We start from the raw sequence: 268,557 nt of genomic DNA on the forward strand, positions 1-268,557 counted from the left end.
AATGTACAATATAGGAAATCTATCAAGATTCATTTGGTGCAGTTACCTGAGCACTCTGCATAATAATCCCACAAGAAATATTTCATAATGTGAACATCAAATATGTAAAATTGCCTCAAGGCCAAGAGAATCAGAATGCACCAAATGAATTTTCTTGTAAGGATATAGTCCTTCAGAGATTTAAATTAAAATGCAAAGAAATTTTCCCAAGTAATCCCAAGAGTGTAAATTTAAGAAGGAAAAGGCCAAAACCTTTCGATATTTTCTTAGTAAATATATTCTGCAGCCAAAAGCTTAATTCAGATCAGCTTTTTTTATGGTGCATAGGTATTTCAAGGCAAAAAAGAATTTATTCTAATGCTCATGGTAATAAATGAAATGTCTGCTTCTGGCACTTAGAATTTGAAACACAATGGTCCCAGGAGATCAACTTGATGCTGTGCTTATCATGGGCCATCAGATTTCAACCAGCATTTATCCAATAAAATAAAGCATAACTTCTGCTTGGCTAAAAACTAATTTTCAGAAATATATCTAATCTTCAACAGAAGACATGAAATGACGGCAAATCCTCATCTTCTCTTGTGAATGTGTTCTGGTGGTTAACCATGGAAAAATATGTCTTATTTCCTATTTGAATTTTTCTGGCTTTTGCCTCTGGTCATTACTTCTTATTATGCCTTTCTTCAATAGATTAAAGAACCCTTTAATATCCTGTATTTCCCCTCAGAAATGTTCCTATACACTACAATCAGGTCACAACCAATCAAGTAAATTCTCTTCCAGATAACTTTAATAGCCTGAGCTCTTAAAACATTCCAGTGTAAGGCATTTTCTCCAACCACTAGAACATTTTGCTTCATTTTTTTGCTCTCTCTTATTTTCCAGTGTGCTTCTTAAAATCTGAAAACCAGCACTGTCTGCACTACCCTGTGATGATATTATTGAGGTCAAACATGAGAGGTAAAATAAACACTTTTTAATTCCTTTGTTTATACATTGATTAATCCTTTTCTACCATAGCAGCATAGGAGAGCCCTTATCTGATTGTTTACTTATCTGACCCTTAAATCCTTCTCAAAGTCATTAGCTTCAGAGTCTTCTATTTTCCAGTTATGGTCTCCACAGTTGGGTTTTAGGATAGACAGCTATTTGGTTTGATGAACAAAAATTCACTAGGTTTGAACAAGCTGCCTGTATAAACTGTATTGACCAGTGCCCCATCCTCATCATTATTTTCAATTCCATTAATTCTGGAGCTGAATTTTTGCATCAGTAGGTTTGGATCTGCTTCCAGATCATTGTTAAAAATGTAGCAGGACATGGAACCTGCTACTAGGTTTTTAGACTACTACTGCTTACTACTTTTTAGACACCATCTCTTTCAATTAAGTCATCATACAGATTTCTTCTTGAGATAGGGCAGCAAATTCCATTTTTAAGGTTTGTTGCCATTGTATAATGAGACTATCACACAGCACCAAGTCAAATACTCCTCAAAACAGTATTGATAGATATTTTAACTAAAACAGTGTAGATCTGCATCATATTCCTTTGTTCCAACTTTTTATAATTTGAATTCCACATCAGATTTTCTGTTTCCGTTTGGGTAACTATTAAGCTAACCAGTTGCTTGGGTCATATTGCTTACCCTTTTAAAAACGGCACAAAGCAACAGTTTAACTTTTGTTTAACCTCCTGATTTTAAGGCAAGATAAAAATACAGAGGAGAAGTATCTATAGTACAAGCAGAAGCAACAGTGGGCAGCAGGTGTCCAGAGATCGCGTTTCTCACAGCATTTCCGCTGTGAAATCGCAGGAACTGCGGACTTGCAAAGTACCTGCTCACAAATATCCTGGTCCTGCTCAACTCCCAGCCCTGCACACACACTCACTAGAGATGTGGAGTCTCCTCCCGAGTATGGAGCCGGGATGAGACACGGCTCATGCCTCAGGCACTGCAGAACCTCCCCGGGCGGCTCCGCAGCCCTGTGGTCACTGCCTGCCTCCATCGCTGAACCGGCCTGACCGCCGGGGCAGTGACCGTCCGCAGCCTCCGCTTTCCCTCTCGTGTTTACAAAACCAGATTGAGGCTCCGAGAAACCTTAACCAGCACCAGGGGAGGTTTAGGTTAGACATTAGGAAGAATTTCTTCACGGAAAGGATGACTAGCTATTGGAATGGGCTGCCCAGGGAGCTGGTGGAGTCGCTGTCCCTGGAGGTATTTAAGGAAAGACTGGATGGGGCAATTAGTGCCATGGTCTGGTGAACAAGGTGGTGATCGGTCACAGGCGGGACTCAACGATTTCAGAGGTCTCTTCCACCCCAAGTGATTCTGTGTTTCTACAACGAAGAAGGAGAAAAAGGAGGTGAAGGAGGCTCCAAGGCGCCGTGGTACACGCAGCACGCCACCGGCCGCCCTCAGCCGCCTCTGCCCCTCACGCCCGAGGCCACCGCGCTCCGCCTCGCGCTGTGCTGAGCTCCGATTGGCTGCACCGCCCTGGGGGGCGGGACCGAGGGAGAGCCGCGGCCAATCCGCGCCGCGATGGACGGTTCCCTCGGGGTGGGGGCTGCGCGCAGGCGCGACGGGGCCGGCGCGGGCGTGAGGGAGGGAGCGAGCGAACGGGGAGGGCGTGAGGGAGAGAGCCGGGAGCGAGCGGCGGGAGGCAGCGGGGGAGGCAGCGGGTGAGGCGAGGGTAGTCCCGCGCTATCCGCGGCGCCTCGCCTTGCCTTCCAGCGGGTTTCTCTTCAGGGGCTTTATTTTGCCGCAGAGCCCCTATCCCCCTCTCCGCCCCTCAGACGAAGTCCCCCGCCCCCCTCAGCCCGCCCCCGCTCCAGCCGCTATGTCTCTCGGCCAGCGCTTGGCCCGGCTAGCCGCCCACTTGCAGGACCCGCGGAAAGTGGCCGCGTTCCAGCGGCTGTGCGGGGTTGAGGGGCCCTCGGGCTGGTCCGGCGGGGAGCAACGGGGGCCGGTGGCGAACGGTGGCCCCGCGGGCGAGCAGGCGCATCCCACTGGGAACGGGGCCGTGCCCGGCGCGGGAACCCCGCGGCGCTGGAGAAGGAGGCCGCGCCGAAACTCGCTGACGGAGGAGGAGGACGGCAGCCAGGAGTTCGCCACTCGCAGCCGCTTCCTCTACTATCTGTTCAGCCTGGGCACGGAGCTGGGCAACGAGCTCTTCTACATCCTCTTTTTCCCTTTCTGCATCTGGAATGTGGACGCCTGGCTGGGCCGGAGGCTCATCATCATCTGGGTGTGGGTGATGTACCTGGGGCAGTGCACCAAGGATGTGATCCGCTGGCCGCGTCCTGCCTCGCCGCCCGTGGTGAAGCTGGAGGTCTTCTACAACTCCGAGTACAGCATGCCCTCCACCCACGCCATGTCGGGTACCGCCATCCCCCTGGCGCTCCTGCTGCTCAGCTACGGCCGCTGGCAGGTAATGCTCACACCTCCGTGTCCTCATCCGTGCGCTTGCCAACCCCGGGCTGTAAGGATGTGGCAGACCTGATTTCAGGAGGGGAGGTGGCTGAGTTTGGTTGGAAAATGTGAGATTCGTAGCTTTTTCCTTGCCTCACTCTTTTTTCCCCTCTGTGATTTAAGCGAGTGCTCAGGTAACGAGAAGTGTTCTAGTAATTCTGTCTTGTGAATGGAGGTTATGCTGGCTTTGGGGATTAGCTCAGCACGCATGAAAAGTTCGCGGTAACAATCTGCTTTTTGTTCCCGTCAGAGTTTTTTCCTCTTGTCTATTTGCGCAAAGTTTGGATAAGCATCCAGTGTTTTTACGGGCATTTTGTCTTACAGAGAGTTTGGTGGAGAGCCAGTAACTAAAGGGCTTCTTGTTGATCCTTCTTTGCTTCGAGTCACTTTGTAGCGTCAGAGTTGTAGCTTTAGCCTTTTCTTTAACGATTTTATTTTCATTAACCACAATCTGGAAATGATTCTGGTATTTGTACTTCCAGGGGGTTCTACAATCTATCAATTTGTTCATAATTAGCAGGAATTGATAATCTGTGATATTTTCAGCACCTTCATTCAGCTGAATCTCTAAAATCTGATTATTTTACTTGGGGTCAATAGATAAGTTAAAATAACACTGTTGATCGTCTGCTTTACGCAAGCAATGGCATGTGCTTTGGCGCTGGCTGCTGGAAGTATGGCAACAGCAGCAACTCCAAAGAAAGCACATCCAGCTCTAAATCACTGCACCACTTTCAGCAGTAACTGAGGCTTTCCCAGATAAATATCCAGTGCAGCGTTTTGCTGTGTAATGTTTAAGTTAGGCAGTAATTCGACTCTTAAGTTGTTAATGTTTGGTAATCCTTACTGTAATACTTGCCTGGTTTAAGTTGGATATAAGTCATGTCGGTAGTGAGAACTAACTCTGATTCTAACCTTCGTGCAGGGGCTTAAGTCTTGTCTTCCCAGTTACTGGTAACAATCACCAGCTATCTGCGGGCGCTGCCTGACACTTTGTGTCTCTATCTCGGCATCTAGAATGGGTGACTGAAAGGAGTGAGATGATTAAGGGTTAGAGATTTTATTTGGTCTCTCCAACCAAAGTTTACATATCTATTTCTGCATGTGCCCAAAAGGAAGCTCTTAGGATTCGTGTTTGCTAGGAAAATGTGAAGTATTATCTGCTGGAGTTATGCAGGCATAATAATTACATATATATATAATATTGTCATGTTTTGTGAGTGTTTGAAACAAATATTTGAAGTTTTGCCACTGAGATGCTTAATTTCAAAGCTGTTTTTATTAAATCTGTATATTTGATTATTGCTTGTTAGATCTCTAGGGCTGGTGTCAGTTGGAAGAACAAACTGGATTTGTACTTCTCTGCATGTGGGAAAGCTCATTTAGCAGTACCAGTCGATCAGCTTTGCACAGGCTGATGTCATGTGTGCAAAGGAGAACTTGTTTCGATTGCCTTTATAGAACCAGCAAACAGGGTGTGAAACGGTGCTTTTGCCAATGAACCAAGTTTGATCTATGGTTTGCCAACCCTGCCACTGCAATCTGTGAAACATTCTGCTAATTGACTAAACATATTTACAGTTAATGGTAAGAAATCATAAACATTCAGCATTATTATTCATGTAGGACTGTGCTTAAGAAATGAAGAAGCAAAGTGTTCAAGTCTTGATTTTAATTCCTTTTTCTTAGAAAGTGAGTATGAATAAAAGAACTGTCTGAAACCAACTTATATAATTTAAAAATATTCATGTAAGAAAAAAAATCCCTTCTGATTTTTAAATTATTTCCAAAAATCAATCAGTAATTAGCCAATGGCATGTCAAGTCAATCATGTTTTGATTAACCTATAGAGTTAACCTTTCATCTGACACTTCTTGTGTCCTCCCTATTTTACTTCTGTTGAAAGGGAGTAGAACCTACGTGACATCTTTCTGTCATGGAAAATTTTTCTGTAAATGCTGTTAAAAAAGACTGACCTCAGAAGTTCTTGGAAAGCTATTAAAGATAAAGGAGTTTTTAATATGATTTTTATTAAATTCTACAAATTTATCAGTAGATGCAGGTGGCTAGATTTAAACCTGTAAGCAAACTCTTTCTGTATATATTTAGTATAAAGAAGCCGTACACAGGGCCTGATTGTGATGAGACAGTATCTTGGGACTATTGGTTCAGCAAATCATAGTGGAGCGAGGGTGAGGATGACTTAAAGCAGATAGAGGTGTAACTCTCTGCAGGGACTTTTACTCTGCAATACAGGCAGCTTTGAGTTTGTCACTTTGAGGTTTATACTAAACCAAAGAAAGCTGCTCTTGCTCTAAAAGATGTTACACCAGTGAGGAGGGAATCTCTTGTGTAGCTTATTTGCAGTTTGCTTTCAGTGATCTACGACTTCCTACTATTGTGTGATAGTTCTTTTCTATTAAAGGCAATCTAGTTGGGTCTTTTTCTTGAAGAACATAGAGAACAGAGAAAATGTGCTCCTATTTTTCTAGGTGTGGCCCAGATCGTCCATTTAAAAACATGTTTGGCTTGCAGTACAGTTTTTTCTTAACCTGTTAAGTTTGTGCTTTTCGATTTTTCAATGCCTTTAAGCAATCCTGTTACAATTATTTTCTTTTCACATGGTATTCAAAAGGATTTTTGACTATAGAATTAAAATACTTTCTATAAATGTAAGTAAAGTATTTTCAGAGATAATGTATTTTAAAGATGGTTTTTGCAACTTATCACAATTAGAGACTTTGAGCATAGGGAATATTAAATTAAACTGTCTTTCAGACAGAAGAGAGTTACATATTTAGGTAACTTTCATAATTGCTAACTGTTCTGTCCATTGTATCCCTTTTTTTTCAGTTTGTTCTTGTATTATGAAAGCTTACTTTAAACTTTTGATTTTCCTTGCATAATCCATATTTATTTATTTCTTTATTTAATATGTTATGTTTCTGCAGGGAGAGCCATTTATTTCAAAGACACTTCAGTAACCTTGAAATACAAGCTCATGTCAAAGACTAATGAAAATTTGGGAATGTTATAAATGTTGATTTTTATTTTTTTTTCTCTTGTCTTTGAAGTACTGGTACCCTGAACGAGGAGAGCAAACACTTAAAAAACAGTGAGGTTATACATATTGATACGATGTAGGAAAAAGCAACCTTTATCAAATTGGGGAAAACTTGCTTTCTTTGAAATAGTGACAGTTTGAGCCAGCCTGGTTTATATCATGTCCCAGATGGGGGGAGGAAGATACAGTGTGAACTGCTAATTATCCACAAAATCTCCAAAGGCTCAGGCTGAGACTACTGGAAAAAGTATTTTTTATATTTTGATTATGTTGAACTGCTGATTTCAAATAGATGTCAAGATGTATTTTATTATAAATGGTCCTTGATTTGGGATGGTACCTAAATGTGTCATAACTCTGCTGGCTTATTTTGAGGAGAAAAGAAATTATCAGCCAGGGGATACAGAAAATTCACTTCTGTCCTGTAGCTCCTCCAGGAAGCAGCCTGGCTCTAGCAGTAGCTGTCTGCATTAGGAAATGATGGGCTTGCCCTCCTTCCTGAGCTCTGCATTAATGAGCTCAGTGAGGAACTGCTGACTCTTGCTGTAGCCACTGAGCAAACTTTGGTTGATATTCAGCAGGAGCCCAGAGCCTGGGCTGATGAGTAGCAGGCCTTCAACTAAATTAACCAATGCTGATTTACCTTCTGAAACAGCTTGTGGTACTGAATATGACAGCCTTGTCCTCCCTGGGAATGTGTCTGGCAATGCCTGATGTGCAAAGCCTGTCATCAGTGGGTGCCTTTCCACCCTGCTGCTGCTAATGGTGACCTGGATAAACAGCACAGCTAAATTCACAGTAGGTGCATCTATTCTCCAATGGCCTCTCTGATGTATTTTTCATTTACAGTTTTCATTTACTCAGTGCTCTTTTGACTCTCTGTGGTACCGGTTGTGTAAGACTCTTATGTGGTACCACGTGAAACTCCCTTCCAGAAATCTTCCATCTCCACTGTGACTTTTATCAACCAAAGCTGGTGAATGTAATTAAATGAGATGGGTTTGACAGGATCTGTGTTGGGATTTTAGGGAGATCTCCATCGCCCTGTGGTTCTGATTGACCACTACTGAAGATTACCTCTAGAACTGTCTGCCTGCTCTTTCATTTCAAAAGGCTAAATTGTCTGATTCCCACTAGAAATAGGAAATAATTGGTTATTGGGGATGAATAAACAGCCTAATCACAACAGTGCTGTAGTGAGAATTTTGCAGAAGGGGGCACATCCTTGTTTTAAATGTCTGTCCTTGGTGAAAGGCTTGCATTTTCAGTAAGATTGATGTAATGATAAACTGGAAGCTGCACAAAGAAAAAACCATCTCTTACATACAAAATCTGTGTGCAGGAACAAGTGCAGTCCCTCAGAAGGAGACACATCACTTCTCAGAGAAGCCCAAATGGGCTTTTGGCTAAACTACTAAAATGTTAAGAAGAAACGTTGGCAAAGAGATGTGTACATGCTTGTCTAATTGGTCTTCTTGTACATGTTTCTAAACAGTCAAACAAAAACTCTTCTGACATGGAAAGCACGGCTGAAGGGATGATACGAAAACACAGAATTACGCACACAATGATTTGAGAGAAAGAGATTGGAATTTGGAGGGTCAGCACTGGCCTTGTCTTGTGTGTTTGAGATGTAAGGTCTTCTGTAGGCCATATTAATGCCTGTAGTTTGTAAAGGAAGCTGAAAAAAGTTGTTTGATTCAGGTGTTCTTAAAATTTGAAAAGAGCACAGCCAGTTCTGACAAATGTCACTAGGGAACCTCTGCCAGAGGAATACAACAGCCTGTCTTATTAGACTGTGTTGATTGTCATTGAATAGATTTTTCAGTTTTGCCTAAGCAAATCTTTCATAAATGTAAAGGGTCTTGAGGGAAAACATGTAAAAACAAATGCTCTATGGTTGGATACAGAGTTTTTGATGAAAAGATATTCAAAGGGAATAATTCTTAAGCAGTTTTTTTTCTTGGTGCATTGTATACATGTAAAACACTCCTTGTTCTTTCAAATAGGGTGTGTTGATTAAACTGGGAAAACACGATTTTGCAGGAAAAATGTGGTTTCAGGTATTGGGGCATAAACAGAGCAAGCCATAAGTGATTCTTGCTAGCTGTTTTCAGAGAGGGATTATTTTTTTAATGAGTGCAATGAAAAGAAATAACAAGCTAATTCCTATTGTTACTCCTTACTTTCTTTTTCAGATTAGGTGTAGCAGAAAATTAAATATTTTAACATCCTTCAGGACTGGCACTGAAAAGTTTATCTTGGAATTTCAAAAAAAGGGTCTTGTAGTGCCATGTGACTGAGATTTTTATGTCTCTTGATATTAATGTTAGTCAGTGCAAGAAGGGAGAAAATAATTGCTAAATGTAGCTTAACCAGTGGAGTTTATCACCTGGGCCATTTTGAAAGAAAAAGTTTATTTTTCCTAAAATGACTGATTGGTGGTCTCTCTTTTCTAACAAACCTCTTTTCCCTTTTCTTCTGCTCCCTTCACAAAATCATTTTTATGCTATGCTTTTTGAACTCATCTGTCCAGCCAGGGTGCTGGAGTCATTCCCATAAATATTGATTATAGCTTTTCATATGACTATTGCCAATACGTGGCCCAAATACCTTATTAAAAGCCTGGTGCAGCAAGTGCTCCTTGGATTCTTTCAGTGAACTTTAGCCCAGAATAATTGTCTCGAACTCAAGTTGGATTTTTGAGTTATGATACGATTTAAAAAGGTCATTGAATACTGAAGAACACTGAAAATATTAGAAAGTTTATTTGGAATTATTTGTGGGTGCTAGAAACTTCTCCAGTGTAGAATGTGCTTAAAAAAGGTAACAAGCGAGCATTTAGAATGTCTTTTAATAATGTTCCCTTATGAAAGAAGGAATTTTCTGACCTAGGTCAAAGCTTTTAGGACAGATTGTTTCCTTATGAGCATTTTTAAACAATAGTTATGTTATTAAGACTCTTGGCAAAAAGATCAAGGAGAGGGAGGAGGATAGGGAAGGGTTTTGTGTGTAGTCCAGTCAGAAGTTTGCAAGCCTGTTTTGGAGGATGTAGTGGAATTTTCTGTAGGATCAGAGTTTTCTTTTAAAAACGTAGGGCATAAAGTTCCCAAAGACTCACTGAGAGTTGTTTCACTGCTGTTTTACAAATATGAATTTAATTCAAAATTAAAACAAGATTCTAGATATGGGAACAAAATTGAGATCTGAAACACAATGAGTAGTTTATTCAGTCAGCTTTATCCCTAGCTTTGTCTTAGTATGTGAAGTTAAGAAATCAACTCACTTTTTTTTTTAATTTTTTAAATAAGATGCTTTTGGTTTGGGTTTCTTTAATTTATATATAAAAAAAAGAAAGCAGTATGCATTTCAAAAAACTCCTGACACTCAGAATTGTTGAGGTGGCATGTTAGCTATGGAGATATAAGGAGTTTTTGAGGATATACCATAAGATGGTCTTAATTGAGGGCATGGAGACAGGGTTTGAGATGTTTGTATCCAAAATGGGCTGTTCCTGAATATCTGACTGAAAGTGACACCCAATCTGTCACAGAGCCGTGATACATCAATTCTTTCATCAAAAAGAACAAGCTGAGAGAATGAAACCTGGTTTCTGTGTCTACCTCTCCCAGCTGTGATCTCTGACAACCTTCCACACCCTCATCTGGACGGACATGTGATGCCAGTTTGCCTTCTGATACTTAAATGAGTAAAACCAACAGTGAATCGGAGAAGAGGATAGAAGTAAACTTGTGATCATTTGTCATTTGTGCCTCTGTAGGTCCGATCTGGCATGCCAGGAGCCATGGGACTAAAACTGCTGGAATTCAGGTGTCTTGCTGTAGTATCTCTCATTTAAGTAAAGACCTGAGTCTACATAATGAAAAGTGATTATGACTTTCTTCCCTGAACACTTGATATGAGTTTATATTCAGGTTTTCACATTACTCTTTCATAAAATGTTTTAAGTAGACAACATAGTAAAAGCTGTTCTTTTTTTTTCTTTGAATATTCATTTGTAATTGGGAGAGGAGATTTCTGAAATCTATTGTTGTAAAACAGTATTATTATAAGGTTAGCTGGTACCTCAGCCTTGCAGGCAACAATTTGAAAGTAAGTTTATGGCATCAGCATTTTTTACAAGGATCCAGGTGATGTCCCCTGTTGGTGGTATGACTCGGCATGCTGTGGAGCTCAGAGGTGTGTGTGGGAGTGCTGATATTCTCCTTCAGTCACCTTGTGCACTTAACCCTGCGTGTGAGGACCAAATAGACGCCTGCCTTACCACCGCAGGGCAGATTTTAAGCAGGTGCTACCAGATTGGTGCTCTGGGAGTTCCTCAACCCAGTGGCTGCTTTAAAAGGTAGGAGTGCAAACAGGCCAAGGAGGATGCAGGGTGTTTGGCTTAATTTGTGATCAGAACTAGAAAGACCCAACTCCTTTGGGCCTTCTGTGATAGGGGAAGGGTGATGGTTCTAAACTGAACAGAGGGTTAATTTAGATCAGATGCAGGGAAGAAGTTTTTTACTTCTGGTGGTGAAACACTGGCACAGGTTGCCCAGAGAGGAGGTGGATGCACCATCCCTGGAAACATTGAGGGCCTGGTTGAATGGGGCTCTGAGCAACCTGTTCAGGTTAAAGATGTCCTTGCCCCTAGCAGGGGACTCGGACTAGATGGCTTTGAACTGTCTCTTGCAACCCAAGCTATTCTACTCTGCTTTGCTACAGAGGAACTAAACTAACCCATATCCTCAGATGGTTTAAGGGATATTTATTCAGCATTAGAGTGAGATATGACAGAGCCAAATAATCTTTCCAAAACATTCTTCAGAGCTGGAATTTCTGTTTCTTTCTTCCTGAAACACTCCTCCCCTGTGAGTTCCCTGACAGCAAGCATTTCTTCTTTCATTTTCAGAATTACTGTAGTCTTTCTGCTGTTTACAGTCATCTGCTCAGGACTTCTAAAATAAGACTTCTTATCTAACTATTTCCTTCGTACTCCTTGTTCTCAGGATTTTGCTGTTTAGCTGTTCCAACCTCTTCCCTCCCCCAATTCCACCCTCTTACCCACAGTATCATGAACGGCTGCTGAGCCTGGCACTTCATTCATCTTCCTGCTAAAGCTCCAGCCTCTGCTTCTGTCAGGTACTGCATGTCATCACTGCAGAAACAGGACAAGTCCTTATTTATTAAAGAAAAGCCTTATCTCTGGGCTCTGAAAGCACCAAAGATGTGTATCAAGAGACAAGGATGGACATACAGGGTATCAAGTGATGGCCAAACAGTTTGAAACTCAAAGGTGCTCCTTGCTTCAGAGGCCACAGGGTACAGCTGTCCCTGCACAGACAGCATTTCTGCTTGGGGAGTCCTGTGGGAGGGAGGGAGAGTGGAGCAGCACTGTGCAGGGAGGGTGTGTGGCTGGTGCAGGCAGCATTCCATCTACCCTGAGGCCTGTGCAAAGGGAGAAGCACAGTGGGGCAGAGGGATGTGGCTGCACTTGGAAGGTACCAAAAGGGCTACTTTTGTGGCTGCTGTAGCAGTCTTGGTATCTGATAACTCTGCAATTGTGTGTCTGTGTTACAGATTTATGGGTGCATTGCCTGGGATTAGCAGAGTTCCAAAAGGCAGGAAACTGAATTTGTTCCTTCATCATTGCAGTCAGAAATGAGTTACAAGTACACAGTTCTGTTTAGATTCAGTTTGTAGATGAATGTGATAGAAGCAAAGACAAATGTTGCTACAGGAGGTAGAGTTTAGTCTAGATGGAACACAGCTATAAACTGGGTGTTTAGAATTTGTTTTAATGTGAAATCTGCTTCTTATGTGAAATGCAAGCTTCCTGATTTTCTCTTAGTTTGAGAATGGTTATTTTAGGTATGTCATGCAAGCATGGTCCTGGAGTTGAGAATTCAGGGAAGGCTGGAAAAATGCAGATTTTGGAACTTTACAAATCTGTTAAATGGCCTTCACAGAGGACACAGAACTTCCTCCAGTAATTTTAAAAGTGTTTTCTCTAATCTGTTGGAAATTCTACCCTTCAGGTTACCTGTAAAAGGAACAAAGGAAAGGGCAAGAAAACTGTCTGTAATTCTTAGATTTTATTTCTAGGTTTGAGTACATCTAGACTGCCTGTTTATATTGAAAATGTTTATCGTAGGAAGGAAAGCAATTTTGGAAACTTGCCATTTTATCTTGTGACTGTGTCTTTTATAGAATAGTGGCAAAAAAGGAAGCTGTGTCCTCTCTTGTAGAACATTTTGCAATAGTGGGGAAAGTATTTCTTACCATGCTGTAATATGTAAATTAGCATAGTTTTATCCAAAACCTGAGAAAGTTAAAAAACTATGTTCCTGATCTGTGATTATTATTATTATGAAACTATGTAAGATATGTGTTTATTAAAGGTAAGTATTTGATTTTTTCCTGGTAAACAGTCTTTATTAATAAAATGTGATAAGACAAAAATAATTTGAAGTAATTATTTCATGATTTTTATTTAACAATATATGGTTTGTAGGAGGAAACCTATGTGGGTTTGGAAAGAGCAAAAAAGATTACTGTTTTAGGAGTTTCATGCTGATGTCCAGAGATTGAGTCAATGATTGCAGAAACTCTGAAACAAAGAATTGAGGGAAGGAATTGAATTTCTTTGTAATTTGTTTATGAGTTTCTCCTTTTCAGGAAAAAAAGTGAAGCCACTCCATTCTGCCTGGGTAATTGCTAACAGTACTGGTATGTGATGGAGCTGCTTCACCTGGTGTAAAACTGTTGCACAGTTTAACACCCTTGTCTCTGCCTATGTGGTCAATTTGGGATATCAGAGCATGGCAAGACAACTGCTATTCATTTCTTGCTGCTTTGGAAAGATGTGACCAAAGCACTGAAATTTAAGTAGTTTGAATGCAGAGAAGAGAGGGGAAGGTTGAAAGCTTGGCTTAATGGTGACTTTATGAAAAGGTGCTCTGCTAGGCCTGTGGAGGGTAGGGCAAAGAAAAGGATAAGCATCAGTGGCATTAACTGGAATTAATTAGAAAATACTCATAGAGTGATTTTTTTTTAATTTATTTTTTCCAAATTGTAATACAGTTTCTGCATTTTTCTTCCCTACCAGTATCCCCTTATGTTTGGACTGATCCTGGCATTCTGCTGGTGTTCTTTGGTTTGCTGTAGTCGAATTTATATGGGAATGCATTCAATTTTGGTAAGAAAATAATCTAATCTACTACTAAACTTCTGTTTTAATTCTGTTCTGATTTTATAAACTTCAATCACATTGAAGGTTTTACAGGGCAAAATTGCATACAGATGTATTTTTTTGAATGTTCTACCATACAGAATCAGAAGACTTGCATTTCTTTAGCATAGAAATTGATAAAATGGCTAAGAGTGGCTCTCATGCTAAACTTACACTTATCTTTTACAAACTAAATCCACAGTTGAAACTTAACAGGTATTTAATGCCATTTTTAGTGCAGAAATTGATGACTCCTCTAAAGTGTAGACTAAATTTTCCTCTACAGAGTAGAAGTCATTTTGCAGAATGAGAAAGTGGCTGTTAAAGTTCACTCCACATTGGCTGCTCAAAGCATGAGCATTTCAGAGTGCTAGAGTTTCATCTAGCAGAGTTTCTTAAACCAGGTAACAAAGTTGTCATCTTGGAAAAACAAACTCATTTATTAAACAGAATTAAGACTCCCAGACTGAAACACAATTGTATGCAGTGTAAAAATGAGAAAACAAGAACACTACAAAGTGGTAATTGCAATGGAGGTTGCTAAAGATGTTTTTGAGGATCACGTGCTAGAAGAAAAGCTAATAGACAGAAAAGGGTAAGCCTTGTAGGGAGTAGAAAAGCTGGTAGATGAACACGGTGTGAAAGGAGCATGGAAAAATAAGGCAGCTCAGAAAATCTAAATGACATTTTTGCATCAGTAGTTAGGGGGCTTCCCAGTCTAAAGCCACTCCGTCAAGGATGATGTGATGGACCAATAGTTCAGCTGACACAAAATGTCATAGAACAAAGTCATGCAACAAATAGTGAGCATGCAGACAGGGCTGTTTTGGAGTTTCACATCTGAATCCTCTGCAGAGTTTGAGGGAATACAGTTCACCATGTGGTGCCTGCAATATACATCAACCACAGTGCCTAAGTTTGTGGGGAGTAGGTGGCAAATAGAGCAGAAAGTTTTTGTAGCTTCTGAAATGAACAAGTCTGATGTTTATATCAGTCAATTTTATTAGAGCTTTTATCAAGCTTTCAATTAGTGGAAGCAAATAAAAATGATTTACTGAAGCTGGAGCAATACAGACTGCTGAAGTCCCACCTCTTGGCTCGTGTGGAAGAGCTGATAAGCATGAAAATGAAGGCAGGTTACTTTGTAGTGCTTGGATTGCACAAATTATTCTTTAACAATCAAAGGTGACAAAAGTAGCAGAGAATTCCATGCAACTTAGTGATCAGTCAACAGTTAACTGAAATTTAATGCTGAAGTAAAAAATAATTGAGTAACCTTTTCATTAAGAAAAGACCTTTAAAAACAATAGTAAAACTGAAAATCAGTCACAGAGGTTATCTCTTCCTCTCCTTTAATATTTGGAAACAGTTCACATTCTTCCAGCATTGTTAATTCTGAAGCTGGAGTGGAAAGTTGAAGCTGCTCTAGTTCCTGGCTGCAGCGGTCCTTGACTGCTGCACCAGTTGCTGCTGCTGCTGCCAGCGTTGGGTGTGTTGGTACCCCAGGTCCTCAGCGCCACTGTTGAGCTGTTTCAGCAAACTGAAGTTGGCAGAACATATTTAGCTGGGCTGGATTTGTACTGACTGTAGGTTGGAGTGCCCTTGCCCTGGACAGGGATCAATGTTGCCAGCAGAAAAATTCCTAGAAGAATCACAGAATAGTTTTGGGTTGGTAGAGACCTTTAAAGATCATCTAGTCCAAGCCCCCTACAATAAGCAGGGACATCTTCAACCAGAACAGGTTGCTCAGAGCCTCATCTGACCTGACCATGAATGTTTCCAGAGACAGGGCATCCACCACCTCTCTGGACGACCTCTACCAGTGCCTCATCACACTCATTGGAAAAAAAAAGTCTTCCTTATATCCAGTCTGAATCTTTCCTTTCTCAGTTTAAAACCATCACCCCTTGCCCTATCACAACAGGCCTTACTAAAATATCCAGACCTGCAAGTTCCATGAAGGATCCTTTGATCATAACTTCGTTCATGATCTGGTCAGGATGCAGGTGATCTGTTAACAGGTGATCAAATGCAATTCCTTACCTTATGTTTAACATAAGAAAGATTTAATTTTCTAAAAGGGAGAAGACTGCAATCCATAAGTTGTTTTTAACGCTACAGCAGCTAGTCTTGTATTCTTGCTAATGTAACTTGAGGGGTTTTTTTTTAGATAGCTATTACACTGAAACCATATCTTTCTCTTCAACAGGATGTTATTGCTGGATTTCTGTATGCTATTCTTATCCTGGTTGTCTTCCATCCAGTTGTGGACCTGATTGATAACTTCAACTTAACTTACAAATACGCACCCTTAATTATCATCAGTCTTCATTTGGCCCTGGGCATCTTCTCTTTCACCCTGGACACGTGGAGCACGTCACGAGGAGACACAGCTCAGATCCTGGGCTGCGGTGCCGGCGTGGCCTGTGGCTCTCACGTCAACTACGTCCTGGGTCTGCAGCTGGATCCTCCTCCCCACGCCTTGCCCTTGTCTCTGTCCTCCCTCACTGTGACTGTGTTTGGAAAAGCCATCCTGCGGTTGTTGATTGGAGTCATCATTCTGTTGTTAACAAAAGTGGCCATGAAGAAAGCCACGATTCCGCTGGCATGTAAAATATTCCGCATCCCTCACGACGACGTGCGGAGAGCCAGGCAGCGCATGGAGGTCGAGCTGCCCTATCGTTACATTACCTATGGAATGGTGGGGTTCTCCCTCATGTTTATTGTTCCTTGCCTCTTCCATTTCATTGGTCTTTCCTGATGCAGTTTGATCACTTTGAGTAGGGAGAACTGAGCTAGTTGCTTTTTGAAGAGGTGCACTAGTTTGCTAAGGGAAGGCCGGCCGGCTTGGCTTTAGCAGGGTCTTCCTATTAACAGCAATACAAAGCAGGCAAAGCATTTAAAGGGCTTTGCACATCTCTGGGGATGGTTTAGGGCCAGCAGTCAGGAATCAGTCCAGGAGAAGTGCTGACCTCTGTAAATGCTGTTTTTGGACTTACTGCTGTAACCAAGTCTGTGTGTGTGATGCAGTGAATGTATCTGGGATGGCTGCCAGTCTGTACCTGTGTACACTGACACTTCAGCAGCAATGTCTGACAGCTCATCAGAAGGCTCCATTCACAATTTGTTTGCCATTTCACGGTAATTAGTTCAAGTCATTGGACCACAGGCTGTTAAATTTGCTTTCTTGTATTCTTTCCTGAACATCTGCTTCAAGGTATTTCAGCTAATAGTTATTTCTAACGGACCAAATTTGTAATGAGGTTGAATTTTTCTAAATAAACAAGGAGAAGCCTTTTTCTTTAGCCCCCTTTGCAGAGAAAAATGTCTGGATTAGCATTGGTAGATATTGCTAGAGTATATAATTCAGGTACTGTATTTTATGGTTTAATAACTGTGCCTTTCTGTTGCTAAATTAAGAAATGCCATATATACTGTGATGTAAAAATGCCTAATTTTATTGAAAATCCTATGTAATTAGGCAGATATTAAAAAATGTTAGATTGTCCATGTTGCTGACATGGTCCAAGTTAACCAGAATGTTCAGTTTTTCCTGATCGAAATTGCATAAATGAAATGACCCAGGAATTGTGTCCTTGAGCTCAAGATATTGTAAATGAACAATAGTCCCTTTTGTAAGTATTTTTAATGTGTGTTGTAAGTTACTGCAAGAGGATATATTTTTCTGGAGATTGTTTATACTGTGGATATTCAAAATTAATTATTTAAACATATAAACAATAAAATCCCCCCATTCTGCAAAGAAATGGGCTTCACTTATTATTCCAAACTAATCTAGAAGGACCACTGCTTTTAGGTTTTTGGTTAGAAAATATAATACTTATTCTAGAAAAATTTGTATTTTTATGCATTAACATACTATATTTAAAGGTGGTAATCACTTTTACCAGATTTAGATAGTTATAAGACAATGTAACAATTAAAGGAAACTTGTAATCATTCTGATTGACAGACTGTGAGCAGTCAAGACAGTACGGTCAATGCATGAACAGTTTCTGATGTCTAAATTTGGCAGGATTTTGTTATGTGCTTTTTAGCTTTTCATGATCCTTTTCCATTCAAGTGTAATTTCATGTGCCTTTTAGCTGTTTCATTTTGTTTTGTTCATGTGTTGCCTGTTCTTTCCACATCAGCAACAGTTACTGCAGGAAGCGCTGTCTTAGTGTCTGACCAGACACAAATGACTTAGTTTTGTATTGTACATGTTTTTCAGGAAAAGCATCATTTGGTTGGGAAATATGGTGATTAGATAGAATGCAAAGCCTACAGTTTTTGTAAACAATATTTGTTTTCAGAAAGTTTGTGTTGGAGATGATATCTCCAAGCTGTTCATATGTAGTTTTACAAAATTAACTTGACTTTCTTTAAAGCAGACAAAGTTGATGGTACGCTGGCACTGGATGATGTAAAAAATTTTTCTGGTGCATTTCTCTAGTGCATCCTGAATGTACTGCTATGAATGTATTCAAACTGAGGTATTCAGAACTGAGAATGTTAAACAACTTCCATAGCTGAAAAGTACCCAGTAGAAAATGGTTAGCTTGTTTCAGTGTGTATTTCTGGATCTGATTTTTCTGTCTGTTCCTCTTTTGCAGTTCAATGCTGAATGTGCAGGAAAAGGTAAATTGGTTTCTGGGATTTTGAGAGTGGAATTTCCACTGATTTGGCTTCACACACCAAGATAGCCATTAAATAAATAGCTGGGGGAATGTACACAAAATGCCTTACGCTTAGAGCCCTAAAGTGGTGTAGTTTCAATTATATTCAGTTAGTCTGAGGACTGTTAAAAATAATAGGATAACTTTCTGTGAAATTTAGGGCGTATTCTCCTTAAATATCCTAGCTTTACAATTTATAGCAAAAATGTTTAGATTTTAGCACAGAAAAGGTAAGTGAGCAAAATTAATTTTTTAAGGTACATATTTGACTTCTAGAAACTTCAAGTTTACATCATAAAGAGCATTAATTAAAGCTGTATTTTCTAGTTGTGCTTGCTCTCTTGTAGTATTAATGAAACATGAGGTGTACTGTGGAGGATCTGGAAGGGGTGAAAAAGATCACACGGAGCTTTCAACAGGCTAAGGAAAATTGCACTGTAGCTTATTCTACTGTCATAAATGTAGTTTTTATATTTTTATACATTACATTGAGTAAGTTCAAAATGTCATGTTCCATGTACCACTACCCAGGAAATGTCCGTCAGAATGTTTATACAGCACCTTCAGCAACTACTCCACTGAAGTTTACATGAGAAAAAGTTCTATTTTCATGTTTTATAAGGGGTTAGGCTCAAGAGGGCAGTTAGCACAAAATCTCATGCAATATGAAAATAAAGAATCGCAGACATGCAAATGCTTAAAAATCCAAGTAAAGTATTTGTATTGTAGTATAATTTTGTTTACTAATAAGCTAAGCTTCCTTGGAATTGGGCATAACAAAGCAGCAGGTAAAACTAGAGCACTTTCTTTGCCCTAATCTAAGAGTTGAACATGAAAAATGTTTCTAGTGTGAGCACCAGCTGGTACCAAATTCTTTTATTTATAAAGTTAACATAGCTTTAAGAGGGAGTCAAATGTCTTTCCAGACATACAATATGCTTGAAACCCTTTATGATGTGGTGATAAACATCCTGCTAGTGACCTCCCTCAGTCCCAGAGAGAAATACTACTTTATAGAACCAGGTATAAATGCACATTTACTACAAAAAGCTGCAGGCTAAATTTGCCTGTTTTAATTATTGTATGAAATAAAACCAACAGGCAGGTAGAGAGCAATTTGACACAAATTTAAGTTTTAATTTAAGTTTAAAGCAGTCTCAGAGTAATTTGCATCTCTTCAGCCTCTTGGAAAAGAAGAGGTTTTCCAAGAGGCTGAAGAGATGCACATTAGTCTGAGACTGCCTTAAACATAGGAGTGGGATTTTTCTGACCTGGCCCTCCGTCTGAACTGATGTGTGCATTGCATCTTGGGTGAGTTTTAGAATCTGTTATTTTGGAAACAAGTTCCATGTTTATAAAAAAGTGCTGCTTTTGTTTTCTCCTCTGAGATCACCTGTGAAGGTGTTGGGTCTCTGATCAGGAGGTGGAGGAGTGTCTTTAAGGCAAATTGGCAAACCAAAAGGAGTTGGGTTTTGTTTATTTATTTGGATTTTTTTTAAGGTTATGTACAGCATTTCTCCTGGAAAGAAAAACCAAACAGAAAGATGCATTTCTTTTAAAACAGCATCTCCAAATGTGATATGTGGCTTTTGTGTTGTTTATATTTTTTTCCTTACCAGAACAGTGTTAAATTGTCTGGATATTAGAAGCTAATATGTTTTTTGTTTTGTTTGTTTTTTTTAATTACTGTTTTCAGTATTTTTTTACTCCATTTTTTGCTTATTTCTGAGGGAGCACCCAGAACTTCTGTAAGCAATTGCTACTTATGTAAAGATTGTAATTTTGTACTTGTAAATAATTAAGGTTTGCTAGCTGCAAAAATATATAAAAACAAATCCTTGCATGCTGTAAGTAAATACATCTGTTGTGCTAAAAGTTGTTTCTGTTTCAGTATTTGCTTTCTCAATTAAAAAATCCAATTTTCACACACAATACAGAAGATATTTAATAATTCAGTGGTATGAAGGGGCATTGCTGTCCAACTCCTGCTAACTTTACTGGGAGTTCTGCACTTGATTCTTTCCACAGGACACTGAGAATGAGTCCTGAAGGGCAAGTCCGTGCTGACCTGTGAGCAGGCTCAGTGTGTGTGAAGTGACTTAGCTTCTAAATGTGATAGCCTTGCTTTTGGGTGATTTTCCTTGTTAAAATCACACTTAGCCCTGCTTTTACAAGATTGCTAAAGAGCATAACTTGGAACCTCATTCTCTGCAGGTGGAACTGGCTGCACATTTCTAACACTCCCCCTTTGTACCATAATTCTCTGAATGAAGAGACCCCAGAATAAAGTCGGTAGATAAAATGAGACGAGAATTTATTTCTTGGGGTATTGTGACTCAGCTTACTGTAATTGATTCTTGAGTGGTTCTTTGGTCTAATGTAGAATGCTTGTCGGTTATATAATTTATTTCTGTATTCTACAAACAACTTTGATGAAGCTTAACTTTTTTGTTGAATGACTTCTTGCCAGACTTCATTCTACAGGAAAGCTTAAGTGACCTTTTTGTTTCAGAAAAAAAAAAAAGTCTTTTGTAAAATTTACTGCAAATGATTTGTCAAATTGATGGATTAATTGGGTCACTACCATCGTTGTTCTTGCAATACCGAACAAAGGCAATGAAACCTGAATTTGGAAACAAAATATGATTTTGTGTGGCAGAGAGGACTTTGGGACTAAAGAAAGCACTTTAGGTGTTCTCTAAAAAGCAAGTATCTCATGCTGGTTTTGAAGCAAATTTAGCCATGCATTAGAAAAAATTCTTTGCACTCCATTCTGCACCAGAAATTATTTGCTTGTTGGTAAGAGGCCTTGTAAGAAAAGGAAGGGAGGGTGTGCTTGCAGTGTATGATCAGTAACTGTTCCTGAAGGATCAAGGGAGAAGAGAGGGTCCATGGGATAATAGTACCTTAAAGATACTGACTGGTAAATGTAAATAATTCCCACCAAGTTGGAGAATTTTACTAGTCACTGAACTTTGACTAAATTAGTCACTAGTTTTCCCACAAGTTTATTTTTGTTAGAAAGTGTAATGAAAGATAAGTGATATTACTGAAATGGAAATTAGCTCTTAAGACAATTCTAGGCATCTAAAGTATCAAAATTGAAAAAGATCAGTTCAGGAGCAAGTTATGGGAACAGTAAGAATAGAGTCTAAAGGGGGATTTTGTATTAAACTTAATGTACTTAAAAATTATGCCAAAATTTGGCCTACACTTGATTTATATAAAATCTGTAGTACAATATAGATATATATATTTAATATTGTGTATTGGAGTTTAATTTTTTTTATGTATAGATTATTTTTTTCTTGTTACTGCCTTCCCTGATAAAAGGAAGTGTTGATAAAATACAGACCAGCTTTGTCTGAATAAGGTAAGGCTGTATGTTAGTAGCCTTTTGGGAAATAATGCAGTTGTAACCCAGTCTTTCAATCTCTTGGAGAACTTGATTTAAAAACAAACCAAAACATTTGAGGTGCAAGCCCTGAGTTAGTTGAGGATCACATAATGGTTGCTGTACAATAGTGTACAACTGATGTTTTAAAAATTAATACACCAGAACTTTTTGTTATACTCTTGTTAATTATTTTGTACTCATTGTCCACTTTCTGAGTTGTCAATTAATACTTAAGCTTATATTGACTGGCAACCGAAGTGTCTAACTTCATCTGCAATGCGTGGGTAATAAACTCCTGTTGGATTCAGTTGTTTTATTGTCTTTATTCCTTCCAGTGCTCAGGGACAAGATTTGAGTTCTTGAATGGATTCAAACCCCGAAGTTTGTTTTCTGAAAATTCTTTTTCCCTTAAATGTGTAAGGCTGATTTGATGCAGTTGCTTAGCAAACATAAGCAGAAAGTACATTCTGCTTCTGTGTCAGCTGAATTATTTAACCCAGCACATTTTTTCATCTCTCCTGGTATTCCAGTAGCCATACGTGGGTGGGAATTCCTGCTGTAGAGAGTTCAGTCCTGGTGGATAATCAAATCCACAACTGCCTTGGGAAGATTGCCAAAATAATGCCTGTAATGAAGAATTCCTTTGCAATTGCTTACCTCATGCTGTTAGGCAAAGGGATGTAATCATGTTTGCCTCGTATAGAATGATTAAATTTCAGAATACAATGACCCAGATTTCTAACAACATGCAAAAATTTTTGAACTGGAAATTTAGAGGTGCTGTTTCCCATGATTCACTGTATGCAGCAGGTACTTTAATAATTTGCTTTAGGTGATTTACTGTTTGCAGCATTATTCATGCTGTAATGGCCCCTGATTGCTTAGTGGTTGTTGCTGTGGACTGCAGTACATCAGCTGCAGATGCTGAAACTCTAAATTAAATAAAACTTTTACTCAAATTGAAAGCTGAAAGTGTAAAATTGAGAATATTTTCTCTGAGATGATGTTTATGGGACATAATGCTTTCTCTGATCATTTTTAATAAGGTTTGAAGGTGTAAAAGTTGCTAATCTCTTTAAGACAGTGGTAAAAGCACAGAGTCAACAGGCCTGGCATTCAGAGTGATTTCATACCGACGGTAATTAGCACTGCACTGTGCTTGCCTTGCAGCAGCAGTTCAGATCTTTCCTGATGCACTGGCCGTGTGGCAGTGCTGGTATTATGTCTAGACTTCAGGCTGACTAACCTCACTAATTTATAGTTGAGAGAAAAATAATAAATGCTTTGGGCCAGGTTGGCTCTTTACACTTAGTGGCCTGTTTGGGTACCTTTTTTCAACCTCTGGTTGCCGAGTTTTCTTTCTTGTCAATGCAAATAAGTGACTGTTTTAGAGTTTATATACAAGACACTGCAGTAGTTGTGCAAGCACCGCATTCTAGGATCAAGAGTTCTGAAATACACATCTGATACAGTGGCCTGAACTTGGGATTTTGGGGACCAGTCTTCTGTAAGTGATCTCAATGTCAACCTGTCTCAGTTGGGGTAAGGAGATCAGATGCTGAAGCAAAAATAAAGATGGTACGTACCCTCCCAAGAAAAACCTGTACAGCCTGCGGAATCCGACAAATCTTCCTTCTCAATGAACTGCCCCTCCCAAAAGGCTGTAAGCAGCAGATCTGAGCTGCTTCATAATGCATGCCTTTTACATTCAGGAATCTCACACGTGGGCGAGTTGAGGTTCTTGGGAAAAGCCAGCAAGAAGGGTAATGGCCCAAGCTTGGCTCCACTGTTTTGGCTCTGTACAAGTACCAAAAAACTGAGAGTGCATTAGGTGAGCTGTGCACCTCAGGTGCCCTCTGCTACCTCTCAGGTGCAAGGAAGGCTCCTGCTTTAGTGCCCAAACATCTAATGAACTTTCTGCTTCGGGGAGGAATCTGGAATTCTTGCCACTAACAAAATTGCCAGTAAAAAAATCAAATTTCAATATGTAAACCCCTAACAGGGGTGTTCAGGTAGTGAGGAGGACCAGGAAAGCAGAAATACATGTCTGCAGTCTGTTTTTCCTACCTGAACATGCCTAGAACATCCACTCGGCCTACTGGGGACAGTTACAGGAAACAGGGAGGCTGAGGAGGAGCAGGCAGCGCACGGCCCAGGTTTCTCCTTTCAACAGAACCCAATATAAAATCTTAACCTGGCACCCTGTGCAGGTATGAGATATTGTGAGCACTGTTTCCAACAGCAGCATTATTAAAATGAAGAATTGCTATAATAAAAGAGATGAAAGACACACAGCTCTGTTACTGCAGGATGAAGGAAGGTTATGTAAAGTCAGGCACTGCTAGCTCTGAGCTGACCTCTAAAAATGGTGTCCTTACCCAACAACTTGACTTTGCAATCAAAACTTCTTTTTATTGTACTACGTAATTAGAGTATATAATTTAAACAGCCTTTGATTTTGGTTTATTAAATGCTTATTTAGCACTAAGTGGCAATTAAGCATTGAAGTGCCTTCAGTAAATCCCAAAACTTGATTATCATCAGTCGTAATAAATCTGCCTCACTTGTACGCTTGGTCAAGTTCTGCAGACAGAACTGCCAAAAAATGCCAGGGAGAGGTTTGTGAGCTCCCACTCGCCCTTATCCCCAACAAACAGAGCAGAACTGAAAAGTGAAACCAATAAGCTGTACCTTTAAAAGATGTTAAAAATAAACCCCTTTCTCCAGTAAACCACATTAACTTCTGCTACTTCAGCTGCAGGAATCTGCTGATGGAGTTATGTTCATTGATCCCTGGTATGCGACACTTCGCCTCTGTGCACATACGAGCTAATTGCAAATCGCTGGACTGAAAAAGTTGGCAAAGGTAGCCAAACTACACTGCCACAAAATTAACCTTGGCATATTAGGCAGATGCAAACACACAGCAAAAGAGAAAATTCTCATTCTAGACAATTTGCTGTTTAAGTTCTTGACCTCTGGCCTAGAGTGCATGACACAGAAAACTCAAGATTTGTTTAGACTTTGGTTTCTTATAAGGTGGATTCCTTTCTCAAAATATCTTTTGTGTCTGTAAAATAACTGTCAAGAGATACAAGTGATCTCTGGAGCATCTGCCCTGCAATTCCTATAGTAAACTTCACAGCTGCATCTCTATCATGGTACACTGTGACTCAGCAGCACTGCTGTGCTATCCAAAAAATGCTATTTTCTGTTAATACAGCTGCAGTCGTCTGGGAGTACTGGGCACCAAATCTGTGGCTGTAAACTGTGGCTTCCCAGTTATCTTGCAGCTGTTTTTACCACATGAACAATGAACAGAAGGCATTTGATGAATTCATGGCAACTGCCCCAGGATACTCGGATGAAAAACTACCAGCTGTAAATATTATTGTAATACTGACATTTGAAATACGGCCTTATAATGCATATTGTGTGTTCAGTGAAATCATCTGCCTCCTGTTTGGAAATCTTCAGAACTAATCTCACCAGTGTGAGCAGACTTTAGTTCTGGGTGACAGCTCTGGCAGGATGAGGCTTCACAGTGAGGGAAAAGTATTTACTACGAAAACAAGTGTGTAATGTGGGTCTTTGTGCTTTGATGTATTTAGATATTTTTCTGTATTCACTGCACTGTAAAATTGTCAACCAAATACCTGTTAAGGAGCAAAAATAAACAAAATGGGGACACTTTTTCATGGTAGGTGGGAGTTTGGTAAGCTGTGCATCTGTGTCTCCTCAGGAATGCAAATATCTGGTTCTAATAAACCACTCAAAATGTTATCACCAGAAAAGGGTAATCTCTGCTCACAGAAAGATAATTACACTGGTAGAAGATAAATACATACATAATTTATATACCTACATAAGTAGAAATAGTAAAAATAAGTTACACTGGAGCATGCAGAATTAAAATTTTGCACATGGGTAGTGACAGACAAATGAAATTGTATTTTGAAGTCTTTTGATTGACTTTCTGCTTTAAAGTGACATTAAACTGAACTACAAGGTGTTTTTTATGCTGCTCTATGGTCATTGTCCATGTAACTTGACCATGTCATTTGGTTTAGCTAAAGCTTTTTTTATCTGGCTAGAACATTACACAGTCAGCTCAAATGCTTAGATTTCAATTTTAAAAAATGGAAGTGCAAACTAAGCTAATGAAAATATTTCTATGTTTAAAAAAAAGTCTTGAAATTATTTGTTTGTCTATGATATTATTATTCACACCATTTATCAGAAAAAAAAAACATATATCTGATTTGAACTGCTATGAAAATAAAGGTACAAATTATTTTCTTCACTGAGTAACATCCATCCAAAGTTATGGATTAATGCTACTCATCAGTGCTGAACAGTAAATTCAGAGTAGAACAAGGAATTTTGAATTACAAAACTTGGGGCAATATTAAAAAAAAACATTAAAAGAAGAATATGTTAATTATTCCATCTTCCTTTTCATAGCCTGGATGTGTTAGCCTAGTAATTGGTAAGCAAAAAAAAGGAGAAAAATACTATTTGGAAGTTTAACTGAAAAAAAAAAAAATAAGGACCTGGGAAAATCTAACAGCAAACTGAAGGAAAAGGAAACCTAATTAACCTTCTTGTCCTTCTTCGTGTTTGGGTCCCTCCTAGGAAATAATCCTCTGTGTTCCTGCTCTCCTGGAGGATGCAGCTCCGTGTGCCAGCCCTGCGTGGCTCCATAGCCCCCGTGCCCCGGAGCCCGTCTCCCCATTCCCATTTCCCGGTTCCCATTTCCCGGTTCCCCGTTCCCGTTTCCCCATTCCCATTTCCCGGTTCCCCTTTCCCGTTCCCCTTTCCCCTGCCAGGCTCCCGCCGCCCTCCACCCGCGCCACGCCCGAGCGCAGCCGCACCACGGCCCCGGGGCGGGGCTTCCCTGCACCAGCCAATCAAACAGCGCCGATTGCTGGCCCCGCCCCCTCCGCCTTTGCACCAATCCCCTTCCCGTGCGTCGCTTCCTTCCCCGCCTCTCTGGACGGAAGATGGCGGCCGCTGCAGCCAATGGGGCGGCGGGGGCGGGGCTGGCGGGGGCAGCGCGGCGCGCACGCGGCAGCGGCCGGGGCCCCTCTGAGGGACCGGGATCCAGATCCAGGTTAGGAACACCGGCAGGGACAGGGACAAGGACCGGATCACGACCGGGACCGGGATAAAGATCCGGGTAAGGAACACCGGCAGGGAACAGGCTAAGGCAGGGCAGTGCTGTAATCGCCGTCCCTTGGAAGTGTTCAGAACTATGTGGGTGTGATGCTGGGGACACGGTTTAGTGGTGCCCTTGGCAGTGCTGAGTTAATGTCTGGGCTCGATCATAAATGTCTTTTTCAGCCCTAATGGTTCTGTAATTCAAAAAAATGTGTGTATTGTGGAGTTGTGCTGGTAAGCACCAGCTGACCTCACCCAGGTTCGGTGCAGGTGGGAATCTTTATTAATAATTGTAACAGTCTAAAACAACAAAAAAACCCCGCACCCCAACAAATCTGGAAAAGATCAGAAAAATAAATGAAAGTTGCAGTTTGGTTTATTTGTTTGGTAGTTTTAGTCCCATGAGGGAAAAAAGGAAAAGAAACTTTTCTATGGTTTGGAATAAAAAAGTAGTTACAGAAACTACTGCCAAAGCTATGCTATGCCTATCTTTAAATTATATTTTATATGATCAACGGATATCTCAAAGTATGTTATGTTGCAGAAGTAACTTTTCCTACAAGGTACAGGGAGTGGAATTGTCAATTCTGTGTTATGTTACTAGCTCATACTGGTTATAATCCTATAATTCTAAATTAATTTTTCCTAGACATGTGTTACATATTTGAAAGAATACAGAAACACAAGCTCTTTTCTTAGTATGCTGGTTTTCAAGTCTGTAAAATTTTGTTTTCAGGATTAAGTTATGTTAATGTCTTTTATTTCCTAATATTTTCAGTGGGTTTCCTGTTTGAGAGAATAATCAGATTTAGTGAAGTGTGTGTGCAGGGCAGCTCCTTGAAGATATTGGTTGCTGTCTGCAGAATAATTGAGCAGGTTGGTGTCCATGTGAACCCCATGGTTTCTGGGTGCTAATTTTACATGGTGCTTGCTTTAAGTTTACATGTTGGTTTCTGTTTGTTCAGAGTTAAAGACTGGTGTAGCTGTTTGTGTTTTCTTCCAGATATCTTTTTATGGGGTCAAGGGCAGCTCTGTACAGAAAGGTGGGCCCAGAATTCCTGGGCAAACATTGACCTGTGGCCTGCCTCTTTCATAAGAGTTCTTCTGTGCTTGGGATGATTGATGATGTTCAGGTGGTTTTATAAATGTTTTTTTTAAAAAGGAGCATAGAATCATAGAATGGTTTGGGTTGAAAGGAGCCTTAAAATCTCATTCCAACCACCCTGCCATGGCCAGGAACACCTTCCACCAGGCCAGGTTGCTCCAAGTCCCATCCAGCCTGGCCTTGCACATTCCCAGGGATGGGGCAGCCACAGCTTCTGTGGGCAGCCTGTGCCAGGGCCTCACACCTTCACTGTAAAGAATTTCTTCCTGCCCTCTGTCAGTTTGAATGCATTTCCCCTTGTCCTGTCACTCCAGCATCTGGCAAATAGTCTCTCTCCATCTCTCTTGCAGGCTCCCCTCAGGTACTGGAAGGCTGCAATTAGGTCACCCCAAAGCCTTCTCTTTTCCAGGCTGAACAATCCCAATTCTCTCAACCTTACAATATATTTTTTTAAAAAATGTTTTTTTCTTTCACTGCATCATTTTTGCAGGGCAGCCCTGGGGTGTGATCTGTACCTGACTGCGTGGGAGGTCTCCTGAGATTCGGATGGTTGTTACCGGCTGGCAGCATTTTCCAGCTTTGTTGTGCTTTTTACTGGAAGTATAAAAATAATGGCATTTCCAAGCTTTTCTCAGGGAAAAAAAAGAAAAATGGGAAAAACAGAAGGAAATCAGCACTACCATGCTGCTCAGCTGTGTTGATACCAAGCTGCCTCTGCAGACAGTCTAAGACTTGGCTTTATTTGGTGAGTGAAAAGATGGTTTTTATGGGGCACAGCTTCTTCTGTGTGAGGACAAGCCCATAAGTGGCTTTCACACCAGGCATCGAAAAGAAGTGTTGAGAATTGTAAATCAGGGACTTGGCAAGGTTTTGGAGTGTGCTTTTGCACTTGAGAGCAGTTCAGGTGCAAGATGGGCAGTGGAGGACATAAGAAAGGCAGAAAAAGAGCGTATTGCCCAATCCCGTGTGGGGTTAGGAAGTTCAACCTCAACTTTGTCCTCCTCAGGGACCTTCAGCCTGACCCACCACCCACCCCTCCCTTAGATCTTCCCCTTCTGGTGTCCCTGCAACTGTCCCCTTTCCTTTAACGGAGGAGTTAACACAAAAGAGTTACATAAATTCTCACTGGTGCACTTTTCTTTCTTATTTCCTCCTGCATTTAGTTTGGGGCTGATTAGTTAAATATATGTTCTGCACATGACTGATACAGTGCTTTTTTAGCTTCTTAAGTGAATGTAAGGTGGAGGGACTGGGAAATGGGGTAGAGATGGGTGCTTTGGTAAATAAAGCTTTAGACTGGGAGTGAAGGATGTCTGATGCCAAAATGTTGGATTGGCTGAATTGTTTCCATGATGTATTTTTGCTTTAGCTGATACTTTGATGCAAGTTTTAACAAACTATTTCAGTGAGAACAAAGCAGGAATTGAGGGTGGGAAAGAAGAAGCTAAGCCAGTGTACAGGACTGTAAAAAATCACACTCAAATTGCAGCACAAGCACTGGGTAATTCCATTAGGCTGTTCTGAAGGTCCCAACATAGAGTGTGTTTTCTGTTTTGTTTCTAGGTCTTACAGGATGAGTCTTTTCAACAGTCAAAATAATTTAGAAGTATTGGCAGGAAGCAAGTATTTGCAGCTGTCCATTTTAACAAGTTCATATTATGCTATAAACTCTTCAGTCTGATAAATTTTGATTCTGGTTATGTCAGGTGTTAAAGTCCAGAAGGACTATTACATTATCTACTATCTATCATCTATCCTTTGCAACATAAACCATCTATACTGTTGTTTATACCCATTAAGGACTTTAATTTATCACCTCTTTTTCACATTAATCTGAAAACATTTCCTCCAGATTGTTAATATTATCAGGGTTTTGTATTATTTTTTTATCACATTGTTTGTATTGCTGAAAATGTTTTGAGGTGACCTTAAAGTTTGAGACTAAATTTGCAGGAGATAGAGGAATGCAAGAATTTCAAAACTTATTAGCTCCTATTGCTTTCTTCTTTGAGACTTGTTTCATATAAGAATGCACAGTGGCCTGAAAAGGACACTTACAGTTTTTTTAAAAATTCTGTAGTTTTCCAAATAAATGAAAACCTAATAAAAAAATCAAAATGAAAGCTTCTTTGTTTAATATGGCAACTGAATCTCATCTGTGAAAATGTGGGTGCATTAACATGCTCTTAGTTTTTATGCTGATTTAAATTAAATTATGCAAATTCAAAATTAGTTTTAAAGTAAAATAATTGTTTTGCTGTATTGTTTATTACCTTTCTCGCAATTTCTTTTTTTCTTTAACAGAAACTTTTTTTTTTTTTGTACTTTTAAGTGATTAACAACTTTTCATGTGCACCTCTCTCTGCAGCTCGCTATGACTACTGGGATCTTTCTTCTTTCTCCTGCAAAAACTATTGCTCAGCTTCTCATTAAAAATAAGATACAAAATTGCTGTACAATTGGTGAGCAGTTAAATTGGTGAAAAGACAGCCCAGCATTTAATTAAAATTGGCAAATTTGAGTTGTATGCTGGCAGTACCTGGAATAGGAAGCTTCAGATATTGTTCACTTCTCAATAATTTGAGGATTTTTTCATAATAATAATTTGTGTATCTTTGTTGCTGTGGGAATGAGTGGAAGAGTTGGAATTATGTGTTATTACTCCTTGGTGCAATCAGAAGGGACAAGCAGCTGTGAAAGCAAAATTTCCTGTTTAGAAACAAAGTTCTTACTAGTAATATTTGAGTTTTTATGCGGTTTATGAAAGAGTTTTTTGGGGGTAAGAGGATTTGATTTTGCTTTATTCAATGTCTGTCAGGATATCTAAGGAAATACATGACTCAGTTTTGAACAGCAGAAAAACAGATTTAAAGAGAAGCTAATTCTAGTGGTTTAATGTCTTGGGCAGCTATTACCTTGCATGTGCATTGAGCACTCCTGCTTCAGGAATATTTGTGGGAGGTAGACATGAGTGTAAGAGATTGAGGGAGGAAGGGTTTTGTAGTTGCTGGGTTTGGTTTGTTCATCTCTTCCCTGGGAAGTTTGGGTGATGGGCAAATACAAATGCACAATCAGTCATTCCCTGTGTGTTCATGTGTGCCTTGCATGGACATATGAACCACATCTCGCATTATTATGAAGTCTGAATGATCGAAATCTGTGGATTAAAGTCACCAAATGAGACTTCAATAAAGAACGTGCACATTTTTAACCCCTGATGGTTCAGAAAGACAAGTTGTGGTGTTAGTTGAATTTGGCTGGGTTTTTTTTTTTTTTTCTTCCTTTTTTCGTGCTAGGCAGTTCTAAGAGAAGGCCGAGCTTTTTGATTAACGGTCTGATTTGAGGAACGGGGTCTTCTAAGAGGAGGAAATAAAATATTGGTGCTTTATTAAGGATCGCGTAAATCGCTAATCCCGCTCTGAGCTGCTCTGGGCGGTCACTGGCGACACCCGGTGGCCGAGAGCGGAATGACAGCCCCTGGCTGTCCCAAACTTGGGCTTTCCACCCCAAATCCTTGGCATTAGATGTGTCTGTGTGGAGGCTCAGCTCCTTAGGCTGCTGTCCCGACATTCAGGAGTGTGGAGAGGAGGCCACTTTAGGCTGGATGCTGGGTGCTCTGTGCACATACATGCTCTCCTTAATAAGGTCTTAATGCTGCTTTTGAAACTATGGGCTGAACAAATACTGTGTCTCGCTGTTGTCTGCCTGGCAGCATGGTATCTTCCAGAAATGAGTAGTGAGTCAGCTTATCTCAGAGTTGCTTGTTTCTCAGTGTGCCTTCTTATTTGGGTTCTTTGCTGTGCAAGGACAGTGGTGGGTGCCAAGCTGGCGCAGTTGTAAAAGCAGATGAAGACAGTTAAAAGTTTTTACCTCCACTGTTATAACAGGGAAGTATTTTGTAAGATAAACTTTATGATTTCTGCTCCATATTTTATTTATGGTCAGTTTATGCTCTTAAATTCTTGTGCCAGTATTGTTCTTGAGTAGCTCCCCTCCCTCCCCAGCATTTATTCCTTTGATGTGTCTGTAGATAGTCATTGTATCCCGCTCAGTCTCCGTCTTTGCCAAGCTACACAAGGCAAAACATCCAGCTGCTTCTTGTGAAATAAACAATCCATTACCTGCACCATCTAACCCTTCCTTCTCTGCATTTGATTATGGCTTAGTTATCCAGACATTGGCCTCAGCAAAGGGAACTGCTGGCAGTGCTATGACCCTGTGAAATATGGGTTTACTTAAGCATTGAGAACAAACATGGCTTGACAGCAGGGTTATCAAAATGCAAAAAGCTCTCGACTTTGCTTTTTATCCCTGTCTTATTTTGGGACAACAGGCTGCTGAAGACATTTGGAAAGGTTTTTGTGGTTCTCATAAAAGTAAGTTCTCCACCTAAGTCTTCAGAGTTCGTGGGTCCTAACAAAAATACGGAGTTCTGTTTTTGCCAGCAGGGATTGTCTGTGTTGCTGCCTACAGCAGACCTCTTGATCAGAAAGTCTGGAGTAACAATACCTGCACACTTTCTTCTTTGATCTTCCCTTTCATAATTTTATTTCTTGTGACTGAGTCCTAAATCACTTAAAGGAAAAAGCAGTTGAATGTGAACTTCCAGTGGAGTATGGAAAAATCATTGTGCATTTGGGTGTCATGAAAAGGAAAAGCTGATTTTTTTTTTTTGTCTTTTATGGCATTGGTGAAGCGGCTGCTGGAGTTTCATGTATGGTTCAAGAGTAAGCACTGTCTAAAGGCTCCTGAAAACAAAGAGCTGAAGAGAGTGCCTTGCATGTGTTCAATGTTCACATCCTTGATGCCTTAGCATCTTTTGTGGAGACTCAAAAGTAAATTCTCCTGATAAGGATAAAAGCAACATAGCTCTGAAACCCTTTATTTCACCCTCTTCCATCCTCCTGTTGTCACTTAGATGACATCTTTTCCTTTTGTCTGCTATAAAGCATTGAAAATTGAGCTTAGGGCATGATAAAGATTCAGCAGAGCCTCCAGCTGTCAGACTGTGCACAAAGAGCATGTTTTGGAAACCGATAGTCTGTGAGCTGTCATGGGCACACAGAGATCTCAAGTTTCTCTTGTTGCTTTGAAACTAGAGAGGGTCTGACAAATTACCTTGACATGGGGACGTTCTGCAGTAGCTAAATATAAAAAAAAAATGGATATTGTGGGATGTGACTGGCAAAGACACTTTGGTGATCTGCAGATTCTGGGGAAGCAGATGAGGAAAATGAGGAGAAGTCATTTTCCCTGCTTAGGCTTGGCAGATGTTTGTGTCTGTGCAGTACATCTGGAACAGCAGAGAATTGCTTGAGCTGTGATGTTAGAGTGGGGCTGAGAATTACCAAGCACACAGATGTTGTTTGGCTTGTATTCCCCTACATCTGCACGTGCAGGGAATTATCTCCTTACCTGCTTCACCAGCAACTGATTTAAGCTTAGGTTGTTAAGAAAAGAGTCTTGAAAACGTAATAGTTTTGTGTTTTGAAGAATGAGCTCTAATAAAGTCTAATAATGAAGTGTGCTTAAGGTAAATTACTGTTGTGAAAGAATTTCTAAAATATTCCAGTAAATAAAACATTGACTTTATGTCATTGTAAATATTTTGGCATCAATGTGTGGTAGTAGAAGCTCTTTTTCCAATTACAGCAAAGTTTCTTTATATCCTTTTATTACAATTGCCGCAAAATTCAGACTGAAATTTCCCAGGCTTCCTGTGGTGTAGAAATAAATTCTTTGGAAGAATTTCAGCAGATTTTATTAATCTTTGGGAAGATTCCTTACTTATTTCCAGGTTTCTTCTATCTGAGGATGATGGTATTAAGTGGCAGTGTCTGAATTGAAGGAAATAAATGGCGTTGTTTCAGAGTCAATAAATTATTCATGCAGCTGTGTAAGTGATTTTTTCCTTTCACCTTTCTCTGTAGGGTGGATCATTGGTGTTGCCTGTTCATGTGGTATTTTGTTCAGCCTTAAATGGCCCTGCAAATTGTCACTCTTGGAGTCCTTTCTTGTAATCCCAAACTTGAAAGGGCATCAGAGCACTTTCTGATTGTGGACTTTGTAGGTGCTCTACACACTCACAGTGACTTTTGTATTGTATCTTGTAGTGTAGATATTCAGAGCAAGGCTTTTTGTGTGAAAGTGTGCTGCTGGCTGTACTTACTAATGTTTGTGTGCACAAGGATTGTGAGCTGGGAAAACACTGTCCTTGTTTCACTGATTGGGAAAGTGAGGAGTGAATGTTGGCCCTTGCTGGGAATTGCTCAGCAAGCTGTTCTGCCACAGTCGGGGCTGGGAAGTGTTTGTAGGCCAGGCTCTTGTTCAAATCCACTTAGATAAATACTTTATTTCTGTCTGGTTTGAGATGACCATCTCAGTGCATAGCTCTAGTGCCAAGTCGGACAGCAAAGCTGTTGGACCTCTTCACAAAGGAGAATGCTGTTAGTGAGCACGAACCTCTGAGCTGCTCGTGGCTGCTGTGTTGAAATGTGAATGGATCAAAACTTAATGCTACATGCAGGTGACCATTGTACCCTCCGTGTTTGATTTCCAGCAGCTGTTGGCTGGCTGTTATTCGAGAGGCTGATTAGTCCTGGATCTTCTTTCCAATGTTTGTGGTTGCAGGGAGTCATCTCAGGATGATGCGTTCGGTGGGAGGCGCTTACAGGAGAAAGGAAATGACTTTTCTGTGGTGGCTGTGGTCTGATGAGATAAGCACAAGTGCAGAATGCTGAGACTTGGATTCTCTTCAAGGTTTGCAGCAGAAAGGCAGGATAGCTGTGGTTCCATTACATGCAGCAGGCACAACAAGCCTTAGCTTTGACCCCCGTCTCAGAGCCTTGCTTGGTGCAAAAGCCAGGGCCCAGCAATAGGACAGTTTTCCTGTTCTCTAGAATCCAGTTCAAAAAACCTGTTCAGAGGCATCTGAGAGTGCAGTTTAGGCATAGATGAGCTTTCAGAGTGTTTTTAAATACAGTATTCTTTGCCAGAAGAAAAGAAGAAGAAAACATAATATATAGAATTTAGAATACAAATAGCCCAATTGCAGTACCTCTTTCTGAAATTTACCCTTTGCCTGGGACTCTTTCAGACCTGCCCTTATAAGATAGGATTGCTTCTGCCAGCTTGATCTGAGAATAGCCAGGAGAGTAAAATAGAGCATCTCTTATCCTCTTATTACTTCTTTATTGGATGACCACCTCACCCACACCTGGATGCAGTTGCATCCTCTACCTGGTCAGATCACTACAAGGAAAGTTCCCACTCACAGGGAAGTTCTTGGTTGGGTCCAGCTGCTCATGGCAGAGTGGGATTTCAGGGACAGCTTCCTTTGTGGCTCCTCTGTTAGTAGGTCTGTGTCACCAGCATGGAATTGGAGGAAAAGAGAAGATTGAAAAAGGGATATTCTCAAACATGCTTGAATTACTGTTTTACACAGTTTCTTAGAGTATATAGAAACTTCTGTTTCCCATGTTAGAAATCCGAGCATCATATTTTAATAAATTTGCCTTAATTTTGAAGCCAAAAGTTGTAATTTGACATTTTTATAGTTTTGTGTAGGGCTTTCTAGCTTATTTGAGTTTTTTAATTGTACATTGGGTTACTCTACACTTTTTCAATTGGTCATCTGATCTTTGGCAGTTCTTTACCATCTCTTTGGTTCATGAATTTCTGTCAATAGGCTTTCAGGTACTCAAGTTTGAATGTTAATTCCTTGCACTTTGGACCTGAAGGCAAGCCCAAGTGTTCTAGATCTCTCTAGACCTCCACCAGATTTTCCAGTGCTGGATGCAAAATCAGGATAGATCTTTCTAGTTGGAATGCAGACTTAAACCAAAAAAAACCAACCTGAAAGTTTTCTTTTGATGAAAATAGTCACTGTATGGTTTTTATGATCTATGCATTTAAAGCTGTGCTTGATCCAGTTCAGAAGTTGTTTTTGCAATCTCTCTCTATGGACGTCCAGTATAATATTCAAAAGAGGTTTTATTTCTGCATTGATGTGAACACTTGCTTATGCCCCCAAAGGATGAGTTCAGAACAGTTGTAGTTTCCATCAATTTTTTTTTTTCAATTATTGAACCCCAAAGCACTGAGCGTTTTTCCTTTTATTCTCACCTACCTCTGACTCTTATTTTTTCCCTCCAACCAATACTGTTTAAGGCCATTTCCATGGTTCTCTCTCCCACCTACACTCCTCTCTTCATTGCTAAACAGGATTGTACCCCAAAGCTCATTCCTGGTGGGAGGGCAGGGACTGATTTCATCAAAGGCAAGTAGGTTGGTAGACCTAATTTTTATGATCTTCCCATAGACTTTGTGTTTTATCTTTTTCTCCTTTCCATTCTACTGATAGAATTTTCTCTGTACTGCAAATGAAGAATTACATGGAGCTTCTTTCTGACTGTGCCTTACATTTGGAAGCAAGATGTAGCTGATTGTAGAGCATGAAATAATTCTCTTGGCAGTTACATCTTGTCTCTGCACTTTAGCGTAGCCTCTCGTGCATTTTATTCCCTTCCTGCCTGATGACTAAATGCTCTTTGCCTTCAGCAGGCTTTGTGGGAATGCTGGAAAAACCTCTTCTCCCTCTGTTTGGGTGAAATAACAAACCCAGCTATGGGAGAGTGTGTGCTGGAGAAACTGTGAGTTCCTTGGGGCTGTTTTGTGCTTCCCCTCTGTGCTCAGATAATTTGCTGGTCCATCCTCTCCTGGGGAGTGGTGCCAGTGGGGAGAGGTCTCTGCAGGCTGCTGCAATGGGGAAATGCACTGGTGTGTTCTCCCTGCAGTGGGGAAGTGCACTGGGATGTTCTCCCTGCACTGAGGAAATGCACTGGGGTGTTCTCCCTGCACTGGAGAGGTGCAGCAGTGCACTGGCAGCTCTGCTCCCAAATGCAAACCATACGTCCTGTGCATGCACGAGCTGCTTCCCACTGCCCAGAGCTCCGGGTTTGTTCTCAGCTTGCTCTGGAACTTTTAATAATTGTGAAAATAAAGGGAGGGTCTGTATTGTTTATAGTAGGAAAGAACAGTGTAAGATTTCATCTGCTGCTGTTCAGATCCCTCGCTATTTTTGGTATTTGACCTCTGCAGAGAAGATTGCCAGAACTACAGGTCTTCTTAATTTTTATTACGTGTTTCTGCCCTCCTACTCATAAGTTACTCTTATGTTAGTGATTAAGTCTTTGAGAATGTGCCATTTTTCCATAATTTTCCCTGTATTTTTCAAAGGAAAATTTGTATTTCTCTATATTTTTGAGCTAACTTTCCCTTTTGGAAAGAAGAACTATGCCGCTTGGCAGCATCTTCTGTACACCACTCAAAGGAAAAGGGAAATAACTTACGATTTGCTGGTTTGTCTTTTAAAAAACATTCTGGACTGAAGAGGACTGATGAGCCTGTTGTCTTGAACTGATGCTGCAACGTTTAGAATACTGCACAAACAGCACAGCAGTATGTGCTGAGACAGTGTTAAGTGTTCAGTTTGGGCAGATAGGTACTTGCTTTTCATTTCTCCACGGCTGGAAAGGGCTGCCTTTGGCACAGCCATTTGCTTCTAGTCTTGCTGTGTGGCTGTTTCCACACTCCACCAGTGAAAAACACATAAGAAAGGCATCTGAAAATCCTGTCTTGCTTCTTTGGCATCACTTCCACTGTGTGTCATCTATTCTAAACATTGAGTTTGTTTCTTTTTTAAAGGAGCCTTGTAGGATGCCCTGGAGGTCAAAATATTTTAGGTTATTTCAGAGAATGGTATTTATTCTGAGTTCCCAAGATGTAATGAGTTTTGAGTGTCCTTCCAGAAGCTTATTGTTTCTGGTAGTTGTGGTATCCAGGAGATGTGTAGGGGTTGCATATAACAGTGTACTGAATTAATAGAATAAATCACCTGCGTGTAGTTCCAGCAGTCTAGATATAATTACATAGAAGTTTCAGATTTAATTATAAAAGGTGGCTTTTCTTGGCTTGGAGGGTGCAGATGTGGATGCAGCTGAAAGATTCAGCTGTTCCACATAAGGAATGGCGATCCCTAAGGATGGGATTGCACCTCTCTTTCAAGCACAAGTGAGTGGCCAGAGCCAGACACCTTCAGCCAGGTGTGTCATCCCAGTGGTGGTGGTTTCCTGGCACCTTGACATCACCTGGATTTTGTCAGTGTTGAGACTATAGATGCAGACCATGGGTGACTTTGCTGGAGAAAGTGAAAAACATGAATGTAATGAACTACCTCACGTTCTGAGCAGAGGAGGAGCCATGGGGAAAGATGACCTTTTGGCCAGTGCCCTCTGTGATTTTCTTCTGAGACTGGAGCAGTCCAAGAGCAAGCTGTTGGTACAACTCTTTATGTCAGAGAGCTTGTCATACAAACATGAGCAGTTCTTCTGTCTGGTCATCACAACTGGCTTTTGTGCTATGTCCAAAGCGTTTCCAATACTCAGATTTTGCCAAAGGATTCTTTGGAAAACAGATACCTCTGTTGTTGAACTTAAGGAACTAAAAGTGCTTCAGTGCAGAGGACCATGTGCTTTGTAGGTGGCTGCAGTCCAGTGCTCAGTTATCTTCTATTGTGTTTGGAAGACCATTGTTTCCTATTTGTCTCATAAATTGAACATAGATCCTATTCCTGCCATTTAAACTTTCCCATCAAAATACAACAGTGACTTCCCCTTCTGAAAAGGAAGGGCTGGCAGCTACACCCTGAAGTTTGAGCATGAATTGTTTATATAACCTTCAATCACAATTTCATAATAGTCTGAAGACTTTCTTACTAAGGCAGACATTTTGCTGAGTTTTTAGCAAAAAACTGGTTGCCATCAAACACAACTTTAAGTCTTAGCTGTTGCAGTGGCAATAGAATTGAAAACAGAACCCTTCAGCTTCCTGATGGTAGAAATTGCACTTCTGCCTGAAAACATGAACAGCATTTTCTCGTATTTCAGAATAGCTGTACTTAAGTTATTCTGGGCAAAAGAGTTGTGTTGAGCTAATTTTATTTCCCAGAAAACATTATTAAAACTGAATGAACCTTCTTTTGCAGACTCTGGCTTTTTACAACTTCTGAGTATTTGTAGAGTTCCCTCACCTTCCCCAGCAGTAAAAGCTCTGACATGAGTGTTGTAGAAACTGCTTATTGAAAGATACTCTCTATCATAGTCAGTAATATTTAAACAACTGCAGCTTGCCTTCCAAATGGATGACGTTTGTCAGGAACATGTCTGTTTGAATTTACTTGGCCTTTTGAGTAGACAAAGTCTGAATATTTAGAGCTTGAAATTCAGGTCAGCTTGGAAAACTACATTTTTCTTACAAGAAATTTACAGATATAAGCTGATTTTTTTAGTAACCATAACACTGCAGGAGAGCTGGTTTACAGAAACTCCTTTCTTCACCCTCAAGCATGCGTGTTTGAAACTATTTCAATAGAAGCTTTCATTGTAATTCTTCAGTAAATTGAATTAAGCAGTTTTCCTAATTAATAATGTTAAAAATATTTTATTTCTTCAGTTTATATTATTGATTTGCATGGATATTTAACAGTTTTGTGTTTAAGCAGCGTAGCAAACAGCGTTTGAGAACAGTTGGCTTTATGTAATAGTTCTAGTAAAAGCTTGTTTCATCTGAGGACATACCCAGAAAAGTAAGTAGGGAACAAGTTCTGTGGGTAGGTTGTACTCAGGGTAATGCCAGAAAACACGTTGAACTTCTTTGCTTCAGAGGGGAAAGGAGTTTCCACAGGATGTCTGCATTTTATGGCAAAAATGACTGGTAGATGTGCTCTGAAAGATTGCTTTGATGTAGAAGATTAACCTGGGGACCTCATTGTCAGGATATTACTGAGGCAAATTGCTTAGTGAGATTATTTGTGACTTGGGAATTAAGTTTTTATGTGTGCCTGCTTAAGCTGTTTTTTAAGAATTTGCTGGTTTGTCACATGGTGTCATGAATATTTGTGTGCACCAAACCAGAGGAGGGAAAGCAAACCCCTGAAACCGCAAACAATGCTAAGAAGAAAAAAAAAAAGCAGAATGCAGCTTTGTCATAGCAACTTCTCCTTTGTTTTTGGTCTCTCATGGACAATTAAAATAATTATGACTAAAGCAAGTAATACACGGAAACTTGCACATTCCACCCCCAAAAATCGAGCCTGTAGAATTTGCAGAAAAATTGATGATAGAACAGCTGGGAAGGCATAAGAATATTTTCTTGCATTCTGTGTCTGCCTGATTTTTATTCCATTTTTCTTTGGATTTTTTTTTTTTAAAGGGTCATTTTAGGCATGTGGTGCCTGGGATTGGCTGCTGGTCCAGATCTTAAGGAAATATCAGTACCAGTGAGAAATCACTGGAGTGTTGACCCCTTAAAACTTGCTGTGATTCCCTCAATGTTTACGTTTTGATTCTTTTTAAAAACAGAATAGTGTTATAATTGAACCTGTGTTTTTGACAGAAGTGGATGACTGCAATAACATACCTACATCTTCCTTTAAAAAATGGTTGTAGTTTGTGAGCCACTAAAACCATTGCAAATATCTCTTTTAAATGTAAATGCTGCTGTGCTTTTCCTGACTCTGAATTTATGGAGTCTTTACTTCAGTTACAGAATACAATTTTCTTTTGTGTTATAAAAAGAAAAACTATGTTTTTCCTGTGTTTTTAGGGCATATTTTAGAAATGAATCTGTGAGAGGATCCAAGAGAATTTTGTTCAATTTTAGTTTTGCTGGGTAAAGTTTGCATTTGTGTGCATTGCTGAAATAGTTTGGGTTTCTGGGAGTGTTTGGTAGTGCCAGAGAGGAATTGCCTCTGAAGGGAAGATTTTTATCAGCTGCACTAAAACCCAGTGTTCTGTGGTTTTACAGGAGGCTCAGAAAACGTTGAGGTGCTTAATTGCAGTGAATTCCACAGGTCACTAGCCTGTTTAGGTGGTCCCTGATATGCTGGCAGGTGTTTCTGTGCGTCATTGGGCACCTAAATACTTGTAAAATTACCTCACCAGGCCATTTCAGGCTGTAGTGCTGTGTAATTTTGGTCTTGTTCTCTGCCTCCTCTGTGCACGTCCCTCAGCACAGAAGTTCACTTAAGAAGTCTTCTGCAGTTGTACGGATGCAGCTGTTTGTGGGCTGTGCTTCCTAGAACAAAACTTATTCCTGCTCAGGTAGAGGAGGTGACTTCATTATTGTTTCCACTTGTGGAGAACATCACGTTACTTTATAAAAATAATAAAGCAAATTTAGCTAAGTGACTTTCCCAGGATTTCCAGATAGACTGTTTAATCTGTTAAGGGGATTATCTGGTGTAGTGCTTACAGACACAGGAGACTGAACTCCTTGAATCAGGGAGCCCTTTCCTGTTCTGTGTTCCTGTGAATGAAGCTGTGCTGAGGAGGACATCAGGATAATTGAATCTTAGCTCCGTGCCTCACCTCTGCACGAGATGCTTCCTCGTACGTGCTTTTAAAGCTAACACTGTTGAAGAATGTTGTAATTAAAACTCTCCTTGGCTTTTACTTGCTGCAGGTTTCTGGCAAGGCTGGGGAGATGACGGCAGTGGACAAGGTGGAGGAGCAGCTGGCGGGTCTGCGCATAGCCAGGCGCTGCGTGCCCAGCGAGAAACCCGCCTACCTGCTGGACATCGACACCTCCACGGCCGCCCAGCCCGGGAGCAGCCGCTTCGTGGCAGTTTCCTGTTCCAACAAATCCATCAGGGTGTACGACAGGGAGACGCTGCGCTTCCTGCGGGAGTACCACGGCCACCCCGGGATCCTCAGCGGGGTCAGGTTTGCGCACACGTGTGACAGCGTGGTGTTCTCAGCCTGCAGCCAGGGCGCGGTGAAGTGCTGGGATGTTCGCTCAGCCGCGCAGGAGCCTGTGCAGGTGTTCAGTGGTTATCCCTCAAACGCCTTCATCAGCTTCGATGTCAGCTGCAGTGACCTCATAGTTTGTGCCGGAACAGAAAAAGTTGAAAACGACACGTTCCTGGTGTTTTGGGATGCGAGAGGCATTACAGACTGTGCCAGTGCCACTAAAGAACCCTTGGGAGTCTATTCTGAAAGTCACAATGATGACATCACCAAAATCTGTTTTCATCCTGTTGAACCCAATTTGGTAGTGTCTGGGTCAACTGATGGCTTGGTGAATGTGTTTGACATCAATAAGGATAACGAAGATGATGCTTTGATATCGACTTGCAATTCAGATTCATCAGTGAGTTCTCTTGGCTGGTCTGGGGAAGATTACAAACAGATCTATTGCATGACACACGATGAGGGGTTCTGCTGGTGGGACATGGCTCAGCTGGACACCGAAGAGCCAATAACCCTGCTGCATGTTCTGGATGTCAGAGAGTCAGTTCGCACTGAAAACCACGGCTTGCATTACCTGGTGGGTGGCTTGTACCACGAAAAGGCAGGGAAACTCTTCCTGGTTGGGGGAACCTCCACAGGAGACATCCACCTGATCAGCTGTGGCACCGATGGCCTGAGCCTAGTGGGGACCCTGTGTGGGGGACACTCGGCCACTGTCCGCTCCTTCTGCTGGAGCCCCACGGATGAGTCTCTGCTGACGGGTGGAGAGGATGCTCAGTTGTTGCTATGGAAACCTGGGGCTGTGGAAAGGTCCCTCACAAAGAAAGCATCTCTGAAGATCTCTTCTTCCTTGCAGAAGAGAGTGAGAGTTCACAACACCTCCCTCAAAAGCAGGAAAAAGTGAAATGCCTAAAGTGGGAATCTCTGCTGTGCAGAGCTTTCCTGGTGTTTAATCTCCCTAGGCAATACTTGGCTGTGTTTTATTTAGAGGTTTTCTGTGGAAAGAACTGTGGTGCTTGAATTCCCCCTGGGAATGTATTTCAGTCAGCAGAAGAATGCCTTTTATTTTTTTTTAAGTTGCTAATATTAATCAGAAAAGAGTAAATGTTTGCTCCTGAGTTCTTCAACACCTGATGTTAAATCATATTATATAAAATTATTTCTGTGGTTATTTAATGTCTCAGACAATGTTTTAAATTGTGTAATACAGGCCTGTGGCTTGCATAGTTTGTTACCTTCCCAGTGATATTTCCTGGCACATTTTAAAAGCTTTTGTATTCCATGCTGTATTTTGCTTTCTTCACAGAAAACTTAATGAAATTGCTCAATTTAGTAAAAGATTTTATGTCACATCTTAATGCCTGAAGGAATTACTTTCTGATGGAACAGAAAATAAGTAGTTTTGCACTGTCACATCACTGGTTTAGAACAGGCTCATAAAGAAGCAGCTGATAGAGCCATCCTTTTCATAGCAGATATGAATGTATTCAACCAAACAGCAGCTAATTTGTATGAGTATGAGAACTGTTAAACTGGCATTATTTCCTGCATGAAAATACCCAAGAATTTTGCAAGCAGCTTCATTCTCTCCTACTAAGTGCACCTGGAAGATTGGGGAGATCTTTGGTGGGTTGGAGAAATTGATGGGTATAATTACACCAGTGCTGCTTAAAATCCTAAACCCTGACTTGAAAGAAATTGGTATCACATGCCAAGTGGGGATTCTAAAACCCAGAAATGAACACTGCCTTCAGAGACTGTAGTTATGGAGGAACAGACTGATATGAGCAGACTTCAACAAAACCTTTTAGAGGTTGGCCTGGGTCCTTTAAGAAATGTTTCTCTCTGCTCAGAGGTTTATGCTTGGACATCTCCCCAGGAGAGCTTTGTTTTATTATTCCACCAAATACCCACTGAGTGGTGCAAAACCAGCCCTGTTCTTGTAAAATGGGTGAGACTTCATGCTTATTCTGCTTTGCTGGAAGACTCCAACCTGTGCTCCTGGCTCTGCACACACACTCACCTCCAGCCTTCCCAGGACCACTGCAGGCAAATGGTGTTGGTATTGAGGCTGTAGTTACACATGTGTACTACAACTAAAACCAGCACCAGAATATTTAAGAATTGCTCTGTTATAGATTAGCTAGGATTTAAGATGGGTTGGGTTATTTTATCTTTTCCCTTGAGGGTAGATAGGTAATTCTTTCAGAAAAAGTCCTGAACATCAGGTTTAGAGGATTATCCTGGAGTTTAGAAACAGTTTCTGAGGTACAGAACATATTCCAGTGTGTGGTTACAGCTGTGCTGAAGATGGCTGAATCATCTCTGGAATTGAATCCTTTTCTACCACAAGTATCGAGTTTCCACATGATGTTTCACAAACTGTTAATACCCTTTAGCCACAACTGTGAATCCATTGTTAGTTTGGGTTTGCCTGTTGGTGATAAGATGATTCACTTGGTTTTGTTACTGCTGGTTATTTAAAAGTGCAGCTTCAATTTGAAAATCACAGCTCTCTACATTTTTTTTTTGTTACTTGTGTTAAATTCATGCTGCCCCAACATCCTTATCTGTTGCTTTCCAGATTACATTGTGCTATTTTGAGATGAGGTGGGCAGTGAGTGTCAGGGCTATGATGCACCTGGGTCATGTGCCCTCTCAAGATTTATTATCCCAGGTCACTGTTTTTTGCCTGTTGTGTACAGAGTGGACCAAGAGCTTTAGACTCTGAATTCACTGTAAAGCCCTCATGGGCCTGACTTGGTTCAGTGCCAGACTGGGGGTGGGAGACTGAAGGATGATTCTGAGACCTGTTTCATTGTAGGTACAGTGTATAACTTGCTGTCAAACAATAACTTGCTGTAAAACATCTAAAAAAGATGTTTATCCACTCTTTTGCTGGTATCTTGACACATTCAGTAGATAATGTCGTTGGGTCTGTCTCATGCCTAATTTCTTGAAGACAGGTTTGTGTGCATGTAGAGAAATGCACAGAGAGGGAGCTTGTGGTTGCCTCCACTTGCTTTCAAGTGTCTCCTGAGTGAAATTCCAGTGTGCTCTGCCAGCTGCCTCTGAATTAAAGCAGCAGAGGTGGGGAGTTATGGGACTGAAGAGTTTGCAGTATGCAACCTGTGCCTGTTATCTTGTTTCTGGATTAGGTGGATATTGATTTGTTCTGTATCAGTCACATCTGAAGCCATGATTTTCCCTGGGAAGCTGATTTCTCCCTTTTACGCGCATAACAGAAATAGCTGCGGAAGGGAAAAAATGTGTGTCTGTATCTTAAAATTCCACAAAGCCACAGCAGCTATCACGAGACTGAGGCTTGTGTTGCCTCTGAAAATACTCAATTTTGTTGTTTCTCTTTTTCTTTTGTGTTGACTTAATTTCAGGTTAATACCCACAAAATAAACATAGATGGAACCACATGTGAACAAGTAATTAGCACTTTTTGCTTCTGTAGGCTGCAGACACTATTTCATAGAACACAATCCATGTGTGATCACATAAATAATAATAGTCTCAAAATCAGGTTAACTTGTCTGACAGTATTTAATCTCTTAGGTTAATTTTGACATCTGCAAGTTGGCTTCAGTATTGATAAGAGTCATGGAATCACAGAATGGTTTGGGTTGAAAGGGACCTTTAAAGGCCATTTAGTCCAACCCCCCTGTGAGGAGAAGGGACATCTTCAATGCATCCAGGTTCCTCAGAGCCCATCCAGCCTGACCTTGAATGTTTCCAGAGGTAGGGCATCCAGCCTGTGCCAGTGTTTCACCACCCTCATTGTTAAAAATGCCTTCCTTATATATAGGCTGAATCTACCCTCTTATTCAAAACCTTTACCCCTTGTCCCATCCCAGCAGGGTCTGCTAAAACTTTTGTCCTTATCTTTTCCATAGGCCCCCTTCAGGTATGGAAGGACTGCAGCAAGGTCTGAGCAGAGCCTTCTCTTCTCCAGGCTGCCCACCCCAGCTCTCAGCCCGTGCTCACAGCAGAGGTGCTCCAGCCCTCTGAGCATCTCTGTGGCCTCCTTTGAACCATGTCTCCTGTGCTGGGGATCCCAGAGCTGGATGCAGCACTGCAGGTGGGCTCTCAGCAGAGGAGCAGAGGGGCAGAATGCCCTCCCTGGCCCTGCTGCCCACACTGCTGGGGATGCAGCCCAGGATGGGATTTGTGTTCTGGGCTGCAAGTGCTCATTGCCAGCTCCTGGCCAGCCTCTCCAGCATCAGCACTGAGTCCATCTTGGCAGGGTTGCTCTGGATGCCTTCATCCCCAGCCTGGATTGACACCAAGGGCTGCCCTGACTCAGGTGCAGCACCAGCACTTGATTCCTGTGGTCCCACTTGAGCTTCTTGAGCTTGCACGGGTCCCTGTGGATGGCATCTCATCCTTCAGGAGTGTCAACAGCACCACCGGGCTTGGCATCATCTGCTGATCTGAGGCTGCACTCGATCCCACTTCTGTGCCATCAATTAAACAGTGCTGGTCCCAGTACAGACCCCTGAGGGACCCCCTGGCCTCTATCTGGACATTGAGCTGTTGATCATTACCCTCTAGATGTGACCATCCAACCAATTCCTCATCCACCCGACAGTCCATCATCAAATCCATCTCTCTCCAGTTCAGAAGGATGCAGTAGGGGACTGTGTCAAAGGCCTTGCAGGAGCCCAGCTCTGACCTTTATAAAACTTACGTAATTGAAGCTATGTGCTAGTAGCTTTCGGAAGTCATCACTGTGTGAATTGTTTAACCCCAGGGGAAGCTTTAATTCCAGAAGCAGTATCAGATTTGTTCCAGTAAATGAAAAGCAGAAATCCAGATAGTCTGTTTAAATGCAAAAACCAGTGTCCATCTTTATTCAGAGTTTATAGTAAACCTGCTGTACGATGTATCTGAACAGTAGGAGATTATCGTGCTGTAAACACATGAAAATTAAATTACTTATATTTCGCATGTCCTGAAATGTACTTTGTTTCTTCTTCTTTTCTCTGTAATTAAAGTGCAGTACTTGCACACTTACCACTGCTTTTCAAGTAAAAGACATTCAGGATGACATCCCATAGTCTGTGGATAACTTCATCAATTACTTGACTGTAGGATTTTACCCGTGCTTTAGGGTTGAGGTGGAAATTACTTAACAAATCCAAAGTTGTGAATTCATTTCTGGGTGGAATTTATTTAGCCAGTTGCCAGCCATAAGCTATTCTGTGGGCCAGATTGTATATGGCACATGTCCTGTGTATTCAAACTGCAAATCTACATTCAAATATCCCTTAGCAGAGAAGCTGATAGAGTAAAACGTTTAAAAGACATGAAATGCAAACTTTATGCTGTTCCAAATGACAGCTTTCTCTTGGCTCCTGCTGTGCTGTGGCTCTGTAGGTCAGAGAGTTGTGTGAAGCAATGCATTTTGTCATGGGAAGTGCTGACTCAGCCCCTGCACACTCCTGGAGCTGCATCTTGTGTTTTACAGGATCCTGGACTGGTTTGGGTTGGAAGGGACCTCTGGAGATCATCTGGTCCAACCCCCTGCTTGAGCAGGTTCACCTAGAGCAGGTTGCACAGGGTTGTGTTCAGACAGGGTTTGATTATCTCCAGAGACTCTCTGGACAGCTGTTCCTGTGCTCTGCCACCCTCACAATAAACAAGTTTTTCCTCATATTCAGATGGAACTTCCTGTGCATCAGTTTCTGCCCACTGCCCCATGTCCTGTCACTGAAAAGAGCCTGGTCCCATCCTCTTGACGCTCACCCTTAAATATTTGTATTTAAATACTTTTGGGGAGAGGCTCCCTTCTTTCAGGAGGGCATTGGGTATGAATACAGTTAATTGCAGTGTCAGTTCATTGACAAAGCTTCTGTACTGAAGGAACTGACACACTTGCCCATCTCCTAGAGCTTGTCTGCATTTGCCATGGTTAATTTGGAGTTGTTTCTCTCCACCCCTTCAAAACAGTCTTCTGTTGTTTGTCTTCTGGTCTCTTTTTAGTAGGTAGTGGCAAATTGTGTTGGCACCTGCTTTTCTGAAGAGATGGGTCCTGTTCCATTCCTCTGGGAGCTCCTGCCCTGTGCATGGGCTTCTGGACTCTGGACTTCCACATCACACCAAATGGAGGGTGGGAAGCAGAGGGAGGGAAGACCAAGGGGAGGTTGGCCAAGCTGACCCTCCGACAGGGCATCTCTCCAGGGGAAGCTCCTTGGTAAGGACCCTCTACCTTCTGAAATACATGTAAGAGCTTATTCTTGAGCTTGATGTAAGCAGGATAGAACCTCAAATAAATTATGCAAGACATAAACACCCTTTAAGCATAAAAGCCAGTTCCTGTTTGTCTGTGTGATTTGGCAGTGAAGCAGGTGAGAGGCAGAAGGTGTTCCCTCGCCAGGGCTGGGTGTTCTTTACTTCCAGGAGCAGTAAGCAGAGCCACTGGTTGAGCCACTCCTGCTCTCCCTGCTCTGCAGGAACCGATGGATTTGGGGATCCTAATACCATGAAAAACTGGGGGGTGGGAGTTGGTGTGGAGGTGACATCATTCAGTCTATGAACTTTCTGCTGTTGGGGTGATTGTACAGCTCCCTGGCTCCTTATCACAGTTATTTGCTGATAACCTAACAAGTGGTGCTGAGGATATTTGATAACTTTTTGGTTTCTGTTTCGTTTTTCTGCACCAGTTTGTGCCCTGGCACAGGTATGTTGGCTAAAGGGAGAGGGGTTACCTGCAGTTACTGCCACTGCAGGCGTGGCCTCAGCTGCCTGACAGGGATTTCTGCGCATGTGTTTTTTCCAGCATTCCTCCCCCTGCCTTTGGATACTTTGAAATCTGTATTTTGAAAGTCATCTACTTTTCTGGAAGTAGAATATCAGAAAATACTATTCTGTATACTCTTCCTGCAGTCTTGGCACCAATATTTTTAAGGGAATATATTACATTTTCAATAGCAATTTCAGTCTTACTCTCTCGTGCTCTGACTAAAGACTCGATGGAGCTCCAATCCCATAAAGGTGGTACTTGAGCAGCCTGTGACTGCAGGAACTCAGAACTGGCAGTGAGAAATGCTGGGAGGAGTTCAGGAGAGCTCTCAGTGCTGATTTAAAATGATCATTTGCAGAAGTGTCCTAAAAGTGGGGAAAAAAGAAGGTCCAATAACTCAAAATACACAGTAGGGCACTGAAGGACTGTGGCAGCCCAGGTAATTTATTTGATATTAGTGATTTGGAGAATGTACTAGATAAAAGGTGAAGCAGTTTCAGAGACTTAGAGTCCAGTTTTCTGCGTGTTTTAAATACAGAAATTCTTGATTTTTAAAGGAATTGAATACTGCAAGTACAATGTGTGCTAGCCCTCACTACTTCAGGTCCAGATTAAAATAAATTTAATACACAAATAGCAAGCCAAACAACTGGAAGTGGCTCCCTTAACTTTTAATGGGACTTGTGGAGAGCAATGCCCATAGACAAGCACAGTGGTTCTGATTTCTGTCTTTGATTTCAGTAATGCAGATACATGAAAAGTGAAGGCAGAAAGGTAGACTGATATGTCTTGAAGAAACTGAGGCTGACACACTTTTCTTTTGGGAACTCTGACTGGTCCATGGAGACCTCAAAGGTTCCTTTAAAAGTTTTTCACTCAGACATTTAGAGAATGCAGAGAGCAGTGTTTTCTAGCAGTAATTTGGGCATCATTTGCAGAAGGGAGGCTCAGGGCTTCACTCTAGCAATGACCTGGGTGAACTGACCATTTAGGAATGATATAGGAGGGATCAGGACAAACAGTGGGATGATCCTTCGGTCAATTAGGATGGTGGTTGTGCTTTACACCCCAAAAACCAGACTGGCTGAGGCCTGCACTGGACAACCTAGTGTTTATTAGAAAGGAATGAGCATTTTGTTAAACAGTCCTGTTTTGATAAATGAAGACACATAATGCTGTATGTGTCAGGAGGATACCTTGAGATAGCAACCCATCAACAGGGCAGTAATAAAGATCTTGTGTAGCTTTCTAGATGTGTGTTGTATTAAGCCACAGGTAGATTAAATCATTGTTGGAATTAATTCTTATAGTTAGGTTGAATTTATGGAGTCCTAACTCCATAACATGTTGCAAACAAGAAAGTACGAAGGCAATTCAGGAACGTATTAATAGGAGCACACAGGCATCTGACCACATGCCAAGGAACGAACAGTGGTGCTTTGTTAAAACCTTTTGGCTAAAATAAGCCCAAATCCTTATTTATTCTTAATAGTGTTATTATTTTAACATTTCTGTTGTGGTTTATTGCCAGGATGCCTAGACAGTGAGTGAGCTGTAGCTCAGTTGTTCTGAGCGAGCTCAGAGTCATGTGCAGAGGATGAGAGCTGCTGTTCCCTCTGTTGTCCCCACCTGCCAGCCAGGACACTCCTGTCTCCCAGGTTTCACTTTGCTTTTGTTTCAGGTGTTCTAAGTCATCAGGTTTATTCCATTTCATAGAAGATTTTGCTCCCATTTATTTTCTAAGCTGGTAGGATGCCCCAGGACTGCATTTAAACGAGACATAGCTGAAGTATTTGTGGTTTTTTACAGGGGTATGTATTAGATCCATTTGCTGATTTATTATTAGACACATTTAATAGATTTACTGGCATGGCAAAATTAGCACATGGAGGATTACCTATTTATGCATTAATACTGCAGTTTTAACTACCTTATCAATACTTTTAAATACACACGCACACAAAAAAAATTCCTGAGGCTCGATTGTAGTTGACAATTTCTGTAGGTAGGAGTGTTTTAGAGAGTTTTTTTGATGCAGAAATTCAAAAAAACTCCATAGTATCTTGTAAATGAAGAGCCAGTGTTTTCCAGATGGCTCTATAAATAAATTTGGTAGACGCAGAAATAAGTGAAGGTATTTCGAGAGCTCCAGGCGTGTTTTTGCACACAGTGCTATGGTGAGCTAATAGAGGAAATGAACTTCCTTTTGTTTGTAAAATACAAAACCTCTCCAGTTCTTAACGTTTTTTCCACCCCGCCAGGCGAGTTCAGCCACGGTGCAGCTTTTCTGTGTGGATCCTGGGTTTCCACCTGCGCCACGGTCAGCAGCTCGGGGGAGCAAGGCCACAGGGAGCTCTGCACAGCTCATGTGGGTGCAAACCAGAGCATTCTGCTGGCTCTGAATCCAAGGTCTAGAGAAAAAATCCTGCACGTGTGGCTGGCCTTGAGGAGCAAGAGCTGAGAGCAGTTGCTGCTGTGTTTGTGTCTTCCCATTCTTTTCCCTCTTTTTTTTTTTTTGTTTTGTTTTTTTTTGTTGTTTTGTTTTGTTTTGTTTTTGTTTTTTTTAAAGATGCTTTAACTTCCTGTGCAATCTGGTGTCGTCTTACTACAAAAAAGAGATTGTTCCTGAACTAACACTTGAGACAGCAGAATCCAGGTAGCCAAGAAGGCCAGTGGCACCTGGTCTTTGTCAGGGCAGTGACTGTCCCCCTGTGTTGGGCACTGGTGAGGCCACACCTTCAAACCCTTTGTCCAGTTCTGGCCCCTCACTGCAAGAAACTGAGGGCAGGAATCTGGAGGAGGGAATGGAGCTGGGGAAGGGTCTGGAGCACGAGTCTGCTGAGGAGCAGCTGAGGGTGTTTAACTGGAGAGAAGGAGGCTCGGGGGAGGCATCACTCTCTACAGCTCCCTGACAGGAAGGTGGAGCCAGGTGGGGATCAGGCTCTGCTCCCAGGGAACAAGGAACAGGGTAAAAGGAAATGGCCTCAAGCTGGACCATTAGATTGTACCTAAGGAAAAAATTCTTCACAGAAAAGGTTGCAAGCATTGGAACAGGTTGTCCAGGGCAGTGGGGGGGTGGCCATCCCTGGAGGGATCTTAAAGGTGTGGATGTGGCACCTGGGGACATGGTTTAGTGGTGGCCTTGGCAGTGCTGGGCTGATGGTTGGACTCTTGCCTTCTCTCTTGATCTCTGCCTTGCTCTTCTTGATCTCAAACAATTTCTGCTCTTTAGGCAAAGGTGACTTAAGTTACCAGGAAAATTCCAACTCCCTGGCTTCCCACACAAGCACTGGGACAGTCCCAAAGAAACAGGAAACATGCCGTTTTAAAAGAAATATTTTTAATCCCAAACTGCAAGTGTTACTAAGTGCTCTAAGAGCACTCTCTTGCTTTCTGACATTTTGGGCCCTGGGGTCTCATGCAGGATATTGAAAGAAGAGTGGGAAGTGCAGGGCATTGTGCTCACCTGCCCTGTTACCTGTTGGAATGTGCAGAGGGATCAGGTGTGAGCCCTCTGCTCAGATGGTGGTCTGAGAGACACTTTGCTCCACTTTTTGGAGCTTGGAATTACTTGTGAATGCAAATAGTTATCAGAAAGGTTTTAATATGGTTGATATTAAAGCAACTGTGTTAAGTGGAATAGTCTAAATATATACTTGGAATAATAAACTATTGCTAATCTCCTGGAAGAAAATGGTCCTCTGTCACTCAAAGATTATTTTTCCCAGATTTTAGACAGGATTTAAACTGGGTTCCCCCCCAATCTCCAGTATAACTAAAATAAACCAGCTTATTTTAAAAGTTGTGTTACATAGTTATTCTCAAGCAATGAAATGAAAACCTTTAAACTTTTAAAACCCAAATGGAATCTAGGCTTCCAAAAGCACAGATTTTTTTTTAAATATAAAAATATGCATTTTGTTCCATCAGGAGAGTTTAATTACTAGATATTTCATGAGCAGAATGGTCTTGAAACCCACGGATAAATATTGTATCAACTTTTAGAAAATGGTACAAAACAGAATCTTTCCTTAGCTTCCTTAGGAAAGTCTTAGTGCCACTAACTTTTTTCTGACATGTTCCCACCTGCTTGTGGTGCTCATTGTGACCAGCAGGGCCCAAGGTTTTCCTGCACGGATGAACAGCTCTGTACATGCTGCACGTGGTGTTTTGTGGATAAACAGTGGATTGTCCTGCCAGAGAGCTTGTCCTTTGAGTGTCTCAAACAGGGGGTGGATGTTGTGTTTTTCGTTTTAGAGAGGGCAAGCAAGGCAAAAACCTCCCCAGGTGCACGTAAGAAATCTGTGCCAGAGCTGATCAGAATCAGGAACTCCTGCTTCTCTCCCATTCCTCTGCTCCACAAGGCTGCTGCTGCTTTAGCCTCTTGTGGGGTTTGTAATGTCATCACCAGGGATAGTTGATTTTCTTAATTTAAAGATTTGAAGCTTGGGGTCTTTAACCCCAGAGGACAGAGAGGCAAGGGGCACACAGCTGATATACCGAGGAAATAAACTGCTCAAGGAAGGGAAAGGGATGAGAACAGCAGCAAGACAAGTCACAGTCATCAAACCAGAAACCCCCAACCTTTCCCCAGCCCCTTCCAATTTCTGTCGAGCTTTTGCAGACTAGGAGGTGAATGACACATGATTTTAAAGAAAGATTTTATTCTCTTGAAAAAGAATAAAGCAATGGCTTGGTGGCTTCCTGAGAGCCCCTGGGGAGTGCGAGGAGGGGCAGCAGGGGAGAGAGCAGGAAAATGTTCATTTGGAAGTCAGACAAAAAGGTGATAAAACTCCTCCTAGATGTGTATCAGGCAGGAGTAAGACAGGTGTAACCTGTGTGGCCTGTCCTGTGCTCCATCAATGCTAAGCTGCAAACTCAAGGGCTTCTGAAGGGATGGCAAGGGGCCTCTGAGGCACCGGAGTCCTGTTTTGCTAAAGCAGAAAGCCTCAGAGAGATTGTGTGGCTCCAAAATGTGCTGGAGATGCAGCGAGGCTCCTGTTGGTGTGAGGCTGCGGGGCACTGGCAGATAATGATGAACCTTCAGAAAACCCAGTGAGCAAATGTTTGGAGAGAGGAGGAAGAGTCGGGGTGGCTGTGACTGGGATGTGCCAGAGGAGCTCGGTGCAGCCCAGCCGGTGTTTGGGAAGCAGCTGAGCTGTCACCCATGGTATTTTATGATGATGCCCTGCAACGTGATCTCTGTTTACATTTTAATAGATCCATTTAGCAAACGCAGTGCTGGGATTGCTGCCAAGCTCTGTTTTCCTTGCTAATGAGCACCAGGGGAAGGGAAACACAGGCAGGGAACCTCTTGTGCCAGTCCAGCAGGAGCTGGGCCTGGGGATGGAGGCAGTGGGGCTGAAGTTTGTGCTTAGCCCAAGTGCTCTCCCCTGAGCAAGGACTTTTACCAAGCTCTGCCCTCTGAAAAGTCCAGGCTGCGATCTCTGTAGCCTGAAGATGAAGACGAATGGAGGTTTTTTACCATGTGTGGCACTAAAGCAACTTTTTGGTGTTTCCTTTTGTTTGTTTAAAGAGCTGGACGGGAGAACAAGAACAGCGATCGTGATAATAAAGAGATGGTGTGAGATGAGAGACCATGAGCACACAGGGGCTGTTGCCTTCTGTCTCTGCTGCAGTGACTTGACTTGCTGCTGTGTTCCTGTGTGGGTTTTAGGAACTGTGGGAGCTCTTAACACCACACACACTTGGGATACAGCATGAAGTGTGTGCAGGAGCCCGTCTGTGCTTGGTGCCATTGTGCATTATGTAGGAAGAGATGATAAACCAAGTCTGTTTCATTTCACTTTAGTTTGAAAAACCCATGGATCTCTCCTGTGGCTCTGTTTGCTTACCAGCACTTTAGCAGTGTTGTATTTACTGCCCTAGGGGCACTGACAATCCATTTAAAATCATCATTCTTGGAAACCAGGACAAGTCTGAAATGGCTGTGAATGTTCCCAGCCTCCACCAGGGGAAGGCTGAAGATGTTTTTTGTCCTGTGCTGGGTCTGGCTGGGATGGAGTTAATAATCCCCACAGCAGCCCCCACTGGGCTGCGCTGTGTTTTGGTAGCTGGGAAGGTGTTGATAAATAACACACCGGTGTTTTGGCTGCTGCTGCCCAGCACTCCACAGCACCGAGCTGCCCCTCCAGCACCCTCCCCTCACCAGGAGGCTGCGGGTGGACAAGGATTTGGGAGAGGACACAGCCAGGACAGCTGACCCCAGCTGACCAAAGGGATGTTTCAAACCAGTTGATGCCTGGTCATCAATAAAAGCTGAGACTGGAGAAAGAAGGAGGGCATTCTGTCCTTACAGCTGCTCCAAGTTGAAGCACTTCCCAGGAAGTGGCTGGACCCTGCCTGCTGGTGGGAAGTAGGGAATAAATACTTTATTTTCCTTTGCTTCCATGCACAGCCTTTGCTTTTGCTTTATTTACCTTTATTGTAACCTTTATTATAATGTATATTATAATATATATTATTATGTATTATAAATATGTATTATTGTAACCTTTATTGTAACCCATAAGGTTTTTTTCTATCTTATTTCCTCTTGTCCCATCCTGATGAAGGAGGGGACTCACAGAGTGGCTTGGTGGGCACTTGGCTTCAGCCCACTACAAGGAATTGTCTTTTCTCTGAGTGCCTTAACTCAAATACTGTATTTAATACAGCCTATGTGCCACTGAGATCTATTTATATGGGAGAAACACCCAGATTTAAGCATGTTTAAAATTTCTTTTGCAACAGAGGCTTCTATGAAGATACCACAATTAGAAAAATTAATTAACAACCAAGAATATGTGGCCTCCTGCCACACGTCTGTGAGAACTGCTGAGTTCAGGTTTGGTGGGATGACTACCAGAGTGGGATGCCTCAACTCATCAGTATTTTCCTTGCAGAGGTAATAATGTACAGGGGGAAAAAAACAACCCCCAAAAGCCTGGCTCCAGGACCTCTTCTCCACTGACCCTGCAGCCCTTCCCCTCTCCTGGGCTGGGAAACCACAGGAGAGAAGACAGAAGGTTTGAAGAGGCTGCTTATCCTGCTTGAAACAGCCTGTGAGCACTGCAGACTCTGATGTTCAGTTTGCATATAGGAATAAACTCAGTAATGACAATATTTATTACAGTAATCAACATATGACAGGATGAATACCTGGGAGCCAAAATTGGACATAATTCTAATTAGAAATAAGGTACATTATAATGGCAGAGGCCAAAATGAACCATTCAGCAACTCCCCTACACCATGCAAGCACAGGAAACACTAAAATTAAGATTGGGTTTCCTTCACAAGAGATGACAACTCCTCACTACTAAAGCACCACAAATATTTTCATATTCATGTATACTTTCATATATTTAATGTATTTCATATATTTGAGTATATTTTCATATACTTATAATTTTTTTTTCTTCCTCAGAATAATTTCCCTAAAAAAATGCAGAATGGAGCTTTCAACTCTTTAGCCAGCAGTATTAACTTTCATAGAACTATTCTCCCTGCTTTCCTTCCCAGTTAAGAAATTGTCACTCTTGTTAATTCAGTTTAATAATTGTCTGAAAGGATCGTGCCCTCCACACTCCCATAAATTCTTGGCTTTTTATATTTGTTTAGCTCAGGTGTATCATTTATCAATTTTAAGGAAAAAGCTGCAGTAACTTGATGCATCCTGGAACATGGGAATGACCAGAAACCACTAAAGGACAATACAGGGGACAGTTCTGTCATTCTTAGAATGATGTCCAAATACCCTGAAGGTTTTTAACTGTGAAAGAACTGTTAAAGAGCGACAAAGTTACAGGAGAAAATTGTCCTAAGCAAGAAAGAAAAGCAATAAGCAATTCACAGGAAGAGGAGAACTAGGAGATGGGAGAAACTTTCCTGATAAATTGTGTATCGTGAGGCATTGAGTGCTTTTATAGTCTCATAGATGTGTGTTCCACCATGGTATTTTTTGCCCCTATTGCCCCTATTGCTTTTAACTCACAGGTTAAAAGCTGCAAAGAAATTGTTCTGGTTAAGCTGAAAAGAATGGAGAAATGGGTGGTATTTCTAGAGGAGAGGTATTCTTCACTTACTGGGAAGGTTTGAGGTTTCTGCTTGCAACACAGTTGGCCCTGGTTCATCTCTCTTGTTTATATTTTAAATTTTCAAGTCACATACTGAATTATGCCAAGTGACAGAAGGGAAAATGTCTGTGTGGAGCAGAGTCATGCCCCCACAAGGAATTGGCTTCCTTGGCACATCAGTGTTTTCAGGCACTGGTGACCCTCTGAGTGAGAAATGGAAAGAGGGATGATGAGCCAGATTTCCAGACAGGCACACACAATTAAACACATTTGAATGTGCCTTATTTGTGCTCTTAGGGAGTTATTTGTATTTCTCTCCTGAACAGCTTGAGCCTACTGTTACCTTCTTTAATACCCATGCAGGGTCACTGCCCTCTCCAAGGACCTGATGAGCTGCACCTTGCTGTCCTCCTCTGCAGCAATGCTGGAGCCCCTGGCTGGGTAGAAGAGATTTTGGGCAGTGTAAGGCACCCACAGCAGTTACAGGGGGGAAAATCCTGAGCTAAATGTGGGATATACATAGGATGTGAGATCTGCGTATGAGTATGGAGCAGGAAGGTGAGAGGCTCAGTGTTTACCAAAGGCTTCTGGCTGAGTGTGTTTTAGGCTGTAATCTGATCAGGAATTTCATGGGAAGCTTCTCTCCCACTTAAAATCTACAAGGCTGTGCACATGGCCCTTTGCTTCTGATTCTAGCAAACATCAATAGAAATGGAATCAATAAAATGGTTTGGGTTGGAAAGGACGTGAAATCACCTCATTCCAACCCCCTGCTATAAGCAGGGACATCTTCCACCAGACCAGGTTGCTCAAAGCCACATCCAACCTGGCCTTAAACATCCAGGGATGGGGCAGCCACAGCTTCTCTGGACACCCTGTGCCAGGGCCCCACCACCCTCACAGTAAAGGTTTATTATTAATATCCAATCTATACCTAATCTTTTTTAAGTCTGAATCTATTCCCCCTTGTCCTGTCACTCCAAGCTCTTGTAAAGGGTCCATCTCTCTTTCTTATAGGCCCCCTTCAGGTACCTACACTTGATTCCAGCTCTGTTGTTGAAGAATAACTGATTCTGATACCTTGTTTGATCATGGGTATCATTCATGACAATTTTATTCAAGCCCACTTGTGCCAGAACCATATATTTTTGTAGAGGTGGAGAAGTATTAAGAAAAAATTCTTCACTGAAAGGGTTGGCAGCCATTGGAACAGAATGCCCAGGGAACTGGTGGAGTCACCATCCCTGCAAGTGTTCAAAAAACATGAAGATGTGGCACCTGGGGACATGATTTAGTGGTGGGCTTGGCAGTGCTGGATTAGTGCTTGGAATCAATGGTCTTAGAGGGCTTTTCCAACCAAAATGATTCTATGACTTTAAGTTTGTCTCATTTTTCATACTGTTGTCCCTCTTCCCAGATGCACAGCCACGTGGCTCACTGCAGCAGGCAAAATGGTTCACAGATGCTTTTGTTGAGTCTGAAAAACTCTGGAAAAGCCCAAGAGGCACTGCTGTGCTGAAAACTGTAAGAAAAAGGACAAGAAATAGATACAGCTTTGTGGTTCCTACTTTATTTACAAACACCTTTGAGTGGGTCAGTGCAACCAGTTGTAAATCTTTCTTCTCGATTAAAGAACCAAAACAAGAGCGAAAATATTGCAATTTTCAAAATATACTAAATTATTGTCAGAGTTCCAGGGCTGCAGGTTATCCACCTGATTTCATTGCCCATCCTTCTGTGGCCAGAATACATAATAAAATAAAGCAAATGGAAACTCCTCTCTACACAAAGGGGAATGTTGATAGGTTGCTTTTTTCTGTAATATTGATTTTTCTGAGCACAACCTTTTGTAAAAATAAAAAGAATTCAAGAAAGTCTTTGGCTGCCTACCCCAGTCAATGACACTTAGTCCCATTAGTGGGAAAAAAAGTCGTAACCATCTGGCGAGTGTCTCTTCAAGCACTGAAGAAGCTGTTGGAAGACAGGATCAACAATCTCATCTTTTACTCCAACTAGTTAGAGGTTTTGACCAACATTGTGCTGGGCTTAACAACAGTTTGTTAAAAAAAAAAAACAAACCAGTGAATTTTAAAGGAAATTGGAAGTGTGAATAACTTTGATTTAGGAAATAATGAAGACTATTTTGGACTGTGACTAGCCTACTGAATCCTTAATGGAAATATGCACTCCAGAGCCACGGGGAGCTTTCTACATTGGTGTGATGGAGGAGAATATCCCATGATATACATTAATTGTATATTGGGTTTGCATGACCAGAGAGGTTCTGCCTGACGAAGGCACACAAGGGTAGTTAATGCTAGCCTGGCTTGCACACAGACGTTTTTACAATCAGTGTATTTGGAGGAGAAACAACAGAAATTTTGTAATTCTTTAGAATTACTTCCTAGATTTGATGATCTTGGAGGTATTTTCCATCCCTAATGATTCTATGATTCTAAACAAATGGCATCATTTTTAGGGCCTCTGAATGCAACAGAACAGATGTGAAGCCCATTGATGATCATCCAGGCAAAGAAATCAGTGTACAAGTTGTAGAAGAATGCAGGTGTTCTTTCAAAAGCCTTCTTTGATGCTAAATACTCCAACATGAGATGGGAAGTGGGCACAAATGGCTGAGACCGACCCTGTTGCTCACTGGAGAAAAATTTTAAGCACAGAAAGATTAAGCCCCCTCCCAAACTGCCCTCTCCTCAGGACAAAACATTCTCAACAGACCTAGTAGAGGCTATTTGCCTGGACTTGCAGCCCAAATAATGCCTTTATTGCCTTCTTCTGGGAGAAAAAATGAGTGGGAATGAGTCCCTGAACACACCACACACATGCAGGGCCAAGTTTCAAGCTGAGAAAAGTTTTGCAGAGAAGTTGTGGATGTCCCACCCCTGGTCAGGGCCACGTTTGATGATCCTTGGAGTAACCTGGTCTACTGAAAGGTGCCCCTATCCACAGCAGGGGGTGAAATAAGATGATCTTTGTGGTCTCTTCCAGCCCAAACCATTCTGTCATTCTGTGATTCCTGCTAATTCACCCAGACACTGAAGTGCCCCTGATTCCAGACGTAGGGTTAAGCACAGACACATCAGGGTACTGCTGCTGCAAGGAACCAGGGTAAGGACAATTGTCTGTGGCACGTGTCCCCTGAGTGTTACCTGAGGCAGACAAAATACACATCACCTCCTGCAGGTCCTGCCAGGATCCTGAGCAGGGACTGGCTCTAAGCATCAAGGAAACCCAGTCATTCCAAAAAACACTTTTTATCTCCACACGATACTTAATCACAGAGGGAAAAAATAAACACACACAGATTCTAACAAATGCACACAGAACTTTCAGGCTTGGTGTTTAAAGATTTGCGCATGGAAGCTGTTACCAGTCCACCTGGCTGGCTCAGCCCCGCTGTACATCCATCCCAAACAGCAAGAGGGGCTGAGCTGTGGGGAGGCACCGTGTAGGACTGATTTGGGCTAAACTGCTTTGTGGCTGGATCCATGTTCCCACCTTCTGGAAGTATACTGGGTTTGGATTCCAGAAATAAGTCTGCTGCATGGGAAATGTGATCCATCCTATTGCACGCAGTTTGCCGAAGCAGCAGCCATCTGCTGGGGTTTAGAGAAGGCTGAGGAACACAGGATGTTTGCTTTCATTCAGATGCGCTGTGGATGTGCCTCGTGTGAGCAGACTTGCCACAATCCTAATAAAACAACTGGGACATCACACTCGAGAGGAAAGCTTGCCTTATGGGGTAAAATTAAACCCGAGGAAGATAGAAAGCTCTACAAATACACATGCACACACGCATATACATAATCATTTAAGTAAAGGTCAGCAGAAAACAGGCCAGACAGAAATTCCAAGCAAATGCAGCACTAACTTTGAGACTGAATTAAATGCTTTCCGAGTGTTTTATGGAAACCACTCCCAGGAGAAAAAAACCTACAGAAGGTAAGATAAGGAATGGTCCAGTTGCAAAATAAACCTACATGGCAAAATTACAAGATGAGATTAATTCAGATAAACTCTCCCAGGGGGGATTTGGGATTACTGACAGAACCGAAACGTGGGTGTGGATTCACAGCGCGAATTCAAGACTTCCGAAGACCAGACAGAGGCATTCCCTTATCGCTGGCAGTGATCACCAAGGCCACGTAAGAGACTCGAGAGGGAGCTGGGCTCAGGTGTCTGCAGCTGCAGGAAAATGTCATCCACAACCAGAGTAACTTCATGCTGCTGTGAATGCTAGCCACAAAGGGGAAACATTCCCACGGGAGTGCAGAGGATGCAAGCAGCGTTCTGCAAATGCAGGAGAACGAATCCGAGGAGTAACCAAAGATGCAGATGGAGATGCTGGCAAACAGCATGAGCAGCAGCTAAGGTTGTTTTTGCCAACAAGGGAAAAAGTTAAGTATAGTAAATCAAATAAAATTAAATATGCAGCAACAATGGATGCCCCACTTTTCTCTGCAAACATCTTTTACCCTTTTTTCCCCAGGAGGTAATGAGGATTTTTGTAGATCTCTGTTGAAAGCAGACAACCTTGCTTATATTTCTGTTTAATGGCTTCAGTAAGTGAAGAATATTTCAGGTGGCAAATATTTTTGCAACTAAAATACAATAAAAAATTCTGCATACGTGACATTGAGGTTGAAATATCCTGTAGATGACCATCAACATAGGTGTAGCACGACCAACACTACTGGCATTTTTTGTGAAGAAACCATTTGAATGGGATGATAGGCACTGTATAAAAGCTTTGGTGAGTATATTTGTCAGAATTCTGTCAATTTGTCAAAAGCAAAGCAGTGAGGGAACAGGGGACAAGTTAAATTGTTTACACAGATGTATCAAACCAGTTTGCTGAGTTGCAATGCTACCAGGAATTCTGAAAAAAGGCTCCAAAGTGTATTCACTGTTGTGTATTAAAATGGTAGTGTGTAACTTCCTGTAACATCTCAAAAAAAAAATTGCTGGATCATGCTGGGAGAAGGCCTGAGGTGGGTTTCAGTGGGGGTGGAATTACATTTGATGTGATCAGAACAGTCTGAATGTCATGGAATGAAATTCTGGATCAAAACCAGTGTACTTCGGAGGAAAGTTTAGTAACTCAAAAGGATGCTTTATGTAGAAGATGAAAAAAAATCAATTTTCACATCTTCCAGGATGTGACTTACATAATATTTTAAGATCCTGAATGAAGCTGCAGTGAGTTTTCAAGAAGGAACCCAAGATCATAACATGAATTTGACCTAGGTACAAATCAGAGAAAAGATAAAAATTACATTTTAAAATTGTATTCAAGCAGGCACTGAACAGCATTTCCCTGGAGTAACTCACACTCATGCATCAAGATGGTGATAAAATTTCAAGAACAAAGGACTCTACAAGGATTATGGAACTAAAAAAAATGTCTCAACAGCCTGTCATTAAATGCCAGTAATTGAAAGAAACTATAATTATTCTAAAACAAACTTGCTGGGAAGTGCTTGTCTGAAGGTCTCTCATTAGCCATTTTACTAAAAGCTTTCAATATTAGAATTTCAGTGCCTAGTGTATTTTTGATAGACTTTAACACACAAAGTACAGGTGCACACTTATAGAATTGCAGTTGGAAATGAATCTGCTCTGAGGTGGGAACTCACCTAGAAAGGCACATATTAGAACTAAATATAACTCAGAAGCACACAACTCTCTAAAATATTTATTTATTTGTATTTGAGCTGAAATGGCTCAAGTGGGAGCTACAGTTTCTTTGGATGTACTAAATACAGCTTGAGACAAATTTTCCAGAGGTGTTCTCTGGTGCCACTTGGTTCCCAGCAAACTGTGGTTTGAACTTCTCCTTGCTTCTTAAAAAGGGAAATCTCAATTCTGTTTTTGATCAGCTCTCACTCAAGTCCTGGCTATTGATTCTTGCTATAAATTCTTCCAGGTTCCAGCTGACACTGGATAATGTTGAAAATTCCTCAAGTTTGGGGACTGCACAGAATGTCAAAGAAGCCACTCGGTAATGATCATATGCAAATATTACCACATCACATATTTTATATTGGCTCCAATTCTTCTGTATTTACTGAGCTATCTTACCCTAAATCTGGTGTTTAGACTTTTCTATAGAGCAGACTTTTAAAAGCTGATAGTGGTGCTTTTTTATTTAGTATTTAGATAGGCTTCTCCACTCATTAATATGTTGTATGTATGTTGCAATTAAAGCAGCCTATTAAAATATGAGGACAGTTTAATCTCCTCAGTGCCCTTGAGCATCTGATTTTTAAAATTTTGCTTTATTGAACCTGTTCAAACCTTTTGTCTCCCTAGCAGGATGTGGGAGCTTGCAATATTCCATCTTGCCAGATAATGTAAGAACAAAAAATACAAAGCAGTTTTGATAAATAATTCCCTCATTCACCTGTCTCCCTTCCACTGAAGATCTTGACAAACCTGTCAAATTCAGCATGAAGCTTTTTTAATTCTGAGATTAAGATCACGAGTGTGTGAATCCTTCTTCCTTCTGTGGGAATTGTACCAAGCCATCTTATTTCTTGGCCTTCTCTAAATTACACAGAGATAAGGAAGGATGCACGATGGATTTGTACAGTGGTGTATTTCCTGTTTATTTGCTATTCTTTTCCTAACCTTGGCATCCTCATCTCTTTTGGCCATCAAGTATGGGAGAGGCTTTAATGCCATTCCTTCTCTATCAGAGTGCTCCTTTAGAGTGAGACACCCTCATCAAGTTTTTAAACTTCCAGTGCTTGCACAGAACACCAGTTTTGCTTTTGTTCCACTTATCTATTTTTGTGTGGTCTGCTTAGTCAGGAGATTATTTAGATATTTATTTGCTATTTTCCATCTCAATTGAATGAATTTCAGCCATTTTCTAGGATTTATAGCTTTTGGATTTCAACTCCAGTTCCTGTCCCACACCAAGTCCTTTCTTACTGGTCATTTGTAGGGTATCTGAAATTCCTGCACAGGGTCATGACAGAACTACAACCTCCTAATTCATGTAATTTTCTCAGTGGCAAAATTATCCTATTTGTTTACCTGATAGTGGATCTCAGAAGACTCTAGAAAATGCTCCTATTACCTTTCTTTTTCTCTCCTTCCCATTTTGGCAGTATTCCTACATATCCATTCCTACTGCAGAATTTGGAACCCATTAATACTTGTGCTTTAAACTTAAGTACTGCTAGACCCCCTCTGATGTTAAGCATTCCTTACAATGCTGAGCTGAGCCACTGACTATAGAACACTTTCATTTGCCATAATTTGAAAATTTAAAAAATATCCAACAGGTTAAAGCTGTATCACGAGACAGAGTTAAAAAAATACATCATGAATACTTGCCTGTTCTCTTTTACAACAAAGAGAATGAGATATCTCTGTCTCAGCCTACTCCATCCTCAGGGTCTCTGCACTTGTGGGAAAATCCAAGTTTTATGAACTGCTGCTGTGATCACGAGAGATACACCAAGCTTGGGAGGGAGCTGGTGATGTTTCAGTGGAGATTGGGAAGTGCTACAGTTCACACACTCTCTGGGCACCTTCACCACACACATACAGAGGTATTTTACTCATTTGTTCTTTCCAGGGTGATATAAGTAGGAAGCTGGGCCACAGTAGATGGTCCTCACCTGAAGAGGATGGTTTTATGGCAATGTATATATTGGTTTGTAACACATTAAATGCACAGATAACTGAAGAGACAGAACCAAGGAATCGTTTGGGTTGAGAAATGAAAGATCCTCTCATTCTGACCCAATGGCATGTGCAGGGACATCTTCCACTACACCAGGTTGCTCCAAGCCCCATCCAACCTGGCCTTGGATGCTCCCAGGGATGGGGCAGCCACAGCTTCTCTGGGCAACCTGTGCCAACACCCTAACAGCAAAGAATTTTTTCATAATATGTAATCTAAACCTACTCTCTTTTAGTTTGAATCTATTCCCCCTTGTCCTATCACCACATGCTCTTCAAAAAATCCCTCTCCATCTTTTTGGTGGGCTCCCTTCAGGTACTTGAGGGAGACATGATCACAAAACCAAGAGCAGAAGATGAGCTCATTTCACTTGAGACTCAAACATCCCTCAGTGGTGGTACAGGGGACCACATACCACACGTGGCTGTTTCCAGGCAGTTTCAGGTGCCAGAGGCTGAAACTCAAAATGCTTAACTCTGGCAGCACTGGGGCAGTTGTAGGTGGCAGTTGGGGCGGGCAGGACAGTTGGGGAGGGGAGTTGGCCCAGCAGCGCAGTGCAAAGCCCGAGGAAGGTAAGAGGTAAACAGGCAGCAAAGAAAAGCAAAAAAATTCAGAAAATTTGGCTTAAAGGAGTGCCCGTGGCCTGAAGGCAAGCTGAGACGCTGGGGGAGGGGAACAAAGCAGGAACAAACCCATGAATTGGGGAATAAGTGAGAGCAATGTTGTGCTGGAGGAGGCAGCTAGCCAGCTGCCAAGGCAAGCAAGCTCCTACTTATCTTGCCATGTTGACTGCAAAAACAGACTTCAGGTGACACAGTGTCTATAAACAGAGAGGAAGAATTAGTTCCCATTCTGGTAGTTGTGTCTATGACCCTAACATGCTTATCCCACACCCACCAGGAATTCAGTTCCTGAGGGCACTGACAGTGCCATGGCACAGCTGATAGGAGGAGCAGGAGGAAGGAGTAACAAGCACTTGGCTTATTATTAGAGAAACTTGATATGGCAATTGTAAACACTGCCTAAAAGCCACACCATTCCTCCCCAAAACCAAAAACGTGAATCAGGAGTTAACTGCAGGGTAAACAGACTTAAGCAGAATGATTCCTTGTTACACGTGAATTGGATTCAAAAGTAAACAAAAAAGTCTCAGATTGTGCCCTTTCAATCAGTGATGGAGCAGTGCAGTTGCTTTAATATGGTGTTCCACAGTAGTCATTTTTCTTAAAAGATGTATCAGAAAAGCCTTGTTCACATGCTGATTTGCCTCTTCAAACAGCTCTGCTGCTGCCTCCATAACACTTTCTCGGGCTGGTCTTTTTCCTGATGGTCTGAATAATTAGTTCTCTGGGGAGATCAAGTCTTTTCTTGCTTCCTAGTACTGGAACAGGGAATATCTGGACTAACCCCATGGTACTCTGATAATGCTCCTTTTGACATATAGGAGATCCTTTATGGAGCATTATGTGACCCCTCCTGTAGATAAATACATGTCACATGTGCCAGGTGAAACAAGCTCCAGCTAGATCCATTTATGTTTATCACTCAATACAGCAGGACTTGCACAGTGGTATCTCTGCAGCAATCCTGTTTGATAAGCTGCTCTGCAAAGAGCAGAATGCCAATGTGGATGAGAGCTCCCTTTTCCTGCCTGGGTAGCCATAACAGATGGTCCATAGTGGAACTCCAGTCACACAAAAAAACGTGAAGTGGCACAAATCTGAGTCACTGCTACAAAAATCTCTGTTCTGGAGGGCTCTTGACTGCTGTTCTGACTGTCTGGGTGCTAAAAAGCAGAGCTGAACTGGTGAGGAGCTGGCCCTGAAAATTCCTTTCCAGCTATTTTTAAAAAGCCCTTTTGTATGAGAGTGAGGCAGTGTAAGTTTTAAAAAGGATTGGTTTGTCTTGTCCCTTTGATAGCAGTGGAAAAACACCAATAAAAAGGATTTACTATTGCTTATAGATCTCCAGAAAGGCAGGTACTGAATGTGCACATATTTTCATATACATGCCCACATGCTTGAATGGGAGATGTTGGTCATGTGAACTTTTATCTGAGGAAAGTTAATTTTTATTCTTGCAAATTTGTATTACATGTATTTATACAAATACATACATAAACAACTACAGATATACATCTATGTAAAACACCTGGAATACTCAGTTCTTCTCCATCTCTGCTTGGGATTCACATAACCATTTTCAAAGTAGCAATTTTTACAAAATACGGGCTAAACAGAGAATAGGAGAAGGACAAGTAACAGTACCCCTTTGAAACATCAGCACTTTTACATTCATATCTTATGTTGTGCTCTGAAATCTCATCACAGATGAGGACATCACAGATTAAAGTACAAACAAGAAAGCGAGCAAGAGATAAATGGGAAGCCTACTGCGTAAAATCTGATGGCCAGATGATAAAGAAAAGGTAAGATTTCTGTTTATTCCCTGATAAAGCCTGTATTTTTTCTTGAATTGTTACTGTCCAAACATCACCTGATATAAAACACATCATAAAAATGCTTTGCACAGCCAAAATGGACCAGACAGACAATATGATGACCATCTAAGAAATGAATTAGCTGAATGCATTATTTACCAGCTTGTTCAGCTGGTACTGAAGACCTAATTCTGTAGCTATTACACAAAGTCAGAATGAAGAGTAAAAACATCTCTTTACACTGGACAGTGGACTTGGACAGCACTGTTGATTTTTATCCCTTCTGTGGCAGTTATTTTAATATATACTCACATCACAGGCTTCAGTTTTAGATTTTTGGTGTTTTACAAAGATGGATTCATCTCATATTAGGAAAACTGAAGTAGAATCATGTAGAATGACTTGCTCAACTGCACATAAAGTGCCAGTGTAGCCATCAGGCTGTGCTAGAATGTCCCTTCTGCAGATTGTGCTGCCAGTAACTTCATGAGCTGCTCATTGCACTGTTCACATCAAAAGCTGCGCACAGGAAGCGAACAGAACTGAGGAATTCTGAGCTAAAGGAATTAAGCACATGGAACAGCAAAACATATACAAACACAAGTTCTGTCCCTCACTAATGGGGACATTTTTTGCCATATTTTACCTTACATTGGTATAACTCCGACCCAGATTCTTTGTTATTCACCTTTGTTTGCATTTAGATTATTTTAGTTGGTTTAGTTTAAGCAAATTTAAAGATTTAAATATCTACAAATACATACAAATCACTCTTCTAAATTTAGAGTTACACAACCCCTCTGTAATTGTGGCACAGTTCAATCTTAGTTTTGCTTTTTTAAATACAATTCTTCTGAGAAGTGCAATCGATTTACAGAGGATGACAAATTCTACAGTTCTCTGACTTAACATCATGTGGAATTTCATTTTAAAAGATGTCTTGACTGCTTGATTATAAAATAAAAATGAAGGCATAGCATTAGGGCTGTTGCAGGAAATAATTTCTCAAGCAGCATTAGTCTACTTGAGGGAAAAATACCTGGCTTGGGAGGTCAGCAGAAATGGATGCGGGGGTAAAACAGGTCAGCAAGATTGTGAATACATCAGACTGATTCAAAAGCATTGTACTGGGATGTGTAAACAGGCATGGGGACTGTGACAGGCAGGACAGAAGATGTTGGTGTTGTTGAGGTCTTAATTTTAGTAATGTCCAGTCTTGTGTGCTACAGTAAAAAAAAAAAAAGAAAAAAAAAAGTGAATGATTTTGAGACAACACAAGGAAAAGACATAAGCATCTTAAGAGGTTTAAAACTGTGCCACACCAGGAAGGATTGAAAGCAAGCGAAATTGCTTTGCCTACAGGTAAAAACAAAATAGGGGAGACCTATATCTTAAGATATAAAAAGGTATTTTGAGAGATGAGAGGCAAAACCACTGACATCCATTACAGCTATATTTCAGTGGCCATGAGCTTTTAACTAGTGTTCCAGGTTCCTCAATGGCAGCTGGACCAGAAAACTGGCTGAAAATTAGCAGTTTTGAAAGCAGTTTGACAACAGCTTAAACGACTTTAAGTCAAGTCTAACACAGTTAACACTTCCTCTGTTATGCCAAAAGCTGAGTCAGGAAGCTGAGTAAGACAACAACTAGATATCCTTTGCAGGGTTAGCAATGTTGAAAGGATTCAGTACCTGCACAAACAGAAGGGATGTGACTGACCCACCAAAGCAACCAACTCTGCCTTCGAGCTAATTCCCTAAGAAAAAGACTGTACATCAGAGGGATTTGGTCATATCAACATGGGAGAGCTGCTACTCATAGAAGTCAACTTTTTTTTCCTGCCAGAAATACAGGTGAAATGGTGGAGCCCATTTTAAAACATAACATTCATATTAACACCATGTCTTGGTTTGAAAAGACAGGTGTCTGCTAAGGAAGGCAGAAGCCCCCTTTGAAATGGAAAAATGTAAACCCCCCTGAACTACTATAATTTTGAAATGAAGGGGCTCTTGGGAAAAAATATGGGAATAGGAATAACAGTTCTTTACTAGGAAAATAAAAATGCAGTAGTACAAAAGACACCACTGACAGAGCTGGGATACAACCTGACACCCTGTTGGTCAGGGTGTTGGTAGCTGTCCATTAAAAGGTGGCTGCAGTCCCCCTGCAGTGACAGATGTGGTTCTCTTGAAGCAGTGATCCTGTGGAAGGGTGTAGTTTTCCTCTGAAGGTCCAGTGGTGTAGATGGGTCCGGTATTTCCTCTGGGAATCCAGTGGAGAAAGGCTCCTGTGGTGTTCCCAGTCTCAGATTATATCCAGGTAGGAATGCTGGGCTCCTCCCCCTGGGTGGAGCATCTCCCAAAGGGATGATGTCATTTTATCAGTCCTGCAGTGAGACTCAATGGCCCATGAACAGGAGAGATCCCCCTGGAGGGAGGATGGGTGGGGAAGAGATAAAGAACACTGCCCCACCTGGTTTTAACAGCTGGCCCATTAACAGAAGAGATCCCCCAGTTAGGAGGGATGGGTCATGAAAGAGATAAAGAACACTGCCCCACCTGGTTTTAACAACTGGTAATAGAATATACATACTTTTGGTTACATCTTGCATTGCAACCTAAGTCACACCATTACAGAATCACACAATCAGGCTGGAAGAGACCTCCACGATCAAGTCCAACCCAAGACTGAACACCACCTTGTCAACCAGACCATGGCACATCCAGTCCTTCCTTGAACACCTCCAGGGGAAGTAACTCCACCAGTCTCCTTGGGCAGCCCATTCCAATGTCTAATCACCATTCCCGTACAGAAATTCTTTCTAAGGTCCAACCTAAACCTGCCCTGGCTCAGCAGGGATGTTCCCTAACATCCCTCACTGTGTCCCTTCATTTCTGTCACTTGTCAGAGAGAAGAGACTGAACCCTTGGCTACAACCTCCTCCTTTCAGGGTGCTAAAGAGCACTAAAATCACCCGGAGTTTCCTCTTCTCCAGACTAAACTCAGCTCCCTCTCATAAGACTTGTGTGCTGCAGACGCTTGCCCAGCTTCCTTATCCCGTAGCCATTAGATGTATTTTGGGAAAACCCACAACAAAACCAAACAAACCAAAAACATCAAACACCAAGCCATCGGGTAGATAAATTTAAACAAAATTTATGATATTTAACCATGCTATCTACAAACAGTCGTTGTGCTGGTCCTTGGTCCCACGTATAAATAAATATACTTAGGGACAAAAAAACCAAAGTGATGGAGACAGCGATCACATACTGGGCTAAGAAACCCAAGGGTGCAGAGCTGCAGCAGCGAAGAGTGAGGGGCGCTGCTTCCCAAAGGAGGGAACTGCCGGGTCGGTCGGTCCCTCCGGCAGCACCCAGCGCAGCCCCTCGCCACCAGTCCGCCCCGGAAAACGGCTCCGTGCCCCCCGAGAGGGTCCGACGGAGCTTTACCTCAGCCTGAGTGCGGTTTCACCTCAGCAGCGCCGGGTTTTACTGCTCAGCCGACGGGCCCCGCCGCTCGCCCGGGCGAGGGACGCGAGAGAGGCGAGAGAAGCGCGGGGCCGCGCTGCCGGGGGAGGGGGCGGCCCTTTCCCGGCGGTCCCGGCGGCCAAGGCGGCTCCGGGCGCCACTGAGGCGGCGCGTCCCGGCGGTGGCTCCGGTGGGCGGTCGGGGGCGGTCCGCGGGCGGGGGGCGGTGGCAGCAGCGCGCTCGGTTGTGAGCGAGAGCGAGTGCGTGCGAGCGAGTGCCATGGCCGGAGCCCGCTGAGAGCCACAATAGGAGCGAGACCCCGACGCCCACCGGGACCCCCCGCTCGCTCTCCTCCGCGCCAGCCGCCGGCGGAACAGCAGCGCTCCCCGCCCTGCCCCGCACTGCCCCCCCCCCCGCCCGCCGCTCCCCCTCGGCTCGGCTCGGCTCCCTCCCGCCTCGCAGGGCCCTTCTCCGGGAATGTGAAGAGGCAGCAGCACCGCAGGCAGCGGGGAGGGCACGGGACTGAGCGGAGCCGCCCGCGCCTGACCCCCCCCCCGCCCCCGCCCTGCGCGGGGGAGGCCGCGCTGCCCCCGCCGCCGAGGCCGAGGCCTACAGGGCTCCTGCGCCGCCGCGGCAGCGACCGAGCCCGGCGAGAACCGCACTCGGGCCGCCGCCGCCGCCAGGCATCGGCCGCGCTCCGCCAAGGCCGCCGCCGCCTCCCTCCGTCTCCGGCTTCTCTACCAGGAGCGTCAAGGTAACTCCATCGCCGGCCCGGCGGTGCGGGAGGAGGCGCGGGGGGCTGCGGGAGGACATGTTCCAGCTGCGGAGATCCCGTCTGGAAATGACAGCCGAGAGCGGATAATTGCGCCTCTGCTCCCTTCCCCGCCGATATCCGTCGGTATTTTCACTTCCCCCCCCCACCCCCCCCACCCCCGGGACCGGCGGATCTGATGAGCGTGGCTTCGTATTTACCAAAATACTCGGGGAATAGAGCGGAGGAAGCAGGGAGCGGTGGCCGGGTTTGCAGCTTTCCCCCTCGCACACAATAAATAATCTCGGGCTTTATTCCCCCCTCCCCCCCACTGTTGGTGGAAACAGAGTATTTCCCTGTGACAGTGTATGCAGGGCAGCGAATGTTCATTTGGAGAGACGAAAAAAAGATCAGTGTTTACTGTAAGGTTGTTAGGCTGGATGTAGTCTTGTTGAATTAGAATTAGATTTTAATAATTTATAAAGCAGGTTAGGGAAACTGTTACTAAATTTACAGCAGAGAAGTGTCAGTAAAGCTCCTTGCTGACACAATGATCCTGCAGTTTAAGTGATCTACTTTAGTCGCTGTCCATTATTATTATTATTATTATTTTTTGTAATTTAATTTGGAGAGAGCGTGCAAACATTTCTGCAGGGATGGTTGCACTTTAATGATGCACGTGATGAGGAGGGGAATCTTTCTGATGAGATGGGGCCAAACGGATTCAGGTTTAGGAAATATATTTTTGCTGATATTTTCAGAATTTGGTTTATGTAACAGGTAACTTTGTGTGTTTTTTGGCGGACTGTTGAAATCTTAGAAGTGGGTTACTAAAGTACAGGCCATTCTATTTCAGTTTATCTGACTTTTTTATTTATTAATCTTGGCTGGGGCCTGAATGCCCTGGTGATGGTGGCATTTTTTTTTTTCCGCCTGGATGATAAACAAGACCAGTTTAAGGTATGTGTTCATGTTGCTGATAGTATATTATATTTAGAAAGCCTAAGGTGGTAACGGAAGAATACCTCAGGAGAAATCAAAATGCTGGACTAAGGTTTTTTTTCATTATTGTAATTCCAGCTGCACAGTTCAGCTTCTGGGTGCTGCACATGCTTCCTTGAGGAAGCTATGGAGTTCATACTCCATTTTTGATTGATTCAGTGCACCTATATGTAATTTTGCATTAGGTAGTTCTTATCTTTTGGAGGTTGTTTACACTATTGCAACAAATCGTGCTTTTGAAAGCTTTTCTTACAAAAGACAAACCCAAATAATGTCTGTTTCAGTGGATTTAGGAACCTATGAAGCACATGAGTAACCAGATATTTCAATAAAAATAATAAGTACTCAAAAGTGTTCTGTACGTTGTGGAATCAACTTCTTGTAGCGCACGAGTCACTTTTGGTAATTGAAGTCAACAGACACTGAGGATGAGTAATGCTTTCCAAGGACATGTTCTAAGACCCTGATCCTGCAAATGCTTACGCCGATGCTTAACTTTGCACGGGTGTCTGTCCTGGCCGAAATGAACAGAGCTGCCCTCGTTAATGGTCGTGTCATTAATGCAGATGAGGCTGCTGATTTCAGTGGAGCTGCACATGCTGGTGGAGTTAACTGTGCACCGAGCTGCTTGTAACATGTAGGCCTGAATTCCTCCTGTCTCCTCTCCCTGGAGTATTACTCATGTATTTCATCAAGCTCTGATGGGCCTTTTTAACAGACAGGACCAGACTGGTAAATAAAATAGCTGGATGCATTAATTTGGTGTTTGCTAGTGGTACAGAATCAGCTGCAGGAGTACCACCAAGGCAGGTCTTGCAGGAAGAAGCAATGCCTATTGCTTAGGCCAACTGAAGTTGGGAAACAAACTTTTGCTTGCAGAAGCCTTTTTTGGCTCTCTGCCTCTCCCTGCAAACCTTGTCTGTCTCATGCCCTTAGAGCAGTTACACTGCCAGTTGTCCAGAAATGCCAGGACATGGAATAACTACATGTAAAGGGTCTCACAGGAAAGTAACTGAGTATTTCTGAAATGGAGAATAAAGAAGTAATATGTAAAAATTCTCAGTGTTAGTGAAACTGTGAAACCTAGCAATACTTTTTTTATTATACTTTCTTAAATTTCTGTAGAATCTTGTATATAGGTGTGGCAAATAAATGGGATTTTTGTTCTGTCCTGTATTTTTTGTCCTGAGCATATGGGTGATCTTAATGCCAAAAAACCATCTGTGCCTTTTTGTGTACCCATTCCTTAGGAGAGGAAGTTGAAATTACTTCATCCCAAAGAATGCATAATTTAAAGCTACAGTCAGGTCCACGGGTGTATGAAGTTCTGTTCTGACAAAGTTCTGAATGCAGTGATGTCAGCATTAGGTCTGAAATTTTTGGCAAATGGGAGACCCAGATAAAAAAGTAAGCAAGAAGAGTTACTGCGCTAATAATTAAGTTCCACTAAGTTTATTCCATCCATAAAATGGGTTAGATCTCTTAACAGTTTATCTGTGTGCATTGTCAACAGGAGAGTAGTGCAGGAAGAAGATATTTGGAAAATTTAGAGAAATCTTTACCAATTTAACTTATTTGGAACACATTTTTAACATGTGCTTTCCTTCAGCAGGGATATGTCCTCAGCACCAACTACTCCTCCATCAGTGGATAAAGTAGACGGATTTTCTCGGAAGTCCGTCAGAAAAGCCAGACAGAAGAGGTCACAAAGCTCCTCCCAGTTTAGGTCTCAGGGCAAGCCTATCGAGTTAACTCCCCTGCCTCTGCTAAAAGGTAAGATCAAACAGTTTTTAATAAATAAAACAATTTTTGCTCCACAGCCAACTTTTAAAATCAAAGTATTCTGTTGTCAGGAGTTGCTGGGAAATTTACCCAGCATTGAAAAATGTTTCATGCCAGATATGTATGTATTTAAACTCTACAAAATATTTTATCTGTGACTTGAGGGTGTGGTAATTGTTTGCAATGCTTTTGAAAATTTTAACTGCTGATGTTAACCCATACCATGATTTGAATTTTCAAGGCTATCAGGCTTTGTGCAAGAGTGTTCTGGTTTGTGAATCCTCAGCAGCTGACATAAATCAGCAGTAATATTGGTAAGGGTAAATGGACTTGTGAACCAAGGGAAACTGGTTTTTACTATCTTTCCTTGGTGTGAGGATCTGCACCCTGTGATAGTGGTGCCAACTGCAGCCCCTGTAGCAAGAGAGGAGGTGGGATCCCCTCTCATACCATATGTGCATGGATAGCTCCCCGGTCCTGCCTTCTGCAGGATTTTAAAATGGAAAGGTCCCATGAGCTGCAGTCTCCCCAAGGGGAGCGGTGCTGCCAATCTGGTCTTAGGCAAGGCCCTACTGTTTTGAGATCTTGCATATCCAAATGCTGGTTGAGCTTCTGCTGGTAGATTTAACCTCTGATTTGAGAAGGAAAAATATGATCCAGTATACTACCCTTAAAAGGATGCCAATATCTGTGTGATATGTTGAATGCGTCCTCTGAATTCTAGTTGTCACTGAATTTTGGTACAAATCCAGGGGTCTAAAGCACTTCTCAGAGTGTCTGTCTCTGGTGAGGAAGGGGAGATCACCTTTCAGAAGTCTTCAACAGTGACTTCTCAAATGGTTTATTCTGTGTATTTTTTTCATTGCTACTCTTAATTTCTGCTATAAGTAGTGAAAATAGGTATGGGTGGTGCTGATAATTCTCGAAAATAGGAAGTTAAATAGGTTCAATACTATGTCTGTCCCTTTTCTTCCTTTTTGAGCAAGTATATTCCCTACATTCTCTCATCTACCTTGTTTGACAAATTGGTTAATCAGTGTTTTAAAATATGTAATAAATGTGGAGCTGCGCTTCAGTTAGTTCTCAACCCCACTTCATAAGGATACAGTAGTTGCAAAAAAACCCCAAATCCCCCCACAATCTCTCACCTTAATGTGTGTCTTTAATTAAAAGTAGGGTTCTAGGATCAGTTCCAGTGGAGTTGTCATTAAAATATTGTGGGCCTCTTTCTGTGGCTTCTTGTAAGAATGGAACATCCTGAGTCAAATGAAAGGTGCACCCAGCCCCCCTGCACTGTGTTTGGTGGTGACTTTTATTCAGTATTTCTCAGTTTAGGGTTGGTTGATGCCACTGGATTTAACTTTGTAGTCTGCAGTGAATGTTGTTTGTGATTCTTTGGCTGATCCTGTGCAGGGGCCAGGAGTTAGATTCAATGATCCTGTTGGTTCCTTTCAACTGAGGTTATTCTATGATTCTAAAATCATTTCTCTCTTTGTTGTTGAACCCTTTTGTTGTCTTGTGACAATATGATAAAGAAGCAAATGCTGCTTTGAAATAATTTTAAAGCTCAGTTTTAGACTTTTTCAGGTAATTTTTGATATGCAGGTTATTTCATACCAGCTCCTGTGCTTCGGAAGATGACTGGAGTTTATCCTTTGGCTTAAACAATGGGATTAGTGGAAAACACTGAGATTTGTGTTTGTACAAATGAAGAAATTGATGTTGTAATTATTTCACTCTATTCTGTAGCCCCATTCAGGGAGTAAACCAGGTATGGGCACAAGCATAAGTAAAACAGTGAGAACCTTGTCTTGCAGAAACACAGGTGTGTCCAGGTGCTTAATCTGACTATTGCAGCCAGTCCTGAGGATTGAAATATAAAACTATAATAAGATAAAACAAGCAGATGGAGAGCAGAGAGTGTTGGTGAGACATTTATGATTAGTGTCATAATGAGTTACAGTGGTCCAGCTTCAAATTAAGAATCTGATCCTGGGAGTTAGTTTTCCCTCTTTGCCTTAATTCAGATTCCCAGAGGCGCAGGGCTCTACCTGTGCAGATTAATTTGTGGGATTTGGGCCTAACAGTTTCTCTCAAAAGTAGTGCTGTGGGTCCCTGCTGATGGGACACTGTCAGCTAAAAATCATGCTGCTGTTTGGAAATATTTTTGACCTACATTAATATTTGTAACATTCAGGATTGTTAAGTCTGCAAGAAGTGAGGAAATTTTTTCCTGTGTTTATCATACTTTTCTTGACAAATTTTATGAAAGTCGTGGTTATTTTTTAACTCTTAGGTTTACACTTGCCTTCCAACAAGTGACCAGTCCTATTACTTCTGTCCAGTAACCATATGATTTCCAGTTTTAAATTAAATTTTGTCTTTTAAACTGAAGTAGAGAAGAGATGCCAGCAAAACAGCTTTTTAAAGTCTCAGAAAACTGAACTTAGTTTGGAGATGTACAATTGATAAGCTTCCTGGTTTGAGTAATTTTCAAGTTTAATTAAACCTCTTCAGAAATATCTCAGTATGGGAAGTTTTCAGAGGATAGACCTCAAATTCATATTCATCAGATGTATTTCATATACATGATGGAGGGGTTTTGCTTACATGAGCATGCATTCTGTTTTGTGTTGTTTTTTTTAATGGATATATTGCATATTGACATTGGCAGGCTGCCTTATCTCAAGCAGCACTTTATGGCCTTCAGTATCTTCTGTGATTACAAGAATCATGTATGCAGAAAACTGGGTAACTGCTTGGTCCAATCCTTGCAAGTTTTTATACTCTGCCTGTCACCATCATGATCTGAGCACCTTCCAGTAGTGTATTAAGTGACGTGACTACACATCTGTCACATCTTATCTGTTCTCCTTCCTTTCCCTAGGGGCAGAGTCACATATAGTGAAATGGCTTGTTTTGGTAGTGTTTTAATGCAGTCTGTTGCCTTCTGTGAGCATACATGCCTGTATTGCAAAAACAGATAGATAAGCCAGCCTTGTTGTTGTTCATTTGGTAATAAAAATATTTTGGTAAAGAAAAATAGGAGAGATGCTATGTTTTGATGCTGTGTACAAGTCGTAAGGATAAGCTGCTATTTAGGAAAAGTAATAGAATCAGCTGGAATTTTCGGTGTTGCTCATTTCTGAAAAAAAAAGCATAGAGAAATGAAGTTATTCTTGTATTTTTTTTAAAAAAGTGTATGTATGGTATCAATTTGTAAACAAACATTTAATGTATTTGGAAAACAAGGTGTTTTTTCTGAGGCTTGCAGGGATGAGTTCAGGCTTTAAAAGGCCCCAAGTCAAAAAACTGCTGTTTGCCTAGTGTAAAGACTAAAATTTTTAGATTATTTCATTATATTTTTATTTATTGCATCGTGACTAAATCCGATTTGAAGTTGTCTTTAAAATCTGACTATTGTCCAATGTAACACTTTAAACCCAGTGTTTTCTCCTTTGTATCAAGTGTAGAGGAATGGGATGGGAAGTGCACATGGGAGTTGTGACACAATTGCATTTTGCCTATGTGTGCTCTTCTGTATGTTTCTCACATGCATTTTTTTGAAAGTTGCATGCTTTTCCCTGGTGTCTTGCAGTGCATGATGGATTTTGGCTTTACTTTGAAGAGGTTGCTGCTATCACCCAGGCTGACAGGTGCCTTAGGTAACTGGCTTGTGGCAGAGCAGTCCTGGTGAACGGCCCTTTTTTGGGATTAAGTAATTCCATCTGTGTGCCTCAGATTCCCTCCCAGGTTTGCTAACCAGGTTTGTGGCGTGCCTCAAATCTGTGCTTGTTCTGTGGAGGAAAATAGGATTGTAGATGCATTGGATAGGTGTATTATTTATTGGAGGGCTATTTTACTTTCATTTTGTATAGATGCTCTTTTTACTTAGAAGTCTCCAGAGGTGGATCAGCAGGAGTGCAATGTTAGAAAGCATTTGGCTGGAAAAAGAGTATATTGTAGTGCTGGACATGTGAAAATAGCAATTTCAGTATTACCTGCAAAAGGGGGAGGGGGAGTTCATTTATTCTTCTGCTTCTGGTGTCTGTAGAGGCAGGGGTGTGTTCAGAGGTTGAAAACAGATGATTAAAAACGTCATGTGTCTTATGAATGCAAATTTCGCATCCTGAGAAATTGCGCAGAAAACTTGCATGTAGCTCACAGCATTGTTCCCACCCCTCTTGCCCTCATTACAAATACAGAAGTTAGGCAAAGCAAGCCATCCAAAAGTGAGACTGTTAATTGTTAAATCATTTGTATCCCATTTTTGTAATTCAAGGTGTGTTTTTTTTCCTGTCATCCTTCCACATTTTCCAGTGATTTAAGGTAATTAGTGAAGGTTACTTTCATGTTCTCTGCAAGTATTGTATATTTTTGTTGAAAACATTTCAAAGTACAGTTTTTATTTTTAGATTATTTTTTTTCTCCTTGAAATAAGTGCTCGGAGCAGAAGTTTTCTGTCAACAATACCAATTGCTTTGCTACCTCAATATTATGAAGTTTATTGAGCTTCTAATACATTTATCAGATAGTTTCTATGGCATTAAAGAATTGGTGTAGTGGCAACAAAAGAGCATTGTATAGTCAAAAAGGGAAAAATCTCTTTCCACTTGCTACTTGCTTTTGATCATTAAATTATTTCACTATAGCTGAGATTTTATTATAAGCTTTTCTTATGAATCTTATCTGTAGGTCAAATGCTGAAGTTCCTAAATAGTAAAAAATCCTAACAATATGAAAAGACTCTTGACTGAGAACTGCAGGATGTGCACCTTCTTGTTCAAATGCAGTTACTTCTGAATTTTTAAAATATTCCTTTATCCTAAAAAAGTCTGGCCTTTTCAGACCTATAGATACCACCTAAAACTCTTCGTATGGGAAGTAGTTATGATTTGAGTAGTAGAGGAAGAAAGACAGAGTTTCTGTTTTCTGTTGGCTTCCATGGGAGCTGCCTGCTTATCTTGTCTGTGCTGCTCTTTGTTTGAGAAATTTGGAATTTTTTACGGATATCAGATATACAAATATCAGTAAACTGTTAATAAAGTCACTAAGCTAAATGCTTTCTTCTCATATATTAACAGGAATTTAGGGTCATGGTGGTTATGATTTCCCAAAATAAAATTCAGATTTATTTACAGAATTAGAAATAGATCTTAGGCCTCCTAATTTATTGCATGGAAGAAACACTGGAACTTTGTTTGAGCTGCATGTACATAATTAGGGATGAATCCTGGAACTACTTCTAGGAATTTTATGCCTGTTCTGGTTGATCTAAATCTGGACATAATAGGCCATTTCTGTGTCAGATTTGGGAACAGGGCCACAATCTCAAAAGGAAGAAGAACTTAGTCCATTTAGTATTTTCTTTATGAATATGTATGATGTTCTAGTCATAAGTAATAAATTTCTTCACTTTCTTTGTGCTCTTATCAGTTGGTTTTTGAATATGCACTTAACATTCTTTATAATCTGTTTACATCTTTTGATTGTAGAATATTTTTTCCAATAAACTGAAAGGTTTCTGGTTGTTTCAATACACTAATGACATTCTGTCTTTTTATTTTTGGTTGCTTGTTACTGTCTCTCACATTGGGAATGTAGTTTAGCAGGGCAACATTTGTAGAGAATGGGCAGGTTAAGTAAAAGAAATACCCTCTTATCTTAACAGTGTATGAGTAAAAATGCAGATGGTGAGGAATTCTGTCAGCTTACCCCAGATCTTCTAATGTTTCCAGTCAGTTCTCTGTATTAATTTCTGACTCTCTCTGGGACTGGCAATTTTCCTATGGCCAGAGTGGTGGTAGGTTATTTTTTGTTTTTTTAGGGGAAGGTTGTTTTGTTTTGTTTTGCTTTGCTTTTGAAGCCTCCTGTGTAATTGTTTTACTTCCAGAATTTCTCAGTCTGGCTTCTGTAAGTGTTTAGTGATGATGAGTCCCACATTTTCCTTTTCTTTTTTCTTTTAAATTTTTTTTAAAGTGAAGTAAGTTGTAATTATGTAAAATATATTTCTTAAGATTTCATAAGATTGATTCTAAAATCTTGATAATTTTCTGCACGATGTTTAGACTTTATCGTAGAATCACAGAGTCACAGAATGGTTTGGGTTGGAAGGGACCTTAAAGGGACCTTGTTCCAACTCCCTGCTGTGGACAGGCACACCTTCCACAGACCAAGTTGCTCAAAACCCCATCCAACCTGGCTATCATAAGGAAAAACTTTTGGTTTCAGTCTGTACTTGTACAATATGTCTTTATAATGTTTCCCAGTAATACTTAGCTCTCTAATAATATTGCCATTTTCTTTTCTGTGCCCAAGTGTAACCCTATGGGTCTGTAATAAACCCTCCTGTTTCTGGGTCTGTAATAAGTACCTCCTTTATATTCCTTTCCTGAGGTACCTTCAACAAATACAAGTTCTGGTCCAGTCAAGCTATTATTTCTATAAAATGCACATGATTGTTGAAGTATAGGGCTGCCTTTATAATTGATTATGTTATGGAGCTTTACTGTTGTAAAAGAAAGAGCACATTTTCCATATCTGTGGAATTATGTGTGTATTTGTAAAATCTGTCTTTGTGTATATTAATGTGTATAATATATCTGTTTATATAAATAAGCTATAGATATATTTAATGTTTTATACAAAGTTTAGGTTTTGAGTTTATTTAATTTTCTCTTCTGTTTTTAATATGGGGTATTGCTTCTGTTCATTGGTAGAGGTTTATAGTAAGGCAGCAGTCCTTTCACATACATCCATTGTAAGCTACTGCCTCCCTGAGAAAAGAGCACTTTCATTAATGCTTTCTGGGGAGTGGGAGGAGGACACACAACTATTTTTAGGTCCAGGGTAACTTCCTTTCACCTACAGTTTTTTTCATTCAAGTTAATACTGTTTCTTTGGCTCAATCAGGCAAAAATCCTTAGTAACAGAGGAGAGGACTTGGGGAGTTCAGGGAGTTTTGCTAGGGTGGGTATTTATGGATTGCTGTAATCTTGGTAACGGTATAACTCACTAGTATCGTCAAATGGGCCCACTTTGCTTCATAAGAGGTTAAAGCAAATCTTTTAGAAAAATACTAGAATCTTCTTTCAGCTGGATATGGCAGCATTCAGCTTCCTTTGAAACCTACCTGGTAGTGTCATTCTGCTTGCAGGTGCAGTGACAGGAGGGGTTTTTTCTGGTGGCAAAACTTCTTCAAGCAGTTCGTGAGCCAAGAGTGGCTTCTCATCTGCTGAGAGAAGTGTCTGTGGGGCCACAGTGTAAAACAGATTGTTAGAAACTTTCCACCTCCTCCTGATTTTAGTAATGTTTGATCCTGAGTCCTCTCCAACAGTTAATTCAGCAGATCTGAAATGCTGGTGGATATTTATGTAGGGTTGATAGTTTCTGTGCCTGTGGTTTTCTGCTTAAAGAAAAAATAGTGCAGCCACAGTCTGAGGATCTTTATCAAGTATTTCAAAAGATAAGGTAGCAGTCCAAAGAATCAGTGTAAAATACTTTTCTGCCTTTGGTTGTTGCACTTGGTTGAAAATTTTGTCTGTTTCAAGACTGTGAAGTCTTGAAGTCAGACTGAAGGGGAATCAGTTTGATCAAGGGTAATAATGATCCACGGTAATGGAAGGTTTTTCACCAGTAATTTTTTTCTAATTGTTATATTAAACAAATATAAGAGTATATAAATTTTCAAAACTATACATGTGTCAGTATCAATTTACTTTTTAATTTCCTGTAGGAAGCTTATTTTTCAAGTCACAGTATGTCTGATATTAACCATTATATTTTTCTTTTGCTTGAAAACAAAGTGTTTAAGATTTTATTTTAAAACACCTTAGCATTTTTAATACATTCTATAAAAAGGGATCATTGTTTTGTATCTATTATCTTTATTGATTTTTTTACCAGTCTTCTTCCATTCCAATATGTATGACACATTCTTAACTGTAGTATTTTCCTTGTGTGTGAAATGCAAGGTCCTTCCTGTAGCATCTGCAAGAGTCTGGGACAGAGAAGGAAAATAATACAGCAGAGCTGCTGTACCTGGTTGAATGGGCAGAAAGCAAAAAAGTGAAATGGATCATTCCTGGGTAGCTTCCTAAAAGAAAAATTAGACTTATCAGATTGCTGTAAAGTCTGTTTTACATGGTTGGACATGGTGCCAGCTCTTCTGTAACAGCAGCTTCTTGTGTTCCCCGAGCTGAAGAGCTTGTTCTAATACCTCAGTGTTGGACTTGGGAAGTGAGGGAGTTACAAGAGATGTGGAGACAAGCAGTCTGCTGTTACGATTATAGACTTCTGTGCGTAATTAGGGTATGTCTGAAGATTTTTATGAATTGGAAAAGTTGCATCTCCTGCAAAACACGAGTTGCAGATTCAGCTGTCCTTACTTGATGGTATTTTGCAAAGTTGAAGTAAACCATCAGTGGTATCTCAGGGGTGATGAGTAAATGCTGACACCTCTCTGTCCCTGCTGGTTAAAAGTATCAATTTTAGAACTTAACCCCCATCAGGAGATATGATAAACTACTCAGTTACAGCAGACTTCATTCTGAAAAATCAGATACCATCATGAAGAATAAGATTAAGTTGAAATTGTGTGTTGTCTGGAGAAGTTCTTTGCTGTCAGATTTTGATTAAAACAATGAAATAAATGTAAGTACATGGTTGGTTACCCATTTTACGCTTGTTGTTAGAAAGGGTTGCTGGCCATAAATGTAGTTTGGGTAATAGAGGAAGCATTTCTTTGGGTATTCTTTTATCATAAGTTTAAGAAGATTTGTCATTAGAATTGTTAGTGTGTTTCTGACTCTTCAGGAGTATCAGAAAAAAAGTTGTGTCATTAAGAAGAAGTAGCTGTAGTTTGTGTTGGATGTGGACTGTAGTTTTCTGTGAGTGTTCTGGAAGGTTTTCAGGAAGTTTTAGGGATACATTGTTTGTGATGGATTTTTTCATAATGCTTGTGATACCTGGTCTGAGTTGTGCTTTTGTTGTTTGGGATTTCTGTGCTTCTTTGAGTGTCATGAGTTTAATGTTACTATGACTTCCTTAGCTTTTTTTTTTTACACGTGCTTGTGCTGAACTTGGGTTTTCAAGTTTTACAGGGTATGTGGTAGCAAATTTGTTTGTTCCTTTCAGTGGTTTTGTCATATGGATTATCCTCCAAAGGAGATCTTCTGCAAGTTAAATTTCTTGTATTTCTTGTATAAATTGAAACTGAGGGAAGGATAATTTCAGATTTTAGAGGAATTAAATATTCTTACTTTTCCTTTATGTTACCCAGTAGGATGTACTGTGAATGCATAAACTTTCATTAGTTTTCTTGGCAAGTTTTGCTTGTGTGCTCTCCACTTTCACATTCCAACAGCAGGACATACATGTTATATACAGTCCTTGTATAAATTAGGAAGTCTAGCTATTGTTTTCTGATTTCATATAAGGTTAACTGTTCAAAACTATTTATAGAGAATATGTTTTCCCATCTATGTGTAAACAAAAATGCAAAAGATGGTGATTACAGCTGAGACAGTACTTGAATCGCTGTGGAGAACAAAACTTAATGGGTGAATATTGTCAGTGTTACCAAGGGAGAGTAAATTTGGCAGCTTGCTCTCTTGATGTTTTCAAATAACATTTTTGGGATAGCTTTCTGAAGAAGTTGAGGTGGTGCTGTGTCATCTTGGTTCTCCTTCACTTTCCCTTTATTCCACCCAGCCCATACTTCTGTTTTCTTCTTTGCTTGTTCCTTATCACTGCCTTCCTTACTCCCACTTCTTTTTCTTCCTGCACCCTCTGACAGATACGGTAATGTATTTTTTCCACAAGAGGGTGATAAAACTCGCACGTGTTAAAACAAGCACTCCAGGTGGAGGGGTTTGCAGAGGTTATTGACAAACTCAATATAATAAAATTAGCTGTATTTATACAGAAAAAAATACTCTGCTCATCTTCAGTCCCATCCATGTGTTACAGTGCTTGTTTGTGTGCACTTCTGGAGGCAAGACGAGACCTGTCAGGATGGAGATCCACCCTGGGAAGAGCATGCCAGCTCCATCCTGCCTCTGTTGCAGTAATCAGACCTTGCTGCAAGACAGTCTTTCGTATCTGTTATTTATGCAATAATTTTCCTTTCCTTTTCTCCTCCATGCACTCTCGTTTCTTGCTTCCCCCTTGCCCACCCCTCCCAAATACTAGGGAAAAAACCTCCCTTTTCACTGGTCCTAAGAAACTGCAGTGGTTGAAATTTCTATTAATCTTTAAAAAGTGCAGAAAGGATGAAAAGGTGAAGCAGAGAGAGAGAGAGAAATAGCTACTGCTGTGATTGTCTTTAATAGGGAATCTTAGTAAAAATTTGTATCTGTTTTGACTGTACCCAGACTTGAACAAGTATTTCACTCGGGACTAGATGCTGCTTCAGTTTCTCTTTTTAGGGCTAGGAAGGCTGATGGAAATAAGTGGTTCTTGGCCCCTCTGACAAGAACAGCTCCAAAATTGTGTGCCTTAAGTGATGGAGACCATGACTAGAGTTCTGGCACCTGGGCTTGGCTCAGTGTGGTTGGATGGCAGATGTGGGGGCAGATCCATTATATATGTGGGAGAGGGTTGGGATGCAGGGCTTTTTAGATGACCTTCAGGAAGAAGTCAGCATTTCAGGGTGGTTGTTAGCCTGTATTTTGGATGCTGTAATCTCAGAAGAAGTGTCTGTTGCTGTAAATTGCTTTAGAATATGATCTGAGCTGCCAGATTAAATCTCTGTAGTAGCAAGTAAAAAGAGCTGCTGTGAGTCTCCTAATATTAGAGAAATGAGCAAATGAGTTCTATACTGTGGGTTAGGCATAAGCCCGGCAGTGAAAAGGCTCCTGGAAAAATTCTAAACACTTCATTGCCATGAGTCAGCGGGAATCGTGGTAAGGATGGAGAGAGGAACAAAGTACTTGAGGTTATGTTTACTCCATCCTCCTATTAACTGTGAAATTCCAGGTCACAGAGTGAAATTTCTCACTCTTCTTTAATTTCAGGAAGAACAAACAAGTGTCCCAAATAATAAATAAAAAAGATTCTATCTTTTTCTTAAGAGACAGCCAGAGAGTTGATATCTTGTCAGAATATATTTTTTAATAATTTGTCTCTCTTTAGCTAGGAAATTCAAGTGGCAAGAGAATTTCTCAGTGTGGAATTTCTCAGGAAAGTTTGTTCCTCTTCCTGTGCTTCTACTGTCCTGTTTGTCCCTAAACTACCTCATCCATACTGTTCAAAGTCAAGTTCAATGAACAGCATTTGGAGCTCTTGCTTCATTGGCCAAGTTTAAGCTTTGGTTCAGGTATCCCATAATCTCAAGTGGGACAAAATCTTCCAATTAATGCTCTTGAGGGGAATATCCCTACCCTTACAGCAGAAAAAAAAAAAAATCTACAAAACCCAAATAAAGCTTAGAATTTCTGTATATGCTTCTGAACTAATTCTGAGTGTAAGGAAGTTGGGGAGACTTTAACTTCCATTAGCAAAGTAAAAGTATTTCTTAGGTTTTTGGGATATTCTTGTAATGAAAGAATGCTGTAATTCCCAGGGGAAAAAAAAGTAAATGGCTAGAAGCAGGTTTTGAGTATCTCTTAGCATCTCTTATTTCCTGCTTGATAAGAAACAACCATTCCTCTTGCAGAAACTTTATTAATCAAGGACTTTGCAGAGAGGGGCATTGCCATGCCCTTCATATGGATTCTAAGGCGACCTCGTTTGACACGATTGCAGCCTTGGTTTGTCTTCCCTTGTTTTGTACAGTTGTTCCCAACATGAGCAGGCATTGCACTATGGCAAAAATTCATTTGAGAGCCAAAATCTTCAAAGTGATTTCAGTTGTGGTGAGATGTGCCAAAACTTCATGGTCAATAAAAAGCAAATGGTTTGGAAATGAGCATATTTTCATGTTTATTTGCTTTTGGAGAAGTATTATACTTCTGGATTAAAGAGCTCTGATATATCAAATATAACAAAGAAGCTCTAAAATACCGCATCATATACAATAAAAAATTCACAGACTGTTTTTCATTACAGTTGGTTTTTTAAGCTGAAGCACTCAGTACTTGATAATATTTTTTGCCTATAGTAGTTTTAAATGTTTAAAGGAACAGGACCTATCTTGTATCCAGAACTGCAGCAAGGAGTGGAATAGAGCACCCACCTGTGTGTGCTTCATTTTGGGAGAATTGTCAAATGGGTGAAAGGGAAGTAATTCAGACTGCCCCCCATTCCTAGATTCAGTGGTGAACAGACACTCCCTCCCTTTTTTTCTGCCCCCCACCATCTTGTATTTGTGGTTAATGCAGTTTTTCTGCATTGTTGTTTCCCAGGTGTCTTGTCTATATTGAATATCTATATTTGGGATTATTTTTCCCAGAGGTATTAGCTGATGTTTTTCCAAACTGAATTTCACATTATTTTCTGGTCGTGTAAGGAATTTGCTTAGGCTCCTTTGTATTATTTCTGACTTTACTGCTACTCAAAGTTCTCTATTTAATATCCTCAGAAGATGTTATCTATATGCTATTTTAATCATTAGATCATTAAGGGAGTTATTAATGTCTGGACTAAATTGATTCTTATATCTCACTGGCATTTCTTTCCAGTTGGATACTTGGAGATTTTTATCCTTTTATTTCTAGACTTTTGGCAGCACTGCATGTGTCAACCTCTTCTATCCAAAAAAATTGGAATCTGTTTTAAACGTAGGACTTTCAGGGAAAACTGAAGTGTGATTCATACTGGAATAGAGTAAACTTTGTAAATCCAATCACAATTGAAATTGAAGATGTGTTGTAATCATTACACATGTATCTTCACATGGATTTCAAGATGCTGTCTTTTGTACTTTGATTTGTGCAGTAGTTCTTAAATGATAAATTATTAAGTAAATATTTTCCTAGTGGAATGTGCTTTCTATTTTTGTATATCATCTTGAGAACAGAATGTGATTCCTTTCTGTAGGGTCAGCTATTTGAAATACTTGCCTGTGTTTGTTCTAACTGCATAATCTATAATCCTCAATATGTCTTTAATCCACTTTATCTCCTACAGAACTAAATCTTTGGAATTGGGGAGAATATAGTGTGATAGATGGTATCTAAGGTTATAAAGTTTGGGAAGATTAAATTTACTTCTGAGGTCAGATTGATAGATTTTGGCAAATAACAGATAAAATAAATGACTAGAAAAAAAATAAACAGTACTCATATTGTCATGCTTATGGAATAAACAAATAATAAGTAACAAAGGGGTTTTGGTTCTGGTTTAGTATTTCATCTCTAGAAATAAGATAAAATTAAAGATGAAATTTCTCACTTGGCTAATCTTAAACATCTCCTACAGTGTTAAGCAAAAGGAATTGATTTATTTTCTGTTTTATTTTTCTTGTGTGAAGTTGAATTGAACTTCAAAATGTTTACCTTTGTGTGCATGACTAAGACAGAAACCAGAGTGCACATTTTTTAGCACTGACCACTTGGGAGTGAGTGGACGCATTAATGCGAGCAAATTTAAGCTTGGGTTCAAGGAGGGGGTGTGTGCAACCACACACGTGTCCTGAAGTCTGTCCTGGGATTATTTAGGGTGGCTTTAGCGCTTTGGGATGCTGGCTGTGCTAAGGATTGCACAAAGGGCTTCTGTGGGATTGCTGCCTTAGAGTAATGGAAGGAGAAAAACTCCTGAAAAAACCTTTTTTTATCCTTAAATAAAACGAGTTGTGAAAGGTCAGGTGTCTGTGTTTGTCTAATAAAGATATTAGGTACCATTTGTTAGGGAATGCTGGATTTGTCATTTCACCTAGTGATAAATAATCTGATTTTATAAGGTGTTTGGGGAATGAGGATAATGATTATGTCAAATGGCAGGCTTGCACAGCACAGTCTTTTGTTAATGAAGCCACACTGCATAGCAGACCTGAGTTCTAAGTCCAGGAGTATTTATTTTTATTTTTTTTTTAAAGTAGTTTGTGTTAAACACAAATATTCCTGATTTTACAATTTTAGAATATTTCAGAAGAAGCAAGATGATCAGCAATGTTAAGTAAATCTGGCTCATCAGTCGTTCTTACAGCAACATGCATAATACTGAAAGAAACCACATGCTTCTAATACTAAACAGAAGAAAAAAGTTAGTGTGGAATTTCAATATACTGTACTTGCAAAATTTAGGAGAATCCTGCAAGGAGATACAAATTGCAGGGAAGCCTAGTCACATGAGTAGAGATTGCCTTTGTAGAAAAAAAAAAAAAGAAAAGCTATCATGTAAAACATGGTATTGTCTGGTACAGTCCCTGAAAAATGATTCCATCTGATCCATTCCCTGGAAGGGATGGGAACTGGCTGACAGGGCAGTGAGTGCTGCTGAGCACTGAAATGTCTGTTTTGCCACCTGTGTGTGCCACTGTGATGGCATCCATATGGCTGCAGGCAGGAAGGGCCTGCATTTTATTTTTTCCAGTGAGGAAATAGGTGAGGTTTCACGTTTTTTGCCTTTCAGACAACAAGAAGTTTTCTCCCAGCTTCACTGCTTAAATTCGTATTGTGCTCTCTGTGCTGCCATACCATTTTCAGTAAAAGAGCAGTTGCATGGAGACAAAGAGGCTGCTGATTTAAGTCTCAATAGAGAAGTCTGTTATGCTTCAGCTGTGGGAGGATGCTAAATGTAGCTCAGAGGTTGGCAGATGCTACCTGGACCAAAACTACTTGAAAGTATTAAGAAGCTGTTTAGTAGGTTTGCCTAAAAAAAGAGACATTTAGTGACTGGAGGAATTAGCGGGACAAATACAACAGAGGACTTGCACTTTAAAAGGGTACTTACTGTCTGGATGTGATCTGCTGTTCATGTTGAGTAAAAAAAAGAAAGAGTTCAGCTACAAATATTTTGCTAATCTTGATGGGAGGGCAAAAGAAATCCAGCCCAAAGCCCTACTTTCTCTTCTCGCCTCTCTTACAGTTCTGTTTTTTTAAAAATTGTCAGTTTATGCAAAATTTTGAACTTCACTTTCAAAGGGAGCAATACTGTTTCTGATCACGATTATGTAAAATAAGCTGAAAGCTGTGGAGTGTTGTTTTCGGAAGTTTTCAGAAAGCTCAGTGTTACTATTAATGTTCTTCTAAGCTATAACACAATGAAAATTTACCTAAAGAGTTTAGTTTGTGCTGCAGCCTTTGGCAGTACCATAAGACCATAAGCATCCTCACTGAGGCGGGAGGACTGGGCCTGGCTTTCTGCTGGGTGTGTGTGGAGCTTCATTGATGGTCCAGGAGGGGAAGTTTTCCTCATCCCTGCACAAGCCTACTCTGCAGGTTGGATAGTCCTGGGAGCTGTGCTGGTTTCTCACCTTGTTACTGAGCCAGAGTTTAAAGGCTCTTTAGCCATTTCATTTCTGACCTGTGATATGCTGTGTGAGACACATGAAATGTAGTATCCCAGCATTTTTTTGTTATTTTCTCTTTTAGGAATGGAGAGGGGAGATAAAAGTAGCTTGCAGCCTGAGTAATCATACAGAAAAGGCCTGAGGAATCCGTTGCTCAGGACCAGGGTAGTTGATTTAAGAGGGAGGTTGAACGTCTAATTAATTTCTAAGTGGCGTTCCTTTTATGACCTGTTCCATGGGGAGAGATGATGAGAGGACCTCTGTGCCAGGTTATTAAATAGTTAAATTCAAGGGAGATAGTTTAACTCCTGAAGCAGAGGCTTGCACATGCGTGGGCAACAAAGCGTTTCCAGTAGAGCACGTTTGATACATACCTGCAAAATGTCAGAAGAGGTGATTAATGTTTTGTACCTTTGGAATAGGTTTGATTTTGTGTGCCTGAAGCTTCTAGCAGGTGCTATAGAAACCAGGGAGAAACATTATCTTTCCAGCATGTTGCACTCAAAGCTCACGTTGAGCCACAAAATAATATTCAAATGAACGACAATCTCTTGTTTGAATCTACATGGAAAATGGAGTTTTCCATGGCCTACTTACTCTAGAAATTATCATTTCATTATAGGTAAATTTAACTAAAACCTATGAGACTTTGTCAAAATTACATGAAAGAAAAAGAGATACTCACTTTTAAAGTGAGGCAAAGAAATGACAAGAGATTTTTCAGAGGGTCAGTATTGATCTATCTCGCCTGCTAGTTCTGCTTTTGAGAGAAAGTAGTTTTCAATTTTCATAAATACATTCTTTGTTGTTTGATTCCTTTTCTTTTGCTACTACACTATGCAGTAATGTGGCTAAAATTGCTGTATACAGTTTCTTAAATTTCAGGGGTGTTTTTCAGAGCTTATAAAAATGTATTTCTGAAAGAGTGCATGTTTGCCCACATGAAATGGTACTTAAGAACTCCCCTAGTGGTCCCTTGCTGTTTGTCGGGGTGCAATTTGTGCCCTAGGTTAGCTCTTTGCCTTGTCTGTTAACACCAGCCCAAAATTGCTGGAGTTCTGAGACAGCAGATTACCCTGTGTATAACAGCTAGATAGGGTTACCATAATTAAGAATGATCAGACATTTTAGCATCTGTTATTAAGCAGAGTGTACATGTGTCATCCTCACGGAGCAGATGAGGGTGATTTGTTTCCTCTGAGGTGTGATGGAGGCATCATTGTTAGATCTGGCTGGGGCTCTGGTAAGATCAATATGAGGATGCATCATGGCCCAACTTTCAGGAGAAGTAGGAGGATGAGAGATGTAGACCTATTAAATGATGGAAAACCCAGAGAAAATGCCTTATGTAATACAGTTTTTAAAAAATAATTTAAAATTGTTTATTAGTAGGCTCATGGGCAGATATGGTCATAGTGTCTTATGGGGAGGAAACACTGGTTAAATAGAAGAACAACCGATGCTGTCAGCTAAAGCAGGAGCCATGTGGTTTTAATAGTGAGGAAAAGTCTGTGCTGGCAGGATCTGTTTAAATGGATGATAAATTCTCTGTGAGCTTCTTAAAAGTCGCGACTCTTGATTTGGGAAGTTATGTTCTTGTTGAGCACATGTTACCAGATTAATTTGTGGAGGGTTGCTTCTGTAGGATATCTTAGGGGGTTTTTTCATTTAGGTTAAGCTACCTGCTTTGGTAGTCTCTTCCAGCTTGCAGTTTCCTAAATCTGCAGCTCTCAGTCCCCAGCTTTTCCCTCTTCTGAAGCTGTTAAAGTTCTTGGAAAGGCAGGAAGGAATTTGGGAAGAAAAGTGAGGCTTTCATGAGTTAGACTAGTGGGATGTTTCCTTGGAGGAATTAGCCTCTGTTGTTTGCTCTTTGTATCTTGGGTGAACCTCTGCTAGTTGTTGCTCACTTGCTGTTTTTGCTGCTCAGCCTGAGGTATGAGGTGGTGATTTACAGAATGGATGATGACTCAAAAGTGCAAGTGAACTTGGTGGGAGCTAGTCCTGAAATCACAGAGTGCTAAGTAAACATCCAGAAAAATCAAGACATCTCCAGTTGGGCATTGAGAATTAATGGATGCTTTTAATCTGTCTGTTTTATTTCTCAGCGTTCTTCTATGTTGGTATCTTGTGAGCAATACAGCATCAAAATGACAGTCTTAAAAAAAAAAATTATCGTCAGGTTTGAGGAAAAACAGGATAAAAATTACATACAACATTATGCTAACTCTTTAAGATTCACTGCTTTTATTACAGCTAAGTAACTGAAAGATTGCTCTAATTTTATTTTAATAGAAACAAAACTGATTGAATTATTTCTGTTTTTCTTTTCAAAATGAGACTGTCACAAACATTTTAAAAAGTCTTGATTAGAGGTGATGAAGTGCCTAGTGAAATTCAAGTATCCAGACTGGAGCAGTGTTGCTTCATTGGCTCATTTTGAATGTGAAGTCTTTTGCTTTTCAGTCATTTTTATATTTTTTTTGTAGGAATAAAACTCTAAAAGTAATTATTCTGGGTTTTAATATAATGCAGTAACTCCTAATTTTATTATGCGAAATTATATTTTTCCCCCTAAGAGTAGCATACTCTTCAAGTTTTTAAAATTTTTTAACTGAAATTCATAGTTCATTCTGTTGCTTCACCGGATCTTTTTCCTCTCCTTAGCACATTTTAGCAAGCCTCACCAGGTTAAAGAAAGGCCATAGCGTTAAAATAATTTTAAACTGAGATCCTGCTTAAGCTCTTTCTATTTCCTCACTTCCTGACTGATCACAGCTATCTTTACCTGCCCTTTCTCCCCTCTTTTGTTTACTGCTGAGGACATGGTGAATACCACATGCACTGGAGATCCTCATTGTTAGCTGAAAGGAGTTCAATAGCAAATTCCTTGTCTTAAGGAATATTAAACAACCCATCCCTACACTGTGGAGTGATCTTTTATGGCATCTGTGTGGACTTTCAATGTTTATTATTCTAGTTTGTTAGTGTAGCATGCAGCAATTTATTGTCATGTGTTACATATTCATACATAAAAAAAAAAGCAAGCAAAATAAGGTTAAATAAGGTTTTCTGGATGTTTTATTATTTTATATGACCTCCTTAAAAGTTGCTTTTTGATTTATTTTTTAATAAGTTTGGAAACATGAAACAGTGTGCTGATGAATCTGAAATTTATGGAGATTTAATATATATCTGTCTATTCTTAAATATATTAAGTGCTTATATCAGTGAATTGCTGTTCAATATATCTTGTTGAAAAATGGTATGCTCTTATTCTCTGAAAATCAATGCTTATAATTGAGACTGCCTTTTTAAGAGGTTTCTCCAATGCTGTCTCAAGGTAGAGTTTGAAAAAGGAAGCAATTTGTAACCTGCCGAAATACAACTCACTGTTGAAGCAACCAGAGAATAAAATTGCTCAAAAGAAACAGTTGCTCTTATTTTGAAAGCGAGTCAAGAGTGGAGGAGCTTGTTCTGTGCACAGCTACTATTGGCTGCACAAACCCCTCTTTTCTGTGGCTAGTGCTAGATAGGAATATTAATAATACAACTCATGCCTTGTCGTATTTTGCTGCTTAATCATCTTGTTTGGCACACCCCCGGTCATGTTGTACGTGGCCATAATTCAGGAGAGCAAGCTCAGTGGGGTGCTGGTATTACAGTGCAGCAATCAGAGAGGCTGGGATTATGCAGCTGATGAAGGGACTGCCCGGCGCGTGTTTATCCAGGAAAACTGGAGTGGAGTTGTAGCCAGCAGGGAGCTGCACAGCAGCCGCTCCCGTGCCGGACCATGGCTCCCTTGTCACGGCTGCCCTGAGGATCCAGGCTGGGTAAGCAGAAACCTGTGTCAGCAGGATTGTTGTGAGGCTCCGCCACAAAAAACTCCAGCTCTTACATGTCCTTCAGAACGTTGTCTTCCCTGCGCTGTTGTGGCTGTCAGAAGTGGTATTTCAAGGAGGCTGATAATATTTTGTTGGAAAGTACTTCATTACATTAATGAAGTTTGGAAAGATAAAGAGGGGATCTAGCATGAACCTGAATTCCAATAGAAGAGAAAAGCAGTATTTCTTAAAATTTCCTCTCAATTTTTTAATTTTAAATTTAATTTTAAATTTGATTTTAAAACTTCAACCTAACATTTCCTAAGAGACCAGAACTGAACCCTGGGAATTGCATGTAATTCAAAGAGTTGCTCTATTAGTCTGGATAACTTCTGAAAAAAATGTGAAGTAGAAAGCAAATGTTTGTCTTGATCCTAAACGTGGTTTAGTTGAGGGGCACTGTAAAGGATAAAAGGAAGTATCTAAAACAAATCAAAAGGGAAACAAAATTTGGTAGGGTTTTGTGGTTGGATTTTTTAGTTGTTTTTTCCTTTGTTTTGTTTTTAAAAGTCAAGAAGCCCTTTCCCTCTCTTAGTTTTTGAATAGTTTGATCTTTAAATAGAGTAGGTTCTTTCAAGAGACCCATGATTTTTAGTGAAGTGGTTTCCATGCTCTTGTCAATGCATGAATAAGAAATAATAGAATGGGTGGGGAGGAAGTTGATTGTAATTTGACTTAAAAGCATGAATGTTTTGACCTCAGCAATTGACAGTTTGAAAAGAAAGATTTGCTGTGCTGTTTGTGTGAGCCTTGGGTTGTTTAGTGTTAATCACCATCCAGTTATGATTAACATTCACTCGTTAGACAAGTGAATTAGACTATAGGCTAGTGCTGGACTTCAAAACATACCTTCAGTAAACACCCATGTTAAAAGGAGGGATGTTATTTGGAGTGCTTTGTTGAGGGAAATTTCATATTCATCTTGTGGACGTAATGAAGGTAATGCTCTTCAATTTGGAATGGTCTGTAAAAATACAAAGTTTATATTGTAGTTTCTTATATAGTTAAAAGGTGTGTTTTCTGAAATACAGTTTTGAGTGACTACTTGTGACATTTTTATGCATGAACAAAAGGATAAGGTGTTAGGGTTTCCTTTTTGGTGGGATGTTTGTTTTTTCTAGAGGTTTATGTTTTAGGCTCTAAGTTTCAAGTAGAATGCTTTTTGGTTTGGTTTATAGCTTAAGTTGACTGCTTTAGCAGCTGATACCATTTAAGAATATCTTGTCTATGCTTGCTGTAGCAAAACATTGCAGTCAGACAAAAGCTGATCCATATTTTTTTTAAAATGATGCTTTTGTTTCTGGTTTTCAGAGCTTTGAGACGGTGGGTGGAAATCAAATCAACATATAACCTGATCCTATCTTCAGAGTTCTCCTAGGCTTGAGAGGCTCAAAATCTGAAGAAGGGTAGGATCAGTCCCCACATTGTAGCAGTTTTTCCTGAATTTCAGAATTAAGATCAGTTTTTGTGATGCTCAGAAATAATTCTCACTTGATAATATTTGCCTGATCAAGGAGTGCTGAATCAGGTTCAGTATTTGAAGGGTAAAAGAAGATGAGTGTTAATGTTTGTGTTACTCTGACTAGTGTGTTTTGGGGTAACATTTTAATAAAGCTAGGGCTGATCATTGTGTTGAAGGATGTTAAAACAGACTCATTTGTATTCTAATCCAAAGGGGAGATTTTCAGTTTATTTTTTGCCCATCTTTTCCCTGAAGTTAATACAAGTTTGGAAGTTGTCATTGAACATGCCAGGGCCTGAGTTGGTTCTCCTCCAGTTGGAGGTAGAGAATTATGCTCAGAATAAAAGTAAAATTTGCTTATAGAAACAAACTAGAATTAGAGTTTTCAAAGTTTTTATGTGAAAGTTATAAATCTTGAAGTTTTTGTACCAGTAACGTGTTTTTAAATATTTTTCATAGGAATGAAATACCGTGTTTCACTTTGGTTTAAGAAAGGACATCAGCATTGCTTATTAGGCATAATCAGGAAGCAGAGAGGAACTGGCCAGACCTGTTGTATGAGAGGAGCTGTATCAGGTACAGGGCAGGGAGCTGGAGCTCATACCAGGGTGAGTTGTGTCAGCACAGGGGAGCAGAGGGAGCTCCGCTCCATCCCCTTTATTCTGCAGGTGAGAGGGGGAAGTGCTGCTGCTGGCAAACTGCGGCGGCTGAGCTTGCTGGGACAGCTCAGCCACTTTTCCCTCAGCCTTTTAAAGTCCGAGCACTTTGTAACATTGAGAACTGAAGAAAATCCACGGCTTACTTGATGTGTTCCTTGGAGATAGTGAGGATGTGGAGAAATGATAATAAAATTTTATTTCTGTACAGGTAAAGTTCTGTACAATAATACACTACTGTATAATAATACAGTTTTGTTTGCCTTACAATGACTTTAATCAATGTGCCTGTGCATGAGCTTACATCTGTCTATCAACTGATTGAATTTTGGAATAATTTGATTTTGTTTTTCAAGCATCTGAGCTATTGAAGGGAGGGCCAAGAGTAAATACTTGCCCCATGAGTGCCCTAAAGTGGTGCTGGTGCCTCAAGGAAGGATTATCTCAGAGTGGGAAGAGTAGTGCCCAAAGCAGAAGAACCTGTCATTTTCCTTTTCATTACACAAGCAGCCTTTTTAATTTCCTCTGCCTTGCATTAGGCCAAGGCAGCCTGGGTGCCCAGGTGAGGCTGCGTGCAGTGAAAGAGGATGTCTGCCTCAGAGAGACTTGATGAGAGGAGTCTCCTGTAAAATGATGAAAAAATCATCAGGACTTTGCCTGGGCAAAAACTACTTGAGTATGCCTGAACCATTTCTTGGAGAGTTGGAGTATGTTACTAGGCGTGGTCATATCTGTCCCATCATAGTTGTGTCCACAGCTAGAAACTCCCAAACATTTTTTTCCAGCATTTTGGATGAACAACCATAAGGTTTGGGAGTTGGAGAAGAAGTGAGAAGGATGTTCTCAAGCTGGGTTGTAGGGCCCAGGCTGCCTGGTGCTCTTGTGATGGGCTCTGGGTGTCCTATGGGGTCTTGTTCTCCCTCTGCTCATTCCTTGCTCTCTCTAGGCATAGGGTGTCCCTCACGATGCTGTCATGGGAAACAGGAATTCCTCATTGGTTTGGAGGTACCTGCATGTGTTTGAATCCAAAGAGATGTGCACACCTTTTCTGTAACTAACTCAAGTCCTCAGTCGGGACCAAGGCTGTACAGAGCCATATGGAACTGTTCCTTTAAAAAGAGAAATAACCTCAGCCAAACCACACTAATGTTAGAGTGGGAAGTAGGGATGTGCCAGCTAATGGTGGTGGTGGTTTGCTGGGCAAGGATTTTGCAGTCTGTTGTATGTGTTCTTTCTTTTTAGAAGAATCACATTTAAAGCAGATCCTTTTAAGCCTTCATTTCAAGTGAAAAGAAGTTCCTTTCTCAGCAAAACAAACCATCATAGAAGCATTCAGTTTCTCGTTTGCAGAATAAATGATTTTAAGTTCTCTCTAATCCAGCATGGAAAAAGTACTCCATCGTTTTACCGGATGCTGTGTTCTCCAAAACATCCGTTTTTTTAAATGGCTGTTTCTTAATGATCCACAGCTGAAGGTCCTTCCCTTTACTCTTGGCAGCCTGAGCTGTCGTCATAAGGTGGAACAGGATCTCTCCTTCATCCTAGGAAATAGTATCAATCCTGCCAGTATTGAACCGAATCCAGAATTACTAATCTGTCAAAATTCTGCTTTTAGTTACTACAGATGATATTCAGGATATCTGAGAGTTGCATTTATCTTATCAAAAACACACAATGTGTTTGTCTGTTGTAACATCAGAATTTCTAGAAGGGATTCATTATATTAATATTAAACTATTGCAGTCTTCATTTGTAAAGATGAGTCAAGTTCTCTTAATAAAATGGTAATTTTCTAATTATGTACTATATTTCGAAAGTAATGGCTTGTAAATATCAATCATTTAAATTTGGCTTTTTAGTGGAATAATGAAGTATTACAAAGGCTGTCAAATAATTTAGGATGAATTTAGATAATTTAGTTATTTGTTTTTCCCAGTGTTTTTTCCTAGTAAAAGCTGCCTAACTAGTCTGTCTTTCTCATGATCTCTTTTTCCTGTTTGTACCAGTTTGGTTGATAACTATACAGAAGCAGAATAGTTGGGAGGAAATTCCAAGATGTTCCAACTTTTCATTAGCAAAGTGATTGAGAAACAAGGAGAGTTTTCTGAGATGTCTGGAACATCATTTTGTAGCTGCGTAGCAAGCTGGGCTGTGTCACATACATAAGAAGGAAGTCTCTGTGGAAAAGCACCCTCCTCAGAATGGGTTGCTTTTATGTGTGTATTGTCTTTGATTGTTTCAGTCCTCAAGAATCTAAATTTGAATGGGTTTTCTGTCGTTTCTTTTGAGTAATCCTTGCAAGCTTGCAGGTTGGTGTAGGTAATATGAGGGGAAAAATCCCCTGGTGAATAGGCAGGGTAAAGTTGATCTCTAGTGCTGCAGATGCCTCTTGTTTTGTGTGGTGCTTTCTTAAGTATTTGGAACTTTAAATGTCTTGTGCAGGAGGGCTATTATTTTAAAAAAACCCAGTGTGTAAATGGCACTGCTGTAAAATCTTAGAAGTTAAATTCTGGTTAATTTGTATTAAACCCTGGAACAAATTTACTGGAAGCTTCCTTGTCTGAATGAATGTGAGACATAGAGATTCCTCAATGCAGCAGCCCAGAAAGAGTTACTCAGCCAGGTTACTTTTCCAGTTGTGACTAAGGGGCCAATTAGCAGCATCCGGATGAGACGGCAGCGCCTAGGTAAAAATAGATGGCATTTGGAGAAGCTGGGGGCTGGCTTGGAGGAGGTCTTCAGCTGTAGACTGAGAGAAACAAGAGAAAGAGGCACCCTTCAGAAAGGAATGTTACAGGAGTAGTACAGACTGTGAGAAATTCCATGAACAGGCAAAGGTAGGAGCAGCCCAGAGGAATGGCAAAAAGCAATACCAAACTAGACCCTCAAACCAACAGCCCTCTGCTGCTAGAGGAATTCCTGAGCTGGGCACTGACTCCCATTTGACAAGAGCATAAGGCTGGCATTGATATGGAAATGAAACAAGCTGTAGCATCCTCTGAAAATGACAGGAACCAGAGGTGTGGGTGTAGAGCTCGCTAGATTGTTAGCTCTTATGTTTGGGATTGATACATTAATGCCTCTGTCAGAGGCAGGAATAAGTCACACACGAGTGATGCTTCAGTTGATTTGCTTGAAGGCAATTAGTTGACTACTGCTGGCATCTCTGAGACTAAATAATTAAGTACCATGTTGGGTACAGGGAGGAGAACTGGATGGGCTGGGATTTTGCTTTCTAGCCTTTACAGTTACAACTTAGTCCCGGGACCACGACTGCTTCAATGGTCCTTCTCTGTTTTTTTTCATAGGATACTGAAGCTGCTGGCTTAATATAGTTAAAAACTCTTTTGTTGCCCACTGACCTACTTTGGCTGTGTGTTAGCTATTGGATTGGGAAAGGACCATCTGTATATGTGTCCGCTGCTTCAGCCTGAGTGTAAAGAGAACCTAGGATGCTGTCTGCCTTCGTCTGATAAACGTCAGTCCAGTGGAGGCAATTACTTAAAATGCTCAATTTTATTGTGAATGGCTCGCTTCACTTGGAATTTAATAATGTATTAGTGAATTTGATACTTTGTAGAAGAAAGAGAAGGCATGAGGGATGCACCTGAAGTCCTATATTTAAATACAAAGGATGTATGTAAGTTAGACTTCTTACTAGTGGTCTAATAATGAGCTGGCTGCATTCTGAAAAATATGGGAAAGCCAGGGAAGGTGTGATCTGTGTATTCCTTCGGACAGATACAAAGCATGTTTGCTGTTCTGTACCTGCAAAGGCTCTATAAAAATGCTTTTAGAATGCTATGCTAATTCACCAGTAGTGTTTTTAGATCACCTCACTTTTAGAGTTACCTGTATTTGTATAAACCTGCAGATCACACACTTTTCCTGCTGAGTTTTCCTCCATTAATTTTTTACTGATATGAATGATTGTTCTTCCTTTTTCCTTTAGTAAAGAGCAATGAGCTTTCTGTCAATTAGAGCAAAGGTGTAATCGCAGTTGTAATGAACCAGAGTAACACTCCTTGACTTCAGTTTGGCCAGGGTGCTACCTTCAAGATGACGTTTGTGACCACAGCACAGCTGGGGATAAATATTGTTGAAAATCTAATTTCAGTTTATCATCTTCAACAGAGAAGTAGCTTAACTAATGAGCAGCTTAGAAGAGGTAGAGAGGGTAGCAGTTGGTGATGGAGGGTATTGTTTGGTAACCGCAGAGGAAATGATTTAATTATATTTAATGCCTAAACTGTTATGTCTGGTTAATATTTGTAACAGTCTAAACTAAGAAGGCTTTGTAAAGTGACTCAAAGCCCAGCAGAGCTATACCTTTGGTTATGTTGCTTTCATAACATTATCTTGTCTGTAAAGTTTCTCATTTTCTCAGACTTGTTCTTGAGAACTTAATACAGAACTTTAAATTTATTATGGGTCAAGTATTTATTTTTAACAGCAATATGCTGTTGTAGACTGATAGTGATATTGCAGACGGTCTAAGTAACTTCTAGAGAAATTCAGGTGCCAAGGCCCAGTGATCATCAGATATATTTGTCTGTCCAGAAGCAGACAGCATTGCTGAGGGACAAAACCTCCTCTAATGGATTTGTGCACAAGCAGGTAGATAATGTTCCGCCTAAAAAACCCTCCAGTATTTTCTTCGGTGTTTTTGAAGAGGTCAGAAGTGAAGATCTGCTGAAAAAAAGTCCATGTACATTATGCTAGTGCAAGGTTATGATAATGGTTGTTCTTTAGACAGTTATAAATTATCTGAAATGAGGTCTTTGATCTCTAGAACCATGCTAGAGAGATAAAATGCCTACCTCATTTAGGGTTCAAGAAGCAAAATAAAAAGTTCTTGTTCAAAAGAGAGATAAGTGGCCTTGTATGCTATGTCAGTCAATTTTGCAAGTTTAAGCAAAAATACCTGGTTTTGGTATAACAGAGCAATAGACTCTAAAGGTGGATAATTACTAGTAAATGAGTTTCTCATTTACATTACTTTGAAATTGAGCTGAGCCGTTCTGTGATGGACAAGATCCTATTTCTAAAGGAATAGCTGTTATTTTTACATAGACATATGTAATGATAATACATAATAACATAAAATACCCAGCATAGCACATATTAACTTGACAGGTTATAGACGAGTATTATATAAATGTCATGTTTTTCCCTTCTATTGCTGAGTTGTTCTAGATCCTGAATAATCTGAAGATCAAAAAGTTGCTGTAGAAGCGGTATAGAATGGCAGCGTGCTTCTGTGCACCAGGGAATGTGAGAGAGCTCTACAGCAACCGCAAAAGCAAAATAAAGTAGATTTATATATTTATTTTCTGTCATTTAGACATATGTACTGGGCTTGGCAGTATGAAGAAGGGTGTTCCCTTAGCTAACAGCTTGGCTGATTTGAGTTACTGTCACAAGGTGTTGAACAACAGAGTGCGAGGCTGTGGAGAGGCAGTGCAGCCCGAGCACGGAACGCCTGTGCAGGGTGTGCAGCGGGACCAGGGGTGGGGTGGGAACCGCCTTTCTGACGAGGAAACCACAGGGATTGTTTGTGGCAGCAGAGTCCTCACATGGCATCTTCTGAGTAATGCTTTTGAGTTTCTGAGCTGGCCCGGAGCTGTTATCCCAGTGTGCAAACCAGGCTGTACCTTCATGTTTTCCTGTGCTTTCTGTGGCTGGGATGTAGCAGGGATTATGTTCTCATGCTCAGGAAACACAGTGGCTGGTGTCCCCAAGGGATTGCTGCTGCAGATGGAGCATCCCCTGCAACCCCAGCTTGCTTTTGGCATAACGTTGAATCCAGCTTGAGGTGTTGATTCTCATCTTGGATATCTCACTGGGCTGAAACTAGAATTTAAAAAAAAAAACTAAAGGAATAATGAAGGCTGAACCCCATGATTTTGTTGTTGTGTTATGCTGGAGCTTACACAGGAAAGAGGAGATAAGAGTAAGAATGTATGAGGTTGAGCTTTCACTGTGTCCATTTGGGGACTTCTGAGTGAATTCTCAGCTTGTTTCTCCATCTTCTGTTGTAACTTTGGGGTATATTTACTAAATACTGGGGTTTTTTTCTTAAACAAACATAGTATCTGAACGATGTGTAGTTCCATAAAATCCTTACTCTGTTACACACGTTGTCCTCCTTTCTGTGGAGGGAAGGAGAGAGCAAACAGTTGGATTGCGTAGCACTTACTGGAAAATGTTGGGAGACTATTGTGGTAAATTAGCATAAAGTAGAATATGTTGCTGACTAAATTTATACTGCCAGATGAGAAGGGAATGGAAATCATGTTTTCAGGGTTCAATTAAACTCTTCTCAATGTATAAACAGGGCTAAAGAAATGTATATTTTATATGTATGTATATTATTTAAGCTAATAAATGTGAATATTTTAAAATATAAGCCTGAGCTCTTAGACAGTGGGTTATGTATGTAGAACAGCTTTCACATAATTATTTGTTTCACTCGAGAATGAAGTATTCCTGTGACTTCTGGGATAAATTAGTGGGTCAGTATCAAGCAAAATAGCAATTCTGGCACTTGCTCTGAGCCTGGTTGGATAAGAGTTACCAGTTGGGTTTCCTGTGCTCTTGGTTCAAGCTTTTTGCAAGTGTCTGGGCATTTCTTTAAAAATTTCATAGAGCAGCTCTGTAGTTGAAGCAAAATGAATATTGCATATTTTATTTGGACAGATGGCAGTTTCAGAGCACTTAGTAAGCAAGATATAATTTTTGCATTCTTACAGGAAGCACGTACAGAGATATAATTTTATCATTATTTCATTATGTACTTAATGCACTGAAGAAATGAATTGCAATGCAAATCCTGGACTGCCTTGTGACTGCATTTAGGGTGGAAGGTAACTGTCAGATTGCTGTGACATGTTTGTGTTCTTATATTTAATGATCATTACAGGCTCTCATGTCATGCAGAAAAAAAATTGTGAGCTGGTAAGAATCTTACCAAACGAAAGACAATAATCCTCTTAAGGATTCTTCTGTCTTAGGTCAGGAGGCCATCATGGGGTTTTTGCAAAGGTGTTTTATAGTGTCCTGGAAGTTGTAAACATTTTTAATATTTTTGCCATCTCAGAAAACTGGAAATAATGTCCCGTTCATAGTATGGTTTGTCTTGCCATTAATATTGCCATTAATGTGCAATAAAAAAAAATTGTGCACATTGTAGCAAAACAAAGCTGAAGCTACAATGTAATCCATCATTCTCTCTAAAATTAACGGAAAACAAGTATCAGATAAGAGATTTGAACATGGCATGACCAAGTTGAAGTAAGGAGATGAGACTTGGTGTCTCTATTGGTGTTTTGGGTGCTCCACTAAGAACTTGGGAACGGATGGAAGATAGCAGGGTCCTAGAGACCAGCTAGGCAATTAAAAATACACCAAAAAGCACCTTGAAGAACTGTTAGAGATTTTAAAGGAAAGGGGGATAGCAGTAGGGGAATTTCCATGGAGCATGAAGCTACCATTGTGCAGCTTTGCAGTACATTGGGTGTTTCGAAAAATCCCTGGGAAAACGAGGTGGCTTTGCTTACATGGTGTTCCTGCCTCTGGTCTTTGGGATGTGATTTATGGTAGAGGAGCTGAACATGTAGGTTAGTTCAGCTTACTTTGCATTTGCTCTACCTGGAGCTTTTGCTGTTCAAATATTTACAGGAAAACCTGACTTTAATTCTGGTGTGCTGCTCCTCCTGGTAAGGGATGAAAGGAGCTGGAGGGCTCTGCACTGGAGGCATTACCAGCTAGAACTGAGCAGAGGTGTAAGGAGTAACACTTAGGGACTAATCCCAGAGCCTCATGAAACCCAACTGCAAGGATTTCCCATGTAGAGTCAGTCTTGTGTTTGTAACCGAGCACGATGCTAAAATTTGGGAGATCTTCTGAGTTTGTGGATGTCTTGATTCTTACACTGAGAATGTTCTAACAGCTCTGGGAGTTGCAAAGCATGAGCTGATTGTACTGTGTTTTAGTGTTGTCTCCCAGGTTTGGGATTTTCTTTATACATCTGGCTAAATTAAAAGGTTAGTGTCAGAAAAAAACCAGAAGCAATAAACCATCCGTGAAAAACAAAAAACCAAAGGGAAAAATGCTTATTTTTATATACAGGTAGAATTTAGAAAACAAACAGTGGGGATTTTTTTGGTGTTTTTTTCTTTCTTTTAATAAAGAACATTTACAATCTGTTACTTTTTGTTCCCTTTTCTTGGAGAAGACTTGGAAAAGTGACAGTTAAGTGTTTCATATGTCATCAATGCTTGATGGTATTAAGCAGAAAGTGTGTGGCAGAGGTATCCTGGTAATTCCTTCACTGCCTCAGTTCAGTGTTTTCAAGTGGCAGGATAGACATTGTGACTGTTCAGTGACTTCGGTTGAGTGAAGGGTATCTTGTACTTTGAAAGTGCAATTCAGTAAAAACCTACTTAAAACAACTGGCATGAGCTTTCTGAGCCAATATAAAAGAAACTTGACTTAGTCCAAGAAACTGGCTGCAGTAACTCTCAGTGTTTCAGCAAAGTATTTTTGTCTTCTTTTGGGACTTTATACCATGTGTTCAATTTAAGGAATTGAAATAATATTTACATGTATTTTTGCCAGGCATCCTCCCTGGGAAAAAAAGAAAGAAATCACTAAAAATTGTTTTTGAAATATTAGTAAAAGCTGGGGGGAGAGAGCTAACGCAACCTGCAAAACCTTTGATCAGCCTGGAGCTTAAATATAAGTGTTAATTTGATGTCTAGGCAAACTCACCCTAAGTAATGTAATTGGATATATTAAAGATGTCAGAATGTCAAGAATCTCCAGATATGTGGGTGCTTAATCAGATCTAGCCCCTAACCTCTTGACTCCTTCATTCTTGTTTTACTTAAACACTTTGAGCTACTACTTTTTTCCTTTTAAAATGCTCTAGTCCAAACATTTTTTTCCTCCATCTTCCTAGTCTCCTGCTCTACCTCATTCTCTCTCTCACAGTCTTTTAATAATTTATGTTTGTTTCCCTGCCTTTAACTTCCTTCTGTCTATCCTCCTCATAATATTTACAGCCTCTTTGCTGTTCTTCCATCTCTGCTGAAATTTTTTGGTACACTCATCTACTTGCTCCTTTTCCATTAATTCTGCTCAGAAATCTTGTCATTTAAATAATTTTCCCTACCTTGTCTTTCACCTTCTTTGACCTAGATAATTTTTGGCTTGAATGGACTTGCAGGTAGAATAGGTAAACTTTGACTGTCTTGGAATTATTTCATTAAACTCATCCCAGTTCTTGAAGAACTAATGGGAAAATGTTGAAAATGTTGTCAGTTTACCTAAACATGAAGGTATTGCTGCTTGATTATGAAGAGACATGGTTCTGCTGAGTGATGATTATCAGTCCAAGCATAAGGGATGCTATATAGGCCAAATATCTTGAGTCTCTATTTTTGTGGGACAGCAGTTGGTGTACCAAAATACCCTGGCAGTCTTGTCTTCCATCAGTTGCTCAGGAATTCTCACTATCCACCATGTATTTCCTTGATTACATATCATTATCTGAGATGTTTGATCTGTTTCATAACAGATTCCTTGTGTAGGTCAGTGATGAGTGAGAGCACCCAAACTTCTAAAACCTAGAATCCCTTGGAGTCTCTCTGCTCACTTGAGGGTGCACATCATCAATGCCAATTTGCACTAATACAGAGCTTTTGCAGTGAGTATTCATGGAATAATGTTTTGCTATGGCTCATAAATAGCTTTGACAACCAGGCTTGTGGTCTTGGTTCACTTCCAGGTTGAAAGATGTTCACAGCACACACATCATTGGTGAGAATGAACAAGTGTTGGTCACAGGTTAACAAACCATAGCCCAAAGGAGTCTTCTCCTTGAAATTTTGCAGTGGCTCTGGATTGAGCTGCATGAAAATGAAGAGACTTAATTTATTGCCTGCACCATGCCTGCTGTGGGAATAGGCAAAAGATTCAACTGAAACTTCATAAAGTGTAAAAGTATAATTTTTAAAAATATGGTTTATTAAATTCTTTTCATTGTCAATTTGTAGCTCTTCATCCATGTATTATTCTATTCAGGGGATTAAACTTGAGGTACCACATATGTAAGTAAAAGCAGAATTTTGATTAATATATCTACATTACAAAATTTGGGCAGTTTATGTGACTGAGAATACATCTATTAAGGAGTACCCAGTGTTGTTTGTAATGCTGCCCCATCTGCACTCAAGGCACTTAAATGATATGTGAGATTGACATTGAGTTTAGAATACCCACCCCGGTAAATGGTTATTGAATATCTGTGAAGTGACTGGGGAGTGTTACAAGCAGTGGAGGGATTTGTGGATCCAGAAGCCCTGTGGACCTACCCAGAGACTCCCACTTGGTGAGAATTTGCTCAGTTTGAGTAGGGGCAAATGTATGTCCAGGGAAATAATTCTCAATTTTGTGACAGATTATTTGAATGATTCTGTTTATGAGGAAATTGGTGAATTCTGCAACTGTGTTGCATTTCTAATCACACAGTTTGAATGTGCTGGAAATGGTATGGTAAACTGCTTTTTCTTTCTGAGCGTGTTCACTCAGGAAAGTCAGCTTGAGCTTGTCCCACTATATTTATTGCTGTGTGAATAATTGTACTGGTTAGATTTTACATATTTGGAACACAGTGCCTAACTGCTGCCCTGCCTGTATAATTATTAAGTCTAGAGAATGGGTTGGGAAAACAGCTTTGAGAAAACCACCTCTTCTAAATGAATGATTACTGACTTGACAAAGCATTCATAATATTGACAGGCAGTTAGGAAAATTAAATCAATGCAATCAAGGTAGTGATTGTTTTTCTCAAGAAATGTTTGTGTAAGAAAAAGAGGACAAACATTAGTACTTTTTGGAATGTTAAGACCAATATTCTGCGGTGAAAAGTGACCTATAGAAATGTGGTTGTTCCATATTTCAGGACTGTACCTTAGGGAAAGCTCTGAGCTGGGTGTTGCTAGACCTTCTCTTGAAGCCAGCTTTGCAAAGAAAACCAAAAGACTTTTGAATTCAAATTTGCCAGTTTTATTGGAATGAAAACTAGAAAGGTAACTTCTTACAAAATAAAATCTTCAGTGATTTGTGAAGGTTAGCTGTGTCAGAGTTTTATGCACCAGTGCCCTCTTTGTGCAGCTAAGTCCTTGATGCAGTATTTGCTTATATTCAGTGTGATTTGGTGAGTGGCAGCAAAGCAGGAACAGTTTGGTGTTTGGGAGATTTTTTTGTCACAAGGAGATTTTAGTTAAGTAGAGAAAGAATTGTGCTGGGTTTACTTAGTAACTGGTAGATACAAAAATTGAAGAAGAGTTGAGGAATTATTTTGCTGTAATTAGTCAAAAGGGAAGGTTGAAATTTTGCAACTAAATTGAAAGAGGAAACAATCTCAGAGGTGGAGTGAATGCAGAGTTCTCAGATGTTGGGACATTATAAGGAAGTTCTTCAAATTAATGGGAATCAAAATGTTACTTTTAGTCTCTCTTCCCCATTTTGGACTTATTTTGGTTTTAGTATGTGTTTTTATTTTTTGTGTTTAATGTGGTGTTTGCTTTTACTATCATACAAGATGATGATGCTAATTCTCTATGCAAATGTCACCTTCAAGCTAGTGAATACCAGTAATGTATATAGTGGAAGCAATAGTTATTCTGAGAGCATTTTTATTTTAATGATTCATAAATGTTCTGATAGTGCATATGTGGGTGAAGGGTAGCATGTGTGAGCATACTCTAGTTCTGCTTAATACCTCATACGTAATGTGCATATTTTGTCATGTTTTATTCTGATTTTGGGCCCTGTATTGCTCTGTGTCTGCAGTCCCTTGGCTTTTGCTCACAGTTGCCATGCTGCTTTGAGCCAGCTCAGTCTTTCACTGTATCTTCACTTCTTCACTTCCCAGCCTTGTATCCTTCGTTGCAAAACTACAGGCAGGAGTGGATCAGGGAACTGATCCAGGTCCTCCCCCTTCCTGGTTGTTCACTTACCAGGGAGAGGAGAGCCAGAGCTCACTTCCTTGGATGCAGTTTCTCTGGTGCATAGTTGGTTTCCTACAATTCAAAATGAGTTCCTTGTAAATTACTTTAATTAAAACATGAATGTAGTATAAACGTTAATATGTTTTTATTGATGTTAGAGACTTGCAATAAAAGTGTGCTATTGCATTTTTATGTCTTTACTTGATAAAAGAATGCAGAAGGCAGAGACTTGATGAGAAGGGATGGGCTGGTTGGATTAGGATTATTTTGGGAAAAGGCTATTATGAGAGAAACAGAATTGCTTTAGCCATTTTAGACTTAGTATTTCAGCCCTTGCAGTAAAAAGTGCTGGTCCATGTGTAAAAAAAAAATTATAGCACTTCCTGTCAGTTTTTTCTGATAACTCTATAAAAACTTGACTTTAAAGCTCTGATTCTGTCTTGATAATCAGCATTCAGATGTACTAGTGCATGCTTTCGCTAAGCCGATTTCCTTTGAATACTCACTCTATTTCAGAAGCTCTGTACAGTTTTAAATGGCTAAAGAGAAAACTGACAAGCCTGAAAATTAAATTGTAGCAAAGACCTGAAAATGAGGAGAGTTCTCACAGTCATCCAGACAGAAATTTATCTTGCTTTAAATTTTGGTTTTAATAAATGTATACTCCTCTGTGCATTTGACATAAATCACACACGCCACTTAATAGAGTCACTTTGATTTTATTTTATAGGTTATTAAAGTATTATGTGTATTTACACAGATTTATTAGAGCAGTTGCTCAATTTTCTGTTCTTTCATGTGAAAGTGGATACGATGGTAATATTGCAGGTTATTAAATTTTGGGACCAAAATGTTTGGCTGTGTGTTAGCATGGGAGTAAAATTCATTGAAAGCTGTGAGTATCTGCTGAGAAGAAAAGGGTTTGCTGTTTTTCATCAGCCAACTGTGAACATCTCTAGGGAACTGTGTTTCATTCCAAGTTGCTGCATTAAGAAGTTCAGGAGTTCTGCTGTGGGGTCTGTAGGTATGTGCCCCAAATACCAGCAAAAGAATCCCCACCCCAAAATCTCAAACCAGCTAATGCCATGGTCTGTGTGGGAAAGCTGGGAACATGGGATACTGATTTTATTAATTTGCACCACCCTTTTCTTGCGTTAGGACACAATAATTTTTCAAGTATATTTACTCTCATGTACTCTCCCTGTTTCCAAGTACAAAAAACCCCTGGCATTAGGTGTTACCCTGATCCCAAGGCATCCCAAATTCCCAGGAACATTAAGAAAAATCATTGAGTGAAACAGCTTAGGGTTGTATTCCCTAGTGTGAGTGGCAACTTGCTTAATAAAGAAAAGCAGATATGACCAGAACAATTGGTTTGTGGGGTTTTATTCTGTGGGGCTTTGAGGTTTTTTTGTTGTTTGTTTGTAGGTTTTTTGGTTGGCTGTGGTTTGGTTTTTCTTAGCTTCCCCTATGGTTCATAAGGCCTGTTGACGTAGTCAGACTGGCATGAATTTCATGGAGGGTTTTAGAGTGGTTTCTCTTAAGAAGAATGTAATTATATTTTTTGTTTTGTTCCCACACCTCCAGATACTTAACTGGAGAAAGAAAAAGAAAACAAACTTTTATGACTTATTTTAATGCTTTAGTAATTTAAAAATTTTTATTTAATACGAACCATGCTTAAAATGAGTGTAATCTTGAGTCATATATATGAGTCTGGTTTTAACTTGTGCTGAATTGTATCCTAATGGATTCCCACTTGATTTCAGCCTGTTTTTCTTTAATGTCCTTGTTACATGTCCTTTTATATGTAAAAGTCATGTAGAACAGTGCAACCAAAACCCAATTATGTTAACAACATAGATTGTATTGATGTCTTTTAAATATTTTCAAGGTCTGTGGTGGATTACAGGTGTAATAAAGAATAAAGAGTGTAAATTTTAAAAATAAAGCTTTTGAAAAGTAACCAATTGCACTTTTTAAATTTTTTTTTCCTCTCTTTCTTTCAGCCTGTATATAAGGCTGTCTTTGGAAGCAATTTTTCATCATTTAACTGTTGCCTGTTTGTTAATAACAGTGAACTCTGAAGTCCATTCTTCTCTCTATTATTTGAAGGCTGGTAGTCAAGAGAGCAGTCACAGAACTCCGCTTCCCCAGGCCATTTATGTCCTGCAGGGCTGTAACCTTAGAAAGGTGGTGTGTAGAAATGGTCTTTTTTGTTGTGGGTGAAGGCTAATGAGTTTCTCTGTCTCCTTGGCTCATCTTAGGTTTCAGCTCTGCCTCCTCTGAGGTGTTTGAATGTGTGAGAGAGAGCTGGCCAGCAGAATGGCTTTAGGGTGCCTGCTTTGGGGATCTCCAGTATTCTAGAGGTGTTTGTGGATGATTCTTCTTCCATGTAGATTCCCTGCTGAATCCTGTCACCACTTCAGTGCTGTAAAGAGAAACAGGTTGAACAAACCGTTGCATCTTTATTTGTACTGCAATCCATGTTTATTTTTTTTAGTGTTTAAGCACTGGTTTTAATTAAATTGAAGCACTCTGTTTAAGCAAAATAGATTCATGTCTTAAGTCTTAAAACTACCATACAATTACTAACACCTCCCAGCATTTGCCAAGTATTCCTTACTATGACTTATTCTTGTGTCAGCAATAAGAAGTTTCATCTTAGATTGGCCTTTTAGAAGTCCAGGTTTTAAGAAATAAACATAAATTCTATTAAAGCTTTTTTAAAGAGAGATCAGGAAGGTCACCCAATGGATTTGATGCTGAGGCAGGCATTGGTGCCTTAAATAAAATCAGGTAGCTCAAAGAAAGTGAAGTGCTGCCTGGACTGAGGACAGACCTTTAGAGTAAAAATGTGGATTTAATTTCTGCAACTTTCTGCTGTTGCTATCCTCTTGTGTACATTGACATTGGATAAATTAAGCTGTCTCTGTATTATTTTGATGCATTTGTAAAGTAACCAACAACTAAGAAGCTGACATTCCTTTTATTATTGTATTAAGTTTTTTTCATTTGCTGAGATTAAGAAAACAGAGTAAAAGTAATGAGTTCTGCTTACTTTATTGGTCAAGCACATACTATTTTTTGTGAAAATGTTCCTATTGATGCATTTTATGTGTTCATAGTACAGCAAAAAAATCCTCACTGTATTTCAGTGAAATTGATTTTGCTATGGGAAGTGTCAACGTGGGGGTAATGATTGATACTCAAAACTTGTTTGTGGAATTTTGGTCTTGCTGTGTATTCATATATATATGTGTTCATGTATATTCATACAGGCTTATAAATGACGCAGTGTTTTTAGAAATACAAATTAATCAAGCTTGATGTGTTTGACAGTTCTTTCATCCTTCTTCGGAGTTTAAGTTAACGATGGTAAATACCAGCCTCCAGTCAAAGTAGTTGTTTAGTGTAAAATTAAGTCTTGAATGCTGGTGTGTTTCCATTCTCTACTTCAGCCTGGACTTTCTTGGTGAACTTTATTTTCCTAATAGCAGTTGATGATTAAATTCCTTCTGCAATACTTTCAAGATCTCAAACACACAATAGCAATACAGTTCCTGTAAATGCTTAATTTGTTAATCTGAGCTCTGTTTAACAAGAATTGTATGAATACTGCTTTCCTTTGAAATTGATCTTCAAAAAGAAGTCCTGTTTTGTATAATAAGATGCCAGACTCACAAAGATTTCCTTTCTTGTTTCATAGACGTTCCATCTTCAGAGCAGCCTGAACTGTTCCTAAAGAAACTTCAACAGTGCTGTGTCATTTTTGACTTCATGGACACGCTTTCAGACCTTAAAATGAAAGAATACAAGCGCTCCACTCTTAATGAACTGGTGGACTACATTACAATAAGCAGAGGCTGTTTGACAGAGCAGACTTACCCTGAAGTAGTTAGAATGGTGAGTTCTTTCTTTCTCATGGTCTCTTTTTAAATCCACTTGCAATTTCAGTTATACACTGTGGACGAAATTGAACCCTGGAGTAGGTGGATTAAATGATGCCTTTGGCTTGTATTTGCTAATAGACATTACTCGGGGATAATTCTCCAAAGACAAAAATATTAATTTTTATATATTTTTAATTAAAGTCAAGTAGATTATGGTTATTACAGTGTCACATAGGTATGAAAGGAAACATGGATTGTTTCCTAATGAAGAAAGCCAGTAACCACAAAATCAGAGACCCTCATATTTCCTCCAATCTACCTTCCCTCTCCTCCCCAGTAAATAATGGAATAATATTTGCAAGTTTCTTATCTTTCTTTGAACTTTCTTCAAGCTCTTGGGTGTCTGCTTTAGGCAGAGATAGCTTGAATTATGCATGGATAATAATTTTAAAATAATAACTGCTAAAAACGTTGTATAGGATTGTTGTTAGAATGTCCTGGTACGATTATATGGATTCATTGCAGGTGCTGTTAGAGTGAGCAAGATTAATCAACAACAAAACCATACCTTATATATATAAATTGTTAAATAATAGTGTTTTCAGTGTAAAAATGGAAATGGTATTAGATCCTGCATGGTGAAGAATGATCATTGCAACTGGCAAAATCAATCACTGCTTTAAAATGTTTGTTCTGTGCTACTGTACAGAACCCTAATAACCTGTTAAATGAGGAAGCAATTAATTAAATACAGATTTGGTTATGTTGGTTTCCTAATGGTACTCTGTGATTGTAGCATCCTCTGGCTATGTGTTGTAAGAAGAAAAACATGAATAGTTTTTGCATTGCATTGGGTATGCTTCTCACTCCTTTTCTGACACACAGATACATGCTGTGTTGCTTTGCTTGTTTGTAATACTTAAAAATAGCTGTAAATTGTGACAGAAACATCAAGTAGTTAATCATGAAGGGAAAAAAAGAAACATAATTAAGGGCGTATGAAAAAATCTTAATACGGCTTCTTCATGTGTTTGAATTGTCAGAAAGCCTATGATTATGAGATCAGATTCTTCACCTTCTCCCTCACCCTCTCTGTCCCCCTTCTGCACTGGACCAGTCTTGTGAATGAACTGCATGCTGTGTTATTTCTTCAGTATGTGAACTCACACACTATTCAAATACCAGGCAGAATACAGAATGACTTTTTTTTTTTTGCTCAGTTCTTCTGCTGGTGCTGCACTGTAGTATCTAAATGGTTTGCAAATGTTGGTTTAATCTAATGTGTACCCCTTGCGATGAACAAAGTATATCACAACCTTTGCATAGAAAGGATGTTGATGCACAGATAACTTTAATAGAATGGATGACTTTTTCTGTGTGTAGCAGATGCCTCCAAACTCACCTCCTCAGAGGATTTGATAATTTTTTTAGCATTTGTGTTACTGCGGTTGTATTCTTGCGTTGACTTTGGTTATAGTTTACTGCAGCAACATCTCTTGAACAAAAACTCGCCAAGTTAGTGTTGCCTTAGCTTGGGCCCCAAGAAACAAGAAGAATTTGATTTGTAATTGTTTATAAAGTTTGATATGAATCATAAATAATAATCTATGAAACGATATTACCTTGAACTGTGGAAGACTTGTAAGACCCGTTTGGTATCATGTCCTACTTGTCCCTGCAGTCACTTGCATTGATTCACACAACAGTTTTTAACTTAAGGAAATGATCTATTTCCTAGAGAGTTTGAAATGTGTGGTTTTGAATTATTTTCTTAAATACAGTCTGTATCTACGGTATGGAGGAGTTTCTGGAAGTAAGGATACGGCCTGAATATTTCCAGTGGATTTCATAGATATTTACTAATGGTGCTTATCAAATTCCAGTTTCACTTTAGATCCTTTTTGATAGAAATCTGTTCCTTTCATTGCATCACGCCCTTTCTTCATCCTGCTTTCTTCTACTTTGCATTTGTGGTGCTGAACCAGGCTTTGCTTAATAAGCGAAGAGACTTTTTTTGTTTTTAGGTTTTATAAGGTATGAGTATGTTAACAATCTCTGTTAGTGACCCAAAAGGTGTTTGGCTCTAGACATACTAGGCTATGAAAAGGTTGCCAAGTAGAATTCTTCAGGAGAGCTGAGATTTTTAATTGCTTTTAATATATAAGGATTTGAAAAAGTCATATGTGGTAGGCAGATAACTTGTGGATGTTTTTCATGCCGACCATCGAAATTTATGCCATTAAAAGCTTTATCCATGCTTGCAATATCACATGTTTTCATCTTCTTCTCTTGAGCATGTGATATGATGTTGTATATAGCTAAATGTGAAACCACTTGGCTGTTTGTCAACCTGTGTGCAAATCTGCTTCCTTAAACTGCTCTCTTTAGCTTGAAACAGTGTCTGGTATGTTATTTGTTATTCAAAAAAATGAAATAAACCAGAATCTCCTAATGACCACCAGAGCAAGTTGCAGAGGCCTTATCCATGTCATCAATATCAGTTGATGGGGAGAGCAATTGGGATTTGTGTTAATGGCCATGAGCTGAGCAGATTTATTCAGGAGGGCATTGCTCAGCATGCTTCCCCTGCAGTTTGATGTGTTGTTCAGAAGGGCAGATGACATTCTTTAGAATTAGGCAAGTCTTAGGAAAAATGGCTTTGCCAATTAAGCCACACTCTGCTAAGAAGGAAATGCCAGTAATAAGCCTTTATGAGCCAATAATTGGGCACTTAATCTAAAATTTATTCCTGTCTGAGCAAAATGTGGAGGCCTAAACTAATGATGCTGATTTTTACTGGTAGATTAAGTAGTGGTAGTTGACCAAAATAAATGTTTGTTATTATCTGTGGTATACTGAAGGGTGTATGTGCTAGAGCTGTTTGTGTTTTATGGATGTTAAGACATAGATTGAGGAAACTGATCTATTTAATTTAAAAAATGGACAAAAAAATTGCCAGGCTGTTAAACTGAGGAGTCTGGATGAATCTCTGTTGGTGAGCAACCTTTCAGCTCTCCTACTTGCTTCTTTAGAAATTGTATACCCGGGCCCTGAGGTTTACGCAACATCACTGTGTGTTTGCCAGCCTACAGGAGATGGCTAATGAAACTCTCTTCAGATACATCTTTCAGAATGGAATAGTGATACTTTGTTCTCTTTTCTAAGTGCTGAAATGCCTCTGGCTTCCCATTGTCATCTTTATCTTTTCTATAATGGCAAATTGAGTAAAATAAGACTGTAATTTCTCTACAGCCAAAGTGAAACATCATAGGAGATGTCATGTGGTGTAGAAGCTGTGTTAAGCAACACAGGGAAAGACACTTGCTTAAATCAATACCCAGAAAAAACATAAAAAAATGCATTTTAAAGGTCAGATTCTCGTTTGGGTTTGTTCCCCCCCCCCCCCCCTTTTTTTTTTTTCTACTGACATAAATACAGAGAGATTGCATTCGTTTTTACTGCAGGTTTGCCTCAACAGATGTGAGGGCAGAGTCTGTTCAGGAGTTTGTTTGTGACAGACCCATTAAACATAAAGAATATCTTGCTAAGCTATGATTTTTTTAGCATGTTGAGGAACCTATTTTTAGGAAGTGTTCTAGCTGTTAGACTTCATAGGCATTATGGTTTTATATTTTCTATAGCTTTAGCTGTGTCTTATGACTAAGTATGACATCTTCAGAGTTTCTGTATTAAAATGTTCTTGGATAGAGATTTTTCTGCAGGTCCACCTGTATTCAGTCTTACTTTTTTGATATAACAAAAACCCTGTGTGTATATATGTTCCTGTGGCTTCTTGTATTGGATTTCAAAATATAATAGTGAATGTTATTTTTAGTTTAAGGGAAATAAATAAAATCATACACTCTCAAAAGAATTGACAAATCATAACCCTTTCTAATGGGATTTTATGTAAGTTCATGAATTGTGTAAAATATTAGGAATTAATCTTGAACATGACTCAATGGAAGTGGGACAGATTTTGAATCCACCTGAAATGCTGGAAGGAAAATGCCATATCCTTTGACACCCCCCCCCACCCCCCCCAATGTTTTCTAATTAAAAATTGTCATGTAGCTGCAGCCATAATGGAGCAAGCATCTTACTGTTAAAAAAAACACATAAAAATCACACCATATTTTAAATTCTGTTCTTCTTTCTTTAATGTGAGGGTTATCGTTTTGTAGAAGCAAGAAAAGAATCTAACTCTGATTTCTTTTATGCATTATTTCCAAATACTTTTGTTAGATGTTTTTGTTATTCCCATTCTTTATACACCTAGCTCATATTAAACATACAGTGCTTATTAAAAGAAGAGGCTCTGATGTTCTGTACTCCTCTCAAAAAACCAGTTGGAGGCAGCTCCTCTTGCAGCAGTTGTCCCTAATAATTTTTCTGGACAGTCTGTAATTACATTTACCGTGTCCGTTATTCCCGTGGTTGGTTACATAGACCTTGCATCTGTCAGGCTTTATCTGCATAACAGTTCAGTGACTAGGTCTAAAGCAAAGAAATAAACTGGAAAAGCACTTTCTTTTTCCAAGAAGCATGTGAGCTATATTTATTTTTTTACTTGAAGGACCTTTACATCCCCACACCCTATTTTGGCTGTGTCATCTTCTTAAGTACCTTTAAAGCATTTTGTCTACAGACAAGCACAGTGTTAATCTTCTTCTGAGGGATTGTTTTCCTGAGTTTTGAATTGTATGTTTTGTTCTTCAGTTTGTAGTCCAGGACAGCATGAGTTTTGTAATGCTGTCTAGAGTTCAAGTTCATGCATTGGCAAGCTTTCCCTTAATCTCCTGCCTGCTCTAGAGGTGAGAGGCTCTTTCTGCTGGTACTGTGTTTTAATTTGTCCAAGGTATTTGAGCTACTAGTGTGATTTTTCAGACTGTATTGTAGAATTACCTGGGCACAAATTAAATAAATAATTCTTCCATTGAAGCATCTGAAAACTTAGGTACAGGGAGATATTGATGAATGGGGTTACTGGTAGGGTACCCAGATATAGTTTAGGTCTAGGTGACCTGGAGTGGAATTGCAGAGCTCCAGTTTCCAGCAGTGAGAAGGCTATACCCAGGGCTGCTGCCTGGGCTGGGGTCTGGGCTAACACTTCTAATTCAGATCCAGAGTGTTGTAATCCACCTTGATTCTTGTTAGAGTGAGCAGAATTAGAATAAGGGGTACTGTCTTTAAACTGGAAGGGGAGGGCAAAAGGTAATGGCTTGAATTTGGAAGGGGACAGGGACAGATTACGTGTTAGGATGGAATTCTTGATTGTTAGCTTGGTGAGCTACTGGCACAGGTTACCTAGAGCAGCTGTGGCTGCCCCATCCCTGGAAGTGTTGAAGGCCAGGTTGGATGGGGCTTGGAGCAACCTGGGATAGTGGAAGGTGTCTCTGCCTGGGCAGGGTGGATTGGAAGTAGATGACCTGTAAGGTCCCTTCCAACCCAAACCGTTCTATGGCTCTGTGAGAAGTTTCAGGGTTTGTTAATTGTTTTGTTTTGTTTTTGTTTTTTTTTGGTGGGGGGGCAAAGCATCCACGCAGCATTATAGCTACTGCTTTTTTAAGTTCAAGATAAACATATGTGATGTGGATATTGTACCTGAGCACCAGCTGTTTTGTCCTACTAAGTCTTGTTGTAGTTCTGTCAAGAGAAGCATTGCCCAAGGATCTCAGGTTTGCTGCTTCCTCATCTGTATGGATGGAAGCTGCTACCACCACTGAAGTGGGTAATGGTAAGCTAACAAGTTTAGGAGCCCTGATCCAGAGCTAAATTCTTGCAGGTTATTGATTGAATTTTTACAAGATTTAAAGGTCAAGGGAAAATGAGAAGAATTTCCCCCCAGCCTGTGATCTGGATTGTTGACTGTGTTTGCAATCCAATGTAGTTCATTTTGATGCAGCCAAGTCAAAAGTAATGCTGCTGGGCAAAAGAAGGCACATAATATTAAGCCCTGAAAGACTGTATTCAGGCAAGCAGTGGTGCAGAAAAGAACCTGAGCTTTGTGGCTTGCTTATCATGAGTATCTTAATATGAATTTCTGGTACACTGCACTGTTCAAAGAAGTGAATGTCGATAAATTAATACGACAACATGCAGGAAAAAAGAGGGAGATGGTCTGGCTTTTTATATATACCCCAGTGCACTTGTGCACAGGTGGGAGGTCAAAGGAAGGAAGCAAAAATAATCACAGGATTAAAAACAAACAGAGAAACCAACAACTGCCTGGGTTTAGGAGCTTTGTTTTTCCATTTAATGGCACAGAGGTTGAGAGTTGTCATGTCTATATAAAAATACCTATCTATAGATAGACACATACTGCATATGCAAATATATATACAGGTGTAAAAGAGGTCTGGTGGTTTAACAAGAACCAAGAGGGTATCAGGCAGATTCAACCTTAAGATCAGAAGCAGTGCTGCAGTTAAATTAGTAGTGAAACTTTAGGAAAGGAGAGCTGGTGGAACAGTTTATAATCTTTAAAGATAAAATTAGATACTACATTTTGCAAGATGTTCTTTAGTCAAACTTCTGGGAACAATTCAGCAGGTTTTATAGAGAGTATAGCTGAATGACTGCAGTAGTTGCTTCAGGCTCTAGAATATGTAAATCTGTAAACAGTATTGAAAAACTCCATATATTCAGTTTGTTTCAGAAGGACAAGTCCAGTGTTTTTTCCAGGGCCAGTGTTGTCTCCAGGTTAGCATGGCTTTATGTTATGACTTAATTGCATTTTATTGTTTCTCTATGTTATTATTACGCACAGAAGTTTAAACATTCTAAGCAGAGATACTGGGTTTCAATTTTATATGTACATGGGGTTTATTTGGATGATTCCACATATTTTTAATTGAAGAACAGGTGTTCCCTGTAAGCTAAATGGGTATCCACTTACCCTGGTTTTATATAGAGAATATATTAAACTTTGCAGTGTGTATGTTTGTTTTCATTTTAGCTTTCATTCAGGAAGACTATTACTGATAAAAATCTTTGTTTCAAACACACGGAGTAGAAGTGCTTAGCTGCAATTCAGTTTGTGAAGTGTTTCTGTTACAGTGTTGTCACTTTTATAGCACTCCAGTGAGGGGCAAAGAGAGGACTTTTCAAAACACGAATTTTGACTTCAGACTTGAGCCTCTTACTACCTTATTTTCTAAAAGTTATTTCAAATATAGATGTGATAAAGCTTTCTTGAAGCTTGATGCTTTTACCTCTATATTCATAATGTTGTAGTTCTGCATTGCCAGGTACCAGCCATTAGATCTGTTCAGAAATTGCAGCTCACTCTCTGGGGGGCTACAGAGCAGCCTTCCCTATCTTGTTTGTTTTTAACGAATTGACATTGACTTGTAATTGCATGGGAGAATTTTTGCCTTGCTTCTGGTTGGATGTTAGATGTTAGATTAGGTCTTAATAAGAAATTCTTTATTAAGAGGGCAAGTGAAGCACTGGCACAGGTTGCCCAGAGAAGTTGTGATTGCTCTATCCCTGCAAAGCCAGACTGGATGGAGCTTGGAGCAGCCTGCTCTAGTGGGTGACATCCCTGCCCATGGCAGGTATTGGAACGATATTACCTTTAAGGTCTCCTCCAACCCAATCCACTCTGTGATTCTGTGAGTTGTGCCTGACTGACACAGAGCTCTCTGTACATCTCCAGTCTAGAAATCTGTCATTTCAGCATTTCCAGTTTGATCTTGGATGTTTTCGATTCAGTGCCAATGGGTAGCTTTAAGTGCTTGTTAAGTTGGTTTCTGGCACTTGGGTGTTCAGATTCTGCATGGTGGAGGAGCTGTGGTGGGCTTTGTGCACCAGTTTGGTGCGTGCTTCTGAAAGGTACAGCCATGGGGAAGAGGGTGCAGGTGTTTTTGAGGACAGAGAGGGGACATCTGTCTTGATATAACTTTCTAGAATATTAGAGTTCTGGTTTGCCTTCCAAAAATATCATCTGGGCTTGGAGGCATTCCTAATCGGTGGCAGACGGAAGTCAGTATTGATCCATAGTCATTTGTGTTGGCTTTGGGAGAGAAATCACTGGGGATTGTGTATGCAGGCTGGCAGGGATCTCCTCTGGCTTGATGATCCAAGAGAGGTCAGGAGAGAAATGATTCAGCTATCCAGCTGAAGGAATTTTGGCATGCTGCTTGGGCTCAGGGATAAATACTAAATAGCTGCCTTATGCCTATCTGAGGAAAAGTCTTTCCAGATCCAATGTAGTGCGTTCCTCTTTTAGTGTGGTGGCTGTCAGGGTCTCAAACTTACAGCTGGGCAGTTCATGCATGGAAGGACTTGTTGCCTTCAGTTCTCCCTTAGAGGCTTATAAACATTAACCACCCAGAGGCTACTGATTTAGATAAGCACGCTATAAATTGACACTGCATGTAAATGAGCTACTGAGCTGTGTTGTGGTGATTAATGTAACTGTAATGGCACACATTATCTCCTAAAGTTATGGTAACCTGGGGAAATCACTTAAAGATAACCTGTTCTGTCTGTTCTCCTCCGGAGAGTATCTGCATTTTGGCTCCACATAGCTTATCTTTACTCCTAATGCAAAACAGAAAATTAAAGACAGCAAACTGCACACTAGGACCATATTCTAGCTTGCATTGCATTTACTCCTGCATGTTAATTTTCTTATGCAAAAATACCTGCTTTTGAGTTGCCTTGAGACTGGCATTTTTTAATAGGCACTCTCCAGAAATTAATATGAATTTTGTCCCAAGCTCAAGATCCAGCTGTCAGTGCTGGCACTTAATTAATTGTTGCTGAACCTCTCATACTTCTGTCATGCTGGTAAGGCCCTGGCACTAACTGCTTGAAGCTTGGTTTGTCTTAATTTTAGTCTTACAGGAATTTGTCTTTGTTTAGCTTTTCATTCTGAAAGTATGTACTTTCCCTTGCAGGTTTTGCTTGTGCCATAATTCAGTATTTGTTCCAGTTTCTAAACAAAACAGCTGATGAGTGATCTGTAGGTACAAGTTTTAATAATACATGTATAGTTAAATTTGCAGAAAATTTTCTGTCTTGTTTCAAATGAAATTTAAAGCAGAAAAGGGGGGAGAAAAAAAAAAAAGCTGCCTTTGGTTTTCTTAGTTTCTTATTTTTATCCAAATCCTGAGAGAGCTGGGATTTTTGACTGTGAAGCAGCAGCAAAAAATGCTTGAGTAAGTATTTTAGAATCCCAGATGTTTGGATTCAAGGTACATTTCCCACTTTTTACTTGGGAATTCTTTGGACTGTCTACTCTCTTCTGTGTTCTACCATAGAAACTCTGTCTTGCTAATTCTGATGACTCTCCTCCTCTCCCTGCATTTTCATATCAGGGACAGTAGAAGGAGGAGCTCAGGAATCCTTGAGCAAAGACAAACTGTAACGTGTGTTTATTCCTGGAATAGTTATTTGACCCCTCATGAGATTAGAAATGTCTCTTTGTGAGGGGGCTTCTGAGAAAAGTGAATGAGTTGGGGAAGAGGCTGGAGAAAGGAGAAAAAGATTTTCTAGCGAGTGCTGGCAGTCTCTGGGCTGGTGTGGGTACCGGGCAGGAGGAGTTCAGTCCCCATCAGCACAGGCTGGAGTAAGCGCTGTGGCTCTCCAGGCTGACAGCAGTGCTGAGCTTTACAGAGTGGGGCTCCTGTAGAGCCTGCAGGACTGGAACTGCAGTGGCACACACCCTCTTGTGGCAGGAAGGGACAAGTCCCAGCACAAACCAGTGTGGCCTCTTGTTTTCTGTGCTCACTGGTTTGCCTTGCTCACTCTTCTGTGTTCAGTGAACATCCCTCAGTCGGGTGCACCATGTGTGCTTTCCTGCACTTACCTCTTTCATCTTTCCGTTTATGCAGTGCCTGAATCTGTTCTGTTTGTCTTGCAAATTCTGAAGCTTCACCCCATTTAAATCAGGTTTTATCAGTATTTGGATTGTATTTAAACTGTGGGTTTTAAAGTGCCCTTTCTCACTAAGTTGCCAACTTACTGAAAATATGTCTTACAGACTAAAATATTTACAGGAGCAAAATAGCTGGAAAAATAAACAAGGGTGCTGAAGAACATACTAGTTTTGTGTCTTAAATAGCTTAGTTTGTCTGAACTACTATGAAGGGGTCATGTGTAGATTAGGGGATAACATGTTGCTTTTCCCAGCTGTTTGATTAACCAGCTTAGAGATGGGTCAAATGCGCAGGAGCAGGGCCCAAGAAAGGCACATCATCACCTTCCAAGTGCAGAGAGGCCCTATAGCATGTTTGCAGTTTATCAGATTTGCTGCATAATAAGCTGTGCACTCCATTCAGCACTCTAATTAACCCAGGAAAGCTCTCTGGCTCAGTCTTTGCTGATAGCATGAACCTCACAAAGCCAGGCAGTCTCACCAAAGTACCTCTAAATAAGATTAGCAAAGCGAGCCAGCCATGAAATAAAATGCAGGCTAACTGTCGAGCAAATACTATTATTTGCTTTCATTTAGTACCAAGTTCTGTATTTGGCATGAGGTGTCCAGGCATTTAATGTGTGAGTAGCACTGGCAACTCCTAACAAGTGCTGACAGATGAGACCTTAATCATTAATGTTTCTCTGTACAGACAGAAATAACCAAGTGCTGTATGACAACACTTATAAATACGAGTTGACAGTATTTCCTACAGCTCTTAAGTAGTCCTGGCTGCCATTGATGTCCATCAGGATTGGGAATTACGTGTTGGTGGGCTCCTCTGGAATGTGGTGGCAGATTGGGTAATGCTGAGATATCAGAGGAAAGGAGAAAAGCCAAAGCTGGTGGCAGGTTTGTAAAGTGACAAGTTCCTTAGCCCTGTTAGCTGTTGCTAAAGATCCTTGTCAGACAGCAGGAAAAAGAAATGGTGTTTAAGTGATGGAGGATCTATTACCTATTTGAAGAATAGATCTCATCCTCCTTTCTTTGCCTTTTCAGGTATCTTGCAATATCTTCAGAACTCTCCCGCCTAGTGACAGCAATGAATTTGATCCAGAAGAAGATGAGCCCACCTTGGAGGCATCATGGCCGCATTTACAGGTTTTTGATTGTTTACCTCAGAAGAAATTATTGTCATTGCTTTGTGTATCTAATAATTTTCTCAGCTTTTTTTTTAACCTGTGAATCAGAACTAGTCCGTGAGACACTAACATTTATTTATGCTGTTTATGACTCTAGTACGGTACCTACAGAGATGGGAGAGAACTTTGTGATATTTGCAAAATGTTAAAGCTTTCTTTCAAAATTACATTGATGGTGTCCCTCATAGTCCTGTTTTCCTTCATTGATTTAAAAATTATTTTGCTTTCTCAACTGCTTTGATGCACAAGTGTTTTTCAACAACTTCAGCAAGAGCATTGTGAGGATGACACTACTAGCAGTTTTGCTTTATTGAGGGTGGTTAATATTTGTACGAAAGTGCACAGGTGTTGACAGCTGATCAAAAAATGAATGAGGAGCTGTATCCCTATCTTAGTCCTCCTTCCTCTCCTCGAGTCAAGGTTTGCTCTCAGATGGTTGTAGCAGGATTCAAACTCACTTAGTAGCATCCCTTCCTCTGAATTTCGGTTGTCAAAACAAAGGATTTTGAGACCCCCACGTGGAATAACACTGCATCCAAGTCTGGAATTAATAGCACAAGAGAATTGTGCACCTGTTGGAGTGGGTCCAGAGAGGAGGGTGCAAAGATGATCAATCAGAGGGCTGGAGCACCTGTCCTGTGAGTGCAGACTGAGAGGGCTGGGGTTATTTATCTCCGGAGAAGAGAAGGCTCCAGGGAAACCTCATTCAGCTTTCCAGTACTTGAAAGGGAGCTTATGAGAAAAACAAGGGAGAGTGACTTTTTTACACGGTCAGATAGTGATCGGACAAGGAGAGATTCAGATCACACTTTATTAAGAAGTTCTTGTCTTTGGGAGGATGTGAGGCCCTGGCACAGGTTGGCCAGAGAAGCTGTGGCTGCCCCATCCCTGGGAGTGTTGAAGGCCAGGTTGGATGGGGCCCTGGTTGGATGAGCAGCCTGGTCTTGGGAAAGGTGTCCCTGGCCATGGCAGTGGGGCTATAATGAGGTGATCTCTAAGGTCCCTTCCAACCCAAACCATTCCATCATTCTATGATTGGTCCCTTCCAACCCAAACCATTCCATCATTCTATGATTTTGAATCAAGAACATAAACTAAACTGGAGAAGGCATCATTGATACTGATGCAGTAATTTCCTGTATAGAAAATACAGATGAAGGTCCTGTATGTGTTAGTTCAGGATAATGACTTACACCACTGGTAAGCTTACAAGAAGTTTGCTTGAGTAACCATTTTTGGAGTTTGTGAGTTTTTGTGAGCAAAGGAGCAAAATTGATCTATGCCTGAAATGAGGATTTGATTTTACAGTTGCATGCACAGTCCTGTGAGTGTTTCATTTCACTCTTTTGTGCTCTCTAATTCAGAATCTGTTGAAATGTAGGTTCATCCCTCATTTATATTTAAATTCCACAAAAATAAGAATCTTCAAAACTTCAAGGCACCTCTGAGGAGCTGTGCCTGCCTGGAAAACAGCACATTCAGTCACATTGGTGCTGTGGTTCAGAAAGTCATTACTTGCATGGAAATGATGGAATTTCTTATCCAGTGGATGGCTTATCATTGCCAAGAAGAAATTTACTAAAGTATTAGTAAAAAGTCAATGGAATTGATTTCCTGATGATTTAATGTTGGTGTTATGTAAGCTGTCACTTTTCCCACAGCTTCTTTCTAAACGTCTCTCCTGCTTTTTGATTTCCTATTGCTCCCTTTGAGAAGTCAGAGAACGCTGTTATAAAGTACCAGCAGCAGTTTTGCAGCATATTGCTGTCATGGAAAATAATTTAAAACGATTTTAAAATGTAATTTTTAAGCTTCCTTTTTCATTTCAGTATCAATATTCATACTCACTAAAGACAAAAAGGTAAAAGTTTTCAATGGCTGCTCTTTATGAAAAGGTTCTGCAAAGAGAATGGCTGGCTGGCAGCTCATTATCAGTGACAGATCAGAGTTGCTGTCTTAGGAGTCCACAGCAGTCTCTGTTTCACTTCACTTCCTTGCTTCCTGGTTTTTATACTCTTCTTTTTCTCCACTAAATGAAAAGTCTTGCTGTCCCACTGAAGAGTTTAGGTAGAGATGGAATTGCATGAAAATAAGCAGATTTTCTCCAGCCCTGAGGCTAATCTTTACAATAAGTTAGGAACTTCTGAATAAATTCTGGTTTGTATTATTCTTCTGTGTTTCAAGTTGTACTAGAACACTACTCTAAGCAGTTTCTAATTTAATTTAAATATTTCCAACTGTTTCACCAACCCCTTCGGAATTGTAATGTCTGTATTTGATGTGACTTCAGCAGTTCAGAGGGCAGTTTAAATGTGCTTCCCAATTACTCTAGGAAGCTTTACAAGATGATAACAAGCATTACAAGATGGCAGTGCCTGTTCTTGGTGATGAAATGTTTTTGACTGGAGTTAAATAAGCAAAGGCAGCTTAAAAAGCTAATGTAATTAATTTTAACTAAAAGGTGGCAATTCGATAAAGGAGAAGAATATTTTCCATTTCTTTTAACCTGTTGTACTGGGGAAAAATAAGCATTTAATCTTCTAACAAAATAACTTGGGGAGATACTAAAAATATAAAGATTAATCAAGTCATAAACTAAACTGTGTTTTGTTTATTTTTTCTTTTGCAGCTTGTATATGAGTTTTTCATACGATTTTTGGAAAGCCAAGAATTTCAGCCCAGCATTGCCAAAAAGTACATAGATCAGAAATTTGTATTGCAGGTAAGCTAGTGTGTTTTCTTTAAGGCTTAGTGTTGCTTTTGGGGGGGGGGAAAAAGTCCTGTAAAAAGATCTTGTCTAGAATTTGAAAGTGTAACTTCATTTGCAACAGAAAAAGGCTAAATCAGCATCTACAATGAAAGTTTTCAATCTATGGAGGTAGTGGAAAAAGGTGTGTGTGTTTATATGTCAGTCTCTGTTGCTATAGATACATAAAATAGATGGTTTGGATCCAGTTTCAATACTTCAATCAAAATATTTGACTTACTGGTTTTGAGAGGGAGCTGAAACAGTAACTGTTAAAAAATGAAAAGTTTGCTACCAAGTAGTCTCAAAATGCTATTCCTTCTATCTAGAGAGAGTACTTAAACACCAGCTTTAATGTGTCTTAATATTGTTTATACATACAGAGGTGGTTGGAGGAAGTTGGTTCCTGGGATAAGCCAGGACACTCCACATCTTTTGTCTTCAGTTTTGAGAACAGGCCTGTATTGGGCTTTCTTTTCCCTTTGTGAGTTTTTGTATAACTGCAAAGTCGGAAAGAATTTTGTGCTTGATGCTGTCTGTAGCTTGCTTTTGAAATTAGGAGAATTTAGAAAGATTCCTACTTGCAGGCTGATACCTGAATGAAAAACAAACTAGAGTTGGCAGGAGATACTCAGCATTTCTGAAGACCTTTCTCTTGCCCCTTATCACTCATGGAGCTTTTATTTTTCTCCTGTAGTGCTCAGACAATAAAAATTTTGCTCTTACAGTTCATGTATGTTGTTTGGATGAAGAATACCTGAAAAATGTAGAGAAAAGAGCAGTTTCTGTCCTTACATTCAAAGTTTCAAAGAAAGGAATTTAGTTTCCTTCTCATTATCACAAGACCTTTGTCATCCTACAAAAGCAATAGGATATACTTACATTTTTATTTTTTCCATCTCCTAAACACAAGAGCATTTTTCTTCTGGATCAAACCTCTGGTGGTTTCCTTTTTGTTCATCTCAGTATTGATTTGACAAGGAGGTGCACCAGTGTGTTCATCCAGTACCTGGTGGAGATAAAAGAATATGCATGATAAATCACTCCTGACAGGTTTTTCCAGGCTGGTTTTAGTTTGATTAGATAGAGCAGGATTGCATTAGGATGAATGCATGTGCTGTCCTTCAAAATGTAGTAAAAATAATTCTTAGATGCTCCTGTTCTTTGCTGATGAACTTGGTCATGACTGGCAACATCCCACTCACACCCTTTAAGACATTCAAAACTGTCAGTTTGGCACAGGAGAATGGGTCTAAACCATGGATTTAATTTTTTTTTTTTTTAATCCTGCTAGTTTTCATTAAATCTACAAAATGGAAGAATAGTGTCTACTGAAAAGAGGGAATATGAGATTTTAAAACCTGTGTATCGGAAAAGATGATGTGACACTTAAGAGGTGAAAGGAGTTCCAAGGACTCCTGTGTTCTTGCCATGTGGTTTGGTGATGCACATTTTTATATTGCTGTGCACAGTGTCTCAATTTAAAATTCACATTTTTCTACAAAAAGTTCTATTCAGCCACACACACACACACATATATACAAGTAAGTAGATATATTTCCCTGTGTGTTAATACTTTGTGGTGAGCTGTAGGAACTGGGGTGTCCTTCCACTTCCTATTGTGTTTGTTGTGTGTCAGGAGTAACTCCTGAGTATCTGCAATGGAGCTCCCTTACACAGGAAAGCAATTTGAGACTTAAGAACATCAAGCATTTTGGTGTTGTCATGACACTGACAATGCAGGTGGGACATAGAGTGTTTGGAATCAGCTTTGTCTCAAAATTAATTTTTAATTTGTTTTTTTTTAATGGACTTTTTTCAAACTTTTTGCTTATTTACATACTTTTTTTTTTTTAAGTATAGCTATGTTTCTGGCTTTCAGCTGTATGTTTTAATAAAATACTGTATTTACCAGTGTAGCTGTTCATTTCTAAAACCTGCTTATGTACAGTTTGAAATGGTTGGCAGTGGTTGCTAAGAGACATACTATTCAAATATATCCACAAGTCTCTGTGTTATGTTGGTTGCTATTTTGGAAAATTAATTTCCCTTTTCTATGTATGTTTAGAATAGTCAACATAAAATATGGGAGTCTTGCAGCTTATCCATAAAAATAAGACTTTATTGTTAAAAACCTGATAACAAATTGGACATAGCAAAATAATTCTTTTTTTTAATGGGAGACTAAGTTTAGCAGTGTTTCCAGAGAGGATCTGCCTAAGAGAACTGGAAATATAAATACTTTTCTATCCAGTAAGAAAATGAAAAACATAAATGCTTCCAGCTGTTTGCTGTCTTAGGCTGAAATGTGCTATTTGGGGAAAGATGAGGTGACTATTTATTTATTTAAATCTAGAACTAATTGAACAAAGCAATGTATTTCTAACCTCTGGAGGGCAGCTGACAAGCCTCATACTTCCCTGATGAAATTCCTGCCAGGGATTCTTACTGCAAGGAAAATACAGTGAGGTCTCATTGTAAGCTGCAGAAATGTTCAAAACAATGAGGAAGAATGTGTGCATCAGTCCTAGAAAAAAATATTTTTTTTGATATTTAATGGATATTAGAAAAAAAAAAAAACCCAGACAGCCTAACAAATCAAATCAAATTTTTTCAATTTTTAATCAAATTTTTTCCTATCTTTTTTCACCTCAGAGGTTGTGTAGCATTTTAACAGAGATCAGGTGCAGCATGCATACACTGACATATTTACTTGTAATATGTATTTATACTTTATCTGTTTGTGAACCTAAGATAATTTTATTTTCTGCCACTCCTGTAATGATTTTCTGACAGCATCTTACCCATTTGTAAGACCTTTTTGACAAACTGTCTTTATTTCTCTTGCAAGACAGGTACTGGCTGACAGTTACATTCTTTTTTGTGCAAGACAGATACTGGTTGCTTATGATTATTAAAAATTACCTAAAATTACTGTTTTCTGCACATATGTAGCAGTTGCACAAAAAGTTGTGCTTTTTGCTTTTAAGTAAAGTTTACTTCTGAGTTAATTCCAAATATCCAGAATAGCCAATGTTGTGGTGTCACCAAAAAATGAAGAAGGTGGCTAATGTAAAGCTCATACTTTTGTGGCAGAGGATCCAAGGGGAGCAGAACAAAGATCTGCAGGTGATATTCCCGCTGCTCGTTTCATGCAGCTTCAGGTGTCAGTGTTTGGGATATATTTTGTGCAATAGCAGACACTAAAACACCTTCTCTTTGACTGAGTCTGACATAACCATTTTGCTGTTTAAGAGCTAATTAGTAAATGTGGGTTTTCTCCTTTGTTCATTGCTTTGTGTTGTTTTTTTTAATTGGCATTGATAATGAAATCACCATTTTGTTCAAAGTGAAGGATTAATTCCCTCTGATGTTTTTTTGATTTGTGGCAATTGGTGGAGATCCTGTAACAGCAGATCCAGTGCTGGCATGGACTTCCCTGTTGAGTCTTTCCACAGCGTGAAGGCCATGCAATCACTAGGAAGGCTTAAGAGCTCATCATATAAATTACAAGCAATTAGAAAAATGTGACCTTGATACAATGTTGTGAGAACAGAGTATTAGAGCAAATGAGGATCTTCTGGTTCTGCAGAGCCAGGGAATGGTGGATGGTAAAAGGCAAACTATCTTATCATAGTAATCTGTGGGGAGAAGGAAGGCAGCATTTTGGAGCTAGTTAATCCCAAATTTATTATTCTGTGTTTTGTGGTGTTGTTCTGAGGTTCCAGCAAATTTTTTTTAACACTGGATATCTACTCTTTGGAAACCATGGATGTCACATTCTTTCATTCATGTCTTTGCATGAATTCAGTTTCATACAGAAGTCTGTGTGTCCTACTTGTCAAATGTCTCCTGTTTCACTTCTCTTTTTCCTTTAAAAACAGCTGTTGGAGCTGTTTGACAGCGAAGACCCTCGAGAACGAGACTACCTAAAAACAGTCTTGCACAGAATTTATGGCAAGTTCCTGGGTCTTAGAGCATTTATCCGAAAACAGATTAATAATATTTTTCTACGGTAAGTTGTGGAAGAAGGTGCTTTTTGCTTAGGAACGCTTTAGGAAACTGATATATTGCTTATGTTTAACTTTTCTTTTTTTAGATTTGTTTATGAAACCGAACACTTCAATGGCGTAGCTGAACTGTTGGAAATTTTAGGAAGGTAAATGAGTCTTTATTTGTTATCTAACTCAGACTTCCCTTGTGGGTATAGTGTCAGATTTGGAAAAAGTATTATGATAATCCCTGGTTCTGAAAACAGATGTGTGCACATGCTCATCTTTAAGCCCATGTGCAAATCTCTGTCACATCTTTGCCAAGAATATATAACCACCTGCATGTTACAGCCAAAGTGTTGGATTGATTTTATGTGTATGAGTGCATTAAATACTGCACACTTCATCCTTACATGCCTGGAGGATTATTTTCTTCTGAGCACACTTAGCAGGGTGAATGTTTTGAGTGAGTCTAATTTTGGTAGGTTAATTACTCGAGACCCACCTTACTTACATGAATTTTCAGACCACATAGACAGTGTCTTATCTGTTTGGCAACAGGTTTGTGCAGCTGTTTATGTGATTATTCCTAATGGGAGCTGGATTGCTACCTAGATATGTGGTGCCCTGCTCATATAAAGCAGGACCAAAGTCAGCACCTGTTTACAAGCATTATTTGTAAACAGGTGCTGACTGCTAAATATATTTTAATCCAGAAAGTGCTTGTTCAGACCTCAGTATTGCTCTCTGTGATGATGACACTAACAAATATTTCTTTTCTAATTTCCAGTATTATCAATGGTTTTGCTTTACCTCTCAAGGCAGAGCATAAACAGTTTCTGGTGAAGGTGCTGATCCCTTTACACACTGTCAGGAGTTTATCACTCTTCCATGCACAGGTAGAAATTATGGAAATATTTTCTGTTCAATTATAATTATATGTATATTTTTTAAGGCTGCTTTCTAAATTTAACTACACGCACATGAAAAGTGGGGGAAATTCTAAATGTGGAAAAAATACAATAGATTTTTTTTCAAAATTAATTCAATATCCTTTGTGTGATAAATATCTAGCTTCTGTTCTGATTAGGTAATTAAAAGCATAACATTAATCTGTAATATCTTGGAAATTTTGTTTAGTAGTTAAGCTCTCTCTCTAAGTTTTCCTCTCTGCTCTTTTCTCATTCTCACAAGTTTGCCTTTCCCATTCTCTCTCCCAAGAGGATGTTTGGGTTTCCTTAGTCTTGTGCTGTCAAGGCTCTTCTTCACCCTGGCAACCTTCTGAATACCAATACCCACTGTTTTACATTTAATATTCTCCCTCAGTCATTCCTTAATACTGCATTTATGCTCTCATACATCTTTTTATACCTCCAGCTTACATGATGTAATTTTTCCTCTGGTAACTGCTACCTGTTGCCATTCTCTCTGATTTTCAAATAGTGCAGTATTTCTTATGGGGATAAAGCTCTGCTTTCTCAGTATGTTATTCCAGGTTTTAGCTATGTCGACTCATCTTGCAAGAATTCTCATGACTTTGCTATATAAAATTAGTAAAAAGGTACAGGGAGTAGCAGAAGCTTCAAAACACTGCTTGTATGACTGTATTTAGAATTCCAAGTTGTTCTGATTTTCATTTTATATGCTACTTTGTCACTCTGATTGTTCTTGTGAAGTGTACTCTTGTTTCTTATAAACTGAACTTTGAATGGATTTGCACAGTGCAAATGTGCATCTCAATCTAAAATTAGATGTAGTTTGAGAGAGCTGAATAGCATCTTGCCTTAAGTGTCTCTTTTTTTAAAAGTTGGGGTTTTGTGGTTTCTTTTAGAAGTGTTCTAATTTTGTTTTTATAAATTCTTACCTCCTCACAGCTGGCGTATTGCATAGTACAGTTTCTGGAGAAAGACCCCTCACTCACAGAACCAGTAAATATTTTTCTTTCATACTTTTTTTTCACTATGAATGGTTTGCCCTGTAGAGAGAAAAGTCAAAAATCTAACTTCTTTTTCCTTCTAATTTAGGTCATTAGAGGTTTAATGAAATTCTGGCCCAAAACCTGCAGTCAGAAAGAGGTAAGTGATATGCTTACAAGTGATATGCTTAGTATATTAAAAAAAAAAACAAAAACAACACAAAACTTGTTTTGCTCTAAAACATAACAAGCAGGGAATCTTTAAATAATTTGTGGTTGAGAGCACATGCTGTGGTGAATCTTGGTATTATTTCTTGTAGATGATTTTTCAATACTTTGGTTTTTTGAACAGTTTTGACTTGAAAAGTTTGATAACTGTGGTTTCTCTTCACAAAATAAGTCCTGGTACTTCTGCAGATAATTTTTTAGAAAGGAGGAAATAAACATGGTTAGGTTGGAAAACTCTGTTAGATTTGGAATTGTTTATATTCGAAGGCAGTATTTTTCCAGTGAGGATGAAAGATAGTTTATGTGGTGTTTACCTACTAAACATGTAAAATATGCAGTTAAATGTGCATTTTTGCTTCAAATGCAAATCGGAGTTTCCCTAGTAAGGTTTTGTGAAACAGCAAAACTGTTACATTGTTATATTGTTAATTGTTATATTGAATATTGCTCTCAAGAATGAGAATATTAGGAGAATCTTCTTAGTTATGGAAGTGTAAGCTTTGGTTGTTCAGACCTTTGTATGAGACAAGGTTTTCAGCATAGATAAATACACAGTTATAATTCTGGATTTCATTCAAGATACTTTAAATGCAGCCTTGAAGAAGAAACTTGTCCTTGTTTTAAGGGACTGAGTCCAAAAGCTACCAATGGTAGAACTGATGACATTTTTTGAGAGATGTCTCATTGAGCTAGTGAGGTTTCTATTTCTTCCTGAAGAATTTGAAGGTTACCAGTGTTCTGCAGAACAAGATGATTTGGGGGTTCTATATTCAATGCTTTCTTTTTTGTCTTTAGGTCATGTTCCTAGGAGAGCTGGAGGAAATCTTGGATGTAATTGAACCATCACAATTTGTCAAAATCCAGGAACCCTTGTTTAAACAAATTGCCAAGTGTGTCTCTAGCCCTCATTTTCAGGTCAGTGGTAGAGGTTATTGTTTATATAGGAATGTATAATTTCAGTTTCAAGCATAACTCCCACCCAAAATGTAGATATTATGTTTTAAAATACTTGTCTTCTGTGGAAGAGGATATATTGGGGTGGAAGGTTAGGTCTGAGCTCCATTAATAATTTGTTGGAGGTGTTTGGGGTTACAGCACAGAACTTGTCCTGAGCCCCTCACAAATCCTTAACCTGTGTCCAAGCAGACTTTGATCCCTTCTCACTGTGGGTGGCAGGTGCTGGCCTGATGGATTCAGAGGATGGATTTGCTCCCTGGTTTTGGTGCAGTATTGTGCAGTTCTTGTTTTCTTACTTGCTTCCTTCTAACCACCTAACCATGTGTCTGGTTCAAGGTGACACAAACTGTAGCCTGTTTTGATCACATTGTATAATGGGAGGAAGGACAATGAATGGGATGTAAATGGATATGTGAAGAGGATATAAAGTTCATGGTCTGTAATGTCTCCATCTTAAGCCTGGTGATCTGTCCTGGCACAAAGACAGATGTGACTTTTCAGCTCTTCCTTGGACTACATCTTTTTTTAAATCGTAATTCAGATCGGCATCCTCCTTCCTAACCCCCAGCTCCTCCCCAGGGTAATTACTGTCCTTGCTACCTTCCCCATGCTGAAGATTTCTCCTCTTTTCCAGCCCAGCTGCTGGGCCTTTCCCTCTCTCCTTCCTCTGGTATTCCAGTGCTGCTGGGTTTTTTCCATCTGCACTCCTCCTTATTTTGAGGGAAAGGTTGATGGGAAGTCTCTCTCTGCTCTTCTTCCCCTCCTCAGCTGCAGGACTGATGCTGTGTCTGCACCCAGTCTTCAGTGAGCAATAACACATTGCTCAGGAAATAGAGAGTAAATGCTGTGGGATCAGAACTACAGGATAGCAACTTAATTCCATTCATGCATGTTATGCTACAGATTTGAATTTAATTCCCAAACTAGTCACTCCTGTTAGCTCATCTTTGTGGAGTTTCTCTGTGATTTGTTTTTCCTTCGGAAAATCACAAAATTACAGGTATCTGAATTCCTGTTAATATTTTATTTCTTTGACTCAAAGGTGGCTGAAAGAGCGCTGTATTATTGGAATAATGAATACATCATGAGTTTGATAGAAGAGAACTCAAACGTTATACTTCCCATCATGTTTTCCAGCCTTTACAGGATTTCTAAAGAGCACTGGAATCCGTAAGTTTGTGCATTTACACTTTATCTTGCCATTTGACATCACCCTGATAAACCTGGGAAATGTCTGCTGAAGAACATCTGAATGGGAGAGATGCAGGCTCAAAGCTGCACTGAGCAAGTGCAACTCTGATAATGCCAATATTTATTAGTCTGCACTTGAGCTTGTCTCAGTGTTTTTAATTAGCTGGTATGTGTACAAAAATCACTACCTTGTGGGATAAAAATAGGCCTTCTCACAAGTTGGAAAAAAGAAGTAATTAAATGTTACATTGTTATTGAAGGAAAAATGTTGATCATCAAGTGTTTCTCCTACGCAGTTTTTTTTATAAATGGGTTGGCTCTGAAGCCTGATTGTAAATTGTCTAGAAGAATATTATTTGGCATTAATAAAGCTTTGTGGCTGTATCATCAACTGATACCTCTGGGAGACTTTTGGTGTTGGCATTTTTTTAAACATCCATGAAACATACAGACAGTATATTCTTGGGTTGTTTTTTCTAAATTTATTTAGGTACAGCTGTTCTCTATGACTATAATTGAGTAGCTACTTTATATTGATAATTAGGCAATTTTATTTTAAACTGAATAACCTAGTAAAAAGCGTTTTCATGAAAGATTATATTACAGTTAGATGGCATATATCCTATATTTTAGTTGGGAAGTTTTTCTAAGTCAAGATGATTAGCATTTGGTAAACCCAGTATTTTTAATGAGCTGTGCTGTGCTCAGGTCCCAGTTGCTTTGAGATCTTACTGTAAAGTGTTTCATCTTTTCAAACACTGGTCTTTTTGTTCTTTACCTAGTCAAAATCTGAAGTTTGTGTGCTTCCATGACAAATCTAAGGCTGCTGGAAAGCTTCTGTAACTTAACATTGGTCACAAAAGAAGTCTTTCCATGGCACAGGACTCCAACCTTTTATACCAGTCTCCAACTTTTCATATTATGCACTGGGATGCTTCTGGTAATGAGAATATTCCAGTATCCCAGTTCACAGAGTTTTCATACCCATAGAAATTTTGTTACGCGAGCCAGGTAAAGATAAATCTGAAATAAAGGAGATATTTAAAGATTTTTGTTTTTTTTATATTTATAAGAAAATATTTCATGTAGGCAACAAAAATGAAAGTTTATTTAAAGAGATGAGAGAGAGGAGGGTGCGTGGGAAATGGCACATAGTTTGTGTGCTGTAAGGATTAGCTCCAGAGGTTCCTGGCACTTGCACTGTTGATTCACTGCCTCCTGGCTGAAGAGCAGCTTCTTAAGCAGCCCTGGGTCTGAATATGACAGCCAGAGTAGTGGATCAGGAACTGTGAAAGGGAAAATGAATATGAACTGTATGAGCACAAGGAAATCACTCTTGAAATACAGCTTTGTATTTTGCATAGATGCACTGAATATTCAGCTTCATAGAAGAGTCATAAGGAAATATGAATCACTTTCATTCTGTGTTTGAATTCTATTCCTTCTGCCAGCACTGATGATTTGAATCTCTGAAGTTGCATTCAGAATTGCTCCACAGCATGAGAGAAGAGACTGTAGTTATATGTAATAGCTTTCTGTTGTTGCCTTTTACCCTAGAGTTTTGGCCTGCTCCATTTCAGTAGTCAGTAGGGACATGAAAGCTGATTCTCACCTTTAAGTATGTTAATCAAAAGTAGTTTCACTGAAATCGAAGAATTTACATAATCATACTTGCAGGAACAGAATTGGTCACAGAAAGGCTGTGAAGAGAAGACACTTTTTATTTCACGTTTGATTTCACCCGAAACTAATGGATTCCGTTCTTTCTTCTTTTTCCATGTTTCACAGGGCTATTGTGGCTTTAGTCTACAATGTGTTGAAGGCATTTATGGAAATGAACAGCACCATGTTTGACGAGCTGACAGCCACTTACAAGTCAGATCGTCAGCGGTAACTTTTTAAAGCTTTTTTTTTGTCAGCTGTGCACACGGCCTGCAGTTTAGTTCTCCCCTTACACTCAGGTGCAATTGCATAATCTCAGACATAATAGACACTGCACCATTTCTGCCCTTTCCTGCTCGTTAGGCTTCTCATTGCAGGATGTGAGATTATGTGCAGGTTGTTCTTTAGCCTTTATTAAATACGGTATCCATTGCATTGCTTGGGAATCCACATTCCTCATGCAAATAATTTTTGACTCTGCATTCCAAAACACTTAAGTGTATCAAGATCTTCAATAATAAAAGGAAAACAAGGGTTTAAAGGTAAATTTGATTAAAGACCTTTTTTTTTAAAATAAAGTTACACTGAGGTTTGGAAAGAGACATGAGGGAAACCTGTAAGATTTGATTTTCCAAATTGCAGTTTGTAGGCTGGGTGTGATCTTAAAGCGAAGACACATCTCTCAGGCTTTTTATTTCTTATTCAGAGGTCCTGCTGTATCTGAGTCTTTCAGCATGCAGGATCCATTCAATACACCACTCACAGAGGCATTAGTTCAACTCCAGTGGCTTCTTGTCTTTTCTCCTATTTTCCCTAATCTTTATTTCTCCTTTACAATGCAGCATCTTTTCTCAAGAGTTTTACCTTATGCAAAGATTAGGTGAAAAAAATGAGGAAATTTCAGGAATTTTGAACAGTTTGCAACTTAATTTAAGTCATACTTTGGCTGTGACTCAGAGTTCTCCAATCAATGCAAAGGGCACTGCATGTCAGCAGAGGTTTTGAGGGCAGTCCAACCTGAAAGTCTCTTGGCTGTTGTAGTTTTTTTGACTTGTGTGACTAGAGTTACACTGACCTTTCATTCCACTTTGTTTTATAGCCCAAAAAATCTGCACATAACAGGCTAGTTCATTAATATGGTATTCTACTTTTAGAGATTTGTTTAGAGCAGTATTTAAACTAAGAAGCCAGATGTTCCTGATATGTATTGGTAAATAACTGCCAATCTCCTAGTGCAGTTGAGACAAAACTGTGTAGTTCCTTAGCGAAGAATTTTAGGATTGATCATCTAATCCAGCTATTCACAGTGGCAGCTTGGTGACCTAAATCACTTGGTGTTGCACTTTGCCCCTTAAGATGATAAATTTCTGTTCTGAACAGAATGCAGAGGTGTGTCCCATGTCTGGAAAATGGGGGAGGTTTAGTGGCTGAACTACACAAAGAATTTCTTCTGCACCTGCTGACATTGTATTTCTTACCATGGCTGGTGCTAACCATTTCATCATTTTTATTTACTTCTTATGATTTTAAAATCTGAATGTATAAACAAGGGTATTTACCTTAACGTTTCCAGAAAATCTTTAGCACCTTAATAAAACCACTTTTTAAAAGGGTAGCTTTGATGCTACTTAAAGCTTGAGGAGAAATATGTTGAGATAGGTCAAATAGGTAAGTTGGATGAGGTGATCATCCTCTAGCAGACCTTTAGGTAAGCAGGCATGTATTTCCTAATGATTAGAAGATTAATATTGGTAAGTAGCCTGAAAATGTAAGGCTATTTCACTTATTCTTGTATTTGATTTTAAATACTTTCCAGTAACAATAGGCTCTTTTTTTTTTACCTTTTACTGTTCTTCAGGGATTTATCTGAAAGTTGTTTGTACTTTTTTATATGTTTAAAATCCTCTTGGGAAATCAAAATTCCAAACAAATGAGCCAGATGTTGGTATGTTGACTGAATCAAAGCATATAGGAATGTTTCTAATCCCTTGAAATACTTCTCAAGACTTCTGTAATGTGACTGGCAGAGAATCTGTGTATCTGTCATTGTTAGATTTCCATTTCATCTAAACCTACAAGGTGATGTCATAGAACTTGAAAGCATTTTGTGCCTTGCAGTCTCGATGAGATTTATTCACAGTAAGCTGTGGCAGAGACAGGAAATTTAGAAAGCAAACAATGCAGATAAAGTAAATGTTAGGTTTGCTGTTTAATTTTCTCAAATCAGCTACTAAAGTCTCTTGTTAAAGCAAATGCTACATAGCTCTTGCAGCAATTTTTGTGTGGAAAAAGAGTAACTCACTGAACAAAAGGCACATCTTGTAGGTTGAACTTTGCCTTGGTTGGTGCCTGAGCTGTAGGGAAGCCAGCGGTCATTGTAAGTAAAAATAGCGACTCTAAAAGAATCAGGGAGTGGTTCTAGAAAGCCACTGTGATTTATAAGATTATTTATATCGTAAATAAGCATAAAAATCATTAAATAACTTAGTGAATAATGGAAATTTTTATAATCTTGACGGATTAGTTATGTAATAAAATTCCACTGAATTTTTTAATTCCTCATTGCAAATTAATGTCTTTGAACACTGTCACTTTGCTCAGCTTACGTTTTCATACTGCTTTGTTCAGTTATATTTTATGTAGGTAACAAAGAAATAAAAAAGAAAATATAAAAAAAAAGTCAAATATATGTTGGCAAGATTGCAGTTGTGTTCAAGAAAATTAGTGCAGCTAATTAATGTCAACTATATATTTTTTAACATAAATATTATACAGTCTTCTCTCCTGATAACTCTTTGTTTTATTTCATCTGTCAGTGAGAAGAAGAAAGAGAAAGAGCGTGAAGAACTGTGGAAAAAACTGGAGGATTTGGAATTAAAGAGAGGTCTTAGACGTGATGGAATAATTCCAACTTAACAAAAAAACAAAACAGCATTATTAACCTGTGGAGTCACACATTTATGTAGTAGAAGATGGAGCAACAGTTTTCTGTATTGTGCAACTTTACAGTAGATTTCACATTTGTTTCATTATTACAACAGCACTGTATATACCTGTCTCTAAGTAAAGGAAAAAAATAAGGACTTTAATCCAAAGTTTGGACAACAGATGGACTTCTCAGAACTTTGCAAACATAATCATTGTTTTAACCCTTCTTTAAAACCAGTCTTCAAAGATCTGTTGATGAAAATTGCAATGTCAGATTCCATTGTCAGGACCTGTTCCTTATTTATCGTTAGCAGAGAGTATAATACAACTTTCAAATGTGAACAATCTTAAAATTTAGCTTGTCTTTCTGCTAAACTGTTACGTGTATTTATAGTAAAAGAGAAAAAAGACTGTCATTTCCTTATGAGTTTGTGTAACATCCTCCTTCTCTGGATAACTTTACTGTAATTTGACTTTCTTTTCCTTTTGCACATCTTCATAAGTTGAATGTCCATTCAGATCAGGGCCATGAAAAACATTGGTCCTGAATAAAAGTTTTGTTTACTGGTGTGAGCATTTTTTTGGTACCAGGCTGTCTCTGGTGCTTCCTTAATTTGAACATTAGGAATTAAAAAACATGTAGGTGATAAACATAGTAGGAAAGGGAGCTTTGGATTTGTGCACCTATTTATTGCAAATCCAAATTAGAGTCCACAATCCTCGGACAAAAAAAAAAGGGCAGTGGTAACACCCTGGACTTCAAAACCTGACCAGTATTAGTGATACTGCATTGGACACACGTACCAGAGTTGGTTTAGAAACACTAATTGCTAAATTATTACAGTATGTTCCTATTGGACCATTTAGAAAGAATAAAGACACGTGTTAATAACACAAGTGTGAAATTGATCTCCAGTGGTCATGGATCTAATTGGAAACTGAGTTGAGATGGCAGTTTGGACAGTTTGGAGTTGTTGCCTTACTTTTTAATATGTATTTATAAAGTGTTCCAGCAAAAGAGGATGTAGCCTCTAAGAAACATACTCTAGTGTTTTTGTGGTTCTAGTACTATTACTCATCACAGTACCAGCCCTATGGTCTTAGCTGGAAAGGATTCTGGATAATACACTTCTGCATTCTCATCTGGATGCTCATTCCTAACTACTGTATTTGTTACCAAAAGTGGTTCTACAAATGCTACTGAAAAAAAATTCTGGAAATCCTAATGTTCTGAGTATTAATAATAAAGTTTAAAATGCTTTTATATCAAAGGTGCATTGTGACCAAATTGTTTAAAACAAAAGAGGAAAAAAAAATACAAAAAACAAAGAAGAGGGCTGTATTATAAGTATACATTATTGGCTATCTGCTTTGTATTTGAAAGTGGAATCTTACATCTTTGGTAGGTAAAATGCTGATAAGACTTATGTACAGTATATATTTAGCTAATGCAGTTGCATTATTCTATACCGGAAGGTATGTGTTTCAGGATTTTTCTCCAGGATGCTTTTGAACTGTTATAGACATATGACAACAGTGAATTGATAATCCTAAACCATCAATCCAGCAGTATTTACAGTATAAAAATGAATTGGTGTTCATGAGTCTTTGTGATAGTTGCAAACATGAATTATGACCTGTTGCCATTGATAGAAATACAGTATAAATACAAGCTTGTATATTTTTCTTCCTACCATTTAAATATACAGTAGAATTTGAAGTTCTCTTGTTTTCAGGCACCGAAAAAGGGTAAAAAAAGAATTCCCTCCTAGACTACTGACTGTTTCAGGATTATCAGGTCACAGTTTGTACTCCTGGGTCTGCACACACAAATGTTGTAAACTCAAGGTTTTGTAAGAACTTGACACTGTTAATTCTGGAAAAAAAAAAAGTAAAAAAGTGGAACTAGTCATACGCAACACCAAACACAACATGATTTTATGGGATTATTATGAGCTTCTTTTAAGAACATTGACTGGGACGCAATGTAAATTAGGCAGTTACTGTCATAGTTGAAACATTTTATTTTAAAGTGCTGAAGCAAAGGTGCAAGCTGAAATACTGAAGATTAAATAAATTTATAACAAATCATGTCCCTTAGCCCATTGATTTTGACAGTCTTTTATTTCTGTTACCAAAAAAACCCCACAAACCAACCAAACTTGCGAGTGTGATTTCTGTGTGAAATGATCATTTCACAGTGTGAAAGGGTGGACTCAAACTCATGCTCAAAGACTATGTTCCATTGTGAAAGCTGAGAAGGAACGGAGGAATACAACTTCATGTTTTTTACCTGGTGGAGTAAAACACAACAATGTGAAATTAGAAAAAGCACCTTGTCCTGTACTTAGAGTTTAGGTGAGTGTTGTTTGTTCGTAACTGTTTTTGGTTTTTCCATGTCATTCTGCTATTGATCATACAAAACTGACGAGAACCTGGTGGGTTGCAATATTTTGTGGCCTCTGCTGTGGGGAGTGTCTGACATTTCTAGATGATTTATCACTTCTGAGAAGGAATGTTCCTTTAAGGAGAAGGAGATGATGTGCTGTTGTTATGAAGTCACTTGACTCTAAAGGCTGGGTGATGCACCTGAAGAAGCACCTGCTGCCAGGATCCCGCGTGTGCCGCAGTCCCAGCGCAATGTCCGGCCCCGCAGGGCTCCTGCTGCTCCCGCTGGAGCTGCTGGAGGAGGAAGAGGAAGGCAGCCCGTGGGCCCAAGTCTGATCAGTGCGTCATAAATTACGCTTTTGTTTTCTTCTTGAGTTCCACAAACCGCCTTTGTTTGTGTCAGTGTTGTTCTTGACTGCTCGTCCGGCAGGCGTTGGGTGGTCCTGCGTGTCCGGGGCACATTGGTCTCAGGGGGAAGGGTTGAGCACTGTCTGCTCACAGGAAAGAGCTGCGAGGGCATTGGGTCGTGGGGATGTAACAACTGAACCAGTAAAGTTCCTCTCGTACACCCTGAATTGACCACACGTTGATTTCTTCATCTTGCACGTCTCCCTTACCGTTTCCCTTTCGTTGCTTTTGAGTGTTTTTTGTCTCTCTTCCAAAGGTTGGAATGCTTTAATTTAAAGTATTCTAATGCCATTGGAGCATTTGCTACCAGGGTTACAGTAAATTTAATCTTGGTTTTGTTAGCATAAGTAAAAGGGTTTAATTTATTTTTTTATCTGTTCTCATATATGGAAAAATCGAGGGTATTGGAGCTAAGAATTGCTTAAATGCAGCAGCTGTACTTAGATTATATGTGTGTAAGTACAGCCCTAGGCTCTCTCACTTGATGAAAAAGAAAATATCTTAGGAGCTCTAAAAAGCTCTTTATTGTTTTGTGAAGAGTGGGAAAGATGAGGTTCTTCTCCCTCCAAGTAAAGCTGACGTAACTTCCTTTTAGTTCTGTCTTTGAAAACAAAGATGCTCTTTTCTCTTAGTTGTGTGACACCACTATCCCAAAGCAGTTGCCCTTAAAGAAGACAAAAGTGATGATGCTCAAGGTTGAAGAATGTTTTTATTTACTTGTAGATTTTAAAATTTGGCTCATGAGCTTCCCTTAGCAGCTCTGGAGTGAGCCATGAATTAGTTTTTTCTAGTTGGTATGCGCAGCAGATCTTATGTAGCCCAGTTTTCCATTTTGAACTCAATGGAACAACATCTTGAAACAGAATGGAACTACTTTTGGTTGGAAACTTTTATCCAAGTGTTGCTTCCCATCCACAGAAGCGTGCGCTTTTTATCACGACCTCTCCGAGTAAGAGTTTTTGTTACTTGGATCACCTGCTGTAAATATGTTGTATTCATAACCTCATGGAGCCATGAGGAGTTTTCAAATATAAATAGTACCGATACATTTCTTGTTGTTGTCCTATTTTTGATTGTAGTATAGCGAATGACCTGTCATGCTTTTTGTTTCAAGGTTAGCATTAGATTCATAGATCTTAATATTTTAGCATTTCATTGTTTAAGCAGGAGAGGGCAGCAAAAGTTCATTTTTCCCCATAGGAATGCTCTGGTCCCATTACTGTTTTTAAACTTAGGTGCATATAACTATCTGTGGGTAGGGGGGAAAAACGAATCTTTTTTATATATATTGAAAGGTGCATATGAAAATATATAGAGTGGTCCAACCAGACTGTGAAAATGTCTTCTACTCTACATCCAAGTAATAATAAAAATATCTTCCACCTCTGGATAAAGTACAAGCAGGTCTTAAACTCTTGGATTCAAGTGTCATTCTTTGGAAACAGTTTACTTAAAAATGGTATCAAACTCGAACTCAATGGTGCTCCCAGCTATAAATGTGTTATCTTCCTCTTTTGCACATGCTCAAGAGGCTCTGTACTGTGGGTGCATCTAAATAAAGAAGCAATGAAGTGTTTTCCAGGTGCTTGGCTTTTTTTTCCACCTCCTCCCATCTAAACTTCACGAGCCTTTTCAACAGTGAGCTTGCAGCAATCAGGTTCCCATCCGCATGTGTCAAATGTAAGGACCCTTGTCTGGAGAAAAAAAAAAAACAAAAAACGAAGCAATGAGGTGGTAATTTAAGTTTCAGCCAGAATTACCATAGTAAACACTGGGTTTTCATTAAGTTAATTTTTTTCAGAGGTGCTGTGATGATGGTGAGTATCCTTGCACCTCACACAACCCCCCTGTGAGGGAGGTCAGGAGAGGTGGATGCAGGAGAGGCATTAAAGCCATGCAGTGTTCTTTGGGAGCCCTCTGAGCCTTGCACTTCGCAGCTGGTGAAAGAATTTGTTCCTTCGTGGTAGCATTCTGCTGTTTCAGTCCTTGTGCTGTTTGGAGGTGCAGGGAAAGGCTGGAGATGGTCCCACACGTGGGGGAAACCCTCTGGAGAGAGCCATGGGTAGAGCCTTGAAAGGGGCACTGCAGGTGAATGGCTTCAGCTGCAGTGTAGGAGAGCTGCTTGCTAAAATAAAATGAGAAAATATTTATTAAACATCCGATCTTTAAATACCGTGGTTTTTACATGTTATTCCAATAGTCTAATCCTTAATTCTTCCCATTTTTTTTCCCCAACTTTAATTTTAATCAGTTGGATCTGGCCTTTGTTAGAAGAGCTCATTATCACAAATCTCTTTAAATACTTGTAAGACAATATTCAGATCACTTAACAACATTTCTCTCTACTTTCTTACTGCCAGGCAAGTATTTTCTGAAGAAGGTAAAAAGAAGAACATGCAGTAAGTTGGCCTCCAGGGTAGGATTTGTCTTCTAACTAGCAAGTTAGAAATCAACCTTTACAGGATTGGATTTAAAAACTTAAATTAGTTTCCTACTTTCAGTAATGATGATTGCTTTGCTAATTTTTCATCTTGGTCTTTCCTTCTCAGGGATGGTTTGGTTTCTCATACAGCAGCAGAATGTCTGGTTTATCTTACATTAAGTTTGGGCCTCAGATCAGAAGTGTGTAGCCTACAAAAGTCACTTTGTGTGCAGGTAAAGGCTGTTCCCAAGGCTGCATTAATTATTGCCTCAGTGTACTGTGAAGGAATAGCTTGGGAGATAAACTGGACACTGATACAGAGTCTCAAATTATGATCTGTGGTTTTAAAGATTAAACACTGGAGCTGAAGAAAATAGCCTGAATTTGTTAGTCAATACCTTGAAGCAGGTGTAGTAACCCACTGAGCCGTGAGCATAGGCTCTTCTGGGAGTTTCCATGACATGAAAAATGGTCATGCAAAACTTTATCTTGCACTATTTTTATGTTTGTTTGGTTTTGTTTCCCCCCTGTCCATCTTGTCTGTTATCCCCCCTTGGAGTCACTGAAGGTGTGAGAAGTCGGAGGTCACTCGGGAAGGATGGAAAGCTTGAGATGCATTTAAAGAAAAGTCTGATTTTCATACAGTGGTTCATACTTCAATACACACTTGAAAGTGTCTGGGAACTTAGCGTTATCCCTGGATCCGGGAAGAGCTTCCAAAAAGAGAATGAGAAAAGACAATTCTATACACCAACTGAATCTTGTCCAAATTCTTGCTTTGCAAGCTTTTCTTGTGTAAGAAGCCTCAGCACTTTCCTGACAGAGGAAGCAGTGACCCAGCAGTGAATATTCCTGGAGCCCCAGCTACAGCAGGAGCACACTGGGGCAGAATGGCTCTGGCAGCCAGGAAGAAAAGGCCTTGTGTTTGCACAAGGATTTGTGCAGCTCTCCAGCAGCAAAGGCAGAGGTTACCTGCAAACCTTCTGTGAACTGAGCTGGTTCGAGTCAGGTTTGAACCTTCGGCACACGTGGTTGAGCTGTGTGAGCAAACTGGACAAATGATCCAGCTCAGATTTAGGTTTTAGTTCTGCAAAGTGTACTGAGTGGGGTTACAGCTTATGCTCCTCTGCCGTCCCAAAGGCTGTGCAGCAACTCCCCTGCTTTTTTAGATATTTGGCAATGTATATGATGTGTATGAGTGCAAAATCGCTGTATATTTATTTAATTGTCTCCAGCCAACGTGGGCGTCTGCATTACATAATCTTCCATTTCAGTCATCTTGGAGGCACCAGGCTCAAGTCTGCAGGTGCCAGACCTTGGAGTAAACTGCAGCTTGGCAAAGGACACTCTTGATTTCTGGAGGAAGGAAATGCGGGATTCAGACAGTGGTAATTAGTTTGTTAGTCCACAGATTGTTTCACAAGCACAAAGGGATATTATTGCTGTTTGCTCTCCATGACACTCATCAGACAATAATTGTCACGGCTGGTGGTTATGCACATTTCAAACATCAGTTCTGGCCAGACAAAAATGACTCGGGAATACAAAGAAAAGAATATTTCTCACTGTGGTGTGGTGCCCTCAGCCCCTCTTTCTCCTGTGCTGCACGAGGGTCTGCAAACACAAGTGTAAGAACTTGTAATGGGCTGAATTTAAGTAGAATGTGCTGTTCTAGTTGAGGTTGTCAGAAGGGGAGCTACAGACTGGGGGCATTTCAACCTTTTCCAAGAAAATGCCTTTCCACGTGGTCAGATAAATAAATGGAATTTTATTAGAGATCCTTCCACTATCCCAGGTTGTTCCAAGCCCTGTCCAATCTGGTTTGAACACTCCCAGCAATGGGGCAGTCACAACTCCCCTGGGCAGCCTGTGCCAGAGCCTCACCACCCTCACAATAAAGAATTTCTTCCTAATATCCTGTCTAACCCTGTCCTCCATCAGTGTGAAGCCATTCTCCCTTGTCCTCTCACTACACACTGTTGTAAAAAGTCCTCTGATCAATATCTGCAAAGATCCAAAGCCCACAAGCTTCACAAGCCTTTTGGATTCTTCTGCTAATACAGCTTAGACAGGCCAAGCATGTGCAGCAGTTCTTTCTTGCTTATAGTTTTTTGTCTGAATTTGGGAGAGCAGAGGTGGCCACTTGTCCCATGGGATTTTAGTCCCTCAACTTTCAACTTTTTCAGCTTTTTTTCCCTGAAATGTTTTCCTTTAAGCTGTTTTTTTTGCACTGGGTGTGTGTTAGTGACTTTCTCTGCAGTTCAAATACACTCTAGTAACAAAGATCCCCCTGGTTTACATCAAATGCTTCAGACTTGACCAAACCAAGAAGGGGCTCTGGCATTCAGGTGCAAGAGAACACTCTTCTAGCAGGAATCAGGTGTGCCCAGAATGTTCCCTTTATCTTATGATTTCAGTTGCTTGGAAAAGAGATTAACTACATTAAACTGTAAAAAAAAAACCACACACACACACACAATTTTTTCCTCTCTCCTTCCAGTAATAATTTTAATAATTTATATTGCTGCTAAATCCACCATTAAACTGCTTCTCACTTCCTATTCTAATTTGCCAACCCCCTCTAAAATAATTGACAATAATATGTATGCTGTATATAATTTCATGGGACAATATCCAATCCATTACTAGGATTTGAAATCTAATAATTAAATTTATATGCTTGAATTAATTGTCTAGGAAAACAATCTATAAATAAGACATTTAATGTCATAGTAGCTTTTTTTTTTTTATTTGGGTGTCAATTAGGCACTGATGTAGCATATCCTGTTTTGATTGCATCATCACTGCAGCAGGGAGCATGGGCATGGAATCCAGATCTTGCAGCAATAAATAAAACTTGATTTCTAATGCTTAAGTTGTTGCTTCAACATAAGCCTGGTTTCATGAGAATGCTGCTGGGCCAAACTTCATTTGTTGTGGCAGGGTAGTTCAAGGCAGAAATGGATTCAGTTTTGTATCCCAGGGCTTTATTGACCAGAAACAGAAAAATCAGATGAAAGGAAAGCATTTCTATCACAACATTCTTTTTCAGTAGCCAGGGTGGGCAAAGCAGAGGTAAGGCTTAGGAGCAGTGATTTCAAGCTTCCTATGGAAACGCTGGTAGTTAGTTAAACTTCTGTGACCTTCCTTCCGCACTGGCTCCTCTCCTTCTGTGCTGCCTGACTTGGCAGCAGATGAACTCCCTAAAACACATCTCTAAAATGTATTTTCCTTTACTGTAACCTTGAATTATTTTCCATGTGTTCGCATTCTCTCATTCCCATCCATTATCCCCATCAGGATCATGCTAATACATTTTCCAAGTAGTGTCTCACTTTCTGGAGGTGTCTATCTCCAGAGCTGGGGCTGTTATCTCTTTGCTCTCCAAACAAGGACTGGGAAGGTGGGAGGAGGAGGAGAAAGATTTCTGACATCCCTGTGCCAGTGGGGTGGGAGTGTGAGCGAGGCAGGGAGGACATCCCTGCTCCTCACGTGGTTCCTCTTTTCCCTGAGGAGAGAGGGCTGTGGGGTAACCCTCACCCACTCTCCATTGGATCTCCAGCCCTTAGGTTTTCTCCCACCACACACTTCCCTGAATTCTTCACTTCCCAAAGAATCAGATGCCTGGAGGGGTGGATATGCAGAAAAAAGGTTTGTGTTAGTCCACAATAGAGTTTGTCCCTCTGCAGAAGGGGATTTTGTTTAAATCTCAAAGATAAATCAGATGTTTTTCTATCCAAGGGTAAGGTTTTTGGGGTTTTTTTTAAAAGAATATTGTATTAATTTTACCATGACTGAACTGATATGAGCTTGAATGGTGGAGATCTTGCCTTTTCCAAGTACAGAAACATGATGAGGCAGATTAAGCACAGCTCTTCTGTAAACTGCAGGACTTAATTCTCTTCCTGACAGAGTCAATGATGGAAGTCCTGTTGCTGTCACCAAAAGTAAAATAAAGATCTGTGAGGAGATTGGACAAATCTGCTGTGTCTATGTGGGAAAGTGGTCAGCACTAGCAGGGGTGACGTGGACTCATTTCCTCTTCCTGCAGTAAATCGATCCTGTTAATATCATCCACTCTTGTGTGTACATTGTCTGCCTGACCTCTAGAAAGCTTTTAGGGATATGAGCTTCAGAGGGAATGTGTGATCCCAGTTTGCTTCCTGCCTATTTTACAATGACACCCATGTCTTAGTTTAGGGCAAATTAGGAAGGAAAACTCCAAATGGGGATTTCCCCAGGGAAATGCCCCTCCCCACTAACTGGTCCGGGAAAAGGAAAAAAAATTCCTTAGAGAGAAGTGGAAAAAGCTGTTTATTTAACAGAAATTGAGTAATATTAAATAATAAAACCTCTTGCTGTTCGATGGGATGGCAAGTCTAGGAAGAAAAGTCCTTTTCATGTGGTGTAGCTCGGCTCGCTCAGGTTCTTATCAGTCCCTCCGGCGCTGGAAAGTGCCGAGGCCCAGGCCCCGGTGGGCCACAGGCGTGAGCTCCCGGGGTTTGGCTGGGTGTTCAGTCCAGAGCAGGTTTGAACAGATCCAAGAAAACTGGGAAAAAAACAAACAAAGGTCTAGGGAACTCCTCTGCCTCAGCTAGCTAAAACTAACTAAAATCCAGAGAGAAGCTCTGTCCCGCTGTCTGTCCGTGCTGCAGACACCACAGTCCAGGAGCGGGATGTGTGGGAGTGATGTTTTTCCTTAACACAAACTGCGCGCTTCTTCTTCCCCCTCTTTTGCTCTCAAAGCCAGTCTTAAAGGTGCAGAACTTAATATATAACATAAACTAGACGATTGGGGATACCAGTATCATAAAGTCACCCCAGGACAACCCATCAGCTCCAGAGAAAAACTGAATAAATCTCTGCTGCATTATTTGTGATCTGTGCCTGAGCATTCAGGTAAACACTTCATGAACCCCAGCCCTGGGATGTTAAACGAGGCATTTTTTCTGAGGCTGTCTAGACACAATGTCTGCCTACAAAAGAATTTGGTTATGAACAGGGCAGCATTGTTCAAAAGATGTTATTCTGCTACTGGGGAAATGGAAAGGATTTTTTTTCTTTCAGAAGCAGGGGACTGCCCTTTCCTGGTGCAGATGTCATTTCATGACCAGTGTTACTAAAACTTTTCTCCTCTGAGGCTCTCCATTATTATTAATTATGTAAAACATGCTGTCTCAAGTAAAAACCTGCTCACCTATTCTTTGACATGAAAAAAAAACACCTGGAAAGTAAACAGTATAACTTCACTTGCTTTGTTTAGAGAATATCAAATGCATCCAGGAGAGTAAATGCAGCACTGCAGGACTGCAGTAAATGTCCTGTGATGCTGAGAAGCAAGGTGTGCACCAGCTGTTTTGGCACCCTCTAATGGAAGTGGACCAGCACTTTGCAGTCTGTGGAAAAAAGGACCTCGCATGGAGTGTGCTGCTCTGCCCCAGACCTGAGAGGAGAGGAAACACACTGGGGAAAAATGTGGGTTTGGAATGAAGTTTTAAAGCTGGATGTGCTACAGTGAGGTGGAAAGACCAGTCAAAATCTGTTCAAACATTTATCTGCCTTGAAAGATGATCAGATGTTTAAGGAACTAAGGAGACAAGGCATTTTTGAACATGTCTCATGTGTCTTATGTCCAAGAAAACACTTAACTCCCTATTGCCCACTCTATCTGGACAGGGTTGTCTCAGCCATGTCAGTCAAAAGCTGACTTTGGATCTCTTGCTCTGACTGCCTGGGGCTGCTGGCCAACAGTAGCTGAACATGAGCCAGGTGTGCCCAGGTGACCAAAAAGGCCAATGGAACCTGGATTGTGTCAGCAATAGTGTGGCAGCAGGAGCAGGGCAGTGATTGTCCCCCTGTGCTGGGCACTGGTGAGGCCACACCTCAGATCCTGCGCTCAGTGTTGGGCCCCTCACTGCAAGAAGGACATGGAGGGGTTGGAACAGGTCCAGAGAAGGGCAGCAGAGGTGGGGAAGGCTCTGGAGCACAAGTCCTGTGAGGAGCAGGTGAGGGAGCTGGGAGGGCTCAGCCTGGAGAAAGGAGGGGACACCTTCTCAGTCTCTACAGCTCCCTGAAGGGAAGCTGCAGCCAGGTGGGGGTCAGTCTGTTTTCCCAAGTAACAAGGAATAGGACAAGAGAAACCACCTCAACTTGTGCCAGAGGACATTTAGATTAGGCATTAATAAAAATTTCTTCACCAAAAGGGTGGTCAAGCACTGGCAGAGGCTGCTTGGGGAAATAAAATCATCATTTTGCATTTGCAGACATGGCACCTGGGAACATGTTGAGTGGTGGGCATGGCAGTGGTGGATTACAGTTGGACTCAATGATCTTAAAAGTATTTTCCAGCCTTAATGATTCCATGGTTTTACCTGTCCATGGATGTGACTATTTTAGGCTGACCTCTGTGTGGGGTTCAGAGAGGTTGTTGTCCTTCTCTTCAGTGCTGCGGAGAGGGTAACAGGAGTGGGGAGCTGTATTTAGTGCTTCCACTAATTTCCTATTTGCATGTGCAGAGGATAGATTCTGAATAACACCATGTCTGGATGAAATGCCTCGAGCCATTTAAAAAAATTTATGAAAATTCAGTGTCCAATGGCTTCTGTGATAAAACCTCCTTGACAGTGATGACAAGAAGACCACACTTAAAGCAGAGTTCCTTGGACTATGGTTTGAAGTTCCCACTTTCCTGTGACATGGAGAATCCTTTTCATTCCAGAGTTTCCCTAGGGTCAGGCAAAATCTGTGTTGCTCAGCCTTGCAGCCACTGTTCCTTAGGTATTAACTGGAAGGTTTCAAAAACCTCTGCCTGGACACGGTCCTGTGCATGCACTCAAACAACTTAAACAGGGGAAGAGAGCAGATAAGCCAATTTTAATCTATCTGTCAATACCCTGGCTCCTAGGATTGAAAAAAATAATGTGATTTCTCAGTTGAAAAAGGCTGTGATGTCCAGAAGCTGTCACTGGTACCAGTCTCTTCAGAGACACATTATAGTTCCACCAGTGCTCTCCATGCTGTGCAGGAAATGTCACCCAAGGCAGGAAAATCAGTAAAGGTTGGGCTGTGGCTGTGGAGTTTGTTCTGTGTCTTCTTGGCACCCTGTGGCCAGTCTCTGTGAGGAGAGTTTTCTAAAGAAAGTACAGACCAGCAGTTTCCCCCTTTCAGTGTCAGGGGAGATTTGGCCACTGCTAATCCTGGTAAATTTAACCTACAGTGCTTTTTGCTCTTGGGTGATGCTTTATAGTGCCCAGAAACTGGACCCTGCAGGACAACTGATCCCTGATGCTAATTAAAGAGGCAAACCTTAAATTTAATTTTCTAGCCTTATGTTTCGAGTCAAACCCAGCATTTTATTATCTTTCCAGCTTAATCTGTAAGTCATTTGTAATGCATTTTCCTTATAAAGCAACATCTGCATATTGTATTCTTTACATGTCCAAGAAGTTCAGAGTCTTTTAGTACTTGGAGTCGAGTGGGAATCCCTGGGGTACAGTTTGGCACACACCTCTGCAAACATACCTTTTAGTTATTTCACTGCTGGGTTAAAACCTAAATGGAGGATCAAGGATTTAAGCAGCTGAATTCAAACATCTATTTGCCACATGCCAGCTGCAAGCAAAGCAAGAAATTATTATTTCAGGTGTGATTTACATAATTGACCTTTGAACTTCAGAGGATATAGCTGACACTGTCAGAGTCAAATATTGTATGAAGCTCTGTGAAACATGAAACTTGTCTTGTTAGACTATCCAATCTTTATAAATTAATGTCTGGTTTGAAAGTGTCTTTAAATGGCTAAAGAGTTTTGTTTTTATCAGGATTTATCTGTCTGATCTAATTAAAGTAGACATAGCTTACAAGGACTGCAGAATAAAAAGCATGCTTGAAGCAAGGCAGAGGTGTATAGCATTAGCACCATAAAATTGAATTTGTGGTACTCTTTCCAGTTAATCTCTATTGATTAATCCATATGCAGGAGAGTGCAGGCTCTGACCTGAACTTTCAGCTCAGGTGAAATCGTTACTACTGTGATATCAGAATTTATAAATAAGCTGTAAACTATAATGAGTGATGTTAATTAGGAAGAAATTCTTCCCTGAGAGGGTGGTGAGACAGTCACAGTGTGATGTGCCCATGGCAGTGATGCTCAGAGGTGAAAGATGGATCTTTGTTATCTCTCACTCTTCTTATCTTCCTCCCCTGGTGATTCTGCAGTTGCTGATAATTTCGTGACTGAAGATCAACAACAGAAGTCTGGGAAGCCTCTGGTACCTCAGCTGGCTCTTTATGGTGGGAGGATTTGTTTCTGGCCTCCTGGAACCTGGGGTTTTTCTTCCTGGCCTCTGTCAGCCTTGCTGGTCCCATGGCATGGGATGGATCTGCACCCACAAGGAACTGGTTAAGATCAGTACGAACAGGGTGAAGAACTTGAACTGGAAATAGTCTGAGGACTCAAAATGTTGACTGAGATTCACATTTCCCTAAGGGGCAAAAGGAGTTCAGGCAGATTTGGAAGATTTGGTTCTATCTACTTCTGGCATTTCTTGCCTGTCTGGGTCTATGCTGTGATGAGGTTTGATTTGGCCAAGTGCCTCTCTGGGGTTTGGGACTCTCATCATGTTTGTTTTCCTGGCTGGATTTTGATTAATTCAATAGTTCTATGAGTTTATTCTAACAAGATTGACAGGAAGAGACAGTAGCTTTGTTTTAGGAGACTTCACTTCCAGCTTTGTCTAATTTATGAACTTCACGCATCAGGAAGGCAATGTTAAAAATGGAGCATTAGCACTGGGGGTGAAGTGAGTCAGACAATGTGTCTGTTTTCCAGTGCATTGGCCATGAACAGTAGGGAAATTATTGAATTAAGGTAATGTATCTTTGAACTTCTGTAGTTTTGATTAAGAAGCTTCATCTTCAAATTCTGAGCCCAGAGCAGCTGTGTCATTGCTCATTAGTCTGTCCTAAAAGACTATTAGAGGAAAGCTATGGAGTGCAGAAGTGACTTGAGCTAAACTGGTTACTGTCAGCCACATAAAGTTTGCTTCTGTATTTATTGGAAGAATCTTTTCTGCACTACAATGAATACAGATCAAATCTCCAGTCAATTCCCTGGTGTACAATTAGAGAGCCCAGCTCTTTCTCACATCAGTATACAGCCAATTCCATTGGATTTGAATCCTTGAATTTGGATTCTGGGCTGAATGTGGTCAGCATCATCATCATGAAGGGACAGTTTAATGGGGAAGAAAATGTGGCTGTGTTTGATGACAATGTGAGGGTGCACACGCTTCCAAAGTGCCTGAGAAAACTGAGAAGAATGTCACCAACAGTGGGCTGAAGCAGTGTTTGATGGCTTACTATCAGGAGCTATGCTTGACAAATACACCTTTCCAGAGCAAGGACATGGCAGCCTAAAGAAATGAGTCTCCTTGCTTTCCTAAGGACCATGACGAAGGAGTTCCACAGCCTGGGCTCAGTGTTGTACTTTTCCCCTCCTCCTCCTCCTCATCCATTCTGGATGTGTGTTTTTGTGTTTGTTCCCTTCCCATTGTATAGATCACAACCCTCAAACCTTCAGGGAACTCCCCAGGAATGCCCCTGTTGCAGGTAAATTCTTCCTGCCAGTCAGTCCTTGAGAAATGTGTCTTCAGCAGTTGTTAATCTTTGCAGCATGTAACTCACAGCCACAGTAGAGCAGGACTCTGGAATCGATATTTGCACTAATCAGACTGGGACAGATATCAGACAAACTGGTTTGGTCTATCACATCTTTTAAATTTTGCTATATTTGCTATTGGGTCAGGATGAATTTTGTTGTAACATGTTATTTTTCTTGACAGTGGAGAGTCTTTATTCCCTTTTTTTCCTTTATATTTTTCCTTCTGATTTCTACTTGCAAAGCATTTTGCTCAAAGGTTAAGGTTTGAGAAATTAGCTTCTCTGAGGTACCTTGTATATAAACAAATAGAAAATAATTTTAGTAAATGTGTTCAAACTATAGTTTTTGTCCATAGAGTATCAAATCAGATTTTCCTCCATATAGCATCAAATCAGGTTATAATCAGGTTCTGAACTGAACCTGCAGTTCTGCTACTCCTGTATCTTTATTGGAATCACCTTGTTTTGGGTGCAATACCTGTATGTTAGAGATGTGCACTACCAAATTTTAGAAGCTTCAGCTCTTCTAGTGCCTGTAGGACCTTCATTAGTTCTCTTCTGGATTGAATCCATCATAGCTGCAGGCCTTTTTTAGCAGAAGAGTGTTATCTCTCCAGGATAGAAGTGCCTCAAGGAAACTGTGGATTAGTGTTTTTTGTTACTGTTAAGCCTCTCCCTTGGACTTCATTTTCCAAGTCTGATGGAAAAGGAGGAGAAGAATAGTGTCTGACAGATTCCTTATAAGAGCCATGCCGCTGAGGCAGTGTCTGTGCTGAAGCAGCTGGGATTTTGCTGCGGTCAGCACAGAACTTTTCCACAGCATTTCAGATCCGCAGGGCTGGATTTTACAGGTGTGTTCTCTGGGCTGTTCTGCCATTCCCAACACAGGTACCCCCACAAGCTGCAAGAAGTGTTTATCTCCTCTGTACGAGGGGTCATTCCCCTGAGTACTGAGTGTGGTGCCATTTCCTGCCACAGCAGCCCCAAGAAATCCTCTTTTCTGACTACATTCTTCTCCCCGTAATGCTCATTCAGCCGGTGCCAGCTCGTGTTGTGCTAAACCCAGGAAGCAAAATGAGCAGAAAGTCTTTTAAAGCTGAAGTGGTTTTCTGTGCCTGAGACCTTCAGCGGGGACTGGTGTCCCATTGTTAGCAGGGAGAGCCCACATTTATCTAATTCCTGCATTTATCTGAGAACACATTTCCTGGTGGCTGCATTTTGCTCCCTGTGCTGGCACTTGGCAGTGTTTCTATCAGAGCCTTTCGAGGAGCTTTACTTGCTGCCTTTGATTTTCATTTACAGATCAGCTGTGCCCTCTCAAGGTTAAACCTGCTTTGTCTGTCCCTTTACAAACCAACTCTTTGTGTTCTTTCAGAATGTAGAAAATGACAGAAAGTCACACTCCAAGACAAACACGAAGCAGCTGTGGGGATGGATTAAATAATCTTAATGCACTTGTTTGAAATGCTGTTTTCAGGACATAAAGGTTATCTTTTTTTCCAAACTACCAGCAAAGAGTAAACAACCTATTGACATAAAGTCTGGTGTTAACATGTGTAGGGAAAAGTGATTTTAGTGCTATTTTTCTTCTGTGAGTTCATCAAATTACATCTAACATTTATAGCTATACATCCTACCTGAGAGCTTTATGACTCCCTGTTCTAAACTGAATCCTAACCTCTCTTGGATGCCACCTTCCTGTGAATGTGGCCAGCCATCCCACACCACCTTGATTCCTCACCCATTTCTTGTTCTGTTTTACTTTTGAACTAATACCCACCTTTCCAAACCCCTCACCAGTGCAGTGCATTAAATATCTCCTGTCCAGTCACCGCCTTTCCTTGCCTGAATGGTCACCAGGTTCTTTTGGCCTGGCACAGCCTGCATGGCTCTCTGCCGTGCTTACTGTGTGCAGCCACTCAGCACTGGTATTTCCCTTGGTCTGTCTCATTAAATGGCTCAAATCAGCTCCTTTCTCATGACTAGCCCAATTTCAAATCCTACTGGTATATTTATTGATTAAATTAAAATGAGATGAACTCACAGAACAGTTAGCAAAACTCTGTGTGGGGAAAAAAAAGCCAGCACTCAGGCTTTTCACAAAACACCATGCAAACCCTTCAGGAATTGGTGTCTGTCCCACAAACAGACAAGATTTTCTGGAGACAGAATAAGTGAGAGTCTGCAATTTCTCTTTTGTTTCACTCTAAGAGGCTGTTCAGTACAAATGGAGAGGAGAGAACAGGATCTTACTTAGCTAAGTCACTGAAACCAAGCTGAATTACACAAAAACTCCAGCACCTGGTTTTTTAATCCATGGAAGAAGAGGGATCTGTCAAAGCTGGTTCATCTGCCATCTGGCATGTATTTCCTGTACCTGCCTCTAATCTTTGGCTGATTTTTGCTGGCACATTTCCAGAATCAAATAAAGGGGACTTAAGCTCAGTATTTTCACTTTTACCTGCTTTCCCTGTAAGTCAAGAACTTTTAAACTGTATACTTTTGAAAAAGTTTTAAAAGTTTATTTTCTAGCTTTATTTTTGGTCAGTGAAAATCATAGAAAAGTAGTTTTAGGGTTATTTTAGAGGAAAGTTGCTGATCATTTTAGATCAGTGACAAGACTTTGGCTGATTCTCTTGACTTCCTTGTAATCTCATTTGTCTTTGAATTTCCTGCTTTTCCCTATGGGTTTCAATGGGGAAAAAGGTGTCTGGGACATTGTTTGGTGATCTGATGGAGACATTTACACCTCCATTCAATATTCCTCCTCCAACTTTCACCTTATCACCCTTCATTGGAACCTGGAGTCCTTTACTGCCAGTGAGACTGAGAACAATAATGAGGGAGAATACTGGGATAGATTTTAAACACCCCTGCCCTCCTAACTTTTCAAATTTTTTATTAAAAATTCTGTTCATTCTATTTTTTTTTCATTTTGCTTTCTGTTAAGTGAATTAATTATTTGAAGCAGTCATTTCCCATGTCATGATGTCAATATGGCAACAGCACTAAATGCCTGCTGCTTTTCTGTTTTTCAGACAATCCCTTCCCTCTTTCACTTGTTCCAATCACTGTTTCCTAATCTAGACAGAAAAGGTAGACTTTGAGAGTAAATAACCAGCCTTTTCCATTCCAGCTTGTGTGGCTGCTCCAGCTGAATAATGAAACACAGAAAGTGCTCTGGGGTTCCCAGGGGTTTGAAAATAAGTGTGAGCTCTGCTGCTGCACCAAATGAGGGCTGCTGACCTTGGCAGTGAAACAAGGACCTCAAGCCATGGGTTATTCACCCTGAAAAAAGGGAGATCACCTTGTTTAGTCCTGAATGGTTCAATATCTCATTTCCTCAATGTCAATTTGGTGTTTTCCATCACTCACACTACAGAAAACCTGAGTGCAATCCATCAGAAGTATGTATTGGATATTTGTAAGGTAAATTAACAAGCTCATAGTAATCACTGCTTCATATTTGATAAGATGCATGTTCTGGACATCAACAGATGCTGTTTTGCTTGGTTGGTGTGTTTTTTCCTCTAGTCTTTTTTTTTTTTTCTCTCTACTTGTTTTGTTTTTCCCTCTAAACCACTGTCACATGGATTTTATTTGAATTAAGGTTTCCTCTGTGTTTTATATTCTCATGGCTGGGTTGTATTGCTGTGGTTGTCTCTGACAGCATCATCCAGAGGGGTCGATAATCCCTGACACTTGCCCTGTCTTTTCTGGATTTTTTTGGGTCTGGGAAGTCACCATCCATCCATGGTGGAAAGGAAGGGAGGTGACTATCCCCAGGCCACTGTGTGAGCTTATGGCTGCACTTCTCTCTCCCACTCATCTTTTATGAACTCACTGACCAGCAAGTTTTTCACAGAACCAAGCTCCTCAGCTGTTTCCTGTCCCATGGACAGCTGAAAATTTGGTTCACACAGTGAAGGAAGAGGACATGATTTCTAAATTTCCTTTCACAGTGGTGCTCACCTGTGTTTCAGCCACCTAGCTCACCAAGAGAACACTTTCTTTCCTTGCAAGCTCACACTTCTTCCCCCATCCCCTGCCCTTGCTTATACAGAGAAATTGAGTAAAAAAAGATCTTGTTCAGTTGACAAAAATCCAGGCATTTTTTTTGTACAGATATCTGAGAAGCCTCCCTTGAGGATGTTTACTTAGGGCTTGTTAATTAGAGGGGTTATGACAATTTCAGAGCCAGCTTCCAATTCCTTCGCAAAGATGTTGATATTCCATAATGGAAAAGAAGATCCATTTTGCCCCAGTGCATGCTCATAATTTCACTCACCAAGATACTCTTTTTTTGATCAGGTTATGAAACAATAACCTGCAAAAACAATAATTCCCTTGAAGCTAATCACTGCTGGAAAGGAGAGCCTTGCTTTACAGTCAATGACTTTGATGCCTTGGGTAGTTCAAGTAAGGATCTGCCTTGATTGACAAGATCCTTTCTATAAATTTGAGCAATTAGACATCCCAGTAGCAGCTGCTGGGGAGATCTACTGATCACAAACACAGAGATTGTGGTGCTGGTCTCCTGCTGCTCACTCTGACATCCTGAAACACCATCTGCAATTTAAAACTGCAAAAGGAATTCTGACTCCAACGAGTTAGGTGAGTGTGTGTCTGTGTTTGCTCCCTGTCATGGCTCTGGCTCATGAATAAAGTAGCAGGATTTGCTAAAGTGGCAAAAGATAAATGTTTGGTTTTTTCTGAAGTTTGTCTATTTTGCTCTATATACCTTCTTTTAAAAATAAGGAGTTTTAGCTTTTTTTTTTTCTTTGCCCTGTTGAAGGTTATATATAAACATACTCTCTTAAATCACATGTAAGACTAGCGTATATATGGTGACATATATGATATGGCATATCATATATGGCATATCATCATGTGCTGATCTAAAGCCCTGATTTAGCAAATTTAAATATTTTATTTAACAGGAGCCTAGAGACTCAAGCATCAGCCAGGCAACTGGCAGTCCCAGCTCACTTAATTTCAGTCTGTCCAGCTGAGGACGGATGGGAGCACACACCAGCCTGTGCCCCATGCAGCAGCTGACTTTCTCAAAATGAAGTGTCAGATCCGGGGGTTTTTAAGATAGATGTATTTAAATGCAATGATGATATGTGAATTGTAAAATGGACCTCATGGCTTAGAGCTGCTTTCCAGCTCTCTTTTTTTTGACAGAGGAGCTGTTCAGAGAAGCTGCTTGCTTACTTTGCTGAGACAGAAGGTCAACAAATATCAGAGGGACTAGGTGGATGCTGGGCTGCTCAGGTGTGAGGAGTTTCGAGTTCCTCTAGTCACCTTGGCCATGTCCCCCCTTGGCTGGTCCCCCTGACCAGCTCTGATCAGTGCCTTGGCAGCCTGGGTTGGGTCTGAGTTGTGCTGAAGGGAGAGCCAGCCCCTCTGGCTGCAGCCCTGGGAGAAGAATGGCACAAGTCCAGTGCACAGGGTGTTGGTACTGACAACTCCAGTGATTCTTCTGGGAGATGCTGAGATTATAGCACAAATTCAGGGGTGCTTGGCTCCCAGCGATGCAGCTATTGGCTTTGTGTGAGCTCAGGACAACCCAGACAGGGTGGTAGAGAGGCATATGCTGCAAAACAAATCTGCAATATGAAGATTTCAGTAGGGCTGAAGCATAGGCTGCTGACTTTGTCTTCCAGGCAAACTCCCAGTGCTCTGCAGGGAAAGTCTTCACACTGCTGCATTCCGTGACAGACCTTTTTTCTGAGATTTTCCACTTCTGGGAGTAGTGACCGCTCATTCTTCCACCTGCCCCACTCCTCCTGGCTGAGTGAGGATTAACTCTGTGTTTGAAGGGAAGAAGGGCTACTCCCGCTTCAGCTGAGCCCATCCACTCGCACTTCTTGCCTGCTGGGCTATGCTGACCCTCCTAACCCTGCCCTCCTCTCCCTTCTGCCCTCAGCATGAAGCTCCCCTGCCTGATCCTGGCAGCTCTCCTTGTCCTGCTGCTGTCCGGCTGCGGTGCCGCAGCCAAGGCCTCGGCCATCGACCTGCGGACGTTCGTGGGCTGTGCCGTGAGGGAATTCACCTTCCTGGCCAGGAAACCCGGCTGCCGTGGGCTCAGGGTCACCACGGACGCCTGCTGGGGACGCTGTGAGACCTGGGAGGTGAGGCTGTGACCCAGGGACATCCCTGGCTGGTACTTCTCCCCCAGGAAAAGCCCTCTAAGGACAGCCACCCACAGTGTCCTGTTCCATGATGCCCTGGTTGCGCTGTCGGCATTTGTTCTTGGTTGTCCCATCCCTCCTCCCACTGCCCCAAAGCGGAATGGGAGCCATGTGATGATATTAATGAAGCACTTATGTAATGCTCTTACTATGCAGTCTGAAAGCCTCTTACAGCTTGAACACTTAAGGAGAGGGGGGACTTTATTACTTTGCTTGAAAAAAAAGTATTCCTTGGAGATTAAGATGGAGCTCCCGATTGATGGGTAATATATTTTGTTCCAAAAAGCAAATCCCAAAGATGATGTCTGTTTCTAATTCTGGTCCTGTTTTAAGTCACTGCCCTGTACAAATATGAAGTACTTAAGTTTTAGGGGTGTACAGAGGGAGAAGGAAAGAGCACAAGTATATCCACACACATCAGAGAACAAGTTTCTGACTGTCTTTGCCGTTCTGCAACTGGAAAGCTCAAGGAGCCAATCCCAGTTTCATTTATACAGAACAACTCGAATAACTCAGAGGGATTTTGTCCAAATGAAGGCAACTACTCTACACTAGTGACCAGAGGAAGAGCCAGGGTCTGTGTGCCAGCCCTGACTCACCTTCTTCATGACTTGGTGGTTTGAGGGGAAAGGCCACCAGTGGCCAGATTCCACACTGGGATAGGGCTCCTTAGAGGGATCTATCGACCCCTGCTTCCCCCTACCCCAAAGCTCTTCTGGCAGCTCAGACCTTGCTGTATTGCAGTACCCCTGGGGTGTAGCTCAGCTGAATGCACCTGGCTGGGGGTTCTACAGCTTCCAGAAGGCACCACCATGTGTTTGGATGGGGGCTTTGTAAGAGGGAGGGTGTCTGCACATCTTCTTGCTGAAATATTACGTCTGTTCTCTCCCAGTCCGTCCTTCCTGGTTCCCAGGCTCTTTGCACAGGACAGAGGGGAAGCAAGAAATTAAAATGTCTCCCGGCTGTGTTACCTCAGGCAGTGGGCTCCCATTCCTGTGTGTGCTGACTTTTCCTGGATTCTTTGGAAAATGGGTGTCCCTGTTGAGGATAAACTGATTTTTTGACAAAACCAATGCCACTGTGGTGCTACATGGCAGGGTGGGTGTCAAGGCCTTCAGGCTCCCATCATCTTCTGATGGCTGAGGTCTCTGGCCAAGCTGATTTTCTCTGGAGGAATTCCAGACTTCTATTCTGGCTGCTGTGCCAAGAGCTTTCCCTACATTGTACAGCCATTGGTTTTTGTGGGAGGTGCAGCCTGACAGGGAAAACTGGTCTGGTTGAGGAAAAACCCCAGTCTTTGGCACCTGGTTGCACCCCTGCTCTTAGGCAGCTTGTGCACATGAAGGGTTTCCAGCAGAACGTGTTTAATGGAAAATCAATACTTTTTGGAAGAAAGCAGCTGCTTTTGGCAGCATGTGGTCGAAACGCCCAGAGTCTGCTAAAAAACAGCTTTTGGGATAATCTTTTGTCTTCCTTCAAGCAGGTTTTAATTGGAGCTTTATGCTTTAAACAAACTGAAACACATACATGCACCCACTCCCTCCATGGCAGGGCTCCAAGAGGCAAGTGTTGAATGATGTAGCCTAAAATTTATTTCCATGGCCCCTTCCACCTGATCCAGTAGCTCCTCTATTTACACAAAATCCCCTTGGGGAAACTGGGGCTCCAGATATTTGTCTTGCCTGAGGTCAGCATTTCTCCCCCGCAGAAACCAATCCTGGAGCCGCCTTACATCGAGTCCCACCACCGGATCTGCACCTACAACGAGACCAGGATGGTGACGGTGAGGCTGCCCAGGTGTGCCCCTGACGTGGACCCCTTCTACACCTACCCGGTGGCCATCCGCTGTGACTGTGACATCTGCTCCACGGCCACCACCGAGTGTGAGACTTACTGACCTCCCCTCCCAGCTCAGGCCAGGAGGGGACGAGTTCTCCCGCAGCTTCATACCCTTGCTACCTCCAGCATTCTGGAGGGTATAAATCCACCCAGAATTTGATCTTGCCCTGTAGTGCTCCCAGTCACTGACTTTTCTGGGCTTAATCCCCTCTCCTCATGCTGCTCAAAGCATTATTGCTGTAGGAACCCACAACCTTACAGTAGCAAATCCCGTGGTAAAAAGAAATATTGCAGTTTCCCTTCCTCCTCATGAGCTTTTCACTCTGTGTGACCTTTCTCCCTGCACAAAGTGCACATGGACAGAACACTGGGGTGTAGAAACACCCCACAAAGGCATTGCCCCCTTCATGACAGCCCGATTCATCTGGGGTTTAGCTTCTTCTCAGTAACATAAATGCAGTTACCAACACTTCCACCAGCTCCCCCTCCCAGCCCCATTAGTTAACCTTACCCTGAAGTCATTCAGGAATAACAGGCAAAGAAAAAGGTCTCAAGGCCAATAAAATGGAAATAAGTATTCAAATCACTACCTTGAAATTAGGGGGAATGTATACTCAGCCCTGACTCAGCCAAGGACTTAAGCTCATGATTAAGTGTTTTGCTTAATATCAGTGGACTTTTAAGCATGTATTTCAGTGCTTTGCTTAACTGGAGCCATTGTGTTAAAAAAAAATAATAAATCTCACAAGGGACAATCCCTGAAAAAAAATAAAAAATAATAAAGAGAGAAATTCATTAAATGTGCAGAACCATCTGCTTTTGTCCAGGGACTGGAGGGGAAATGGCTTCACGTGGAATTAGTGAGACTCTGCAGACCCCAAAGCATCTCTCCTGACAATTTCCAGAGTCAGAAGGACCAAGCCAAAATGCAACGATCATGGTTTGGTTTCAGCGAGCCCCTGGCTGATGTGGTGGGAAAGAGGGGGCTAAGGAAGGGCGTTCTCACAGTTCCCTGAGCTGCTCAGCTCCATGGAGACCTGCTCCTCTGAGGGTGCACACAGAGCTGGGGGACAGCCAGATGTGCTTCAGGAAAGCTGTGGAGTGTCCAGTAATGGTGACTGAGACAAGTCCAGCACAGGAAAGAGAGCAGATGCTCCACAGGACACTTCACACCTCCTCAGACCCACTCTTTACAAACTAAGGGGACACCTGGGAGCTCCCACAAGAGCCCCCTGTGACCACAGCCACACAAGTGCCTTTGTTCCCTGGCTCCCACCTGCAGGAGGACACACTCACATTCATCCCTCATTTCTCCCCTGAGCAAAATGGGAAATTAAGTGAACGAAGGAAGATTTGCCAAGGGGGAGAGGCCCACAGGAGCTCACAAAACAAAGACACCTTCTCAGATAGCCATTAGGAGAGCATTGCTGCTCAGAGTAATACCTGCACCTGTGTCCCCCCACTCACTGCCTTTTCTCCTGGATGCAGTCACCTTCATTTACAGGGACTCATGCTTGAAACTTCCCCAGGTGTCCTATACACAGTGAGACAGATTAAATTTAGCCTGTAATTTATTAGCTGATATATTTTTTTTTTTTATCTGCAAAAGCTGTACTATGACTGAGTAGGAAGAAGGTGATTTTATCACCTTTACTACCTTCTGTAATTCTGAATAGAGACTTCTGTGTCCAACAGCAGCAGAAGCAGGTTTTTGCTGATGGAGAGTTTAAATACCCTTTAAAAAGTCCTCATGTTTTGTTTCAAATTACACCTCATGATCCCTCTGATACTGTCAACTGGCATTATAGTTATTAAGGGAAACCTGCAAATTGTTTTGTGTCCTTAACAAACCTCAAAACTTTAGTATGAAAGCAATTTAAAGCAATGTGTCCCTTTTTCTGTGTGTAAAGATTTCTCACATAGAATATCTATAAGCTCCTACAAACTCTTTGCCAGAGCTGTGAACACCTGCAAAACATCTCCTTGGTGTGAAGTCATTTCCTTCGCTGAATTTCTCAGAGGGAGTCTGGCTGTGCTACAGTCTCAGGATTAGAGGCAGGGTTAGAAAGTGGCAAACTTCCTTCCTTTGCAGCCAGCAGGAAATCAGGGCTGTACCAGGACATGGTGAGACAGCAGAAACCTCAGCAAGTGATCAGAACAAAACACTGCAGGGTGGGAAAAGGGCTTTGACTGATGCAGCCAGACTGGGGAGCAGAAGGGGGAGGTGGGAAGGATGTACTGACTGAAACCAAGGCAGCAAAAGGCCACTTTGAGATGATCTTCTAGGGAGGAGAGCAAAAGAGATGCTGTGGATCTGCCCTGAGTGACAGAAGTCCAATCAACACCAGATGTGGAACTTTCCCCTCAGAAGTTATTACACTAGTAGGTCTAAATTCTGTTAAATTCACATCAATTTTCACAGTTAATATCACAGAATAGTTTGAGTTGTTTCTAGTCCAGCTGGCCTGCAAAGAGCAGGAACATCTTCTGCTAAACCATATTCCTCAGAACCCTGTCCAGCCTCACCTAGAATGTTTCCAGGGATGGGACACACACCACCTCTCTAACCAGTGTTTCACCATCCTCACTGTAAAAAAACTTCTTGTATAAATCAACCCTCATTTTGTTTAAAACCTTTACTCCTTGTCCTGCCACACCTTGTGCCCAGGCCTTTAGTTTTCACATCCTTAATGCTGTAGCTGGGGTGGTACATCCTGCTCAGAATTTGTAGGCAGTCAACACAGCCCAAATATTTCAGAACATGAGAAGTTTCTTCCCAGGCAAACATCACCTCCTTGGGAGAATTTTAATGCTCTTTAAAGCCATGGATTTAGATCTCACACCCAACCTGTCCAAAGCACTTGAACAGTTTGTCTGTCTTTGGTACGTGTTTGCAAGGAGTGTTTGCCACAAAGGCCGTAACGCCTCAGGTATTTTCTCTCCACTAAAAGCAGTGGATTTCTTTGTGCCTCAGTTTCTCTTTTGGACTGGGAATGATGCTAGAGATGATTTTTTCCTCTCTACAGTGTGTTCTGGAGGGGCTGTAAGGCCACTTGTGACCAGTCACATCTGTCTCCTGCAGTGCACTCAGTGCCTCAGGCTTATTGTAGCTCATTTAACCTAAACAGCAATGGTCACAGCCAGGCAGTGCTTTGATAAAACACCCTCCTGCTCTGTGACAGCCTCAGTAGCCCACTGGCCCTGGAAGCTCAGGTCCCCTGCAGCTGGTGTGCCCAGCCCGACTGGCCATGCCAGAAATCAGTGTATTTTACCCCACCTACAGAGCAGAGTTGCCATGAGAGGGAGGGCAGGATGGGTGTTCCCTGCACTGACTGGATTTCTCTTTGGGAGACAGGACAGGCAGCTGCCTCCTGCTCTCATTGTGCTCACATGGAAACATGGAACCAGTGCCCTGGGTCAGAGCAAAGCCTATCTCACCCACCATCCTGCCAGGGAGTGTAACCAGCTGTGGGTATTCAGGGAAATGTGAAAGCATCAGGGCTGCATGGAGGTATCCTTCCCTTGGCTACATCCACCCAGCCTTATCTGGCAACAATTTAGGAATTTTCTGCTCTGGGGGATGCCTTTGGCACGTTGCTGTTAACCCCAGACAGGTGGGTCCTCTGAGCCACTTCTTCCCAGATAAAATCAGGCCATGGAAAGTCTGGTGAGTAATACCACCTTCCTCTGGGGTGAATAAAATATATTCCAGGCTATATGCTGTGCCCTTTTGGATTGTCCTGGCTCCTCTGAGGACATATCCATTTATAGCAGCCAGGGATTTGGGCTGCAGTACCTTTTTATTAGGAATAAACGTTGATATGCTTTGTCTTTTCTCTGTAAGTGCTCCAGGCAGGGCTAGTTAAACCTGCTGAGGTTCACAAGCTGCAGGAACATGAAAAGAGCCTTCCTCTGGGGAAACTTGCTTTGGTCCAATCAAGATGAGGGATGTTGTTCAGGAATGGTGGGATTTCTAGTCTTGCAGACCAGACTAGCTGGTCAATGAGATTGCTTCTGGTCTTGAAATGAATGTTAATGAACAGCTGTTTAACAAAGGCACTTTTTTTTAGTAATTAATTTTGTTGTTTTTTAAAAAAAATGAGATCCACATCTCTGCACTGAATCCCTGGAAGACTGGAGCCAGTCATATTCTTGTTTCCAGACCAGCAGGGCTGTCTTTCCTTGTGTAACTTCATCATCACCTTAAGCCTTTCACTTTCCCTCCTGACTCCCTCTGCCCTGGCTGCTGGACCAGAGGGTGCACAGCTCATCATCTCCCTTGCCAGTGTGTTGGTTGGTGTTTTTCCTACCTGAAACCTCCTACAAGGTGCATGTGATTAGCATCTGGGAAAATAAACACAAAAGCACACCACCCAAAAGGATGCCGTCAAAATACTTTGTAATACATTTATTTTGTTAAAATAAACTATGTACAATAAATGATATTAATGTGCATTGCAATATACAGTAATTACATGTTTAAAAGATGATAAACAAAAGAGTACAGAATTATGTGCTGTAAATAGGAAATTAATAATGTTTACATGATTTTTAAACTATGCAGAACACATTTGCTTGAAAACTGAATTTCCTTGGTTTGAAATTGTTTTGCTTTCAATTCTGAAGATTTGGTTAACCTTTGAAAAAAAGGCATACCACTCAAAGGTCAGACATACTGTTTTAGTGCCCATCCTTTGGTTTCACCAGCCCCATATTCCAGCAATATTGCACACAGCAACTTTTAAGAGAGAAAAATTCTGTTGCACACATCAAGTAAGTGATTTTTTTTCTCCTAACTTGCTAAGACCTGACTGGTGATGAGTTAGGTCCTGATTTGTGTTGAGGTCATTACATCTGCTTCACAAACTCAGCCATAATAACTTGCTGAATTGTTAGTTTTAAGCATTTCTTAAGTAATAATTTTAAGCATTACTGTTAGGTAAGCACAAAAAGAAAGGAATGAAATGTCCTTGTCTTTGTGTTCCTGGGGGATCAGAGAACCTCTGTGCAGTGAAAATCTTGTATTTGTGTAAGTGCATCAGCATCATGACATATTAAACTGGATTCAGTTATCCTTGCACTGCCTCTCTTCTCTACAGAGAATTCCTCCCAGTCTTGAGGTGCTGCTGAGCCCCAGGTACCCAGGGGTGACTCCACAGAGGCACTTCCCAGCCCATTCACCAGCCCCAGTCCATATTTTTAGGGGCATCAGGACCATCATACCATGTCTTCCTCTGTAGCATTTCCCACCTGGCACCCAGGGCTTGGGTCACTTCTGCTCATGAGTGAAGAAGACTTTGCCAGTGTCTTTCCTCTCTCACATAACTTTTTGTTATTGCTTATTAGTGAACTAACATTTACAAGTGTGGGGAGAATTCGGGCTCATTTGCTCCATGCTGACAGGGCAGTTCAGTGCTTGCCAGGTCTGTGATGCAGTTAGAGCAGCTGCCTATTCAGGGGAAAAGTACTGAGAGAGACAACATGATAGCCACACTCTGGATAGGATTTACCCACAATCTACTTTGACAGACATCAGACAAATTTTTCTACATGTTATCAATACAAACAAATGTTGTGTTGGAAGATCTGGAAGCTGTAGACTTGTGACAACTGTTTACTCTGAATTCATTAAATCCAATCAAAATCAAAATTCACTAGAGTTGGTATCAGTGAGAGCTCAAACTGACCTTCACCAAAACCATATCAAACCTTGTGTCCTGAATGGGATGAGATGAAATTAAGTGACAGCAATGAGTTTAGGGTCTTTAAGCAAAGATAACCGTATGTCTTGAATATTACTCTGTTAATGTAACCACTTTCATCCTCAGCTCAGTTGTGGTTGAAATGAGCTGTTTCAGATCCAGCCTCCAAAGGTGAGACCAGCAAAGTCTTTGGATGCCCCAACTCCTTTCAGGAGTCCTTAACCAGCAGCCAGAAGGTATAAAAGATTCTTGGACCTGGCTCAGTGTATCTGTGTGCTCAAAGCTTGGTCAGCCAAAATAAAAGGTCAGGAAAAGAAGAAATATAAAGAATCTCAAACATTTTCCACACTGGTCATGTGTGGACCCCACTGAAATTTTCCATTGCCTTCATGAGAACTGAAATGAAGCCACCACAGAGCATCTTTGAAAATCCCACCCTACCATTATAGTTAGGAGCAGCCAAACACTGCATTATGGTCTGTAAAATGTGGAAAGGGATGGGGATCCATATTTTCAAAGTTAAAGAGATTTTTCACCACTGACAGCAGTTCACATGTTTTTTTGCTTGTTGCTCTGGGTTTCTGAACTAATTTTCCTCTTACAATGAACTTCTGACTCTTTTTGCTGTTATGGTGTGGTTCCTGGAACTGCCCAAGAGAATGGATTTTTGTTCCCATGTTTCTGACAGCTTTAACTGAAACAAAGAAAAGAGAATTTGAAGATTTTTTTCTGTTGTTCTAGTTATGGGTGTCCCCTTAACATCTTAAAATTAAATTTAAGGTTTAGGCTCAAACTGATTAATTGTGGCTCTGGGCCCTAATTTTGCAGCTCCCCCCTGAAGCAGAAGTGATTCTGTTGCATTCATGACTTCTAATTGGTGATTTTGTCCTGACTTTTGGATGCAAAAATATTTCTATTCCTGTTTTGTTTTGATAGGTGAAGACAGCTGAGATCACAAGCCACTACTGAAATCAGTGGGAGGCTTTTTCCTGCTTTCAGATGGTCTTTATTCATGAAGAGGAAAATAAACATTCATAGTGGAAATTTGTCTTCATTTTTGCAAAGAGCTCAAATGTGTCTAGAAGTTATCTGACGTAGGTCACTCCATGCTCACCTCCTGTCACAGCAGATGCTCCTCCAGTCCCATAGAGTTGTGAACCAACAAAATGTTCTGTTATTTCCAGACTTTCCTTTTTTAATGTAGGATAAAACAACATTACAGGTCCTCCTCAGGGAAAAAGAAAATACATGGAGAAAGGCATGTGCAGCCAGATTCCTACATTCTACCTCTTTGCTTAACAAATGGTCCCTGGGTCAACGTGAACATATGGATTGCTTTCTTGGAAAAGACAAATGTGCTTTTAAACAATCCTGGCCTGAGACAGATTGATGCCACTGCAAATTATTTTTAATCCAGATGAGGTTTCTGTGTGGTGAGTCATGAGGTATTTGCTGTGTCACTTGGTGAAAAAAGGTACAGGGAAAGGTCACGGGCGCTAAGCATGGTATAAAGCAGATGGGCATCTTTCATATATGAATTAAAGGGAGAGACAGGCTGCCCAGGGAAGTGATTGAGTCACCATTCATGAAGGTATTCAAAAGAACACAGACCACCAACACTAGAGCTGCTGGAAGAGGTTCTCTGGTAATTAAACTACAAGGATTGACCACCAATCAGCCTCCCTCATGACTTGAGCAGTGCCAGTGGGACTGAATGAGACATGAACAACTTGGAGCCAGTTCCTTGTAAAGTGAGATTCTCTTCAGTATGAGGAAGACTGCCAAAATCTGTCCCTTTAATCAAAGTATTTGGAATAACTTTATTTCATATTAGGATACAGTGCTATATTTAATTCTGTGTCTATTTTGAATGCTTTGAGTGCTGCGAAAGAGAAAAAAGGTGAGAAATGTCAATGTCAGCTGCTGAAATTATTGTTTTATTGTCATACTGGACTTGGGGTGAATTCTATATGTACACAGGGTGTATATCCAGTTGAACAAATGAGAATGGACCTGAGTGGGGTTAGAGCCTTGCTTCTGCCTTCTCCCCAACTTTTCAAAGTTCTGGGAGGCAAAAACTGTGAGTTTTTGTGGGGCCTCCTTCAAGTCATGCTGGAAGTGGCAGGACTGTCCCAGTTCCACTGTCCCGATGTTTTCACAGGGCACTGAAAGGCACAGACATCTGTAGGTGATGTGACAGCAACTCTGATGAATTGAGATCTCTCTCAAGTACCTCTAATATCTCCTTGCAGGAGTTTGCATGAAAATACTTTGGGAACTCTGTTTGGAACTGCAGCTTCAGGTTAAGAACTCTTGGTAGAACAGGAAGGTTTCAGAAGAGGCCAAAGGAGATGGGTTTTACAGGATCCAGCAAGTTTCCCATAAGTTGTGAGTGCTTTTGAAATGACAGCAGACTATTAGCAAAGGCAGGTCTGTCAGGAAAGGCTTTGACATCAGCTGCATTAAGGGGACGTTGTCAAATAAGTTCCAGGGATGGTTTCTAACCTTTATGACTCTCCTTAACAGTGTTCCTTTTAAGGTGAAATTGGGATCTGATTTCTAGCTCATCTCACAGTGAGTAAACCCATCTCCTTTCACCTGGCAGTCCTTTATCGATTTTCTTTCCTTATTACTAATGGTGCTCGAAAATAACTTGAAGTTTATATCTGTGGCCTTATGCCTGCACTTGCACTATGTCTGGTGTTGTGGTTTTTTCTGAAAATAAGCTTTGCTGCCTGTTCACACACCATCTGTTGCTTTTAAAAAAGGCATTAAGTATGACTTGCCAGATAGTCAATGACTTTCCTTACATCTGCCTACAATCCCTTTCTAAAGCCTCTTGGCCGTGCTGTCCCTGCCTCCCCAAAAAGTAGTGTAACAGGGCAGATCCTTGAGAAATTTCCACATTTCATAGACAGGTCTATGTACATAACCTAATTCAGGAATAATGTTTATGGGACCTGCATTAAACATGGCTTTTCAAAAAGCATTTATTTTTGCTGAAAAAAAAATTAAAGTAAATGGAGTGCAGAGGCCATTTCCCAGTGGATTGTGACCACTCTCCCTCTCTTGCAGCTCCCAGAATTCAAATTTTGGTCAAAATTAGTTTGAAAAACTTGACATTTTGCTGCCTCACAAGCTTGACATGCTCCATTTTGTAAGTGCAAAGAAACCCCTGCTTAGCCTTAACATTTTTTGTATGTATATTAAGACTTTTCTATCTGCTTCCTCTATGCAAGGATTTGTTTAGGATGTTGTAGTTTAACACATTACGATATTTTAGCATTTTAGCTTCTCCATCACCATATGTTTTGTAGTTAATCTCCCTCAAACCACTGCAGTTGCATTAATGCTACAACTTCCCACTTGATTTTTGATTTTACTGCCAATCCTATGCCTTTCCATTAAGATTAACAATCACCCCTGGACTCAGTGGCACTCAAAAACCCAATTTGATTGTTTGTGGCTTTCCCTGATGCATGCCAGGGTGCTCCATTTCACTTTTCCAGTGTGCTCGTTACGTTAGGATGAGCTCAGCTGACACCCTGGATTTTCTATTTCCTCTATTTCCACATTTTTAAGGTCTAAGAAAACCAGGCAGCTCCAACCTGAGCATTTGCATCGTGTTTCAGCTAAACCAGACTTCACCTTCTTCCACCAGAGACTCATACATCACTCTCCAGCAACCTACATGAGCTAAAACAATAATCTTAATTAACTTTCACTGAAATAAAAGGCAGCACAGTGCAGATATAATTTCCCTGAAATCTGTTAAAGGCTTTTTTTTTTTTTTTTGTAGTTTCAGTGGGCTTCCAGTCATGTTGTAAGCCTAAATACTAATTTATTTAATCCATGCATCATTCTCCTCATACTCCTCTAATATATTTTTACACTTTATGGTTCATCTGGTAGTGTCCTGTTGAGGTGAACACTCACTGCTGTGCCTGGGGATGGACACAAACTCTGTGGCATGGCATGGACCCTTGTGCCTCACCCTCAGCCAGGCCATCTGACCTAAATGCCTGGGGCATAATAAAACAGAAAATATGCACAAAAAGTCACCAGCAATGAGGAGAACTTGTTTGTCTCAGGTATGGCACAACTGTGTTTTCATCCATGTTTGTGAGCAAGGGGAAAGGGACGGTGAGGGGAAGCCACTGGGTGAAAAAAGAGCAAAGCATTTGCATCGAGTCTGATGGATTTTGTCAGAACTCTTGACTTCTACCCAGAAATGTTTTGGGTTGTCAGAGCTGTTTTCTGTAGCTGTCCATGGTAAAATGGGGGCTGGAATTAGATGATCTCTGAGGTCCCTTCCAGCCCAAACCATTCTACAATTGTATGAAGTGGAATGTGTGCTGGAGGAGGGGCTCAGATCCATGAGCTTGGCCCTGATGCAGGACTGGGCACTGCACCAGGCCCGGTCCCTTCCATGTGCCCTGGGTGCCCTTCCCTGCTGCAGTCAGTCATCGCTCTGAGCAGCACCAGGGCTGGAGTTCCCTGGTTTGTCTGGTGTGTTCTCAGTCAGGACACTGTGCTTCCCAAGAGGAGAGGGCTGCCAGCCTCCTGAAATGGTGCAGAGGGGAGCAGGGCCTGTGCCCCGGCCTGGGAGGATGCGCTGCTGTCGCTTGCTCCCTCCCGGCACTTCTGGGCACGCTGGCTACAGACACAGCTTTTGCAAGGAGTTACATCTTCAAATCTGTGTGTGCCAGTGCTGTGATTTCCTCCTTGGGGAATGAAATCCATGACAAGACAGTCTGGTGGCACTGCCAGAGTACCCAGAGGCAGAGCAGTAACAAGAGGCCCTTTGAGTTCACCTCTGAGTGCCGGTGTCGCTGTGATGTGCAAAGCTGCAGGATCCCGGGAGAGGCTTTAGTGAAAAGGCACAATTTCCCCAGCAGCAAGGGGAGATCACAGGAGCTCCCCTTCCCCTATGGGCTGCACTTCCCATCTCTGTGCTGCTGCTGCAGCCATCATCTGCTGCTCGTGGAAAAGTCTGCTCCTGAGGACTGCAGCCACGCTGCTGCTGGAGCAGCACCCTCTGTGAAGATGGAAAAATGGCAGCAGAGAGAGAAGAAATGAATAGGAGGAGGGAAGCTAAAAGAAGTCAACAAGTTCTCAACTCCATTTTGATGAGGTTTTTTTACAGAAATACTTCATAAAAAAAGGATAATTTTAAGGCAATTGGATCACCTCAAAGCACTTAAAGTCAGTATGACCTTTGGCTTTATTTAATTTTTTTTTTCTATACTTGGCTGTTGGGTGAGATTTAGAAATCCAGCTGATCTGTAAGGTAAATTCTCAGTTGCCATGGCAATGTGTCTCGTTCTTGTTCTCAGTTGGAAGAGAGATTGTTCCATGCTGCTATTTCTTGTCTAGGGTGATATTCTTTGGTGGTAGATTTTCTTTGTTTCAGTACATTAATGCTACAACTCTGTACTTCCCTTCCCAGCTTACGGAAACATGGCTCAGCCTGAACATTCCTCTGTAAAAATACAGTTATTTGCATTTTTTTTTAGTTGTAAGAACATTCCTTAAGTCTGGAGGTAAATGTTGATCTGTTTTGTTAGCTTGGATGCAGCAACATCCTGGTGCTGTGAAGTTTCACCATTAAGTGAAAACAAACTGGAATCACTCCACCTTTGCTTCCATGTGGTTTGAAGAAACGAAAGTATCTCCTGAACTAGCAAGTCTTATAAAAGAGAAGCAATTTTAAAGTACATCCTACCTATAGTGTATGTCTTACATATCCTATTTCTACAGACCTCCATGTGCTTTCAGTCAATTCAGATTCAATTCCTAAGGTCTGCAAATTCCTAATTTTGATCAATTCTTGCTTAAGGCCACAAAAGGAGTTTCTCCTGCTTCTTTTGCTGTCTTGAGCTCTTTGCTTTGTCACAAGCCACCTTCACCTTATTCCTAAGGTGGGGAGCCAGGCAGGCATCCTGGTTTCTGTTGGTGCAGTCTGCAGCAGTGGGAACAGGCTGCAAAACAGCTCTGGAGGGTTAGGAAAGCACAGAGACAGGAGTTGGCCAAAGGTGATACAGCTTGGAGGTTTCACAGAACGGAGAGCTCCTATATTTGGGTTAGAAGGACCCTATTCTGGTCTTCTTCCCTGTTTCAGTTGCAAGTGACCTTCATTTCCTTTCTAACCTGCTTGGTTTCACTGAAATCAGCTGGCTCTGCTTCCCAGGGCACATCACACCAGGGTGCAGCATCTGTGGCACTTTGCACACCGCTTCTTCTTCTTCTTGGGGTGGAAAATGGTCATGATTGCCTCATCAAAGACAGTCTTAAGGCCTTTCTGTGTCAGGGCTGAGCACTCCAGATAGCACTGGGCTCCGATCTGAAAGAGGGAAAATGAGAGTGAGTGTCCACTTGTTGGAGAGACAGGGTGATGCTGTTCCAGCAGCTTTCTACGTTTAGAAAGGGGTCAGACCATTTCTCTGTTTTGTGTCTGGCTGCCTGTGGGATGAAGGGACAAGCTCATGTGGTCATCCTGGGCAAGAGAGCAGGAATCAGCATCAACATGAATATCTCACCACATGGGAGTGAATGGGCTGCAGGAATTCCCTGCATGACCCTCCAGACAGAGAGGGGGCTGCACCCATGTTTGAGTGCTGGACCAGGAGCTTGGCTTCCTGCCTGTGCAGCTGGGGAGGCTTCAAGGAAATGCTGGGTTGTAGCTGAGCCACTTCACACACTTGCCTCTTCTCCCCTGAATTGTCACTCATGTGTCCTGTCTCCTCCAATGCCAGGAAGCTGCTACCTGGGGAGGGCTTCTAGCTGTTTTCTGGGAATGGGGAAGCATCATTTTGAGATAGGAGTCTCCGGGGTATGCTGTCATGATACAAACACCCACAGAGGCCTGGGAAAGCAGCCTCAGCTTATTCAGCAACCTTGTGGCTTATTCAGGTTGTTCTGCTCATGGATGCTCTGATTTTGAGGTCCAGGGACAATAATAGAACCTGCAGCATATAAGGGGACAAGGCCAGGATCCAGAATTCTGCATCCCAGGGCTTGGGGAGTGCTTCTGACCCCCTGCCTTTCCAGGAGAAATGTACAATACCACAGAAACTTTGGGAGCACCTTCTCTGCTGTCTGAAGTGCAAGGGATAAGTGGGAATCCAGTTGTCTGTGCTTTTGTAAGGGACAGGGAGGAGTGTGACAGGAGGTGGCTTGGCTGCAGAGAGGGGTTTGCCACATGCATCTCCTGGCAGAACCCTGAGCAAGAAACTCCTGACTTAGATAAAATAGGCAGTAAAATCTGTTTTGATGCCCATTTGCCACCTGCTGCCCTGTGTTCTTCAATGCTTTTCTTAGAGCTTGGTCATGTCACCTGCCAGAGATCAGAAGTGTTTGGGCAATTCTCTCTGACCCATGGTGTGATTTTTGGGATTATCTTGTGAATGCCCAGGAGGTGGACTTGTTGACCTTTTTGGGTCTCTTCCCACTCAGGATATTCTATGTTTCAACTGATACTGCAACAGAAGTGCAGGCTCAGGGATCACAATGTGTGCCCTGGGTCCAGCCTGTTTGAAGAGAGGCTTTAATCTCTGTCTGGCACCAATGGGCTTTGGAGGAGCCTTGAATGAAAGAAACCTGGTGGAAAGCTGAGATCAGTCAGCTTCACATGGCATCAGGAGAAGCTGTTACCTCCTTTGCCAGCTTCACTCCATGCTCATAGGTGAGTGGTTTCTCCTTCATGTAAAGCAGCCGCGCCAAAGTCTTGGGATCATCCCGGAGGTCAATCTAGTGGAAAATACACAAAATCTGTGCTGTAATTCTTGAGGCTGATATTCATGGCTTTACAGACCAACATCAGGGCATATGTATCACTTTCTACTCAAGTGATACTTCAGAAATTAATTTCATATTAATTTCATACTTACCTTTTTTTTTTTTTCAGTTTACCATGAATTAGTTCTCCTTTGCAGGTGCTCAGATGGGTGTGCTACAGGAAGGAACCCCACTGGTAGGGGAAGTTACTGCAACCCTGCACTTCATCACCCAAACCCCACCCTGACAGGCCAGACAGGCACAGCTCAGTCTGACTTGAAACCAAATCCTTTATTTCCACGGAAGACATCAAAGTAAGGCATTTCAAACCTGTCCATTTTCAGACTGTGTGATCCAAAGGATAATGCTTTTATTTTTAAATGGGTGTTTTAGATGATCCCAGTGTAGAAAACAGTGTTTGAATTATTTGCCTTTCCTGTGGCATGAAGATTTTGGTTTTGACCAGAATTTTATCTGTTCTCTAATTTGACTTAGGTTACTGTCCAGTGCTCTGAAATTTTCCATGTGGTTGGATCCCTACCCTCACAGTCTCTATCCATTTTGTGTCTTGGTAACAAACCCATATTTAAGGCATTTTTATTTGATTGACAGATTCATAGATTTTAAGGCCAAAATGAAGAGGTTTGATCATTCAGTCTGACAATCACTGTAATACAAACAGGATGGTGAGTCACCAGTTGTAATGTTGATGTAAAAGCGTAAGGAAGGCTACTTCCTTCCCATGTCATTTGGCTAATTACTCCCATTCTTAAAATTCAGTTTGAAGTTTATCTTCAGCTTCTAGCCACAAAGTTTGATGTTTTTTTTCTCCTCATTAGAGACCTGTATGACAACTTTTCTCCCTATAGGTATTTATGACTTGTAACCACATTAACATACATTTGAATAAAAAGATGGGATGATTGCTAGTCTGGACACTTGCATGTTGGCTTCCACTCCCTGTGCCTGAGTTTTCCTATAATGGGAAAAATCTGGCTGAATTTCCCATGAGTTAAATAGGAAAGCTTTCCAGAGAGCCCAGGTAAAAGCCTGGGAGAAGCTTTACCTGAGTTCCTATGAGGACGTAAGGCACATTGGGCATGCAGACCTTCAGCTCGGGCACCCACTCCTCCTGCACGTTGTGGTAGGAGGCAGGATTCACCACCGAGAAGCAGATCAGGAACACGTCTGTGTTGGGGTAGGACAGGGGTCTCAGCTGGTTGTAGTCCTCCTGCCAGGGGAGAACAGCAAGAGTGTCACAAGGAGGGGATGGCTGCAAGTGGGGTGTGATGAAGTGGTCTACACTGTCCGTACTCATTCACACTTCTAAGCTCCAGGTGGCTGCTGGAGAGAGGGGGGAACCCCCCTCAGAGTACAAGGGTGCTGATGTATCAGCATTTTACCAAAAAGAGCTGAAAGATGCCCCATCTCTGGAAGTGTTCAAAGCCATACTGGATGGGGCTGTGAGCAACCTGGTCTAGTGAAAGGTGTCCCTATCCCTGGTGGGGTGTGTGTGGGATTAGATGATTTTGAAGGTCTCTTCCACCTCAATCATCCTGTGATTGTGTGAACAAGTTTTGTTTGTGTTATCTGTGGAGAGGTTGGTGCAGAAGGGGATGCTGTATAGCCCTGCATGGTGCACAGCAATGTGCCAGTCTGCAGAAGACACTCATCCTGAAAGCAGAAATCAGATCACAGCCAGCCTGCAGCGCCTGGGTACTACTGTGGGTGATTTTGTGTTTCCACAGGCCGTGGATGGTGGAAGGAGAGGTGTTTTCTCCATGGGATGGTGGTGAAGAGGGTGAACTTTCAAACACTCGAATCACAGCTGTGATATGTTGTGAGCTGGCTTTGATAGCTGAATTTCAAGGAAGAATTTAGGTCTGTTTGTAGGCTTGAGAAGCTGAGAGCAAGCAGAGGTTTTGCAAGCCAAGTGAAAGGGACAGCCTGGCTCTTTCTGACAGTGAGAGCATTTGTAGCTGTGTCTGGTGGGTGCTGTTCAATGAAACCTGTTAGAAAACTTCAGTGCAATGAAACAGATGCTTTTTAGAGGGGATACATCTGTTCCAAAGACTGTTTTAGGGAGTCCAGAATTTTAAAAAAGGGGAAAGAAACATAAAGTTGGAGTGTGGGAAACAATAATACATGCTGCTGTCAAACCTGACTGTGATGTAGATCTGGAATTCGTAGTTTCTGCATTCTGGACAAGTCTCAAATCTCTGAAGTCTGGTCAGTTTGGTTATAACTGTGTGAAAATGGTGTGGATTTGCTTTGCATATTGGACTAGTTAATAAAAGGAAATAAATCTAGCAAAAGGGTGGAAAAAAGACTCCTGGGTGCTGTTTCTCAGTCTTGAGAACATTTTAGGCAGGGAAAACCCACATTAGGGGCAGGAACAATGCAAGGTGCTGTCTGTCCTGCAGGAGAAAGTGATGCAGGACTGTATCAGTGTGTGTCAGAATAGATGATGTTTCAGTGCAGCCTTACTTCTGCCTTGCTCTGATTGAGTCAACAAATGTGAGGACTTAATTGTGAATTGAGATTGGTAGATCACTTTTCTAAAGTCTCTTTTTCCCTGACTATACAGTAATGAATTGACCCAGACTACTTCTGCATCAGCACTAGTTTCTAAAATATACTAATAAATTACTCAAAAACTGTTTGCACCAACTCTTTCTAAAAAAAAAAAAAATCCTCAAATCTTTAATTATTTATTCTGAAAAGAAGCATGAGCCCAAATTTAGCTCTGTGTCAGGAAAGGAAAGTTTAAAAAAGCATCTTAAACACAAACATTTTGTTTTGTTTTGTCTAACTGGGTGTTCATTGTCCCAAGCCCACTTTGACAGGAAGAGTAAATCCTCATTTACTACCTCCAGCCCTCACAGTCACAGTATTTGGGGTAAAACCAGGGTATTTTTAACTGACATAATGATGTCTTTCCAGTGGCATAGGAAGTGTGGATCTCAAGAAGGATTTACAAGCAGAAATGTTTGGATCTATCACCTCCCAAGAAAGTGGATTCTCTACATTCAAGGAATAGCAGGAAAAAGCCCCTCAGAGGTGTTTGTGGGAACACCAGTGATGCAGTTCATGAGGAAGCAAAGTCAGTGACAGGAGATTTATCCAAAGCTCTGGAGATGTCAGCCAGCTCCCAGCAGAAGTTAACAGAGACAAAGTAGATGCCAAGGTGATGGGATCAGAGGAGAAATTGCATTGTAGAGACAGTTTTATGTGGGTGCTGTGGGTTAGGAAAGCCTGGCTTGATTATGGGACATTATTTTAACCCAGAACATCAAACCTGAGATTGATTGTGGCACAGCCACCACGGGCTGATACCGGGTGCAAGGCAAAGATCCTTTCTGTGTTTTTGTTTTAGCTGCTGCAAGCCAGGCTCCCGAACGAGCCACGTGGTGGCAGCAAGCCTCAAGGAATCCTCATCTAGGAGTTTTGGGAAGAAATTGGCTAGATTTAGCCAGTTTCAATATTCCAGACGTGTGTATTTAGAGGGGCTGGGACTTACCGTACCATTAAAACTACAGATTAAAGCCACGAGCACTCTGCCCGGCTGTGACAGCTACAGGAGCATGCATTTAATTATATTTTCATTGTTCCTTCTGAATCCCTAGAAAATCCTTTTTCAGGAAGAGCATTCCTGATTTGAGCTATTAGCACAGAGCATTATATAAGTTGTAAGCAGGGACAGCCATACATCTCATAGCAGAGGTCTCACCTCCCACCGGGGCACATGGAATTTTTCACAGATGGGTTAAAACACAAATATCATGGATAAGAGTCAATCTGGGCTCCTGTACATGCACAGAATTCTCCAGACCACATCACAAGGACCTCTTCTCTGTACCAGCTCTCCAGGAGAAGGCTGTAAAACCTTGCAATGGACCTTTAGAAAGGACAGCCCTATAGGGTCATTTCTCATTCAGAGATGGTTGAAGCTAATAAACAATATAAAAAAGGGGCTGGACATTTATATGGGTATGGGGCACATCCAGGGAGGGCTGCTGAAGAGAGTGACTGCTGTGTTTGGGAAGGGACATGAGTCCTTGTGGGCTTGGGCTGTGGCTGATCAATAATTTATATTTATCTATTTATTTTCCCAGATCATGCTTGCATTGTGCTGTCTGCTATTTAGGGAGCTGGAGGCTTCCCAGTTAACTCTGCCTGGCCACTGTTTTGGCCTGGAAATGCCAGTGCCAGACCTGGCCTTGCTGTGTTATCTGCCTGTGACTTGCCAGGGCTGAGATCAGCTGTGCTGCTCCCTCTCCTCCATCTCTGCTATCAGCTCAGCAGTGTTTGGGCCCCAAAAATGTAGCAAAACTGTTTTTTTCTTTTTGTTTTTATGTTGTTGCTGTGTTGATCACTTTTACACTTTGCTAAAACATTTTGCACCTGAGTCCAGCCCAGCAAAAAGACCACAGTTTTTCCTCCTAGAACCGTTTGTGCTAGGGATACAGAAAGCCAGATACCTCAAATCTGGGGTCTCTGCCAGCTCTCCCTTCAGGCTGACAGAGGGTCCTGCTGCAGGAGTACATTTTCCAATTGTTATTTCATTAGCATATGTTTTATAGCATCGCTGTGTCAAGGGCTATTTCTGGCTATGACTTCACACTGATGCCTTTGGAAAGCCACACAGCACAAGGAGAAGGAGGGAGGAAACAACCCAGATGATCTGTTGTTATAACTGGAGCATGTGGGAAGCATCATCCCTCCAGCCTCCATGGAGACAATCTAGTCATCAAGGGCTGATTCACGCTCTGAGCTCTGGCTAGATGGCCACATCCTCTGGACCAGGGTCTGGAAGGGACATGAGCTTGGTGAGTTAGAGAAAAGGTTTGGAGGCAGGTGGTGAACTGTCTAGTTTGAAGCAGGGGATGGCAAAATGATGTGGAGGAATGGATGGAGGGGTGAGACTTGTCAAAGAGACAGCTGAGTGCTCCTTCTGGCTCAGGAGGACAAATGAGAGGAGGTGTTGCTGCGGAAATGGGTGGCAGGTGGAACTGTCAGCCCTACAAAACAAGTAGGAATATTAAGGCATGGGGTGAAAACTGACTGGGAACTGAATATAACTCCAGTCTGGCTCTCAAAGGCTTGCAGGGCTGATGGATCGTGACACAGGCTCGGAGTTTGTGAACACAGAATAAAAGACTGAACAGACTTTGGACATGGGGCAATGACTTGAGTTATATTTTGGGATTGGCTTTTGGATCATCTGGTTGCACCATGTGGATAGGAAAGATGTGTGGTCTGTGAGGGCCACCAAACCAGCTAAGACTGCTTCTGCCTACAGAAGCATGATAAGAATAAGATTAAAGAAAGTGAAACCCGAAGCATCAAAGCCCCAGTTCTGCTGAGTGCAGGTTTTTTTTGTAAGTGACAGTCTGTTCTGGTGGGGGTTTTTTGATCTCTCTGCATAGTGCTGCAAAGTATATTCTGCAAGCAGTGGCCTTTTGCAGACAGGAGGGTCTCCTTCTGTGCTGTTTGTGCCTTTCATAGCAGTCAGTCATGGCCAAAACCAGTACAGACACAAGAAGAGCTCCTGGTGAAAGCAGAGCCCTACACCCAGGGCTGCTGGAACCCAGAGAGAGTGAAGCAAGTTCCCAAATCTGCTTTCTCTCCTCCTGGCTTCATTGTCAGCTCTGACTGCAGGAGTTGGTGGATGTGAGTTACAACATTCCCAGTCTGTGAGGAACCTGGAACCTGCTCCCTCCACTCTCAGCAGATGATTTTTTGCAAGATTTCTCTGCAGTCTATTCCCCTTTCTTTATTTTGTCACCCACCAGCATTTGGAGTCAGGAGAGGGAAATTTCACCACAAAAAATGTATTGCTCCCTGCACTTCCTTCTGCCCTTCTGCTGGCAAAGCAATGAGAAATAATTTCTCCTCCTCTCCAGGAGGTTAAATTATTCCTCAAGCTTTGAGTGCAATCACACCACATCAGAGTGTGGACAGTGGAAACAGCAAAAGCATTCTAAATGTAAGTAGGGATGGGATAAGATGGGACACAGACTCTCTTGTAATGGACACCCTTGTCCTGGGAGAACATTAGGATGTTGGGATGGATGCAAACCTCGCTGGGTTACCACTTAAAAAGTCAGCAGCTGGTGACTGATAGACTGGTGCTGAATTATACCAGTTTTCTGCTCTTGAAAATGGGAATTATTCTCTGTATCCTCAATGCCACCATGTGGCAAAGGTAAGAAAACACTGACTACAAAAAACATTGTATTTGCCATAGGAGGTGGATATATGGGGTGTTGCACAGCCTCATCAGGCTTTGTTTTTTTGATTAGGAAAAACACAGTCTTAGGAATGAGTGTATTTATATGTACTTTACTGCTGAAACAGACTGAAAACAAAAGGGAGAAGGTCAGCAGCTCAGACATTACAATTCAAAACTGATTGTTATTATTTGTGAAAAAGCCCCCAACAAAATCCACAAACATGAACAACAAACCTCAGTGTATGATAGCAAAAAACAAACCATAGGAAAGGAAAATGAGAAATGTTTTGCAGTCCTTTACCTGCCCTGCAGTGTCATAAAGCCCCAGCAAGTGTTGTTGTCCTCCCACAGTCACGGTTACTGGAAGAGAGAAACAAGAAATGTTGTTTATGCACAAGCCAGTGGCCTCATTTTGATGTGTTTTAATCCCAAAATGCCAGCAGACACATTAGCACATGTCCCCCATTGGGCATCCTGAACCAAGCACATCCATTCAACCCAAACTAAAGGCAACCTAAGTCACAACAAAAGCAAACCCGTTATGTCAAGATCTTATTTCTGTACACACAGCCAAGGGTGATGAGCTGCACACACTGCCATCAGGATCCCAGACACAGGGGCACCTTTGCCTATCTCTACTGTCACCAACCAAACATCCTGGACTTGAATGGATGCCTGCCTCCCCACCATGGGCATTGGGGTGGGGTGGTCATGGATCACTGGGAGGGGTTTTTTATTATTTCATTTCTTCCAGGCTGTGAAATGTTGCAGGTATTTAGTGGCAGTATTTAGTACCTAGGGCTATGTGGTGGATGATTTGAAGGACAGGAAGGAAGAAGAGCTTGAATATTTTCAGGGATGTTGACCACATTCTGTTGCAAATGAAAGAAAGCATGGCTTAATTTGCTGATCACATCCAGCATATTTACTCCTTTAGCAGAAATCAGATTGAACTTCATTTTGAGCCCAATGACAAATTTGACATTGACAAAAATGTTTTCTTATTGCCTTTGGATGAACCCCATTACTAGCTGATTCCTGTAACCAGTGGTATTTTGTGTAAAGGTCATGATCTGGGTTAATGACATTTAGTTAACCAGTTAATCTGCTTAAATCATTATTACTCAACTGGGAAGAAAGGAGGGCAGTCCAGTTCCACCCATTAGTCAACAGGAAGCTTTCAAACATTTGTCAGGAAGGTTGCTTAAAATAATGATATTGTTGCAGCATATGGACTATTATTTTTTTTAAACACCAGGACAAGTGGCTGAACATAGGAATGAACATAAAGCTTTGTCAGGAACGGGGGAAGAGGCTCAGACTGGTGCCCATCAGGTGATCACACTTGCAATTAATGAGGGCTGGGAATGACTAATAGTTATTTTGGACAAAAAAGGAGACTTGAAAACATCACCCAGTATCTTGCTGATTTTTTTTTTTTTTTCCTGATAAAATTTGTAGTAGAAAAGCAGCTACAAATTTATGGAATTTAATAGCTCCTGCACTTGGGAACAATGTTCTGTTTGAAATCCCTTGGACTGAAAGCCTCTGCCAGTGTGACTGGACAGGCTGACTATTCAGCAGCTTTATTTGATTGCAGAGAGACACAGTAGTGTTGTCAGCACATAAACAGAGCAAACCTGATGTCCTGGAAAGCTCAGTGAGGAGCAGACTTGCTGATGAGAGCAGGATGGGCTGCACTCAGCCACTGCTGGGGCTGCCTTGTGATGTGCATGGGAAGAGGAGGTGGGCAAGGGGAGGGACCTCCCTCTCCTCACCTCAGAGGTAGCTCTGCACAGCTCCCAGGGGGAACTCAGGGACATTGGGCATGGATGCCCAAGGGTGGAAGAGCTTGGGGAAGAAGTACAAGAGTGGGGAGATGGGCACCGACACAAACAGGAGACAGTCCGGATGCTCCATCCTCTTTCTTCAACCTGACTTGAATAAAAAATTTAAAATAATCCTCCCTGGTGCCATGGTTTTCAACTTCTTGTGGTCTAGGGAATCCCAGAATGTCCCAGCAGGGGTATGAACTGTGTAAGTTCCTGGCAACACTCCTGCTTTTCTTAGCTGCCTTCTCAGAAGCAGTGGGGGTTACAGGTGGTCAGCACAGCTCACCAGAGACAGTGGGAAATGTGCTTTGTTTTCCCCCCAGTTGCAACCTTGGCAAGCCTCCAATCCGCCTTTGTGCCAAGAAATGCAGGAGCCAGACCTGCTCTGCAGATTTTACTCTTCTCAAGGACCAGCTGTGGGAAGATGTACCCTTCAGCTGAAGGCAATTTTCCAGCTGCAATGCACAGCTGGCCGAGGTGGTGTTTAGAGGACACGTGGTTTCTAGGACTGCAAACAGCAGTTGCACTGTCAGTCCTTGGTGCATTTGCATGGAGCCCTCCAAAGTGGGAAGCTTAGGACAGCTGTGAGGCACATGGAGGTGCAGGTCAGCTGATGTTTCTGATGAATATGAAGAGACATGTGCCATACATCAGTGCTGACAGGGTTATCCAGCTCTGCCTCTTCTGCTGGCTCACCCTGAGCACAGACAAACTGGGTTGGGTCCTGCTTGCAAAGATTAGCTCACGTCTTCAGCGCTTAAAAAACTTAAAAGCTGCCCTGGAATTTACTCTGCTGTGAAGCTTTTCTGGCCCATTTCTTACTTGGTGGCATCTGACTGAGAGAGCTGCACTGGCAAAAAGCCCTGGTGCAGATACAAATTGCTGCTGTGTTCCAGTAATTAATATGGTTTGGAGATAAGCTGTTTGGATAGAGGATCAGTCCACCTCAAGCGTGCTACGCTTTGCCAGAAGGATATAACTCTTAGACTCTTATCTGTGTTTTGTGGTCCATGAAGTCACAGTGGATGTTTTGCAGCAGGTCTGTGGAGCCACACACTGAGCAGTGATTGATGGTTTGTGCAGTTCAGTTTGGCTCTTGGTCACCTCTGGGAAATGCTGAGGGGGAATAAAGAGATTGGTGGTGTCCTACCATTACTCTTCCCCCACACCAGGGATAAGAATTGCAAGGGATCTTGGAAAAATACATCCTGAATCTACCAAGCTTACATATCACACTTCAATTTTCCTTCTAGCATCTTGTCCCTTATGGGTCCTGCTGTGAATTTCTGCATTGCACCAGTCCTATATTTTTACTTTTTCTCTTTCTTTTTCTCCCTTTCTTTCCTTTTCACTCCCCCCCACCCTTTTTCTCCCCCTCCTCTGCTTTTTCTTTTGCCCATCAAACTTTATATTTTCTTTCTTCTTGTCAATTGTCCTAACCTGTCTTATCATCAGAAGATATTCTTCCTGCCCATATCACCTTTGAATCTGCAACTACCACCCCAGCAAAACTGCCTTGTTGGCTAAACCTTGAGTGTTGTCTTTGTTTTCCTGGCTCTAAATGCAGTGGGGACCAAATGGCTCACACTGGCAAATCAAATGATCCCTGGCTCTTGAAACAGTGACGTCCAGATTAATGTATTGGTGCTAAAATTTCCACCACACTTTCAAACAGGCAGAACAGATGTGAAAACAAATGGCTTTTGCCTGTGAAACCTTTATGGTGTTTTTATACCATGAGTTTATCACTCTGCCTCTGTCAGGCAAAAGTCTATTTGGAGTATCCATCTGATGGGTCACATTTATAAGCTGAGATTGCCCTGCTAGATTTCTAGGCCTGACTTTTGGCTTTATTCCAGTTTACTCTTACTTACCCTGTTACTATCTTTTCCTGTTCTCTCAGTGGACAAGCCTATGGGAAGCCAATGAGCAATTCCTTCCCAGGCACTGGGGTAATGCAGGATCCTTTACAGGACCATGAACTCGACTTTATGAGCAGTCTTGGAGTAACAAGACAAATATGAACTCTCCTTGTTATTTACTGACTATATTGATATATTGATTAAGCACTGAAACGACCTGGCCTTTAACACTGAGTGCAGTAGGGACTGTAGTAAAATGAGGCTGAATATTTGCACAGTCCTGGCCCTCATTTCTCCCCAGTCTGGGTTGCACCAGATGATGCAGCAGGGCAGATGTTCCCCTCCCATCACTAGGTGGTTTTAACCAAGTGCAGAATGTCTAAAACACTGCTTTAAAAATAATTGCTAGGTTATAAACTAGCTGGGTATTGCTTACTAGAGTTTGAATAATTATTTTGGGTGACTTCCAAGGCTTTGTCACAGGTCTGTGTATCTGGGGTTCTGCTAATGGACCTCAACACAGAGCTTGACCACCACAGCAGAAGGGCAAGGTGTAGATGGATATTGTGTGGGATGGACCTGGTGTGTGGACCATGAACTGGTCTGAGCTGGGAGCTCTATTTTTAAATCTGTGCTTAGTTGGTGTTTCTGGGCACAATGTGACAGTTTTCATTGATGTTCTTGATGCTCAGATTGCTCCAGATCCACCTGTCAGTGGCCAACCTTTGCCAAGCTCTTCTCCCATTGTGCTTTGCTTGGTAACTTTTCAGGACTGAACTGCACCCGTGGAAGAGCCCTTCAGCCAGACAGCAGCAATGTTCATGGCCTGCACTGACAGAAATGGGACATAAATTGTCTGCTGAACTCTCAGAAGCAACATGGAGCAGAGCAACACATAAATCTCTGGTATGACACCAAGCTAGGATGAAATATCTCAGCCACGCTTAGCTGTGGCATGGGAGAGTGGATTTGCACATCAGGGGGAATTTTTCCGTGCCAGTGAAGAAGTGCTTGCAGAACCCAAAGACTGTGAAACCACCAGCCAGAATACACAACAGCCAAGCAGTGTCTAACGTGACATCAGATGGGAAAAGTAACCTATTTATTCTAGTGCCTTCCTGCCAACAAATTAAGGTCCAGCTTCTTCAGAGAAAGAAGCCAGAAGTCTGTGAGCAAGCAGGGATAGTGGCACCTGCCTGGGTGGAAAGACTTTCTCATGGTTTTGGGCAAATTAGTCTGCTTCAAGCCTCAAATTTTCAGAGGGGCCATCTGCCCTAGCCAACAAACTCTGAATATTAATCTGTGTATTTGTCTGCTCACTATGATTACATGTACCTGCTGCATGTTACTGAACACAGACTGATCATAAAATGATAAAGCAACTGGGATGGAAGGGACTTTAAAGACAGTCTAGTCCCCAGCCCCCTGCCATGGGCAGGGATATCTGGCACTGGACCAGGTTGCTCAGTGCCCCATCCAGCCTGACCTTGAACACTCCATGGGATGGCCACCCGTATAAGAACAACTGCAGTTCTGGTTGACCTGCTGGCACTAGAAATGCCCAAGTCTGTTTCTTTTTCAGCTGGGAAAAAAGATAAAATCAGAACATGCACAAAAAGACAGATCTTGGTCAGCAAGTTCCTTCTAAGGCAACTTTCAGGGTAATTTCTGTGATGTGAAGTTGCTTATGCAGTGAATGTGGTCCATTCTCCAGCAGCTGATGTCCCTGGGGATACTGACTATATCGCTGGGTATCATTTTTCCTTCCTAAATGCAGTTTTGTGAAATTTCCTGTAATGAACTGGGAATTCCCCTCCACTCTACAGATGTCTTCTGCTCTCTAGAGCTTACCCCAGACAGGAGAGGAGTGTTCTGGTAGAAGTTTGTTTGAGGAAGAGTGATTTCAAAAATCTGGTTTATAAATTGTCTTCTTTTTGTACTGCATCGCTCCTAAATAAGGGTCTCTGTGGTTGGAATTTGGGATCCCTGTCCCAGCTAGGGACTGAAACTCAAAAAACACCTCAGAGGCATTTAGATCAAAGATATTCAGATCTCTAATTCCCTTTGGTTCCCATAATGGCCAGGCATCCAAGTAACTGAACTGGAACTACATATTTCAGGCTTTAAGAAATAGGACCTTTGAATATTCCATAGAAAACAAAGTGAATGTGGGCAGTGCATTTTTATAGCACCTTCTAAGTGTCTCATGTGCATTTCTGAATCCTATTTTGGGTAATATTTTTCTTCAGAATATCTTTCTTTAGCTAATCCAGGTGGAGAAAATAAAACTCAGGGATTAGGTGTCACACACTGCTTTGATTTTTTTTGCATCACTGTCTGGGAAACTTAATTTCTGTTGCTGTGGACCACCCTTCAGAAGATGTTGCACTGCTGCAGCTGAAGGTGGGAATGCTCTGGAAACTGCAAATCAAAGCCCTGGGGATGCTACAATCCAGCAGCCACCAAAGGAAGACAGTAAAAAAGAAAAAGAAAAGAGTAAGAAAGACCTTTAGGACAGACATCCAGGCCAATCCATGGCAATCAGCTCAGCTGAGCTCTGTGACTGGTTGCTACTTTAGCCAGAAGGCTCTCTTGCAGTGTTGCCTTTGGAAATACCCCTTTTGCTTTGGCTGAAAGGCAATCCTGCAATATTTCATGGCCAACACATCCAGGGCAGGTAAGAGCTGGTGGTAACACCTAGAGCTGGTGTTACAGAACCCTTGGCTCACTGAGGGTCTGTGACTCAAGCCTGGCCCTTCCTTCACTTCCATGCATAGGGGTCATCTCCAGGAATTCAAGTGACTTGATGCTCAAGGAATGTCCCCCTGCTCCCTCCTTCATGATGAGCAAAATTTGATTACAGCCAAATCAATGTTCTACCCCAACCCTACAGCTTAGCTACATTCTTCTGAAAAGACAATCAAAAGCATGCTATTTTACCCTATAATTGGCCTAAATACCCCACTTTATATGTAAATTTTACTAAATGCTTTTAATTGCTCCTGTAATCATCTACCACCAGTCACACACAAACCTCTGAGAGCCAGTGGTTTCCAAAATAAGGGCTCTGGGTAAACCTCACCATTTCCTGTCACCTCATCAATGGATGAGATCTATGTTCTGCTGAGCAAATACTTCTGCCCATCTGATATTTACAGTATCTGAAAAACATTTCCAGTCTGTTCTCTGTGGTGGGAGCACAGAGGCCTCCAGGGCTGGGATTCAGCTGATTTCACTCCATGTAGCCCTTGGTCTAATGAGGTGGTGAGGAATTTGCTGCTTTGTCTTTAGGCCACAGACATGTAGTGATTCTAAAGCCAGATAGGATTCATAGCATCATTTATTCTGCTCTAAAAAGCTTATCTAGCTTATCTTCCTAAAAGGCATATTTTCTTGTTCTTGAATTATTCTTGCATCTGTTTTCCAAATTTTTTGTTGAGCAGTTGCTGTGACCAGACAGTGTGGTCTAGCAATGGTTTCAATAATGATCTAGCCAGAGGTAACATGACTTTCCTATTCCTACCTGTCATCCCCCAATGGCTCATCTAAAGCTCTCTTTGGTTGATTATCCTCATTATTTAAAGACTCTTGCAGTACTTTATTCCTTTCTTAAGGCTAAAGTCCAGTCATTCTTGGCTTTTGTATTTGCAAGCCTTTTTATTACATTCTTTTTTAACTCTGTGACTGAGTGGAAAATCTGGAGACTGTAACTCCAACACCCACTGAAGGCATCTCACAAAAGGGGAGGGGAATGGCCACACTCCTGCAAAGTTCCCAGAGCATTGTCAAACATTAAAGGTTTTCTGGAAGTCAACATTAAAGGCTTCAGGAAGTCTGGGGTTGGCTGTGCAGTGACAAACTTTTTCAAGAGAACGTTTCAGGTCAGAGGAATGATATCTAAACACTTCTCAATGTTCTCTTTCCAGACACACCTCCATTGCCTCTAGGGACTGCTCTAGGGCAATACTCTTCACCCTGGGCTCTTATCTCTCACACATAGCAAGGGGTACCACCTCCCTTCTTCCTTGTCTGTACAGGCTTGAAGATTCCAGTGGAATTAGTGGGAAGATGCCCAATCCTGACTCGTGCTGCAGCCTCACTGGGGAAGGAGGCTGGCACCAAATGACTGCTCTGTTGTCCCATTCTGCAACAGCAATAGATTCATGTAGACAGTGCCATCCTAGAGGAGGATTCACAACTTGTCCTGTGTGGTTTTTCTGGAACCTGAGAGAAAAAAACTATTCAGATCTTCACATCTGGGTGTTTGCTACTCAGAGACAGCCAACAGAGGAGATGTAACAGTCCACCAATCATTTTTAATCAAGCAGCTCAAATGAAATGTTCTAAATGTTTCAAAATGCATTGAGAAGTCAGACTTCAGTGCTGGCCAGCATGCATGATGTGGAACACAAAAGCAGTGGAGGTTGATTAGGAAAATGAAACAGAATGAATTTAGTCCAGAAATGGATGAAAGAGAATGGAAATTCCCAAAGCTTTCAGAGCAAGCTTAACACTACATCACGAGCCAGCTTCTTCCCAGGCCGGGACATTACTTATTTATAGACAGCATGAATGAAGTTGATTTATCAGAACCATCGACCTCATTGTTTGTAAAATCAGCACTGGAGGATTTCCCCTGTATCCCCATGAATTATTGCTGGGCTAATCAATCCTTGAACAAATTCAGCTCCACTGATAGCAGAGTCCAAGGAACACTGGGGTCTCTGTTTGCAGGAAAACTGTGCCCAGCTTCCCCAGTAACACAGTGTGGAGGGAGCTCTTGGGACCTCAAGGTTATGCAAAGCCACGCTGGATGGAAAAGGCAAACATGATTACAGTGTTTGGGGAATTGAAGAGAAATTGATAATTGTGTCCAACACAGTGTTTTGTTAGATTCCCTTCTGCCTTAAATGGAGGGTTGAGCACTGCTACAATTTTCTGGGTGTTTCAGCTCCCTGTGCACAATCAGCTGTCCTCATGGAAGGCAGTTCTGCTCCTGAGCTAGAAAGTAATGATAACTGCCCAGATAAATGTAGTAAATTTGCAGGCAAATAGGCTCTGATGTGTGAATTTCAATGGTAATCTAATTGAAGGTCTTTGTGCTCTTTACTAAAAGTTACAGAACTAAATCCAACCAAATGCAAGACAGAGTAACAGCTGTAGCACTGAGCAACAGAGCTAGATAGAACCTGATCACATTCTTAAAAAAATGTGATTGTTCCTAAACAATGAGGAATACTGGGTATTATCTTAATCCTGATGAGGGGAAATGCCTTTTCTGATACCATGTGATTGTCTGCGACATTGAGATGAAGAAAGAACAAAATTTTGGCTATGACTGTAGTGTAAACTTATTGCAAAAGAAAAAAAAAGGCAACATGTAGATTTTTAAAATATTTTTAGCTCTACTACATATTTTTGAAACTTCCATCACTCTAGGACATTATTTAGGAAAATCTTTTTTTCGGAGCTGGGTTTATAACTCAAGTCAATAGCAAACACAGTGAAGCTCTGAGATTATTGAAGTGTAACTGATAACTGGAGTATCTTTATTAGTATTTTAACTAGTTATGCTGACCTGACTGATACTGCAGCTTTTTCAGTTTCTTTTAATACAGATAAAGTCAGTCAGGACTCTTTAATATAATCTTGAAACTTAACATTGAAGGATATATTTGGAGCCTCATAACAGTGATGCTGAGATTACGGTAAGAAGAGAAAGAAGTGGGAATTTTCCACCAAAGACAAAAAGTGGGAATATAGGGAGAAAAATATTGGAATAAAGAGAGCATTCAACCATTTTCTTGTCTCCTTTCTCATGTGAGACAAAATTCATTCCTTTAACTCAGTTGAGTGCTGGGGAAAATAATATCCCCAAAGTTATGTCAGGCATCTGGTTATCAAGGGAACATGAGACTTGGTAAATAGCATCAGAATAAATGGGAGATTAGTGGCAAAATGAAACAAATTGCACTGAAATGTATCCTGGCAATACACAGGGTGTTTCCCAGAGCATGGGAGGACAAGTCTCCCTGTGTGGCTGGGGGGAATCAAGGCAGCTCATCTCTACACTTCTTGCACTGTTCAAAGGTGAGAATTGGGGGATATTTTTCCCTGGAAAGGAGAGGAATGCAGCCTGGAGAGGCAGTGCTGCCTAGTAGTGCTGTCTCTTTGCTCTAGGAGTCCTTCTTAAACCTTTGGTGGTCTGCTTTGGTCTGGGTTAGATGACAGTGGGAGCAGATAGCGCTGATGGAAGGGCACAGAAAATCAGCTCTGCAGTGGGTGGGCTGTTCCCACTGTGGGTTGGACCTTCCAGCAGTGGAGTGACTCTTTCCCAGGGACTTACACTGGCAGAAGGCCCTACCAACACTGGCAGAGCACTATGGCACATCCTACCTCCACCAGGTGTGATTCAGGGGAAAGAAAAGGCTTTTTTCTTTTCTTACCATCATCTTCAACAAAAAGTACAGACACCAAAGCTAGAAAGGAAGAAAAAAAAATGCCAGATATACAAGATGGGGACAAGAGTGTGTTTTCTATAAGAACCTGATATTAGGGGAAATATGATTTATAATATATATGGGAATATAAATCAGGAAGCAGCCACATTTTGGCTGTTTTTGGTGCCAGGTAAGCTGGGCAGGCCTGTCCTGAGCTGGCTGTGGTACCCAAAGTCAGGATGTGTCTGGTGGCTGGCTGAGGTGTTTCGCGTGCTGTATTTGGGCACCGACCTGCAGGACACCTGAGTGTGTGTGTGTGTGTGTGTGTGTTTGTGTGTGTGTGTATCCCAGGCATTGCCATGAACATCTGAGTGAGACTTCTGCAGTCAGAACCTCTCCCTGGCTCAGTGAGCACAGCAATGCCTCGGGCATCATTCCAGAGTTAGGGCAGCGTAACTTAAAATAGCATCTGATGACTCTGGGTAGTGTGACTTAAAATAGCATCTGATCCTCTGAGCTGTGAACTGATGGGGCAGGGGCACGTTTGGCACACTGAACTGAATCCAGCAGGCTGCAGTGTAATGCTGAGGTCAGTGTGAGAGCTCAGGAGCTTCAGGTTTGCCCAAACTCCAGTGCTTCTGCAGCTGACATTTTACATGCCATCACTCCTGTTTTGGGCAGGAGGAAGCTTAAATGGTATTTTGCAACCACTTCCCAACACCAGCCTATCTGACACTTGGTCTGCCTCTTGTTTAAGTCTGACCTTAATGCTGTTTTTCCCTTGCACTTTTCCCCGTGAGGTGTTGCTTGAGAGCCCTGAAAACAAAATACCTCTTCCTGAACCTAAGGAGTACCCGGACAGAAACTCTGCTTTGCACTTCCCAGAAAGAGAACCAGCCCTTTGCACCAGGACCAAACCTCAGCTGCTATTTGCCCTGCAGCTTGCAGAGATTAGCCAAACATTTGGGCAGCAGCTCTAAGCCTGTATGACTTGAGAAGCAGAAATGTTAAACACTGTAAACAAAAGTCTTGGAAATATTTAAACTTTCTGATAAGAAAATCTGGAGTTAGGAATTATTATTTTTCTCTTGGCTACCACAAAGGTTTTCAATGCTGCTAATGCTTTCTCTACGCCCCGCTGAGGATCTTTCCACTTTCCTGTCCAGTGTGGCAGCAGCTGCAGACAATGAAGTGATTGTAATGTTGGAAAAGCAACAGATGGAGATGGATGAAATGGTCTTAACCCTCAGTGTGTTTTTGTGTGCCTGTGAAAGGGAGAGGTGAGAGCAAACCTGAGCACTGGATACCCTTATCCTTTATTTCAGCATGGTTGTGCTCACATGAAGCAGAGTGTGATATCCCATGATCTCAGGAGGACAATTTCTAGGGATGATTTGGTGGCCCTTTCAACACAGAATTGGGTCTTGTAGGCTCCTCTTAGGAGAGCAAGAGGCTGCAGGTTGGCTGCAGCCCAGGGTGTACAGAGGAGGTGCTGAAGTGCCTGGTTGAGCTGAGGCCAGAGGGTTTTTCATTTGAACAGAAAAAATAAATCCAAATTCCTCTGTAGCGCAGGAGAGGAATTTTCAGCTATAAAATGTGATTTCTACAGAATCTGAAGTTTCCATGGGAAGCTACCACTTTCAACAGAGGAATTCAGATGTTTCCACTGGGAGAAATGAGGTGAAATGGTGTGAATTAACTGATTCTGATCTGAACTGTTCCCTCTGTTCCAAAGACCTGAGCCAGTTTAAGCAAAGCTGTTTCCCTGACAGTGACAGTGACTCCTGCACCTGGGGCACTGACCCTCCTTGGGAACACAGCCCTGGGACACTGGGACAACTGGTGGCTTTCTGGGAGATCAGAACTGCAGCCTGGACTGAGAGAAAACACAAATCACCAGATCTGGTCCTCCAGCTGCCGTGGAGTGCTCTACACAAAGGTGAAAACGAGGTTTAGAACAGAGTCCAGATTTTCCAGGCTGTTGGAAATGCATTAAACTGCTGGCATGGATAAGCATGTCCCTCACCTTGATCTAAAAGTTTTGAAATGAAACACTTGAGCTTTTTTCAGCAGATCATTTACTTTTTTTTTTTTTTTTTTAATTTGCAGGAAGTTGGTTTTTATGAAAATGTTATTATTTTAAACCTTTCATCCACATGAACAATGAAAATGAATTCTGAAATGTGTAGCTTTTCCAAGTGACAGGAATTAGTGATGGCTTTCTGCTCTAACCAAAGCTCTTTACACTTCTAACTCTCATGTTTGGATTAAATAATTTAACTGTTCTGTTAATCATTCCATGCTTGAATGCAATTTCTGAATCAAACGTTCTAATTCAGTGGAATTTCTATGAATTTCTTGTACTGCCTGTTAGCTATAACTCCATTTAGAGTGTATTTACTCTTGAAAAGATTTATTAGGTTTAATTCACCTTCTCTGCTGCCACGTGAACATCAGAGGCAGCTCTGCTGAGCTCAGAGGAGTTGCTTTTGGTTGGGAGAAACATCAATCATGTAGCTGAAAAACAACTGAACTATTTTTGAAAAAAGCAGTGTATATTTTAATGAAAATTGCTGTTAAAATGTTATGCATGTGATGGTCACTAAATGCAGAGTAGAAATTTGTGAGGAATTTTTTTTTAATAACATTTAATTTTTTGCCTTAGGTGAGAAAGGAACACAGTCAGAAAAATACAGGATAGCAGCAATTAAAAATCTAGCTCAATTAAAAATCAAAATATTAGCCTATATGAAATTTGGCATCTCTCCAAATTATTCTTTTACATGGCATAATTCTTATTTATTTTATACCTGGCTTTATTTAAAGGTGTATTTGCTTAAGGACTGACTGAAATACACAGCTCTTAAGCATTCTGAGAAAGTCTTAAACATCATGCCTGTTCATTTTCCTATTTCCAACTGCTCTCCTGAGAGCCCAACAGTTCATTCCCTCTTGTTTTCTGGAGCTTTAATCTATATTAGAAAATGTTGACACACTTCTTCAGCTACATGAAAGTGCCACTAATGGGGATCCCATCTGATTTCAGAGGAAAGGGACTTTGAAGAAAAATCACAGAAAATTTCAAATAAAATAGAAATGAATCAAGGTAGAAAATCCACAGTTACTTCCCACAATTGATTGCCAAGTATGATGTGAATTCTGCCTTTGATTTGAGTTGCTGCTTAGCACAGTGAATGGATTTCAAGCAGTGTATTTTACACAATGAGATACATGGAAACTCTTGTTTTGAAGAGTGACATTGTTCTCTGTTTCTATTTTTGCAATGGCAACACCTCGAATTGCGATTCCATTGTACTAGGCCGGTGCAAACAGGCCGAGAGGGGCCCTGCAGAGCAAACACACCAACAATGAAGGTGGGGAAAGGAAATTTCCTGTTTCATGGTGAGGGAAACAAGGCACACAGAGGGGACGTGGCTCTTCAGGGCTGTGCTGGGCAGTTGGGCTACAAAACCTCAGTCCTGGCTTCATCTCAGCAGAGACTGGGTTTGGCCACCACTGCAGGCAGCACATCCTGCTCAGTGATCATGGAATCACAGAACCAGTGGGGCTGGAAAAGACCTCTGGGGTCAGTGAGTCCAACCTATGACCAAACTCCACTGTGTTAACCAGACCATGGCACTGCCCCATCCAGCCCACCCTTAAACACCTGCAGGGATAGTGATTCCAGCTCCTCCCTGGACAGCCCATTCCAGTGTCTGATCAACTTTTCTGTGAAGAAATTCCTCCTGATGTCCAACCTAAACCTCCCCTGGCACAGTTTGAGGCCTTGTCCTCTTGTCCAGTCGCTGGCTGCCGGGAGAGGAACCTGACCCTCATTTGGCTACGGCCTCCACTCAGGGAGTTGCAAAGCAGTAAAGTCCCCAGAGCTTCCTCTTGTCCTGGCTAAACACCCCCAGATCCCTCAGCTGCTTCTCATAGAATTTGTGCTCCACACCCTTCACCAGCTTCCTTGCCCTTCTTTGAACCTGCTCCAGCACCTCAATGTCCTTCCTGAACTGAGGGGCCCAGAACTGGACACAGGACTGGAGGTGTGGCCTCAGAGCCTGGCTCCTGTATCCTGCTCATTCCTGCAGGCCACAGAATCACAGAATCACTGAATCATTAGGGTTGGAAAAGATCTCCAAGATCATCCAGTCCACTCTTTTACCCACACCACCACACACTCAGCATTATGGCAGGACCCATGTCTTCTTGTTTCTTGAACACTTTGCTCTGGCAGGTGTGTGGAGCAGCAGGGAACAGAGGGCACTGTCCACATGTGCTTTTGGAAAGTTAAAGACCCTGCAACATTTTATTTGAGCTGATTTCCCTGACAACTTGATTAGAGAGGTGAAGCATCGCTGCTGCTGGAAATTGATGTTGAGCATCAGCAAGGCACGTGCTCCTCTTAGCCACAGCTGCCTGGCAGGGTTTGTTTCTCTGTAGTCACTGGGATGTTGCTGAGTTTTTTGGCATTCTGCAATTTTCTATTGCTTTTTAATGAAACAGTGCTGATGCTTGTATAAAAATGCACCTCAGGGTCTCGTGCTAATTTTGTCCAGAGCTGAACTCATCGGATAACACTTTTTTCCCCAGTTCCTGCCTTGTCAGAGCAATGTGTGCACAGAAATCAATTCAGAAAATACATCTTGGAAGAAATCAGGCTGCCAGATAAAGTAAAACAGATATTAACTCAGACACCTCTGAGCTCATCTGAAGCATACTTCTCTGCACAGAGAAAAGACAAGTTGTTTGCTTTTTTTTTTCTTTTTTTTTTGGTTTAAAAGGGTTTTGAGCAGTTTTGTGCATTCTCATAGCAACAGCTTTAGAAAATACAGAAAAGCTCTCAACTCTCTGCTTTGGTGTCACAAAATTGGAGTGAACAAAATAGTCTGAAGCATTTTAAACCAAGCACAGAGGAGTTTCAGATGGCCCATTGCTGGAAGCATTCAAGGTCAGGCTAGATGGGGCTTTGAGCAACTTAGTCTACTGGAAATTGTCTCTGCCTGTGGCAGGGGGGTCAGAACTAGATGATCTTTAAGGCAATTTCCAACCCAAATAATTCTGTGATTCTTGGGTGGGTTTAGATATCTTGTGCCACACTCTCACTCATGCCAGTGGTGTGAGCAAGCTCTGCTGTGGTTTAGAAAGGCTGCAGGGGTGGAAACTCAGATTTGCATGGCTTATAGTGGGGCCAGGGCTCTCATGTAGCATTCCCAGGTTGCAGTTTAAAGATCTTTGTTGCTGCCACAGACTGGAATTATTAAGGATATCCCTTTGACTGCTTTCTAACCCATCCATATAAGGAGAGCTGCCACCGAGCTGCACTGGGAGAGAAATTCAAGGGGGAGGACGCTGCTGGTTTTAAACCCTCTGTGACGCTGCCTGCATGAGTTGGAGGCAGCACGCTGGACATCTGGGATGTGTAAATCTGTCTGCCCAGCTGCCAGCTAATGCTCTGATGCACTGGGAGCTCTGCTCTGCAGTCAGTGACCACATTGTGTGCTCAGCCACAGCTTGGGGCCAAACAAAGTGGAAGAGAAGACGAAGCAAGTGTGGACCACAGAGCTGTGTCCAAAAACCCGAAGGCACAGCTGAAGTACAACAAAAGGAATAACTTTTGTTTAAATTTCTGACATTTCTAGTGCTCTGAGCTAAACATCTTTTCTATTTTCCTCCTGCCTGTGTTTTTCTGTTTTCCTCCCGCCTGTGTTTTTCTGTTCTCGTTCCACCCAACATTTCTCACAGGGAGGCAGGGCAGAAGTGAAACACAGAAGGCAGAATGAACTCAGTTGCTTTCACCTAGTGTACTTTATCCGTCTGTCTTTTTCTTTGATCCCAGGGTTATCCAGGGCTCTTACATCAAAGAAGAAACAGGACAAAATCTGTGTATAAAAGGGTTGGCTGTAGATGTTACACAACCAGGCAGGGAGCAGAGGCAAGGGAAGGGCTGTGCAATCTCTGCCACGTGGAACTGGGAGCAGGAGGGTGAGAAGAATGCTGCTTGGGGTGGTGTGTTTATTCCAGTCTCAGCCTCACAGCCTCCCCACTCCCTGCACTGCTGCCCCTCTGCCAGCTCTCATGGCAGTTCCCCACCAGGGCTCCCCATCAGCCAGAGCGCCTCTCCAGATCAGGGAAACAGCTCTGCTGCACCTGAACTGACCAAGGCCTGATGGAATACGGACATTTTTCATGCCCTTCTGAGAGGCTGTGATGCAAGAGAGCCCAGAGGACACTTTCCCAGCAGTGGGCTCTCTGCACACACAGCGTTTGCTCTGTGTGACGTGCCCCTCTGCCAAGTGACATTTTCCACAGATGCTGGCTGGAATCAGTCTGCACCTGCACATGTGTGTAACCCAGGCTGTGATTAGACCATTTGTCTGAACAACTGTGGTTTCAGCTCTTTTTTCTTTCCCACTCCACCCCATGCTCGCAGCTCCCCTTTCTAACAATTTGATGTGCTGCACACAGCAAACCTCTGCTGCAAATAGACACTCTGCAATTACTGCCCTTTCCTTCCACACAAAGTGAACTCGCTATTCCTCCCTTTCTCCTTTGCCAAACAGCCACTTTGTTGTTTATTTTCAAAGCACTTAGCATCACAGCTAAAAAGTAAGCTGCAGTATCTGTGGACTATACCAGCATTATTAAGTAAGACTGAAAATATTCATGGAGAGCTTTCTCTGATTTAACAGACATACTTACATATTAGGTTGACAAGGCTGTATTTCATAGAATCACAGATGAATTAAGGATGGAACATAAGATTGTTGAGCCCAGACATCAAATCCAACTCTGCTATGTTGCCACTAAGCCATGTCCCCACGTGCCATATCCACGTCTTTTGAACACTTTGAGGGATGGTGATTCCACCACTTACCTGGGCAGCCTGTTCCAGTGCCTGACCACCATTTCAGTTTGCTATGGTTCTTAGAGAGATGCTAGAAAAAATGGGCAGCTCTTTCAGTGGATATAAATATGGCAACATTGAAAGGCTTCCTGGTCTTCTTGGAGAGCGACCATTTTGGAGACAGAAATTTGGGAGTGACTTCCTGGCTTGTTTCATCCTTGGAGACAACTTATATTGGAGATAGTGGCAGTCATGTAAAGTGGTTGATTTAGCAACTGTTGAAATACACAAGGATTAGGGATCCTTTGTAAATCAGAGCCAGGATTTGGAGGAGGATGGAAAAGAGAGCACAGGCAGGACTGCAGCCTTCTCTCACTGCAGGATTTCTCCCTGCCCGTAGGTGTAACTGCACCACATGCCATCAGTTTGAAACCAGCACAAGAACTGTGAATCAGAGTCTGTGGTGGAAATCCCTCTGCCCAAACTCAATGGAGCCACAGCTCTGGGACAGAGGAATGTGATGCAGGATGTGATCCCAAGCCTGGCATGGGAGCAGGATGGATGGAGTCTCTCTGTCTGAGGTGCACAGCACTATTTTTGGCAATTCAACTGCATGGTCAGTGATGAGTCTGGTCTGATGAAAGCTGGCAGGCTTCACAGCTGAGGCTCAGATGGCAAGCACTGCTGCTTGGTGCATATTCCTGAATAATTTTCCTTTCATCTTGCCATAATTCTGTCTTTTCTGGCTATTTTGAAATGTGTCTCTAGTCCACATGTATGGAGATGTCTCCAAGGCAGTGCTGTCTGTGCCACCAGGAAGGAACAACACCTCACCCTAGATACAGAAATGTCAGTACACCCTTGCCATCCTAGAGATTTATGCAGCAATTCTGCCTGGAGAGAAGGAGCCTGCTGCTCCCCTGTGTGTCTGGACAGGCTGGTTAGATATTCTGGTCCTGGTTTTACACACTCTATTTTTAAGAAGCTCACACCTTGGTGCCTTTCCCCCTGACTAATTTAAAAAGGCAGCCCACCTCTAATCTGGTTATTAGAAGATCATCCAGCTCCACAGGTCAATGAAGAGTCAAAAGCATCATTTAATTCTTGAACTTTGCTGCTGGCCCCTGGCCGTGGCTGGTGCTTGCTGTGAATCCAAAGCAGCTGCACAGAGAGGAGCCACGATGTGTCTGTGCAGGGCCAGAGGCCAGTTGTTTCCCTGAGTCAGTGGCATTTTTTTCTTCCTCAAATTCTGCTGCATCGTGACTTGCAGATCATCTTTCTCTTGGCCAGGGAAAGAGGCTGACCCTGATCCCACGGCTGCTCTGGGGTTCTTGCTCAAAAGGACTGATCTTACGATGTGGGTACAGAGGAGGAGTGGGACACACTTCCACTGGGTTTATTCACAGTTCAATACATTGACAGGAAAGGCCTGATAAATCCCTTCTGAGGATGTTCCTCTTAAATGCTGGTGTCTCATTTTCCCCTTTCCCCACAAGGTCATCACTGGTGTTAATCTTGCTGTGGTGGCTCACGCTGCTCTGTCCTGCGGCCTTCCCCACTGAGGGAGAGACTTCCTGCCTCTGAGTCAGTCTGGCAGCTGGACCAGAGCGAGCAGATGGAAAAAGGGATGGGCTCTGCTCACGCAGTGCATCCTCCCTCTGCACCCTGACATGGAGCATTGCATGATCCCCACTCTCACCAACACGGAGTGAAGCTCTGCCCTCTCTGCCAAGCCGTGCTCACCCCACAGAAACCAGGACTTTTACACCCACTGCTGGCTTGCAGCACCAAGAATTGTGTTTAGGGAACAGCAGGCTAACTTCCAGCACGGGGATCTGTAGGACTCATATTACAGTGCTTAGGAAATACCCATAAAATATCAGCTCATTAGACACACTCAGTGGAAATTAGACACACTCGGCATTGGAGGTACATCAACAATGAGTCAGAGTTGCTGTTTGTCACTGCAGCTCATGGCTGAAGGGCTCTGAATAACAGCAAAGCTCCCTTGGCTGCGTTGTGTACGGCAGAGAGAGGCAGCCAGGGAGGTGCTTAATGTGCTTATGGCTGGCTCTAATGTGGTCCACCTCAAACAATTTATCTTCTGAAGGCACAGAATCACGGAATCATAGAATCATAAAATGATTTGGGTTGAAGGGACCTTACAGATCATCCCCCTGGACCAGAAAAGTGCCCAGAGCATCAGAACTAACTCAGCAATGAATGCCAGAAAAGAACATTTCCCTGTGTCTTATGCTGGCTTTTTATAATATGTTCATTTAAAAGAATGGCCATTTCCTAAGAAATTTCCTTTTCAATTAAATTCTGTTAAAGGAAATGTTTTCTATGAAAGGTGAAACTGATTCTTTTTCTCTAAAAACAGATTAAGTGGGAGCTGTAGGTGTTTCTTTGGAAAATATTGAATTGAATGAAATTATGGGGGGAAAAAAAGGAAGCCTGGTTTTAATCTGTTCTGTTGAGAATTGTGGCTAGTGCAATATAGCTCAGAGAAGATATGGATGCCCCAACCCTGGGAGTGTTCAAGGCCAGGCTGGAGTGGGCTCTAAGAAACCTGATCTAGAAGAAGGTGTCACTGGTGGGGGCAAGGAGGTTGGAACAAGATGATCTTAAAGGTTCCTTTCCACCCAAACCACCCCACTATTCCATGATGTCTTTCATTCATACCTCAGAAGGAAGGAGGCAAGCCTTTTGGACTTGGATGGACAATGTATGACTTTTTCTTCCTCCTGTGTCACAGGTTGTGAGTGTTGTCCACATTCACCTCACAGTCAAATTGCTTCTGTCCGCGTAAATGTTAAAACTGTTCTTAGGAAGGTTACTTCATGTGTGGACTTCCAAACAAGTGACTGTTGTGCTGACAGCAGACTTAAAAGAGAGGGAAATGCATCTGACAGGCACGTGCTTTCCTTGCAGAAGACTGGGGAGATGATAGCATTCATCTGAGAGGATACATCTGAATGGTGTTTGTGTCTCCGGACTCTTGTGGTTACTCTACAGATTTTACAATTGCGTGACAGCCTCTGTTGCTCTGCGTGTGAAAAGATCTTTTGTCCCTTTAAATGTCACTTGCTGTCAAATTGAGGAAAAGCTTAGAAGCCAATGATGACTTTTATGCAAACAGATCTAAAAGAACAATTTCTGGTGAGGTTCCACTGATAAGCACATTGGCCGTCATCTTGCAGTTGGGTGTGTGTGGGCAGATGCGTGTGGTCCTGCAGACCCTCTCTGGCTGCTGGGAGAGGACACATACTTTTAAGTCAGCTATTTGCCTTGAACTTCTTGCTGGACAGGGTTTTAGCAAGGAGTTTTGAGAGGCAGATGAATGACAGAAGAGCACAAAGCACCAATTCTCAGTGGGAACTGTGCATCAGAAATGAAGTACAGGCTCTTTTGAAACTCTCAAGTTGCTTTATTATTTAAGGGATTGTCTAAATATTTCTAATTTTCCTTTTCCCTCCTCCAAACATTTACATTTTTCTATCCTGTTAAGTCCTGCCCTGTTACCAGCCATGAGGGCCTGAATTTTGTCCTCAGTTGTTCATGCAAACCCCTCATCTTCAACCAGTTAGACACCAGTTGGGTAAAGGATTAGATTAACCTTGCAGGGAAACACACAGAAATCCATAAGGTTTGCATGGGCATGCTGCATTATGCTGAGATTCCAAGAGAATGAAAAATAATTGAATTGTCTAAAAAACAAAATTATGTTTTAAATTAATCTTGATTTTTTACTCAAATCTTTTTGATGACAAACCAGCAGACATTAAGGTCACAGCTGAACATTTAGTTTCACATATTAGGACCTGGATTTTGTGTGTGCACCTAAGGTTTTTCTTTTTTAGGCAGAAATGAGAACTATGAAAACAGAGCTCCTGTAAGGTTTATGACAGTGAATTTTAAGTGAGACCACACCACTTCTGTCTTCCTGTCTTTCTGCTAGAAGCTGCCCCAGAAGTTTGTCCTGCCAAGGAGGCTGTTTGTCTTACAGTGACACAGTCTCAGATTTGTTTGGAGAGCATGTAGGAGCTGTGCTCTCAAAAGATGTCTGTTCCTAAAAGATGTCTTCTCTTCTAGGCTTTCCAAGGTCATCCTTCACCCTGAGACTTGAAAATCTTACATGACAGCAAGTAGTGGGACAATCTGGTAATCTTACTCAGAGGCTGAGTAAGTTGTCTTTTTTCCTATAGCTGTGTAAGCTTAAAAATGTAGAGAAACTCCATTGACTGTTACCAAACTTGGTGTTCTTCTGATGCCTTAAGTTTTAGCTTTCATATTTTTTAGATTCTGTACTGACTTAATGTGTGACTCAGAACTTCATATAAAGTGTTAGCGATAACCATTGCAGCTTCAGGCTCAAAAAGCATAAATAACAGAAAATTGAGGAGAGTAAACTGAGAGGATGTGACTTCATAACCTGAAGCTCTAACTGGACAATTAACCCCAATATGTAAATGGACCAAAACCTATAAAGGTGTGAAAACTCGTGGCTTGTCCATCTTGGGTCCATCTGGGGCAGAGCCACAGACAGACTCTTGTACTGCCCAAGGTGTATCCTTTGAAGGCCTTTTATTAAACACCTGCTTTATTCCTTTAACTCTGTCTACCTCTGTTCCAGGTCATCTCTCCAGGCATCACTTCAGCCTGCTCTTCTGCTGTGTAGGGACTTTTGCGTAGATGCCCAGAGCCCCCAGCCTATTGCTTTGGTTATGTTTTCTGTTCTTTGGTATTTCAGCATTTCTGATGTCTCTCTTGGGTAGAATCCCAGTGAGTCAATGGAAAAATTGTGTTGATAGTACTGAAAGCTGGAACTGGCTTATAAGACCCTCTTTTTTAATCTCACCCTGACTGGCTGTAATTCACAACATATGCAACTAGAAGGGTAATAACAGCCTTGGGATGAAGGTTAAGCAGCACCCCTAAAAGTGAAATCACTATGCAAAGTGGATACTTGTGTTCACCCCTCTGTACACTGTTATGCTCTGGTCTTAGAGATCCCTCTTTAGGATAGTAATGATCGTTGGCGAAGAAGATTTAAGACCTGTCACTTAGAATATAAAAAACAAAAAATAAAAAATCATGAGCCATGTCAGATGATTTAAGACCAGCCAAACCAGAAGAAAACGGTCATTTGGAGTGATTATGTCCCATTAATAAATCACAGGAGCTTCACGCCTGAAATGATGCCCCTTCTATGGCTGTATGGAAATCAGCAGCACATGGCTGGTGTGATCCAACACCAAATGACAGCTGAAATTTAGGGCTCTTCTTTGGACTCTCAGATAACCCAGGAGAGCTTGCCCTTGTTCTGAAGGCAAACTCACAGGCTGCATGTAATGATGAATAAGGATGATTGCAGCTGAGCTTGTTGGCTGCATACCCTACTGTCTTCAGCCCAGGCACAAGAGATGTTGTTCATCTATATCTATATCTATATCATCTATATCTATATCTATATCTATATCTATATCTATATCTATATCTATATCTATATCTATATCTATATCTATATCTATATCTATACCTATTTGGAATAAGAAAGTAGGAAAAAGTACAAACAAAATACTTAAGGAAGGAGCTTTCAGAAACACTAAGTTCTGCAGAAACTGAAGACTCATTTTCACTTCAGAAGAGAGGCAACTCTGGATCATTTGCTGTACTCAGATGTGTGTGTGCTGCATCTGGAACACAGTGGGGACTCCATCTGCTGAGAGTAGTGAGGCTGAACCATGTACAACATGAAAACCAGCCAATGCCTCCTCTGTATGCAGTGTACTCAGGAGAATGGCTCAGTTGTACCCAGCTTTCCATAGGAAATGAAAGAGCCTGCATTGTCTTTTCCAGGCACAGCCCGAATGCAAATCCATAAATATGGTTAATATGGAAGTTCTGCTTCCACAAGTTTGTTCTTACAGTCTCTACTTACTAAAATGTTAAGTCCTTAATTGAAATTCCACCTCCAGTGGAACAGCCCTCCATCAGCTGTCCTTGGGAAAACAGACCAATGACAGCAAAAGCGTTGTGATGAGCTTTTCCATCCTCTCCTGATGTTTCTTGAAAATTTGATTTTGATTCTGTATTATTGAGCGAAACATAACATAATTTAAAACAACTACCAAAGTCAGAAACCAGTCCTTGCATAGCTTGGGAAGCGTCTGCTTTAATGATAATTTTTATTCCAATGATCCTGTGACTCAAGGAGCACTGAGTTACCATACCCATCTGGCCATATATATTTAGATATAAATCGTTTTTCACAGCAGAGAATGTTTACACATAATTTTACATAAAGGGGTAAAAGTTGTTGTAGTTTTCTCGTCCTCCTCCTCTCTCTCCTTCTCTTCCCTCCTTAGATTTAATTTCTGCTTTCTGTCCTTGTTCCTTTGACAAGTAACCTTTAACCAAAAGCTCTCAGCTCATGGAACACAGTTCTCCAAAGACAGTTATGTGAGGCTTGAAGATAGGCACGTCCATGAGAAGGGATAGGGTAGAAATAGGGTCCGGGGAACCTCCTGAGTTTATTTACCTGCCAGTCCAAGGCAAGACATTGGAAATAGGAAATGGCAGATAGCAGGAAAGTAGTGGATGGCTGACATCTCCCAGAGGTGCTGACAGGTGATTCAGTGTCTAATATTTTGCACACATATAACATCTCATGGAGATATGCTAAATATGGCAAAACAGAATCTGCCATAGGCTCTACTATGTACTCAGTTAATGTCCTTAGCAGACTCCTTTACACCAATAATTTATATTCTAAAATTAATGGGTTTATGTAGGCACATGTTTACACTCACACATGCACTCACATTTACAATTAGAAAGAATTTCAGATGGACTTTGCACATCTAAAGCACTCTCTTGGCATTACTTGCCATGAGCTGGCTTCAACCCCTTTGACCAGGAGACCCCCTCATTGTTTGAAGACATCCATCTCCCCCAGGTTTGTCTTTGGTGGAAATGCTCCTGATTTCCACAGTTTGAGGCAGACAGTGATATTTTGCAGCTCTGAAATTGATTGGGAGGAGGAGGAGCAGAGAGGAAGAACACACAAAAACAGGGGGAGGAGGCAGGCAATGCATCAGACAATGTGGACTGTTGCCCAGCATCATTTAATGACTGCTTTGAATGGCTGAGAAATTACACCAGAAGTCTTACAAAGGCAGAATATATGTTTCAATATATAATTATATGGTTATATTGTAGTCATAAGGATAATTATCACAATTTTAAAAACCCCAAATCATTAATCTGTGCTCTGTCTGTTCTGTTTTATTTCTGCATTACAGCTATTTCATGCATCATAAAGTATTATCCACTAAAGGATTTGGAAATTACTTGTTTTATATTGTTGTGGTTTTATTTTGCATCAATCTCTGCATGTTGTCAATGCATATTTCTCAAGAACAATTCACTGGCAAATAACACTGCTGAGGACCAAAATATCTCTGACCAAATTCTGATGCACATGCTGCCTGCAAATGCTGTCCCAGGTGGCTCAGGCTGTCAGGATCTGACCCAGTCCACAGCATTTCGTTCAGTGAGTGGCAATCTCTCATCTGATCCATGTGGGCATTTTATGGAGCAAAGTCCTAAATTTCAAGCCTTATAACTTGCACATGTTTTCCTGCCACCCACCATGGGCTGGTAATATTCCAGTTCAAAAAGGAGCTCTTGATTTTGCTTGCCTTGTACATGATACATGAGCATGCTTGTTTATGTGAAATTTGGGAGAACAAAGGCTAACTTGATCCCACCCTTCCAATAGGTTATATGTTTTTTCAACCCTGAAGCAAAATTCTATGTCTGTATGTTTTGGCTTTTAAACTCAATAACCTGCAGGCCTCAAACACATCAGAAAATAAATGGAAATCTCATTATTACACAGAAGGTTTAAAACTTAAAACCAGAGGCTATATCAACAGCAAATGGAACACCACAGACATGCCCTTCTCCTTGGGACTTCCACTGGATTCAGGATGGAGGGATGCTGTGAAGGTTGTTTTACTTTGCCTCTGCACTCTTTAACCATCACAGTATGTTGACAGTACAATGGCTTTTTTTGGATATTACTGTAGATTCTTATTTGACCAGATAAACAGGACAAGAACAGACAGTGTGACTTTTGAAGATGTGATGTTGGGTCATGTGAATGAGCATCCACTCCCTGCCCAGTCTTCCTCTGAACTGTATTATCTGCATTGACTGTACCACAGGAATTTCACTGGGCAGTTGAATTTTAGTAGAAACCTTTTATTCTAGATTTTGGGCAGCTGAAGGTAATTTAGGCTATTCTGTAGGTATGAACTCCATCAAAAAAAGAGGATAGTTCTGCCCTGAGCTTCCTGTTCTCTCTTCCTCTATGCTCCCTCTGGACTTTCACCTTGCTGCTCCATATTGTTTTTCCACACAGTCCCTGGCTTTGATGTCTGCAATGCTGGAATATTTTTTTCCTTTACACACCTTATTTTTGAAACCTTCTATTATTTTTGTGACCTTTTGGGATACCTTCCATTTCAAGAGCATTCTTTGCAAGACAGATTTGATACAGAGAGAAATAATCCCAACCCAGTCTTACAGGACATGTTTCCACACCCTGACAGCATGTGTTTTTAACCCTGCAGTGTCCTTCCCCATGCTTCTACAGGTGCTGTTCACAGATCTGGTTTGCACCCACGGGAGTGTGGAGCTTTCCCAGAGCTGTGTGGGTTGCCGTGTTGATGGAGAAGGCTGTCTCTGGAGGATGCTGCCACTAAAAGCAAAATGCCTCTGTCTGCCATCCAACTATTTCCACACAACCAACAGTTTTAAGGCTTTAGCTGCATGTATATCCCCTGAAGGGAGTCTCTGGTATCCTTCACCGTTGGTTTCCCAAGGGAAGAAAAAAAAACCCTGCTTGGATCAGACCCTTTGAGGGATTCAAAGTTCCCTGGAGGAATGCAGCCCTGAACCGAAGGCGTCAGGTGCAGCTGATCCTGGGAAAGCTCAGGGCTTACAAGGGGTTGAATGGGCCATGGAAGGGGGAAGGAAGGGTTTCTGGCTGGAACCCAAGGCCAGGCAGCTGGAGATTTACAGTGCTGCCCTGATTTCTTGGATGTGGTACAGTCACTGAGGTGTGTGGAGGGCGGTCAGGGACATGGCTGGTTAAACACAAACCACACGTATAAAATTGGAATTGCCGCAAGGAATCATTGCTTTTCAGCTGCTGGATATACAGGAGCCTATCTCCTGCTGGGCTGGGATATACAGGAACCTCTAACATTTTACATGATTTCTGTGTGTTCCACACAGGGATACTGATGCTGTTTTTTCAGAGGCAAGCCCTAGAAAGCGTGGCTGGCTGATGTGGCTGCCAAAGCTCTGCCACATGGGCTTTGCTTGTCAGAAGTGAAAAACATGTCTGGTGCTTAAGGCACTTCCAGAGTAAACACCAGCAACAGTCCCTTCAGTTTTGAGAAAGGCAGTTGTATTTAAAAATGCTCCAGTCCTAGTGAGAAAGACTGTGGGCCAGGGGACTGTTTCCCAGGGTTTGTTTTTAACCCTGTGGATGTTTTTTAGGGACTGCATGTGCTCCTCTGAAGTTTCCAGTTTGGCTGTGCTGGGGCCAGTGGTGCTGGCTGGTGTCTGAGCCTACGCAGAGGGGACAATGCTGGATTGTTACGAATGGAACTGGTGCTAAGCAGCATAGAGGCTCTGCACCATCTGCTAAATACCAGAAATTAAACTATTTTTTGCTTCTGCCCTACCAAATAAATCTAAACCTTCAGCCCATGGTGGTCTTGGGGGGCCAACCCTGTGTAATTTATGCAAAACCAAAGCAGGAGGATGTTCATTCTCTCTCCCTATAAGCTGCCAGACAAAAGATTTGGACCACTTTAGTAGGCCCTTATGAGATGCAAGAACAGCATCATTTCATCTGTGCCTGAGTGCTTCAGCACAGCCACAATGCTGAATTGATGGCAAAAGTGTGTGGCAGCAATTACTGTCGTGAGGATTGCTCTGGAAAGAAACACAAAAAATTCATTTAACTCCCGCACTTGCCACTGTAAGGTAATTTGGACATGTTATATTCCCAGCACGGTTGTAAATTTAAAAATAAGCACAGCCAGAGCTGTACTTGGAGAGGGACTGGATGGTGCAACAGATCAAAATGTGCTCCAGAACTGACTGGAATAGAGTTTACAAAAAGCTGCCTTTTAAATCTTATGCCTACGATCTATTTCATTCTGGAACAAAATATGGTGCTTCCAGCCTACAATATGGAGTGAGTCATAGTATTGCCATTCTGCTCCCAGCACAATTGGAGCATACCTATGGTATGAAGTGGGAGAAATATTTGGCCCAGAAGAAAGCTCCAGAATGTTTTTTTATGTACTGTCAAGACATGCTTAATAAATGGAGAGTATTCTTTCCATATTGCGTAATTCCGACTTTCCTCATTCTGGGTTTTTTTCAGCAGAACACGCAAGTGTGTGCTTATCTTTAATGAGTGTTTAAGCCCAGATGAGTGTAAACATGCTTATGGGAAGGGCTTTCCTTGCCATGCATGGAGGCAAATGTGTAATTACACCTGCAGAGGGGTGTGATATGGAGGGAATGAATGAAGGGATATGATATGGAGGGAAGTGGCAGAAAGCACAAGAACTTGCTGTGGTCCATAGTCCCTCACTCTGCATATCTGCTGCTCCCCTCAGGGCAGAGTTCAGTGGTCTCCAGCATCACTCATGTGGGTATGGGCTCAGCAAGGCTGGGAGAAACAGCGAGAAGGGCAGCAAAGGGAGAGCCTGGCTGCCCAGCTGGAAAGGCTTTGGGGTACAGGGTGAAATCCCAGTCCTGGCCATGCCAACAGGAATATTGCCTTCAGAAGAGTGATTCCACTCCCTGTGTATGAACAGACACTGAAACAGAAATCACGATGTGATGGCCGACTGGGAACTGTTCTGGCAAAGCAAACAGGGTTTAAACCTCGAGCTCTTCCAGGGGAAAAATAAAGGCAGGAACAACTTTTGTGCACACGGCAGGGGCAGGCGGGGCGGGCTTTGGTCCATGACACCATGATTTGGCCATGATTCCTGTCCTGCAGCTGCGTGACCCTCCCAAGACAGGCTCTCCCTCCAAACAAAATGTAAGTTTTGACACAAACCTGCTTTTATGTATTGCTGTGCTTATATTAGAGACTGCTTATGGGTTGAACTTAATGTTTACTTAATATATCCTACTCCTTGATGTTAAATACTGTTACTATCAACTGCTGTGATGCCTGCTGTCCACAGGGCTTTAATGATCAGGATCATCTAAAATAACAGTGGTTCATTTTGTTTTTAAGCATTCAATAATGTGCAATGGGTTGCTTAACATTAGGCAGCGTATGCATTATTATGCTGTGCTCATAAATGAAGTGTTTTTTGACCAAACAGCCCAGAAACCTTTCTTTCTTTTGGTAATGAGAGCTCCCAGAATTGGAGAGCTCATGAACATTTGAACCCTCCAGAGTGTGAAATAATAATGGCCAGCTGGTGCCATTTCAGTGGGGAAAGCAGTGAGCAAATGGCAAAGATATGAGAATTAAATCTTGTTTATACCTCATCACTGAGGACCACTAAGAAACTGGTTTGGTTTGGTTTTAAGAGGATTTCAAAACAAAGAGGTTTCTCAAAAATCTCTGCTCTCTCAGAACAGCAGCATTCCTCTGTACACACAGGATCTTTGGACTTTGGGCTAGAAGCAGATTCTCAAATAAAAGATGGATTGACCATTGCTGAGACCCTCTGGAGAAACTAGGATGAGAAAAATGTCAGGAAATTTCCCCTATATATGACTTCAAACCCATCCCCTTCAGTTAAAATGCTAAATTGTTGCTGGTATGTTCATAAGGCAGCCTGGGGTGTCTGGGTGGGCTCCCTGACATTTAACAAACAGATGGAGGAAGTCAGACACTCCTCAGGTTGTATCTACCTGGTCAGTGATGGATTGGTATCCAGAAAACCAGGGCTAAAATAAGCTGGGGGTGAGTTACGTAAAAGTTATATCTTCCTGTAACCACAGGAATACACCAGGGGCAAATTAACTCAATCTTACGAATAATTTTATCCTCATAACCTTCTGTTCACTTTGTAAATACGAGGTGAAACACGGGCCATATCTTTTTGAAGTCAGGACCACATCCTTTAGCCTGTGCTGCCATGTTTGCCAGTGTTTGCTCACTCCAAAAAAGCTCTTTTTTTCAACCAAGGCTATGTGGATGATGGCAAACTGCAGAGGTTTTTTCTAGCAAATATTCTTTCCCTCTTGAACATTTTTCTCTGGAGTTTTTCCCACCCCTGTTCCTTCAGACATATTGATCTCCACAGTCTCACTTCTTCCTGGTATAAGATCTGTTTTCTTTTAAGACAGCTACAAGTCTGGGAAATACACACCCTGGTGTCCAAGAGGGCAGAGGGAGGTATTTCTAGAAATAGCTAGATGACAAACAAACCACTAGAAGTTCTAGTCTTGGCTACCTTACTGTCATGGGGTTGCTTTACCTTTAAGACAGCTTGGAAAGAGGGGAAGTTGAAGCTGCTGGTGGCTGATGGGAGTTTTTCCTCCTGACCAATTATAACTATATACTATAATTATAACTATAAACTCAGCCAGTAGATTTTATTTTTTTTTTTTCAGAACTGAGGTTTCCCATCTGCCAATGAGTGAATATAAATCCCAGCAGATGTTAAAGAGACATCTGGAGTGTATCCATTGCACTCCCTGTGATCATCTCCCAGTTACTCTGTATTTTTGCTGAGCTAAGGGAATTGGTGCCCTTCCCTCGAACTGGGTGACTGCAGAAATTGTGATGCCAAATATCCTCTGCTACTGCTACCAAAGTCTCTGATACTGAGATTCCCACTGAGCAGTTGTGTTTCCACAGCCAAGGGTTTAATGAGCACCCAAAGAAGCCATTCTAACATAAACAAATGCAGTGGGTGCTTGCTGGTGGCCTGCAGGGAAGACCCTGGTGTCTATGGCAGGACTCTTGGCCATAGAGGAGCTGGGAACCCCCAGCTGCTCAGGAAGCTGAATGAAGGGATTGGAACATCTTGGAAGTCAAAATGAGGGGAGAGGATTTCCCAAGGAACCCAAAGTATGTGTTTCCAAGTTGAATTTGAACAGGATCTCCAGCTCTACAAGGTGGCTTCTAAAACCCTGACCTAATTTTCCATAAGAGGTAGATATATTTTTCATCCTCTCCCATCTGGCCGTGGCCTGAGGTGCACAGGCAAGAGAGAAAACTTTTCCAGACAACTAAATATTTTTCTACTCTGGAAAGACTCCATTGTACAGTGTGAATGCCAAAGTCCAGTTTCCTTCTGGGCTCTGCACATTTTTTGAAGCTGGTGTTTATTTTGCCTGATCTGCCCTGACTTTCTGGTTCCTGTTACTGTTCTCTCCTATTGTTGCTGGTGAACTTTGGCCCTTACCAGGATTTTGGTGGGGTTGCTTTTCTCTGAGCAGGTACATGGGGGATTTTCCAGGGCTGGAGAAATGGCATCTGTGTTCCCCTGCTGATCAACCTCTTTTTCCTCTGATTATTACAAAACATGGAGAGAAATAAAACTCACTAAAGAGCCCCCGTAATTAACAGGGGTTAAATCTGTGAAATAGAGAGGGACATTAGAACTGTTGTCTTTGCTTAGCAAGAGGCATCTATAAAATTATTTTGGGGAAAATTCCCTGAAATGGAAGCTCTAGGTACTTCTCTAATTGTTTATACAAATTAATGCAGCAAAGAATGAAACTTGGGGAAAAAAATCCCCAAGCATATGGCTTCTTTGCAATCCAATTCTTTGACAGAAATAAAGCACAGAATTATTAATATATGAAATTTCCCTGCATGTTCTGTAAATATATAAGGGGAAAATTGATGCTTCCTTTTTGAGAAATTATCAACTATGTGTCATAAATATCTTTATTCTGATTCCTTGGGAGCTTTAAATTTTGTACAGAATTGCATTAATTAAAATACTTATTTTTCTTATTTTACTCATCTACTTGTCTTTTTATTGTATGTCATACTTCACTTCAAGGGTTTCCTGGCTTAGATTTGCTTGGCCCCTGCTCTGTGAGCCTTCCAAAACCAAATGAACCCAAGTCTTGTGTGAGCATAGCCAGCCTTGAAAAGGATTGCCTAAATATTGATTACTTCTTCCTTTTTCTATCTGAATATGTATGTACCACAATTTCTTCATACTGAAGATTGTCAGACTAAAAGCCATTTATTATGGCAACAGGCATAAATATTTACAACTAATAGAGGCTATATCTAATTTTAGGCACCCACACCCAGCACCTTGACTGGGAAAGGAAACCAGTTTCTTTCAGCTTGTGCTTCCAGCTCTTCTAAGGAAGAAAATCCATTAGGCACCGTCAGTAATGACTTGTCACTACTTCTGTTGGCTCTGTTTTATTTCTTGCCTGACAGCTCACAGCAGGAGCACATTCAAAAGGGTTGCCCATATAGGAAATCTGAAATTCAGTGGTCGTCAGATGCCCCAAATGAAGTTCCTTAGGTCAGATGTAATTCATATTTATGACAGGATTTTGAGCCCTCCCTGGAGAAGCTCCTGGGAAGGACTGACTGTTATAGCTCCAGGCTTATGGAATGAATCCCTCCTATCAAATAGCAGTGCCTTGGTTTGTTAACATGACAGACAACAGAAATGCAGATATATTGGAGGCATCCTGGAGGTGACCTGACAGAAATGGGAATATAGCTTGAATATCAACTGAACAGATTGCACAGAACCCAATTCCCCTAGCTGTAATGGTGTTCTTCCTAAGGGCATGCAGAATGAGCTCCCAGTCAGGTCCTTTACTTTATATTTCCTCCATAATATACAAGCAGCATTTATAGAATGTGGCCACAGGCACCTCTCTCCATGTCCACTGGGCATCACAGCTAAGTCCTTCCTCGAGTGTCACTAACTTTGGGGACCACTCACTGGAGGAAGATTGTGTCTAGCAGAGGGAAAATTTACTTTGAAAACCTTTGACAGTGTTTGGGATAACTTTGTGCTTCTGGGACTCAAACATATATGGTCTTATAAATCAGAAATGTGGATTTATTGGACATTTATGTGATGACAGAAGTCATAAAAAGATAAGAGGAAAGAACCCCTCTGCAGCAGCTTGTACCACGAAGAGTGAAGACACAAGGAGCAGCACACAGCTCAAAGACTGTTTTCCCTTCTCCTAAGCACTTGCCTGGTTCTGCCATCAGGTTTACCAAGGTTTTTGAGGATTGCCAGACTGTCCCTGCAGCCACTGCAGCTCTTCATCTTGGGAGAGCTCAAACCCACACCTGAACTCATGCCATTTGAAGCATTTTCCTTGGAAGATTTTGTCTTTGCTGCAAAAATATTTCACTTAGAGGAAGCCTGCCCTTGGATAATAATGATTGCATTACAGTAACTGTAAAAAGGATAATAACAGCAACCAACTAGAACTGGCCAGGGGGATGATAATTCAGCTTTGCGACAACTTCTGAGGTTTTACAATTTGTTTTCGTTTCACAATGGAATGAAAACAAAACCTTCAGATATTATGTTTTCAATTTGGGTGTTTTTTGCTGCACTGTCAGAAATAACTAGAGGGCCCTGGACCTCAAAAATTTGTCCTTTCAAGTATTTAAAAAATGCTTCAGCTTTTGTGAATCAGCGTTTTCTCTTGGTGGGACAGTTCACGAAAATGCTCTGGCCAGAACTTTTGCTAACCCCAAAAGTTCAAAATTATGAGTCACATCCCCCAAAACATAGTTGTTACAAATCACTTATTTTGTGATTTATGGACCTCTTCTGGACTGTCTGCTCTTAAACATACCTTTCCCCTCCATCCACTAGTGATGTACATTTCTTTCCCACACTTCCCCAAATACTTGGGCATTTTTTGGATCTCATGGCAGCTCCTTGGCTCGTTTGATGTTCTCTAGCTTACACACAAGAGGCAAGGCTGAGATAATATTTTTATGGAATGCTGTGGCAGGGGTTTGCCAGGAAGGAGGCGGCTGCTGGAATGGACAGCGGTCACCGTGGGGTGGTCCCACCGCCATCCCGCAAAGCCCTGTCTGGCTGCTTGCTGGTTCTCACTCATCTCAGATGACATTTTCCATGGGGCAGAGCTGACATCTGTCAGGAGGAAGAACATCTGCTCTCATGCCCTTGGCCCGGGCCAGCTTGGCAGCGCAGGAGGGAACTGGAAGAGACACCCGGTAATAATTATCACTCAGGGTGTGTGGGGCAGCAGCTATGTGTGCAATGTCTGTGGTTTGGTTTTGGACCCCAGAAGTGGCTCTGCAGGATCCATATCTGGTTCTGGCCAGCTCCATGGCCTATGCTGTATGCAGGAAAGCTTTGGGAAGATAATTTTTCTTTTTTCATTAACTTTTCAGACCCCGCTCATGAGAAAAAAGAAGTGTGGAAAATAAATACCAAGAAAAGGAAACGTGGCTATTCATTCTGAAAGCTGGAGGAAGCAGCAGAAAGGGGATCAGGACCTGGAGAGACTTCATGTGGTGGAAAGTACAAGGTGCTTTCTAATCAGGAGTTTTTTTTGTAAGAGTTGTCTCATGCACCTCACCAAGACATACTGTGAATGCATTTGGCCAGGGACAAGACTCCCCTGTGTCTTCAGGATTTTCCACCCTGTTGGGCATAGTCTCAAAATACTGTTTTCCTTGCAAAATCATTGCAAGACTTGTATTATTATTTTTCTTTCCCTAATCTCTCACGTTCATGCATTTAAATAGAAGACAGGGGGAGAGAAACCCAGTTGGGAGCACCATATGGAGAGAACACAAGTTATTGCTGTTCCCCCATTATCTTGGCACAGATTTCCTTTGTCAAACATTACTTCAGATTTGGGACCTCATTTTGTATTCACACTCCCCATTGCTTCTTCCTTCCTTGGAAGCATTAGGAGGGACTTATGGTATTGCTACAAGGAGCTCTTTACAGGAAAGGAAATAAATTGGGCAATGTGATTCAAATAATGGAAGAATGAATTATTTCACCATTTTAGCAGTTTCCCGTGAGGGACACTCGAGGGAGAAAATGCACTTAACACTCTAAAATATTAAAATAAAAGAACCACAGCAACCTCATCCCTCTGGACTTGAACCAAACTGAATGGTTTAGGTAAATGCCCAGCAAATCTTCAAGTGGCACAACCCATGAGAGACTATTTCTATGTGTGGCAAGGAAAATTCTCCATATTAATGATATCACGAACTGGCTCAGTTAATTTGGACTTCATCCATAAAGCCTGGTTTCTGGCAGATTAGCTGAATTTTTTTTTGACTATGAACTCCTCTTTAATGTTGAGATTGATCCTGTTTTCATAGCTGATGTTCCTGGAAAATTATTTTCTTAAAGCTGTACTTCACATATACTTTTTTTTAATGAGAGCTGCTGCTCCCTTGTATTCCTGGAACAGGCTTAAAATATCCTGAGCAGTAACTAGAAGATAATGAGATGAAGGGAACTGTGCTGGATTTTTGCAATTCACTGGTTACATTACTGGCTACCCAGAACAAAGCAGAGCTGCACTGTGGAGGTAAAGGGTCTTTCTAGGAGCTTATATAATGGCCTCCTAATGGCCTCCTAGAAGTTGTTCATGCTTTTGCTGAAAATTTTGATGGCAAGTTTTCAGTGAGCAAGAATGGACTCAAACTAGACAGAAAGTGCAGCAATTCTACAGTCTCCTTCATGTTCTTGATAGAGCTGAAAAGGTTTATGTGTAGCTATAACAAAACAAAAGATGCAGTTTCAAAACAGCTGTCTAGAGCTACTTTGTGATTTATGTGCAGATACACCACGAGCCCTCAGTGAAATTTGTGTGCCCATGTGGAACCATTCGGGAAGAAGGATCATACAGCCCAAACTGTCTCAAGGAGTGCTCTTGTCCCAGCTGTAAGGGACAGCATGAAGTCTTGGGCATTATTGCCACAAGCCATTGCTTGATATAGACAGCATGAAATAGATGGCCTCAGGAGGCATTTTCAGTGTGAGTTAGTGCCAGAGCTGAGATTCCCTGGTGGAAATGCCTCAACTTTTAAATAAAAAATTAGGTCTCTGCATTTCTGCTGCTTGTGGACAGGGACTTCAGCAGCTGGGTTCCCAAAATTAGACATATATGTTGACTTTACACCTAGTTATTGGAGAAGTCCAGTTCTGAAATGGAGCTGGGGGGATTGTTCAGAAACCATGTGTGTTCTAGATGGGGAGGGTCTGGCCCGTGAGGACGCAGCACCTGGATGACTGCCAGCTCTGAAGACAGAGCATGAGACAGTTTGTGAACTTAAAACACATTTTCCAGCCTTATGGGACTTTCCTTCAAGTCTGTTCTCAGCAGAGCAGCATATTACTGCAAATAGATGCTCTTTTGGTCCCATCTCCCAGGGGATAGAAATTAATGTTATGTTTGAACATGTATGTTTTCCCACTCATTGCTGAAGCTGTGCTTTTTCTTAAAGTCTGCAGAAAGCAGAGCATGAGCAGATACTGTTAATCCCATTACTTCAAAGTTATAGCTGGAGTCAGTGCCAGAGAGTCTTTAGTAAGAGATGTGGCCTCTGTTTGCAGGGGTTGGAAAGCAGTTCCAGTGAGTCATCTCAGGCATCCTTCTGCACTGTGGCAGGACCTTTCTGTCCAGCCCCTCTGCAAAACCCTCTTTAACTCTTTCAGGTGCCTAAGTGCTGGCTCCTGTGCTCATCCCTGGGATTGCTGTCTCCATGAGATGCTTGTACACTGTTCTGAACCACGAGTGAGGATGTTGGTACAGCACAGTGCTGCTTTTCCCCTCTTGCTCCAATGCCATCACCCTCCTAACTGTGCCTCCTGTGCCACTGTGCTTGGGAATATTTTTACAGCTGTCCATCTCCTTCCTTTGGGAGTTTTGGGGTTTTTTTTTGTCCCAGTGCTTCTCCTGTCAGTGAAAGTTTTTTTTTCCAGCCTCTTCTTCCCCTGAGGGTGGTTGGAGTATTTATGGATTCATTGCTGTGCCAGTTCCCAAGGTAAAAAGGCAACCCCAGGGCAACCCCTCTGCTGGCTTTGCTGCTGCACTGGACACACACTGAATCTGGAGAGCTGTGTTAGCTGAAATGACAGCCTGCCATGGTCTTTCATGCCTCCCCCTTCCCAGGGACCCCAAACACCACTTTGGATATGAGGACTTGATAAGGGACAACAACCCCCAGCAAGTGACCGTGTCCCCCAGGATCCTTCCAAGCCATCTTGCCTCACATATGACTTTCCATTTAGGAAGAGGATTTTGATCTTGGCCTTAAATCTATGAAGGGGGGAGACATCTCATTTTGAATGCAAATGACACTAGATATTACATAAGGTAAATCAACTTTTTTGGCAATCTTTTAATTATTTGACATTACTTTAAAACCCATTTTCCCAAATATTATTTGCGGAAAAAAAGGGAGATGAATACTAATTTAATAATCCTGTTTAGAATTCATTCATTCACTCTCCCTTGGCATAAAACATTGGGTGACAATTCGTAAAACTTTCATTCTCTAGTAACATATTCCCTGACTTAGGTGGAAGACCAATAGCTCAAGGTACAAGGACAGTGTAAGTGGAGAATGGTGAATGGTCACTCTTAAAAGCAGATGAGAAATATAATAACTTGTGTTTTTTCATTTCAAAGATGAAGAATAATTTGACAGGAGATGTCATTAGTGTTTAATGACTTTGTCTGAACAGAACAATTGAAGGAAATATGTTTGCTCTTCCTCATCCCTTGCCATTTCCATGATGTCATTAGGTCTGGCCATAACAACTGGAAAGTTAGAACATAGGAAAGGCACTGCCTGCATGGCAAAATCTACTCAGTGATGCAGAGCAGCCACGATGTGTATCACTGGTGCAGACACCAAAGTATCAAGAGAGTTTATCAAGAGAGCAGAAAATGAGAAGCAAGTTTTAGTGGAGGTATTTAGCATTGACTTGATCAGTAACTAAGCCATTGCAATGATGACTTAGTGAAAACACCGCCACATCTGGCAGAAATGAAGTTTTTACATGTCTAGGAATTTGGTTTCTTAGAGTTCTTTGCTAAGTTTTTGTTTTTCTTTCCTACATGCCTACATGTGGAGCTTCTGGTGATGTGAAGCATCTGCTTGGCTGCCTGATCTGGCACCACCCATAAAGTGGCTTTGTCCCCTCATGTGGGTTGCTTGGCCACATGTACTGAGTCAATTATTCTTTTTGAGATAGTGGATGTGATTAAGTTCAAGCTGTGGAGATTGTCCTTCAAGGACCAGAGGCCACAGTTTCAGTTTTGCCCTTCTTAGCTGATGTCACCTCGTGCTACACTGAGGACAAGGGGAGGGAAAGACTAGGCCTGAGTATCTTGGAGTAGTGGAGAAGCAAAGGGTTATTTCTTTAAGTCCCTTCATGTCTCTTTGCAGCAGTCCATTGCTGGGTAAGCAAAATTTCAAAATATGTATATCCATATATCAGAAGAATCATGGCAAAAAGTTATTTTCTAAATCTCTGAGCACAAGGTGCTAGGTTGGGCCCAACTCACAGCCTGGTGTCTTCATCCCTGACATAGCTGTGAGCAGCTTTAAGATAATTTGCCATTCACCAGGTCAAATTTGGGCCTTGTCCTGAACTCTAAACCAAGGGTGTGCCAGCTCATGTCTTGCTGAAGCCTTTTTCATTAGCTTATGATAGCACTCAATCTCCCCAAGACATGGTTCAACCCCTTTTTTTGCAAACCTTTTTAAAATTTTGTCCTCGAGAACTTTTACAAAGTAGTAAGTTCCCTGGGTTAATCACATACCATGCAAAGAAATATTTCTTTTTAAGCCATTTGACTTTTCCATCTTTCCAATCCATTCCCTCAGGCCTGTGGCTGACCTTAAGAAAAATCCCATCATTCTACATCCTAACCACCAACACACATTCAAATGGTCTAACTCCTTGTTTAATATTCTTTGTGATTCCTCTTGCCCTTCAAGCACCACATATCTAATACAAAAGAGCAGACAGTGAGGCTTAGGTGGAATTTAGGCTGGATAAGTCTGGATAAAGCAACATGGATGCTCCATCTACTCCCCTAATTCCTGGCACTCCTCTTTGTGATGTGCACTGTAGTTTCTTACTCTCTGCACCCAGTTTTCAGACTGCCAAAGTCATTCATGGTGCAGTGTTGTCCCCTGCTGTGCTTGAAGTACAAGGACATCCACTGGCTGCTGACATGGGCTGGAGAAATCAGCTCTCTGTGTTGGGCTGCTGCAGCTCCTGGGCTGTCAGCTCAGTCCTGGTTCACCAGTGAGATGCTGGTGGGTTGGGATTGGTGCAGAGCTCTACTGGAGCATAAAGTCAAAGTAAAACCAAACCAGGAGTGGCAGCAGTACTAAGAGAAGCTGCATAACAGAGCCAGAGGCAAAGGTAAGAAGCAGCTCAGGTGCTGCAGGCTCATCCCCATTCACAGCTGTAGGGGCAGGGGACAATGGGGACTTTGCCACCACAGCACTCAGAGCACTGCTGCAGAAACTATCTGCCCTGGGAAACAGAAACCCAGAGCGCACACCTCTGTCTCCATGGGCTTCAAGAGGATTGTGCAGCTGCAGGACAATACAGGGATGTGTGTGAGGAAGAGATAGCAGCGATAGCTATCTCGGGGCTCTGCGTACCGAAAACACCTTCAGAAGGAAAAAGCACTAAGATGCTTGGGGGCGTATATGGAGCCTCTCAAATGAGTGTGGAATAACCATGGTGATTCAGGCAAAAGGCATCTTTTTGGTAAAAAGACTGTTCAGGCTTCCTGGACGTGAAAGAGCCTGAGGATCACTACATCACCTCTGACTTGTATGACTCAGGACAGAATTAAGCCTTCTGTGGGGAGACCAAGAATTAGTGGTTCTGTAAAATTCATCTTCAAAAAATCCAGCCATGAAAACATTTGAATTGCACCGGTGTGTTTCTGTTGTGTTGTCATACCTTGAATGTTTTATTGAGATCCCTGGTCTATTCTGGATGATACCAGGAAGATTGGCAGAGAAGTCTCTTCAGCTCCTGAGAGGCAAAATGAACATATCTGTTCAGTGGCTGCCAGTTTAAAGAGCCAGATCTTAAAAGAGTCAATGCCTTCTTGCCTCAAGGATAAAGTTCAAATCTGTGTGATCAAAATTGGATGAACATAAAAAGGAAAAAAAACCACACTGCAAATATCCATGCAAATAAACATCACAGCTCTCTTTCAGTGCTATTTATATCTATTTGAGTTTAATGACCCCAAACATTGTATGAAGAGTTTCTCTAATGTGCTACCAGGACTGTTTATAGGAGACAACTGTCTCAAGAATGTGGCAGTGTGAAGACTCCCACGGCAGCACCCGTGCAGAAATTGCAGATCTACTTGGGCAGTCTCTTCCTGTCAGGGTATCAACAGGGAAAAATAAGTGATGGTCTTGGGGTTAAGTTATCACACTCCATGGCAAGCAGGGATGGGTTGAAACCAGTGAGTGTGCGTTAGCAATCAATTCAAAATGGCTAGCACACCAAAAGTGGGGACAGATGTGCTCTCGTGCCTGTAGCTGGAGAAATTTGGGATGTTAGGGCTCCCGTTGGGTTTCTGTCATGTCTTGGCTGGTGTTTCCTGCCCCTTGGGGAGAGGCTGCAAGGCAGAGCTGACTGGTGCTTGGCCTGTCTCCCCTGGGTGCTCCTGCCTGCCCCAGGACAGAGAGCAACCAGCGATGGGCAGCCCCAGGGTCACTGATAGCCCACTTCCAACTCCTTTCTTTCATGGGAGCACACGAGGAACAGGGATCTGGGTCAGTGCTGTGACATACAGGCAGGATATATTAGATTTGTGGACTTGCACAGGTACCAACAGCCTGCTCTGGGCAGGAGCAGTAGTACTGCTTCTATGCTACTCAAAATGCCAGAGCAGGAGACTCTCCCTTCTTGCATTGCTTGTCTGGCCAGCAAGGTTGGGATCACTGCTCTGTGAGACTGGTGATGCTCCAGCCCACTTCAGTGCAAAGTGAAACAGATTACATTGAATCATCACTGAAGGACAAAAAATGTGTCTCCTAACAGTAAGTAATGTCTCTCCTGTTCTATATTGCTTTTAATTTACAGAGCCCCAGCCAGGGCTGAGCTATTCTGTATGCTATTAATTAGCTGATCACATGCCAATGCTAATTTTTTTCAAATGGTTTCACTATTTATAAATGCTCGCCAGTTTGTGCTGACACACGAAGGGAGGGAGGGAGGGACATATTTACACCATCTACTTTTTGCAGATGCTTTGCAGTTCTCCTTTGGAGGGATTGACCTCTCTCATTTATCAAAGATGCAGTTTTGGCTCCTAGAGCTGTTTGTGTGGTATTCATCTCTGTGCTGTGCCTGAACTAAAGTCGAGTTTAAGACTCACAACCCTTTTTCTCCTCAGACTTCAGCCATCTAATGAGTCCAGTCACCCTTGTCTGCACAGGGGGTCAAATTAGCTGGATGCCCTCATTACTGCTCCTTCAGCATGGAGAGGTTTTTTTTTTAACTTACAAGAAATGCACTTTTGGAATAGGATGGAATAGAGTGGTTTCAGTTGGATGGAGCCTCCAGTGATCATCTAGTTCAACTGCTCCACCATTTCAGGGCTGACCAAAACTCACAGCACATCATTAAGGGCATTATACAACTCCTTATTAAACACTCACAGCCTTGGGGCATTGATCATCTCTCTAGAAAGCCTGAATATAAATTTTAGGACAAATAAATTTCATGCTAAAAATTGCTATGTTTTTAGGCTTCATGAATATAAAATGGGATGCTCAGTGGCTTCCTAACCAACAACACACATTTTATTTCTGTATTTCCAGAGCAAGCCAGCTAACTTTGGTACTATTAAGCCAACTCTGCTAGCTGTTGAATTGAGTTTTTTTGTTGGTCCAACCTCAGCCCTAAATAAACACTTGTAACCTCACATACCTAGGCACAATGCAAGTCACCCTGGCTGAGAGACCTTTGCTCACGGAAAAGCAGCATTTGATGTTCAAAAGAAGGGTTGGAACCAGCATGTTAAAGCATCTACTCACTATCCAAACAGTCCCTATTGTTACAGTTATTGCCAGCAGTATCCTGTTTGTCGCTGGGACAGCACTTTGGTGAGCCTGCCCTAGAAACAGCCATTTGCCCTGTGGCTAAACACTTCCAGTGTGCAACTTGGAAATTCACCAAAGCAAGGGCTCTGGCCTCCAGCAAAACCTCTTCAAAATGCCTTGAGAAATAATCAGAGTCATAAAATTCCATGCACCCAATGAAAGAAACCATTTTCATATCCAAGTAACAAATCTGCCCTCCCCATCAGCACTGCTCTGATCCTACTCTACACCCGTCACATCCCAACTCTGGCAACAGGCCCTGAAGAATCTCTGTTTTGTGGACTGTGGGTGAAATCTGTGGCAGAATATTACTAGTGTGGAGTGAATAACTGGTCTGGACTTTTGTACAGTGCAGCTGCACATGTGGTGAGTCACCAAGAGATTTTCGTGCCAGGCACCGCTGCATACGAGTTGTAAGTGCTGTGTGAGTTATCTGCAGGAATATCTGCTCCTTCCCTGGGTGACATTCAGCTACTGCCTTTGATTTTCTTAGAGGCAGGTTGGACCCAACTTTTACAAAGTGGTTTAAAGCTCTTTCATGTGAGGGGCACTGAATAAGCACCCTGCAGATCTATTACTGCAGGAACTCAGCTGTTTGCTTCCCCTGGATGACTCCTGTCGCTACATCCACCTGCTTCAGCTGCAGGAGCTAAGGAAATGAGATGCAGCAGGGCAAGTGCACAGAGCTGGTGCTTCAGGGCCATGAACAGTTAATGCCTTGGCCACAGCACTGGTGCAGCTGGAGCTCTTCCCAAAGCTGGGCTGGAGAGCATCACTGTCTCCCCCGAGTCGCTGGAGTCGTGGCAGTGAGAAACTGCTCTGAGATCACCACTGGAATCCCTGGGTTTTAATGCTTCCCCTCCCCACCCCCTCCATTTTCCACTAGAAAGAAGTAAATTGGTAAATGCCCTGAGAGTCACAACCAGGCTGTGACCTGGTGAGGCAAGATGAAGCCCTTGCTAACACACTACTGCTGGGAAGAGCACCTGGGTGGAAAACCTTCCATGGGAAGTGAAGCTTTGCAAGAATCTGCAGCAATTAATTGCTTTTGAGCATTTCCAGTGCAGAAATGAACCACTGAATCTAATGTTTTCAGCTTGTTTGGGGAAACTGAAACAGTTGGTTTCAGCAGTGGCAAGGACAGGAGTAGACAAACCAGTTCCCTGGGGTAAACTCAAATGGGATTTTCCAGTCTTCTACACCTTTCTGGATGTGTCCATGCATGCAGCTTTCCCATGTGCTGTGCTGCCTGTGCTGTCACCATGCCCACGGTACCTCTGTGACCACACTGCTGCCTCTCCTCTTCACCATGGGCTGCCACACAAATGGATGTGGAAAATCCAACTGAAGATCCTAAAAACTACAAGCTCAGGGGTAAGGTTTCCCCAAGTGAGTTCTTTGCTCAGTCAATACCCTTGACTAAAATAGTATTTTAAATAGGCTGTGGTGTATTTTATGCCATGTGATACTTTTATGAGTGGGATTTTTTCCCTAGCACTCTGCTCTAGAAGTAATTTCTGCTGCTCGACTCTGTGTGCAATTTTGTAGTGAAATTGGTTTAATAAATGATGGAATTCCTCAAAAAGCTGAAATTCCCTTTGTGATCAATGCTAGTTTTGACCACTGCCACTGGACAGGGATTGTCTCAGAACAGCATGTTTATATAGAGAGCTATTTTTCCCCTTATCTTTATGAGTTTTCTCATTGAAAATACTTTTATATTTATGTGCTGTAGTATTTAAGAAGGCAGCTAAAAATAGCTAGAGATATTTTTGAGGCTAAATCTTCAAATCATGAAAATGAGGCTTGATTTAAAAGTGCCAGAATATTCCTTTTACCCCAAGAAAATCAGGATTATGCTGCTTCATCTTCCCATTCTTCTCTCAGCCCTCATATCCCTCAGTGACTTTTGAGCCCACTGGAAAATTCCAACACTTCTGACAGAGGAAAGGGAATCAAAGCAAGTCCCTGCAAGTCACCTGTGGCTGGTTAGGGAGGAGAAACTCAGGGAGGTGCCCCCACCAAGTGCCAGCCATTGCCCTTGGGTGTGCACAGCCCCCAGGCACGTGTGTGTGTGCCCCCAGGCTCACACCAAAACCACCAAGACTGATGCCCACGTGGTTTGGCACCAGCTATGGGATGGCTTTTTCCATAGGCTAAGGTATTTGCAGGAAATGGAGGAGAGTGGGCGAAGGGCAGTGGGTGCTGGGGTCAGCACTTTGTAAGGGATGAGCAGATCTGAAGTTATCAGGAGAAAGTGGGTGCTGTTGCAATATAAGGCCAGCTTTTAGGGATTTTGGCTCATGGAAGCACATATTTCCAACAGGCAATATTCTGTCGTGTGTCTTGCCTGTGGAAATGTTATTTTCTAAAGTGCTCACTCAATCTATCTGGTGAGAAAGGCAGAGAAAAGAGAGAGCTGCTTGCATTAGAAATGATACTGTCCACTCTTGTGGAGGAAAAGGTCTTCACATTTCCATTTACAGATTCTGCAATTACACAGCTTTCTCCTTTGGCCAGTTCATCTGCTAAACCTGATGTGGAGCCAGAATGCAAACAGGGATTTTTCCCATTACAGAATACCAAATCTATGATAAGCCACACCATGAAAATTCAGTTTTTAAGGAGGTGGAAAGAGAATGAGGGAAACTCCAACTGCTGCTGCAAGATAAGCAATGAGTTTTGCAGTGCTTCTAGAATCTGTGTCAGGGATCTCATAAAAAAGCCCCGTAAGCCAAAGGAGCACTGTGAGAAGAAAAACAACAGAATTTGGGATAGTAAAATTTAAGCAGATGTTTGAACACCAGTTTTAGCCTATGGGACATCTGTGTGATAACTTTGGACGCAGCTGGATAAAGTCAGTAATTGCTACAGAAAGAGGCCTGTGAATATTGTACTTAATCCCTGGGTCTGTTCTGCACAGCAATGCAGTGAATATCATTGATGATCTTGATTATGTTTGTGCTTTTTTCTTATACAAATTCCCCTACTGTGAAGGATTCAAATCAATCACCTCTTCTGCTTTTCACTACCATGAAGTTGTAGTTTTAAAATCTGTTTATAGATGAAGTAGCAAGCATCTCTGAAAGGAGAGTTACATACTGACAGCTTGGAAAGAGACTATGCTGGTTTTCTCAAAGATCACTCCTTAAATAGGATATAGTCCCAAAGATTATTCCTTAAGTAAGATATAGATATTGTAATTTATGCATCATTTGCCAAGAGGGACAAGATTGTGATAGCATATATATATACACACACACACATATATATATAAAAAAAGATAAATATATACATATTTTATATATATATATATATATATATATATATATATAGTCTTCCTAACAGCAGACTGCAAAGCTCAGAACTTCAAAGACTAACCAATAATACAAATTGATAGAGGTTGAATTACATTCGTTGTCCCAGAACACAGTGGATTTAACTGCACCCCTAACGCTTCTTATTTGCCAAAAAACAAGACAAAAATCAGAAGCAAACAAATAAGTTCTTTGAATAAATCCCGCATTGCCCCAATTTTATCAGCTGCCATCTAAGATGCCTGGCAAGCATCCAGGCCTGAATGACATTCCTGGACAAGAAGTAACCCCTGCATCCCTTTTGAGCTGTCCTCTCCTCCAGCTTCCTTCACCTCCCACCTGGCTGTCCCGCAGCGCTCGATTAAATTTCTTTTAAAGCACTTTCTTACCTGCATAGTGGTCAAACACAGTGGGCACATACTCCTCTGGGAAGGCATCATTGGCATAGCTCATCAGCAAACAGGTTTTCCCGACTGCACCATCCCCAACCACCACACATTTCAGCATCTTCTTGGTGCTGCTCCTGCTCCCGTCAGTGCAGTTGTCATTTTCCTCCTTGCAGTTCATTCTTGCTGCTGCCGCTGCTCTTGCTGCTCCCAGGACTTCCAAGTGCACATGAAGGAAAAATGAAGTGCGATTGTATTGACTTTTCCTGAGTTTGGAGAAGGAGGGGGGTGGGGGGGGGGGGAGAGCAGCAAATCTCAAACTCAGGAAATCATACTAATGTTTCCAGGCTGTCACAGCCGCTTCTAACAGTTACCAGATCAGTCAAGAGGATCATCGAGGTGAATAAATTAAACACACAGAGAGGAATTGCATAAAAAAAAAATAAAAATAAATGAGTGCTCTGTCCTTTTTCGTTTGTCCCAGTCAGGAAATCCTCATCCTGCCCGGCTGTTCTCAGTCTTTATTGCGACTTCAGAAATATCAGCAGCCTGCGGCTTCGATCCGCGTCTCCCTTCCTCCAGCCTGGCCGCAGGAATCAGGGATTCCTGTTAAATCCACTCCATTTTCCATTTCATTTCTAACATGGAGGAGAGTCTGGAGGTTTTTAATGGAGTTTTTCCTTTCTTTCTCCAGCTTGCTGTGTGTCAGGAAATCATGGGTTTCCTGCTGAATTCCATATTAGGATCAGTGGGCTTGTGAAGGGCTGCAAACAATGGGAGCTCTGTGTGTATTTGTACTTTGGAGGAACTCTGCCAGGACATGGAGAAAGGAAAACACTAGAGGTCCCCCTGCAGAATGAAGTTTTTTAGGCTCTCTGCTCCATCCTGCGCTCCAGCTGCTCTCCGGGCACCGGCGAGGAGGATTTGGGAGAATTCGGGATCCGGGAGCGCTGGACACGCACGGCCAGGCTGCGAGCCCCTGTCCCAGGCAAGACCTCCTCTGATCTCAATTAGGTATTTTCTCCCATTTGGGAAAGAGAAAGGGGGAGGTGGAGAAGCAGAGAGGAGATATACTGGCTAGATAATGTTGACTGTTTGTCTCTATAGCTCTTTAAAGTGTTTGTTATAAAGAAAAAATAACTCATTTTTCAGTTCAGACACACTCAGAAAGTTTCTCTTGCCTTTCCCCTCATTCCCGCTTTCCCCCCTCCCTCCCAAAAGACAGATTTCCCCCTCCTAATGTAGAGATGTAAACACAGACAGAAAGAATAAAGTGGAATTAAGAGTTAGAGAAATTAAAAAATTAAACAAACAAACAAACAAAAAACACCCCTGTATAGCTGTATAGCAGTCTGTGAAAAACCAGCTTTGAACTACACGGTTCCTTCCCCCTCCTCTGGTTTGTTCCGGTGCTTCACTAAGTCTTCTCCCCATTTAAATGCACACCAATCTGCATGTACACAGAGGGCAAAACTTCCCGCTCCTTGCACAGGAAAGATTTTGCAATTTCCAGCAGAAGCGAGCCAGACACTGACACAAACCCCAGTGCAGCAGCCCAGCACATCCTGCTGGCTGCATTTCCCTTGCACGAGCCTGGAAGGCTTTGAGAGGGGGAAACACTCCCCTGCTGGCGCTCCACGGGTGATAAACACTCCCCCTGCCCTGCTCACACCTGGTGAGAGATAAATGCCCAAAAGTACACACAAGCTTGAGGTACTGCACACCTGGAAGTGCAAAGACCAACCCAGCCTTAGAAAGAAATCTTTTTAGCCCTAAACTGCATGATTAAGACAAACACAGCCATTATAATGGAACTCTGTAGTCCCAAAATGTGTGTCCTTCAATTTTTTTTGTGGTGAAGGGGCATGGCAGACCCACCTGCAACCTCCCCTGGACAGGCTAAGTCTGTCAGAGCTCTTCAATGATTTATCTGTGCTGGATCAGCTCTGGACACCTTCCCCAAGAAGTGGTATAATTATAGGATCCTGTAATAATTTGGGTTAGATAGAACCTCAAAGATCATCTGGTCCTAATCCCCCTGGCATGGGACACCTTCCACTAGACCAGGTTGCTCCCAGCCCCATCCAGCCTGGCCTTGGACACTTCAAGGGATGGGAGATGGATAAAACATGTGAACAAGGTTTGTCTGTTCCCCTGGGGAGCCCCAGGGAGCTCTGTTTGCTGTCTTTAACCAGGAGTCTTGATCATTCAGTAATTTCTGCCCTGTGACCTTCACCTCATTCATCCTCCTCCCTGCTGTTAAGAAGGATCTGAGCAGGCAGTGTATGGCCCAGCATCACACCTGCTATCAGAGGCATCACTGAAATGCTGATTTCCTATTTATATATATATAAACTAAAATTTCACGGAGTTAGGAGACGAGGTGCATCTTCCTAGCTTCAAACTGCAGCCCAAGCCTGAGTTTCATCCAAGAGAACCTGTGAGCTCTGGCCATCAGAACCCCCATTCTCCAAGCAATTTCTCTGCTGATGACTTCCACCATCAGCAACCTCAAATCCTGAGGTGCAGCACATATTACAGGGATTTATTCTTCAAGCTTATTTCTAGTTGTAATTGAGGTCAAACTCCAAGTCTGTGCAGCTGAGCAGGTACCAGCACCCTGATCCCCTCTGTGCCTTTGCTTACAGCCTGCTGACCTTGTGAGGAACATCTGACAAATATGTAGGTGCATGCTGTTGCAAGGTAACTGCAGAGCCTGAGGAAGAAAAACATTCCAACAATTCATGGTTCAGCTCCCCACTGCCTCTATCAGACAAAAGCAAAAGCTGTCCTGCTTCCGGTGTTACACTGGCATAATCTATCTGCAAGCTTTTTTCAACATCACACATACTCCAGTTAAGGCAAGATTTAATGCTACTTGGGCCAGATTTAGGCCTGCAACAAAATCCCTGTGGCTCATTCCTCCCTGAGCAATTGGGCAAGCCTCAGCAGGACTGTGCCCACCTCCACGTCTCCTGCAAGAGGTTAAATGATGAAATTTCCTTGCTGTTTTTTTCTAGAGGATTAAAGTGACTTTATTCTATCTTCCCCTTTAAAAAAAGGTTCTTCCAAAATGTAAAGGTTTTCTTGAGCTATCAAGGGGCTGAACTGGAGGATCACAGAATCAGAGAATCCCAGAATCATTAAGGTTGGAAAAATTCCCAAGATCATCGAGTCCAACATTTGCTCCATTATCATACATCAACTAAATCACAGCACTGAGTGCCACATCAAATCATTTCTTCAACACTTCCATGGGTGGTGACTCCACCACCTCCCTGGGCAGCCCATTCCAATGCTAGACCATCCTTTCAAGGGAGAAATTCTTCCTGAACTCCTTAGGTCTTTGCAAACCCTTCCAATTCTAAGCTCTGATGCACAGGATACTTTGTGGGGAACCAGTTTTAGTTAAAAATGCATCAACAAAATGCCTTATATTCCTCAGTGTGAACAATGGAAGTGCAGCTGTGATGGCAGAGCCTAAATAATGGATGGCCTGGAATAAGCCAACAGGAGGAGTTTATCTTGAAGGTGGGGGAGGCTGACATCTGACCTGCAAAACTCAAACTCAGTGCTACAAGTTTGCTTTACCTATATAGGTGGTATACGCAGCTTCAGAGGAGTTATGATAAATAATAAAATAAGAATTGCATTCAGACTAAAAACACATGTTCTCTTTAATCTCATGACTTTGGCAAAATTTAGATCAGCTGGATCAAAATATTTTAAGCGCTGATTTAGTTTCAGGAGAGTTTGATCAGGTTGTTTTACAGCACTTAACTCAGGGGGCTGAGAGAGTGTTTACCCTTCTGCTACTCTGGGGTTGTTGTTGTTTTACTTATCAAGTTGGCTCTGACTTTGTTGTCTGAATTAACAGGCCAGACCTGTCATCTAGCAGCCTGGCAAAGTTTGAGGCAATCCTGTTGCATTTTACAGAAGATTTGTTAACCTGCAAATGGCAAGTGGCAATTCTGTAGGTTAAGCTGACCCCTCTGCACTGCTGTGCAAGTTTCAGCTCCCCTAAGAGCACTTCTGAACAATGGAGCTACCCTCAAGCCCCAGCCTGGAAGCCATGGTGTTATTGTTAATCATTAGCAAAGATCAGAATGTCTGATGATTTAGTCTAGATCCAGGGCATTTTTTTTTTTTTGCTATTTCACTAATCAGGTCAGAATTGGTCAGCTTTTTTCACAAGATTTCAGTCATTACCATCTCACAAACCCAATAAGGGCAGCCTGGTTACGAGCCATGGTTTGGAAAGACATGTCTGAAGCAAAAAAATATCAAAGTAAAGCCAACTAGTCTGAATGCTTGGAAATCTTGTTTAAATGTGTGTGGTTCTCAGGTATCCAGCCCAGTTGGTTTCCCACTGCTTTTACAGGTTTCTAGCCAAGGGCACCATGGCACAAACAGATATGGGCAGGTGCTGTGAGCACTGTGAAGATGTCACCTTTCTAGCCAAGTTTCTCAGGCAATCCCTGCTCTAGATGAATTGCCTCTGACCTTTTGTTAATTAATGAATTTCCTGGCAGCAGATCTGTTCCTAAGACTGCAGAGTATCTCCAACTCCCATGTGCTGTGGGGACCTTCATCTTCATCAGCACAGGTCAGAGAGGGCTGCCTGGGACTGCTTCCTTGGGGGTTAGCAAGTTCAAGACTGGTGCAAAAAATTTAGGTGAGAAGATCTGCAGGATATGAAGGACTTGCAATGTTTTAATTGGCTCTGCAATTAGCAATATCTCGGCAAATTAACTCTATTCTCTATTTCTGGGCAAGCTTACAGGAGGAAAAAAGAGATATGATGCTCTGTCATGCTCTCCCTGCTCTCTTCCCCTGGCCAACCTGCCACCCCCACATTTCTCCAGCTCCTCCTGAAATGCAGTGGTCTAACTTTGTGCAATCTTAGGAGTTTAAAACTTGACAGTCAGAGCAATGTTCTGCATTAACTGTTTTCCTCACCAGACCCCACTGATTTTAAGGGGATCTTACTCTTCCTTAGGTCTTGTTCTTCTAAATCCTCTCCTGGCCTAAACCAAGCAGATCTGTCTCTACATTCTCACCCTTAAGAAGTTCCCCAGGGTGGGGGATTTTGAAGGTGACAACACTGCTGTGAAGCTTTTCTCCCTATGTCTTGCTGCTAGAAATAGACACATTCAGCCACTCTCCTTCCACCTACCAGTGTTGATGAGGAAATGAAATTTCTGGCACTACTACTGAACTGTAAATTGATTTCAGGCAAATCTTCTCACATTTTTCTTATCCTTTGTCTAATCTATTTAGATTCTGATTTTTTTAGGGCAGGGATTGTGTTGGTATTGGACTGAACATAGCAGAACTATATTAAGCTTAACTATCACTGTGCTGTTCAAAACCAAGTTTCCCTGGCCATCAAATTCAGGACTTTGCCTGGACTATGTTGTTGTAAGAGCCAGCCTTTTGCAGTAAAAAAATCTTTGTGACTTTAAGACATCCCCACAATCATCATATCTCTCACCTCCAGTCTTAGATATTGGGGTGCTGCCTGTTTTTTCTGGGGTTGTCTGGATGACCCTCCACATTGTGCTAAGATTTAATTAAATGAGAACATTTTATCCTTATTCCCTCCATCTTATCTTCCCCTTTCTTGCTGTCAGCCCCATTCATCAGCCTCACACCCCAGTGAAGTGCTCATTGAGACCTCAAGTGAATTTGATGTATTGAAAAGCAGAAGCAGCAAATTCAGGAGAAAAAAAATATGATAGTTTAACAGTGACCACAGGAGGGGTGGAAGTGCTCTGTGTGAAGCCTTTTTAGAGGCATCTTCCTGATAGGCAGGTGCTGAGAGTCAGCTTTGAGGCTTGTGGAGAGAGAGCAAGCCTCTCTCCAGCCATCCCACCCCACCAGGCAGCTGCCACCAGCACCACCAGCGTGGTGGTCCATGCCAGCAGTGGGGGGTTCCCTGATTCCAGCTGCTGCCATGGATATAATTAGTGCCATTGGATTTCCACTTGCAAAGATGAGCTAATAAAACAAGAGGCTTCTGGGAGAGGAGGTCAAACAAAGGAAGTTTCATGTCCTGTCCAGCAGAGAACCCTCTTGCTTCCCAGAGGGGGCTGCTGTAAAATGAGAACTGCACACGTTGTGTGTTTGTGTGTGTGTATGAACAGGGAGGGCAGACCGTGCTCCCTGTTACCTCACAGTAAATTCAGTATCACTGACTGCAGACAGTGCTCTGGGTGTCACCCACACCCCAGCTCGGGGGACATACCCAGAGTCTGCATTTCCAGCTGTTTCTGTTCATAGGTATTTGAATTTGGACTTTGAGGATGAGATTTCCTTGGAGGTGTGAAAGTTCCCTCTGGATATTGGAATATCTGCACCTGGTGCATATTCTCCCTGTTTGCATCAGAATTCTCTCATTTCCTTCCAGAAAAATCACTGGCTGTTTCCTCTGCCTTCTCTGATTTCTAGTTGTGTTCTTGCATGGCTCTTCTCTTCTCTTCTCTTCTCTTCTCTTCTCTTCTCTTCTCTTCTCTTCTCTTCTCTTCTCTTCTCTTCTCTTCTCTTCTCTTCTCTTCTCTTCTCTTCTCTTCTCTTCTCTTCTCTTCTCTTCTCTTCTCTTCTCTTCTCTTCTCTTCTCTTCTCTTCTCTTCTCTTCTCTTCTCTTCTCTTCTCTTCTCTTCTCTTCTCTTCTCTTCTCTTCTCTTCTCTTCTCTTCTCTTCTCTCAAAAGCTGTTTACCTCTCCCTGTCTCAGTGGGGAGAAGTGGACTTAGGTAAGAATTCTGCCTGGGATTAGCATAGCAGAAAAAAACAACACTTCAGGCAATTTCTTTCTCCCTACCTATGATGTTTTCCACAGAGATTTTTTTCCTAAATTACATTTATTTTAGGTTGGGCAGTACAGCAGGAGGTTAAACAAAGAGAAACCTCATCTATGCCTCTTCTGCATCTCGAAATGGCATTTTCCTCTGCAGATGGTGGACTGCTGGGAATGTAAAAGGGCTGCAATCAGGAAATCAAGCAGCACTGAGGGCACCAACACTGTGATCAATTAGCGCCGTGTGTGCAGGTACTCAGTGGAGTCATTACAGGGACAAATCTGTTTTGTTCACCTCTGAGTAATGCTTGGGACATAATCTGCAATTTCTTTAAAAGCAGAGAAACTTCCCCAAGTTAGATGGGTCCAAATGTAATGTTTCCAATGGGGGAAGAGGTTCGTGTCTAAAAACATGCCAGCTGGAATCTGTAGGTTTGCAGCTTCCCCCTTTCCAGCCCAAATTGCCAAGCTGGCTTTATCGTTGAAATGAACACACGTCTGATTCATAAAACATTCATGCAGAGTTTTTACTCTCTTGGAAAGAAGGGAGCAGGCTGCTTCCAGGAAGGGAATGTGCTTTTTTGCTTCATGTGATCTTTCTGCCTCCGCTCAAAAATAAGCAGAAGGCTGCTGCTGCCTCCACATTCCAGGAGCAGGCAGACGGGAGGAGGACCAAGGTGGCAAGCAAAGGGATGGCACAATTTGGATGTGGTGTCTCCTTGCTGAGCCTGTTCTCAGCAGAGCCCTGTGCCAGAGCACTGCAATGAAGCCCAGAAGCACCATTTCCAAACCTGCTGCTCAGACTGGCACAAGAGGAGTGGATCATCCAAGCAAAGCCCTCATCAGTGAAACAGGAATGAGGAATCCTTCCTTTTTTTTTTCTGTCTATTTATACTGCTGATCTTCAGGGCAAGGCTCCTGCCTTGTTTGAAGGGTGTGGGCCCATGACACAACTAAGCCAAATTGCTGATTGCCACCCATGGTCTAACCTGGCAACGAGCTTTCAAAAGGAGAAAATGCATAGAAAACTCTTCTGCTCTTTTTTTCCCCCTCTGCACTGGTTTTCTGCTGGCTGACGTTCCTCAGCTCTTGCTATAGGGACAGCTTGATTTTCCACAAGTGATGAGTGATGAGAATTACGGGAGAAGTGCTGGCAGCAGTGGGTTACTTTGCTCCTTTTGTAGGAATTTGAGGTTTTATTTGCATTGCCAAATCATCCTCTTGCTTTAAAGGTGTCTGTGGTGGTAAAATGAGTGAGCAAGGTAGGCACCCTACCTAGGCTGCTGAAATGTCCAAAAATCACATGAGCCTTAAGGTTAAAGCCTTAGGTCAAAGCCTCAGGACCTACAGATAGCTGAGCATACAGTGAAAGGGGGAGGGAGAGTGGAAAACAGTCAGAAGCAGGGCTTTTGCTGCAGGTAATGCAGCTGTAAGTGTTCCTGTGCTGATATGTGTGGCAGGAGCAGCAGTCTCAGCCCTGCAGACACACCGTGGTGGGCACTCATGGCACACTCAGGCTGATTTAGGAACTCTTCACCCATCTGTGCCTCCTCTTTCTTGTCACTGTCTGGCTCATTCCTCTCTGAGAGGGTGCTGATATCTCTCAGGAGGAAGCTCTGCTTATTTAGCGGTGGCCTTTTGTGAAATTCAGGTATAATGTATCCTGGGGGATCCGTGGCTGCTGAATCCTGCAGAGTGATGCTGTGCTCTGCACTGGGCTGCAATCAGCTGAGACAGCCCAGTGAAGCTTGCAAGGGTCAGGGCTCCCTTTCCCTGCACCCCATTCTCCCACAATGGCACATTTATGTAAAATGAGCCTGGCTGGACATTAGCCACCATCTCAGAGCTCTCTGGGTTTGCTCCCAGTGCCTGCTATTGAATGGCAGGGATCCCTGTGGGTTATTTTCCTTATTTTAGGAGCATTTGGGACCAAACCTGGTTCATGGCAGTGTATTTTGCACTGGTGATACCTCTGGAGATTTAGTGCGCAAAACTGACTCCTAAGATTTTCCAATTTTGTTTGATTAAACAGATGTAATGGAGACAACTACAGTGAATAATATATGGATCCATTCCCAGTGAAATATTATTGACTGAGCTTAACTCCAACATAATTTTTCTACTGTTTTCAGGAGATATTTGGTAATACTCAGATTACAACAGGTATATTCAGAGCAACAGGTTGATATTACAGCAAATTTTTAGGAAGTGTCCAGAAAGATCAGTTTTCTTTCTTGTATCTCTGATTTGCACCCTGCAGGCATCAGACCTGATTATTTGGGTTGCATTGGGATGAACTCTACATTTTCTGATATGCAGAGAGCATATAATTTCTCCTCCTTGCCTGTGGTGGTGGATTTTGGGCAGAAGCCTCTGTGTCCTCTCTCAGGAGGGGATCAGTACAGAGTGGAGATGAACAAACATCTCAAACCAAGCGGGTTTATTTCACAAATGAAGCAAAATATTAGAGAAACTGGCTTGAAGACAACAAGCCTCTGATGAACATCAGTAATTTACACTTCAGACTTCTGTGATGGATTTTGCTCATCACTGGCAGGAGCAGAACAGCCCCCAGTTTTCCTGCAGGCAATCTGGAGACACAGCCTGATCTCAGGAGGTGTCATCCAGTAGAAGATTTCCCTGGAAAAGCTTTTCCCAAAGCCCTCTTTGCTCATCTGAGCCCTGTGACCATGTCTTGCCCTGGATTTGCCAGGGGTCCCAGCTGTGAAGCCTTCTTCCAGTCACTGCTGTCTTTTCCCACCTGGGCACCCAAGCACAGAGCTGCAGAAATCCATTGTGGTCACGCCCTCCAGAGCAACTCCTCCGTATCCCCTGGGCTGCAGGGCTTGTGATGGTGGTGAAGCACAGCCAGGCTCCCACACTCAGTCCTGAGCCCACCAGCCTTCATCACCATCATCAGCTGAGCCAGGAAACCACGGGGCAGGTGCTGTTCAGGTGCACAACAGCAAAGAAAGCAGATATCTTCCAAGAGCATTTCAGTCCTTCCTGTCCTCTCTGCAGATCTCTCAGCCCTACCTGAGGAGGGGAAGGGCTGCAGTTCTGGAATATGTTGTGACTTTCCCTCTGTCATGGGTGACAGCCCCATCCTTAGTTTGCAAATGAATAGCAGGAGTAAGAGGCTTCATTTCAGCCTGTCACACATTTGAAATCCTCCTTTTTGTCCTTCCTGTAGTTCATCCTCAGAGCTTCATCCACTTTCAAAATGCTCATTGGAACCAATTTTTCTACTTTAGCTATTGGTTAACCATTACAAATTATAATCCCCATTTAAAGCCATTCATTAAATATCTGAATAATGGCATGGTGCTTGCATACATTTCTCCTCTTTCTTAGATGTCTTGAGTGCTGTTATTTTTTTTTTTTTGCCAGTTTGGAAGTACTGCTTAGATTGCTACCATTTTAATGCCTCTTTCAATTTCACCAAGATCATTTTGGGACACATTTTAATTTTTGGTGAAAAATAATAATAAAAAACCCAAAACAAAAAAAAAAAAAAAAACCAGAAAAAAAAGTGAAATACATGGAATAACACAAATAAACTTACTTTATAGGTTTTCCCAGAAAAGGAGCTGTCAAGCTCTTCAGAAATCTGTCCTCATAATATTTCCCAACTTTTTTGACCAGGTTCTGTTAACAGTCCTTTTCCAAATTTGTGCTGAGGTAAGGAGGACTGGAAAACAGTCCATTGGGAAATCATCTGAGAGTGGGTTCATGTGACAGCTCTTTCTGCCACTTGTCATGCCGTGAATAGCAGAGCAACAGCCTTTCAGCACTCAACCATGTCACTGCCTGCCTTGCTTTTGATGGAACTGGGGTGAGTGCATGCTTGTGGAAAGGAGGGAAAACTTAACCAGTGCTTTTTTATTTCCATGAAAGGTCTGGTTTGTGTTCTCATTCAATGTTTGCATAATATCCTGATTGAAATGCTCTCCTGCCACTGTGGCCCCTGCTCCAGTGGCTCTGTGCTGGCAGGGTTTGCACCCAGCAGTGCTTTGAGGATGGTGGGGGGAACACGCTCCTGTCACACCCAGCACTGTGCAGAGGGACAGGGACACTTGGAGCTCCAGCCTCTTGCAGGCCAAAGGTGCAAGGGACAGTAGGGGAACCAGAAGGGGAAGTGTTGTCCAGCTGATGTGTGAGGCTCTGGGCTTGCCAGAAATAGCAGCCCATGCTGTTGACTCGTGACCACTGGTTATCTCTGGCTAAGATAAATGCCTTGGAGTCATGTGCTGTGCCTAAAGCAGGTTGCTCTGAGTGCGAGCTGGGGGCCAGAGTAGCTGTTTATGGGATTTTCCTGATGTGGGACCTACTACTCTGCAGCACTTGGGAAGGACTGAGTGTAAAGTGCTAAAATTGAAAGGTGTAGAGCTGTTGGAGTGAGTCCAGAGGAGGCCATGAAGATGATCAGAGGGATGGAGCTCTTCTGCTGCCAGGAAAGGCTGAGAGAGTTGGTGCTGTTCAGCCTGGAGAAAAGAAGGCTCTGGAGTGACCATTTTGTGACCTTTCAGTACCAAAAAGGGCTCCAGGAGAGCTGGAGAGGAACTATTTATTTGAGCAGAGCATGATAGGACAAGGAGGAATGGCTTCAAACTAAAAGAGATTTGGATTAGATACTAGGAAGGAGTTGTTGACTGTGAGGGTGTTGAGGCCCTGGCCCAGGTTGCCCACAGAACCTGTAGCCACAGGTTCTCCCATCCCTGGGGGTGTTCAAGGCCAGGTTGGATGTGGCTTTGAGCCTGGTCTAATGGAAGGTGTCCTTGCCATGGCAAGGACTTTTTGAGGTCCCTTCCAACCCAAACCACTCTGTCATTCTGTGATTTCTGTGTGAACTGTCCTTCTGGTGCCACTCAAGCACAGCAGACAGTTCTCAGGGCTCAGGTCAGGGCTTCTCTCTGTTACGGCAGAGATGTTTGCCTGGAAATGTCCTTTAGGAAAGTACATTCCTTCTCCCTACCCAGCTGTATTAAAGACTGTGAAGACATCAGCAATGAACACCTGATGACACAGGGGCCTGTCCTTAGTTCAGCTCTTTCATCCTCCTGTTGTTGCCTCTCCCTGTTGAGACCATCCCATTGACTGGGCTTGAATTTGTGCTTGAACTTTTTGCATCACACAACTCCTACCAGCTGCTGCTGCTATGTCCCAAGAGACAAAATCTAAGTCTGGACACTTCCTGTGGCTAAATTTCTTTGGCTGGCAAGTCCCTGGGCTCCCAGCCAGCACAAATCAGTTTAGGAACCAACAAGCTGGCAAATTTTGGGGTTTCAGAAGAGTAGGTTCAAAATGGGCTTGGAATACAAAAAGATATGACAATATAGATATGAGATCTTCTCAGGTGCACAATCACATCTCTCCTTTTCTTCCTCCCAGAGTGTAGAAACCACATTTACATCTGAGCAGGACAGATCTGGTGGGGCAAGCAATTTCCCATAACCACGAGGTTACTCCTCACAACAGGCAGCTGCTCACAGCTGCTGTTCCCACTGTGCATACACACAGTTTGCTGTTAAGATGCAGGGGGAGAACTTGAGCTTTCAAACCCTAACAAGCTATTTGCTTCTCCTTCTCTCTCTCTTCCCACAGCTGACCTCCGTGTCCAGCCGCGAAGGCATTTTCTGTTTTACGAGTCGCGGTGAGCAGAGAGCCAGCAGGTGAAATCCCAGCCCCTCCTGCCTCTCTGTAATTAACAGCCCCAAATATGGAGCAGTGTCTGACCCTGTGACATTTTTTCCTAAGGCTTTTATTAATTTGACACTGGTTTTCATAGCAACTCACCAGGGAGCAGTAACAAACACTCAGCTGTACCTGACAGAAAATGGGGGGTTTATCTGCTCAAAAGGTTATTCCAAGCGTCAGAGGCCAACTGTGGTTTGGATCCTGGGGAACTGTTCCAACTCTTTGATAGAAAAAAAATGGAGCACTAAAGTGGGAACATTAGAGTTTAAAAACAGTGTTTGTGTCACCTTGAGCTACTGAGCTCTGTTATTGTGGTCTATCCAAGCTCCCACTCTCTGTGGAGCAGGTGGGTAGGGGACTTTTAACACCCTTTATGTCCCTGTTCCTGAGGGAACACGGCCTTGTCACCTCCAAAATAATTTAAAAGAAAGGTTTTGTTTTTTTCATTCATTAGTTGATGGAGAATTCTTACATTTTCTGAGGTGGGCTTTTCTGTTGTTTCTACAAAAAAAAACTTTTCTCAGTGTTCTTGTGATCACTTTGCTCCTGCTCTGCCCATTTCTGGGGGAGCACACTGCTGCACAGTAATTCTTGGACACATCAAATTGCCTGTTTTTTTGGGCCAGACATAGTGACAATGGCCACAGTATGTGCAAATTGTTTTTTTTGTTTTTTGTTTTGTTTGTTTGTTTGTTCATTTTTCCCCGGTGGACTCAAACATTTAGCTTCATGGGGTGTTTTGTCTCAGGGTCCCTTACCCTAATGAAATTTGAAGGCAGTGCTCACCCAGTGTATGCTCTACCTGAACAAGGGTATTTCCTTTCATCCTTTCCTTGATGAACATGAAGTGCTCTGTTGGAACATACTTCTTCATTTGTATGGAGTATCTTGACTTTACCCCAAATTCCAGCCATGATCTGGTTGCTACAGTCAAGGACTCTGTCATCTCCTTATTGATACATTTTTCTTCAGTAATTTACAGTCTATTCTGTCTTTTCTCCTGTTTTTGCCCATCCTGCAGACACCCCCTTCAGCGAGGAAGGGTGTGATGCTCAACACAAGGACATCATTCAGTGTTCTCTTGTGGTTCAGGACATGGTTCAGGGCTAACAGGGTGCTGCTGGGTTACCAGTTGGACTCAGTGATTTCAGAGGTCTTTTCCAACCTTAGTGATTCTGTGATTATAGAATATTAACCAATTTGCTTCACATATCCCTGGCAAGGCTCATGTCTCCCAAAACAAAGTTGGCTTTAAAGGTATCTGCCACATTACTGACATTTTCACCTTTTCTTAGCACAGACCTTGGTTCTTCTGCCTAAGAGTTTCTCCTCCAGCACAGATGAAAATCTCTAATTGTTTTAGTGCTGGGCATTTCTCTGGGATGTTCATCTTATGAGTCTTTTGTAAAATCTGAATTGTTTCTGAAAAGATTTGAATGCACTGGACAGTTGAGTGACAGCTGTCAGCGTAGAATGAGAGAATCACAGAATATGCTGACTTGGAAGAGACCCATCAGGATCATGGAGTCCAGCTCCTGGCCCTGCCCAGGACACCCCAAGAATCACACCATGTGTCTGAGGGCATTGTGCAAACTCTTCTTGAGCTCTGTCAGGCTTGGTGCTGTGGTCAATTCCCTGGGGAGCTGTTCCAGTGCCCAAACACCCTCTGGGAGAAAAACTTTTCCCTAAACCTCCCCATACTCACATTCACGCCATTTCCTCTGTGTTTAAGCAGAGTATATATTTATGTAGTTATTAATGCTGGTTCCCCCTCTGCAGATTTAATGGTGGTGGACTGAGACCTGTACATCCTAAATTTTTACTATTGTTAAACCGACAAATCTGACATTTAAATTCCCTTGAAAACTCATTATTTTATGTCTCAGATTCACTTAAGATCTCAGCAAAGCTTCCATAAAATGGCCTGTGATTGAGACAGGAGTTCTTTCCTCTCCTCCCTTGGATGGGGGCAGCATATGTGGTGATGTGTGCCTGTTAACTGCAGGTGGGGTGTTAAATTCACTAACACCTGCTGCTAATTCTGCTGAGTAGGTAAATAGGCCCATGCTGTTGTTCTTCCCCAGCTGCTTCCATCTGCAGTGAGGTGAAATTTGAGGGACTGCACCTTGCATTCATTTGCAAAGCAAAGTCATTCCTAGGTGTAGGCAGTTTTGGGAAGAAGGAAAGGACAAAGAACACCCCGATATCATAAAGCCTGTGTCCAAAGCAAACCCCAGTGCAGTTTCACAGCTGCCAGCAGAGAGGGGTAGCCAGCTATGCAGACAACAGCTGCATTGCCAAGGAACAAAATTACAGGGCCAGATGTTCCTCTTGGAAGTACATTAAGCTGAACTTGGTAGATGAGTGCAGTAGCTGCCAAGTGCTTCTCTTATTTGGTCATAGGTAATGATTCCTCTATCAGGGAATGTGGAGGAAAAAGACCACACAGAATATCCTCATCAAAATGCTGTAGTTGAAACATTAACTTCCCTTGGACCAGAAAGATTTGGGAGCTCCATGGCAACCTTCACATCTTGTTTGAAGGATAATGCTGTTTACTACCAGGCATGAAGTGAGAAACTTACAGCTACTGAAGCCAAATGCTTTCAAGGTATTTGCTACTGAAAGGTGACTAAGAGACAATTTTTATAGCAACCACAGTTGTTTGTGGGTGCTGTTGTAGTTCTCAGCTCAGGCTGAAAGTGAGAAGGAGAGCTTCTGGTTCTGTCTCTAAAGCGAGTACCAGGAGGTCGGGTTTCTGAGGACGTGTTTGTGCTGCAGCCACGCTCTCAGCCTAGGTTTAAAGGAGCCAGCTGGGTGTGAGTGGGGACTGGCCACGGCACCTTCATCAGCTGTGTCTGTCCTCATGGGAAAATGGTGAAGTGCTTTTCTGTCTAGGGCTAACACTGCGAGGCTCCTTGGTGCATTTAGGCACACAAGCTCACATTCATGCCAGCCAGTTGAGTGCAGCTCATAAAAGTGGCTGACTTGGGGCTTCTGGTTACCAGTGGAGAAGGGTTGATGGTTCTTTAGGGAAACCCACTCCTCCACACACCCCAGGCACCCCTGTAAGTACTTATCTAATGAGAATTTAGATGACTGAATCTTTGGAAAGAGGAAATGTTGGCATCTCTGAGATAACTGGAGAGATAATTCACATCTTGCATCTCTTCAGACATCTGTCTTAAGCTCTTGGAATTTGATCATTCTCTCCTAGGACTCACAAGTTGCAAACCCAGTTCTTTTTAAAAGTACCTTCTATTTAATAACTGAAGAAGTACACAATAGTCCAAATCCCTCTGCCAAATAAATCTGTCAGTAAGGAACTCACCCCTAAAAATTACTTTGGTCCAACATTTCCTGTACATAATATTAAACTTAGTCACTTAAATTCAACAAATTTAAGATCCTATATCTCAGGGATTGCAACAGAGTCCAGAAAAGCTAGAGATCCTAAATGAAACCTGCAGATCATACTGAGAGTTCTTCTAATGACATCGAGCTCATGGCCCCACTACTCATCTGGGAAGGGAGGGAAAAGGTCAGGTTAAATGTGAGTCTTTGGAGTGAGAGCACACTGTGGTGCCTGCGTATTTTCCATGGGATTTAAGGACAATAAGTTTCTCTCCCCACCTAGTGGTCACTAAGAGCCTTTTAACAGAACAGCAGCCTAAACCAGGGTGCTCAGCAGCAGATCCCATTTCTGATTTCTCCACAAAACGGGAAAATCAGGGAGGAGATGATTGTTCCCTTTGCTGGAGGTTATCTAGCTCAGATGAAAGCAGAGAGGAGGATCCCTGGAGGATTCCCCCTTTTTTTTCCCAATACACTCTTAAAATACAGTGAGGATAAGAAACTGAACTGATGGGAGGAAATTACTGTGAGCCAATGATTGGGCTGTGGTCACTGATTTTTTCCTTCCAGTGTAATCCTCCTTCTGTGGGTTTTGTGGTGAGTGAGAGCAAGTTTGAAATGTGACAGGCACAGAAACATCTTCATTGCCCAACAGTGTGTTTGGCCTGGCTGTGGGTAATTCTTTCTGCAAATAGCATGGCATTGAGCGAGGGGAGAGCAACGTGAAATTAAAATGAATATGGATGCTAAGCAAAGCTGATGCTGACTCACCTAAATATGAATAAGGAAGTCAGCAGAGTAAGCAGTGAAAGCAAAGTTTGAATTCTTCCCACTCCAATGCCCTAAGGTGTTATCAGTAACATGAGCAAAATATACGTGAGGCGAAAAGCTGGTCATAGTACACAAGACATTCCACTACCTTCCCTGCATTACTCATCACACATATCCTGTGGGGAATGCTCCTTTTGGGAAAAGCACTCTTTTTTTTCTTGCTACCCCTCTTTTAGAGCAGGTCACAAAGATGAAGCCTGGTGGTACTTTATGCTGACTCTGGGATGTCTTCTTGCCTCAGAACTAGATGATCTCCTGCTGTGTTTTCCCAGAACTTCACTGCAATTTTGTTAATCTGTAGCTGTGAAATGAGGGTAATGATATTTTTCTAGCTGTGAATAAAACTTCAAAAATTAAATTGAAAACTGTAATTAAAGACTGCAGCTATGCCAAAAGTGCTGACAGAGGCTTGTAATTTACAGGGCAGCTCGAGTGTCCTTCCCTCCATCTGGAAAAGTCCCAGGGAGCCCCTGTCCTGCCCCACAGGTGGAGACAGGACCAAGGCAGGGGTCTGGATCGTCAGCTCGTGCCCCAACAGACCAACTTCCCAGAAGAATTTTGTAGAAAATCCCTGGAACTTAAGGCTGCACTGAGGTCTTTGTCCCTTGCCTCTGAATGCAGACCCAGGTGATCTGTGGGGACACTAGGGAGAGGAGGGACTCAGAGGCTGCTCGCTCATGGTGCTGCTCCACCATCTCACCCTGGGGTACCCAACTCACTGCTGGCTCATGAGCTTTCCCCTCCTGCACACTAATAAAGTCTTTTAATTGAGATTTGAACTGCTCTCAGCTCTAGAAAATTGGGACAAGCTTCCCTGTAGAGAAGACAGATATCTCCCCTCTGACTTCCCACCACTTGTCTCAGGTGTTAGACTGACTTTGTCTTTAATAAATAACTAAATTAGGAAGAGAATCTGAAAGCCCATGGGAAGGGATCAAATTATCCTGTGGCTCAGGTGAGGAGGAGAAAAAAGGTCTGGCAGAAGGTTTCCATATGTGACACCACATTTCTGAAAGGTACGGTGGGATCAGTTTGGGATGGAAGAAATGCAAGTTAAATTCCTTCTCTTCTAAAACCTAGTTATTATTTTCTCCACTTGACTCTACAGAGACCTTCATGCTGTGCCTTACAGTGGTATAATAAAGCAGATGGAGAGAAATGTGCATCCTCCCTCTAGCTCTCTTATCAATACCTCTGCTGAACAGTAAATAACAGGGAAATGGAGCTCGCTTGTCAATGTTCCCAGCTGCTGTCGCTTTCTCTAAACATACAGTCAGGTATTTATTGCTAACTGTTCTGAAATATATAACAGCATGGGACAGGGCTGTGGACACATTGTCTTGCTTAAATAAGATATTACTGACAGCCAGTGCTTGATATCTTGGGGTTTTTATACTTTTATTTTCATTAGATGTTTCCCTTGCAGAGAGTGCCAGGGAAGCTGTCAAGGCAGTGAAAGGTGGATTCACGGATTAATTTCAAATTAGGTTAGGTTGACAGCTAACCCTAATTCACACCTTGAACACCTTAAGGGTGTGTTTGTAGGGGTATGTGGCTGATGATACATCACTGGTCTGGCACAGCTCTGTAAGCCTGGAGGGAGAGTGCATCCCCTTCCCCACCAACATCCTGTCTCTTGGCCCTGCCTGCTCACACCCAGCTCTGGTTTGTCTGTGAGCATGTCCTGCCCTCCTTGGTGGGTAGGACCCTCCTAACTGAGGCCACCTGCATGTTTCTGAGGCTTTACTTTAGCTCATAACATGATGAATGGAAATACTGAGCAGGATAGACCACTTGAGGAGCCCGGTGGCAGTGTGTGCTCTCAGTCTGAGGACAGATTGTTGGGACACCTTTTCAAAAGCTCCTGGAAACCACACTTCCCTTGTTTCTCACCACTGAAATCAAGACATCCAACATCTACCACCTCCTGCTTTCCCACTCATCCTGTCAAAGAGGGAAATGAGTTTGGGTTGGGTACAACATGTTCTTGACATTCACTCTAGCTTTTTTAAAATCACTTTATAGTTCTCCTGGTGTTTATAAACAGATTGTTTAATAATTCGTGCTATTTTTTTTCCAGACTGATGTTTTTTGGTTCCCCAGGCCCTCATTTTCCACCTTTAAAAGTGAGAGTTACTCTGTTTACTCTCCTGGTGTGCAACACAAAACATTTTATGCAAAGAAACAGCAAACTAATATTGCACTGTGGCAACTATTCTGAGTCATCCCGAGGATTAAGCAGGAACAACAGCAGTGGTAGGACCTGAATGTTGAGAGACATAACAAAGCAGCAGGGAAAGGCAGTGCCAGCAGCAGCATCCCACCTTTCAGAGGGTGGGTGGCAGCAGTGGTGGCTCAGTCAGGACAGGCTGAGAGAGAAAAGCATCTGCCAGACAAGAATTGCACATGCTGGAGCATCACCAGAATCCAAACATTTGTGTATTTGGCTGCTGGTAAAGATATTTTCTTAGTGATGTGTTGGTATTTTGGCAGAGGTGCAGTGCTGTCCATCTCCCAGTGTGGAAAAGCCAAACTTATCTTTTCCTGAATGCACTGATGAACTGAAAGAACTGACAGGCCAAAGTCACACATGTAGCTTCTATCATATACACATTAATCCCTGGTGCTGGAAAAAAATGAAAGAACCCTGCGGAAATAAGTTCCCAAAGGATTTATTTTAAAAAAAAAGAAGTTTCTTTTTCTCTGGCAATGCTTGATTGACCTATTTTGGTGGATTAGGTACTGGGACATGATGCTTATATAAACTTTCTTAATAAGCTGTGCTAGACACAAACATCCCTTATGAAAACTATTATCTTCTTGCTGCTGACAACTGCATTGTTTTTATTGTTCAGAACACAACACAAGGCAAAAGTACAGAGAATTCAGAAGACATTTTTATCATTAATAACTTCATCATTTCCCCTTTGCCTGTCTTTCCATTAAGGAAAGGAAATGCTTAAATCCAAGTGTACCATTGCTATCTTGGATCTGTGTTTGTAATTTCTGTTCCTCACAGCTTAGAAAAATGAAAATCTGGGGAAATCCCATCATTTTGTCATAATGAATTTCAGTTTCAAACACTCTTGATGTGTACCATCACATGAAATATTTTTTTTATTTAACACTAAGGAGGAGTTGTGATGGTATTGCAGTGGTTCCTGGGGTTCTCTCTTTACAGTGTAGGATTGTGTCTCAGCCTCAGCCCCTTGCTGTGAAATTTGGGTCCTGTGCATGGCCAAACAGGTCAACACTCTGAAGGAAGCAAGGGGCTGACTGAATTCCTGAAGCTGAGGGAATATTTTAGCCCAAGAATGAATCCAGGATTTGAAGTGAAGCCTCACCAATGCCCAGTACAGGGGATCACTTCCCTGGTCCTGCTGGTCACGCTGTTGCTGGTACAGGCAGGTGCCACTGGCCCCTTTGGCCACCTGGGCACTCACTGGTTCATACTGAGCGTTGCCAAATCAGGTCCCTCTTTGAGTTCTACCACTGAGTTCTTTCCTTCACACCACGAGTTTTCATCACCTTTGCTGATGGCAAGTAGCTTTCTTTTTCCAGTGCCTTCCTGCAGCTCTTTCCCACGTGACAGACAAAATAATTTTAAAATTATTACTTTTTTCTTAATACTAAACCAGCTGCATCATGTTCCCAATTCAAATATCCTCATTATTTAAAACTGTTCTCTTCTTCATTCCTTCAGTATTTGGTCAGAAGAAATTAAGTCAGCAGAAAAAATGGTCACAAAGCCCAGCTGCCAAATATTTCCATTACAGAGAGCTCTCAGTCAAGTGTCTGCAGACATAATGAACAGGAACTGCAGCCAAGCCCACAGAAAATTGGGGACGATTTACTGGGAAGTTCACAGGACAGGCTGCAGCTCATTTATGTAGGTATACCCCTTCTCTCCCTAAAAGAGTACTTAAAATGTGGAAGATTTGGCTGTAGGGTCACTAGAAGTATGAAGGGAAGTCCTTCAGAAAAACCTGTCAGCATAGTGGTGGGCAATAAATGGCTGAGATCAGATGCAAAGTAAACTCACTTTGCTTCCTGGGCAAGTGACCCAAGGGTTGCTCAGGAAAATGAATCCTTTGCTGTCAGTGAGATCAGGGGTACTGGCTCCAGTGCTCGTGTTCTGGTGTTCCCTGGGAGTGGAGAGACCTGTGGGGCCCCATGGTTAGGAAGGACTGTGGTCACAGCAAGACCTGCTCTAACTTGTAACAATCCATAGCTGGGGTGACATCTCACATGACAAACACAATCACTTTTTTCTTTCTTTTGTGGCTGACAATATGGCCCTGACTAAGGAAACACCATCTTAAGACTATATCTAAATAAAAGTGAGGTAAAAGTGGGTGGTGACAACAACATTACCCCAGTGGCACTGCCTGGGTATTTAGGAATATCTTGGAGGTGTTGAACAGCCTTTGGTGCAAACACTCCTCTGTTTTGGTAATAACCTCAATGACATAGTGGTGCAGCACTTCTAAAGCAACTCAAGAGAGCCTCTGTCCCTGTTAATATGAAACATTAAATAAATAAATAGCAGAAATCAACCATGAGAATTACTTGAAGATGATGAATTGACACTGACCATCCAGAAAGAGCAGAGACTGAGCAAATTACACTTTGTGAAACAGAGTGTTGAAAAATCTGGAATATGTGTAACCTTTTCAAAATGGTAGAGAATCTGGGCCCACATCCTAAGTCAGTGAAAGGGATGTGAGGAAAAGGTACACATTTCTCTTTCTCCTGGTTAATTGGCTGGCTTACCCTATCTCATGGAGTTATCTTTTTAAATAAAACCTAGTTAAGTGATGTCTGAGCAATCAGGCCATCCCTAATTCAGGCAGGCAAGTTGCTGGCCCTCAAGCTGGCTCTGAAGGTACAGAGGACATAGCAGTGCCAATCTGCTGAGGCCACAGGAGATTCCTCTGGCTTTGGGGAGACAGAGAAATGCACAGTTTTCCACAGTAACCTACAAACGTGTAGGTGAAAGCTGAAGCTTTCTCCTTTGCTAGGGAATGGAAATTCATTAGATACCTCCTGAAGGCAGGCAGCAAGATGTTTGCTAGGATTAAGGTTTTGAATAATTTCTGCTCTCTTGGAAAGAGCTGATGGTACTGCAAAAACCAAGAGAGACAGCTGGATGGAGAAAAAATTGAAATTATAGGATATATTTAAATGTTAAATAATATTTAATATGTAGTGTCTGAGACAGAATGTGCTTAATTAGGGGAAATAGGAAATCTGTCTAAGGAAATAAATGAGTATTGACTGAAGATTTGAGGGGAGGGGACTGAACTGACCCAGGGTGTCATTTTTGTATTGGTCTTGGGATGAGTTTGGCACAAATTGTATAAATGTCAAAAACAGGTAAAAAGATAATTGTTGATGTTATTTGCACTTAGCCTTGCTCAAGGTGGTTGCTGTTCACAGCTGAGTCTCCTGAGAGGATTAGTAATGCAGCTAATGAAGACTAATAATGCAGGTAAATTAGTTTGTATCTGATGTAATGGACTGTTTTTGAAACTCTAATGATGTAACTGGGAAATCTGTACTCATTTTCAAGTTCCAGATGGTTTTAGAGCTAAGTCTGATTTTCTGAAAAAAATGTCTCAGTTGCATCAACTTCAGAACATCTGTATTTAAATGATGTCTGTCTTGTCCTGTATGATGAGCAAGGTATGCATTTTCCTCTGCTCTTCCAGGAAATGTGATTTATGGTTTTATACTGTACAGCAGGGTTAGCAAAATGAGCATCCAAATTAAGCTAGGAAGAGGCAATTTTGGGTTCTGTGCAGGGATGGGCTCCAGATTTGGTTAATTGCTTCACACTGAAGGAATGACCATGTGAGAAGTGAAATCTCTGCCCTGCGTGGGATTTGGCAACTCTTCTAACAACCAAATCCTACCCTGAATGGAGCTGTGGACACTGCCTGTCCACCTGTGACCGTACAGTGGGACTTTCTCAGTCCCTGTCTCCCACATGCACATGGAGCTCTTGGCTGGTGTTTGGGGGCTTGGAAAGACTCAGGCTGAACTTGCTCCAGCTGAGTTTGGATGGTTCATCCTCCTGGGAAGTGGGGGCAGGTGAGCAGAAGAGATGAGATTGCAGAGCAGGACACCTTCATCTTCCTTCCTTCTTTATACCAAGTCTGGGATTTGGTAGCAGGGGTTTGATATGGGGACAGGGAACACTCCCACATTGTTTTTCAAGAACAGTTTTTTTCAGCAGTTTTTATAGACAGGCACCTCTATTATTTTCTGTAAAAGTGCATTTAAATGCTCTGATGTTAGTCTTTTTCTCTTCCTACTTTTTGTGACCCCTTAAAAATGAATCTGCAGGCCTTTGTCAGCAAACTGAAAGCCACCAGCTGGAAGATATCCCACACCACGTCTTGAAGCAGCTATCACAGTGTCTGCAAGCTTGACATGTCCTTCCCTCCTCTGATCACCTTGTGACAGCACAGAAAATAAATCATCTCTTGTGTGTGTTTAGATGGTACTCTTGGCTTCTCTTTGGGTAGGCAAAGTGTGGGCAGAGCAGTGTTTCTCTCAGGTGGGGTTTTTCTGAGTGTGTGCACGTGAGGTCTTTATGGAAAGCTCTTCTCCAACAGCCAGCAGCAGGTGTGTGTGGGGTGCACATCCAGGAAGGGACTTGGAACAGATCTGCTGGAGCTCTTGTTCATGCCTAGGACTGATAGAAGGGTTCTGTGGGAACTCCGCCTTCCAAAATTCCTGCATGCTTTTTTGCCCTCCTGACTCATAGGAAAGCTTCTCGTGGCCCTCTGCAGCATTGAGAAGTTGTGATGATTAATATGAATTGCCTGTGTGTTACCTCTAGTTTAATTTCTATCCCCAGCTGAAAAACAGAACAAATTATGGCAAGGAAACTGGTGAACTCCTGTGGCATCACAGAACTGCAGCCAACAGGTCACCGAGCCAAAGTTGTGATGATCAGAAAGTAAAACCTCATGTGGAATAACAAGAAAATTTTCTCAGTGGTGTGTTGTACCTTTGAATAATCCATGTAAATAGTGCCAAAAGTCCAGTAAAAAGGGTAATTTGATGGGCAAGAGGAACCTTGGTGGGTGATCACCAGGGACCAGCTGGGTACATGAAGCTGTAACACGGCTTGTGCCCCTTCCCAGTGTGTCTGATTTTGTTCATGAACAATGACTACTGAACATCTTAATCTGTTCTCAGTTTTGGTTATTGTTAAATGTTTTCTTCTGTGTTGTTTCTCCAGGGAAATGTTAAATTATCCTTTTTCTTTTTTCTCCCCATCTGTCTACTGGTGTTTATCTCTTTCTGGCAGAAATCCAAGTTTAGTAATTAAGGCACTAGGAACAGTCGGAGGTTGGATCAGTAGATAAAATGTAATTATAATAGATCTATGAATCTGTCTGCAGTAAAGATTTTAACACCTTAGGCCAAATCCTCCATGAACACAGAGTTTTGGAGATCACACTGTCTCACACCTACTGGGGATCTGTGTAAAACTGCATTGACAGCTCCATTGTGGCTGTGTGGCAAGACTTTAAAAAAAAAAAAAATAAATTACCTTAGGAAGATGATGAGGTGCAATACCCTTCCCAACAGGCAGTTTGGAGGAAATGTGTGATTTTTTTTCTCACATCCTGTGATATATGCTTGCTTATCTTTTTCCCCTGGCAGTTTTCAAATGCCGTGAAATAGAATTATGTCTGTATAGGTAAAATCTTCAGTTGCAGTGGTGAGCAGTTGTATTACCTATATTAACTAGACAAGGGGTGTAACTTATTCCTTAATCAGGGTGCTTAGGTGAGGGTTTGTGATAGAAACATTCCACAGAAAACAAAACTACAAAAAGATAATTTTGGAGAACAGAAGAAAAATGCCTGAAAATTCCCAAATCTCACCATTTCTGGGCATCTTGTCTACCCTTCTGCTGAAGTCTGGAGCAGGTTTCCATGCCATAGCTAGTGGAAGTCACTATTTCTGTCCTCCTTGACCTCAGGAAAGGCTCTCTTGGGACACTGGCCTTGATGTCTTCCTCAGCTGTGAGCCCTGGGGAAACTGAGGTCAAGTGTTATCCACTGAACCCTGCAAAGTGCCAGATGTTGTTCTGTCACCTCCTGGCATGGATCAAACGCTGCAGAGGGACATGTGGGAAGGTTGCTGGCCACAGACATGGCAAGAGAAAGACTTTTGAGCGAACAGCAGCCCCCTTAGGTGATCAAAAGTTTTCCAAGAGACTGTATGAGTGAACCCCAACAAAAGATGAAAAAATTAAAAAGAAAGAGAATATTAAGGCAACAGAAGCCTGGTGGCAATTCCTACTTGCCAAAACTGAGGGGCACAGGTCCTGTAGGAGCAAAGGCAGCAGCAGTTAGATGAGAACAGACAGCTTATTGCATAATGAAAGCAATTAATCCCACAGTGTATCTTCCTTCACAAGCAGAACCAATAACCTCATGTCTTTTAAACAATGACAGCTCCTCTAACTCAATAGAGAGTTTAAAGAAAGCATTGAATAAGAATGCAGCATTACTGTAATAGGAAGAAAAACAGCCTCATTGAAATGTTAGGTACATGCTCCATCCTTTAACAAACAGAGATTTCAGGGAGCTGAGAGTAAAATTTGAGTCTATAAATCTTCCTGTGTTAGTGTATAACATTACATAAGGTAACACAAAGTATAACATAATACAGCAATACAATATAATAATATAAAATTTAAAAAGCATCTGTCCTTCAAAATCAGGGTCCAAAGTTCATCTGGCCCTTCTGGGTGGCCTCTTTCCTTATGTGGAACTGATATAAAAACTCTTATCTCAAGCCTGTGCCTGCACTGAGTGTGTGATCAAAGAACAAACTGCAACCATCTTTAAAGTCAGCAGAAAGATGCATGTCTATCAGAGATGTATTTCATTATGATTCAGAGGTGCCAAAAGCATCTTTTTCCTTCAAGGTCCGCCAATTCATTTGAAAGATGATGTAAAGGATGCATCTGTGCAAAGGCTTGGAGTTATACAAATTGGGAAACCAGTTGTTTATCCCTTCAGAAGTCTCACATTTGCACAAGTAAACACTGCACAGGCTGGAAAGGATGTGCCCCACACCGTGTCTGTGTCTAGCTGTGAGTGCTCAGAGAGGAAAAGCTGTGCCTGGCTCTGGCCAGAAGCTTCTGGAAGCAGCAATGAGCAAAGCTCGTGGCAGCACCAGCACATCTATAAAACATAGTGATGTTCCCACAGAAATAGGCTTCTGTGGTTGAGTACATGCCATAGAAAATATGCCCCATGCAGATTTTTTTGGTCAGTTGGTTTCTGGCTGGGGAAGACAATTGGAAAGAGGAGTTTACAGGCACAAATCAGCTTTGTTTGGGCTGAGTTCCATTTGTGATGTAAGAAATGTAGGCCCCAGCAATGGCAGCTGCTCGGCTGTCCTTGGCTCTTTCACTGTATTTCAGTGTTAAAGTGGCTCTCCCAGGAGGAGTCAGGAGTTGGGGATTACCTGGCTCTTAGGGAACTACACCAAATTAATTCATTTTGGGAAAATGTGTTTTGCAGACAGTGAATAAAGATCAAAACCCATGAAGTGACATTATCTCTGACAACCTTCATTTCTATGGGATATTTTTGTCTTCTGAAACAGAAATTGGTAGGGATGATTGAAATAGGGTACTTTTGTTGTTGTTGTTGAAACTAAAAAAAGCAAATACTGTCTGCAATTAGAATTTTCAGTTGGGGTGGGTTTATTTTTGAGTATTTATTTCCCTAGTAAGCTCAAGGATTTATTGGAAATTACCAGTTGGAGCTACAAAAAATTGTCTTGCTATGTACAACTTGTCATTTTTACATGTAAAAGTTAGCTCTTTGAGAAAAGCTTGTTGTTTGGGGATGTTCATTTTGTTTTCGTTTACCTGGAAGCCAAGTCCATGAATAAAGAATCACAGACTGGTTTGGGTTGGAAAGGACTTTAAAGACCATCTTGTTCCATCTCCTGCCATGGACAAGGACACTTTCCCCTATCCCAGGTTGCTCCAAGCCCCATCCAGCCTGGCCTTGAACACTGCCAGGGATGGAGCATCCACAGCTTCTCTGGGCACCCTGTGCCAGGGCCTCACCACCTCACAATCAATAATTTATTTCTAATCTAAACCTTCCCTCAGACTGCCCTGGCCCATGTGCAGGATGTTGCATTTGGCCTTGTTGAATAATAAACCTTTGTGAGGTTTATTATATTTTTGTATGAGTTTTTCTCAGAATCAGTTGTGATGGCAGCTGCTGCCCTCAGATTTCCTATTATAAACAAACAAAAAAATAAAAAACTTTTGGTTCAGATATTTGTCTCAGTGTTCAAAGAGCAGCTAGATGAACTCATGGAGGAAGAACCAATGTTAAATGCAAAGGAAACACCTCTGGCTTAGGAAACTCCTGGAGTGCAAAATATCCATTTTGGAGAGTAAGCATGGACTGTACCGTCACACAGCTGCCAGGTGCTTGTGTCCCTTCCCACACACCTGTCCCCAGTCAGTGCTGGAAACAGGACAAAGGCTCTTTTATCTGCAGCACTATCTCAGGTTTTTGTCCTCATGTTTTTATTCTGTGCCATGAAACCACAAAAAATTTTGTTGTCTCGAATTCTGTTGTTTCTCAGCAGAAACACACCTGACTTTTGGAGCCACTTTGTCTGAATATCACAGCAGAAAATAAACCAGCTTGTTGATATGGTGATCTACATTGCAAAGTTTGCATATGAAACAAACAAAAAAAGAGTCTATTGAAACAGAAAGGTGCTGCAGTTGGGTGTACCCCAAGTAGCTCTGGAAACTGTGACTTTTTGAAAGTAACCACTAAAAATTGAAAAGACATGCAACAAAACCTCATGAAAATCCCTTAAAAGCTTAATACAAACTTCATTAAACAACAATCAGAGCAGCAAACTATTTGTGGTTTGCTCTGGTCATATGAGCTCATTTGTGGCTTGACTTTCTCTCGATGAAATTCTTTGTGAGAGCTGCTCTCAAAGGCAGGAAAAACAATGGGTTAGTTTCATGTACCTGATTTAAACAGATTACCCAAATTATCATTTTTCACTGCTGCCAGGGAATCAGAAACAACCTCATATTCTTCTCCTCAGTCCCAGTCATTTTGGCATCCACAGTGTTTGGACCAGGGAAGTGTGAAAGAAACACAGGGTAGAGGCAGTCCAGTGGAAAGTTTCAATAAGTGGTTAATAAGGTTAATAAGGCCAGTGCAGTAATTACATGGGGTCATCTGGATGTAGAAATTTTGGAGAACTTTATGCTAGAAATAATCACTGTACCCCCAAGATGCTGTGACCTTCAGCTGTGACTTCTCCAGCCCCTTGGTACAGCCAGTGTCAGGACAAAGGGGGAGCTCTCCAACAGCTTCAATTTGGTTAAAGAAGTGCTGAGCTGTGTGTTAGAGAAGAAAAGGCAGATTCCCAGTGGTTTAGCTATGCTGAGTACCTCTTGCCCTCACCTGATGTCATTTGGATTAACTCTGGTCACACTGATGCACCTGGAGGGGTGCATTTGCACCCTCTCTTGTGGTAGCCTGCCTGAAAAATATCCCAGCTGTCAAAAATAAACCTATACATCATTCCCCTTTGGTTTTGTTTTCTTTTTGATTTTTTTTCCCCCTAAATTTTATACTCAAGACTTCAAGTTTGATAAGTGAAAAACCATTTAATCAAAACACCTTTCAAAAATGGAAAGTACAAATTAAGAGGACACATTGCCTTAACAAATGTCTTCAGTTAATTTGAACCGGGCAGCTGCTTGAGGAATCCCAGAAGGATGTAACATAAGGCTATGCCTATTTTTCACCAGCAGTCTCCAAGAAAATTTACCAATTTTTCTATTATTCATTAAGGTCTTCTGTGTTCTTTTATAGAAATCTGCCCAGAAGGAAGCAGGACTCAGCTTCTACCTTTGATGGCACAGGCAGTGCTGTGTTTGACGTGCTGGTCCCTCAGAGACTGGATAACATGAAGAAATATGAGATGTCCTGCAGGAATGTGGACGACATCATGTGCCTTGGAGCTTGGTGAATTTCCAGCAAAATTTACTTTTGTTCCAGATTCATATTAATTCCTCAAAATCTGCCAGTTAAGATACTTTTAGCTAAGAAAACTGGAGGAAATTGAAAATCAGAGTAGACCAGAGTCACTCTTGCACACAGGGTCTGAGCTACTTGAAAAGAACAGCTTTAGGTATCCCTGTGAACCTGGGGAAAATGCCTCCACAATGCAAAGCAGCTGTGGAAAGCCAGGAACATTATGGAAGCTGTGTTAACAAGGGAATAGGGAGTAATACAGAAAGTCCAGGGGCTTGACAAGTTAATCAGAGCTGGGCAGCAGTTTAAGAAACCTCACAAGGATATAAACCAGAGCTGCTGAAATGATTTCCACCAAGAGCTGCTGGATAGATGTAAACACTGTGAGGGGTTGGGTCATTTCACTTCCAGAGGGATCTCAGGTTATACAGGAGAGCTGAGGAGTGGGATTGGCAGGGGTGATGCTCTGGGGGAGGTGTGTGACACAGAGCTCCTGTATGCAGGGCACAGAGGGGATGGAGGGGGATTAGATCATGTGGGGAGATGGACAAGGGAGAATGGCTTTAAGATGAAGGAAGATAGATTTCTATTTTAGATTAAATTCTTCCCTCGGAGGGTGGTGAAACCCTGGCACAGGTTGCACAGAGAAGCTGTGGCTGCCTCATCCCTGGAATTGTTCAAGGCCAGTTTGGATGGGGTTTTGCACAGCCTGGTCTGGTAGAAGGTGTCCCTGTCCATGGCAGGAGGTTGGACTGAGATTATCTTTAAGGTCCCTTCCAACCCAACCCATTCTGTGATTCTGTGACTTATGGGGCTGAAACAGGATTCAGGACAGAAGGGCAACCTGAACCTGCTGGATTTGAGAAATAAACTAGTAGGTGGACTAAGAAAAACACAGAAGATTTGAATAAAAAGAATTTCAAGCAATATTCTCTACACTGAGTCTCTGTTCAGACTGCACAATATAGGATTAGTAAATCTTACTCATTAAAAGCAGAATTGTGTTGTTTAACTTCCAAATATTAGGTGTATTTCAGCCTCCTAGGCAAAGACAACAGAGTAACTGGAGACAGACCTGCTCATGCTGCTGATCAAATTGCTTAAATCTCTTTTAAGGGTGTTCCTCTGTCTGCTTGAAAACCACAGTATATTCACATTTCTTAAATACACAATGCTTTGCCTGAAACCTTCTTAAAATTTGCGATGGGTAAAGATCATCTTCAGATCCTGATCACCATTACTCATTATATGGAGCATGAAAGAGGAGAGTGTTCTTTTCCCTTTGCAAAAACATGATATCCTTGGGTGTGTTTGGTGGTTTCACTCCATTGCAGTGCTGCTCTCTGAATCCATTGTGTTTATCCATTCTGCATCTGTGCCACCTTTGGAAGAGGCAGGAGGAGGAGGCAAGTGCAAGGAGAGGAGTTTAAGAGGCAAGAGATCAGGGTCATGAAAAGGGGGAAAAAGGAGAATGGTGAGTAGAAGCATGAAGTGGAGGGAGAAAGAAAAGGCTGCAAAAGGAGGGAAAGGCACACTCAGTGTGAGTGGGGGGGATGTGGGAGCCATTGGAGCTTGGCAGAGGACCCAGCACTGACCTTAAATGCAGAGCACAGGGAATCTGCAGAGCCTGTGATTTGAACCATCAAGCGCATCCGATTGTCTTCAGCTCATGGGACTGGGCTTGGGCATCACCTGGAGGGAGGCTGAAATCATGGAAACACTTTGGTGTCAGGAATTGATGTAACCAGGACAAAAGAATGGTTTAGAAGAGGCAGGCAGTTTTGCTTCACAGCATAGATAATTCTGATCGTATTATGTTTTCTGGTTCTGTTGGCAAAAATCTGACAGCTTGAGACAACAAATGGCTTTTAACTTATTGTTTTCTCTAAGGAAAGCATTATTTTTTTAAAGATCTTCCCATTAAATCTGCATATACTTGGAGCCTGAAGAAAACAATCTGATGGAGCAAGGGAGAGGAAGGGGATGGAACAGATGAAAATCTATTTGCTAAGTCCTGCAATGGAGAATATATATTTTAATGTGAAACAGTGATGACGAGGGAAGCTTTAGACAGCTTCAAAGCAAAAGCATCCAGGCAGGCAGTCCTGCAGGACTTCAAAACCTTGTGTGGAGACAAAGCTTTTTGTACATCAGAGCTTGAAATTCAAATCAAGCAGAGAGCAAGCCAAGCCAACATTGAGCATTTTGCATTTCACTTGATGTCCTTAAAGGCTGCAAGAGTTTATAATTTTCTTGCATCACGTGCCATTTTCAGCACTGTTTTGCAGGTGTTTCTTTGCTTCTTTTCTTCCAGTTTCCTTGAGTGGTTACAGAGATTTGTAGTGTATCACATGTGTTTTGTAAAACTTTCATTCAGCTGGATACTCCTTCCCTCCCTTCAGCCTCAAAGGCAGATTTACAGGAATATTTCAGAGATATGACACTGCATTATTTTAAAAGCTTTGCTCTTCTTACCTTCATGGCCTTGGAGGTCACAAAGAACTACATGTGAGGATAAGCATCAGGTTACCCAGCATGGAATAAAGTGAGACTGGATTGCAAAAAAACCACTTTAACACATAAATCCAGATACTCTTTGCAGTGTCTCCCCTCTCTCCTAATCACTGATAAGATTTCTTGAATTTATTTTAAAAAAGACAGGAGGGGAGAGTGCTAGAAGAGCAAAAATATCCCCAAATGTCTATCAAAGGACCTGAAATAACATTTTAATTCCATCCAAATAATGCTGGTTCAAGAGTGGCTCAGTAAAGATATTTTATGACAAAAGCAGCAAAGGAATTTTGTTGCCTAACTACCGATAGGGTTTATATTTCATTAATGAATATCCAAAAAATCATCAAACGTGGAATGTTTTCAAATTAAGGGCAGAGAGGAAATTACATTTGCTTTTGTTGAAGGAGCAACTGCATATTGGAAAATTGTTGCAGGCTCTGCTGGATTTGATTCAAAGAAAAGCTTACAGCTTGGTTCTCCATTGCCTCTGTTTTATCCTGTAATTTCAGCCACGCTGTTTTTCTCCATGTGCTGCTGCAATTAAGGAATGGGGATGTTTTATAACTTACAGTTCTGGCTCAGCTCAGCTGTGCCAGAGAAGGGGAACTGGGAGACTTGGGGTACGAAATTTAGGTTTGGCCACATCCAGAGACAACTGAGGTGACTGGGGGTGTGGCACCCCAAATCTTGGCTCCTGGGGTGCAATATCCACACCTGCCCCAGCTGCCTCCTGGTCTCAGTAGGATGAGATCCAGGTGGTTGGATAAGCTCTGCCTGGGAGAAATAATAAAAACTGGACAAATAAGCCTGGTTTTGCCAGTGACACTTGTTATTTTGGCTGAGCCTGGTGTGGCTGAGGGAGATGAAGTTCATTTGGCAGTCACAAAATATCTCCTTGTGTTCCCCTGCATTTCAGTGCTCTGTCTTTTCAGAGTTCAGTTTGCCCCTCTTGCTCCTAACCCTGATTTCACTGTCATGCTTTTAATGTGAAGACAGAAATCAGCTGTTCTACAAGGAGAGGCAGCTACTCCAGGAGCTGAGGTAAGGGGATGAAGTGGAATTTAAGAGGCAATGGTTTCAAACTGAGGGAGGGCTGGCTTAGATCAGATATTAGGAAGAATTTCTGAACTGTGAGGGTGGCGAGGCCCTGGCTCAGGTTGCCCAGAGCAGCTGTGGCTGCCCCATCTCTGGAAATGTTCAAGGCCAGGTTGGATGGGACTTCAAGCAACCTGGTCTGGTGGAAGGTGTCCTTGCTCATGGCAGGGGATTGGGAATAGATGATCTTTAAGGTCCCTTCCAACCCAAACCATTCTGTGATGCTGTAACACTGACAGTCACTTCAGCTCTGAACAGTTTCTCCATCTGTGGGGTGGACACCAGATGTGTCCCTGGGAGGAGGCTGGGGCAGGTACCCAGCCCTGCTTCCCCTTCTCTGAGGAACCCTGGAGTCTGTTACATCACAGGCTCAGACAAGAGTGGGTGACACAGGAATCCTCACAAATGTGACAACCTTAATGGTGACATTTGCAGTGAAATGTGAGAGGATGGTCATTCCTGCTGTGTGCCTCCAATTCTGATGCTATTTCCAGGCGAGGACAAGAGGATGACCTTTGCATTTTGCTCTGCTGCACAGGTCTGAGCTATTTGTTGCTCCCATAACCTTAAAGGTCTTTCCCTGCTGGAATGGTTCTGTGGTTCCACGCTGAGCGCTGTCTTTCTGAGGGACAAGGTGCTCAGCCAGCTATGGAGGATTGGTCCAGCATCTCCTCTGGGGACGTGTCTGCTGGGTGGGAGGGACAGGGAGTGCTCAGCCGTGGCTGGCAGAGGTTCTTGCAGAAAGGCAAAGGTAGAGAGGGGTACAAGCAGCCTCCTGTCACTCACAGGAGTGATTCCTGCCTCTGAAGATATTGGCAATTACTGCTCCTGAGACCACAGGTAGCAGGAGTCTCTCAGCATCTTCTGCTGTGCAGAGCCAGGTGAAGCACTGTGCTCAACATTCACTCAACAGATAAATTGCTGTTGGTCAAAGGAATTTTGGTAAAAAAACCCTTCACTTAATTTTATGTATTTTTGTTTAATTGTTCCTAAAACTTTTTTCAAGGAAGGGCAATTCCAAATTTAGGTTAAACTGACTACAGAATAAACACCCAGATAGAGATGCTGTTAGTTTTCAGTGTGGAGTTCTCCTCAGAAACCAGTGAAATGTGTTGTGGAAAAGCTAAAAACCCCAAGTAATTTTGGCTTTAAACACCTGACCCACAGTTAGCATTCTGCCTTTTTCTAGCAGGTGACACAGAAGGCCCAGGCTGTAGAACTGCTGGTTGTTTAATCAGGAGAGCAGGAGACTCAGAGGGAGCCTTGCTGTTCTCTACAGCTCCCTGAAAGGAGGCTGCAGCCAGGTGGGAGCTGGTCTCTCCTCCCAGGTAACAAGTGATAGGACAAGTGGAAATGGCCTCAAGCTGTGCCAGGGGAGGTTTAGATTGGATATTAGGAAGAGTTTTGTTGCTGAACAGGTGTCAAGCATTGGAACAGGCTGCCCAGGGCAGTGGTGGAGTCACCATCCCTGGAGGGACTTGAAAGATGTGTAAATGTGGCACCTGGGGACATGTTTTCATGGTGGGCTTGGCAGTGCTGGCTTAATAGATGGGCTCAGGGATTTTAGAGGTGTTTTTCGACCTTAATGACTCTATGATTCCATTATTCTGCAATTTCCATGTGCAGTGCTTGAGGACAGGATATTGCAGAGCACTCTGATAGCATGGGCTGGCTTTGTAGGTACAGAAACATCTTCTATACCAGAATGTGGCTCTGTGCCTGTGAGGGAGGAGAGAAATTAATTCAGGTGGATCTGGAGCTTAATCTCTGTGCCCATGTAAAACCTTAAATGTTCCGTGGGATGCTTTAGTCAGCAGTAGGAGATGAGGAGTCCCCGTGTGCACAGGCGAGGGTTTAAGCTGTATGTAACCAACAGGGGGCATTAGGTTTATGCGTATTAAATGTGTATTTCTATTCCTAGCAGAGAAAAATCTGAGTAGTTTGATTGAAAACAGCAGGATGTCAATCTTGTACCCTATAAAAGATGCAGGATTCTGTAGGGTTTTTTTGTGATTTTTTTTTTCTTCCCCCCCAGAAGGTTTAGTAACTGTATAAACTGTTTTTCTTTAGGTCTAGCCTGTATCTATTTTGAGACAAAGATAAGCGAGATAGATGTAATTAACAATCAGATGATTTTTGCATGATTTGCAGCTCAAAAAGCACTTGAAAAATATAAGTGTTTCTGGTACAAATTTGTTTGTATTGATAATTCCCAGTTTTCTAACCAGAAATTAACGTAAGCCTGCAATTATATCTTTCTGATGGAAATGAGATTCAGCAGTGCACATTCAACTGCTGCCCTTAATTTTAGAGAAATCCTTGCCCTGAATTATTTGATTAGTGAATGCAAAGGACTTCGGGGAGGAGCTACAGTGCAAGCACAAATTTTGGTCTTTGGAAATGAAAGTAATATTTATTACAGAGATACAACCACTCATACTCCTGTGCATGGCATTATTCATATACACGTTCCTTTATATTTATATTTTGTATTCACAGCACTGACTGTAGGAGCAAACTTTTTCTCTCCACACATGAAGTGGAAAACTGTAGCCTGCTCTGCACTCCTGTCACACCCCAGCAGCTGGAAAACTGTTTTAGGTGAAGTGATTTCTACAGTCTGTAGTTAACTTGAGCTGCATTTGGAAACATGGTGATCGATTAAGGAATTCAATGTTAGATAGTCAGGTGATACAGCTGTGACCTGCTTTCATAAAGCAGTGTCAAAACAAATTTTTGTCCCAAATGTTCAGATGTTCTATGTTTCAATAAGTTGCTTTTATTACCTGCCTTATGTTAAAATGAGCTTTACACCACCTAACAACTTCTTCAAAAGTAAAGTAAAAGTTAGGATTTTGAAATAAAGAAATTATCAACCTTCAGCAGTTGCAGAGTTTTTGCCTGGGATACTCTCAGCCACTCTTGTTCCCCCACTGTGAGAGAATAGAAATTCTAATGGATCAGTGGCACACAGTAACTCCTTTCCCTGAGCCCTCTTTAAACACCTGTCATTAAAAAAAAAAAAATAAGGCAGGATGAGCTTGGTTCATTTTTATCCAGCAAGAAGTTGTTTGGGGGGAGGGTTGGATCCAGTTAATCAGGGGCTTGACTCTGAGGGACATCTCAACCTGAGAGTTTTTCCACAGTCCAGATGTGCTGCAGGCGTACAAGGTCACCCACTATAAACAGAGAAGTGTGTTTTCCCTTACACTGTTTACCTGGCACGTTTGTAACCACAGGGGAAGGAACCAGAGCACCTAGAAAGTTGGTTGGTGGGGTTTTTTTTATTTTTTTATTTTTTTTGTTGGTTTTTTGTTTGCTTGGTTTTTTGGGTTTTTTTTGTAAGTTGCTTGGTCAATGTCCTGGCACATCCTTCCTTCCCACAGAGCAGAATTTAGTTTCCTTCAATACTTAACTCAGGATGAACAGCATTTTAAACAGGATCTCATCTGCTGGGCCAGTTTCTGTTAGTGAAGAGTGGTGTTACTCTGTGGATCTGACAGAACAGCAAATTAGGGACACCTTTTCCATGCTAATCAATTAGTCACATAAGATGTCCCTGCTTTCCAAAGAAGTGCTGGAGTAGCAGCTGTGTGACTTGTTATGAAAGGTCTCTGTGTCAGCAGATTCTGCCTCTATGTTGTGTTTTTCTGCAGAGCCAGCAGCAAATCCTAATAAAACTTAATGTGAGAAAACATTGCCAGTGAGGTGATAGGTTGAGATTAACTGCACTAAAAAGAGGCAATTCCATGCTAAGTCTTTTTTAACTTCCCTGAAGAGTCACTATTATAAACATAGCAATTTAAGGGCTTTTTTCTGCTCCTGTGAAAATCAATATGAAAACTCACACTGAATTAATCTAAAAAAGAAAAAGCAGCCAGCCAGCCACCACTCATCCTAAACTTGGACAGCTAAACTTTCTGGCTTTCCAGTAACACAAGTTCCAACAAGTATGTTTCAACTCAAAATTAGCCCCATGCTGAGCTCTAATGACAATTTCTGAAAAAAAAAAATAATAAAATTGCAATTAAGGTAAACTCTGATGCAAGTAATTTCCTTCTCAAAGATAATTTTTATGAACAAGTGTATATAAAAAAGTTTAAATTTGGAAAAAAAACCCAACAACTTGTTTGTAATGGCATCACTGTTATTATAAACATATTCCCCCTAACTTATAAAACACTTAACTTAGATTGTCAGCATTAGAAGCAAATGCTGTGTTTAACACCTTTTCTGGTGTTTGGGTTTTTAGGTGCATAAGTTCCAGGACAACCGAATGTCACCCACTTATGTCCATCCTTCAGCTGCCAGAAAGTGTTGAGATTTTCTAGCACAATTCCCAGGCTCTCAGAGGTATCCCTGTACCATAATGGGACTTTTAGTTCTTGGAAAGGTTTTTTTCTGTAGCTCCTGCTGATTTCAGAAGAGGCTCCAAAACTGGCACGATTCTCACATGGAGGAGGGTCCAGAAGAGGTGTCAGATGTGGGAATAACCTGTACAACCTCTGGGGAGGAAAATGAAGTATCTCACTTTGCCAGAGGCACCTGTGATGACTGAGGTCTGTCCCCCTTCCTGCCAGGGCAGCTTTCCTGTCTGCCTCCCACATGTGTGTGCTACCACCTGTGGAAGGACAAAAATATTCATCATCCAAAGGGAAAAAAGAGCCATCATCAGAACTAGAGCCCCAGACCCCTGAGTCATAGGACCAGGGACTCTCAGCTTGCCCTTCTTCAGCAAAGAACATTTCTTCACTTTGGAATCCCCCAGAAAGCCTGGAAACCCGATCAGACCACAGCCTATGGAGCAATTCATGTCTTGGAGTCTGCAGGAAGCCTGAAAAACATCTCTGATGCAGAAAATGGCTCCATTCTCCAGCAGGGTGCTGCTCTCCTCTCGTCTCCCAAGCGTGGCCATGGCTCCAGAAGAGTGGGGGTTATTGCTGCTGGTCCTGTCACACTCCCCCAGCTCCCCTGTGCTGGGATTGGGACCTTTGGGGTGCAAGGGGAGATGTCATGCTGTTTGGGGCTTCTATCAGGCTTAATGCAGATTATTATCTACTCCTGCCTGAGAAAATATCCCTTTCTGCTACTAGGATAGTATTTATTTCTGAGTTTCCTATGGCGCCAAGGATTTATTGCTGGTTGAAGTAAGTCCAAAGACTCCACAAAAAATGGAACCCTGGTGTCAAGAGCAGAATTTTTTAAGTCTATTGCAGACTGTAGCCAGGAAGGGCCTGTGAGCCTGTGCAGTCCTTGCCTCTCTCACAGATTTCCCCAGAGCATGCCTGCAAGGATGATTTTGGGATAAAAATCCAGGATTAGTCAAAAAAAGCCAAGAGAAGCAGAATGTGCTTCTGTGATGTGTTCTTAGATGGACACTACTTTAAATACAAAATGTTTCTTCTAAGATATAAAAGTGGATTGTTTCCAATTCTGAATCTCCTCTGTAATGATTCAGCTATTGGCAAAAAAAAAGCTGAAGAGTACAATGTTGAAGCACTGTCTTTACATGATTGTTATTTCAGGTATTACCTGTTCAGGGTAAAAATACTTTCCTCTTAAAATAACAAAAAACAACAACAACAAAAAAACCACCCAAAACAACAGCAAGAAGAAAAGGTGATGAGTCCATTTTTCTTGGTCCTCTGTAATTAATACACTGATTTATCTCTGTACAGCCTGCCAATAAATTATTGGTTGCTATCAACTTATTTCTCAGGATGAAACCCTGGGAGAGAAAGTTGCCATGGACTTAATTAGAGCTCCCAGAGATTAACATGGGTGCTGATTTTGCTGTCCTTGTGATGAAACATTTCCTCCCCTTATTCCACATACATTTTTGACTACTGAGCACCAACCATTTACTTTTCACATCTCACTCTGGCTGTGATTCACCCTTGTCCCAAACATTGGTTCCTGGGCATCTGCAAGCTGCCATCCTGTGGTACTGATCATTCTGGGGTTTTAGGTTAAATCAGAGGACTCTGCTCTCCTTTCCAAGGAGTTGGAGATTTCCACCTCCTCTCTCCTGAAAGGTCTTGAAGACATGAAAACTTTCACTCTTGCCACTGTACACTTCCCTGCCCACAAATGTGCTGCAGGATGTGTCAGGATTTCCTTTCAGGGCTAGAATGATGAGCTCTGTACCCTTGAAAACGAGGGATTTCCCTTCTTCCAGGGAGAAAGTGCACATGAGTCTTGGCTTGGACATTGCACCACCAGCCTGATGCTGTGATAATGGACTTTGGAAGTTTTGATGCTTTTCAATTCAAGGTGTTATTTTAGGTCGTTTCAGAAGCTTTAATGGCACCCTGCTACTGCACAGCTGGACTCATGATAACCAAAGCACAGGCCTTGCAGGTGAAGGAACATGAAAAACAACATTAATAAAATGATAATGTTTTAAAGCCTCTTTTCCCAAGTGTCTGCTTCTGTCTTAAGAAAAGGCTGTGGAAAAGAAAAATTTGGTTTCTAGGCACTCCAAAGGGAGGCAATGCCCATGAAATGGCTGGGTTGCTTCTGCCCCTATGTCTGTGCATTGCAGCACAGTCTTCAGTTACGTTCCCCACAATATTTCATGTATGTGTGTGTATAAACCTCCCCCACTGACTTCTTCTCACTTGTGTGCAACTCTGCCCTGTAATATCTTTGCTGTGCCCACTAGAGAAAATGAAAGCTATGAGATAATAAGGCAAGGGCTATAAGAGGTGTCATGTTAAAAGCAAGCAAGATCTGTTATTGTTAAATCTCCTGTTAAACAGGGATCTTCCATGAAGCTGTGCAAGTCATTCAAACCCAGGGTCTCCCACTGCCCATTCTTCCTGTATTTTTCATAAGCTCATGGGGAACACCTAGGTTGTGATCTGGAGAAGTGTTTTGCTCTCACAGCTGTAACCAAAGCCTCCAGACACTGAATGCACAAACTTCTGCTGAACTGGGACTGCTGTGCTAAGGGATCCTGGAAGTCTCAAGTTGGACACTGTGATTTCCCAGTCCATTTCGACCTTAATCTCCCTGTGCCCCAGTTTCCAGTGACGAGGTAAAATGCAGAAGATATTCAATGGTACTACAAAGCACCAGCAGATTAGTGATGAGCACCACACACAAAAAAATTAATCATGCCATACTTGAGCAGAGCTTGGCTGGGGTCCCAGGAATGTGGCACAGGGCCATGTGGAATGAGAAGTGTAAAAGGGAAAGGCTTAGCCATTATCCATGCACTGAGCCATCCTCAGTGCATCCCAGGTGCAGGATACACAGGGAGCCTTAATTCTTCCTAATTCCTCTGAGCTTGACTCAGCTGAATGCTGTTGCCTCCTGTAAGTTCTGCGTTCCTTTGCTTGGTACTGCCTGAGGGACAGGAGATTCATAACCTCCAGGTCCAGTTGTCCAGACTTAACTTACTCAACACAACAGAGAATAAAGAATTCTCATCGGTGCCAAACTAGAATCCAGTGAGCACTTTAGGTCTGAGGTTTCATCAATACTTTCCATCAATTTTTATACCAAAAGCAGTGACTTTTGTCAAGTTTTTATTGATTTCCTGTCTGCCAAAGTGCTTTTTCAAATTTGTAATGGGTAAGAAGCAAAATCCCCCAAAACAGGGAAGGAAAGAAACTGCAATTTTTTAATTTTAGGGAAGAAACAGCAATTTATTTCCTCCCCCTCTCTATTTTTTACCACCTAAATATTTTTTCTGGTATTATCAGCTGCCGCTATGAGCAGAGGTATTTCCTCCTTTCTGAAGGCTACTGTCTGAAGACAATGCAGAAATGCAATCTGATGCCATCTCCTCAGTAACTTTCAGACTCAGATTCCACTTTTATGGTGAGCAGGATGGTGGGCTCAGAGATGCTGCTTTGCTTCCTGCACATTTCTGACAACCTGCCCACCCAGTCCTTGGGTTGTGTTTCTGGAGCCAGTAAAAAATACCCCTGACCTTACAGTCCTTCCTGCTGGGGAGAAAAAGTTGTAGTATGAGCTCCTGTGTTGTCCCATTCCAGTATCTGACAACAGATGTATTTTACTCATGGAGAAAGATTTATTGAGGGTCTCATGCCTCTTAGCAGAAAAGTCTCTCCTGTCACATTCTTTGGTGCAGATTCTTTGGCCTTTAAGGAGAAAACTACCTGCTTTTCCACCATTTAACATCCCTCAAATGTCTCTCTCTGGAATCTGTTTCCCACTTGAGCTGTTACAGTAATACCTGTAGGTCACTGGAAATCAAATATTGCTAATTTGGAGTTCATCTGTACCAATCACATTGTTCATAACAAAAGCCCATGGTCATTTTGATGATGGCTTTTAGAACGGGAAGTCTGTGTGCACCTGGGGTAGAAAAGAGCCCTGAGCCTTGCCAAGGGGATCCCATGACTCAGTTCTGCTGACAATACTTTTAGACATATCGGGTGAGTCCCACTGGGTCCCCAGGGTGGTCCCAGGGAACCTGACTCACCTTGTTACACACAGAGCAAAGGAAATGTGGATCTGTTCAGCAGCTCGGATGTTCCAATGACTCAGGCTACTGGATTGGATCAGTGCCTGACCTGTTTATGCCTGTCTGTGTCTCCCTCCTCTTCTAGGAGCCCTGGGAGCGATGATTCTTCAATTCATAAATTCACAGAAGACACATTTAAAGCTCTGTGCTGTGAATAAGAACCAGTTCTGAAATGTTTAATAGTCCCTGAAGTAAAATAACCCTCTCCTGTAGGTTTAGATTCCAAGAGTCAGCTCTTCACCACATGCAGCTGAACTTCATGGTGTGTGTTGTCTCCACTTCCTGTGGGAGCTCGTTGCTTGCCCACTGCTGGGTGGATTTGGGGAATTGTGCCTTTTGTGGAAATATCAGAAAAGAGGTAAATCACCCTGAGCAGGTGCTTCAAATTTCAGAAGAAAAGAAATGGTGAAGCAGAAGAGGAAGGAATTGTGATTGCTTTTACTCTGGTACAGCGACGTGCTCATTCACTTTGTGCCTTTTTCAATTTAGGAAAGGAAAACTAGTTTCTTCCCTTAAAGAAATAAAGTTGGCAAGCCAGGAAGAAAGAAGAGCTAGGAAAGCTCTGATCATCCATCAGGAATGCTGTTACATTTAGCATAGACTTTGTTTTTCTTTTTAATGTTTTTACAATTAATAAATTCCTTAAAATTGAAACTGTTTTGAATTAGCTATTCTGGGGGTAAAAAAAAAAAAAAAGGAAAAAAGAAAAAAGAAGCATTTTGAATCACAGCGGGTTTTCTGCCATACTTAAGAATAGCTGGTTGAGACTGGGGTATTTTTGATGTGAAAAGAAGCTACCTACCTGTCTTTTACCTACTTGCACTGACCTCAAACCTTTATGACAGTTTCTTGCATGGTGGCTCAATGCTGTTTCCAAGCACAGTTTGAAGATTCCCAAAAGAAGACAAGAGTCTCTCTGCAGTTCCAAGTCTGTTTTCTTTGTCAGACTCTTCTTTTCAAGGTTATCTTTAGCTTCATCCAGCATTCCAGGAAAAGAAAGAAGTGTCCTCTGGACATCTCACCACGTCTTGCCGTTTCTGTCTGACGTCTGTGACATTTAAAGATATGTTTTTGGAGCTTGTCCCTCCCCATAACCTATTGTTTAATTAGTGCCACTGGAAACACAGCAAGAGAACTTAAAATGAGGGATCTGAAGTTGAGGAGAGGGAGCAAGGAGGATGTAGTGACTCTTGGCCATGGCTGCCACATCAGAACAGAAAAGTTTAGTGCAAAGGGTGAACAAGAAGGGGTTTGATGAAAAGGGGCATGGGATGACAAGTAGCAAGTCTAGGTTTCAAAATGAGGTTGGGATATGAGCAGAAAAATTCAGATTGGTTGGGAGAGAGGGAAGTGGGGAGCAGAGGTCCTGGCAGCACTGTCCAGACAGATCAGTCACACTGTATTTGTCTGTGCACACTTGGTTTAGGTGAGCTACAACTCACTTCAAAGAAAAAAAGGTGTTGCCCTCCACCCTACAGTTACCGGGAGCAAAATTCCCCTGAACCGCGGGGCAGAGCTCAGCAGCATCTTTTAAACCACACCTCTCTAAGGAAGATGAAGATGCCAGACCTGGGGGTAAAACAATGACTGTTTGACAGATCGGGTGTGGTTCACACCTCAGACATGTTTTCTGTCAGCATTCCCAAACTGATTGCAATTGAGCTGCTCCCGATTTGCCTATATTTAAATGAGAGGAAAAGCAGGCATTTTCCAGTGACAGCAGGACCGGCACCCAGGAAAAAGCTGCTCCAGCAACAGCTCCCGGTGTGGTGGGGATTTTAAACCTTAAGCCGTGGAGTGCGGGTGACCTCCGTGTGACTTGCTGGACCAAGATTCAAGCACAGGAAGAAGCAGGTGCTGCAAGCAGGATGAAAAAATAAATAAATTGATTTTTCCACAGTGGAATGATGTCCTCTGGGAGAAGCAGTGCTGCTTGTGCCAACCAGGGCAGGAGTGTGCGGCACACCGGGATGTGCTCTGCAGAGCATGCTCCTGCTCTGGACAAACACCGATTTCCCATGTCTTAGTTTCTTCTACGGTCCTTTCCTGTCTGCAGCAGCACACAAAATTAGCAGAGGCAGAAGCAGTAGGTGGAGAAATTCTTTCTAGGACTTTAGTGTCCACAGCTTTAAATAATACTGTCCTAGTCAAGAACCGGCTGGAGGGCGGACGGCGGCTGGCTCAGGAGCAGGGCAGAGCTCAGCCATGAACTCGGCTGCGGTGTCTGACTCACCTGGGCTCGGGCACAGCAGAGCCTGCTCCCTGAATGGGGAAAAAAGGTTTCCAGCCCCAAATCCGCCTCCTGTTGCCTCG

General features: G+C 41.8%; 5 protein-coding genes across 11 annotated transcripts; 4 read left to right on the top strand and 1 right to left on the bottom strand.

Moving 5' to 3' along the window:
• The first annotated feature begins 2,602 nt into the window (after positions 1-2,602).
• SGPP1 (sphingosine-1-phosphate phosphatase 1) lies at positions 2,603-22,156 on the top strand. The gene is made up of 3 exons (XM_005520370.3): positions 2,603-3,434; positions 13,651-13,740; positions 15,983-22,156. Exons 1-3 carry the CDS (start codon positions 2,844-2,846, stop codon positions 16,532-16,534), a joined length of 1,233 nt encoding a protein of 410 aa, XP_005520427.1. The 5' UTR covers positions 2,603-2,843; the 3' UTR covers positions 16,535-22,156.
• Positions 22,157-26,871: 4,715 nt separating this feature from the next.
• On the top strand, positions 26,872-43,274 carry WDR89 (WD repeat domain 89). Of its 4 annotated transcripts, XM_088058342.1 has the most exons (3): positions 26,872-26,962; positions 27,788-27,885; positions 41,636-43,274. In XM_088058342.1, exons 1-3 carry the CDS (start codon positions 26,872-26,874, stop codon positions 42,824-42,826), a joined length of 1,380 nt encoding a protein of 459 aa, XP_087914468.1. In that variant the 3' UTR covers positions 42,827-43,274. The 4 variants fall into 4 exon arrangements, 3 of the variants coding, with proteins under 3 accessions (XP_087914468.1, XP_005534714.3, XP_087914467.1); XM_005534657.3 differs by lacking the exon at positions 27,788-27,885 and having other exon boundaries at positions 26,894-27,028; XM_088058341.1 differs by lacking the exons at positions 26,872-26,962; positions 27,788-27,885 and adding an exon at positions 28,623-28,859.
• A 27,711-nt stretch (positions 43,275-70,985) lies between these two features.
• On the top strand, positions 70,986-140,258 carry PPP2R5E (protein phosphatase 2 regulatory subunit B'epsilon). Of its 2 annotated transcripts, none has more exons than XM_005520056.3 (14): positions 70,986-71,129; positions 73,738-73,901; positions 111,027-111,223; positions 122,135-122,236; positions 124,907-124,999; positions 128,908-129,038; positions 129,123-129,182; positions 129,806-129,914; positions 130,890-130,943; positions 131,040-131,090; positions 131,954-132,073; positions 133,158-133,285; positions 135,095-135,196; positions 137,785-140,258. In XM_005520056.3, the coding sequence occupies exons 2-14, from the start codon at positions 73,745-73,747 to the stop codon at positions 137,882-137,884; spliced, it is 1,404 nt and encodes a 467-aa protein (XP_005520113.1). In that variant the 5' UTR covers positions 70,986-71,129; positions 73,738-73,744; the 3' UTR covers positions 137,885-140,258. The 2 variants fall into 2 exon arrangements, with proteins under 2 accessions (XP_005520113.1, XP_014105381.1); XM_014249906.2 differs by having other exon boundaries at positions 70,992-71,129; positions 73,741-73,901.
• An 18,449-nt stretch (positions 140,259-158,707) lies between these two features.
• GPHB5 (glycoprotein hormone subunit beta 5) lies at positions 158,708-160,868 on the top strand. The gene is made up of 2 exons (XM_005520055.1): positions 158,708-158,911; positions 160,680-160,868. The coding sequence occupies exons 1-2, from the start codon at positions 158,708-158,710 to the stop codon at positions 160,866-160,868; spliced, it is 393 nt and encodes a 130-aa protein (XP_005520112.1).
• Positions 160,869-165,192: 4,324 nt separating this feature from the next.
• On the bottom strand, positions 165,193-235,767 carry RHOJ (ras homolog family member J). Of its 3 annotated transcripts, XM_088057259.1 has the most exons (7): positions 235,751-235,767; positions 225,392-225,604; positions 190,664-190,696; positions 180,825-180,883; positions 175,355-175,519; positions 174,166-174,261; positions 165,193-172,855 (listed from the first exon to the last, which is right to left on the bottom strand). In XM_088057259.1, exons 2-7 carry the CDS (start codon positions 225,567-225,569, stop codon positions 172,709-172,711), a joined length of 678 nt encoding a protein of 225 aa, XP_087913385.1. In that variant the 5' UTR covers positions 225,570-225,604; positions 235,751-235,767; the 3' UTR covers positions 165,193-172,708. The 3 variants fall into 3 exon arrangements, with proteins under 3 accessions (XP_087913385.1, XP_014105384.2, XP_005520111.1); XM_014249909.2 differs by lacking the exon at positions 235,751-235,767 and having other exon boundaries at positions 225,392-226,118; XM_005520054.3 differs by lacking the exons at positions 190,664-190,696; positions 235,751-235,767 and having other exon boundaries at positions 225,392-226,118.
• Positions 235,768-268,557: the final 32,790 nt, after the last annotated feature.

The sequence above is a fragment of the Pseudopodoces humilis genome, chromosome 7 (assembly GCF_049639895.1).
Source record: "Pseudopodoces humilis isolate 2021_Gansu_Grassland_sample_001 chromosome 7, ASM4963989v1, whole genome shotgun sequence".
Classification (NCBI taxonomy): Eukaryota; Metazoa; Chordata; class Aves; order Passeriformes; family Paridae; genus Pseudopodoces; species Pseudopodoces humilis.

Bases quoted from the DNA above. Each gene is read 5' to 3' on its own strand.
- SGPP1 (XM_005520370.3), top strand. From the start codon at position 2,844: ATGTCTCTCGGCCAGCGCTTGGCCCGGCTAGCCGCCCACTTGCAGGAC. The intron at 3,435-13,650 runs GTAATGCTCACA...CTTCCCTACCAG, and splicing joins TCAGCTACGGCCGCTGGCAG to TATCCCCTTATGTTTGGACT. The intron at 13,741-15,982 runs GTAAGAAAATAA...TCTCTTCAACAG, and splicing joins TGGGAATGCATTCAATTTTG to GATGTTATTGCTGGATTTCT.
- WDR89 (XM_088058342.1), top strand. From the start codon at position 26,872: ATGGGGCGGCGGGGGCGGGGCTGGCGGGGGCAGCGCGGCGCGCACGCG. The intron at 26,963-27,787 runs GTTAGGAACACC...TAATATTTTCAG, and splicing joins GGACCGGGATCCAGATCCAG to TGGGTTTCCTGTTTGAGAGA. The intron at 27,886-41,635 runs GTTGGTGTCCAT...TACTTGCTGCAG, and splicing joins TCTGCAGAATAATTGAGCAG to GTTTCTGGCAAGGCTGGGGA.
- PPP2R5E (XM_005520056.3), top strand. From the start codon at position 73,745: ATGTCCTCAGCACCAACTACTCCTCCATCAGTGGATAAAGTAGACGGA. The intron at 125,000-128,907 runs GTAAGCTAGTGT...CTTTAAAAACAG, and splicing joins ATCAGAAATTTGTATTGCAG to CTGTTGGAGCTGTTTGACAG. The intron at 133,286-135,094 runs GTAAGTTTGTGC...CATGTTTCACAG, and splicing joins TCTAAAGAGCACTGGAATCC to GGCTATTGTGGCTTTAGTCT.
- GPHB5 (XM_005520055.1), top strand. From the start codon at position 158,708: ATGAAGCTCCCCTGCCTGATCCTGGCAGCTCTCCTTGTCCTGCTGCTG. The intron at 158,912-160,679 runs GTGAGGCTGTGA...TCTCCCCCGCAG, and splicing joins GACGCTGTGAGACCTGGGAG to AAACCAATCCTGGAGCCGCC.
- RHOJ (XM_088057259.1), bottom strand. From the start codon at position 225,569: ATGAACTGCAAGGAGGAAAATGACAACTGCACTGACGGGAGCAGGAGC. The intron at 180,884-190,663 runs GTAAGAAAAGAA...TCTCTCTTCCAG, and splicing joins ACTTTTTGTTGAAGATGATG to TAACCGTGACTGTGGGAGGA. The intron at 175,520-180,824 runs GTAAAGGACTGC...CTCCCCTGGCAG, and splicing joins TTTATGACACTGCAGGGCAG to GAGGACTACAACCAGCTGAG.